Source organism: Mobula birostris, chromosome 25 (genome assembly GCF_030028105.1).
Source record: "Mobula birostris isolate sMobBir1 chromosome 25, sMobBir1.hap1, whole genome shotgun sequence".
NCBI classification, from domain to species: domain Eukaryota; kingdom Metazoa; phylum Chordata; class Chondrichthyes; order Myliobatiformes; family Myliobatidae; genus Mobula; species Mobula birostris.
Genome location: NC_092394.1, coordinates 31,299,805 through 31,588,162, shown reverse-complemented (window position 1 = coordinate 31,588,162; position 288,358 = coordinate 31,299,805). Strand labels below are relative to the sequence as shown.

General features: G+C 43.0%; 1 protein-coding gene and 1 long non-coding RNA gene across 3 annotated transcripts; both read left to right on the top strand.

Moving 5' to 3' along the window:
* The first annotated feature begins 87,812 nt into the window (after positions 1 to 87,812).
* On the top strand, positions 87,813 to 265,395 carry LOC140187922 (cytosolic arginine sensor for mTORC1 subunit 2). Of its 2 annotated transcripts, XR_011883177.1 has the most exons (10): positions 87,813 to 88,144; positions 167,922 to 167,992; positions 243,883 to 244,076; positions 248,630 to 248,762; positions 251,404 to 251,527; positions 252,173 to 252,283; positions 253,279 to 253,361; positions 258,067 to 258,161; positions 261,335 to 261,586; positions 264,041 to 264,058. XR_011883177.1 is itself a non-coding variant. In XM_072243798.1 (9 exons), exons 1-9 carry the CDS (start codon positions 88,032 to 88,034, stop codon positions 261,398 to 261,400), a joined length of 990 nt encoding a protein of 329 aa, XP_072099899.1. In that variant the 5' UTR covers positions 87,813 to 88,031; the 3' UTR covers positions 261,401 to 265,395. The 2 variants fall into 2 exon arrangements, 1 of the variants encoding a protein (XP_072099899.1); XM_072243798.1 differs by having other exon boundaries at positions 261,335 to 265,395.
* On the top strand, positions 89,380 to 100,442 carry LOC140187923 (uncharacterized). Its single transcript, XR_011883178.1, has 3 exons — positions 89,380 to 89,507; positions 99,115 to 99,205; positions 100,098 to 100,442. It is a non-coding gene; the product is annotated as an uncharacterized lncRNA (long non-coding RNA).
* Positions 265,396 to 288,358: the final 22,963 nt, after the last annotated feature.

The following is a 288,358-nucleotide window of genomic DNA, read 5'->3' as shown; positions in this document are numbered from 1 at the left end:
CCTTGATAACTGACTCCAGCAGTTTCCCCACCACCGACGTTAGGCTAACCGGTCTATAATTCCCCGGTTTCTCTCAACCTCCTTTTATAAAAAGTGGAGTTACATTAGCCACCCTCCAATCCTCAGGAACTAGTCCAGAATCTAACGAGTTTTGAAAAATTATCACTAATGCATCCACTATTTCTTGGGCTACTTCCTTAAGCACTCTAGGATGCAGACCATCTGGCCCTGGGGATTTATCTGCCTTCAATCCCTTCAATTTACCTAACACCACTTCCCTACTAACATGTATTTCGCTCAGTTCCTCCATCTCACTGGACCCTCTGTCCCCTACTATTTCTGGAAGATTATTTATGTCCTCCTTAGTGAAGACAGAACCAAAGTAATTATTCAATTGGTCTGCCATGTCCTTGCTCCCCATAATCAATTCACCCGTTTCTGTCTGCAGGGGACCTACATTTGTCTTTACCAGTCTTTTCCTTTTTACATATCTATAAAAGCTTTTACAGTCCGTTTTTATGTATAACCATATAACAATTACAGCACGGAAACAGGCCATCTCGGCCCTTCTAGTCTGTGCCGAACTCTTACCCTCACCTAGTCCCACCGACCTGCGCTCAGCCCAAAACCCTCCATTCCTTTCCTGCCCATATGGCTGTCCAATCTAACTTTAAACTACAACATTGAACCTGCCTTAACCATTTCTGCTGGAAGCTCGTTCCACACAGCCACCACTCTCTGAATAAAGAAGTTCCCCCTCATGTTACTCCTAAACTTTTGCCCTTTAATTCTCAACTCATGTCCTCCTGTTTGAATCTCCCCACTCTCAATGGAAAAAGCCTATCCATGTTAACGCTATCTATCCCCCTTATAACTTTAAATACCTCTATCAAGTCCCCCCTCAACCTTCTACGTTCCAAAGAATAAAGACCCAACTTGTTAAACCTTTCTCTGTAACTTAGGTGATGAAACCCAGGTAACATTCTATTAAATCTTAGAAACCATAGAAAAACTACAGCACAGAAACAGGCCTCTTGGCCCTTCTTGGCTGTGCCGTTTCCGTGCTGTAATTGTTATATGGTTATACATAACAATTTTCTGCCTAGTCTCACTGACCTGCACATGGACCATATCCCTCCATACACCTCCCATCCATGTATCTGTCCAATTTATTCTTAAATGTTAAAAAAGAACCCGCATTTACCACCTCGTCTGGCAGCTCATTCCATACTCCCACCACTCTCTGTGTGAAGAAGCCCCCGCTAATGTTCCCTTTAAACTTTTCCCCCCTCACCCTTAACCCATGTCCTCTGGTTTTTTTTCTCCCCTTGCCTCAGTGGAAAAAGCCTGCTTGCATTCACTCTGTCTATACCCATCATAATTTTATATACCTCTATCAAATCTCCCCTCATTCTTCTACGCTCCGGGCAATAAAGTCCTAACCTACTCAACCTTTCTCTGTAACTGAGTTTCTCAAGTCCCGGCAACATCCTTGTAAACCTTCTCTGCACTCTTTCAGCCTTATTTATATCCTTCCTGTAATTTGGTGACCAAAACTGAACACAATACTCCAGATTCAGCCTCACCAATGCCTTATACAACCTCATCATAACATTCCAGCTCTTATACTCAATACTTTGATTAATAAAGGCCAATGTACCAAAAGCTCTCTTTACGACCCTATCTACTTGTGACGCCACTTTTAGGGAATTTTGTATCTGTATTCCCAGATCACTCTGTTCTACTGCACTCCTCAGTGCCTTACCATTAACCCTATATGTTCTACCTTGGTTTGTCCTTCCAACGTGCAATACCTCACACTTGTCTGTATTAAACTCCATCTGCCATTTTTCAGCCCATTTTTCCAGCTGGTCCAAGTCCCTCTGCAGGCTCTGAAAACCTCCCTCACTGTCTACTACACCTCCAATCTTTGTATCATCAGCAAATTTGCTGATCCAATTTACCACATTATCATCCAGATCATTGATATAGATGATAAATAACAATGGACCCAGCACTGATCCCTGTGGCACACCACTAGTCACAGGCCTCCACTCGGAGAAGCAATTCTCTACTACCACTCTTTGGCTTCTACCATTGAGTCAATGTCTAATCCAATTTACCACCTCTCCATGTATACCAAGCAACTGAATTTTCCTAACTAACCTCCCATGCGGGACCTTGTCAAAGGCCTTACTGAAGTCCATGTAGACAATATCCACTGCCTTCCCTTCATCCACTTTCCTGGTAACCTCGTTGAAAAACTCCAAGAGATTGGTCAAACATGACCTACCACGCACAAAGCCATGTTGACTCTCCCTAATAAGTCCCAGTCTATCCAAATGCTTGTAGATTCTGTCTCTTAGTACTCCCTCCAATAACTTACCTACTACTGACGTTAAACTTACCAGCCTATAATTTCCCGGATTACTTTTCGATCCTTTTTTAAACAACTGAACAACATGAGCCACTCTTCAATCCTCCGGCACCTCACCTCTATACGCTCTATTTTGTTGACATCTTTCCTATAATTCAGTGACCAAAACTGTACACAATACTCCAAATTTGGCCTCACCAATGCCTTGTACAATTTCAACATTACATCCCAGCTCCTATACTCAATGCTCTGAGGTTAGGGTTAAATTGTGGTTAAATTAGGCTAGGGTTAAATTGGGGTTCACTGGGCAGTGTGTCTCAATGGGCCAGAAGGGCCGATTCTGCACTGTATCTCTAAATAAATACATGTAAAATATTGGCTATCCTCTGGCACCTCATCCATTGCTACAGATGTTTTAAACTCTCTGCTAGGGGCTGTGCAGTTTCTGCACCAGTCTCCCATAGGGTCTGAGGATTTATCCACCCTAATTTGCCTCAAGATAGCGAACGCCTCCTCCTCTGATGATTTGTATGCGGTCCATGACCTCACTTCTTTCCAGTGTCTAAGGATTTGCTTATACTCAGGGAGCAGAACCACATTATGAGCCATTTTATAGAAAAATACACAGCAGAACACATAAAAACAGGGGGATTCATGTATGGTCACAGGGAGAAGATGCAAACATCATTCAGAGCCCTAAAGGTCAAATCATGTCCAAATGTATAGGACTTTAATTGCAAATCCACATAATCCAAATGCAAGTTACATAGCAGAATGATTCCAATAAAGAATTATCTAATTTTGAAGACACCTTAGGTGTTGTCTGTGTGGAGTTTGCACCTTCTCCATGTGCCAGCTGGATTTCTTCCAGGTGCTCCGGTTTCCTCTCACGTCCCAAAGATTAGCCAGCCGGTAGATTAAGGGGTTAATTAGCCGCTGCAAGCTTCCCCTAAGTGTAGGTTGATGGTACAATCTGAGTTGGTAGAACACAGGGAGAAAGGGATTAATGTGGGATTGGTGTAAGTAGGTGGCTGATGGACAGCACAGATAGAGTGGGCTGAATGGCCTGTGCTGTGTTGCATCTCTAAGGCTCTTAAATGATACTTAGGACAAAGTAAAATGCCAGGGAGATAAATTATCAGCTTCATTGTCAGAGAGACATAACAGGAGATAATACACACACTGCTGGAAAAATGTCTTAATATTGCGTACTTAGTTTCGACAGTGGGCTAGGAAATGAAAGGAGTGTGAGAGGAAGTTTATCCCCAGGGTCCGATTAGTGCTAAATCAGGCAGTTTCAGTAGTATTCTCATGCATTTTTAAAGTCATAATTTGTCTACACAAAAAAGCCTTAAGCTGCTATGAAAGTAAAGATGTATGCATTGAAACTGGTAAATCCCTGAGGAGAATAACAACATCGTGCGAAAGGTAGTTCATAATTGTTTCATTTGTTTTTATCTCTTTTCAGATGAGATGCTGAAATTATACCATATGGATTCTGAATCAAGTTATTAAAGAAATCTACCTCAGGGCTCTGGCCTGAAACTGAAGGATACAGCTCCTGTCATGCTTCAGAACAGTCGTGACATGGTGAAAGAGGATTCTGGTGAAGGCTAACCATGGGAGACTGGAGGTAAATAAAAGATGAGTGTAGAGTTGGATTTTTTGCTAACTTTAGGATATCAGAATGGAGAGGCAAATAGGTGAGAGAATTGGAGAAACAGAAAGCCAGCCTATGATTACCAGATGGCAGAGTGGTGCAGCTAGCAGAGCTACTTCCCCGTTGCTCCAGGAAGCCTGCGTTCAGTCCTGATCTCCATTGCCGTCTGTTTGGAGTTTGCATGTTTGCCCTGTCAATATGGGAGCTTTCTCCCACATCTCAAAGAAGTGCAGGTTAATAGGCTAAGTCTAAGTTGCGTCGGGTGTGGCAAGGTCTGGGGGGCAATAAAATGGGTTGAGTCCAAGTGGGTGATTGATGGTTGGTGCAGTCTCCGTGGGCCGAGGAGATGGTTTCCTTGCTGTACCTCTCAGAGCTTCTAGGACTTGATAAGGGAGGGACAGAGAGTCACATGATATCTTGTCTCAGGGAGCTGAATGCTTAATTGCAGATACTACCTTTATAAAACCAATCACGTCTCGCTTGAACCTACGTGCTAGGATTTCTCGCCTATTTTAATATACAGTACCAGGATAAACTACAGCTACATTCCCAACTCCCAATTTTAACTCATCTTTTTTTTCCCCCAGTCCTAATGAAGGGTGTTGGCCCAAAATGTCGACTGTACTTTTTACCATAGGTGCTGCCTGGCCTACTGAGTTCCTCCAGCATTTTGGTGTGTTGCTCGGATTTCCAGCATCTGCAGATTTTCTCTTGTTCCTGATTCTTCTTAAGATTTTCACAAGGCCATAAGACATAGGAGCAGAATTAGAGCATCTGGGCCCATTGAGTCGATGGAATGACACCTTCCTGGGTGTTTATCTCATACTTTTGTCTGAAGCTTTCGAACAATGTGTCATCCTGAGCTTCTCCTTTCCACCCCTGCTGCTGGTGCTCATACACCCAAGGGTGGGTAGGTTGTGCTTGGAGTACCTTCACTATATCCCTGTAGTGACAGGATCTCACACGGTAGTGGTGAAACACACACAGATCTCACAACCAGCCATTGATGCAGAATTTCCACATTCTGATTGTACTGCCCGCCCCCCTTGCGTTTCAGCACGGATTCGTATGCACACGCCCTCTCCGCTGAGCCCATTCAATGTATCCCTTGCAGGGGCCCATGGAAGTCATAAAGTTCTAACCATAAAGCAACATATACACATTAAGCCTTAAAGTCTTCTGCTTCCTTCTTAGGACTGATTTTGCTCCCAGAAGTTTTTCTCAATTCATCTTATTCTCTAGACTACTTTTCTCAAAATGTAACAGCAAACATTTATTATGAAGAGGTTTAGAAAAGTCAGAGAGATCTCCGGGACAATTTGAGTATCATCTGTTTGCCTGCTATCTTCTTTCTTCCTCTCTGAAACACACAGAACCCTGCTGACAGAAATCCCGCACATCCTCGCCACCATGACCAACACTTGTGCAGAAATGTGGATGGCAGGGTTAGTAACGAGACCGCCCGCAGCGGCTCTGACATCACAGAACAGAGGATCCAGTAGATCACCTGATCTCACCAAATTACGCAAGCTGGCTTATCGCCCAGCCACTGAGATGCAACTGTGATTTCTTCCTTTTATTGAAAGTGTTTGTTTTTGTCTTCTTCGAAGGAGAGACCATTCCCCCATAGGAGCAGAGGCAGGTTGTATCATTCCTCTTGCCTGCTGCCAGTGTTACTCTCGACAAGATTATGGCTGATCTTTTAGCTTTCTGCTATTTCCTGCACTTAGTTAACTCCCTTAAACCTATCCAACATTCAAAGTAACCTTTCTATCAAAGTACATATATGTCACCATTTACTACCCTCTGGAGTAGTGTTCTCCCGGGCATTCACCATAGACACAAAGAAACAGAATCGAGTCAAGAATGAACTACACCCAGTAAAGCCGGACAAGCAGCCAGTCTGCAAAATAAACTGTGCAAACACAAAAATAAACAAAATAATAATAAATAAATAATAAATATTGAGAACATGAGGTGCATAGCTCTCGAAAGTCAGTCCGTAGTTTGTGGAATCAATTCAATGTTGGGGTGAGTGAGGTTATCCATTCCAGTTCAGGAGCCCGCTGATTGAGGGGAATAACTTCCTGAACCTGATGGTATGGGACCAAAGCTTCCTCTGCCTCCTTCTTGATGGTAGCTGTGAGAAGAAGTTTGCCTGAATGGTAGGGATCATTAACGTTAGATGCTCCTTTCTTGTGGCAGCATTCCTCGTAGGTGTGCTCAATGCTGGGAAGGGCTTTACCTGTAATGGTCTGGGCTGTTTCCAGCACTTTGTGTAGGATTTCCTGTTCAAGGGCTCTGTTGTTTCCATACCAGGCTGTGATGCAACGAGTCAGTGTACTCTTCACTGTATTCAACTGTCTTGAATACATACAGTCTTCATAGCCTTTTAGGGTATAAAACATTCCTCATTCTCATCATCCTCTGCCTGACGCAGGGGTTCCCAACTTTTTTTTTCACGACAGGGACCCCTTGTTACCAGGTTCAGGTATGGCCCGAGTGCGGAGTGAGAGACACTGAAGCAGGTCGATAGTTCACAAGCTTTAATGCGATCAGTGTTAAAGGGAAAATAAAACAATAAACGCTTGGCCAAATAGGGCTGTTGACTAAAACTCTCAATAGGAAAATGAAGCCTATACTGCAGCTGAAAAGAAAATCTAAACATTAAACAAATACTGTTAGTCTTCAGAGTCAGTTGACTCGAGAGTCCAATTTCTCAGGGAAGGCCGAAAGCAAATAGGCAGCGAAGCGTTGCTGTGCTCCATCCAAATCTCGACAAGCACTATGACAACAAGTGTGGAGTTAAATACTGTCACGATTAAATAATAATTAGCTGACACATGCAAATTCACAAGTGCAATTGCCATACCCGCTGCGCTGCCGAATCCGTGGTTGTGACACCCCTACCATTAATGAAGGCGTCCGTGGACCCTAGGTTGGGAACCTCTGCTCTGGTTCCATTGTTTAAAAAGGGTTCTAAGAGTAAACCTGGCAATTATCGGCCTGTGAGTTTGACATCAGTGGTGGGTAAATTGATGTAAAGTATTCTTAGAGATGGTATATATAATTATCTGGATAGACAGGGTCTGATTAGGAACAGTCAACATGGATTTGTGCATGGAAGGTCATGTTTGACAAATCTTACGAATTTTTTGATGAGGTTTCTAAGAAAGTTGACGAGGGTAAAACGGTGGATGTTGTCTATATGGACTTCAGTAAGGCCTTTGACAAGGTTCCACACGGAAGGTTGGTTAGGAAAGTTCAATCGTTAGGCATTAATATGGAAGTAGTAAAATGGATTCAGCAGTGGCTGGATGGGAGATGCCAGAGAGTAGTGGTGGATAACTGTGTGTCAGATTGGAGGACAGTGTGTAACAGTGTGCCTCAGGGATCTGTACTGGGTCCAATGTTGTTTGTAATATATATTAATGATCTGGATGATGGGGTGGTAAATTGGATGAGTAAGTTTGCAGATGATACTAAGATAGGTGGAGTTGTGGATAATGAAGTAGGTTTTCAAAGCTTGCAGAGGGAGTTAGGACAGTTAGAAGAGTGGGCTGAAAGATGGCAGATGGATTTTAATGCTGAAAATGTGAGGTGCTACATTTTGGTAGAACTAAGCAAAATAGGACATACATGGTAAATGGTAGGGCATTGAAGAATGCTGTAGAACAGAGGGATCTCAGAATAATGGTGCATAGTTCCCTGAAGATGGAATTTCATGTGGATAGGGTGGTGGAGAAAGCTTTTGGTTTGCTGGCCTTTACTAATCAGAACATTGAGTTGGGATGTAATGTTGAAATTGTATAAGGCATTGGTAAAGCCAAATCTGGAGTATTGTGTACAGTTCTGGTCACCGAATTATAGGAAAGATGTCAATAAAATTGAGAGAGTAGAGAGGAGGTTTACTAAAATGTTGCCTGGGTTTCATCTCCTAAGTTACAGAGAAAGGTTGGACAAGTTAGGTCATTATTCTTTGGAACATAGAAGGTTGAGGGGGGACTTGACAGAGGTGTTTAAAATTATGAGGGGGATTGATAGAGTTGACGTGGTTAGACTTTTTCCACTGAGAGTGGGGAAGATTCAAACAAGAGGACATGAGTTGAGAGTTAGAGGACAAAAGTTTAGGGGTAACATGAGGGGGAACTTCTTTACTCAGAGAGTGGTAGCTGTATGGAATGAGCTTCCAGCAGAAGTGGTTGAGGTGGGTTCTATGTTGTCGTTTAAAGTAAAATTGGATAGATATATGGACAGGAAAGGAATGGAGGGTTTTGGGCTGAGTGCAGGTCGGTGGGACTAGGAGAGGGTAAGATTTCAGCACGGACTAGAAGGACCGAGATGGCCTGTTTCCGTGCTGTAATTGTTATATGGTTATATGGTTATAAGATTGCTGGGTCCAAAATTAAACAGAGGCCACAGTGAGGAGGAGGTGGCAGATGGCCTCTCTAAATGGTTTAGTAGGTTTTAATGATAGTCTGGTATTCTGTGGCCACCTTGTTGCTAAAAAGAAGATTGAACATAAGAACATAAGAAATAGGAGCAGGAGTAGGCCATCCAGCCCATTCAGCCTGCCCCGCCATTCAATAAGATCATGGCTGATCTGTCCGTAAACTCAGCTCCATCTACTTGTCTTTTCCCCATAACCCTTAATTCCCTTACATGTAAAAACCTATCTAACTGTTTCTTAACTATATTTACTGAAGAAGCCCCAACTGCTTCCCTGGGCAGAGAATTCCACAGATTCACCACTCTCTGGGAAAAACAGTTTCTCCTCATCTCAGTCCCAAATTTTCTCCCCTGAATCTTGAGGCAATGTCCCTAGTTCTAGTCTCATCTACCAATGGAAACAACTTTCCTACTTCTAGCTTATCTATCCCTTTCAAAGTTAGACCATAAGACCATAAGACAAAGGAGCAGAAGATAGCCATTCGGCCCATCGAGTCTGCTCCGCCATTTTATCATGAGCTGATCCATTCTCCCATTTAGACCCACTCCCCTGCCTTCTCACCATAACCTTTGATGCCCTGGCTACTCAGATACCTACCACTTTCTGCCTTAAATACACCCAATGTCTTGGCCTCCACTGCCGCCCGTGGCAACAAATTCCACAGATTCACCACCCTCTGGCTAAAAAAATTTCTTCGCAGCTCTGTTCTGAATGGGCGCCCTTCAATCCTTAAGTCATGCCCTCTCGTACTAGACTCCCCCATCATGGGAAACAACTTTGCCACATCCACTCTGTCCATGCCTTTCAACATTCGAAATGTTTCTATGAGGTCTCCCCTCATTCTTCTAAACTCCAAGGAATACAGTCCAAGAGCAGACAAACATTCCTCATATGCTAACCCTCTCATTCCTGGAATCATTCTAGTGAATCTTCTCTGTACCCTCTCCAACATCAGCACATCCTGTCTTAAATAAGGAGACCAAAACTGCCCACAGTACTCCAAATGAGGTCTTACCAGCACCTTATCGAGCCTCAACATCACATCCCTGCTCCTATACTCTATTCCTCTAGAAATGAATGCCAAAATTGCATTCGCCTTCTTCACCACCAACTCAACCTGGAGGTTAACTTTAAGGGTATCCTGTACAAGGACTCCCAAGTCCTGTTGCATCTCAGAACTTTGAATTCTCTCCCCATTTAAATAATAGTCTGCCCATTTATTTCTCCTGCCAAAGTACATAACCATGCAATTTCCAACATTGTATTTCATTTGCCACTTCTTTGCCCATTCTTCCAATCTATCCAAGTCTCTCTGCAGACTCTCTGTTTCCTCAGCACTACCGGCCCCTCCACCTATCTTCATATCATCAGCAAACTTAGCCACAAAGCCATCTATTCCATAATCCAAATCGTTGATGTACAATGTAAAAAGAAACGGCCCCAACACGGACCCCTGTGGAACACCACGGGTAACTGGCAGCCAACCAGAATAGGATCCCTTTATTCCCATTCTCTGTTTCCTGCCAATCAGCCAATGCCCTATCCACGTATGTAATTCGCCTGTAATTCCATGGGCTCTTATCTTGTTAAGTAGCCTCATGTGTGGCACCTTGTCAAAGGCCTTCTGAAAATCCAAATATACAACATCCACTGCATCTCCCTTGTCTAGCCTACTTGTAATTTCCTCAAATAATTGTAATAGGTTGATCAGGCAGGATTTTCCTTTAAGGAATCCATGCTGAGTTCTGCCTATCTTGTCATATGCCTCCAGGTACTCTGTAACCTCATACTTGACAATCAACTCCAACAACTTCCCAACCACCGATGTCAAGCTAACAGGTCTATGTGGTAAACCACGTATATAATTTGTAACTCGGTTACCTGTCTGGACACACCCCTCTGTTGACTGCCCCTGTGGCTCCTCCCACGGAGTCCTGTATAATGGTGTTCGCCTTGCCCCTCCCCCTCAGTCCGGGTGCAGACACTCACTGTGGAGGTCGTATTGTACAGCGAATAAAAGCCTTTCAGTATTTTACCAAACCTCAGTCTTTTGGAGTAATTGAAGGTGCTTCAATTTTATTCACTGTACGTTTTAAAACATGGAACAGGCCCTGAGACCAGAAAAATTAGACCTCAATCCGCAAACACCTGAAGCTGGAAACGCTTTCGATCTCTGGCTGGCCTGCTTCGAAGTGTATCTAGAGGAGATTAAAGCGACCGACCCCGTAGCGAAGCGCAGGGTTCTACTCTCCAGGGTCAGTCCACGGGTCTATTCGCTGATCAGAGACCAGCCGAACTACGACGGCGCGATGAGCGCACTCAAAAGACAATACCTGCGGCCGATAAACAGCGTCTATGCTCGGCACCGTTTAGCGACACGGCAACAACGTCCTGGGGAATCGAGTGCTGAGTTCGTCCAGGCCCTACAGACACTCGTGCGGGTCTGCAATTGCCAGGAGCTGACGGCGGCGCAGCATGCAGAACTCCTAGTGAGAGACGCCTTCGTCACGGGGACCAGGTCAGTGTACGTGCACCAGCGGCTGCTGGAAAAAGCCGATCTTACCCTAAGTTTGGCGATGGAGCTGGCTGATACGTTGGAGGCTGCTCTGCATAACTCCGAGGCTCTCCAGGCACGCGATCCCCCGATGGCCTCGTGGGTGCCGCAGACCCCGCAACCTGCCGGCGAATCGACCTCGGCTGCCGCCAGTCGTGAGTCCGTGAAGTGCTACTTCTGCAGACTGGAGAAGCACCCCCGGAAACGCTGCCCGGCCTGACAAGCTACCTGTTCCAGCTGCAGAAAGAAGGGCCACTTTGCCAAGGTCTGTAAGTCAAAACCGCGAGCGGGATCGAGCAGCGCCGCGTGCGAGACGTGGGGGTCGCCATCTTCCCTGCACGCTGCCACCACGTGCGAGACATGGGGGCCGCCATCTTCCCTGCACGCCGCCACCACATGCAAGACATGGGGGTCGCCATCTTGTCTGCCGCCATCTTCCCTGCACACCACCACCACGTGCGAGACATGGGGGCGGCCATCTTGGTCGGCGCCACCTCCCACCGCCTACGACCAACAGGTGCTCATGGGGCACCCCACCACGCCGGACAAAGACAGCAACCCCACCCTGGCTTCCGTGACCCTCGACCAAAGCGCTCCCCACCAGCTCGCAAGGTCAATGATGGACATCCTGGTGGAGGGGCACAGGACAAGCTACCTGTTTGACACAGGCAGCACAGAGAGTTTTATCCACCCGGCCACGGTGCAGCATTGTGGACTCATGATACGGCCGGTAAGTCGGAGGGTCACCATGGCCTCCAGGTCGCATACAACAGACATCCGGAGGGGTTGTGTAGCGACACTAGTGGTGCAGGGCACAGAATATCAGGACTTTACGTTACTGGTCTTGCCTCATCTGTGTGCCCCTGTGCTGTTGGGGTTGGACTTCCAGAGCCACCTGAAAAGCGTGACAATGAAGTATGATGGGCCCCTCCCGCCAATTACTGTCATAAATCCCCTGTTTTGTAGAGATATGTCACGTACCCTGCTACTGACCACACACACACACACACACACACACACACACACACCGACCTGCGCATCCCACCCAACATCATGCCAACTGCCACACTACCGACACCACTTGCGGCCTCTCCACCCTCAGGATCCCTCCCCCACCGCAGTTCGCCAACCTGACCCCCAACTGTAAACCCGTGGCAACTAAAAGCAGGAGGTACAGCGCGGGGGGCAGAGCTTTCATTAAGTCGGAGGTGCAGCGGCTGCTCAGGGAGGGGGTCATTGAGGCAAGCACAGGTCCTTGGAGGGCGCAGGTGGTGGTTGTTCGGAACGGGGAGAAGAATAGGATGGTCGTGGACTGTAGCCAGACCATCAATAGGTTCACGCAACTCGACGCGTACCCTCTACCCCGCATCGTGGATATGGTCAATCAGATAGCACAGTACAAGGTGTACTCGATCATAGACCTAAAATCCGCTTACCATCAGCTCCCCATCCGCCGGGAGGACCGTCCTTACACTGCCTTCGAGGCAGACAGCAGACGTTATCAATTCCTGCGCGTCCCCTTTGGTGTCACGAATCGTGTATCTGTCTTCCAGAGGGCAATGGACCGGATGGTGGACCAGTGCCAGCTGAAGGCCGCGTGGGCCTCGGCAGAGAGGGGGAATGTGGTGGACTTGATCAGGGGGCGGGCCTTGTCTGCATAGTTAGAGACCCATTGGGCGTAATATGAAAAGAAGCCCAGGCACCTTTTGAGGGCTCTGAGGGTATTGGGAAGAGGGAGTTCCAACAAGGGGCGCATACGGTCGGGGTCAGGGCCAATGACTCCATTCTCCACGACAGACCCAAGGATAGCAAGTCGGGTGGTCCCAAATACACACTTGTCCTTGTTATAGGTGAGGTTGAAAGATTTGGCCACTTGGAGAAATTTTTGGAGGTTGTTGTCGTGATCCTGCTGGTCGTGACCGCAGATGGTGATGTTATCCAGATATGGGAACGTGGCCTTCAGTCCGGGGGCAGACACTCACTGTGGAGGTCGTATTGTACAGCGAATAAAAGCCTTTCAGTATTTTACCAAACCTCAATCTTTTGGAGTAATTGAAGGTGCTTCAGCCTATACTTTCCTTTTTGCTTCCTTGCCCCCTTCTTAAATAGCGGAGTGACATTTGCAATCTTTCAGTCCTCCGGAACCATGCCAGAATCTATCGACGTTTGAAAGATCATTGCTAATGCCTCCAGAATCTCCACAGCTACTTCCTTCAGTACACGAGGGTGCATTCCATCTGGTCCAGGAGATTTATCTACCTTTAGACTATTCAGCTTCCTGAGTACTTTCTCTGTCGTATTTGTGACTGTGCACACTTCTCTTCCTTGCCACCCTTGAGTGTCCGGTATACTGCTGATGTCTTCCTCAGTGAGGACTGTATGTATGTTTCTATAAGATCCCCTCTCATTCTGCTGAACTCCAGAGAGTATAGTTCCAGGCAACTCAATCTCTCCTCATAGGTTAACCCCTTCATCCCTGGAATCAACCTGGTGAACCTCCTCTGCACTGCCTCCAAAGCCAGTATATCCTTCCTCAAGTATGGAGACCAGAACTGCACACAGTACTCCAGGTGCGGCCTCACCAGTACCCTGTACAGTTGCAGCATGACCTCCCTGCTCTTAAATTCAATCCCTCTAGCAATGAAGGCCAACATTCCATTTGCCTTCCTAATAACCTGTTGTACCTGCAAGCCAACTTTCTGTGACTCATGCACAAGCACTCCCAAGTCCCTCTGCACAACAGCATGCTGCAATCTTCCACCATCTAAATAATAATCTGCTCTTCTATTATTCCTTCCAAAGTGGATGATATCGCATTTACCAATGTTGTATTCCATCTGCCAGACCTTGGCCCACTCACTTAACCTATCTATATCCCTCTGCAGACTCTCCACGTCCTCTGTACAATTTGCTTTTCCACTCAGTTTAGTGTCATCAGCAAATTTTGCTACGCTAGACTCAGTCCCCTCTTCCAAATCATCAAAAACAGCTGTGAGCCCAGCACCGATCCCCGTGGCACCCCACTCACCACTGACTGCCAACTGGAGAAACAACCATTTGTACCAACTCTTTGCCTTCTATTGGTTAACCAATCCACTATCCATGCCAATACACTTCCACTGACTCCATGCATCCGAATCTTATTTATCAGTCTCTTGTGCGGCACCTTATCGAATGCCTTCTGGAAATACAAGTACAGTATATGACATCCACCTGTTCCCCCCTATCCACTGCACTCATTATATCCTCAAAGAACTCCAATAAGTTTGTCAAACAGGACCTGCCCTTTCTGAATCCATGCTGCGTCTGTCTGATGGAACCACTCCTTTCTAAACGTTTTGCTACTTCTTCCTTAATGACAGCTTCAAACATTTTTCCGACTATAGGTGTTAAGCTAACTGGCCTATAGTTGCCCATCTTTCGCCTACATCCTTTTTTAAAAAGTGGCTTGACATTTGCTGTCTTTCAATCCGCCAGGACCTGCCCAGAGTCTAGAGAGTTTTGATAAATGATTACCAACGCGTCTACTATAACCTCCGCCAATTCCTTCAGCACCCTGGGATGCATCCCATCAGGACCAGGGGACTTATCTACCTTCAGGCCCTCTAGTTTGCTCATCACTATCTCTTTAGTAACAGTGATTTTATCGAGGTCCTCACCTCCCATTTCGTCCATAACATCCTTCTTTGGCATATTAGACGTGTCCTCCACCATGAAGACTGACACAAAATAGTCATTCAATGCCTCAGCCATTTCCCTTTCACCCAATATCAATTTCCCCTTATCGTCTTTCAAGGGACCTACGTTGACTTTAGCCACCCTCTTCCGCTTTATATATTTATAAAAACTTTTGCTGTTTTTATATTTTATGCTAATTTACTTTCATACTCTATCTTCCCTTTTCTTATTTCTTGTTTAGTTGTTCTCTGTTAATTTTTTAAGTTTTTCCAATCCTCCAGTCTCCCACTACTCTTTGCGACTTTGTTCACATGAGCTTTTAATTTGATACTATCTTTTATTTCCTTAGTTATCTAGGGCTGGCTCTTCCCACACTTACTGTCCTTACTTTTGACTGGAATATACTTTTATTGAGCACTGTGAAAAATCTCTTTGAAAGTATTCCACTGTTCCTCAACTGTCCTACTAAATAGCCTGTGCTCCCAATCCATATTAGCCAACTCCTCCCTCATCCCGTTGTAGTCTCCTTTGTTCAAGCATAACACACTAGTTTTAGATCTAACTATTTCATCCTCCAACAGTATGCAAAATTCAATCATACTATGATCACTCTTTCCAAGAGGATCCCTGATTGCAATATCATTAATCTTACCTGTCTCATTGCACAGGACTAGATCTAACATATTATTTTCCCTTGAAGGTTCACTAACGTGCTGCTCAAGAAAGCCATCACGGACGCATTCTATGAAGCCCTCCTCAAGACTTCCTTAACCAACCCGATTTACTCAATCTATGTGGAAGTTAAAATCCCCCATGAAAACTGCCATTCTGTTCTTATAAGCCTCAGTTACTGGCTTTTTATTCCAGGTTTATTCGAGTACTCAAATTTGAATATTCCAGTGTCATTGTGGGAATTTGACCTCATGTCTCCGAGTTCATCTCCAGTAAAATCAACACTAACATCAAGCCTAACCTTTCCCAGTGAAATCAGGAAGGAGTGCTCCATCCTAGCCTTCTCAACACTGATCACGTTATGTACATGAACTGAAAAGAGATTCTCCTCTTTTTCTATTTTAGTGGAAAGACAGCAAATGACCCCCTGTTGTTTCCCCTCTCCTGCCATTCCCATTGAACTGGACCCTTAGGCTGCATCAACACACTATAGAAAATTCCCACAACCCCCATCTATGAGCCAGATGACATTATTTTCCCCTGAGAGAAAAAAAAGCAACAGCCCGTAACAAAGTGGAGATCAGAGATACATTCACGGGGCAAATAAGAATTCTTCCCACTGTAAAATAGTTTCCCCCACCTCCCAAAAAAACCTAGAGTAGATTCCCCAGTCGAGATTTTTCATCATCTTCATTATGTGCCATGTCATATGACATAGGCAATTGTGGTCTTATCCATGGCAAATTTTCTACAGAAGTGGATTGCTGTTGTCTTCTTCCGGGCAGAGTCTTTACAAAGTAGGCTACCCCAGCCATTATCAATACTCTTCGGAGATTGTCTGCCTGGTGTCAGTGGTCGCATAACCAAGACGTGATATTCGCCGGCTGCTCATACGACCACCCACCACCTGCTCCCGTGACTTCACGTGACCCTGATCAGAGATGGCTAAACAAGTACTACCTCTTGCTCAAGAGTGGCCTGCAGGCTAGCTGAGGGAAGGAAGGCCTTACACCTCCTTTGCTAGAGACGTGTCTTCACCCCACCACCCATACAAGATCTTTAACATGGAAAAGGGATTTCCAAATTACCACTTGATAAATTAACATAAATTACATTCAATACATTGCCTTCACCTGGAATTGCAATTAATTCAATAAGCCTAATTAACCTAATTTAGTCTGTTGTTAAGTACTTCTGGCTTTCACTCTCTTCTGATTAAGCTTCTGAATAAGTATTTAAACATGTTCAATGGTTCCATTTAATATCAGAGAAATGTATACAGTATACATCCTGAAATTCTTCTTCTTCACAGATATCCACAAAAATGGAAGAGTGCCCCAACAAATGAGTGACAGTTAAAAACATTAGAACCCCAAAGCTCCCCCCACTTGCACACACAAGCAGCATCAAAGCGACAATCCTCCCCCACCCACTTCCGCAAAAAAAGGCATCAGCCCCTCCACCCACCATGCAAGCAATAGCAAAGCCCCCAAGAAAGACCATGATCTGCAGTACAACAAAAACTAATCATTCACCCAACAATTCAACATACCACTGGCTCTCTCTCTCTCCATAATAAAGGAAACCAGAAGCGTCCACTTTTCATGGCGAGAGGAGAGACATAACAAAACAACTCACAGATTTGCAATGATAAAGTCTATCAAACTTTATGTTTCAGTCAAACTAAAATTGTTCAATACTTCTTAACTATGCTTCAAGGAGTCCCTGATCCAATTCTTTGCAAAGAAACTAGCTACTCAATAAGGAGACTTCATTTCAGGTTGTTTAGGCAAGGTGAAATTAATTTAATTTGAGGACCTTGTCCCACCAAATTCTTTCTTGCCATCCAGTGACCCCTGCTGGGCATAGTTTGTAAGCTTCACTTTCAAAAAAGTATGTTCCCAGATTTGGATTATCTTTCAGTCCAAGCTTGCACAAGAAAAATAATAACTTTACCCATGTACCTAAGACTTCATAACGGTAGGAGACACAAGAGACATCAGATGCAGGAATCTGGAGCAAAAAAAAAGGCTAGAGGAACTCAGTGGGGCAGGCAGCATCTGAGGAAGGAACATATGTCCAACTGAGGAAGAAAAATATGTCCATCTGGTTCATAGATGAGGGTTGTGTAAATTCTTTGTAGTGCGTTGAACAGCAAGAGGGCCCAGTTCAGTGGAGAGCTGATTCGTCATCTCGAGACCTTTCACCTGGACTGTGCAATAAGTATTTCTCTCCCTTAACAATGCTAATATCTCAGTGCAGGATTAAGCAAGGTGCTGGTTCGCAGAAGGAAAAGCAAAATGCCTACAGTTGTCTATCTGCATTGATTATAAAGAAAACCCATGAGAAATGGTACGGTTACAACCAAGAAAAAATTTGTAGATGCTGGAAATCCAAGCAACATATGCAAAATGCTGGAGGAAGACAGCAGGCCAGGCTGCATCTATGGAAAAGAATACAGTCAACATTTTGGGCTGACTAGAGACCTGATGAAGGGTCTAGGCCTGAAACATCAACTGTTCTCTTTTTAATAGATGATGCCTGGCCTGCTGATTTCCTCCAGCATTTTGAGATATGGTATGATAGTCAGGTCAAACACTTTTAAGCATGGCATGAAAGAGAGATGATTGGCCTGTAATTTCATTCCTTTTATTGTATCTGTCTCTACACAAATAGGCTGGTCGATTCATATGTTTAGGAATTGGAAGCTGCAGAAGGTTGTAAATCTAGTCAGCTCCATCTTGGGTACTAGCCTACAAAGTACTCAGAACATCTTCAAGGAGCGGTGTCTCAGAAAGGCAGCATCCATTATTAAGGACTCCCAACACCCAGGGCATGCCTTCTTCTCACTGTTACCATCAGGTAGGAGGTACAGAAGCCTGAAGGCGCACACTCAGTGATTCAGAAACAGCTTCTTCCTCTCTGCCATTCGATTCCTAAACGGACATTGAATCTTTGGACACTACCTCACTTTTTTTTAAATATACAGTATTTCTGTTTTTGCACGTTTTTTAAATCTATTCAATATATGTAATTGACTTACTTGTTTATTTATTATTATGATTATTTTATTTATTATTTTCTCTCTATTAGATTATGTATTGCATTGAACTGCTGCTGCTAAGTGAACAAATTTCACGTCAAATGCCGGTGATAATAAACCTGATTCTGATTCTGATTCTGGTGTGTTTTTTTTTTGCTTTAAGCAATTAAAAACCAAAATAATCACCAACATACCTTGCTCTCATTGCTACCACCAGCAAGGCACACACTTAACGATTCAGGAGCAGCTTCTTTCCCTCTGCTATCTGATTTCTGAATGGACTTTGAACCATGAAAACTACCTCACCACTTTTTTAAAAATTTGATTTGCACTACTTAATTAATTTAACACACACACACACACACACACACACACACACATATCTATATATATGCATTGTATAATTATATAATAATATGTATTGTATAATTATATAATATGCATTGTATAATATATATAATTGCACTGTACTACTGCCGCAAAGACAACAAATTTCATGATATATGCCAGTGATATTAAACCTGACTGATTCTGATCTCTCCACCAATAATCTCAACCCATACTACCATGAGAACTGTTATTTTCACTGATAAAACTGTTCTGGCAATATCTCTTGGCTAGGCAGGATTCATGCTCTCATTCACTTGGCCTTCAAAGTGCTTTTATGGACCCAATGCCCAATTCCACTTATTTATAGGATGGCCTGCTCAGTCACACTGTGGTGGTGACTAAGTGCAAGAGTCTGCAAGAACAAAGGTGTGGATAGAAACGGGGTTAGTGGAAGACAAAAAGCGAATGCGGCGGCAGGAAGGAATATAAGGGTTTTATCAAAATAACTCATAACTCAGCTCCAACTTGAACTTAACCCAAAGTACAATTGGGCAGATCTTCAGCTGGCCAAGACAGTTGCTATCTGCTCTGGGCCTTCCAGAACTACTCCTGAGTAAAACTGCTTCTCCATATGTCAACAGGTGTTGGATGCTTCATGGGGCCTGTATCAGGACAGGCAACTGGCCGTGCATAATGGCTTTGACACAAGGCTCCACCACCCAGTGTGACTGGGATAATTGACTGCTTGTGAATGCCTTCAATTTTCACAAACATTTGGTAATATACGGAACATATTAAAACTAAGAAAAAAATGAAGGATTTGAGCACATTTCACATTGAAACCTTCTGAAAATATTAGACCATAGACCATAAGGCATAGGAGCAGAATTAGGCCATTTGGTCCATCGAGTCTGCTCCGCCATTCAATCATGACTGATCCTTTTTTTTCTCCTCCTCGACCCTATTTCCCAGCCTTCTCCCCATAACCTTTGATGCCACGTCCAATCAAGAACCTTTCAATCTCTGCCTTAAATACACCCAATGACCTGGCCTCCACAGTTACACATGGCAACAAATTCCACAAGTTCATCACCTTCTGGCTAAAGAAATTTCTCTGCATCTCTGTTTTGAATGGATGCCCCTCTATCCAGAGGCTGTGCCCTCTTGTCCTGGTCTCACCCACCATGGAAAACATCCTTACCACATCTACTCTGTCCAGTCCTTTCAACATTCGAAACATCCCCCACCCATCCTTCTAAATTCCAGCAAGTACAGACCCAGAGCCATCGTATGATAACCCTTTCATTCCTGGAATCATCCTTGTGAACCTCCTCTGGACCCTCTCCAATGCCAACACATCTTTTTTAAGTTGAGGAGCCCAAAACTGGTCTCAATGCTCAAGGTGAGGCCTCAACAGTGAAAATGGAAATTAAAAAATTAATTCTAAACCTTAAATTAGATTTTAAATAAGATGAGAATAATGTCATCTTTAGAGCAAAGAACTTAAAACAGTACAGGCTTTTTGGCCACCTTTAGTCCACCTTTGGTCCCCACCTGGCACTCAGCTCTCACCTGTGGCTCTCTGTAGCTGTTTGCATGCGACAGCAGCCACACCCCGGGCAACGGCTTCGACAAGCCAGCTAAACCAGGTGAGGGTAGCTGACGGATCTCAAACCCTCGGTGAGATAGGGAGTTGTCTATCCCAGCATGTGAAGACAGACTCCAGTGGATTGAGCAGACGAGACCAATGGAGGGTCCGATGGTCAAGAAGGCGGTCTCTGCAAGTGTCGTGGAACGTGTAGAGCAGGACAAGACACAGAAGATGTCCTGGTCATCCACTGCGCCTAGTCCCATCTCCAGCCGTCTCGACTCTGTCTTGCCACTGGATCCAGATGGGAATTGGGAAGAGAGAGTGAGGCTGACGCTGCGCAACTTTCCCTCACTTAAATCCAAATCACGTAGTCTCGACACCACCAAATGGTGTCAAGGTTCTCATCAACGTCAGCGATGGACGAACACTAATAACCAAAAGTACCCACTTTTGCTAAGCACTAACAAAAGCTGAAAAAAACACAAGACATCAATCTTCAGGCTGATACCCTGCATCAGAACTGATTGTAGAAGGAAGATAACCAGTGTAAAGAGATGAGGAGAAAGGATGAAGCAAGAACTGCCAGGCATAGGTGGGACACACCAAGGGGTGGGGGAATCAGTGAGAAAGGGACTCACAGAGCCCCCGTAGGAGGAGGAAAACTTCTTCAAAGAAACAAAGATCCTACACTCTCAAACCTGATGCAGGTCTCTGAGCTGAAATGTCGATAGTCCTTTGCCTCCACAGCCCAAAGTAAATTTATTACCAAAGTATGCATATGTCACCATACACTCCCCTAAGATTTATTCTCGTGCAGGCATTCACAGTAGATACAAAGAAGTACGATAGCATCATTGAAAAACTACACACAAACCAAGATGGACAAACAAAAGAAAACAAACTGTGAAAATACAGAAAATAATAGATATAATAATAAATAACATCGAGAATATGAATTGTAGAATCCTTGAAAGTAAAGGGTATGGAATCACATCAGGGTTGAGGTGAGTGAAGTTATCTATGTTATGTGTTGTAACTCTAGAAATGAATGCATCATCCATCCTCCTCGTCTCTTTAAAGTGTTATTATTATTAACACTTTAAGTTATTAAATTGTTATTATATCTGTCCTCTACAATCAGTCCTGATGCAGGATCACAGACTGGTATAGAAACACCAATGCCCTTGAATTGAAAGTCCAGCAAACAGTAGTGAATATAGCCCAGTCCATCAATGGTCAAGCCCTCCCCACTATTGAGGGCATCCGCACGAAATGTTGTCACAGGAAAGCAGCATCCGTCATGCAGGACCCTCACCGCCCAAGACGTTGTCTCTGCTGCCATCAGGAAGGATGTACAGGAGCCTCAGAACTAGCACACCACCAGGTTCAGGAACAGTTATTACCCCTCAACCATCAGGATCTTGAACCAAAGGTGATAATTTCACTCAACTTCACTTGCCCCATCATTGAAATGTTCTCACAAGCTATGGACTCATTTTTGAGGAATCTTCATCTCATGCTCTCAATATTTATTGCTGATTTATTCATGATTATTACTATTTCTTTCTTTCTGTATTTGCCCATGTTGGTGGTCTTTCATTGATCCTGTTATGGTTATTATTCTATTATGGATTTGTTGAGTATGCCCACAAGGAAATGAATCTCAGGGTTTGAGACATGGTCTCAGACTGGTGACATATACATACTTCGATAATAAATTTAATTTGAACTGAACTTTAATCAAATGAAAAACATGGCAGTTGAGCTATTTGCCAGTTAGTTTTTCATTTTCCTTTTTTTCTTAGTGAGGCACTCTCATACGTTGTGTTGGTATAATGACTTATAACATTCACATACTTCTTACATATAACCCATAGTGAATTATGTAAACAAATGCAGAATGCTTAATCAAAAACTACATTTACAATATTAAATATTACTGAAATATTAAATACACTATATTCTTCTCTGCTTGGTTATAAACAACTCAATATAGAATGCATCTCAAGTCAAATATGTAATGTATTGCTCTCTAGTCATTTTCCATATCATCATTATGTGCTGTCTCGTATGTCATAGGCATTCATTGTGGACATGATTGTTCTTGGCAAAACTTTCTACATAAGTGGTTTGCTCTTGCTGCCTTCTGAGCGGAGTCTTTACAAGACAGGTGATCCCAGTCATTATCAAAACTCTTCAATGTTCACATGACCAGGACTTGTGATATCCACCACCTGCTCTCACGGTTTCACATGATCCACATTGGAGTTGGGGGGGGAGTTGCTAAGTAGGTGTTACACCTTGTCCAGGGGTGACCTGACCTACAGGCCTGTGGAGGGAAGGAGTGCCTTCCACCTCCTTTGGCAGAGACATATCCCCAACCCACTACAATAGAGACAGTGTGGGGTCTTCTCTCGTTTCCCTTTGGATCATCTCTGCTGTAATAGGAAGACTTCTGAATTGCATTAGGAAAAATGCGTCAAGCGGAGTGCTTTCTTTCGTAAATTTTTCCAGTATTTCATTTTCCAAGAGTAAACAGGACAATCCATCAGCATTTCCATGACTAGTTGTCTTCTTGAATTTGATCTTGTAATTGTGTGCTCCAAGAAACAGAGCCCACCTCTGCGTCTGTGCTGTTAGTGGAACCTTCTGTGGATTGAAAATGGACACTAGCGGTTGATGATCATGAGGGTAAACTGCCTCCCATATGAGGACTAGTTGAAATGCTTTACACCAAAACTGGACTAAGGGCCTCTCTGTCAACCTGTGTATAATTTTTCACTGCAGCAGTAAGGGATGGTGATGCAAAGGCTCTGGGGTATTCACTTCCATCACTCATAACATGTGATGTGACTGCACCTACATCATAAGGTGAGGCATCACAGGCAAGCTTCACTAGACGATGTGAATCATAATGTGCTCCTCCAGTATTTTGCGTGTGTGTGTGTTGTGTGTGTCAGTACAGTGTCTGATGTCCTCATCTCCCTTGCCTTTTGGAAAGCCACCTCACACTGCCTTGTCCAATTCCATCTCTTCCCTCTCTGCAATAATGAATTTAAGGGGTGGAGCACAGAGGCCACATTTGGCAGGAACCTAATTGACAAATCCTGAAAAGGACCAGAACTGTGACACATCCTTTGGCCTTAGGGCATCCTCGACTGCTTGAATTTTCTCAGCAAACTTGTGTAATGCTCGGGCATCAATGGTGTGGCCACGGTAAATAATGCTTGGCTTAAATAATTCACACTTGTCACATTGTACTCTGAACCCATAATCTGATCTTTTTAACACTGTCTTGAGATTTTAGGAGATGAACCTTGTCATCGTCACGAGTAACAATGATGTCATCCAGGTAACACTGAGCGAACAGGCAGCCTCGCAGTACCCGGTCCATAGCTTTCGCCAGAGTGCAGGTGCAGATGCTGCTCAAAAACAAGTTTATTATAGCGATAAATCACTTTGTGAGTGTTTATGTTGAAAAGCACTTTGAAATCTTCTTCCTTTTCCATCTGTAGGTGGACCTCAGCTAAGTCCACTTTGCTAAAGGATCTTCTTCCAGAAATGTTTGAAAAGATATCTGCTTTCAGTACTGGGTTGATGGTGACCTTAAAATCACCACAGATCCTAACAAACCCATCACTCTTGGCTACTGGGACCACTGGCATTACCGAAGGGCTCCAGTCAGTTTAGAAAAGAATTCCTTCAGCCTCCATGCAATCGAGCTCACTGACTACTTTACCATGGATGGTATACGGAACCGGACGGGCTTTACAAAATTTGGGCATGACATTCTCATTTAGCACTATTTTACCCTTGATATGTTTGAGTTTTTCAATGCCATTCTTGAACACTGCCATGACATCATTAGGCACCTTTCTTAATTCACTTTCAGTTGACTCTCTTACAGGGAATGTGGTTTGCAAGTGGTGGATGGATGCCCAATGAAGTTGTAGTTGTCTCTGCTCATCATAACCCCACAATGCTGGCCCTCCTGTCCTTACTACAGACAAGCCCAATATAACTTGTTGATTGTTGTATTTCACTGCTACAAATCATTCCCACAGGAGTTATCTTTTCTCCAGTATAGCTTCTTAGTTGGACATCTGTAGGCCTCAGTTCAGTATTTTTGAAATGCCATTCAAACTCATTTTGTGGAATGACTGAAACAGCCGAGCCGGTGTCCAATTCCATTTTAATTAATTTGCCGTTCACTTCTGATGTAAACCATATTGTTTGTCTCCGTAAGTTTTCACATTGTGAATCTCAAGTTTAAACAGTCCTGTGCCACTGTCATCATTGTCAGATTTTTCATAAACAGCATGCACACTGGTGCCCTTTTTGTAAATGCAACTTGACTTTTTATCTTTTTCTCTTCCCTGCGCAGTCCATTTATTTTTGTCTGCCCGACATGCTCTTTGTATGTGTCCTTCTTTGTTGCATTTTCTGCAAGTGTTGCCTTTGTTCTGGTCTGGTGTATGTGAGCCCCTGCCACAATGCTAGCACAATTAGTTCAGCCAGGCAAGTTTCCGTTTAGACATTACAATTTTATTCACAGTAACCTTTACTCCTTACTGCAACTTAATTGTGTCTCTCGCTGCTGTTTCCATTGATACAGTAATTTGAGCCTCTCTTTTAAATGTGAGTTGTGGCTCAATTAGGAGTCATTTTTGAAAGATTCCACAAACTAAATGATCTCTCAGTACATCATCAAGCCTATCACTGAACTGTCAAAGCTCAGATAATTTCTTCAATTCAGTCACGTAAACTCAAATTGATTTTGATTCCATTTATGAAACCTAAAGCATTCAGCAATCTACAGCAGTTTCAGTTTCAGATGTTCCTGCATTACATTCATGATATCAGCAAAGCTCATTTCAGCTGGATTGGTTGGAGCAGTTAAACCTCTTAGCGAACTGTATGCTTTTCCACCCACTGCACTCAGCAACACCAACAATCATTTTTCACCGGCTATTTCATTTGCTTCAAAGTACTGGTCAATTTGTTCTGTACACATCAAACTAGTTATCTGTGCACAATCAAATGCCTCTGTCTTTCTGACATAAACAGCCATTAAAAATTATTATTATTATTATTATAATCACTGGTACTCACCGTTTATGAACATATGGCCGCACTCATTGCTTGATAATTTGATCTGTTTTCTGACTTTTTAAAAACTTGAATGTCTCTTTCCCTTTCCAAAGGAGAATCGTGCTGCATTTCAACAAGTAGGTCATCATCTCTGGTTCCCTTTAAAACTTTCTCGTCGCCACTGATACGTCTTGTAACTTCAGAAACTAATTGAAAGAAAAACACGGGAGCCAAGATATTTACATACATAGATTTTCTTTGTCCTTTTTTTTAGTAAGGCTCTCACATGTGAGGAGGTAGTGTAATGACATATGCCATTCACATAATTCTTACGTAAAAACCACAATGAATTATGTAAACAAACAAAGAATGCTTAATCAAACAATATTACTTGAATATTACTGAAATATTAAATACACTACAATCCATGCTGGTTCGGGAGTCTGATGGTTGAAGGGTATTGACTGTTTCTGAACCTGGTGGTATGTGACCTAAGGCTCCTGTACCTCCTTCCTGATGGCAGCAGTGAGAAGAGAGCATGGCCTGGTGGTGGGTGTCCTTGATGATGGATGCTGCTTTCTTGTGGCAGACCTCCTTGTAGATGTGCTCAGTGGTGGGGTGGGCTTTTCCTGTGATGGACTGGGCTGTATTCATTACCTTCTGTAAGTTCCTCAGTTCTTGGGAATTGGTCTTTCCACCCCAGGCCATGATGTAGCCAGTCAGGATAATCTCCACTGTGCAACTCGACCCACTGTGGATACCGTCCACAGTTGCTGCTTGACCAGCTGAGTGCCTCCAGTAGTTGTTTTATATTGCTCCAAATTACAGAATATATAGTTTCTTGTGTCACCAAATATATTAAAGATGTTGTTACATGTACTGACCAGCAGGGGTTCCCAACCTGGGGTCCAAGGACCCCTCTATGAGATAAAAGGTTGGGAACTCCTGGACCAGAGCATGTATATTCAGTGTGTGTGTGTTACACTTATGTTCATTTCTAGTACTAGATCAAATTAACCAGGTCAAAATCATTCTTAGAGAGAACTTTAGACAGGATAAAAACTTAGGAGCAAACATAAAACTAATGAGAAAGTATCATCAATCTATAACGAAATCAGAATTTACAAATCTATCCATAAGATGCTGACTTGTACGCTACTATCTTAATCTAAATTTTTGCTCAAGTAATTCACAGAATTCAATCTGGCCCTTTAATTTTAAAACAAATGTGAAATTCACGTGTGGCAAAAACTTGCAATTTATCATTGCATGAAGGAGTTACACCAGAGGTGTGAAAAAATGAATCGATCGTTAGGTGACCAAGATCTCTGATTACAAAAAAAAGTATATTATCAGAATCAAATACTCCACGTCAGATGCATTTGTTTATACAGTACATACACTCAGACACCACTTTATTAGGTACCTTGTGTACCTAATAAACTGGCCACTGAATGTATGTTTGTGGTCTTTTGCTGCTGTAGCCCATCCACTTTAAAGTTTGATGTGTTGTGCATTTAGAGATGTTGTTCTGCTGTTGTAACAGCGGTTATTGTAGTTGCCATTCTGGCCATTCTCCTCTGACTCCTCTCATTAACAAGGCACTTTCATCCACGGGACTGCTACCCACTGGATGTTTTTGGTTTTCCACCACTCTCTGTAAACTCTAGAGACTGTTGTGCATGAAAATCCCAGGAGATCAGCAATTTCTGAGATACTCAAACCACCCTGTCTGGCATCAACAATCATTCCACAGTTGAAGTCATTTAGATCACATTTCTTCCCTGTTCTGATGTTTGGACTGAACAACAACTGAGTGTCCTGACCATGTCTGCCTGCTTTTATGTATTGAGTTGCTGCCACACGATTGGCTGATTAGATTCTGTCTCCCCAACTCTCTTGTAGTTCATGATTGAGAGTACGAGTGAGAGTACAAGTGTACCTAATAAAGTGGCCACTGAGTGTATAATAGAGGCAAAATTAGTTATCAATAATGTATGATCCAGGCCAATTTAATAAAGTTTGCGTAATTGTAATAAAGTAACCTGTAGATGCTACTGAAAATAACGTGATGCATTTATCGTTTTTGCATGACTGTGTTTTAAAGTAATTCACGTGAAACAATTGGGACATTCTGAATTGAGAATGTATGATAAAAGTTTTTCTTTGATGGTTTTGCCATACCAGTCATGTGATCATTATAACCATAAATGATTACACTGCATCCTTTATACCATCTTGAATTAACAAGAAGATGTATCATTCAATCGTTCTAACTCCTTTAGTTTGTATTAATTATATTTGGTGTTTTGACCTAATTCCTTCAAGCAATATATATTTTTACAGGCATTTCTCTGGAGGATATGATTGCCTGTGGATTCCTAACCCCAAACAAGTCAATTTGCAGAGTGTTCAGACAAACGTCTGAGAGGCAAGACTCTCAAGACAAGACACGTCCTCTTTATTCAAAGGCTCCTGACAGACTGCCTCCCTGAAACTTTATTTATAGACAATGTTCATCACATGCCACAATCCTCTAAGAAATAAAAGCCTTAAAGCAATACTTATTGTTCACAACCAATATCACATATATTATACATCCTTAGACTCATTTGGGACCTTATTATGAAATTCTTACAACAAAGAACTTTCTTTGTGGACACTGCGTCAAACACTTCATGCAGTTCATTTTAAAATAATATATCTTATAAATATATTCTGGGCTCTTTTAGATCAGGAAAATAAAAATCTATAATAACCTCTTCCAGGGGTGCCTAGAATTCAACAGATATATTCGAAGAATGTCGTTTGAACTGGGTTCTGTTCCACACAGGGGAATGTTAGCCTTAGCCAAAGTTAAAACTAATGGGATTGAAGGAAAAATCATTGACCAATGAGACAGCTGAAGACAGATCATAGAGATAATTAAATAAAAGTTTTAAAAAAATAGAAAATATTGGAGAATCTCAGCAGCCAATATACCATCAATCAGTCAAAAGCTTCTGGATCACACAAAATGTTCTGTCCTTAATAAGTCTGCAATAAAACACTGACATTGGTTTACTTTCCTCAACAGTAAATAAAGCATTTTTTTCTTGTTCATTGTCCATCCACCCACCTCACGGAAGCTTCTAAGTGAGCAGAAAACCAGGAGCCAGCTCACTGAACTCTGAAAGCAGGATTAGCAGTTAGTCACACTCCCAGGCTCTGCTAACTGTGACCCTAATCTTCAAATAAAAGCCCTTCATCCAACATAACAATCAAGTCTGCTCCTATTATGAGAACGAGGAGCAGGAGGGAGCTAATCAGCCTCTTGAGTCTGTTCTGCCATTCACTCATCCGCTCTTAGCCTCGTCACCATATTCCGTCTGTCTCCGCAACTCTCTTGTAGTTCATGATTCTGTCAGTCCTGATCGTGGACATTCAATGGCAGTCTTCACAGATATCTGGGAAAGAGAATTCTAAAGAGTCGTGACATTTTGAGAGAGGAAATTCCTCCTCCAATTATAATTTGCCTTACCAATCTTCCAGCTAAGGTGAATAACCTCACGTTTCCCAAGATTAGATTATATTAGATCATGAGGACATGCAGTCCTCTTTTATTGTCATTTAGTAATGCACGTATTAAGGAATGATACAATATTCCTCCGGTGTGATATCACAGAAACACGGGACAGGGCAAGACTGAAAAACTGACAAAAACCACATAATTATAACATATAGTTACAACAGTGCAAGCAATACCATAACTTGATGAAGAACAGGCCATGGGCACAGTAAAAAAAGTTCAAAGTCTTTCAAAAGTCCCACATCTCACGCAGATGGGAGAAGGAAGAAAACTCTCCCTGCCATGCCCAACCACAGTCCGACTCTGAGTTGTCCGAAAACTTCAAGCCTCTGACCAGCCCTCCGACACCGAGCACCAAGCACCATCTCTGCCGAGCGTTTCGACCCCAGCCCCGGCCGCCAGCAGCAGGCAAATAAGAGGATCTTGGGGCCTTCCCTCCGGAGATTCTCGATCGCACAATAGCAGCGGCAGCGAACCGGGCATTTCAGAAATTTCTCCAGATGTTCCTCTGTGCTTCTCACGGCTGTCTCCATCAAATCAGAATTGTGCACGGTACCCTATTTAACAAATACGATATCATTTCACCGGAGAGGTTGCGCACACTGCGTCGCGCCGCCATCTTCTCCTCTTCTCCATTCAAATTGACAATTTCTTGCCCAGCCGTTTGGAAACAAAGAGCAATTTGTAGCCTTGCTACTTGCAAACCCACATATCTTAGCATCCTCAGAAAATTTAACTACAGTGTACCTGATGTCTTCATCTTTGTCTTACAATCGTAAGTAGATGAGACTCAGCAGTGATCCCCAGGACACCGCACGAGTTACTGTTTGCCAATCAGAAAAAGATCATTCAATCTGATTCTCTGTTTTCTGTTAGCTGGCCATTCCCTTATCCATGGCAATATACTATCCTCTGCAATCTTGACCAATAAACTTAGTGTGACCAAATACCTCCATCCAGTCCAAATACACTACATTTACTAATTCTCCTGTTTGGTACATCTCCAATTCCAGCAAATTTGTCAAACATGAAGCCACGTTGATTCTGATTAAATGTCTTCTTATTTCCTAAATATCTTGCTGTTACATCCTTATTAAGTATTTAACATTTTGGCAATGGCAGATATTAGGCCTACTGGTCAATGAGTTCCTGGCTTCTGTGTCCTTCCTTTCTGTTATTAAAACCAATAGTCCAAGCTTTTCTGGGCCTTTTCCAGTTGATACATTTGTCTTTCATGCAGTCATGTTGATGGAAATGTTTCCTATCTTTAGCTCCTGCATTATAGGGTGTGATGCTATGATATATTTGCCCTGGCATCCACTTCCCTCTCTGTCGACTAATTCCTGACAGCCCCTTCTACAAGATTATCAGGCTCCTTCGTTTCACTATGGTGAAACTGAGATTCTGCTGAATGGCCCAGATCATATGCATTTCCATCATATCTCCGACTGTCACGAGAAAATCTGCTGATGCTGGAAATCCAAGCAATGCACACACAAACTGCTGGAGGAACTCAGCAGGCCAGGCAACACCTGCGGAGAAGAGTAAACTGACGACGTTTGGGGCCGAGACCCTTCATCGGGACTGGACGGAAAGATGAGGAGTCAGAATGAGAAGGTGGGGGGGAGGGGAGGAAGAGGTACAAGGTGGTGGGAGAAGCAGAGATCACAGAGGGGGAGCAATGAGAAAGGGTTTCACTGAGCTCCCGTGGAAGAGAAGTTTTACACTTTTTCAGGGTTGGAGTCCCTAGAAGAGACTTTGCAGTGGAGAAGTAGAATCACAAACACGAGAAAATCTGCAGTTACTGGAAATCCAAGCAGCATACACAAAATGCTGGAGGAACTCTGCAGTCCATATCTCCAGCTGTGCTCAGTTTTGAATGCTGGGCTGATTTGAAAGGGCAGTATTATTTCATTCACCAGATAGTTTCTGAGCCATGGCTCTGTAGCCCTTCAGTTTTGTTGCTGGACTGATTCCTCGACGTTCCCATACAGTGGAGCACAGTCTAGCGAAAGCAGAACTTGCCTTTGCTATTCTGCAGTTAACTTCGTATCAAAAGTCACTGCTCGGGAGAGGGTGCTGCCAGGGTAAGTAAACTGGTCCACTGCCTGTAGTTTCTGTATGCCTGTGAAACGTGGACTGTGTATCGAAGGCATGCAAGACAGCTCAACCATTTCCACATGCCTTGCCTTCGCAGAATATTAGGCATGAGATGGCAGGACAAAGTACCAGACACTGAAGTTCTCTCTAGAGCAAGTCTGCCATCAGTCCACACACTGCTGATGAGAGCACAGACCCGGTGGGCAGGTCATGTCATCCGCATGCCGGACGAGCACATACCTAAGCAGCTCTTTTTTGGGGAACTCTCTGCTGGAAGACGCTCTCATGGAGGGCAGAAGAAACTTTACAAAGACATACTACAGGCCTCCCTGAAGTCATTTGACATGGACACGGCCTCTTGGGAAACGCTGGCACAAAACCGCCCTACCTGGCGCGGCCTCACCCACAAGGGCTGTCAAACTTACGAAGCAAGGCGCATTGCTGAAGCACAACATAAACACGAGCTGCGCAAGTCCAGAGCCACCAGCGCAACAACTGCAGTACCTACACGTGTCTGCCCAACATGTGCCAGGACATTCCGTGCCCGAATTGCCTTGACCAGTCATCTTTGGACACATCACATCCAGTCTCAAAGTGTCTAATGGTGTCGAGGTCTTCATCGATGACAATGGACAAACCACCATAGTTTCTGAGCTAATGAGTAACTCACTGGGTTTACTGGCCCAACCAAGAGTTCAGTAAAGGCCTGAGCAAGAATTTATTGGACTCAAACTGCTATTGCATTATTGTCCTTGTCGTTGGCCTTTGTTGACATTGTTATCACACAGGTGTGATTGTGTTCATTTGTTATGCAAATGGATTTTAACATTTTTGGTGGCATGATCAATCCTGACAATTCTGTCCTTGCACTGGGTATATGATGCAAATTATTAATGATTTCAATCTTTCTATCTGCAATATAAGCTGCATCAATTCACATAATTTCTTTATTGCCAACTTTGGTTGGGTAGGCAAACGGGGCCTTTCTTAGATAAGCACCTTGGTTAGCCTTAAAACCTATCAGTTCAGGCAGATGTGGCTCTTCAGCTGTAGTTGGAAGCTTATCTAAAAGAAGGAAAACTCTGATCTCAAACCTCTGCTGCTCTATGTCTATACCCACTCATCGGAGAGGCTTTGGGAATAAACCCAAAGAGAAAAATCCGGAGCTGAGTCCCTAAGGCAGTCCTATGTTGAGTTCAATACTGACTGGTAACTCCTGTGACGCCGCTGGTGCCAAACTCTGCCGTTCCTTGGGATTCATCAGCTGCATGGACAGGGGTAGCTTGCTACATGGGCAACAGCTCACTCTCCATGTCGTACTGGGACACAGCATCCATGGTCAACGACGACTAATGGAGGGGCTCGTACCGGCCTGAATGAATTGGCCCAACTGTTTCTATGATCTGTTACTATGATCTAAGACTCAAAAGCTTATCTCTGTTTTAGTTAAAAGCTGCATGTACCCTTTCATTCAAAAGACAGTCATTCAGTTTTCCTTTCAAAGTGTCCTTTTTCATGACAAAGTGTTTTGGTGGTGGTTTTTGAGAGAGATATTCCTTGTATTTGTCAAACACCTTTCATGCTGACATTCCCATGTCTGGGCAACTTCCTTCTCCAAGAGGCAAAAGAAAAAACAGATACATTTAATAGCTTTGGGGCACACCATTGCAGTGAATTATGCATTCCTAGACTTCTCCAGTCATTCTGTTTGCCGGTGGGAGAAGAAATATTAAGTTTTGCATGATTTGGATTTACTCTGGCCTCAAGAGGGTTTATGGCCTAAATTTATCATTTGACATTCCCTTGAAATACATAATTATCAGACTGTTCTGGGATAGCAATTACTGAAACTATACAATGTAAGAACATACTAAGAAATCATACTCAGAATACTCAGCCCCTCAATCCTGTGCCCCCATTTAATATCATCTATTTAACTTCCCCAAGTCCTCAATTCCCCGATCTTCCAAAGGATTATCTACTTCCTCAATAATTGAGCCAACAGGACTTTCCCAGTTCCCATTTTAAGGTCTAACTGTAGCATGGATTCCAGCTTTAAAGAATACCAGGATTGGCAATTCTTCACAATTCCTGTGTTTGTACGTCAGAAGGTAATTGGAGGGAAGTATAGGGGAAATGTCAGGTAGTTTTATTCTTACATAGTAAGTGGTAATTGCATGGAATACACTGCCAGGGATGGTTGCAGAATCAGATACGCTGGAAACATTTAAGAGACTCTTAAATATTGTAGCTCTCCATTTTTCCTTCATCCATGAGCCTTTGTGGGAGGGATGGGTTAGATTGAACTTTCAGCATGTTAAAAGGTCAGCACTACATTATGGGCCAAGGGGCCTGTACTATGCTGTACTGATCTGTGTTCAAATTGATATGATTCATTCTCCTCACTCTGAGAATGGACTAATTCCAAGCTGACAACAGATTATTAATTAGCCTTTCACTCAACGCCAATATTCTTCTGTACAGACTGGCCTGCAAAAAGTCTGCCATTCCTTTCATGAGGTAAATGGCAGCCTGCTCTCAAAGTTAGCAGGAATATTGTGACTTCACTCACAGTGAGTGGTCACATATAGCTTTGCATAAATTGAGTACTTCTTGGAACAGTAATTTATTTTTATCATGTTGTAATTTCACCTTCAAGCGACACATCTAATCGCTATTTTTGACTGTTTTCCTTCGGTGGGCAAAATGCTGGCATAGCGGCCAGCGTAATGCTTTACAGCGCTAGCGATCAGGGTTCAATTGTCGTTGTATGTGAGGATTTTGTACGTTGACCCTGTGACTGCAGGTGCTTCTTCTGAGTGCTCGAGTTCCTCCCACATTCCAAAGAAGTACGGTATCGGGTTAGTAAGTTGTAGGAATGCTACGTTTGTGACACTTGCGGGCTACTCAGTCTGTATGGGTTGTTGCAGCAAACCACTCATTTCACGGTATGTTTCAACGTACATGTGACAAATAAAGCTAATCTTTGATTTATCACTGATAAATCTTATTATTATTATTATTATTGAGTTCTTTAACTTTTGTGTTTTTTTTAGACCATAAGATAAAGGAGCAGAATTAGGTCATTTGGCCCATCGAGTCTGCTCTGCCATTTCATCATGGCTGATCCATTTTCCTTCTCAGCCCCAATCTCCTGCCATCTCCAGGTATCCTTTCATGCCTGACTAATCAAGAATCTACCAACCTCTGCCTTAAATACACCCAATGACTTGATCTCCAGAGCCGCCTGTGGCAACGAATTCCACAGATTCACCATTCTCTGGCTGAAGAAAATCCTCCTCATCTCCACTCTAAAAAGACACCCTCTATTCCAAGTTGCACTAGATCTGGAGTAACAATTATTTCATTCTCCCTTACTCTTCAGTACAGGAAATGACATTTATCAATCTTGAATCTTAAATAAATATAAATTTGCAGACAGTCATTTTGGAGTTCATTGTTCCATCACAGGGTCCAGTTACACAGTAGCAATGCTGAAGCTAGGTCGCAGCCATCAGTCCAAAAAAATTAATTCAGTGTTAGCCTTCTATTTCACTTTGCAAAAGTGCAAAAGTTTGAAGGATGGAGAATGCGGGCGGTAAAAAGAGAGACTCTCGTACTTCAGATTTGTGAGTCTGCTTCTCAGATGATATATTTTCAAAGCTTGTCACAGTCATTTTTCCAGCTTGGAAGAGACTTGATTTCATTAGGGAATGGTAGATAAGATCTTCTAAGGTGACAATATTACCATTTGATGATCACCATTGCTAGGTCCTTTCAAAATATGATCAGAATTATCAAATTTTGAAATCAAATCCCAATAGCCACACAGGTCTGTTCCCTCAGAATTTTGACAGAGTCACTTGAGGATATATTCCATTGGTAAATTCATTCCCATACATATTTTGCCTTTACGAGAAATTGAATCGGACATTTTTCAGTGGAATCTTCTGTTTATATACATCGGTAAGGTGGAAAACAGAACATGGATTTTTTTTTGATTGCTTGATTTCTTGGCTTTCATTATTAAAAGCTAAATAGAAGTACAGTAAAGGTCAAAAACTGATAAATATTAACTATTTACTCAAGTGGAAAGAGTGAGCAATTTCAAGTTCCTGAATGTCAATATCTCTTAGGATCTATCCCAGCCCCAACATATCGATGCAGCTACAAAGAAGGCATGACAGCAGCTATATTTCATTACCAGTTTGAGGAGATTTGGTATGTCACCTACAGCACTCACAAGTTTCTATAGATGTACCGTGGAGAACATTCTGACTGGCTGCATCACCTTCTGGTTTGGGGGAGTTGGGGTAGCTACAGCACAGGATCAAAATAAGCTGCAGAGAGTTGTAAACTTAGTCAGCTCTTCGTGGGCATTCGCCTCTGTAGTATCCAGGACATTTTCAAGAAGCGATGGCTCAAAAAGGCAGTGTCCATCTCTAAGGACCCCCCATCACCCATGTCCTGCTTTGTTGCCTTTGCTGCAATCAAGAAGCCTAAAGGTACACACTCAATGATTCAGGAACATCTTCTTCCTCTCTGCCACCTGATTCTTACCCTCTACACTCCAATTTCTAAATAGACATTGAAACTCACTACTTCTTTATTTCTACTTTTGCACTACTTACTTAATATAACTATTTAATATATATACACTGTATCTACTGTAATTCACTTTTTGTTTTGATGATTAAATATTGCATTGTACTGCTGCTGCTAAGGCAATAAATTTCACTACATATGATGGTCATATTAAATGTGAATGTGAATCTGATTCTGATTCTGATTCAGAGTCATCTGGAAGAAATTGACCCATTTATTCATTAGAATTATCAATCAGCACAGAAGAAGATTTCTGGTCTGAATATCCGTAGTCCAAAGCATCCAAAATCCAAACACTCGCACATTCAAGATTCCTACTAAAATGAGTTGCCAAATCATGAATTTCTGTGTGTGGTCCCACCTGTGTATTTAGTGTATTAAACTAAATAAACATGTTACATAGTTTATTTCTACCTATGTTGTACACAAAACCTAAAAACTATCCCTGTTAAAGAGAAGTATTTATAATCTAAATGCTTCAAATGCTGCTCACTCCCAAAGAATTTGTACTGAACATCTGCAAATAATTATTTATTGGCCCGGGGTTTGTGGTCAGTGGCTAGCCAGGAACGTACAAGAGAAGTTTACATCTCCTGCGTCTTTTGAGAATGTGTTGCAAGGTGCTGGTATCAAGTTCAGCCTGGCATGAATTTTCACTTGTAACCCCTGCCACATGGGCAGGTAAGTACAAAAACACTAGTTGTTTAGAAGCTCATCCCAGCCGTCAATGATGAGCACATTGGTGCCATCATATATTGTGCCTCCAAAATTCGTTCTACTGACTTCAAAGCAACAATTTTCTCCGTGGATTAGATTTCAAGGGCAATATGCAATGCACTGACTCCACTATATGGAGACTTCGTTGATACCAGCTGGAGACTAACTAGTTGGCAACTTACTTCCCTATATCTTTAGCGGTATGTAAATATTTTCAGTAGATCTTCTTCCTCCCTGCAATACACTGCTCTGTAACCATACTCCACCTATTACCTAGCTGCTAGAGCATAAATTCTGCCCTATCATGGTAAACACCACAATGGCCTGTCCTTTTATCGCTGGTGAGATCACTCTGCTACGGAGAGGGGACACTGCCTTTTTATTGCTGGTGAGATCGCTCTGCTACGGAGAGGGAGAATGTCACTCAGGTTTTCTATGTTTTGGATGTGGACTTGGACTGTGGACTTTTAGTTCAGTCTTGTTTTTTTGTATTCTGTGTTTTACACAAAATCTGTCTCAGTTTTTTCACCTGCAGGAGAAGGGGATTTGGGGACGATACTGTATCCCAGTTCCATTTCTGTTTGTTTCTTTGTGCGGGGAGGAGGGATTTGGGGTGGGGGTTAATGATCACGCTGCCGTCCTTTTCTCTCTTGGTTTCATGGCTATCTGGAGAAGAAGAATTTCAGAGTTGTATATTTTGATCATAAATGAACCTTTGATCCTTCGAACCTCTTCAGTCTTTAGATTTATTTCAGAAACTTAATTATCTCCCAGTATAAACTGTTGGGCAGCCAGGGTTTTTACCAAGGCTAATGATCACTCCCCAGAGTTCGCAAATATCCTCAGGTACCACATAAGGAGCAGAATTTCAAGTCTCAAAATAAAGATGAGTTGTCAGCAAAGCTCAGCATTGGCCAGAATGAGAGCAATTTGCTTAGCTGGGTGGTGGTGGGGGGAAGCACGGGGATCAGATAATTTACATACTCCATACAATGTTAGAACTCTACAAGCATCAGTTTCAAGCTAAAATTGGAATCTATCCTACTGTGGAAACACTGTGCAGTTGGATTGAAACTCCTGTGTTGTGTTATATTCCTGCAATTCACTTTGGTCAGCATTCAGTTTGGGACTGGTTTATATTATAATGTCAACATATTGAACTTGTTTGCTTACAGAGTTCTGGACACGGTGTTTTAAGAAATAAAGTTCTACAATTTAAGTTCTATGTCCCATTTTCTAAAAGTATAGCATCTGAAATTCATTTCTTGTTCTATGCTTTCCTTGATCAGACAATAGAGTTAAATAACAGTGACTGTATTTTTGAGTAATGTGGTAGCCTAGGTTGTTGTTACTGCAATATTCCATCCCTCATCCACATTGACATATTGATAGCTTGAGCCACTGAGCCAACAAGACTTGCTTTTGTTGCAGTTAAGATTGCAGGTTCAAAAGGACAAAGGCACACACTCACAAAGTTAATTTAAAACTCTGGTTCAAGATACCTGAGGTACAACATTGTGCAAAACATTATGATGTAGCCTATTATCGTCCAGCACTCCCTGCCTATCTGACTCCACTCTCGACTCCACCCCCACCCTTACAAATCAGCAGTTTTGATGGATCTTATCAAGAACGAAGCAGATTTTAGTTTGACGCGTTGTTTTTCTTTCACATCCTAATCCACTAACAATGTGTTGTTGGAACTGTCCAGTTACACCACAAAGCAAAGGAGGAGTTCACCTTTAGACTGCTCTGTACCTAGGCTGTCAGCTGTCCTTCCTTATTCTTCTGAAGCTGGTAATTGGATGGTGTAAGAACCATGGGGTGTGGATCTGTATTTTTACATGGGATTACTGCCCACCCAGGAAATGTTACCACAAGGACAGGTGGAGGAATGAATATCATAGTCTATTCTTCACCCCACTTCTCCACCACCCCCCCCCCAACCCAACTCCATCTCTCTTTGGTGGGACAGAACTGCTCTGAAACCCTCAGGCAAGACCCTTGAAAATCCACTCTGTAAAAACCATGAACAAAGCTCACTGAACAAAGCAGCACATCTGGATGCTTTGGGGTAGCTTTAGGCTATTGCCAGGATTATGTGACCAGATCCAGCCCGTCTGGTTTCCCTCATATATCAATCACTTCTGGATGTCTTTCATCAAAATCTGGTTGCATTAACAACATCCGATTTTTTTTTTTGAAAGGGCCAGAAAAAATAGCAGTGTCGTTTCAGACATGGAGTGGTATCAAATAGGGGAAACCCAATGAGGGATAATTGAATTGAATTTACTTTATTTTTTACGTCCTTCACATACACGAGGAGTAAAAATTTTTACGTTATCTCTCCATCTAAATGTGCAATGTGTAAAGTATAGTAATTTGTAATTAATAGTATGTACTGTAAGATATTCAACAGGACAGTCAATATAACATAGAAATACAGTTGTGTCAGCATGAATTAATCAGTCTGTTTGTCTGGTGGAAGAAGCTGCCCCGGAGCCCATTGGTCCTGGCTTTCATGCTGTGGTACCGTTTCCTGGATGGTAGAAGCTGGAACAGTTTGTGGTTGGGGTGACTCTGGTCCCCAGTGATCCTTCGGGCCCTTTTTATGCACCTGGCTCTGTAAACGTCCTGAATCATGGGAAGTTCACATCCTCAGATGCGCTGGGCTGTCCGCACCACTCTCTGCAGAGTCCTGCAATTGAGGGAAGTACAGTCCCCATACCAGAGAGTGATACAGTCAGTCACGATGCTCTCAATTGTGCCCCTGTAGAAAGTCCTGAGGATTTGGGAACTCATGCCAAACCTCTTCAACCATCTGAAGTGAAAGACTGTTGTGCTTTATTCACCACAGAGACAGTATGTACAGACCAATTGAGGTCCTTGGTGATGTGTACACCGAGGAACTTAAAGCCCTTCACCCTCTCAACCCTAGATCCATTGATGTCAACAGGGGTGAGCCTGTCTCCGTTTCTCCTGTAGTTCACAACCAGCTCCTTTGTTTTTGCGACATTGAGTAAAAGATCTCATAGTTAAGATCATCTGGAGAGTTGAGCTGATGACATGGGAGGTTTCTAGGTGCTGTTTGAGGGGGAAATCCCAATTTCAGAACAAGTGTCCTTAAGTTAAATAGAGACATGAGAAACTGCAGATGCTGGAATCTGCAGCAATAAATAAGATGTATAGGTTTATATTTGTCACGTGTACCAAGATAGAGTGAGAAGCTTTTCCTGCATACTGGTGAAATAGATCAAATCAATACACAGTGCATTGAAATAGAATAAGGTAAAACAATAATAATGCACAATATTGTGTAAAATCTGCAGGAGAAGTGTAGAGCAGGTAATCAATAGTGCAAGATCACAATAAGGTGGATTGTGAGATCAAGCGTCCCTCGTATCTTGCAAGAAGTCCATTCTGATAATTATGGGGTAGAAACTGTCCTTGAGCCAGGTGGTACTTTCAGACTTTTGTATTTTCTGCCTGATGGGAGAAGAGAGAATTATTGGGACAGGTAGAGTCTTTGATTATGCTGCTTTACTGAATCAGTGAGAAGTAGAAACAAAGTCCATCGGAGGGAGGTCAGTTCCTATGATGTGCTGGGCTGTGTCCACAACTCTGCAGTTTCTTGCTGTTATGTGCAAAGCAGTTACCATGCCAAGCCATTATGCCGTGAGACAGAAAGTGTTCTGTGGCACATCGATAAAAATTGGTACGAGTCGACAGGGTTATGCCGTGTTTCTTTAGCCTCCTGAGGGAGGAGAGCTATTGGTGAGCTTTCTTGGCCATGACATCTCTTGTGGTTGGACCAGGATAGGCAATTAGGCAATTGGTGATGTTCGCACCTAGGAACTTGAAGTTCTCAATCCTCTCCACCTCAGCACCATTGATGTAGGCAGAACCCCCGCACCCCCCACCCCCACTGTTTCTGAAGTGAGGAGCAAGCTGTTTGTTTTGTGGATGTTGAGAGAAAGATTGTTGTCATGACATCAGGTCAGTAAGCTCTCTATCTCTATCTCCAACTCATCATCACTTGAGATGCGGCCCGCTACAGTGCTATCACCTGGCAGCATTTATGCAGGGAAATGGAGAGTCGACGTTTTAAGTCGTGACATCAACTGCCCATTTCCCTCTACGGATGCTGCGTGACCCACTGAGTTCCTCCAGTATCCTGTGATTTGGTCTCCACCTTAAACAATGAAAACTACAAAGATATAGAGAAAGAGTTATCAAGAGCAGGCTGAGGAAATAGGCTAATGGACAGGTCAGCAGATGTACTGTGACAGATAATTAAGCACGTTTCAGGTTCCTGGGTGTCTATATCTCTGAGGATCTAACCTGGGCCCAACATCTTGATGCAGCTACAAAGAAGGCAAGGCTGCAGCTATATTTCATCAGGGGTTTCAGGAGATTTGGTCTGTCACCTAAAACACACGAAAACTTTTACAGGGGCACATAGAGAGCATTCTGACAGGCTGCATCATCATCTGGTATGGGGGGGAGGGGATGATGGGGCTACTGCACAGGATTGAAAGAAGTTACGGAATGTTGTAAAATTAGTCAGCTCTATCATGAGTACTAGCCTCCATGATACCAAAGACATCTTCAAGGAGCCGTGCCTCAGAAACGCGACGGCCATCATTAAGGACCCCCAGCACCCAGGGCATGCCCTCTTTTCACTGTTACCAACAGGCAGGAGGTACAGAAGCCTGAAGGAACACATTCAGCGACTCAGGAACAACTTCTTCCCCTCTGCCATCCGTTTCATAAATGGACATTGAACCCATGAACACTATCTCACCTTTTTAAATTACAGTACTTCAGTTTTTGCACTATTATTTTTAATTTATATATATATATACTTACTGTAATTCACTTTTTTTCTATATTTATCATGTATTGCATTGTACTACTACTGTTAAGTTAACAAATTTCACAACATATGTTGGTGATATTAAACCTGATTCTGATTCCGACATGTTTCATAACATTAGCCAGACCGTTTTCCCAGTCACGGAGAGTTGTGGAAGTTTACTGGAAGTACTTAGAGAGGAGGTAGATAAGATGTGGAAAGGTCAGGGAATTGAGGGGTCAGTGGAATTGGTACAGAAGACAAGTGGAAGTCTGAGGCAGATCATCTAAAATGTGATTAAGCATACAAAATGATGAGGCTAGTTATTTAGGGCAGATAACTGTAAAGTCTTTTCCCATTACAAAGGTGTCGAAACTAGGGATTTAGGGTTGGGAAGAAAGGTGCAGAGCAGATGCCAAAGGGTGAACTTTTTTTACCCAGAGGGATGTAGGGTGGTGGAGTCAGATACAACTTTAAGGGCATGTCTTGATGAACAGTTGAATCACCAAGGCACAGAAAGCTATAGACCAGGTGCTGTTAAATGTGATTAGTGTTCATGGATATTTAATGGTTGTCATGGACACATTGGGCCTTAGGTCTTGTTTCTGAGCTACGTGACTCTGACAAAGATTAAATAGTAGGATAGTCTCAAGTAGCCGACTGATGCTCCTGTTGTGAGTTCTATTGCATCTGTCCACCTTATCATTGTCTAAAACATCATTTTTGTTCAGTTTGATCTCCATTTAAAGTCCTGCATCCTAGATATCATTAATACTTGTCAGACTAGGGGTTCTCTACCCGTTCCCTATTTCCTTATCCATGGTAAGTGAAACTTCCTTTTGTTCAAAAGTAAAAATGTGGTTTCAGTGTAAGATTCAGTATGTATTTCTATGTAATTGTTTTTATTTATTTTAGAGATACAACACGGTTACAAGCTCTTCCAGCTCCACGAGTCTGTGCTGCCCAATTACACCCATGTGACCAATCAGCCTACTAACCTGTCTGTCTTTGGACTGTGGGAGGAAACCAGAGCACCAGGAGGAAACCCACACAGTCATGGGGAGAACATACAAACTCCTTACAGACCGTGGTGGGAATTGAACCCGAGTCGCTGGCTGCCCCAGTATTGTTATGCTACCCCAATAGTGCAGAGTTAGATACAGTATGTTATAATCGTGTTCCAGTGTTACCTGTTCAGCTGATTGCTAAAAAGGAGCTCTCTGCTTCAAACCAGTTAGCATTCTGTTTATGTTTCAACATCTACAAAACGAGGTGTTTCAGGAATTCACCATTCCAAAGCATTTATAATTTCACAGCAGAGAATTGTCCAAATTAGAGCTCTGTGCCCATTATACACTCAGTAATGTTGGCTTTTTGTTATATTAAGCTTTCAAGAGGCAACATTAATGCATCAAAATATGCCATTCTCTTAACTTAAAGGGGAATGAGTGTTTTAAAATCCTTCCTGCGGCCACTGAATGAAAAGAATGCCTGCTTGATGGCTGAGGAATTTACACATGAAATGCATTTTGCTGTTTTGCCAAGATGCTAATGGACAATCATCCAAATATAAAACACTACATCTGCCAAAAATCTGAATTAGAACGTTGGAAAAACATCTAAATAAAACTACCACTGAGGCCAAATATCATTGCCCTGAAATGTTACCCCCCTTCCCTCTCTGCCAATACTGCCTGACCTGCAAAATTTTGCCAGCATTATATTTCATACCAATGGACAACATGGTCAACAGAGAAAACTAATTTTTTAGGATTTGTCCCAAGGAGACTTTATTTTATGGTAAAGGTTCTGCCTTATACATGGAAAAGTTTCAAATGCTGGGTTTGACCATGGTTGTTAGCTAGGCAAGGTAAAGTACTTACCCGTGGTGAATGTCAACTGTGTCCATCAGGGTAAGTATTGCTTCAAGGACTGTGGCTGGGCAGTTTTGACATGGAGGGTGTGGCTCTGTGTTTTGCTCAGCTGCAGGCCATATGCACAGAGCTGGAAGCTGAACATTGAGTCCAACAAGGCAGTGGTGATGCCCAGCTCCAGGCTACGAAACACTATTTGACCGCAACTCCTAAAGTTACCAAATGTGCGTAGTCATTCGAAGATCTTACCGTGGCTCAGACTAGGCCATGAGATACTGCACCACCCAGCAGCCAGTAAGGACCAATAGAAGGCAGTGGGCCAGGATCGGCTCTTCAGGGAAGGAAAAGGTGTGGAAATAAGGCCCTGTGCCTAGCCTTGCATTGTTTAACTGAGCGGTCTCCCAGCATTAACTCATATTCATTCTCACATTCACCGAGGGGAAATTTCTTCTCGTAGAGAGTGGTGTGGTGGGGAACGAGCTGCCAGCAGAAGTGACGGATGTGGGTTCATTTGTAACAACTTATGTGGTCATTTACCCAAACAACCACAACTGACTTTGGGAGGTGATAGAAAACCAGATCTCTCAGTGGGAAACAACGCAATCACAGAAAGAATGTGTAAACCGCATACAAACAGTACCAGACGTGAGCACTGAACCTGGGTCACTGGAGCCAGAAAACAGTGGCCCAACTGTCTAGGTCACTGTGTGTCCTTCAACTACTAACTTTAAGTGATTTCCTTGTTCATAAATCCTACCTGGTAGAATTATGAAAAAACCAATTAAAGTACCTGGCAGAAAAATCATAATGTATACAATGGGGTGAATCCCAGTCGATGTCACGGAGTCATAGAACTAAACAGGCCCTTCAACCCAGCAGTCCAGGCCAGACAAGGTCCCATTTACCTGCATTTGCCCCGTATCCCTCTGAACCAGGGGTTCCCAACCTTTTTTTATGCCATTAAGCGAGGGCTCCATGGACCCCCGGTTGGGAACCCCTACTCTAAACTTTTCCCGCCTATGAACTCACCCAAATGTCTTAAAGGTATTAATTGTGCCTCCAACACTTTTCTCTGGCGGCTTGTTCCATACACCTACCATCCCGCGTGTGTGTGGGAAACAGACTCCTCAGATACTCTTCAAATCCTTCCCCTCGCGATTCCCCTAGCCTGGGAAAAGCCATATTACCAATGCCCCTTATATTATTGTACTGGAGACCTCTGGAAGGTCACCCAGAGCCTCCTTTGCTCCAGGGAAAACAATTCAACAGAATAGAAAGCAAATTCCATTATTAAAATCAAAATTATTTCCATTATTATTATTCCATTATTAGTCAAAGTCAAGTTTATTGCTCTAAGCAATGGTGGAATGAAGAACTTATTTGCAGCACCCCCTCAGACACATGGCGTCATACAAGCAGCAGTCACAAGAAAATCATAGATCAAGCATAATTGATACACAATTTTTACAAGAAAGAATTCACACATAGGCTTCCTTTACTCCTCAGGACCTGAGATGAGCAATTCTTCATGCTGAGGGACAGCTTGGAAGATTCATAATCCAACTTAGAACTAATAACAATACATTTTACTTTTTGACGTAAGGAGAGTTTCTAAAAAAAATCAAACCAACATTTGCCATTGAACACATGCTTGCAGGGAGGCCGCTACATAAAAGTGTTTGCCTCAACCTCTGAAAGACATTCATTATTGTGCCTGTGTGAATTTGATGCATTTCCCACACAAGTTATGACCACTGGCAATTTAATCTCCCTGTTCAGTACGAAATGGCACGCAGTTTTGTGTGACACGCTCACAGCTGGATTGAGGCTGCTTACAGCATCGCTCCAGACCCTTATAACTCCCAGTACATCAATCCAGAATGGAACTTATACCCTGCTCAAGGACAAAAGAACAACACATTGCCTCCCAAAACTTGTTTCCATGAAAAGCTACACAGCACTGAAACATAGTAGATAGCTTCCCGATCAGGGTGAGAGAGTTGGGTCATGAGATAGGGGACTGGGAATAGGTGTAGTCTGAGGGAAAAATAAAAGTTATGTAAATGAAATACCATCTATAAATTTGCTGATGATACAACCATTGTTGGTAGGATCTCAGGTGGTGACAAGAGGGCGTACAGGAGTGAGATATGCCAACTAGTGGAGTGGTGCCGCAGCAACAACCTGGCACTCAACGTCAGTAAGATGAAAGAGCTGATTGTGGACCTCCAGAAGGGTAAGACGAAGGAACACGTACCAATCCTCACAGAGGGATCAGAAATGGAGAGAGCGAGTGGTTTCAAGTTCCCGGATTTCAAGATCTCTGAGGATCTAACCTCGTCCCAACATATTGATATAGTTATAAAGAAGTCAAGAGAGCAGCTATACTTCATTAGGAATTTTAAGAGATTTGGTATGTCAATAAATACACTCAAAAACTTCTATAGATGTACTGTGGACAGTATTCTGACGGGCCGCATTACTGTCTGGTATGGAGGGGCTGCTGCACAGGACCGAAAGATGCTGCAGAGGGTTATAAATTTAATCGGCTCCATCTTGGGTACCAGCCTACAAAGTACCCAGGACATCTTTAGGGAGTGGTGTCTCAAAAAGGCAGCATCCACTATTAAGGGTGTCCAGCACCCAGGGCATGCCCTTTTCTCACTGTTACCATCAGGTAGGAGGTACAGAAGCCTGAAGACACACACTCAGTGATTCAGGAACAACTTCTTCCCCTCCGCCATCCGATTCCTAAATGGACATTGAACCCTTGGACACTACCCCACTTTTTAAATATATATTATTTCTGCTTTTTGCATGATTTTTAATCTATTCAATATATGTATACTGTAATTGATTCATTTATTTATTTATTTATTATTATTATTATATTTATTTATTTTTTCTTCTATATTATGTGTTGCATTGAACTGCTGCTGCTAAGCTAACAAATTTTACGTCACACGCAGGTGATTATAAACCTGATTCTGAAGATCTTGTAAGGGAAAAGGACAGGTATTGTTCCCCCATTCAATAAGATCATGATTAGTCTACTACCTCAGTTTCAGTTTCAGACTGTAATTTAACATCCCCTGATTCCCCTCAGTATCTAAAACTGTCATTCCTGGTCTTGAATATATTCAGTCTGAGCACAACTCTTGTGAGGAGAGAATTTAAAAATTCACCACCCTCCATCACAGAAATTGCTCAACTCTGTTCTGAATTGGTGGACCTCTTGTAGTGCGACTGCCTTCCCAGGCTCTGGGCACACCAGTCAGAGGAAGCACCAACTCCATGCTTGACCTGTGAAGCCCCTTAAAAATTTTGTATGTTTCAACGCCACCTTTCATCGTCTAAATTAATTAAAGGAGACCAAGCTGAGTTAGGTTGCCAGCAAGAGAAAATCTACAGCTGTTGGAAATCCAAGCAACACACACAAAAGTCCCGATGAAGGGTTTCGGGCTGAAACGTTGACTGTACTCTTTTGCATAGATGCTGCCTGGCCTGCTGAGTTTTGTGTGTCTTGCTTAGGCTGCCAACGCTAGATTGCTAGCTGTTCAGGGTGGTTCCTTTAAACTAAACCTGCTGCAGGAAAGCAGCACTACTAATTGACGTGAGTGTTTCTCAGGGAATGAATTTGCTGTGAATTAGTCTGCAAAAAGTTTGAATGGGGAACTTCATCATTAGGTGCGTGTGCGTAAAGTGTAAGTGAATCACACAATTGGATGTGACAAGTTGAATCCCAATGTGGCAGGATTCAGCTCAGAAGTCATTATATGCATATTCTTCTCAGGAAATAATATTATTTTCAAACATACAAAACTAGAATTACTTTTTGGAATTTCTAAGCATGGAATCCTCATCAAGGTCTAAGGACATGTCAAAAATCATAATTTTCATTTGATAGGGTTGGAAAATTGATTGTAGCGTTTAGGCTGACAATTATAAATATCTGCTCTATTTCCTTGCATAAGTGAGGCTATTTTCTGCTGTAGTCAAAGTAAAGATTGATTCTGGCATCTCTCCCCTTCCTTTTCAGTCCTGAAGAAGGGTCTTGGCCTGAAACATCAACTGTTCATTCATCTCCATAGATACTGCTTGACCTGCTGAGTTCCTCCAGCATTTTGTGTGTGTTACTATGAAACAGAACTTAGATGACTTTCCCCCTTTTTAAACAAACTGTGAAGCACTTGGGTTTATCAAAGGCTAAACCTAGGTGATTGGTAATAGTGCATGACTGGTAATTGTTGAGTGATATGAACCGTTACTGTTGAGAAACATGGCATATATTTTTATATTTTGCATTATTTGTAAATGTAAGTTTTATTGATTGAATTAAGTGAAGCTAATTATAATGGTTGTGTTGGTTGTCCACCTCAACTTGAAAAAAATAGCTCATTGGTTTGCTTCTGCAGGTGTTTTTCAGCCATCATCCAGAGACTGGTCAAAATATTCAACTACAATGCACATAAGATGATGGAAGAACTCAGCAGGTCAGGCAAAAAACTATAGAGGGAAATGAACAGTGGCCGAAAACCTTCATCAGAACTGGAAAGAAAAAGGACACAAGCCAGAATAAAACTGTTTGACATTTGTTTTCTATACTCTCGCTGGTCAAATTATCATGTAGATCTAATTGCTAATTGGGCTTGGGATTTCCTGATGAAGTGCGCAATGTCAATTCCAATGGCACCCTTTCCAAACCCATAAAACAAAAAGTGGTTCCACTGATCATGTGAAACGGAAACTCCCTTGTAAAGTTAATTCGGTTGTATGCAATTAGAATTTGGCAAGTCAAGTTCAAGAAAACAGGTCTGGTCATCATTCTTAAAAGGGATTGAGTCATTTGGGTCAGACCTCATTAAAAGCAAGCACAAAGATTCATTTTCTTGCAGGCATTCACAGGAAATTCAATAGAATCATGGAAAACTACACACAGGCAAAGAATGACAAGCAACCGTGGCTAATACGCAAAGTCAAAGACAGCATAAAAAGAAAAGAGAAGGCGTATAACATAGCAAAAATTACTGGGAAGTTAGAGGATTGAGAAGCTTTTAAGAACCAACAGAAGGCAACTAAAAAGGAGAGAGAAGATGAACAATGAAAGAAAGCTAGCCAATAATATAAAAGAGGATACAATTTTTTTCAAATGTATAAAGAGCAAAAAAGAGGCGAGAGTGGATATCAGACCAATGGAAAATTACACTGGAGAGGTAGGAATGGGGGAACAAAGAAATGATGAGCAAACTTAGTAAGTATTTTGCATCTGCCTTCACTGGACGACACCAGCCATATGCCAAAAAATTTGAGAGTGTCAGGAGGCAGAAGTTACTGTAATTGCCATTGCAAAGGAGAAGATAATTTGGAAATGAAAGGTCTGAAGATAAATAAATCACCCTGACCAGATGGAATATACTCTAACGTTCTGAAAGAGGTAGCAGAAGAGATTTTGGAGGTGTTAGTAATGATCTTTCAGGAATCACTAGATTTTGGAATAGTTGCAGAGTACAGAAGAAAGGAAATTATAAGTCAGTTAGCCTGACTTTAGTAGTAAGATATTGGAGCCATTATTAAGGATACGGTTTGGTGGTACTTGGAGGCACACGATAAAATAGGCCAAAATCAGTATAGTTTCCTTAAGGTGAAATCATGCCAGACTAATCTATTAGAATTCTTTGAGGAAATAACAGGCAGGATAGAAAAGGGAGAGTCAGTGGATGTTTTTCACTTGGATTTTCAGAAGATCTTTGACAAGGTACCGCACATGAGGCTGCTTAACAAGTTAAGGGCCCATGGTATTACAGGAAAGATACAAGAATGGACAGAAGATTGAATGATTGGCAGGAGGCAAAGAATGGGAATATAGGGGTCCTGTTCTGGCTGACTACTGGTGACTAGTGGTGTTCTGCAGGGGTCAGTATTGGGACTGTTTCTTTTCACTTTATACTGTATGTCAATGATTTAGATGACGGAATTGATGTGGCCAAGTCTGCAGATGATACGAAGATATGAGGAGGGGTAGGTTGTGTTGAGGATCCAGGGAGTCTGCAGAAGGACCTAAACAGATTGGGAGAATGGGCAAAGAAGTGGCAGATAGAATATAGTGTAGGGAAGCGTATGGACATTCACATTGGTAGAAGGAATAAAGGTGTAGACTATTTGCTAAATGGGGAGGAAATTCAAAACGCAGAGGTACAAGTGGTCTTGAGAATCCTTGTGCAGGATTCCCTAAAGGTTAACTTGTGGGTTAGGTTGATGGTAAGGAAGGCAAATGCAAAGTTAGCATTCATTTTGAGAGGACTAGAATGTAAGATCAAGGATGTAATGTTGAGGCTTTATAAGCCATTGGTCAGATCGCACTTAGAGTATTGTGAGTAGTTTTGGGCCTCTTATCTAAGAAAAGATGTGCTAGCATTGGAGAGGGTCCTGAGGAGGTGCACAAGAATGATTCCAGGAATGAAATGGTTAATGAAGTGACGTGTTTAATGGCTCTGGGCTTGTACTTGCTGGAGTTAACAAGAATGAGGTGGATCGCATCGAAACCTATAGAATATTAAAAGACCTAGATATAGTAGAAGAGGAGATGTTTCCTATAGTGAGGGAGCATAGGAGTGGAGGGCACAGTCTCAGGATAGAGGGATGCCCATTTAGAACAGAGATGAGAGGAATTTCTTTAGTCTGAGAGTAGTGAATCTGTCAAATTCATTGCCACAGATGGCTGTGGAAACAATTCATTGAGTATATTTAAAGTGGATGTTGATAGTTTCTTGATTAGTTAGGGTGTCAAAGGTTACAGGGGGAAGGCAGGAGAATGGGGTTGAGAGGGGTACTAAATCAGCCATGATGGAACGGTAGAGCAGACTTGTTGGGCTGAATGGCTTAATTCTTAGTGTCAGTCAGTCAGTCAGTGGGTGCCGTCCCGAATCCAGGGTTGGCGGCTATGCACCTCCATCTTCTTCGATCTTGCGACAGCACCGAGTACAGCCTCTCCTCCAGTTTGTTCCCGCTGGCTGCCTTGGCTCCGCCCACCCCCCCCCCCCCCCACTGAACTCGAGCCCAAGGCCGTGTCGGCCTCCAGCCGTGGCCGCTTCTTCGAGCTCGGCCCTTCCTTACGCGGAAGCCTTGGGCAGGCCCAGGCACACGGAGCAGCGCCCAAGTTCATCATGTCTTTTCTAACTAAGTGCATAGCATACGATTCGTAGATACGTGGTGAGGCTTTAATCTCTTCCACGGAAGATGGCCGTTGGCTCACAACGAGCTCATCCACCCTTTGTCAGGTCTTGTTTTTTTTTAGTCCTGCTGGGTGTCCTCACACCCTCCTCACCAGACTAAGTCTGGTGGGAATTCTTAGTGACCTAAACCAAATAACCACAAAATTAAGGCTGCAGTCCATGTGCGTGTTAGAGCTCATGTCTAATCCATATGAAGTCTGTGTTTGCTGCCAACTTCTCCCACAAGAGACAGGGAAGAGTGTTAGTGGTGGCGTTGTGAAGGGCCTGCGGGCGTGCAGTTGCGCATACATTTACCAGAGTTGACTGGTTTTGAGTGTGTGTAAGGTATGTGACTTTCAGATACTGTATGTGTTGACTATCGTACCAGTAAGTATCTGAGCACAATGGTACTGTTGTTGGTAGACAGAGTATGTTGCTGCGTGCATTGTCTTTGACCACAAGAGTGAGGTCAATAATCTGCAAAGGGGACTGATACCAAGTTCTTGGGGCAGCTCCCCACCTCCTATTGTCATTGCTTTCTGGTACCTTCCTGGGCCCCTCTCACATGCACAGACATCCTCCAGCTGTCCATAGTTTTAACCAGGATCTCAAAGTCACCAACCAGTGAAACAGTTAACTGTTGCCGTGCTGTTGTGTTCCTTTCAGTACCCCTCCAGCTGCACAGATTTCCAGCAGGGATATCACTTGGAGGTCAGCTTCTCTTTCAGAAACACAAGCATGAAATCATCAAGAAGTAAAGTAACGTAATTATTTGATGTATGCAATGGAAACAAAAAAAAATAGCTGGAAACACTTAGCATCTGTGGAGAGAAAAACAAAGATAACATTTCAGGTTGATTACCTTTAACCATTCTTTGTAATAAATGATCATTAGCATGAAACTATGCTTGTATAGGCAGTTCACATTGATTTGGTTCAATTCTCTACAGCTCACGTTCTCAATATTATTTATTTATTTATTATTATTATTTTTAATATTTACGTAGTTTGTCTTCTTTTGTACTTTGGTCGTTTGTCAGCCTTTTTTTGAACGTAGTTTTTCATTGATTCTATTGTATTTATTTGTTCTACTGTGAATGCCTGCAAAAAAAAATCTCTGGGTAGCATACTTTGATAAAAAGTACTTTGAACACTGCTGTGTGTGATACTGTTGAAATGTTCTATACTTGATATGTTCTAATAGGTGAGTCAAACAATTGGCATCATCTTCGTGCATGTTTTTAGGCGCATTTAAATTTCTAGGCCTCTGTATGGAAAGCAGATACTTATTTCAGCCATAAGGGAGAACTATTGTTATAATTCTGAGTTCAATCAAGCAGGTACAAGTTAGCCAGTGGCAACCCTATAGAATTAACACATTTGGAACACTCGTAGGAACAAATGATTCCAATGGAAACCAAGGTATCTACAGCATACTTGAATTAGTAACATGATGTTAGCAGACTGAAATACTATCATGGTCTCTAAGTGACACTGAAGAATTTCAAACATTTTATTAATGTCATCCAATCTTGAGATTGTGAAACAGCCCTCCAATACATTCCCCACACTTGCTAGGTTGAAATCCCAGTGTTCAGTGACAAACTATATAAAATCTCTTTTGAACATTGTAGTAACAATGTCAGAGTCTTGCAGAAGTGGGCCACCTTGCAGCAATGAGTTAAGATTTCATATTATTGCACAAAAGGTGAGGGGACAGTGAAGGTGATAGGACAAAATGAATAAGAAGACTAGCAGACTTTCTTCTTAACCAGTGAGACCAAAGGCTAGAGAAAGAACTAAAGGGTCATAACAGAATGGAAGTGAATTCAAATAGACGAGTTAGACAAAGCAGATAAATAAAGAGTGAAATGAAACATTAAAAAATACACAAAATTTGACATCTTTTAAATGCTTAAATGTAGAAATAAGTATTAATAATTCTACTGTTTTCTCCGTCCAGAGAGGTCAATTGGCCTTGCTTTGACAATTATCACATCGTTATGAAACCCCCAGATAGGCTGGCATAGGATACACCAGGGAAAAAGAGTGTAGTGTCAATCCTAATAGTGAGATATGTTACTACCATTTACAAATGGATTGGGGGTCCCAAAATCACAAAATTTATTTGAATTAATAATGGTTTGATAAGTTGCAAAGGTTTACAAAATCATGAGGACATAATTATTTTTGCTGGGAGATGAATGTAATGCCCTGGTTGAGATTTCTACTGCTTTGCTGTGAGATAATTTTATTTTAGCAATTTTCTGCCAAGGTAGTGTGTCTTGTTAGTAAGCTTCAAAGACTAATGTTTTGGCTTTAGCTAAAGATGAGGAACCATTTGCCCAACCTTGGAATGTTGAGTCCAGCCAATCAGGTTTGTCTTGGTAACGTGTTGTAACATTTTGCCCAGTGGGATGCTATGGAAGATTCGAGAGAGGTGAAGGACAGTGGTCTGGTTTGGGGTCTTTTGGCAGGAACTGTGGAGCAGGGCACAAGGGAAGATGCTTGCAGAATGGCATTCAAAGGAGAGACACCATTGTAAGAAGGGCTTTGTGCGGATGAATGGTTCCAAAGAGGAAGTGCCAATACTCCTGAGTTAGCCAGTTCACTCGAGATGGTCTTCGAAGGAAGTTTGAACTGTGGTTGGCGTCTTTCACACAGAACGTGGGTTCAGCGCATGAGTAAAGCGATTCATCTGACTAATCCAGAAACAAGCTCCAATGTTTATGTGCACATTTGGACTGGTTTAACTGTAATGGGCCCTTTTATTTTCCTTTTCTATTCTCTGTTAACTGTTTGTTAAAGTTGAAATATTGGACAATATATGTCCTTTGTAATTTTATGCCAATGTACAATCTGTTACTTTTCTGGTACATGATAACTTTGCTTGGGGGTAGTACTTACACAGCATTCACAGGAATTCATGCCTCTCCACAGAACATTCCAACTTTCCAGTTTGGTTGAACCCAGATCATACCAACCCTAGAGGCGTGCAGCTTCTGGAGGGTGGCCTTCTCACCACTCAGTCATGTGGCCGTTGGTTGTGATAGCTGACAAGCCTAGTTTGTATACAAGCCCTGATGAGAGGGCTACATAAGTATGAACTTTAGCTCTCTGCAGCAAGTTTAATGGCCACTTAGTGAACAAATTCAGCAAGACTTGTAAAAACTGCACATAGCTGGGGCAGATCGAGTTGGAATACTCAGCCGCAATTGATTAAGATCCACAATTTTACTTTACTTTATTGTTGCCAAACAATTGATACTAGAATGTATAATCATCACAGTAATATTTGATTCTGTGCTTCACGCTCCCTGGAGTATAAATCGATAGTAAATATTGTAAAAATTTAAATTATAAATCATAAATAGAAAATAGAAAAGGGAAAGTAAGGTAGTGCAAAAAAACCGAGAGGCAGGTCCGGATATTTGGAGGGTACGGCCCAGATCCGGGTCAGGATCCATTTAGCAGTCTTATCACAGTTGGAATGAAGCTGTTCCCAAATCTGGCCGTACGAGTCTTCAAGCTCCTGAGCCTTCTCCCAGAGGGAAGAGGGATGAAAAGACGTGTTGGCTGGATGGGTCGTGTCCTTGATTATCCTGGCAGCACTGCTCCGACAGCGTGCGGTGTAAAGTGAATCCAAGGACGGAAGATTGGTTTGTGTGATGTGCTGCGCCATGTTCACGATCTTCTGCAGCTTCTTCCGGTCTTGGACAGGACAACTTCCATACCAGGTTGTGATGCACCCTAGAAGAATGCTTTCTACGGTGCATCTATAAAAATTAGTGAGGGTTTTAGGGGACAGGCCAAATTTCTTTAGCTTTCTCAGGAAGTAAAGGCGACAATTACAACATAAGACACAGGTACAGAATTAGGCCATTTAGCTCATGGAGTCTGCTCCACCATTCCACCGTTGCTGAGATATTATCCTTCTCAACCCCATTCTCCTGCCTTCACCCTGTAACCTTTGATGCCCTGATTAATCACGAACCTATCAAACTCCGCTTTAACTATACCCAGTGGCTTGGACTCCACAGTAATTTGTGGCAATGAATTCCACAGGTTCTCCACCCTCTGGTGAAAGAATTTCCTTCTCATCCCTGTTCTAAATGGACATCACTCTATTCTGAGGCTGATACTCCCGCCACTATAAGAAACATCCTCTCCACCCAGGTCTTTCTTCTTCTTTTGAACTTGCTTATTAATAACGGTAAGAACTGTAAGAATTATTTTTCCTGTGAAACTCAGCTCAGGATTTTGTATCACATCAAATAATCTATTTAGAGAACTCATTACTGCACACAGGTGAACTCACAAGCTATTCAATGCCTGAAACAAGCCTTTAATCTTTAGGCATCACCAAGAAAAATAGGCTCAGGAAAGTGTTATATTTGAATCAAGGGACATAATAGAACCTAATCCAGAAAAGGAAAAATCTATCTTTTTAAATTGCAATGTTATGATAAAGAATGATCAACAGTAAAATGCAAATTATTATTAGATATGGTTGTAAAATCTATACAATTCAGAACTTGGCCGATTAATGATAGTTTCATTCTGAATTTGCAAATTAGTCATCAAAAGTGGCCAAAGCCCAAGCAGTGGTAAAACGTGACGTGAAGGGGTAACTGTAGCAACTGCAAATATATTTATTTATTCATTGTTCGGATTCTGCTGTTATCTGTTTTACCAGACAATTGTGAAAATATTCCCACTTACAGGGATTTCAGTGTCTGATCTTTGGAGATTGCATCAGATAGAGAGAGACACGAGGAAGAAAATAGTCTCGCTTATGCAAATTATTTTTTATAAGATTGGACAATTTTAACTTACATGATTGAAAATATGCAAATGCTATAAGTATTTACCTACTTATTGTAGCAGACAATATGCATTCTCACCACATGTTGTGTTAGATGCTAATTTAAAGAGTCATAGAGTACTACAGCATGGATACAGTCCTTTTGGCCCATCTAGTGCATGCCTGCTTAATCTTCTACCTAGTCCCATCTAGCTACACTTGGATCATATCCATTCAAACCCTTCTCATACATTTGACGTTGCGATATTCGCCGAGCTTGGCAATTTGCTTGCAGACATCTCATCGCCAGTCGAGGTGAAACCCCCTGTGCACACTTGTTAGTGTTTCTCTCTGGGGGAGCTCGCATTTATATAGGCTTGCCTCAGTCCTGATTGGCTACCATTTCAGTTGACCTGTGAATTCTATTGGCTTGTGTATTTTTGGCTCTTAGGGATTTGTAGGTGGCATCTATTTCGATACATTTGTTTACAGAGTTACCAGAAGAGAAACACGCTTCTAAAAATTTGCGCACCTGCCTTGTGTTTGCCTGAGCCAGAGCTTCAGCGGTGTCGCAGTTAAAGTGGTGTCCTTCCAGGTCTTCACGTACCAAGATCAGCAACAGCGGATCATGTCTCTGTACCACCAGTCTGTATCCCTGTAAACGAGCTGAGAGTTTCTGTCCTGTCTGGCCAATGTAGTCCTTGTTGCAGCCTCCACTGGTGATCCTGTACCCCACGTTGTTTTTGTCGGTTGTCTTTACTGGTACCTCAGAAACATAGAAACATAGAAAACCTACATCACAATACAGGCCCTTTGGACCACAAAGCTGTGCCAAACATGTCCTTGCCTTAGAACTACGCAGAGCCCGCTATTTTTCTAAGCTCCATGTACATATCCAGGAATCTCTTAAAAGACTCTATCGTTCCCGCCACCGCCGGCAGCCCATTTCATGCACTCACCACTCCCTGCATAAAAAATTTACCCCTGACATCTCCTCTGGTTCTTGGTTCTTGAGGCAAGCTTCCTTAAAGTCCCCGTTGCTTTGTGAGTGATTGCAATGCCGTGAGGTTCAAGCAGTTGAGCTGTCATTTCTGCGAGATTCTTGATGTGGGGCAAAGGAGGCCCGTATAAACGCGAGCACTCCCAGTGAGAAATGCCAACAACTGCGCACTGAGGATGTCACCTCGACTGGTGACGAAACGCCTGCAGGCTCATTGCCAAGCTCGGCGAACACTGCAACATCAAATGGCTCAACCCGGGCCACCAACATTCACCAGCATCCTTCCCATACGTACCTATCCAAATTTCCCTTAAATGTTACAACTGAACCCACTTCCACTGGCAGCTCGTTCCACACTTGCACCATCCTCTTAGTGATGATGAGCCCTCTCAGATTCACCTTTCATCCTAAACCTCTGACCTGTAGTTGGCACCTCATCCAGCCTAAGGGGGGTGGGGGGGGAATAAAGCCTGCATTTACCCTGTCTATATCCCTCATATTTGTATATAGCTGTATAAGATCCATACAGCTCTTTGAGATCTTCCTTTAATAAATTGCTAATAACGTCTCATATCTGATTCTCAAAAACACAGAAAGATTGAAGTGAAGATGTTATATCTGAAGTTATTACTGGGGGAATAACTAAGTTTTGAGGTAAAATATAGGGCAGGTAAGCAAATAAGAAATAGAAATAGGAGTAAGCCATTCGGGTAAGCCAGCTCTGTGTAGATCATGGCCGATACTTCACCTTGACGTCATCTTTAAATATTATCCCCAAGTCTCTTGATTCCCTTTAGATCCCTAAATCTATTGAACTTAGTTGAATATGCTTTGTGATCGGTTCTCAAAGTTCAAAGTATATTTATTATCAAAATATGCATACATTATACAACCTTGAGATTTGTCTTCTTACAGGCAGCACAAAACGAAGGGAAAAAAAAGAAACCATAAAACCCCATAAAAAAAGGCTGTCAAATGCCCAAAAACAAATCGTGTGAACAATAAAAGTGAAAAAATAGCGTTCAGAACAAAAGTGAGTCCATAGACATGAAGCTCAGGGCAGCCGGAGCAAGGCACAGCTTCAGCCCCAGTTCAGCGCAGAGCCGAGTAAACGTCGTAGAGCAGCGAGCAATACCAGCCCAAACCTCACCTCTTGTCCCCGACACTCTGCCTTTTCAATCCAACCTGCCTGGCGTTTAAATCATCTGAACATCGGAACACCTCCCCTTGAAACTAAACAACCTGTCAAATCTAGTCAGCCTCATGAACTGCCTGGAGGACATAAAGTGTTGGATGGCACAAAACTTCCTACAGCTGAATGAGGGCAAGTCTGAAGTTGTTCTATTTGTCCCCCTGACTCCATCAAAGTGATTACCAACAGTCTTGGTAACCTGTCCACCCTTGTCAAACCCCATGTCAAAAACCTTGGTGTGATATTTGATTCCGCCTTTAAGTTTGACAAGCAAATTAATGCAGTAGTAAAAGCCAGTTTTTTTCCAGCTTCGTACTATTGCCTAAATCAAGTTGTTTCGCTCTTTCAAAGATCTCGAGAAAGTCATCCACGCCCTTATATCCTCCCGCTTGGACTACTCCAACTCCCTGTATACTGGGATTAGTCAGTCGTCCCCGTCCCATCTGCAACTGGTCCAGAACGCCGCAGCCAGACTCCTGACAGGTGCCCGGAAGAGGGACCATATTACTTCTATCCTGGCCTCTCTCCACTGGCTACCATACAGTTTAGAATTGATTTGAAGGTTCTCCTGTTTGTTTATAAAGCCCTAAATAGGCTGGCCGCTCCTATATCGTAGACTTTCTAACCCTTTATTCTACTTCCAGGTCCTTCAGGTCGGCGGATTTGGGGCTCCTGGCTGTCCCACGATCTAAATTTAAATTCAGTGGTGACCACGCCTTTGCTGTTGTAGCCCCTAGACTGTGGAACAGCATTCCCCTCCCTATCAGATCTGCCCCCTCCATTGACTCTTTTAAGTCCAGGCTCAAAACTTACCTTTATTCACTAGCGTTTGAATCTTCCTGATGTGACTGATTTTTGACTTGTGCTTAGGCTCATGTGTTGTTTATTCTGTGCCTATAAGCTGTGGTTATATCTGTGTTTCTTGTATTTGTGATTTTAGCTGCCCGTATTGGTTTGTACAGCACTTTGGTCAACATGGGTTGTTTTTAAATATGCTTTATAAATAAATTTGACTTGACTCGACTTCACTATGATCCTGGCCCTTTCGGATCGATACACTCTGGGTCTGGAGCCTGTGCTTAGTTGGATATGCTTTGGCCCATACCCAAACTGGCACTTAAGATCAATCAAACCTCACTCTGTTTAGGTGGACGGGCCTTGAATCTGCCTCCCCTCCATTCTAACTTTGCTCCGCTCGTCCCAACCCTGCCTCGAGTATGCCTTGACCTCAGCCCAACTTTGCCCCGAACATTCCTCGACCTCACCTCGACTTCGCCTCGCACCCGCGCGCTCCGTCCCTCGACGCAGCCTGACCTTCACTTACCTTATGATCGCTCACCACAAATTTGACTAGAAAAGGTGTTATTAATAAAGTACTTAGTTGTATTCTTTGTTTCGTTTGCCACCAGTAAGTAGTCGCTGGGCTTCACCAGCGCCATCTTAAACTCATAGTTCTGGACTCTCTTGGAGAGTGAACTTCAAGGAAATGCCACGTTCTGAGTGAAGAATTGTCTTATCTCAATCAATCCTGATTAGCTACTCCCCTATTCAGAGACTAGGTATCCCATTCGAATAAATGAAAGTAAAAATGAATTACTGTTTGTGAATTAATCATCGGTTCCACTATTCCCAACCTTAAAATCCATTACCAAATAGCCAGTTGTTGATTGGGTTGATATGCCTCAGCAAGGAGTAGGATTATGTGTTTTAAAAACAGTGTGAACTCTAATGACTTGATGAAGAGTTTTAGTTTTACCCAGTCAAATTTTATTAACGTGTTTTTACTAAGATCCAAATCTTCCCTGCAAAAGTACTCTACTCCTGGTTCAGCAGGATTAGAACTGAGGGTGCTATCAGTTGATAAACAAGACCATAGTCATGGTTCTGTCTGCTCCCTGGCTGTAATCACTGCCTGGTATGGAGACACCAATGCCCTTGAACGGAAAATCCTACAGAAAGTAGTGGATACGGGTAAACCCTTCCCGCCTTCGAGCCCATCTACATGAAGCATTGTCGCAGGAAAGCAGCCCCCATCATCAGGGACCCCCACCACCCAGGGCATGTTCTCTTCTCGCTGCTCCCATCAGGAAGAAGGTACAGGGGACTTCAGGATGCACACCACCGGGTTCAGGAACAGTTATTACCTCTCAACTATCAGGCTTTTGAATCAAAGGGGATAACTTCACTCAACTTCATTTTGCCCATCACTGAACTTTTCCCACAACCTATGAACTCACTTTCGAGGACTCTTCAATATATTTCTTGATATCTATTGCCTATTTATTTATTATTATTATTTATTTCTCTTTGTATTTACACAGTTTGTTGTCTTTTTCACATGGGTTGAACACCCAGGCCGGTGCGGTCTTTCATTGATTCTATTATGGTTATTATTCTATTATGGATTTATTGAGTATGCCCACAAGAAAACGAATCTTGAGGTTATATACGAGGGGTGATTGGTAAGTTTGTGGCCTAAGGTAGAAGGAGTCAATTTTAGAAAACCTAGCACATTTTTCTTTCAACATAGTTCCCTCCTACATTTACTCACTTAGTCCAGCGGTCGTGGAGCATACGGATCCCTGCTTTGTAGAAGTCAGCGTCTTGGACCTCCAGAAAGCGGTCCACAGCAGGGATGATTGATAATTTTGTGGCCTAAGGTAGAAGGAGATGAGTTATACAGCTCTCGTTACATGTACGTGCAGCTCAACTCTTTGAGTGATTATGCAGAAAGTTTGAAGTTAATAACTCATCTCCTTCTACCTTAGGCCACGAATTTATCAATCACCCCTCGTACGGTGACATTGATAATAATTTTACTTTGAACTTGAACTTTGAAAATGTCCTGAGTGAAGAGGCAGGAGAGAATTTTAGAGTTATTGTGGAACAAAGTTACCCAAAATAGGTGGTGTTTTTTTAAGGTTTCTTAATTTGCAGGCATAACTGGAGCTTTTGAACATACTTCTAGTCATGAAAATTTCAGTTTCTTTAAGTTCCTTCTTCTGAACTCAAACTTTAACCTCCCTTTGCGAGTTTTAGATGCGATGGAACATATGTAATAAAACGCGCTCTGTAAAGTGATCACGCCTGGTCAGGGAGTCGGTTATCTAGGACTCTGTGAACACTATCCCCTCCCCCCACTTCTCCAACCTTTCATTACAACACTTCTACATAACTGTGCACTAATATCATCAAAGACTGACAAATGTTTCAGCTGATCGTAATGCAAACCGACAGCTCATATACTCAAATCTTTCAGAATTTTCTTGCAAGAGAAACACAATCGTACTTTCTGTGGTGAGTTGTCTCATATTTCAATTACCCATTGCCAACTTCACTCGAAGCGGTTCACTCTGTGTGTTCTGTGCTAAGGCCCTGCAGATTATGCCTGCACCATTTTCATGGTGACAGAGGCCACAAGTTTCCCACTTACCCAGAGGCCTCTGGAAAGTAAAAACTGACCCTATTGGTGATCTGCTGTTCCCCAAAGATAAGGGTCAGGGAGAGGGCAAAAGTTACACGTGAGTATCAGTGATGTCTCCCCTGGTTACTGAGCAATTCCTTAAAGTTCTGGTGTTTCTAACTGCTTATCCAAGTAGATATTCACACACGGACAGATGCAAATAGAGGACATTGCATCAGCTGGGGAAATCCCATTCCAGAACTGGATAGCGGAAACAACTGGTGGGCTTAATGTTGGTTCACACACAGATTGATGTACAGATCTTAGACTGATGTACAATGTAGACAGACTTCGGGAATATCTGTACATTATATTCTTGTAAGTAGCATCCTCGTGAATAAGATTTAATTTTTAGAGGCATAGGTATGTAGAAAGGTTTATGAATGGTTTTTTGTAAGTTCCACGGCATCATTCACAAAGATGCACTTGAAAGGCGAACACTACAATCTGTAATGCTGGTCAGAATTTTGGACCAGCATGAGGAAGAAAGTCAAGGAAGGCAAGGTTTGGAAAGTTTAGTCAAAAAGTGAAAAGAAGCACAGGTAAGGCTTGGGAAGCTGAAATCAGACAGGGCCTTTGAGGAACTTAAAGGAATCGGGAGATAAATTAAACAGGGAATCAGGAGACTTGAAATGTCTTTGGTAATAGGATTAAAGAGAATCTCAAAGCATTTTATATATCCATTTACAAGGCATTTTATACATATATACTAGACAAGCGGCAGAGGGTAGGACCACTCAAGGACTAAGGAGGGAAAATATGGGTGGAGGTAGAGAAAGTAGACAATGTTCTAAACAAGTACTTTGCATCAGTATTCACCAAAGTGAAGGGCAAGGAGGATAGCAGGATCAGGGAGGGATATACAAAGGCATATCAATATCAAGAGAGAGAGAAGGTTTTGGGCTCTTGTGGAACGTTAAGATGTATAAGCCCCTGGGTCCAGATGGGATCTATCCCAAGTTAATGAGATAGACAACAGAGGAGATGGCTGGGGCCTTGATAAAAATTTCTCCATTCTCTTTAGGCACTGATGAGATTTCAGACAACCAGAAGATAGCCAGGTTTGTTCCTCTGATTAGAAAGGATAATGGAGAAAAGCCAGGAAATGATAGGCTTGCGAGCCTTATGTCAGTGCTAGGGAATGTTGGAGTACCTTCACAGAGGTCGGATCTGGAACAACATTGACTTATGAGACATAGTCAGCATGGCCTTGCCTAGGAGGAGGAAATGTCTTACAAATTTTATTGAGCTTTCTGAGTAGTGGTGAAGGTGGGCAGCAGATGTTATATAGGTGACTTTAGTAAGACTTTTGACAATGTCCTTTATTAAAGGCTGATCCAGAAAATTAAAGTTCATGGTTGCATGGAGGCTCGTTAGATTAGGTTCAAAACTGGCTTGGCCATAAAAGGGTAGTGATGGAGAGGTGTTATTCTGACTGGAGAACCAGTTGTGGTCTGCAAGAATCAGTGCTGGGACCTCTGCTGTTTGTGCTATATGTGCATGACTTGGATGAAGATGTAGACGGGCTGAATAGTTGTTTCTAAGCAACACAGAAATATCAGAGCTTTAGATAGAGAGGAAGGCTGTCAAATGATTCAGAAGGGTTTAGACCAGTTAGAAATGTGGGAAGAGAAATGCAGATGGAGTTTAATCCAGACACGTTGGAAAGTCAAATGTTAAGTGGTAAACTCTTAAGAATATTTATGTAAAAGAGGGACCTTGGGTGCAAGTCAATAACTCCCTGAAAGTGGCAGCACAAATAGATAAGGTGGTAGAGAATGCATATACAGCATACTTGCCTTCATTGGTTGTGGTATTAAGTATCAAAAACAAGAAGTCACATTGCAGCTGCATAAAACTTTGGTGAGCTAACAGTTGTAGTACTGTGTGTATTTTTCTGGAGGAGCTTCCACAGAGGTTTTGGAGGGGTTACAGACGTTCACCAGGATGTTGCCTGGATTAGAGAGATTTAGCTATCAGGAGAGGTTGGACAAATTTGGATTGTTTTCTCTGAAGCTCTGAAGACTAAGGGATGACTTGATTGAGGTATGTAAATTTGGGAGAGGTGTTGACTGGGTGGATAGTCAGAATCTTTTGTCCAAGGGTGGAAATGTCAAATAGTAGAGGACATGCTGGCTTTGGAGGCAGTGAAGAGGAGGTTTATCAGCTTGATTCCAAAGATAAGGAAGTTAACCAATGAGAACAGGTTGAGTCATCTGGGACTATCCTTACTGGAATTCAGAATGACAGGGGATCTTATAGAAACATATAAAATTACAAAAGAGATAGATTAGATAGAGGTAGGAAAGTTGTTTCCACTGGTAAGTGAGACTAGAACGAGGGGACATAGCCTCAAGAATTGGGGGAATAATTTAGAACAAAGATTTAGGAGAAACTGCTTTTCCTGGAGACTTGTGAATCTGTGGAATTCTCTGCCCAGGGAAGCAGTCGAGGCTAGCACATTAAATATATTTTAGACATAGGTAGTTATATTTTTATGTAGCAGGGGGAATTAAAGGTTGTGGGGAAAATACATGTAGGTGGAGCTAAGTCCACAGCCAGATCACCCATGATCTTACTGAACGACGGAGCAGATCCAACACGCCAGAAGGCCCACTCCTGCTCCTATTTCTGATGTTCCTTATAGTTCTAAGATGAAAGGGAGAAAGTTTAAAGGAGAGTTATGAGGTAAACTTTTTAGACAGAGAGCGGTAGGTGCCCGGAACGTGCAGCCAGGGGAAGTGGTGGAGGCAGATTTGGTATCAATGCTTAAAGGACATTTAGACGGGCGCATGGAAAAGGCAAGAAATAGAGGAACATATATCACATGCAGGCAAGTGGGATTAATTTGGATTGACATCATGGTCGGCACTGACATCATGGCCTGAAGGTCATGTTCCTTTGCTCTCTACGAAATTTCCTGGTTCTGCATATCACCTCATTCCATCATCGTGATGAAACTGGTGGAATAGCCTCATTCACTGAGGAGTATAGATGGGAACACCCGGGGCACCATACATAAAAAAGAAGTGCCGCATAGAATGATATGCATTCTGAATAACAAAAGCAACATCCAAAGGACAGACCTAAGTGATCCGAAAGGCATGGATCAGATCAAAGATTTGGAACCCAGTCACATCCAATCATGAATGGTGGAGAACAAGTAATCAACTAAAAGGCGGAGCCCAAGGGTAGCATTCCCATTCCCAGTGGATTTGGAGCGACATTTAACTTGAAGTCCTAGTAAGCGTTTCACGTAATCTCCTACTGAGGTACCTGTAATCAGCAAAGCTGGTTTTCAGCCAGTGTAGTTTAGTGTTGACAAAAACACTGAGAACTTTAGATGAAACTCAGTGTCATGGCCCAAAGAACAGCCAGCTGTGGAGCTGCAGGCTTCTGCTCCAAAACTTGTGCAACCTTCAGATCTTCTGGAAGAGTAATAACACTCTCATTTACTCATCAATGTGGAAAATTGTCCAGGTATATCTTGTCCTCAAATACAGAGCACATCCAGTCTGGGTAGTTTACTGCCCAAACAGTCTACTTACTTAACAAAGGTGCTAACATCTCTGATAATCTGCTCATCAGAACTCATTTTGGATTATGCTGTCATAACCTGCATCCAGCACTTTTGTCTAATATGGAAAAGATCTGAATTCCAAGAGGAATCAGGGTGAATGCCTTTGGCATAAGGCTGAGTTTAGTGTTAAAATTCTGGTTATTAAGTGGAAACATCTCCACCGATTAGAGTCATTCCTCACACAAAGGAAGATGACAGTTGTTGGTTCAGGACCTCCAAACCCAGTCCTGAACACTCATGCAGAAACCCCCCAGGGCAGCTTCCGTGCACCCACCCACCATCAGTTGTTCCATCAAAAATATCCCTACCATGATAAGCTCAGATGTTTACTGAGGCTTGCACAACATTCAATTCCTTTCGCAACTTAACAGATAGTGAAGCAACCCTTGCTTGCACAGGGTAAGATCTATTAGTATTCAAGCATGGATAGACAAGTGGCAACTGCCAGGCAATAAAACTTTTCCAAAAAAGCAGTGTCTGACTACCTACCTTTTACATTTATTACTGTGTGACCTGCCTTAACCAGCGGCCTTCTTAATCAGTTTCACTAGCATTACCATGCTAGTTCACTCTTTCCAAGCAACACACATCAAAGTTGCTGGTGAACACAGCAGGCCAGGCAGCATCTCTAGGAAGAGGTACAGTCGACTTTTCGGGCCGAGACCCTTCGTCAGGACTAACTGAAAGAAGAGCTAGTAAGAGATTTGAAAGTGGGAGGGGGAGGGGGAGATCCAAAATGATAGGAGAAGACAGGAGGGGGAGGGATGGAGCCAAGAGCTGGACAGTTGATTGGCAAAGGGGATATGAGAGGATCATGGGACAGGAGGCCCAGGGAGAAGGAAAAGGGGAGGGGGGAAGCCCAGAGGATGGGCAAGGGGTATAGTCAGAGGGACAGAGGGAGAAAAAGGAGAGTGAGAGAAAGAATGTGTGTATAAAAATAAATAACAGATGGGGTACGAGGGGGAGATGGGGCATTAGCGAAAGTTTGAGGAGTCAATGTTCATGTCATCAGGTTGGGCGTAGGTGTTCAGTGAAACTATATCCCAGTCTGCGTATTAGCAGAAGTTTGAGAAGTCAATTCACTCCTTCCAATGTTGACAGATTGTAACTGTAGAATGCACTCCAGTTGCTATTCAAGACTGCCCCGGGGTGACTCTCAAACTTGTGACCAAGATATTCAAGATATTCCAGTAGTAGGTAGAGATAAAACCAATACAGTGGATTCCAGTTAATTAGACCATCAGTTAATCAGTGCTGCCATTTATTTGGAACACCTCTTAAAGACCATGAACTAAATCGAGTAAATAACCAGATTCCCTTTGTTTATTTGGGACACTGTGCTGCTTGATTGAGGTAGGAGACTGCTGCCGAGCAGTTTCTAACTAATGTCAGTCTTGTGTGTATTTGCGTGGCCATTAGACTCTACACTGTGCTGAGAGAGATCAGTTTTTAAACCGCCTCTGTTGCATGTGTTTGCGTTCAAAAAGTAATGATTTTTTGTCACTGACAATTGGTGAGAAATAAGCAGTAACACAATTAGGAACTATCTTTCTCATCGTAGTTTCAAGTATTCAGGTTTGAAGGTGCCAGAAACTGCTGGGAAGCAATTTCACTACTTCAGCAAGTTAGGAATTTTGAATAATTTGAAGGTATCAGCAGTCATCTTGAATGTTACAATGAAAATGAAGATTTGGAGGATGCAGTCGTCTAAAGCAGGGGTTCCCAACCCTTTTTATGCCATAGATCCCTACCATTAACCGAGGGGCCCGTGGACCCCAGTCTAATGCATTGTATGGAGGCAGACCATTATCTGTACTAGGTGTCTGCACTGATTTTGTGCATTTACAGTCAATCAAAAGAAAAAGGCAGTTTAATTCCTCCATTGATAGCTATTAGGAACTAATGCACAGTTTTATAAAACTGTAGAGATATTTGTAGTGTTCTAATTTGTTCTGTATTTAATTTAGATACATAAATTGTTACTCAGTTAAATTATAGTTTGTCTTTTTTATACCTATTAACTATTTCCAGAAAGCTTCAACCTACCGGGGCAGCCGCTTCATTGGGTCAAAATGTTCTGGTCCCAATGTGTCCCAATTAACCAAAATCCACTGTGTCTGCAAATCTGTTTCCTCCAAACTGCACACTCTATTGAGTTATCAGAATTGCTGCATAACTGCTGGACAGAAATCTGTGCCCAATGATGACGTTAGATTTCCTTCAGTGGAAGGAATACAGCAATTCAAGGACACTCATTGGAATAAGTGCTGATCTACCAATCACACCCACATCCTATAATTGAATAGAAAAAATATCTTAATTCTGGCTGATTTAGAATCATAGCTAAGAACAAAGAGGAAATTTGTTGAATATTACAAAATCCCTGTTACCATTAGCTGTGATATATCCAGAGTGAGATGTGTAGGTTGATGGAAAGGATGGTGTAGCAGTGTCAGATACTGTACACCAAAATCCAGAGCACTGGCTGGTTATAAAACCTGCAGGTGTTTAAATGGGCAATGACAGAACTGAAGGAAGCTAATAAACCGAGCATTGGCCGCCTTAAACAAAGTATTATTGATAGGGTTGGAGAAAGTGCCCTGAGGGCTTTCTGCACTCTTCCAGAGAAACGAGAGGCCCAGTTTACAGATGTACCATAGACAGCTTAGTATGACAACTGCTCTTCATAAGATTGCAAGACATTGCAGAGAGTTGTGAACATAGTCCAAACCTTCACAAAAACCACTCTCCTCTCCATTGACCCTGTCTACACTTCCTGCTGCCTCAGGACAATAGCCAATATAATAAAAGACCCTCCACCTCTGATCATTCGCTCTTATGCCCCCTTGCAATAGACAATAGGTGCAGGAGTAGGCCATTCAGGCCTTCGAGCCAGCACCGCCATTCACTGTGATCATGGCTGATCATCCACAATCAATACCCTTTTCCTGCCTTCTCCCCATATCCCTTGACTCTGCTATATCTTTAAGAGCTCTATCTAACTCTTTCTTGAAAGAATCCAGAGAATTGGCCTTCCATTAGGCAGAAGATACAAAAGCTTGAAAATTTGAACCAGCACCTTCAAGAACATCATTTATCCCACAGTTGTAAGACTTATCTATGACAAGGACAAACTCTTGATCCCACAATCTACCTTTTCATGGCCCTTGCATCTTATTGTCGACCTGCATGACACTTTCTCTGTAACTAACACCACATTCTGCATTCTGTTACTGTTTTTCCTTTTGTTCTACTTCGAGGGGCAGCACGGCAGATAGCACAACACCTTTGTGAGATCGGTGTTCAATTCCGGTCTACGTTTTCCTCATGACTGCGTGGCTTACTCCAGTTGCTCCCGTTTCCTCCCACATTCCAAAGACATGCAGTTAGGGTTAGTAAGTTATGGGCATGCTAATTATCAGTGGCCAATTTACTGGTACACCTGTATATTAATGCAAATATCCAATCAGCCAATCATGTGGCAGCATGAAAGCATGCAGACGTGGTCAAGAGGTTCAGCTGTTTTTCAGACCAAACACCAGAGAATGGGGAAGAAATATCATCTAAGTGACTTTGACCCGTGGAACGATTGTTGGTGCCAGATGGGGTTGCTTGAGTATCTCAGAAACTGCTGATCTCTTGAGATTTTTACACACAACACAGAAGTTTACAGAGAATGGTCAAGTTTCACACAAAACAGTAGCTAGAGCAGAGATTCTCAAACCCTTTTTGGGTTTCCACCCCCTTAGCTCTCAGACTACATTCTCAGTGCCCCCTCTCCCTTTCTGGCCATAACATAAAAACTATAAAGAATCTTGAAATATGATGCACGATGAAAGATGACAGGAACTGCAAAAATTATTCAAATCTATTTAAAGCTGCAAATAAATTAATTCTTTATATAACTATAATAATAATAATTTTCATCAACAATTTTTAGAGCTTTTGTTAGTAGTTCAACTATTCACTACTTCATTGCTTTTTCACCTTTAAATGAGATGGATGGGCTTGGTGCACTGATATCGGCTTCTCAACATCAGACTGAAGGTCACTCAGGAGTCTCAGATCCCCACATTCAGTAATTTGCCGTCTGTTTCGTTACTTCGAAAGAAAACTGCACTAAAACTGCGCTCCGTTAATGATGTTAGAAAGACATTAAGGAACATTTTGACCTTTTTCCACAGTGCACGATAGCATTCAGCAATTTCTTTCTGTAACCAAAAATCTTGATATGATTTTCTTGAACCTCACCTTTAGCGCAAAGTAATTTTGTAGTGAGATCAGTTCTTCCTCCATCCTTCCTGTTAAGTGTTCAGGATTGAGAGAAGATCCTGGAATCTCTCTGAAATGTCCTAATGCAGCTCACCCAGGTGTGCACCTATACTTGGAGATCATCATCTGATATTCTTTCTTTCTCTTCCAACTCGATTCACATCATTTCCTTGCAGATGAAGATTGATTTAATTAATCTTTGAGAATAATTCTGACAAATAAACAATGTCATGCCTAATATTCTTAAGTTGATTACTGAATGAAGCTTTCAAGTCTTCAAAGAATTTTATCACAGTTTCTAAAAGCTCATAGAAGCATCTCAAGCAGTTTTGTTTTGAGGGCCATCTTACTTCTGTGTGCAACAGCTAGCGTTCAAACAGTTCATCATTCTCAATACGAAGCTTTCAAAGTAGTTGTGAATTGAGAGCATAGGACTTGATTTTGTTTACCGCTTGATAACAGTATTTGATAATTCATACAACTGATCATTTAGGTTTTGTACAACAAAATGTCGTCTGTGAATTACCAGTGAATATGTTAGGTACTGCTATTTTCAAGAAAGTAATAACCCCACGGTGGCATCCTGTCATTGAAGGTATCCCATCTGTTGCACAAGGATGCTGGTGAGCAGAATATCCTTCTCTTTGAAAAATTGCTCAGCAACCTAAAATATTGACTCCCCCTTCATATTTGTTTCTAGTCCCCTTGCAAATAACAACTCTTGAACCATGTTCTCATCCCTTATGAAGAAAACATAACTAAGAAGCGAGGATTTGTTACCAGGCAAAGTTGACTCATCCAACTGCAGACCAAATTCTGCTGTCCTAAGTATGTTGCTTAACATGCCCACCCCATTCTCAGACATTTCATCTATGCATCTTTGAACAGATTTGTTGCTGAGCAGAATCATTTTAATTATTGATCTGGTTACATTTGTAAAACTGTACTCAGAACCTCCCTTACTGCTGGCAGAATCAGCTCTTATCCAATTGTGTGGGGCTTTCCGGATTTGGCAATGAGCCATGAAATGTTGTATGAAGCATGCAAACCATAACTGTTTTGTTGTGAAGTGCTGGTAAACATGCTTTGAAGTGTTTTCCATTTCCAAAAGTTTACACAAAGTGATTGTAAGTAAGCCAAGTTCTTATTAGTTTTATAAGAGTGTATTCTTTTCAAATGTTCAAGGACCCTGGACAGTTTCATTGCCTCATTTGGAAAAAAAAACTTTTTCACACAACATACATTGGCTACGAACAAGAGAAAGTCTTCAGATGCTGGAAATCCGAGCAACACACACAAAATGCTGTAGGCAGTGTCCTGCTGAAGGGTCTTGGCCCGAAACGTCGACTGTACTTTTTCCATAGATGCTGCCTGGCCTGCTGAGTTCCTCCAGCACATTGGCTACTGTTGGTTGGTTAGTGCTGGTATAAATCCATATTTCAGATACTCTACACACTATACTGTCCACACTTTCTTTTCCATTTGGTCTGCTTCTGCCAATTTCCTTATGGATTAGAGACCACCGTCAATTGCCTATTGTTTAAGTCCAAACTCAGGTACTGCGAACAATGAAGGGGAAAATTATGCAGTCATCATAGCTCAGGCAAACCCTGATTCTCTACCTGAAGGTACATAAAGTGAGGGAGTGATATCGTAATTGGCCTACGGGCTAGGGAAATCCAGGTAAGACTGTTCAAAAGTTCAGACTCTAAACTTTACTCCATTGAACGCCATACCCCAATTCACAGGAATTGTGTCACTGCCTGATCAGAGTATAGGAATCGTACTAGCTAATACTGTACTATAGTAGTGAATGGCAATAATATGCAGGCCGGGCCCAGAAATAATATGATTTCTCATGATGTGCCAAATATAGAAGTGTCACATTGCTTTCCAACAACTATAATGGACTTCAAGCAAAGTCAAAGAGAAAAGTGGGTTAGCAAGGGATGAGGTGATTATGTGATCATTATAATCAATTATGAGGCACTGAGGGTCAAATGCTTAATATAACTAATTCATTTTTTAAATTAAGTCTGTAATTCGTTATCTGCCTTCCTTGTTAACCGAGCTTCTCCCCCTCCCCCTCAATACTGCCCCCTTTATCTTAACACCCCTTTAGAAACTCCCACTGCCCCTGAGAGGTGATATCATCCACATTGGGAACTGCAGTTATAGAGTTTACAGAGAATAGTGTGAAAATAATTGAAAAAAGACATCCAGTGATTGGCTGTTGTGTGGGTGAAAAAGCCTTATTAATGAGAGAGGTCACAGGAGAATGGGCAGACTGGTTCAAGCTGACAGGAAGGTGACAGTGACTCATACACGACTGTGGTGTGCAGAAGAGCATCTCTGAACACGCAACACGTCAAACCTTTTGTAGCCACTTTATTAGGTACATTCCTGTACTAAATAAAGTCACTATTGAGAGTAGGTTGACACTGGAAGCGTGGCAGCACTTGCGAGCTGCCGAACACAATCGTCACTAATTTGATTTGATACAAAAGTACTTATTTCACGATATGTTTCAATGTACGTGTGACAAATAAGGCTTACCTTTATCTTCGCAAACAACAGGAATTCTGCAGATGCTGGAAATTCAAGCAACACACATCAAAGTTGCTGGTGAACGCAGCATCTCTAGAAAGAGGTACAGTCGGCGTTTCAGGCTGAGACCCTTCGTCAGGACTAACGAAGGGTCTCGGCCTGAAACGTCGACTGTACCTCTTCCTAGAGATGCTGCCCGGCCTGCTGCGTTCACCAGCAACTTTGATGTGTGTTGCTACCTTTATCTTTATCTTATGTTTGGAATTATCCATCTGAATGACACACAAAACAAAGCTTTTCACAGTATCTCGGTACATGTAACAATAATAAACCTATTACTGGTTAACAATACAAAGTCTGCAGAGCCAAATCACATTGTGCAAGTTATTCAAAAACTTGTATTAATTTCACAGTTTCACCATAATAAAATGTTTTGAGGGAGGTGTGATCAAACAAAAACTTGATACTTAAAGATTGCCTTAAAGAATACGGTACATATTGCTGGAGGTGGGGCTTGTAGAAAATATAATTGCAGACCTTAAGGGTAGACCAGCTGAAGGCATGGATGCTGACAGTGCAGCTTTCGAAACTGAGTTTGTATGTCTGCCTAGATTTGAAGACTGGATAGGATTTTCGGCAGGAAGAGACTACAGAATGGGAGCAGTGTGACTCCATGGATGATATTATGAGCTAAAATGAGGATTTAAAACCTAAAATCCAATGACACCTCTCCACTCCCATCCTGATTCTTGAGGTGTTGATTGCCTTTAAATTGGGGTCAGGGACATTGAGTTTTTTCATCCCTCAGAGACGTGCTAGGTCATTAAACAGAATAAGCAGTACTGACTGTGCTCTGTTTGCACAAGAACAAAACTATTGGCGTTGATTTAGCACGGTGCTTGTGTCTGTGTCAGGAGACACATACAGTGTGTACTTCACCCCTGTCCATCCATTCCTGGGCAAGTGCATTTCTAAGCCATTCAGTGTCTATAAATAAAATTGTCCATTAATATAGTTACTAGTCCAACCCACTCCAGAGATCGTACTTCATCTTATCCTCTTTGTATGCAGCAGCCTCCTGAAATTGCAGAACAACAGAAAGAAAAGTGCAGAAATATAGTGATTAGGAACAAAAAGCTAGCTAATTGACCAACATATTGGTCAGATAAAAACGTCACTCAATGCTTTTTGTTATCCATTTGTGGGAGTTGCGTGTCACTAGCAAGGCCAGCATTTGAGACAATCCAAACTGTCCTTGAGATAAACTGGGAGGCACTGCAGCTCTTGCAGTGAAGACACTCCCGTCGTTAGGTGTCGAATTTAATGGTTTTGATTCAGCAGCGAGTTGCTTCTAAAGCCCAAGTATGATAGATGAAAGTTCCAGTGCCCCTCCTGCATCTTGCCAGTAGATGCTTGCCAGCCTGTTTAAATACTACTTAGGCAAAATGCCAACATACAAAAAGCCGTCAATTCCTGCTCCTTAATCCCTGCCATCCCATCTCTTCACTTGCCCTCTCCACTCCCTCCCTTGGCTTTGCCGACACTGGGCATTTACTCACTGCCTTCAAAGCTATTGCTATCACTTCGCTCTCCGGCTCACCTGCCCTGTGAGTAACAATTGAGCAAATTGGGCCAGTGATCTCTTGCATCTTGAAGGAGGGGGTGGTGATCCTATTGAAAGGTTCAGAGGAGGGCTGAGGATTCAGGAAGGGTGCTGGGATGATATTTCTCTATGGAAGACCATCTAGCCCAGGGGTTCCCAACCTTTTTTATGCCATGGACCAATACCATTGAGCAAAGGGGTCCATGGACCCCAAGTTGGGAACTCCTGAGGGCATGGAGTCAAGATTAAAAAGCATGCACTTAAATGAAAATTAGAGCCTGGATCATTGAATATATGTAAGACTCAGATAAAAGATTTTTAGACTATTGGGAAATGGAGCCAAGACCAAGATGGGATCATCTATAATATTATGGAATGATGGTGTAGAATCGAGTGGATTTATTACCTGCTCCAGCTCCTACCTCTTACGTTCTTATTAGAAACCCACTTTAAACTGATCAATGTTTTGCGTTTAAACCCATCTACTCTCTTTAACTAAAGCCAATCATAGACCTTTCCGAATTCCTGATAGTGTGAATGAACCAACCCCTACGCTGAATCAAATGGTCAGAAGTCACACTGTTTATCTCTGACCAGAAACATATTTGCCAAGCCAGAAGCCACAGCCATATGGCTACAATATTACACTACTGTGCAAACGTTTCAGCTAGGGTGCCTAAGACTTTTCCGTGGTAGTTTAGTAATTTTACATATTGCACTATACTGGTGCAACAAAAAAAAACAAATTTCATGACATATATGAGTGATAATAAACCTGATTCTGATATGGGTCTCTACTGTGCACTGAGATGGAGAAGGGGGCAGGGAAAGGGGAGGGAACAGGATGAGTGACATTCTGTAATGATCAATAAACCAATTGTTTGAAATAAAAACACCTTTCCTGGTGTCTAAGGGCTGGGTGTGTCTGCACCCATGCCACCTTCCCCACCCCCCCCACTCCTTCTCTGCCACCTGTCTCACACCCTTCCCACGGTGCTCCACTCTCACCATTCCCAACAACCTTTGCTACCATCAGATTTACAAACTCGCTCTCTGCTCCATGTTGACAAATGCAGTGCTGTGCAAAAGTCTTAGACGCCCCAGCTATATATATGCGCATAAGAAATTTGCACAGTACTGTAAGTCAGAAGTAGGGTATTCCCATTCCAACAGCACAACAGAAATAGGACAAACTCTAAGCTCTTTTGCAACTTTATGGAACTCTGGTTAGGCCACATCTGGAGTATCATGTACAATTCTGGTTGCCCCACTATAGGAAGGACGGTGAGGCTTTGGAGAAGGTGCAGAAGAGGTTTACCAGGATGCTGCCTGAATTAGACACATGCTATCATGAGAGGCTGGGCAAACTTGGGTTGTCTTCTCTGAAGCGGTGGAGGCTGAGGGGAGATCTGATCGAGGTTTATAAGATTATGAGAGACACAGACAGAGTAGACAGGGAATATCTGAATCCCAGGGTGGAAGTGTCTAATACCAGCAAGCATGCATTGAAGGTGAGAGGGGGTAGGTTCAAAGGGGATGTGAAGGGTAAGATTTCTACTCAGAGAGTGGTGGATGCCTGGTATGGTGGTAGAGGCAAATACATCAGAGGCTTTTAAGAGATGTTTAGATAGAAACATGAATATGAGGGAAATGGAAAGATAGGGACATTGTAGGAGGGATTAGTTTTTGGGGGTTTATGATTTACTTTTTCCCAGGTTCAGCGCAACATTGTGGGCCGAAGGGCCTGTTCCTCAGCTGTATTGTTCTATGTTCTATGTTCTCAGTGATTTAAGTTTAAATTTTAGCCTTGCACAGGCTAACTGTGCATAGAAGTCCACATCTAGCCTACATATGATTGCAAACACGAGGAAATCCGTAGATGCTGGAATTTGTTGCTACATATGATTGCTTTGCTTTCATGAAATGGGACTCAAACAGCATATTTTAGTTAAAGTTCTATGCAAAATAAGCACTAAAAGACAGCTTTTAGTTTACTTCCATTTATACGTAAGGGCAGTGCAGCAGTACAATGATTAACAGCAACATCGGCTGGAAAAATTGGCAGTTCATGCGATAACGAGTACAGTCAGTCTTTGAATTGTGATTTATCTTTTAGCTGGCTTGGCACAACGTTGTGGGCTCTTCCTCTGCTCGACTCAGTGGAGGTGTGTCTGTAACTCTCTGTTCTCTCTATCCTCCTTGATGTCAATGCTGCTTTCAGCATTATTGTCCACTCTATCTCTCAGCAGTACAACCCTTTCCAGCCTTGTGCAATGCTCCTTACGTGACTTGCCACAGGCATGACCTTATTGCCAATATCTCTAGGCCTGCAGCTTGATCTGCAAGGGCTGTGTAACCCAGAGATTTGCAGTTGAGCAACCTTTATCCTCTCCCTCAAAAGCAAGGATCAGCTTCCTTATAAGCCACACGTAATATTGTAATAATCTAAAGTTTATTGCTATTAATTGCAAACTGATTGAAATTAATATCTTCCCAGATGAATGATAGCAAATACATTTATCACAGTTTGAAGTCAATGACCTTGCCCAGTGTCAGGTTTAGCCGAGTCTTGCTCAATTCTAGACTAAATTTCCTCGCAGACAGGTACTTCATTACGAAAACTATTTTTATCCGGTTGCCAATCCTCGTGTTTCTCTTCTGTTGCTGATATCCCTGCCTTCATAAACACTGTCATTGCCTTTTAATGATTATTCATGCAGATCGATCACACAGGCATAATATTGGCACAACTCCCAGTGAAGAGGGTGATTTCTTGGTGAGGTTTCAATTGCCTAAGCCTGGTAGAAATTTGGATTCATTTAATAGGCCTCTGCAGGACTAGGCAACTCCTGGATGGTAGGGATTTCACTGAAGCTTATAAAAGATAGAGATCCTGATAACCAGGGGATGTCCTTGGCAGGCGCAGGAAGCCAGTTTATGCTCTTTTGACTGATTCCCAGTGTTGACATTCAGCGGGTTTCAGCCACAGCCCTGACTGGGATTTTTAAGCCCATAAATTAGAATAGCAGCCCTAAATCAGAAAGTGTTTTTAATGGAGATAGGAATTGATAGGACATTAGATGCAAGGCTAGGAGACTGAGGACATTAACAGAAAGGAGACATTGGGGATAATAGGCATGGGGAAGTGAGAGAGATTGAGAATCTGGGCTGAGGACAAGATAGAAAATGTTGAGAGGCAGGGTTGGTATCCTGAAATACACTCTGCATTCGAATACACAATTGGCACAAGCAAGCATATAGATGAAGAAGAGAAAGCCCAAACAGATATTCCTTGGGAATTCTAAAGCAAATAGTTTAAGAAAGGGATGGGAAGCCATTTCCAATATTTCTTAAAAAAAGGGAAAAATCCAAGCAAGAGTTGAACAACAGAGGACAATATTAGGAAACTGTTTCCACCAACCATGATCCAGGGTGACAGATGAAGACAATTACAGAGAGTTTTCGCAGGTTGGAAACAAGCCCTTTGGCCCATCAGGCCCTCACTTTCACACTAACACTACATTAATCCCACTTCTGGCAGTCTCCCCACATTCATTTCGCCTCCCCAAGATTCCACCACTCTCCTGCACATTAGGGGCAACTTACAGTGGTCATTAACCTCCCAATTCACACGTCCCCAGAATGTGGGAGGAGGCCAGAACACCGGGAGGACACTCAGGAGGACGTGCAAACTCCACATAGGCATCACGTGAGTTCAGGATAGAACCTGGGCGTAAACTAGCAGCTTCGAGAGTTGCCCCAACACGCCACCCTAATTACAGAGCAGATCATTTAAAACTTTGAACTGTATTGCTCCGGCTTTGTTATGAAAGGGCAGCGATGAGAGAAGTGGACACAGAGCTGTGCGGAGGCAACACTCTGAAAAATGAGAGACAAAAGCTGGTTAAAACTGGGGGATTGTCCGTTATTGATAGATCGTCCAAAAAAGTTCTTGTGGCATCTTCTTCCTCTTTGAAATGCATTCAGGTGTTTTTCTACAATGCTTAGCAACATACCTCACAGATTCTCATTATTTTTGAAACTTATTAACAAACTGATAGTCTGATACGATTCAGCCTTGGATGCTTAATTAGCTTAATTGCACACAATATGGCCATCCAGGAGATGATGTAATGTTAAATACGCAGATAACAATTCTGCTGAATGGTAAATCTGGCTAATAGGGAGACAATGACCAGAAGCTCACTTGCACAATATAGCAAAACCTTTTTCAAAATAAACTATCATGTTCTTTGTGATAGCTTTTGACCCATAGGGTGAAGGAACATCTTCAGGGGCCAGAAGTTGTAACGTAAAAACAATGCCACCCTGAGCCAAATTACGTCAGCCGTTTTATTTTTTTTAAGTGATTTCCGGAGGGAAAGGGTGACAGTGTGTTTTGAGGGAAATGAATGTTGCTTCCAGTAGTCCACTCACTCCAAAGTAATCTCCCTTCAGTGCAGCACTCCTGTGCATTAAACTCTCTTGATCCTTGTAGCTTTCCTTGTTAGGATAACATTGAGTACATTACATCAAATGTCTGAATTCCGTAAATTTTATTAGAAATGAAGGGAAAGTTCCAATATTTATCATTGCAACTCTGTTCTCATTTAAGAACCTAGGAATCATAAGAAATAAATGCAGGAGTCAATTAACGTCTCATGTCCACTCTATCACTCAATCAGATCAAAGCCAACCTTTTACCTCAGGACCATTTCCCTGCAATAACCCCCAAAACCCCAGATTCCCCTAATATCTATTGTAAGGTCAAGAAACATGTAGTTCAAAACTTACGGACCTTTCATAGTTCATTGGTTTAGTTTATGAGTTTTATTCTTAAAATTCAATTATTTATGCCTGGACTGGTTTGATGATTTGTGGTTTAATGTTTTATATTCTGTGTTTTTTGTTTATTTTTTTAAAATTTTGACGTTTGTGTGATGTGTTCTTTTTTTGCATGTTGGGGGTTTGATGTTTTCCTTTGAACGGTCTCCTAGTTTTCTTTATTTGTTTCGTGGCTGTCTGTGGGAAAGAGAAATCTCAGGGTTGTTTACTGTATACATACTATATAATAAATGTACTTTGAATTTGAAATCTTTGAATCTCAGTTACTCTTGAAATCTCAGTGATTCCACTCAACAATTCTGGGGCACGTGGTTGTAAATTGGAATTGCTCAATACTTAGCTATTTAGTCTTTATTTAAATACCACACAGAACACAATTACATTTGAGAAATAATTATTTTTAGCCAGTTTTACATCTTAAATGAGTACAATGTTCATGTGCAAGGTATTGTAACTATTTTCCCAGACAAAGAAACGTGAAGGGCTGGAGAATACTTAACATGTGCTTTAAGATGGAGTACTTTTTTTTCCATCCCAAACACAGTTTTCCTAAAGTTGTAGGATCAGCCTGGAGTCCGCCTAAAGGCCTCGAGCCTGCTTGTAAACTGCCAACCTGCCCCCTCCCCCACTATCACTCAGAACACTGCTAAAGAAAAGTGCTCTTTTACCAAACATCCCCTTTTGTTAATCCTCTTCTTGATTTAAATGTTTTCTTTTTGTGTCTCTTGTAAGCCTCTAACCCATTTACTTTGTTTACTTTTGGAGTTCTTTATGTCAGGGCTGTGCTATTAAAATCTCAGTGCGACTGAATTTCACAACACAGAAGTACCTAGATTTGATTTTCCCATCTGGGCTGAATTAGCCCATTTCCATCGGAGGGAAGGGAAGTGGGAGATCTAGAATTAGTTTTTTTTTGTTTCGCAGTGTTTCAGTTACGAAAATCAGAGAGGAGTAATGCCAATTGCTGTTTGGTTATTCCTTCAGCAAGGAAACCTCCAAGAAAGTAGGTGAGGAAAGGAATGGGCTTGACAGTGTAGTGACTATTCAAGAGGCAATATTTGTGGGCCAAAAACTAATATAAAGAGCATTCAAACGTACTGTGAAAATATTTCTTATATTGTGCAAGTTACATTGTATAATGGAGCAGGCCAGAGAGCTGAAACCTCCTCTAGTTCTTTACAGCTTAAATGGATAAAATGGTAGTTAACCCAATTTCTCTAAAATGCTTTCTGTTCCATTTTTCAAATGTTTCCTTTGCCCAGATGATCACTCACTGCCACGTTCAGATTCAGATTTATATATAAGATCATAAGACCATAAGATACAGAAGAAGAATTAGGCCATTTGGCCCGTCGAGTCTGCTCCACCATTTCATCATGGTTGATTTATTATCCTACTCTGCCCCATTCTCCTGTCTTTTCCCTGTAACCTTTGACACCCTGACTAATCAAGAACCGAACAATGTCCACTTTAAATATACCCAATGACTTGGCCTCCACAGCTGTCTGTGGCAATGAATTCCACAGATTTACCACCCTATAGGTAAAGAAATTTCCCCATCTCTGTTCTAAAGGGACATCCTTGTATCCTGTGCCCTTTGGTCCTAGACTGCAGCACTATAGGAAACATCCACTCCATGCCCACTCTATCTAGGCCTTATTTATCACATGTACATTGAAGCACACAGTGAATTGCATCGTTTGCGCTGAGGTTGTACTGGGGGCAGCTCACAAGTGTCACCACATATTCCAGCGCCAACATAGCATGCCATTAATGCTCAACAGAATGTCAACATAGCATGCCATCAATGCTCAACAGAATGCCAACATAGCATACCCACAATGCTCATCAGAATGCCAACATTGCGTGCCCACAATGTTCATCAGAATGCCAACATAGCGTGCCCACAATGCTTAACAGAATGCCAACAGAAAACAACAAGCAACAAAACAACACACACACACACACACACACACACACACACACACACACACACACACACACACCCTCCTCCAGGACAGGCCTGATTTCCTAGACGCTAGCATGAAGGATAATTGTGTGGAGAAGCAAGACTACTGTTGCTAACTGAGGAATTGTATCTAGGCGGGAGTCAGACTCTTTAGAGGATGAGGGAGGGATAACAAAATAACAACTCTGAGCACTAACACTAGATTGTTGGTTTCCATCAAAACTACAACTTTTCACTCTTCATTAAACATTCAGTTTCTAATAACTGTGTTTCCTCATTTTAGGATATAAAGGAGTGAAAGAAAGAAACTATTGCATTCTCAATGCCAATTAAAACATACTGAACCTTTAGTCCTTGAAGCAAAGTGTTTGCAGTCTCATTAGCCACACTGATAAAGAAAGAAAGAAAGAAAGAAAAGCATTCAAGTTATACAGTCCCTCACAATGTTGGGAAGCCCCACAGCAACTTGCAATCAATAAAATATTTTTGAAAAGTACACATCACCGTAATATTGGGATTGACCCAGAATATCCAAAGGAATGTAAGTATCTGTTCTGATAGCAGGAGACTAGAACAGCTCTACAATTTTAGAGCAAATTAGTTGTCGACTTTTTCTGCTTCAGTGTCCTGGGGCACTGTCTTTTCCCGTGTAATCAAAGGATTTTGGATTTATTGCTCATTGTGGTCAAACTGGGTGATGGATTTGCTTCGCTTCTGCTTCGTATCCATGAATTAATTCCTGACTCTTACAGCCAGGTAGCCATAGTCAGAGGGTTATACAGCACAGAAGCAGACTCTGTGATGCACCACGGTAGTGTGGCGGCTTGCAAAGTTCAAAGTACATTTATTATCGAAGTACGTGTACATTATGCAACTTTGAGATTCATCTCCTGACAGGCAGCCATGAAACAAAGAAACCCAAAAAAAATTTTAAAAAAGAAGACTGTCAAACACCCAACGTGTAGAGAAAAAAAAACAAATCATGCAAGTGTAACTCTCGGTTCGGTTAGAGGCGTAATCTAGGGGAAGACAGCCTCCGGCCCGGGTAAGCTTGAGAAATCTTGTTTGGGCGGATGCTGCGCGATGTGTCCCCTGTTACAAATCAGTACCACAAAATAACAAACAGTACACAATATGTGATTAAATGACTGAGATTTATAGTTCTTAATTTGACTATATGGTTAGTAAAGAAACAAAAAAAAAGGAAAGGGCTTGTTCTCATGAAAGATTCTAATATGTAACATTGGAACTCACCGTTCTGTTCATTTGTTTCCCGTCGACCTCCTCCAAGCGTGGCCAACCCTCCGACCCTCACTGCAAGCCCACTCCATCCAGCAGCCTACCAACTCTCTCCATTCACGTCTTCTCCCCTCATCTCTCCCCAGCAAAAGACCATAAAATCCCTGCTCCCAGACCCACAAGAAATTGCCCCATATTCCAAAGCCCCCATTATCTCTAGTCGTAACCCAAACATTGCTGCTACAGAGAAACCATTACCTTTGCAGTGAAACATTACAGAGAGGCCACTACATCAGCAGTGAAACCTTACAGGGTGTTACACAAGCAATAAATGCAAGCAACTAGCACTCTGAACCAAAGTCCACAAAGAGATGTGGTCCTTGTACCCTCAGTTCATCATACAGTGGAGCAGTGAGCTGAATTGGCCCGACCCTCGCCTCTGGCCCCGACACCCTGACCTTTCCAATCTTACTCGGTGCTTAAATTAGCATCCAAACATGGGGGTTCACCTGCTTTGGTACACTCTGGGGCCTGGACCCTGCTGTCTTGATTCAACCTGTATCTGACCTTTCCAATTCGGCCTGGCACTTAAAGCGATCGAATCTCGGGTCTTCCTCGCTCTCGGTGATGGGCACGCAGCCTCGCCTCGCCTCGGTTCTGGCACATCCAGTTGCCTCCAAGTCCAAAGGGAAGTTACAGACTATTGTTTGAGATGGTCACGTACCAGAAAAAGAGTGACTAACAGAGTACTTACTTGTTTTCTTTACTGCTATCCCTTTTGCCAATCAGCTTTCCAGCTCTTAGATCCACCCCTCCCCTCCTGTCTTCTCCTATCATTTCGGATCTCCCCCTCCCCCCCTACTTTCAAATCTACTCTACTATCTCTTCTTTCAGTTAGTCCTGACGAAGGGTCCCAGCCCGAAACATCGACTGTACCTCTTCCTATAGATGCTGCCTGGCCTGCTGCGTTCCACCAGCATTTTTTGTGTGTGTTGCTTGAATTTCCAGCATCTGCAGATTTCCTCGTGTCTACTTGTTTTCCTTGTTTCGTTTGCCTCAGGCCAGAAGTCGCCGAGGTTCACCAACACCATCTCAAAACGGAAGGTTTGTGAAATAGAGTAATGCTCTTACAACTTGGGCCATTCCAGAGTTCAGAGTTCATCTGTATGTCCTCCCTATGAACTGCGAGGGTTTTCCCCAAGTGCTCTGGTTTCCTCCCACAGTCCAAAGTGGTACCAAGTAGGTTATCTGGTGATAAACGTGAGAAAGTCTGCACACACTGTAAATCCAACGCATATGTAATGCAGGAGAACTCAGCAGGCCAGGCAGCATCTTGGGCAATAAATAAATAGTCTATGTTTCGGGTTGAGACCCTCCTTTAGGCTAATCGGTCATTCTAAATTGTGCTGTAATCAGATTAGGGTTAATTGGATTTGTTGGTTTTGCTGGGGTGACATGACCAGAAGGGCTGACTTCACACTTATCACTAAATAGATAAATAATAAAAATAAATATCTATGTTGACATTTTTGCTCATCTACACCAATCCCATGTGCCCACATTAAGTCCATATCCTGCGCTGCTTTGCCTATTTAAGAGCCTGTCAAAATATCTCCAGAATGTAATGATTGTATCTGACTCCATCAATCATCTGGCAGTGTGATCTAGATATCAACCTTTCCATGTGTAAAAACAACCTATCCTCTTAAATCCCCTTTAAAACTGCTTCATCTCATATTAAACCCATTCCCTCTTGTTTTTCATGCTTTCATCATCAGAAAAAGATATCCAAGTATCTTATAATTTTCATATACCCCTTAAATGCTCTCTGTTCAGCCTAATTTATTCCAGGGAAAGTAAACGTAGTTTACCAGCCTGTCCAGTCTTTCCCCATAACAATAGTCCTCCAATCCAGGCAAATTCCTGGTGAATCTCCACTGCACTCTCTCCTTCTTTATAGTGTTGCGACTAGAAATGCATGCAATACCCCCAATCAGCATTGTTAGATGTTACAACATAGTGTCCAAACTTTGTGTTCTATGCCTTAACCCATGAGGGCAAGCTTTTTTCGAGACCTATCGAATATTGAAAGGACTATACAGAGTGAACGTGAGAAAGATGTTTCCTGTAGTGGGGGACTCTAAGGCCAGAGGGCACAGCCTCAGGATACAAGGTTGTCCCTTTAGAACAGGGATGAGGAGGAATTTCTTTGGCCAGAGAGTGGTGAATCTGTGGAATTCATTCTCATAGATGGCTGTGGAGGCCAGGGCATTGGGTATACATAAAGTGGAGGTTGATAGGTTCTTGATTAGTCAGGGTGTCATAGGTTACTGGGAGAAGGCAGGAGAATGGGGTTGAGAGGGATAATAAATCAGCCATGATGGAATAGTGAAGCAGACTGGATGGGCCAAATGCCTTATTCCACTCCTATGTCTTATGGCACCTTACGTTCTCCCCGTGTCTACGTGGGTTTCCTCCGGGTGCTTCGGTTTCCTCCCACATTCCTAAGATGTACTAGTCGATAGGTTAATTGGCTATAGTAAATTGTCCCGTGATTAGGCTAGGATTAAAATTAGTGGATTGCTGAGCGGTGTGGCTCGAAGGGCTGGAAGGGCCTATTCTGTGCTGTATCTCAATAAATAAATAAACCTGTAAAACTTTCTGTCCCACTTCCACTCTGTCTTGGCTCCCATGGTTGAAATAGATGTTAGTGATTATCTGGAATGAGCTGCCAGAGGAAGTGTCGAAGCAGGTACCACTGCGCAGTTTAACAGGCGTTCGGCTAGGTATACAAAGGGGAGGTTATGGGCTGAATGTGGGTGATTGAGACTAGCAGGGAAGTTGCTGTGTTTGGCATAGAGTGGTTAGGCTGAAGGATCTGTTCTGTGCTGCATAGTCATAGACATTATGACCCCACTGGGAACTCAGTGGTGCAGTGAGTCAAGCTACTGCCTCACAGTTCCAGTGATGTGGAACTGTGAAATTACAAGGGTAGATCAAGCATTAAGGCAGATTTATACTTGTGGGTACAGGCTACGCTGCAGGCCTGATTTATACTTTTGTGTAGACCTACGCCGTAGCAAGCATGCACAGTTGTGTCTGCGTCGCTCTGCAATTCACCGCCAAAACACTAGTTGGCGGTGGGGTTTCTATGCCACTGTGTTGAGTTTCTTTGTGAGAGACATGGACGAGGAAATGCATTTCAAATATTTTCGGATGTCGGCAGGTAGATTTGACGATTTGGTTCATCGTCTCCAACCATTTATTTCGCATCAGTGTACCGACATGGCGGAGAAAAGCAGCCGGAAGTGCGTATGAGGAAATGCGATGCTCCCAAGTGGACCAATCACAGTTGTTGCGGTCTGTGTCGCCGCAACGCGTGAGTTACATTTTTGGGGAGGTGCACATCACCCTACGGCGTAGGGTACACTGTACCTACAGCGTACATTTGATGCACAAGTATAAATCAGCCTTAAGGGTACACCTAATCCTGGGAGATACACCCTTAGGCATGATCTACCCTTCTTCCATGCTTAGAAGGTGGCGATCACGATATGATAGAATTCACCCAGCAATTTGAGAGGGAGAGACTAAAATCGAATCTATCAGAATTACAGTGGAGTAAGGGGAACTACAGAGGCATGAGGGAGAAGCTGGAAGGGGACATGAGCAGGAATGCCAGTAGAGCAGCAATGGCTGGAGTTTCCGAGAGTTATTTTGGAAGATGCAAGATCACTTCATCACAAAGAAGCAGAAGTATTCTAAAGGGAGGATGAGGGAGCCATGGCTGAAAAGAGAAACCAAAGACTGCACAAAAACAAAAGTCAGGGCATACATTACTGCAAAAATGAGTGAGAAGCTTGAGAATTGGGCAGTTTTAAAAAAAAACTAACAGAAGGCAACTAAAAAGCAATAAGAAGAGAAAAGATGAAGTACGAAGATCAGCTAGCCAATATAAAAGAGAAAGTTTTTTTCAGGTATATAAAGAGTACAAGAGAAGAAAGGGTGGGCATTGGACCACTGGAAATTACACTGGAGAGGTAGTAATAGGGAACGAGGAAATGGCCGATGAACTGAATAAGTATTTTGTCTTGGTCTTCACTGAGGAAGGCACCAGCAGAATGCCTGGAAATCGAAAGTGGCGGGGGCAAATGTGAGTCTGGTCACTATTACTAAGGAGAAGGTGCTTGGGAAGCTGAAAGGTCTAAAGGTAGATAAGAAGCACTACACCCCAAAGAGATGTGGAGATATTACTAGTGATCTCATTGAGGCCAACCAAATACTGAAAGGCCTAGGTAGAGTGGATGTGCAGAGAATGTTTCCAGCAGCAGGAGAGCCTAGGACCAGAGGCCTCAGTCTCAGGATAGAAGGATGCCTCTTCAAAACACAGATACGGAGGAACTTCCTGAGTCAGAGGGGGGTGAATCTGTGGAATTCATTGCCACATTCGGCTGTCGAGGCCAGGTCGTTGGGTACATTTAAAGCAGAGTTTGATAGACTCTTGATTAGTAAGGGCGTCAAAGGTTATGGGTAGAAGGTAGGAGAATGGGTTTGAGAGGGAAAGTAAGTCAGCCATGATCAAATCATGGAGCAGACTCAATGGGCTGAATGGCCTATCATCCTGCAGCTATGTCTTATGGTCTAAATGATAATCCCACACTGGACATTCCTGGTGTTGTTTAGTAACTCCAAAACATAAAACCAACTTACTGCCTAAGATTCATGTTTTATGCCATAAGATATAGGAGCAGAATTAGGCCATCTAGTCTGTTCCACTATTTCATCATGGCTGATCCATTTTCCCTCTCAGTCTCCTGCCTTCTCCCTGTATCCCTGCATGCCCTGACTAATCAAGAATCTACCAAGCTCTGCCTTAAATATACATACAGAATTGGCCACCGCAGCTGCCTGTGGCAACGAATTCCACAGATGCACCACTCTCTGGCGAAAGAAATTCCTCCTTATGTCAGTTCTAAATGGAAGTCCCTCTATCCTGAGGTTGTGCCCTCTGGTCTTAGACTCCCCCACGATGGAAAACATCCTCTCCACATCCACTCTACTGAGGCCTTTCAACGTTCGGGAGGTTTTAATGAGACCTACCCCCTCCCCCCCGCCCCCGTCATATTTCTGAATTTCAGCGAGTGAAGGCCCAGCACCATCAAATGCTCCTCAAATGAGAAGCCTTTCAGTCCCGGAATCATTTTTGTGAACCTCATTTGAACCTTCTCCAATGTAAACACATCTTTTCTTCTCATGCCCTCTTCTCACTGCTACCATCAGGGAGGAGGTACAGAAGCCTGAAGGCACACCCTCAGCAATTCAGGAACAGCTTCTTCCGCTCTGCTATCAGATTCCTAAATGGACATTGAACCCATGGACACTACCTCACTTCTTAAAATACTATTTCTGTTTTGCACTATTTTAAATCTAATATACATATATACAGTATACTTACTGTAACTGATTTACCTATTTAATTTTTCTCTATATATATTATCATGTATTGCATTGAACTGCTGCTGCAAAGTTAACAAATTTCACGACACATGCCGGTGATAATAAACCTGATTCTGACGTCTTTTCTTCGATAAGGGGCCCAAAACTGCTTACACTACTCCGAGTGAGTTTTTATGGTGTTGAGATTAGCCGAGTCTCTATTCTGGTAAATTCCATGACTTTCAGGCCATAACCACACACACACACACACACACACACACACACACACACACACACACACACACACACACACACACACACACACACACACACACACACACACACACACACACACACACGCGTACCAACCCGTTCCACACCACAGATCTAACCTGCACTTTACCTCCACCAGCAGTACTAACCTCCCGATTCTCCCTAGACTACGACTGGTTCAATTTCCAGTCTGGATTCCCCACTCAGGTTCAATTTCCAGTCTGGATTCCGCACTCAATCTGATTCTTCGAACTCCTTCAAATTCTCTCCGCTGAGACCCTGAGCTTACTAAAATATATTTGTTGGTTTATTAAGATCTTCCTCCCACACACTCAGTGCTTTGCTTTCTCTTTTCCGCAAGTGCTGTATTGTCCGCTGTGCAGGGTTAGCATTTTCTCTGTAACAATAAAATCTACTGAACTCTTTTTCAGTGGGGCATATTTATGTTCAGCAAACAAACACGAGAACGCACTTTTTACAAAAGTAGAGCATTTCCTCACTTTGCTCTTTTTATTTATCTTTCAGTTCGTGGTAGGTACAAAGTTTCATGTGAAGTTGCAAAAGCGCAACAACAACGCCCATTTTCTTTGTTCATTTTAATAGTTACAATGTATTAAAATGTCTAATATATCTTGGCTGACAAGCTGTCATATCCATTAACAATTGTCAGCGAGGCTTAATAGAAAAAGAAACATTTGGTGCTCCTAAGTGATTAGGAAATTGCAGCTTAAAATACAGAAATAAAGAGCTCTTTCTTCAGACTGCTGAACAACTCACACCTTGGAAGAGGTTGTTTCTGAGGCGATATGTAGAACTTACACGGAAACGCGGCATTAAATGGTTTGGTAATCTTTTTAAAAGGCAGACGTAAAATAAATAAAAACCACATATAATATTGTCGAAGCATTGAAGCTTATTAAGCACTTGGAACGATTTTTCGATGCATTTTGAAACACTGCTTTGCACCAGGTATTGGGTGTCTGTTTAATGCAAAATTGGACTGTCAGCAAGAACGACCTTGCATTTCAGAAGAGATGTTTTTTAAACCCTGCCCCCCAACTCCAATCGCACTGCAACCATTCCGGCACTTGACATGCGCAGTACACAAGGACTACAATTCCCAGAGTGGCCTGGCAGCCAGGCATGCGTAGTGCGGACAGACTGCCTCTTGAGTGGCATGTTGTTTGTTACACTGTAACCAGCTGCCCGGGCTACAGCGACTACTGCTGGGACCATTATTCTGCATGCTGATAGATCGCTGCTTCTTCCACCCAACCTCCTCTCTTTCTCTAATCTTCCTGCCTCCTCCTCCTCCTCCTCCTCCTTTCAAGGAACTTTAAAAAAATTATTTGCAGATCAAGTGGTAATCATATAAGGACGGGGTCTCGCAGGCTTTTCAACTAGATGATCCACAAATGAGAAGGAGGAAAAGATGGAGCTGCATATCTTAGAACACAGACTGAAAGTAGCAAGTATAGCCAAGGACGGCATCCAGTTGTTTACTCACGGATTAATAAAACTTGCTTTCCTGCCTTCAAAGACAAGGTAAGTGGAGCAGAATTTTTAAAAAAATAAAACGAGAAACGCAGAATATCTAATTGGGACTCCTGTACTCCTGTCTTTAAATTGAAACTGCACCGGAGGAGAAAAACAACAGTTGATGTCATTGCTGAGACACCGAGAGGCAAGATAAAAGGTAATCGCATTGACTGGAACTGTTAAAAAGGCAGTGATCTATCTACTTATCCCGGCCTACTGCAACAGTCATTGTCATCTCCAGATGGATAATGTGATTCAAACACAGCGGGAAAGTGGAGTTAAAATAAACGGCAGGCCGGGAAGTGGGGGGGGGGGTGGTAGTTGTGAATGAAAATGGGTCAGACATTCCGCTCTTGATTTCGGGACCTGGAGTAGCGGCTGTTGTAGGAACCCGGCTTCTGGGGCACAGGGCAGTATCCAGGCAGCGTTTGAGCAGCGCCGGTTGGAGGGAGTCTGCACCCAGATCAGCACAGAAAGCCGGCTATATTGCAATGACACCTGATCTCCCAGGAGCTGCTTTAAATGAGCGATCTCCACCCCCCTGCCCTAAAAGAAATCGTTTCTTGGCCTTTTTAAAATTGTAAAATCACAACGATTGCATGTTAACTATTTTAAAGACAACCCTTTCCATGCCTTGGTATCCCGGTTTATTGAACGTACGGCGATCCCAGTTGAGTTTGATTGCCTTTGTTTAAGTGCACAGGCATCGGCAGATACTGGAGGAATCTCGGTTTCTCAATAACTTTCGGAACATTACGAGATATTAGCTGACATTTAGCAGTGGGGCTCTTCTTTCAATTTAAACCTTCCGCGCTAATCTGATTTTTTATTCTGTTTGATCAAGCTGCACTTCTTTGTGGATATGCTCGTTTTTTTAAAAAAAATCCCTCCCAGGTATTTAATATATAGTGTTTTATGATTTGTTGCCTGGCCTCCATGTGCGGAACAGCCCACAGTTTATTGTCAGACCAGAAATGTAACTAGAGTTAATTCATCTTAATGACAACCCAGAGTTCCAGCCGGAAAGTCAAACTGATTGCAAAAAAAAGGTCGTTTAATATAGCGCTAGTTGATCTTGCAGCTAAAATTTCTGTTAGCGAAGTAAACAGATCTGATTTTTTTTTACATTGGCGTGATGCACACTTTAGCTTAATTCCGCAACGATGGGGTGCAAGTTGTGCAACAAATTTTTCTCAGAAGTTGTTGCACGCACTTTTATTTTGCTCCAGAGAAATCAGGGCGATATTATGCAAAAAGCAGGACGGGCTGACAGTCGGCGTTGCTGGCCTTTGATTCGTTTTAAGGGGCTGTCTGGTTTGTGTCACTGCGTTTCCAAATGCATGCAGTTTGTAAAGTGCAACGCAAAACGGTACGAGCGAGCAGTATGTGTTGGCTCGGTTAGATTCCTGCTGCAGTGATCGGTTGAAACGGACGTTACAGTATTTACCTAATTCAGCATCCACTTGCGTACAAAATGCTTATAGTTGATTTGGGGTGGGTGAACGGCCGCGGGAGTTGCAAGCAACCGTGAGGCCTTTAACTATTCAGAAGTGTACGGTTGAGGTGCAAATGAGACAGAGAACCACTTTCTGTCACTAAGTGCACTGGAATAAGAGCAAAGAGGTGTCCAGCCTTTCAGCAGGGCCGGAGTCACGTCTTTTGAAGCACAACTTTCAAAGTGTATGAGGAGCAGCAGCGGCCAGAGAGTGGATCGGTGGGGAGTGGTGAGGGAGTTGTTAATCCGGAGAAGGGCCGGAACTGTAATGAAATGCTTTCTAAAACCCAGTTGGCCGGGGGTCGATTTGCAATCGCCAGAGCAAGCACTGCAGATGCGCAGAAAGTACTGGAGACGGAATAATTGTAGAAAATGGAGCGGGTGTCAAAGTACCTATATTTTATTATATACTACCTTGAGATTCATTTTCTTGCGGGCGTTTACAGGGAAAATATAAAACTACAGAAAGGCTGACAAACAACTAATGTGCAAAAGAAGATTGCAAAAAAAAAACCCGAGAACGTAAGTTGTAAAGAATCCTTGAAAGCAGGTCTGTGCGTTGTAGAATCGGTTCAGAGTTGGGGTGAGTGATGTCCATGCCCTGTCAGTAGCCTGATGGTCATGGGGCAATAACTGCTCCTGAACCTGATGATGTGGGACCTTATACTCCTGTGCCTCGTCACAAACAGGAGAAAACCAGCAGGCCACACAAAATGCTGGACAAGCCCAGCGGACCAGGCAGCATTCATGGGAAAAAAAAGTACCACCAACCCCATGAAGGGTCTCAGCCTGAAAAATCAACTGTGTTCTTTTCCACAGATACTGCCTGGCCTGCTGAGTTCCTCCAGCATTTTGTGTGTGTATCTGCTGCCCGGTTGGTAAGAGTATATAATTTTCTTGAAACCAACAAACCAGTTCTTTCCTTCTCTATTGGCTCTAAATGTTTCAGCATAGTGGCAAATCAATTTGTGGAGTGAAAACAAGGAAGATGTAGACTTATTTGGGGGAGGGATTACTAGCCTTAACGAGAGACCTTTCACCCAAACCATAAAAGGGTGCCAATTACACCTGATTTAAGTTGCCGAGATGAGAGAGCAAACAATGTGAAAAGGTGAAGCCTTTCATTTTCTGTTCCAGTTTAAAATTCTGCTTTCGCTGCTCATAATGTTGTCTCCTTCACACGGTGAATCTGTGACGCAGTAGGTGGAACTCCATTCCTTCTGTGAGGGTGACTCTGAGCTTTAATTGTCGTGTCACTTCACTTCTCGATTCCACCACTCCTACTCTGATTTCTTCTTTTAACCTTCTGCACTGGTCCAACAAAGCACCAGGCTGACACGCTTCAGACCTCGTGACTTAACACTGAACTCAACAAATTATTCTGTGTCACAGTTGGACAATTTTGGTAAAAGGATCTACAGTAATTTTTTTAAAAAGACAAAAATTTGTAAAGGTTTAGTAGGTTGAGCATCATCTAGAAAGAGAAGCAGGTAAACATTACAGATCAAACTTTAACTATTACCATGGTGGCACATTCTTTCTCTCCCTTATTCTCTTTAAAATTATTTCTTAGTTGTATCTATATCTTAGCAATCATCTGAATGACAGTCCTTCATCTCCCTAGCTCAGCCTACACAACCTCCCACTTGTGTCAGGGCGACTAGTCTCGGTCTCCAACCTATCATCAATATTTATTTCATCCCATCCAACCCTCCTCTTCCATAGTCACAGAATTAAAAAGCACGGAAGCAGGCCCTTCACCCTAACTAAGATGTCTATCCAATTTAAAACCTGTTTGCCATCTAATTTGGCCACTTTCTGATGAAAGGTTATTGGCCTGAAACAATAATTGTGCCTCTCTCCACATTGCTGTCTCCGCTCTCTAATTGTTCTAGTGTTGCCAAAGGCTAGGTGGTTCTGGGAATGTCAAGTAATGGCTGCTGTCTGGAACAGTGTTCACCCGCTTCCCTGCCAGTGTGAGAGACAGGCGCTGCTTCTCCTACGGTTGCTGGGGGAAATGGAGTGAGAGGAGGGGTCAGTGAAAATACTGGGTGGCTCACTGGAAGAACGGTGGCCTCGCAGTTGCAGGGATCCTGGTGAAGCGCCGTCTGTGTGGAATTTGTGTTCTTTCTGGGACCGCTTGAGATTTCCTGTTGCTCCGATTTCCTCCTACGTCCCCAAGACAGGGGTTTGTAGGCAAATTGATCATTCAAAATTGCCCTGGGTGTGGTGGTCAGCGGCAGAATCTGGGTGGTGGATCTTCATTCGAATGTGTCACAGGGAAAATTAGTCGGGTAATGGAGTTGCTCTGTTGGCTGGCTCGAACCCGATGGACATAAAATGCCTTCCTTCCACGGCATAAGGAAACTTGGAGATGGATAATTGGACCATGGCGAAGTGAGGGGAATTGTCAGAATGTTGGGTGGGGAAGAAGAGATGAGTCTGCTGATGGAATCTCAGTGAAGGTGCTGGGAAAAAGTTGAGGACAGTCCCATTGAAGACGAAGACTGGTGTGGTTGAAGGTAAGTATGCAGGAGCACTGTCCTGGATCGGAGGGAGTGGAAGTTGCTGAGAAATGGTTAAGGGCTCTATTTGCTGTAGTGGAGAGGACATCTTGGTTCAGGAAGACCGAAGACCTATCAGAAGCATCAGTGTGGAAAGTCCTGTCATCAGAGCAGACTCCAAAGAGCTAAATAACTCGGAAAACGTAGTGGATGGGAAGAACTAAGTCACACTGACAGCTTTTTGATTTTCATTTACTATTTCACTGAGCCTGACCTGTGGGAAGACTTCACAGGGCATTGATGTCTCTGGACCTATGGACCTTAGAGAATGGTTGATATCTGAAACGCACTGCCAGAAGAGGTGGTGGAATCAGATGCAAAGACTGTGTTTAAGAGGAGAGAGAATAGATAAGGGAGATAATCGTAATGGGGGCTAATAGGTTAAGTTGACAGTAATATCAGCATAGTTATAGTGGGCCAAAGGGCCTGTTTTTGTGTTGTACAACATCATGAGCAAGTGCTGTACAGAACTGCGGAGTATGCCCACAGGAAGATGAATCTCAGGGATGTGTACGGTGATGTGTATGTACTTAGATAATAACATTTTATTTTGAGACATACAGGCCATATACATGGATTAAAACAGGTTCTGTTTCCACCAGAAGTTGATTTTGTCCATGTCGGAAAATAGAAGTCACTCAATATTCCAGTATCTGCAGATTTTCTCTTGTTTGTCACTTAATATGGTAGCTTCATCTCCACAGTATCGTAATGAATGGCATAAGACGGATTTAAACTAATTCTGGTATTCGAGTAAATATATGTACACCCGTCAGTTTTTTTGTATTTAACAATATTATGGGGGGGGGGGTCATTTGTATGTAGGGATGCTCACAAGTCGAGTGTTGGCACCCCAGGGACAGCCTGTATAAAAGCAGGTACTTCATGGATGTGGTGTGCTGAGGGGCTCTATTTTCTGTAATGTGTAACTTTGTGTTGTGTGAATATTTCAATGGAGTCTGTTACCTGGAGCTTAAAGGCCTTGTGAGTCCTTGATTTAGAAGTTGTTAGTTTTGACAAAAAGCTGGCAATCCTAGTAGGAAAAACCTTAAACCAAGTGGAGTGTTAAACACAACCCAAAGCCATTGAACCCCAGGGTGAGAGTGCCTTCTGTTGCGATATGGTGAGGCAGGAGTTAAGGTCTTCCAGGAAGTTTGTGCAAGGAGGATACTAAAGGCCAAATTAAAAATTTGAAACAAAAGTTTGACTTGGAGAAGAAAATAAGAAGTCAGGAGATGGCAGACAGGTGTTGCTCTGAGGGTTGGATATGTAAAGTAAGATTTGAAGCATTTATACTAGTGAAGTGACTCTCTCAACCTGGCTTGGCAGTTTTGCATTTTACTTGTTTAAGATGCACATCCAAGCATTGAAATAAACACTGAAAATGCAGATTGTTTTTGCCATGTTACATTGTCATGGCATTCATGTAAACATCAAAGCTATCTCTGTTCCACAGAGATGTCTTCTTTGCACTTGTGACATGTGAATAATGCCATAACCAATTGTCTTTCTCTGCAGACTTTACAGAGCATTGTGTGATGAAATAGTGTTCTATTGACACAGAGAGAATCAGTATGAAATGATTAACTAGATTTCTTACATTTTATTACAGTATATAGAAGCTTTCTAGTTCCTTTAAGAAGCTCTTATAAACAAAAGCTTTTATGTCTACTTTTTTCTCTTGCCATTAAAGATTAGGGCTTGAAGAATTACCGTAACTCCTGGAGTATAAATCATGTATAAATTGCCAACTCCACCCCCCCCCCCCCACACACTTATTTTGGGGATTCAGTTTTGGGAAACTGTCTTTCTTGAAGAATTGCCTTAATGTTTTTCTCTGTTTCTGGGGATGGCAAACAACTGGTCTTTGTTGGAAAACTTTGCTGCCAAGATTAGTAAGGTTAAAGGAAATATAATTTGCAAAGCTTGAAGTTTGTGCTCATACTAACAGATAGGCTATTCCTCTTGTGGAGTTGTACCTATCCAAAGATTTTTAGTAGTCAGAGGACTGTGGCAATGTGTGTTTGTTACTTTTTTTCTGAACTTTCTAACTAAAGTTTGTTCCCAGATCTCTTTTTCCTGCTGAGCTGTGTGCTAGAACATCCCAGTAGAACAATGGGAATACAGATCCGTAATTCCTTGAAAGTAGCATCACAGACTGTCCAATCTGCGCCTTGTAAGGTATGAAAATGCCCGACGCAGGCCTCTCATGGTCTGAGTTGACGTTCACTCCTCCTACCCAGGGCTGTTAAGAAAACTTTTGGCACATTGGTTTTCATAAATCAGAGTGCAGAGTACTGGAGCTGAGATGCTATGTTGAAGTTGTATAAAATAATTGGTCAAATTTACAGTTCTGGTCATCTATGGGAAAGATATTAAGTTTGAAAGAGTGCGATAATTTACAAGGCTATTGCAAGACCCAAGGGCTTGAGGACCCGAGTAATCTCTCTCTCTCTCTGGCTATCCATCCCATAGGATGATGATGGTTCCTTTCAGTCAGGTAGTGGGGTTTATACCCCACTCCTTAGAAAGGAACAGCATGTGCGTGAATGGATTTTAGGTGAGTAGGGGGTTGCAGAGGTGCAGACCCACCCTCTGGGCATCCCCTCCCAGATCCAGCGGCATGGTGGGGTCCAAGACGGCTCGGGGAAGCTCTGTTGCAGTGAATGGCCAGACCAAGCTTGGATGCAAGGGATGCCCTTTCCGCTGTTCACGGCACGTGTTTGCTAGATGGTCGTTGACCCTACAAGAGGGTTCATCCGCCCTTTCACAGGTCTTGTTTTTCGTCCTGCAGGGTGTCTCGCCACCCTCCTCACCAGGCAAGCCTGGCGGGGGAGCTGGTTTAGTCGCCGACCACCCGACCATGCGATCATACTGGGTTACATGGTACCAGTAGCACTCAGACGAGTGACCCGAGTAATAGGGCGAGGTTGACTAGATCGGGCCTTTATTCCCGGAGCGTAGGAGAATGAGGAGAGACCTTAGAGGTGTATAAAATTTATTAGGGGTGTAGATTGCATGAATGCATACAGGCTTTCTCCACTGAGGTTGGGTCAGACTAGAAGCAGAGATCATAGGCTTAGGGTGAAAGATGAAACTTGAGAGGGAACCTCGTCATTCGGAAAGTGGCACATGTGTAAAGAGCTGCCAGTGGAAGTGGTAGATGTGGGTTCCATTTACAACATTTAAGAGAAGTTTAGATAGGTTCATGGACGAGAGAGGTATGCAGAGCTGTGATTCAGGCATGAGTAGGTGTGACGAGGCAGAAAAACAGGTTGACATGGACTAGATGGGCTGACGGCCTATTTCTGTACTACAAACCATCTCAATGTTACTAAAGCCTTGAGGACCTCCTGTAGTTTGCTTCTCTTCCCATCCAAGGGAGTTGTGCACCCCAACCCGGGGACCACTGGTTAATAGCAATTGGACTTCAGAATGGCCTCATTAATGAGGACTGTTGATTAAAAATTGACCTTGCCCAATGTTTAAAAATTCTTCTTTCCTTAGTCGTTACATCATTGGGCAATGTACCTCAAGGGTAATTCCCTAATCCTGGCTGGAATTAGGCAGACAGACATTTACACCACACGCTGCATCCGTAAAGTGAACAGCATTATGAAGGACCCCACACACCCCTCATACAAACTCTTCTCCCTCCTGCCATCTGGCAAAAGGCACCAAAGCATTCAGGCTGTCGCGACCAGACTATGTAACAGTTTCTTCCTCCAAGCCATCAGACTCCTCAATACCCAGAGCCTGGACTGACACCAACCTACTGCCCTCTACTGTGCCTAATGTCTTGTTTATTATTTATTGTAATGCCTGCACTTTTTTGTGCATTTTATGCAGTCCTGGGTAGGTCTGTAGCCTAGTGTAGTTTTTGTATTGTCTTATGTAGCACCATGGTCCTGAAAAACGTTGTCCTGTTTTTACTGTGTACTGTACCAGCAGTTATGGTTGAAATGACAATAAACAGTGACTTGACTTGACTGTCTAGGCTGGTCAGAGAATCAGGCTGTCAGTATTAGAACCCAGCATGATATTGTTTAAAGCTCTTTACTCAGAATGTAGGACTGTGAAATGATAAAGTCCAATTTCTGTAGTAGTTTATGGGGCATCTGAGAGACTTAACAAGAGGTTGATGAAATTTTGAAGTGAGCTCAGTGTGGCAAAGTAGTTGGTGTGTACTCAGCAAGATTCTACGAGCAGCCGCCAGATACACTGCCAGTGTTCAGTGATTGCAGGGTGCCTGGTCATACACCTATGTTTTTGTTTAGGTGAAGAGATGGTAGCTTTGGTGTAATGGCTCGTCTGGAACATGGCATCTCTAGTGCTACAGTGCCCCCTTTGTGCTGTATTGCCCTTGTATTCGGCACTGGGTTTCAGGTTGCAACCTTCTGGGGGCAGAAGTGCTACCACTTGAGAAATGGCTGACTTGAGGTTAATGCTTTAGCTATGTTGTTCCTAGAAAAATTGCCTGGTGTTGCAGTGCAAAGCAGCAGGCCTCTCCTTTTCAATATAAGCCCAAACAAAGCAGGCGAATAGAAATGGCTTCATGCAGGCAAACACTACAAGAAGTAATGTGGCGAATCTAGAATGGCCCAGGCTTCTGAGAACAAGCAGTAACCTGGGTTTTATACTTCAGTGATTGATAGATCCTTTGGAAGAATCAAACTTGTGGAACTCTGAAGGTTGGAAAATTTAGAACTTTACACTAATCTGATGCATGAGGTTAATTCTGAAGGAAGATTTGTGTTTACACTTTCTTGCCAGTGAGGTACTTTTTCATGTTGAAGTAGGTAGGATTTACTGTAGCCAATTTATGTAACAAACTCCCTTAACCAAAGTGACCAGTTAATGTCTTCAGAAATATTGATTGAGGGGTTATTATTTGGTGGAACTTCAGGTTTAACTCCAATGTTCTTTGAGCATTTCCATCCCTTGCAGAGTGCAAACCGGGCCTTAGCTGAAGGCCCCGGGATCTGAAAGCTGACACCAAATCTAATAGTGCAGCTTTCCCTTAGTATAGGGTTGGAATGTGAGCCCTGATCTTCAGAATCAGGTTTACTATCACTGATGTGTCGGGAGATATGCTACAGTATACAAAAAAAAAGTTACAATAAGAAATTAAAAAAAAATAAATAGGTAGGTGCAAAAGAGAACGAAGTAGCGATGTAGTCTCTGTTCCATTCAGTAATCTGATGGCAGAAGGGGAGTAGCTGTTCCGAAAATGTTAAGTATGTGCCTTCAAGCTCCTGTACCTCCTCCCTGAGGTTTATGCATGGGCCTCTGGACTAGTATTTGTACCCAGGACTTCTGCCTGAGAGGTACGTTGTTAACACAGCCACAGCCAAGATGCTTTTCTTAAAACATGTACTACCTGACAAACAGCACACATCAAAGTTGCTGGTGAACGCAGCAGGCCAGGCAGCAATTCCTCGTGTTTGCGTACTACCTGGCAAAAGTGATTCTTCTGAACACAATTCTAATAGGTGACTGCTCCCTATTTCACCTTCCCATCCTCTTACAGAAGCATAGAGAAATAGATTTCTCTCTTTTTTTGCCTCGGGGGTAGCAAGTGGATTGCGGAACCCAAAGTGACAAGCAGGTTGAGGAGGGCTAATTCTGTGTCAGCAAATGTTGACTGGTCCCTCCCTCCCCCCACCGCACACCTCCAAAAACCCTGACAGCTGGCGTGTAGATCGCTATCAGTCCATTGTCTCCATCGCTAGCTTTGCTTGCTGAATTTTCTAGTTGTTAAAATGTGCTGACCTAAGCCCCCTGGTAAATGCACAGTAATACAGCAAGTGTAGAGGGCTACCCTGCTGGAAAGGCTCTGTCACAGCAACCCTGATCTACCTGTCAAGATTGCATTTATAAATTGGGATGGAGCTGAGCAGGTCCTGAGTGAAAGACACACTCCCCCCCCCCCCCCCCCCCGCCACTGGAGCCAAGCTCGTGCGACTGCTATGTCAAGTTGCATCGTGTTTCCCTGCTCAGAAGATACCTCTCTTAACGAGCAAGAACGTTGCGGTTAAAGTCCTACTCCAGGGAGCTGAATGTGAAATCTAGACCAACACTTGCGTGCAGTGCTGAGGGTCGGCAGGGGTCTTGAATGTGTCATCAAACAGGGGGAAACATGCTCTCTTGAATAAATAGAAGAGACACTTGATTTTGTCCGAAGAAGAGTGGTGAATTCTTCGTCATGACCCAGCCAATACTTATCCCAACCAAAATACAGCAAAGATCTCAAAACCTACATGCTTGGGACCTTTGTTGTGATGGATTGGCAATACTTCTGGGATATTGGACTTTATTTCTATTAATACCTTAATGCTACTTGTCACCTTTAGCTGTTACATACCATGATTTCCCTGTGAACTATTTGAGAGTGAGTGTGGGAAGCAGATAGTGGTGGACCTGGCTGAGGGGGAGTGTGGCAATCATTACCATAAGACATAGGAGCAGAATTAGGCCATCCAGCCCATCGAGTCTGCTCCGCCATTCAATCATGGCTGATCCTTTTTTCCTACCTCTTTCTCGACCCCAGTTCCCGGCCTTCTCCCAATAGCCTTTGATGCCACGCCCAATCAAGAACCTATCAATCTCTGCCTTAAATACACCCAACGACCTGGCCTCCACAGCTGCATCTGGCAACAAATTCCACAAGTTCACCCCTCTTTGGCTAAAGAAATTTCTCAGCATCTCTGTTTTGAAAGAGCACCCTTCTATCCGGAGGCTTTGCCCTATTGTCCTAGACCCTCCCACCATGGGAAACATCCTTTCCACATCTACTGTGTCTAGGCCTTTCAACATTCGAAAGGTTTCAATGAGATCCTCCCTCATCTTTCTGAATTCCAGCGAGTACAGACCCAGAGCCATCAAATATTCCTCATATGATAACCCTTTCATTCCAGGAATCATCCTTGCGAACCTCCTGTGGACCCTCTCCAATGCCAGCACATCTTTTCTGAGATGAGAGGCCCAAAACTGTTCACAAAACTCAAGGTGAGGCCTCACCAGTACCTTATGAAGCTTCAGCATCACATTCTTGCTCTTGTATTCTAGACCTCTTCAAATGAATGCTAAGATGGCATTATCTGGTGAGGCCAGATGGAGAGCCACCAGTGTTGCTTTGAGCAGGTTATCCATCCATTATCTCGTCATTGCTTTTGCTGTGTGTCAAAATGCAGCAAATCTGTCTGAATAACAATAACTGGCTGATATTCAGAGAGCCCTAGTGGAGGAAGCCATTCATCTTGGGTAGGGAGGGATTGGATCAGATTTGCGGCATAAAGGCTTCAGAACAGTTGACAGGCTGAAGATGGGATGGAACTGCATTTCCCAGGGAGTAGTAAATATGTGGAATTATATGACCAGGGAAGCAGTAACCTCATTAAAATATTTAATACTTGGATAGATTTTTGCATAGCAGGGAAATGCTATGGGCAAAAGCAGGTAGTCCACAGCCATATCAGTCCAATTTGGGGGCGGCACAATAGCATAGTGGTTAGCACAATGCTTTACAGTCCAGGTGACTTGGGTTCAATTCCCACTGATCCCTGTAAGGAGTTTGTACAGTCTCCCAGTGACTGCATGGGTTTCTTCCCATAGTCCTAAGACATACCTGTTGGTAGGTTAATTGGTCATTGTAAATTGCCCCTTGGTTAGGTGTGGCTCGAAGGGCTGGAAGGCCTACTCCATGCTGAATCTCAAATAAAATAAAATTCTGACTGAATGGCGGGTGTTCCTATTTCTTATGTTCTCTAAACAAGAGGAAGAAATGAAGGACATAACTTCATGGGGCGATCTTCTGTCACACTAAGCTTTACTTTAAGCATTAATTTGTATTTTCTGTTAACAATTGCAGTGTGTGTTAGATATTTTCTCATTATTTTAGGCTTCCTCTTGGTGCAAAGTCAATTGTAAGGAAACAGTTAATTGTAAAGCAAACTTGGTCACCGATTCATCAGTTCGGAGGATTGAAGATTAATAGCCTGTCCAGATCCAACCATGCAAAGGCCACGGCCAAGAAAGCGTACCAGTGCCTCTACTTCCTCAGGAGGTTAACAGAATTCATCATGTCCCCATGGATTCTCACCAATGTTTATTGGTGTATCATAGAAGGCATCCCATCCTTGTACTGTTGCAGTATACTGGCGATGTGGTGAAATGGTCTGTACGGATGGCAGGCAAAACAACGTTTTTCACTGTATCTTAGTATATGTGACAATAATAAATCAAATTGCCCATTTAAAATTCTGTGGTCTGATTTGAATTTTAATGAACATCAGAGCATTTATTAACATTGGGAATGAGACTTTACGATATTGTTTTGTGTTACGGGGTTTATTAGCTTTAAATACTTCCTTATGTAACTAACACATGCATACACTCAGTGTCCAATTTATTCAGTAGCTCCTGTACCTAATATTGTCCACTGAGTATAGTTAAGTATTTTTCTGGTCTTCTGCTGCTGTAGCTCACCCACTCTGGTTTGAGGTGTCGTGCGTTCAGAAATGCTCTTCTGCACACCACCGTTGTAACGCATGGTTATTTGAGTAACTAGGGCAGGAGTTCCCAAACTGAGGTCAACAGACCCCTCGGTTACTGGTTGGGGTCCAAGGCATAGAAAAAGGTCAGGAACCCCTTCTCAAGAATGAAAATCCCAGGAGATCAGCCGATCTTTGAGACACTCAAGTCACCCCGTCTGACACCAACAAACATTCTACAGTCAAAGTCACTCAGGTCACATTTCTTCCCTATTCTGATGTTTGAACTGAACCTTTTGACCACGCCTGCATGTTTTTGATGCATTGAGTTGCTGCCACATGATTGGCTGGTAAGATATTTGCATTAACAAGCAGTTATGCCTAATAATGTTGCCACTGTGTGTAAAGTGCCTGGGAAGTGCCAAAATGGATTTGAGAGCGACTATATAAAAGTAAATATTTATATCAGCTGGAACCAAAGAGAAGGGATTAATCTTGGTTAACTCAGTTTCTTTTCTTGGCTTCAATCTGACTGGTTACTCGGTTTCTCTTGTGTGTGTGTTGCTTGCTGTCTCTTTCTGCAGATGCTGCCAGACTCACTCAGTGTTTCACATAACAAGAGAATATCTGCCGATGCTGGAAATCCAAGCAGCGCGCACAGAGTGCTGGAGGAACTCAGTAGGCCAGGCAGCATCTATGGAAAGGAGTAAACAGTCAATGTTTCAGGCTGAGACCTTTCTTCAGGACACATTTTGTGTGTATCGCCAAGTGTTTCCACGTTTGCTGCTTTATTTTGAATTTAAACTATCTGCTTTCTTTTCCGTTGTCCTTCAATCTTGACACCTTATCCTTCTGACAGTTTCTTTTAATAGAATCCTAATCTATTAACTGAATGTAGTCTTTCTAACTTCAGGTGTTTACCTGAATAATTTTTTAATGGAGCTGCTCTGGAGAATGCTAAGCAAAAATATTGATACAACAGATCTAGTTTCACCGCATCCTGAAAACTCATTCCAATAGGCTTTGTACATTTGCCTAACATACACAAAGTGACATTGAAGCCTGAGATTTAAATGTCACTTTTCTGACTAATGTTTAATGAGAGTCACTGGTGTCTTGCTTATGGCTTGTTGACTTAACAATGAAAATACATGACACTCTCAGTTGGAAATACTTTGTAGTACATTGGTAAAACCTACGAATGTTTACCCCACTGTGGAGGACTTTTCAGTGTGCTGAGTGATAGTTGACTTGCTCGGGTTAGGGAGCATTTAGATTTGAACGAGCGTTTAGGATTACAAGTTTATTTGATCAGTGAGGCCAGAATTCATCCATTGTCTGCTTTGAACTCCCATTGCAAGAGGAAAGTGAAAAGAAGCATTGGTATTAAATAAACGAAAAAGAATCTGTGTAAAATACTGATGAGAAAACTGACTGGCTGTCTCTTTGAAAGGGCAAAGGGCATAAAAGGTAGATGTCTTGCTGCAGTTGTGCAGGGTGTTGGTGAGACCACACCTGTGGTAATGTCTGCATCTTGATCTCCTCGTGTAATTAGGGATAGAGTGGTATTGGGTGCATTTGAGAAAACGTGTTCACATTGCTGTGACCCTAACTTCAGCTGTGGAGGGGAAAATCTTCTGAAGCTCTGCAGAAAAATAATTTAACTTTCATTGGGTGGTGGAATCTATGTGAATGCATCCATGTACTGATCTGTTTGTGTCTCTGAATGGCCAGTAGCTGCCTCTGTCTCCCTGTATGCTTAATTCCTTTGGTGTCTTTTTGCATATGAATCTGTGTTTCTCTATTTCACTGAGCTTCTCCCACCTCATAGTGATGACAGGTTTGTGCCTCTCAGTCATTGCGTCTAAAACCTACCTTCCCTATTCTTTGCTTGAATTTCTTGCTTGCTCCATCTTGCCTTTGTCTCTGTGGCTGTCAAGTTTCACTATGATTCTGAAAACAGATCCCCATGATCTCAAATCTGGAATGAATTCTAAAGCAGGAATATTTAATTAATTCTGAATTTTTTTTTGTGGGGGGGGGGTAGCTTTGGTGACAATGTGGCTACCTAATATGCTTCAGAACTAGAACCAGCACAAGTTTCAAAGTTCAAAGTAAATTTTATTATCAAAGTACAAATGTAACCATATACAGCCCTGCGATCCATTTTCCTGTGGGCATTCTCAGCAAATCTATAGAATAGTAACTATAACGGGATCAATGAAAGACCAACCAGAGTACAGAAGACTTCAAACTGTGCAATTGCAAATATAAATAAATAGTAATAATTAACGAGAACATGAGGTAACAAGGTAAAGGGTCCTAAAGGTGAGATCATTGGTTGTGGGATCATCTCAATGGATGGGCAAGTGAGTGAAGTTATCCCCTTTGTTCAAGAGGCTGATGGTTGTGGGGTAGTAATTGTTCTTGAGCCTGGTGGTGTGAGTTGAGTTTCTTAAAGGGGCTATTTCTGACTGAAAGGAGAGTGGGAGTATGCGGGAGACAGTTATGAGAGTGTGCGAAACGAAAATGAGACGAAGAGGAGTGAAAGGTTTTGTTAAAAAGAAGCTGACAAAGCTGTAAGTGGTGCATATTTGGGAGAAGTGCTTGTGACCTGACAGAACATGAGAAATGAAACACTTTGGGTGGTCTTGATTTTGTCCCTGTTTGCTGTTGTAGTTTTCAAGTCCTGTCCTGAAATGTGTTTAGTTCAATTGTGCCTCATGCCATAGAAATCCACCAAATTTGTCAAACTGCATATTTTTGAAAAGTGTAGTGATTTCAAATATACAAACAATGTTGATTTAAGTTGAAAGTTCAGGGGTATTTCTGACATCACACTTTCTAAATTCCAGCTGAACTGAATTAAGTTTTGTTCAGATTACATACCTTACTTCATGTATGGCAGTGCTCCTCATCACACCCTTGAAGTACAATATGTGACACCACTTCTGTTATTTTCACAAGTGGTGGCCTTAAAACAAGTTAAAAGTATGATTAGGATGCAGATGGTGCATTCCAGAATCAGAATCAGAATCAGGTTTATCACCGGCATGTGTCATGAAATTCGTTTACTTAGCAGCAGCAGCAGTTCATTACAATGGAGAATATGAAAGAAAAAAATTAAATAAATCAATTACACTATATGTTTATTGAATAGAATAAAAATCGTGCAAAAACAGAAATAATATATCGTAAAAAAGTGAGGCAGTGTTCATGGGTTCAATGTCGGATGGCAGAGGGGAAGAAGCTGTTCCTGAATCGCTGAGTGTGTGTCTTCAGGCTTCTGTACCTCCTACCTGATGGTAACAGTGAGAAAAGGTCATGCCCTGGGTGCTGGAGGTCCTTAATAATGGACGCTGCCTTTCTGAGACATTGCTCCTAGAAGGTGTCCTGGATACTTTGTAGGCTGGTACCCAAGATGGAGTTGACTAAATTTACAACCCTCTGCGGCATCTTTTGGTCCCGTGCAGTAGCCCCCCACCCCCATACGAAACAGTGATGCAGCCTGTCAGAATGCTCTCCACAATACACCTATAGATGTTTTTGGGCGTTTTTGTTGACATACCAAATCTCTTCAAACTCCTTATGAAGTATAGTCACTGTCTTGCCTTCTTTATAGCTGCATCGATATGTTGGGACCAGGTTAGGTCCTCGGAGATCTTGACAATCAGGAACTTGAAGCTGCTCACTCTCTCCACTTCTGATCCCTCTATGAGGATTGGTATGTGTTCCTTCGTCTTGCCCTTCCTGAAGTCCACAATCAGCTCTTTCGTCTTACTGACGTTGAGTGCCAGGTTGTTGCTGCGACACCACTCCACTAGTTGGCATATCTCGCTCCTGAATGGCAGGAAAATCTTTCTTTAAAAAAATCTCAACCTGAAGCCTCTTCAGAGGGGGCTTCCAAATCCCCTGGTGAACTGACAGCTAGTTTTCTTGTCACCCAGTAAAAATATCATCTCATGGGCTGCATTGTCCTTAACTGCCTCTCTTAGAGATCCAAGCTGGAGCTGCTGAAATTTTTCAATAGATACGTATTGATTGTTCTGTAATATTGTGGTTTGGGGGTGTCTGGACAGAGGCCAGATTACTGACCAGCTGCTGAACAGGCTCGTTTACTTCTCTTTCTGCCTGCTTCTTTTTCTATATGGCTATTCTAAGCAGTCTCTAAATAGATGTGAAATCGCAGGTAAAACTCTTAACGAATATATCAAATCTTGCTCTGTGTCTCTGAAAGGCAAGTGACTGATTCTGAAATTGGAGGTCACTCATCAGAATTGGCAGCAGTATAAAAAATGTCATTGAAATACGTACAGTATACAAAAAAAAAGTCCTGTTCCATGGATGCTTGAAAGCAAAGCTGACTTAGCAGGTCAGAGGGCATTTGTGGAGACGGACACAGCTGATGTAGCTTGACAGCATTCAGTCAGAATGGGTAACGTCGTGTTGGGGGTGGAGTGAGTGGGTATTGCAGGAAGGCGCTAAATTTGTGTTTCTTTCTCAGAAGGGCTGTGTGATGCCACATTATGTTATTCTTGGTTCCGTCCCACTGATTGAAACAGGAGGTGGTGTGGTGGAAGAGGGGGATCCAGTACAGGTCCAGATGGAAGACCATCCATTGCTGATGAAAATTGTCCTCCTGCTGTTTCATTGCATGAACTCCACAAACTAAGTGCTCTATATAAGACCATACGGCCTAGGAGCAGAATTAGGCCATTTGGCCCATTGAGTCATGGCTGATGTATTTGCCCCCTCAGCCCCATTTTCCTGCCTTTCCTCTGTGACGTTTGATGCCCTAACTAATCAAGAGCCTAGTTGTTGATTTAGCTTGTTCTCACGCCAAGTAAGTCAAGAATAATGTGGTATATCGGAACTGAGGCCACTTTGCTTTTTGGCAGCCCTCCTTCAGTGGCGTAGAGTGATGTCCTCCCATCAATCTGTCTTTGTCCACCTCATAACCGTGATGCCTTGTTGACAGTGCGTACAATAGCCAGTTTGCTTAACTCAGCAATTCATAGTCACTAGTTACCATAAGCTTTCTGGCTGCTTTGGAAGTAAATCAACTTTAACAAAAAGAATGGAGGACCTGGCAAGCCGTTTCTCAACAGGTCTTTGCATATTTACTTCCTTCATGGTCTGCCAACCCGCTGTGTTGCTTCGGGTTGCTCCTGTTGCTTTGAGCATCCTAACCCCGAGAGTTCTGCTGGAAGATGACTGCTGTGGTGGAATGAAATTTATAGATTTTCAGGTGTTTTTTTCTTGTGTGTGAGCCACTGGAATGCTGGGTTACAGTGAATTCAAAGTAAATTTTTTATCAAAGTGCATATATGTTACCAACACTACCGTGAGATTCACTTTCAGGGCTGTGAAGGGGGGAAAATGCAGTAGAATTTGTGAAAAGCTATACATAAATGGACAGAGACTGACAACCAATGTGAAAAAGAAGGCAAACTGCAATTAAAAATAATACTGAAAACATGAGTTCTAAAGAGCCCTTGAAAGTGAGTCTGTAGGTTGTAGTTCAGAGTAGTGGTGACTGAAGTTATCTCTGCTGGCTCAGCCTGATGGTTGTAGGGTAAAAACTGTTCCTGAACCTGGTGGTGTGGGACTTGCCTCCTGTCTGATGGTAGTAGTGTGAAGGGGACGTGACTTGGATTGTGGGGGTTGCTGATGATGGACTCCATTTTGGTGGCTTAGTGATGAGTTCCATATAGAAACGAGATGTTAAGTGTGGGTACTGGGAACCTAGGGTTTCTCAAGCAATTTAGGTTTAAATAAGTGGGCAAATAATGGCCTCTGATTTGTAAATAAATTCAGATTAAAGTGCATAAAGATTATCAGTGAATGAAAGGGCATCTTATTTGTTCTGGTCATAAACTACTGGTACGTTTTAGGTTAGCCGACAGTAAAAAAAATTAATTGAATATAATAGTTAGAAGTACCGTACTTACGAGTCTTGAGCCCTCAATCCTCTCTCCCTGAGTGGTGGAGGTGGCTTTTTATTGCTGATGGGGATTGCAAGTGAGTTTTCCTGTGGCATCTCAATATGTGTGTGCTCCAGCAGCTCGAAAAGGTGGGGAGGGTAAGAGAGTGGGTTTGTTACTGCCCATCTTGTCTCCCAATCTTCACCCTACCCCCTGCCCCGCTCTGTTGTGCGGGCTCTGCTGTACAGTACTTGGGGAGTGCCGCACTATCGAAGGTGCTCGGTTTCAGGTGTGGTCCACCTGTGATGTGGCTTGAGGTTAGTGTGCAAGACGGGAATATCCCAAGGGTCAAATTTTGAAGAAGAGCACAGGAGTTATCGTTGTGATTCCAGCACACTGTGACAAAAAACATATGCCATTACCCCAAGGTCGTACATAGGAGCATACTGCAAACTTAATGGCTGTTGTGTTGTCAGTGATGGATTATACTTTCCTCATGACTGTCGAGAAGATCTTGAGCATACAGGTGACCCTCGGATTATGATGGCCGAGTTGGGGGGTGGGGTTGCACCATCCCTTTAAAGTATTCTGTATCATAATTTTCTGTCTTGTCTGTACATAACATCAAGAAATGAAAGTTGGAGAAACAAATTGTATTTATTTACTTCCTTATTGCATGTAAATTCAGATTTTACAGGAAAAACACAGAGCAGAAATGCATTTTATTGCAAAGTGGTCATATTGTTGGCTAAATGCATTTTATTGCAAAGTTATTAGGGTTTTGTTGATTGTTATAAGAACCAACTGGCTCAAGGAAAGTAGTTGGTTTTGAACCTGGTGGTGTGGGACTTCAGGCTTCTGCACCGCTTGCCTGATTTGAGAAAGACTGCGTAGCCCAGATGGTGGGGACTTTTGATGATGAATGTTTAAAATCTAGTTGCGATATAAACCCTACATTCTGAGGAGTATAGAGTTTAAAATACAAGATTAAAGCAGCAAAACAAACCCTAGTGTCAACGACTCCATTCCTCTCGACCAACAGTACAGAGAAGTAAAATGAGTTTGGAAGTGGTCAAATTACATCATATGAAAATGCTGAATAAATGGCCTCCAAGTTTTTTCAAATTTAATGGAAGGGTCATAAACCACACTTCTAATTTTTTCCAAATTCAAGCACAACATAGTTCGTGAAAACCAGTGAAGTACAGTAGGAGGGTTAATCTCTTTCTAATTCAGCAAAATGGATCTTCTAGCCGTTAAAGTAAGAAATGCAATCATCCGACGAGCTGAAGAGGTTAAATGATTTGAGTCTATCATTGGTAATCCAAAGATAGCAGTAACTGGGTGAGGTTGTAATTCTGTATTCAAAACCGTTGAAGTAATATCAAAAATATCTTTCCAGTATTTTTCCAACAAAGGACATGACCAAAACATGTGAGTTAAAGAAGCTATCTGGGAATGATCTCTATCACATATAGGATTAATATAAGAATAATAACGAGATAGTTTATCTTTGGACATATAAACCCATAAAATGCACAAGATACTTACCTAAGTGTTTGCAGCATCTGTAGAGAGAGGGGGGGGGGGTCAACATTTCAGATCAATGACTTCCTTTTCAGACTGAGAAAACATATAAACAAAGTTTTTAAGATGGGGGGGAGAGAAGAAAGACTAATGAACGTAGAAATCTCCAGCCCATTACAGGCCCTTCGGCCCACAATGTTCTGCCGACCATGTAACCGACTCTAGAAACTGCCTAGAATTTCCCTACCACATAGAGAAGGTGAGGTTTTGCTTGGATGAGCTAGTGATTGGTAGGGGAACGGGGTTTAACGCAAGATAGGACCCAGGCAATGGAAAATCATGTAAATTATGGTTTAGAAAGTAGCATTTCTCGATAATCCATCACATTAATGGTATCAAGAGCTTTGTGATTTTTGTCTTGCAATGCTGTAACAGTGGTAAAAATAACTCAGCTATTTGTAGACCATCCATCTGTGGCAAGAGTATTTCTGGATGTGAACCTGTGTAAGCACCAGAATGTGAGATGGTGTGTTCCTTAACACTGTAAATAATTACATATTAAATGGGCCTTTTTATAAAATCTAGTAGCACAATTATTGTCCCTGTGGAACTGCCACGGTAGAAACTGGAAGAGATTAACTCCCCAGTGGGTTCTGAGTTGGTTGATTTTCCTTGTTAATGGAGTAGTGGTGATTAATAGTACTAGTTAACCGAGGATGTGAACGGCAGGAATGGTGCCTGGCAACAGGAAAGGAAAATCAGCTAGAATTCCTGGATCCTCTCACTTTTACACAATGCTGCTGCAAAACAATACACTTCACGACATATGTCAGCGGTAATAATCCTGTTTCTGGCAACAGAGCCAAAAGGTCCAGGTTAAATAGGATTGGTCTTGTCAGGAGACTTCCTGGAGGAATCTCAGGTGCCATTCCTAATTTCCACCCTAGAGTACTTGTCTAGGTCTTCAGTGATGGGGAAGCTGTAGAACTGGGCGCCGCAGTAATGCCTCAGACACATTCGACACTTACCTGTGGAGAGAAGTGGGGAAAATCACACAGCAAAACCTTTTGAACAGATAGTGTGGTGTTTTGACGATGCGTATTACTAGGAGAATGCTTCCTTGTTGAGGGTTATGTCTTGTTTCTTGGCTTTCACAGTGATTTGTTCAACCTTGAAGCCTTGAAGTGGTGTTCTTCCTCCTTTTGTTTGTACTTGGGGTGTGAGCAATACTTGGGTGTCCCAATGTGCTCCAAGAAAAGAGGGTGACCACCTCGAGATGGAAAAAGCTGCCCAGAGGGTTGACTAAATTATTCAGAAGACATTAAGAACCAATGAGGAAGAGGTAGTTTGGCGTCATATATGGACCGTACAAGATGGGGGTCACAACTCACTGTTTATGAACAACATTAGAGAACCATTTGCTATTTCATACCAATCAGGTGGAGCTCTTGACTATTTCTTTAAATAGGGATTGTGTTTGGGAATGTGGATGAAATAATGATGTGACTTGCCTTTTTTCCCCTACTGCACTGCTGCTTAGGGAACAGCAATGTCAAAACTGAAAATGCTGGAAAGACATTGAGGCATTGATCGTGTGGATAGTCAGAGGCTTTTACCCAGGGCTGAAATGCCTAACACGAGAGGGCACAGTTTTAAGGTGCTTGGAAGTAGGTACAGAGGAGATGTCAGGGGTAAGTTTTCTTGCGCAGAGAGTGGTGAGTGCGTGGAATGGGTTGCCGGCAACGGTGATGGAGGCAGATACAATAGAGACTTTTAAGAGACTCCTGGACAGGTAGATGGAGCTCAGAAAAATAGAGGGCTGTGGGTAACACTAGGTCATTTCTAAAGTAAGTACATGTTTGGCGCAACATTGTGGGTTGAAGGGCCTGTATTGTGCTGTGTAGGTTTTCTATGTTTCTATGCAGCATCCAGAGAGGGGGAGAGAGAACTGACTCTGGTTACAAGTGGAAACTTGTTGATATGAAATATGAACTCTGTCTCATTCACTGGCACGACTGGGAATTTCCACTGTTTCTGAAATTATTTCTGATTTCCAACATCTCTGCTTCTTTGCCTCGGTGTTATGAATCTTTGTAGGTTCAGGACCGGGAATTTCTGGGGTACTTCACATTTCTGAATTGTGTAGCACTGCCTTCAGCTGCCAGAAAATTTCCCTGGACCAGCAGCAAACCAATCAAATGCAGCTTTAAACACAACAAAAATAATATTGGTATCCATTGTCCTTTACCAGAGGTCTAAACCAGAATTTGTAAAGGTGACAAATCTCAGTTGAGATGATTGCTGGAGCCTGTCCTCACTGGAGTTTAGAAGAAGCAAGGGGGATCTCATTGAAACTTACCGAATATTGAAAGACCTAGATGACGTGGAGAGGATGTTTCCTATTGTGGGAGAGTCTGGGACCAGAGGGCAGTTTCAGAATACAAGGATGTCCCTTTAGAACAAAGATGAGGGGGAATTTCTTCAGTCAGAGGGTGGTGAATCTGTGGAATTCATTGCTGCAGATGGCAGTGGAGGCCAAGTATTTAAAGTGGGGGCTTGTAATTTTTTGATTATTAAGTGCAAAGATTATGGGGAGAAGGCAGGAAAATGGGGTTGAGAGGGAGAATAAATCAACCATGATTGAATGGCAGAGTAGACTCAATGGGTCCGATGGTGATGTGGTCATCCTATTCTCCGGTAAAGTACTGGCAGTTGTCCAATATTTAGTCCGTAGGGTTCACCTGAATATCATTATATTCACTAACAGAGTGAGGAAAGAGTTTGGTATTGGCTGTTAGAGTGTGAGATGTGTGGACAGGATTTGGCAGAGACCTCTGCATCTTCTAAAAGAAAGGTGGGAATAATATTTGATATCATTCAACACCCACTATAGTTGAGACTATTCCATGGATCTTTGTATTGATAAGTCACACCTCGCAACCTGGTATGGCCATATTTTTGTTTCAAGGAACAGGAAAAAGGTCCTTCCCCTTCCTTTCTACTCCTGAAGAAGGGTCTCAGCACGAAACGTTGACAGTTTATTAATTTCCATATACGCTGCCTGATCTGCTGAGTTTCTCCAGTGTTTCGTGTGTTTTGCATTGGATTTCCAGCATCTGCAGACTTTTTCATGTTCGCAATTAAAAGTGGTGTCTTCCAAACTGGAAAATGTTTTGACGTTGGGCCAGTTGAGTGTGAACAAATGATTCGGGTGCTCCTGGAGAGTTGGGAGTGTGTGGTGTTGCCTTGAGCAAATGAACTGTGAGGTCAAGTAATTCTAGGAGCGGTTTCCAACTTCCAGAACTGCCTGTCATACATCAAAAATGCAATTAGTTTAAAATATCTATAGTTGCCTGGTAGGAAAAGCTGTTACTTGCAGAGGTCTGTCTACAGTATATTTGCCAGCAGTTTAGAAATTTAGGTGGATTTTGAAGAACCGTTTCTCACCAGTACACAAGTAGTTGAGGTAAAACTGTTCCATGACCCCAGCTCTTGGCTCCATCCCTCCCCCTCCTGTCTTCCTATCATTTCGGAACTCCCTCCCCCCCCCCCCCCCCGCTTTCAAATCTCTTCTTTCAGTTAGTCCTGTCGAAGGGTCTCGGCCCGAAACGTCGGCTGTACCTCTTCCAATAGATGCTGCCTGGCCTGCTGCATTCCCCAGCGATTTTCATGTGTGTTGCCTGTACATTTAAAATGTTTTTTTTAACTGCATTGCTTTGTTTTTATGTAAATTTAAAACTGTTCAGGCATGTCTTAAAAACATCATTTATGGGAAATTAGTTACTTGGTGTCTGCTCACTGGTAAAAACAGAAGGTTTTGGTTGATGTGAAAGCAGAGCATAATGTCATAAAAATTTTTTTTGAAGTGTTTGCAGTGGAAGTTTAGAATGTTAAAAAAAAAGAAATCTTGACTGTGGGTAGAAGCTGTTTGTACTCATGAGAACTCTTTGTTGGGCGAAGCCTCATTAGTTTGTAAAGCAGCCATTCAGCAGAGGGAGCACAAGCGGCTTGAAAGAGCAGCACAGCCTGGTTCACCTTGTTTGTTTTCATTTGTCTGCAGTATTTTTAATGAACCGTGTCATTTAATACTCTGTGGTCCTTTAATTGCAGTATTATAGATTCAGATTGCTGGTGGATGGGATTGTAACTAGTTAGCTCCTTGAATCAGTACATTGTATTTAAGGAAGGGCATGCCATTAGTTTAGAAGCAATGCACACAAAACGCTGGAGGTACTCAGCAGGTCAGGCAGCATCCATGGAAATGAATAGATAGTGGACGTTTCGGGCCGAAACCCTTCATCAGGACTGAGAAGAAGGGGGGACGATGCCAGAATAAAAAGGTTGGGAGGGGGGAGAGAGGAAGGACGATAGCTAGAGGGTGATAGGTGAAGCCCAGTGGGTGGGAAAGATAAAGGGCTGGAGAAGAAAGAATCTGAATGGAGAGGAGAGTGGACCATGGGAGAAAGGGAAGGAGGATTGGTCTGAGGGAGAAGTGACCAGTAGGCAAGGAGTGGTAAAAAGGCCAGAGTGAGGAATAGAAGAAGAGGGGACGGGGAGGACATTTTTTTTTAAACCGGAAGGAGGAATCGATATTCACGCCATCGGTTGGAGGGTACCCAGACGGAATATAAGGTGCTGCTTCTGAACCCTGAGGGTGACCTCATCCTGGCACGTGAGGAGGCCGTGGACCGACATGCCGGAATGGGGATGGGAGTTAAACTGCTTGGCCACTGGGAAGTTCCACACTTGGCGGATGGAGCGGAGGTGCTCGCCGAAGCAGTTCAGCTGAGAGTCTGAGTTGTCCCAGATTCCGACAGAACGCTGTGGGAAATAATTTCCCTTGCAGTTGAGAAGCACAGTATCCGTTCCTGATGAAAATCCTCTTAATAGTGATTTGGAGAGGGGATTAGAGAAGGGGTTTTAAGCCTATACTGATGAGTGGCACATGATTTTTGATTTGATTGGGGGAGCTGCAACTACTTAACGACACTGGTAGAGTGTTGGTCCAGAATGCACTCTGCAGGTATCTCCACACTGCCTCTGTTTCTGCAAAGTCCATGGAAATATGTGAATGTTACCACATTCTACCTTGAGATTAGTTTTCTTGTAGGCATTTGCAGGAAAAAGAAATGCTATATAATTTTATGAAAAACTATAACTGACAAACACCAATGTGCAAACGGAAGACATACTGTACAAACAAAAATAACACTGAGGATAATAACTATAAAGAGTTATTCAAAGTGAGCCTGTAGGTCATGGAGTCAGTTCATAGTAAGTTTTCCGTGCCAGTTCAGAAGTCTCACCGTTGTAAAGTAATGACTGTTCCTGAACCTGGTGGTGTGGGACCAAAAGGCTTCTGTACCAGACATCAAAAGCTTCTGTACCTACTCCCCATTGGTACCAGTGAGAAGCGGGCATGGCCTAGATGGTGGGGTTTTTGTTGATTGATGCTGCTCTTTGTGACAGAACTCCATGTAAGTGCACTCAGTGGTGGGGAGGGCTTCACCTTTGGGTGGGGCTGTATCCCCCATCTTCTGTTCCTGGGCATTGGTGTTTCCTTACCAAGCCATGATGCAACCAGTTTGGATACTCTCCACTGTGCATCTATGAAAGTTTGTCAAAGTTTTTGTTGACATGCCGAAAATATGCAAACATCTAAGAAAGTAGAGGTGGCCGCCTTGCCATCTATGTGATGGAGGCTTGCGTGCTGGCACGGAATAGATCCTGTAATAGGTTTGATGCCAAGGATTCTAAAGCTACTGACCCCGTCCACCTCCATTCCCCTAATGAGGACTGGCTCGTAGACCCCTTGCTGATTCTTCCTGTAGTCCCTAACTGAGCTCTTTGGTTTTGCTGATGTTAAGCAAGCGGTTGTTGTTGTGATCAAGCAGATGTGATCGAGGCAGAGGAATGAAAGGTGGGGGAGTAGCATTGCTTGTTAGGGAAAATATTACAGCAGTGCTCAGGCAGGACAGATTAGAGGGCTTGTCTACTGAGAAACAGGAAAGGTATGGCCACATTAGTGGGATTGTATTACAGACCACCCAATAGTCAACGAGACTTGGAAGAGCAAATCTGCAGAGAGATAGCAGGCAACTGCAGGAAACATAAAGTTGTGGTGGTAGGGGATTTTAATTTTCCATACATTGATTGGGACTCCCATACTGTTAGGGGTCTAGATGGTTTAGAGTTTGTAAAATATGTTCAGGAAAGTTTTCTAAATCAATATATAGAGGGACCATCTAGAGGGGATGCAATATTGAATCTCCTGTTAGGAAACGAGTTAGGGCAAGTGACGGAAGTCTGTGTAGGGGAGCACTTTGGTTCCAGTGATCATAACACCATTAGTTTCAATTTGATCATGGACAAGGATAGATCTGGTCCTAGGGTTGAGGTTCTGAACTGGAAGAAGACCAAATTTGAAGAAATGAGAAAGGATCTAAAAAGCGTGGATTGGGACAGGTTGTTCTCTGGCCAAGATGTGATTGATAGGTGGGAAGCCTTCAAAGGGAAATTTTGAGAGTACAGAGTTTGTATGTTCCTGTCAGGATTAAAGGCAAATTGAATAGGAATAAGGAACCTTGGTTCTCAAGGGATATTGCAACTCTGATAAAGAAGAAGAGGGAGTTGTATGAAATGTATAGGAAACAGGGAGTAAATCAGGTGCTTGAGGAGTATAAGAAGTGCAAGAAAATACTTAAGAAAGTAAACAGGAGGGCTAGAAGAAGACATGAGGTTGCCTTGGCAGTCAAAGTGAAGGATAATCCAAAGAACTTTTACAGGTATATTAAGAGCAAAGGGATTGTAAGGGATAAAATTGGTCCTCTTGAAGATCAGAGTGGTCGGCTATGTGCGGAACCAAAGGAAATGGGGGAGATCTTAGATAGGTTTTTTGCATCTGTATTTACTAAGGAAACTGGCATGAAGTCTATGGAATTGAGGGATTCAAGTAGTGAGATCATGGAAACTACAGATTTAAAAGGAGGAGGTGCTTGTTGTCTTGAGGAAAATTAAAGTGGATAAATCCCCGGGACCTGACAGAGTGTTCCCTCGGACCTTGAAGGAGACTAGTGTTGAAATTGCAGGGGCCCTGGCAGAAATATTTAAAATGTTGCTGTCTATGGGTGAAGTGCCAGAGGATTGGAGAGTGGCTCATGTTGTTCCGTTGTTTAAAAAAGGATCGAAAAGTAATCTGGGAAATTATAGGCCGGTGAATTTAACGTCAGTAGTAGGTAAGTTATTGGAGGGAGTACTAAGAGACAGAATCTACAAGCATTTGGATAGACAGGGACTTATTAGGGAGAGTCAACATGGCTTTGTGCGTGGTAGGTCATGCTTGACCAATCTATTGGAGTTTTTCGAGGAGGTTACCAGGAAAGTGGATGAAGGGAAGGCAGTGGATATTGTCTACATGGACTTCAGTAAGGCCTTTGACAAGGTCCCGCATGGGAGGTTAGTTAGGAAAATTCAGTCGCTAGGTATACATGGAGAGGTGGTAAATTGGATTAGACATTGGCTCAATGGAAGAAGCCAGAGAGTGGTGGTAGAGAATTGCTTCTCTGAGTGGAGGCCTGTGACTAGTGGTGTGCCACAGGGATCAGTGCTGGGTCCATTGTTATTTGTCATCTATATCAATGATCTGGATGATATTGTGGTAAATTGGATCAGCAAGTTTGCTGATGATACAAAGATTGGAGGTGTAGTAGACAGTGAGGAAGGTTTTCAGAGCCTGCAGAGGGACTTGGACCAGCTGGAAAAATGGGCTGAAAAATGGCAGATGGAGTTTAATACTGACAAGTGTGAAGTATTACACGTTGGAAGGACAAACCAACGTAGAACATATAGGGTTAATGGTAAGGCACTGAGGAGTGAGGTGGAACAGAGGGATCTGGCAACACAGATACAAAATTCCCTAAAAGTGTTGTCATAGGTAGATAGGGTCGTAAAGAGAGCTTTTGGTACATTGGCATTTATTAATCAAAGTATTGAGTATAAGAGCTGGAATGTTATGATGAGGTTGCATAAGGCATTGGTGAGGCCGAATCTGGAGTATTATGTTCAGTTTTGGTTACCAAATTACAGGAAGGATATAAATAAGGTTGAAAGAGTGCAGAGAAGGTTTACAAGGATGTTGCCGGGACTTGAGAAACTCAGTGACAGAGAAAGGTTGAATAGATTTGGACTTTATTCCCTGGAGCGTAGAAGAATGAGGGGAGATTTGATAGAGGTATATAAAATTATGATGGGTATAGATAGAGTGAATGCAAGCAGGCTTTTTCCACTGAGGCAAGGGGAGAAAAAAACCAGAGGACATGGGTTAAGGGTGAGGGGGGAAAAGTTTAAAGGGAACATTAGGGGGGGGCTTCTTCACACAGAGAGTGGTGGGAGTATGGAATGAGCTGCCAGACGAGGTGGTAAATGTGGGTTCTTTTTTAACATTTAAGAATAAATTGGACAGATACATGGATGGGAGGTGTATGGAGGGATATGGTCCGTGTGGAGGTCAGTGGGACTAGGCAGAAAATGGTTCGGCATAGCCAAGAAGGGCCGAAAGGCCTGTTTCTGTGCTGTAGTTTCTATGGTTTCTATGGAGCTGTGTTTAAGTGCAAGTCATAAATATGACTTGAGTAGGGCAGGGGTCTATGCACACAGCCCTGTGTTGATTTGTGTGGAGGAGATATTCTTGCCAGTTCATACTAACTGTGGTCTTCCAGCAAGGAAATCGAGGATGTAGTTGTGCAGGGAGGTACTGAGGCCCAGGCTTTGGAGCTGAGTGATGACTTTGAAAGGGGACGATGGTGTTGAATGCTGAAGTGTAGTCGGTGAAGAGCATCCTGGCGATGCATCTTGATTGTCCAGTTGAGTGAAGAGCCAATGAAATGGCATCTGCTGTGGGCCTGTTGGAGCGGATCTGTGGCGCTTCAGGCAGGAGTTGATATGCTTCATGACCAGCCTTTCAAAGGGCGGCACAGTGGCATAGTCGTTAGCACAACGCTTTACAGTACCAGAGATCTGGGTTCAATTCCCACGGCTGCCTTTGAGGAGTCTGTCCATTCTCCCCGTGGCCGCCTGGGTTTACTCTGGGTGCTTCGGTTTCCTGCCACATTCCAAAGACCTACTGGTTGGTAGATAATTGGTCATTGTAAATTGTCCCGTGATTAGACTAGGGTTACGTCGGGGTTTGCTGGTCTTCAGTACCCGGCCAGATTCGCCATCTGAGCCAAATGCCTTCAGAGGATTAACCCTCCTGAAGGAATCTCTCACGTTGCCTTCAGAGATTTGAGATCACAGGGTTGTCGGGAGTTGTGGGAGTTCGCGAAGGTTCCTCCATATTCTGTCGGTCAAAGCCAGCATGAGAGGCATGGAGTTCATCTGGAGTGAAACCTCATTGCCATTTATATGGCTTGGATTTTCTTTGCAGAAGGTGATGACATTTAAGTCTTGCCACAGAATCAGGTTTATTATCACCGGCATGTGTCGTGAAATTGGTTAACTTAGCAGTGGTACAATGCAATACATGATTTTACAGAAAGAAAGAAAGAAATCAGTTACAATAAGAGTATATATGTATAAAATAGTCAAATTAAAAAATAGTGTAAAAACAGAAATAATATATAAGAAAAATGTGAGGTAGTGTTCATGGGTTCAATGTCCATTTAGGAATTGCATGGCAGAGAAGAAGCTGTTCCTGATTCAATGACTGTGTGTGTTCAGACTCCTGTACCTCCCTCCTGACAGTAACAATGAGAAGAGGGCAGGTCCTGGGTGGTACTAGACGCCACCTTTCTGAGGCACTGTTCCTTGAAGATGTCTGGGATACTATGGAGGTTAGTACCCAAGTTGGAGCTGACTAATTTTACAACTTTCTGTAGCTTTTTTCAGTTCTGTGCAGTAGCCCCTCCATTCGAAACTGTGATACAGCCTGTCAGAATGCTCTCCACAGTACATTGAGCATTTTAAGTGACAAACCAAATCTCTTCAAACTCCTAATGAAGTTTAGCTTGCCTTCTTTATTGCTGCATCGATATGTTGGGACCAGGTTAGGACCTCAGACATCTTGACACCCAGGAACTTGAAATTGCTCACTCTCTTCTCTTCTGATCCCTCTATGAGGACTGGTGTGTGTTCCCTCAAATTGCCCTTCCAGAATTCCACAGTCCCCTGGCTTGTCTTACATATTGTGCAAGGTTTTTGCTGTGACACCAACAGCCAACTGTTGTTGAGCATCCCTCTGATTCATGTCTGACCCGTAATTGCCACCTTGAATGTGAAATTGCCCTCTTGAGGTCATACCTGGACCTCTTGTGCTTTCCCGGGCTGCCAGTTCTAAACACCATCAATCTAGCCCTCAAGATTGCGTCTCTGTTGGTTTATCCAGGACTTCTGTTTGGGGAAGACTCTGAATGATATTGTGCAGGCACACTTATCCACACTTGTATTTATTGAGTTCCTGACTCTGTGGTGTATTCACTCAGTCCTTGAACACTGCTCGACTGACTCAAAACAGCCCTGCAGCAACTCTGCTGCCTTGCTCTTTTGTCAGGTTTCCTGAAAAGTGGTCAAGGGATGGAGCGGGAGTTATTTTTGGAGTCTAATGGTAGTCAAGTGTGTTGGTTCTGCTGGTGGTAGTTGGGCAGAGATTTCTTCAAGCTAGCCTGATTGAAGTCCCCAGCAAGCACTCGAAAGGTGTCAGGGTAGGCCATTCCTTGTGTGTTAAACATAGTACTCAATACATAGAGTGCTTGCTTGACACCTGCCTTTAAAAACTGCAGTCAGAATCATGGCAGAGAACGCTGTCTCTCTTAAGTAAAATTTTCAGCACTTAATAATTCGATGTTCCAAGTCAGAAGAACCAGAGTGAGACAAGACCATTACCTTTATATAAGTTACATTAATTTTGCTTTGCCTTTGTAGTATTAGCTTATTACAAGGAGCAGTCTGAGAAGAATATGGTTCTTATGTGTGAATAAGATGTTATTTTCCTGTTTCTACTACCCAGGTTTAAAGGCAGCTGAGACTGAATAACCTTTGTTCCTTCTGGTGAAGTGAGTTGAGGAAATTCATTCAAATTTCACAGCTCTGTCGCTCAAATTAACATTCTCAATCTGGACGGCCACGAAAGTGGCTGATCTGGGAAATTAAGAACTCACACGGATAGAGCGGTATTTGTCCTTCTGGGGTTTGAATCTTAACACGTCGTTGGTACAGAGTAGAAGGAGTTGTAAGCAGTGCTAAATTAGATGTGGCAGCAGATGCATTTCCAGATTTCCGATGGGTTGTGTTACTTCAGTAAACATGTTCATGCAGTGGTCAGTACCTCAATCGTTATGATGTGGACTTCTCTGGCAAGGCTGGTATTTTGAGTCGTAGAACACCACAGCACCAAAATAGGTCATTTGGTCCATCTAGTCTTTGCCGAACCATTATTCTGCCTCGTTCCATTGACCTGTACCCGGACCATTGCTCTCCCATCCATGTATCTGTCCAAATTTATTTTAAGTGTTGACATTAAACCTGCCTTCACCACTTCTGCTGGCAACTCCTTCCAGATTCTCACTACCCTGAGTGAAGAAGTTCCCCCTCATGTCCCCTTAAACATTTTACCTTTCATCCCTAACCCATGACCTCTAGTTCTAGTCTTTCCCTCAGTGGAAGAGACCTGCTTGCATTTACCATACCTATACCCCTCATAATTTTGTATGTGGTAAGTCCATCACCTCTACGGTGGCACAGGCCACTGTCAGGAGCTCTCCTGAGTCCTCTGTCCAGGGCCGGTGTTTCAGTTGTCCCCAGGTGTAGTCCATCATATGCCTTCCAGATGAAGATCCTTTCTCTCCTAGGGATGAGGTCTTTGGAGCTTCTGTTGGTGTTTCTGCAGCTCTAGGCTTTTACGAAGTGGGGTTGCTAGCCCCATGCCCAAACCTCCTCCTGCTTTTGCAGTCAGGCTTTGGTCTGTCCATAGCGGAGATATAAATTTGTATACCTCTATCATATCTCCCCTCATTCTCCCACCTTAACTCAAGTCCTCGAGTCCTGGCAACATGCTTGTAACTTTTCTCTGCACTCTTTCAATCTTATTGATATATTTAATGTCAAGTCTGGTTGCCTACAAGAAGAAAATGGCCGGGCTTGTACTGTGGCAGTTCGGGTGGTGAAGGTATGCCCATGGTGTGGGTTAGTCAGAGGATTCGAGGATCTTGATTGGATACCAATGAAGGTAATTGGGATAAGTGTCCACATGAAGACAATATTTGTTTTTGGAGAAAATAACGTTGGTTAATTTATTAATATCCAGTGTACTGATATGCATTGAAAAAGCTTTCTTTTGTATGCCATTAATACAGATCATTCCAAATATAAGGAATGCAAGGAAAAACTATAGCAGAATGCAGAATATAGTGTTTTACAGTGAAAAGGTGTACAGATAGGCAAATAAGGTGCAAGGACCTTAGTGAGGCAGATTGAGCAATCAATAGTTCAGCTTTATTGTACAAGAGGACCAGTCAAATCATTATTAAAAACAGGATAGAAACTGTGATAGAGCCTGGTGGGACGTGTTTTCATGCTCCCTGTTACCGAATCCCATGCACCAGCTACCCTGATCTTTTGTCTGACAACTGTGATCTATTAATCTAGGAACTCCAGAAGAACTGTCATTGTTCAAGCAGGCAATGAACTACCTCTTCTCTAGGCATGTTGAGATGCCAAAGTTGGCAGTAATGCTTGCATTTCGAAGATGAACAACTTAAAAAGTATATATACTATTGGGGCTGATGAATGCTAAAAAAGATACTTGAGTGACTGGCCTTGCGTACCCTGTTCTAGTAAAAGTAGCAACCATGGTTTGCCAGGTGCAAAGTGAATGGATATTAAAGGAGATTTACTTTCAGTCTTAAAGGGCATGTGAAGTTGTTAACTCTGAGGAATGGCCCCTCCGCCTCTCGTCATTTTCCAGCAGTCTGATCGTGTTTCATGCTTGGCCAGTGTCTGAGCTGTGTATAGTCCTCTCACTATGCACCCTCCCTGACCTTTTCGATGACTGACAATCAGAGACCGCTATGTGGCAATCGTAAGGCATAAGCCAGAATGCAGTGAACACCTGGACAAGTTTACAGGATGCGGCCTGGCTCGGAAGGCTCTTGGTTTCAGGGGAGGTTGGGCAAACTAGGGTTGTTTGTTCTCTCTGGAGCGGTCGAAACTGAAGGAAGAAGCTCAGTAAAAATGAGAGGCATACAAAGTAAATGGCAGGATACTTGGTAGTGTGGAGGAGCAGAGGGATCTGGGGATACATGTCCACAGATCACTGAAAGTTGCCTCACAGGTAGATAGGGTAGTTAAGAAAGCTTATGGGGTGTTAGCTTTCATAAGTCGAGGGATAGAGTTTAAGAGTCGCGATGTAATGATGCAGCTCTATAAAACTCTGGTTAGGCCAAACTTGGAGTACTGTGTCCATTTCTGGTCGCCTCACTATAGGAAGGATGTGGAAGCATTGGAAAGAGTACAGAGGAGATTTACCAGGATGCTGCCTGGTTTAAAGAGTATGCATTATGATCAGAGATTAAGGGAGCTAGGGCTTTACTCTTTGGAGAGAAGGAGGGTGAGAGGAGACATGATAGAGGTATACAAGATATTAAGAGGAATAGATAGAGTGGATAGCCAGCGCCTCTTCCCCAGGGCACCACTGCTTAATACAAGAGGGCATGGCTTTAAGATAAGGGGTGGGAAGTTCAAGGGGGATATTAGAGGAAGGTTTTTTACTCAGAGAGTGGTTGGTGCGTGGAATGCACTGCCTGAGTCAGTGGTGGAGGCAGATACACTAGTGAAGTTTAAGAGAGTGCTAGACAGGTATATGGAGGGATTTCAGGTGGGGGGTTATATGGGAGGCAGGGTTTGAGGGTCGGCACAACATTGTGGGCTGAAGGGCCTGTAATGTGCTGTACTATTCTATGTCCTATAAATAGAGAAGACAGCTGATTCTTTTTCCCCCCCAGTGTTGAAATGCCTCATAATGGAGGCAGTTTGAGGGGGGGGGCGCAAGTCAAAGGAGGCGTAAAGGGAGAAAGTGGTGGGTACTTGGATTGCACAACTGGGGTAGTGGTGGAGGCAGGCATGATAGAAATGTTCAAGAGGCTCTTGGGCACATGGATTTGCAGAGAATGGAGGGATATGGACCATCTGCAGACAGAAGGGATTAGGCGTCGTTACCTTAATTATTCGGTTGTACCTTGAGCTTCGAACAGCAACATGGGCTGCAGGGTGTGTCCTTGTGCAGTGCTGTTCTTTATTCTGTGTTCCCTACTCTCCTCTCATGGGTGTGGAGAACATCTGGGAACACCTTCAGCATTACCTCATTGAGAACAGCTCACTTCAGCAAAAAAAAATGTATTTTCACCAGAGATTTCCCACAGATCACAGCAAAAAAAAAAAATAAGAAAAGCAGTCCAGACATTAGAGGTCAGAACTGGATTGATTTTTTAGGGCACATTTCAGGTGGAACTAGATACGGGCCTGCACAACAACAAAACCTGAGGCATATTTCTGTTTTGTCAGCAGGATTAATTGGACAAAGTAAACCGTTGACTGCTTATGGCTGTCTCTATCGTTTAGATTTCCAACTATTCTGGAAGTGATCTGCTCTTTTGACACTTCTACCCGAGCTGTTTTAAGATGCTGCATAGCACGGATGAACTTGCGACATGCGGTTGGCAACTCCGGCTGTCTTCTAGGATTTCGCATTTTGTAATCGAGGCATTTGAGATTCGTTTATAGCTGGAGTACAAGGAATTCTGTGGAGATAACAGGTAATTAAGTACATGCGTAGTCCCAGGGTGGTTGTCGACTCACTAGACAGCCTGCTCATCTAATGCTAAGTGTTCCCGTTGTACACGGCACTGACTGGACAGATAAGGGGTGGTGTGCTTTAATGAAAGGTGTTAGCTAGTCCTCCTAAAACCACAGGGAAAGATGGAGGAGTTTGTAGAGATGGAGCAAAGTGATGGAGAGATTTGAGAAAGAAGATAAGGGTTTTAAATGCAAAGCAACACACACACACACACACACACACACACACACACACACACACACAAAATGCTGGAGAAACTTGTCAGCAGGCCAGGCATCCTCAGTGGAAAAGAGTAAACGTTCGACGTTTCAGGCTGAGACCCTCCATCAGGAAGGAGAGAAAGTCATACAGTACAAAAGTGGGTGGGGGGAAGAAGTACAGGGTTCAGATGATTGGTGAAACTGGGAGAAGGGGGTGGTGAAGTAAAAAGCTGGGAAGTTGATTGGTGAAAGAGATAAAGGGCTGGAGAAGGGGAAACCTGATAGGAGAGGACGGAAGACCATGGAAGATAGGGAAGGGAGAGGAACATCAGAGGGAGGTGATGAGCAGGTAAGGAGATGAGGTGAGAGAGGGAAACAGGAATGGGGAATGGTGAAGGAGGGTGGGCAATTACCGGAAGTTCAATAAATTGATGTTCATGCCGTCAGGTTGTTGCTCCTCTGACCTGAGTGTGGCAGTAGAAGAGGCCGTGGACTGACATGTCGGAACGGGAATGGTAAATGGGTGTCCACCAGAAGGTCCCGCTTTTGTAGTGGACAAAGCGATGCAATGCTGTGTAATAGCAAGGATGACGGTGACCCCTCTGAAGATGGTTTCTCAAAGCTATTTAGATGCAGTGCATTTCCCAGAAAGAGCAGTGAGAGAGTTGAGAGGGCTCTCAGAAATTGTGAGGTTCCTGTGTGCATATTGTCCGTTTTGGAAGAGTACTTCCAAAGAAGCCCTGTGGAGTTGCATAATGGTGCAGGTGTAGATGGGCTGGAAGGTGTACATCTTATGGTGAAGAGAATGAATACCTAGATGCTTTGTTCTGGACACCATCAAGTTTCTTGAGTGAATTCCAGAACCTAAGATACTTTCAGAATATAAGAGATTCTTTCGGTTCTTGGGGTGTGATTGTGAGAGCATTCAGTAGGAGTGAGGTGTGAGTCCTTTTCAGCACAGACCTTCGGAAGGATGCACATACATGCAACCCATACTGGGTCAATGAGGGTTCTATTGCATATATCTAGATTTAAGGCCTGCTCTAGAGCTTAAAGGTGTGGTCTAGTGCTCTGGTGCAGTACCCAGTGAGTGTTGCAGTGTCAGAGATGCTGATTTTAATTGGGATTAATTTGAAGTCCCATTTGTTTGGTATGGATACAGTGGTCTGTGATTCCATTGTGCTTGTAGTCAACTGACACGTAGAGCATCTATGTGCTTGGCTGGAATTATGCAGTCTGTGTTGTGGCCACTGGGAAAGTGCAGAGTGCAGCCTCCCATTTGTGTGTTGATCTTCCTCCTTGCCATCGTTATTGCAGCACAGTGGCCTAGTGGTTAGCACAGCACCACCAGCCTGGGTTTGGGTCCCGCCGCTGTCTGCAGGGACTTGGTATGTTCTCCCCTGTGGCCATGCAGTTTCCTCCAGGTGCTCCAGTTTCCTCCCACAGTCCAAAAACGAGCAGGTTCGTAGATTAATTGATCACATGGGTTTTGTAGGAAAGCAGCGTCGATTATCAGGGACCCCCACCACCCAGGCCATGCTCCCTTCTCACTGCTACCTTCAGGAACAAGGCACAGGAGCCTCAGGACTCACACCACCAGGTTCAGGAACAGTTATTACTCCTCAACCATCAGGCTCTTGAACCAGAAGGGATAATTTCACCCAGCTTCGCTCACTCCATCACTGAACTTCTCCCACAACCTATGGGCTCACTTTCAGGGACTCTTCATGTCATGTTATTGATATTTATTGCTTATTATAATAATTATTTCTTCTTGTATTTGCACAGTTTCTTGTCTTTAGCACACTGGTTATTTTGTCCACTTGGGTGCGTCTTTTCATTGATTCTATTGTGTTTCTTGTATTTACTATGAATGCCTGCCAGAAAATGAATCTCAAGAGTGTATATAATATATATGTGCTTTGATAATAAAAATACTTTGAATTTTGAATTGGGAAGCATGGGCTCGCTGGGGCTGGAAGGGCCTTTTACTGTGCTGGATCTCTAAATAAAAAAATAAATTAATTACAATTAAAAGATGTGGCCTCAAGTCTTCTGATTGTAGTCAGATCAATAGATTCCTACAGGGCCTTTGAAGGTATGTCTGCAGGTCGCAGTTTGAACAGTGTCTTGGATGCTCAAAAATATAATAACGTTTTAATAGATTGTAATTTTTGACACTTGAACATAATATTTTATTGCACTTTGATATCACTCATATTAAATAGGAACAGAATGCCTCAGTTTTACTGCTGGATCAGCATTAAAAAGGAAATTTGCTTCATCTGCAACTTCTTTATGTGAGAGCTTATTAACGATGCACCACATAACTTGCATTCAATGGCTTCTGTGTGTTGAGATTGTTAAATTAGTTCAAATCCAGTTCTCTAAGTATTCATAAAATAGCTTTTCTGTTCCCACTTTTAAAAAGTTGATTCCATCTACTGATAGCTGCACAGTTTCTTCTTGTTTCACATAGCGGGGATCCTCCCGGCCTCGCTGACTGGTATTACAAGCTTCCTGCCATGTTATCAGTTTTTATCCCCACTGATTCTCCGCTGTTGGTTGAGATTGCAAACCATATCTCTTTAAACCACGTATCTCTTTCACCAGTCAACTTCCCAAATCTTTACTTCACCCCCTCCCCCCCTGATTTCACCTATCACCCACCACCTTGTACTTCTTCCTCCCCTGCCCCCACCTTCTTACTCTGACTTCTCTTTCTTTCCGGTCCTGATGAAGGGTTTCAGCCGGAAATGTCAACGGTTTACTCTTTTTCCATAGATGCTGCCTGGTCTGCTGAGTTCCAGCATTTTGTTTGCGTGCGTGTATGTGTGAGTGTGTGTGTGTGTGTGTGTGTGTGTTGCTTTGGGTTTCCAGCATCTGCAGATTTTTCTTGTGCTTGTGAAACCATTTTTCCTGCCAGATCCTCACTGCTTACAGAGATTGAAGATCATCCTTTGAATCGTCTGTGCAGGATTTGGAACTTTGATCTTGAAAGAGTAGTCTACCTGTCACTGCTTACCCTGTTGCCTTGGTAGACCTTGGGAAGATTGCTAATGGGCGATAACGATGTATGTAGCGGGCATTCGCAGTTGTATCCTCTGATTAACCTGGAATACCGTGTACTCGTCTTAAGTCCTGGCAAGCAGCCAGCCGCCATTAAACCTGCCTTCAACCCATCTTCACCCACACCAGCGTTCAAAGAGCAGCCAGATAAATTATTATGCAACACACACAAAATGCTGGAGGAACTCAGCAGGTCAGGCAGCATCTAGGAAAAGAGTATATTCAACGTTTTGGGCCTGAAACGATGACTGTTTACTCTTTTCCATAGATGCTGTCTGGCCTGCTGAGTTCCTCCAGCATTTTGTGTGTGTTGCTTGGATTTCCAGCATCTGCAGATTTTCTCTTGTTTATGATTAGATAACTTTTTATCTTCACCAGCTCGGACATAAACTGGCTCATCCATCCGTTTTAGGACCCACCCAGATAGTAAAACTAATTATCCTCGGCACATTATAGTGAAATGCTCACATTTAAATTGTGAAAAAAAAACACACATACAATACTACTAATGTGCTTTGCTTTTTTGTTTTTTTCTTGTATTTTAATGCATTTGGACTGGGTATTTTTAAAGACTATGTCTTGTTTTGCATTCATTTGTACTGGGCAGGCCAGTATCTATTGTTCAAAGTTGGTATTGCAGTGGGATATCATTCAGCACATTCTTCTAAAAAAAACTTCTTCAAAGGAAGCAAGCAATATTAACTCAGGATGGTGAACTTTAAATTATTTACTGAGGTTCTACCTATCCTCTACTGCAGAAAACTCAAAGATTTCCATAAAATAATGGATAAATACTATTCTATGGGTGCATATTTCTTCATTTTGACAGCTTTCACTACCGGGCTGGTTGTTATAATATCCAAAAACATAATCAAGGTGAGGTACAATTCCCTAGGACCATGTTGCAGTGCCACACGGGAGCTCTGTAAGTACTTAAACCTGGAATCTGCGGTGTGATGGAAGTAGAGTATAGAAGTTCTGAGAAAACTATTTCTCATGCACTGTCAGTTATGCTGCATCCTTCTCGGGGCAGTGGGCTGCCACTGCAAAGACTTAAGTGGTCAAGTTGGTGCCAGTCTTACAATACACATTCCAAATAACTTCCCTACTGTTAAGAAAATTATATTGACTTGTTTAAAACATTGATAATGGTCTCTGGTTCTTGTCGCCTTCAGGCAAGATGTCAAAATGAGGAAACTGAGAGGCTGCAGAAGGACTTGCACAGATTAGGAGATTGGGCAGAGAAGTGGCAGATGGAATATAGTGTTGGGAAGTGTATGGTCATGTACTTTGGTAGAAGAAATAAAAGCGTAGACTATTTTCTAAATAGAGGGAAAATTTTAAAAAATCTGAGCTGCAGAGGGACTTGGGGGTCCTTGTGCAGGATTCCCTAAAGGTTAAGTTGCAGGTTGAGTCGGTGGTGAGGAAGGCAATTGCAATATTAGCATTTATTTCAAGAGAATAGAATATGAAAGCAAGGATGTTATGTTAAGACTTTATAAGGTGCTGATGAGGCCTCATTCGGAGTATTGGGTGCAGTTCTGGTCCCCTTATCTAAGAAAGGATGTGCTGACATTGGAGAAGGTTCAAAGGAGGTTCATGAAAATGATTCTGGAATTGAAAGGCTTGTCATATGAAGAATATTTAATGACTCTGGGCCTCTACTCAGTGAATTCAGAAGAATGAGGGGTGACCTCATTGAAACCTATCCTGGATAGAGTGGATGTGGAGAGGATGCTTCCTGTGGTAGGGGAGTCTAAGACAAGAGGACACAGTCTCAGAATAGAGGGGTGCCCATTTAGGACAGAGATGAGGATGATTTTCTTCAGCCAGAGAGTGGTGAATCTGTGAAATTCATTGCCACAGGCGGCTGTGGAGGCTAAGTCATTGGGTTAATTTAAGGCGGAGATTAATGGATTCTTGATTAGTCAGGGCATGAAGGGATATGGGCTGAGGACAGGAGATTGGAGCTGAGAGGGAATTGGATCAGCCATGATGAAGTGGTGAAGCAGACTTGATGAGCCAAATGGCTTAATTCTGCTTCTGCTCCTATATCTTACGGTCTTTCGGCCTAAGATGCAGAGTGGTTGCAGGAAAGATTTGTCCTGACTGGTCCTTGGGACTGGGAGGGGGCGGTGGTTCATAATTTGTTAGATTAGGTTGCAAGAAGTTTCTGAGGAAACATGGGGGAGGCATGCAAGATTGTAGTGGGTTCAGATGGGCTGCACGGAGGGAGGTTGCTCCCATTGGCAGGTTGCTCCCATTGGCAGGTGCTTCAAAGACTGGGGGCACAGATTAATCATTTTGGGCAAATGACACATAAGAGAAAACTTCTTTGTCCAGAGAGGAACTCTGATCTGAAATTCACAGTTTGCAGTGGAAACTGAATGAAACAGGGCCTTCAGAAGGGAAGTGGAAGGCCTTTCAGAAAGGGTGTTTTTAGGGAAGAGCATGTGAATTAGGCCAATGGGATTGACCTGCTAGAAGACTGCACAGATTCAGTGGAACACACATCAAAGTTGCTGGTGAACGCAGTCAGGACGTCCTGACGAAGGGTCTCGGCCTGAAACGTCGACTGCACCTCTTCCTACAGATGCTGCCTGGCCTGCTGCGTTCACCAGCAACTTTGATGTGTGTTGCTTGAATTTCCAGCATCTGCAGAATTCCTGTTGTTTGCGTACAGATTCAGTGGGATCACTGGCCTTCTCCTGCGCCATAACAGACCAGTGATTCTTTGATACATTACTCCAGTTAAAGCCCTATTTTATTTTCAAAATCTCAAGAGTTGGAATAATCCTACAGGGATTTGGTCCGGTGAGTTTATGTGCAGAATTGAAGTACTGTCACTCAGATCTGAGAGTGGACACATTATTTAAGAGTTGAGAAAGTTGAGGGAATAATCTTGTCCACAGGAAAGCTTCAGGTTTGGTCTGCAGATGTGAACTTGTCACTATTCAAGACACTTACAAAGACAGGTGTGTGAAAAGGGCCCGAAGGATCATTGGGGACCTGAGTCATCCCAACCGCAAACTGTTCCAGCTGCTACCAACTGGGAAACGGTACCGCAGCATAAAATCCAGGACCAACAGGCTCTGGGATAGCTTCTTCCACCAGGCCATCGGCCTGATTAATTCATGCTGACAGAACTGTATTTCTATGTTACATTGACTATCCTGTTGTACATAATATTTATTATAAATTACTATAATTGCACATTTGAACAGAGACATAACGTAAAGATTTTTACTCATGTATATGAAGGATGTAAATATTAAAGTCAATTCAATTCTGTCTTTGTACTGAGGCTTTCTTGGGTTGGTAGGCAGTGTCCATAGATGAGAAAGATTGGTAATAGTGATCTCAGCTGTAAAGATTGTGGGTGTAATTCTAAATGAGTTTACAACTCACCAGTATTTTTGACTTGCTTTTGCCCATGAGCATTGGGCAATGACCCTTTGACCCCAGTACGACGTGACAGGTGTCCTCTGCACCGAGTGCACATGAAGCCTGTATATCATATTTTCGCCCTTTTCACTCTCCTGGTTCTGGTTCTCTGGTTTCTAATAGAACAGTCCATGATGTGCACTGTAACTTCATTAATTGCGAACACCAAATAGCACACAGTTACACATGCAGTGCCATCTGGGAACAATTTTGCTGCGAGGAAAATCCTGTCTTGTTATCCCCAGGATGAATTTGTCCTGATGGTTTTAGTCCATCCCTCTGTGTGTGTTCAGCAAACTCATGGGCTGAGTGTATGTGGTATAAGCCAACAATTCACTCTTTCTTCAGGCACAGGTGCTGGAATCTGAAGCAACATAAGGCAGAGACCTGAGATGCCAACTGTCCACTTCCCTCCACAGATATCGCCTTACCCGCCAAATTCTCTCTTTTCTCCCCCCGTTTTTTAAGATCGTCCAACATTGACATTTTCCTCTTAGTTCATTGGCGCTGGTTGGAAAGGTGCAAAAAGAAACCCATGACCATCAAACAGTCTGTGATCCCATTGTACACAGTGACTAACAGTTTGTGGTCAGTGTGCTGTTTACGAGGCCTGTGGCGGCCATTAGTTAGTCTGGGCTGCTGTTTTCCCACCATTACTTCAAAAGTACCTCACAAGTGCACCTAAAAACATTGACCGGGAGGATGCAATGGAAGCTGTAACCCAGTCCCCAACCTTTAGAGTTGGGGTTTTGGTGAAGCGCACATGCTTGTGTTAAATTGGGACCTTGTTTCACAATTTCATCTGCACTTTAGGCTGCTGTGTGGTGACATAATTTTATTAATTGCAGGGTAATAAATTCCTCAGTCAAGGGTCTTGAATCCTTTTGATTCTACCTTAAGCCTTGGGCTCCCTGGTCTCTATATCACTTGGTGCATCCTTATGACAGTTCGATCGTAACTTCCTTCAAGTTTGTTTTTAATTCCAGAGCTTGACTGCACAACCTGTATCCATTGATTTCAGTCAGGAGAGCTGATAACGTGGAGTGAGGAGGTTCCCTGGTACCAGGCTTCCTGAACACAATTCTGCCTATTGTGCATTTATCAATTGAGGAAAACTTTCAGCCACATTGTTTTTGTCTTTTCAATTTCTTTATAGTTTGGACAAGATATGTGAAAAATGTGTGATTTATATGGCGAGGATGCCACAATGATATTTTGCCACTACAACATGACATTAGAGTTGTACAAGACTTTGCCTATGCTGCACTTGGACTATTGTATGCAGTTACGTTAAAGGAAGGGTGTGATTCAAACTAGAGAGGGTGCAGAAAAGGTGCACAAAGATGTTGATTGGATGGAGCGAGGGGGTTTCAGTTTGGATAAGCTGGGCCTGTTTTCTCTGGCATGAAGGAGGTTGATAATGTTTATAGAATTACCGGAGGCATATACAGTATAGAGTAGGTAACCAATGCCTTTTTCCCATCCGTACACCAGAGATCATGTTTGAAGCTGGGTCAGTGGAACTGCCCCCTGTGGTGACAGCATCATTATTTTTAAACACACAAAGTGCTGGAGGAACTCAGCAGGCCAGGCAGCATCTGTGGGGAAAAAGTACAGTTGATGCTTTAGGCCGAAACCCTTCGACAGGACCCGAAACGTCAACTGTTTACTCTTTTCAATAGATGCTGCCTAGCTAGCTAAGTTCCTCCAGCATTTTGTGTGTGTTGCTTGGATTTCCAGCATCTGCAGATTTTCTCTTGTTCACTATTTTTAAATACCGTTTCCAAGTCATCTGTTCATAGGTCCATATCAACTGGATTTTCACACAAAACTGCCAACTGAGCGACAAGACAGGGCCATTTTCCACTGAAGGTTCTTCCTTGACAGTCCTAGCTCTTCCAGTTTAGCACCTAGCCTCATTATAATTACTCCTGGGGCTTTTGACTCCACTATCCTGATTAGGAGTTTCACATTTTCCACCTTCCGTGTAACTAACAAAATCCTTTCTGATGTTTGTTCTTGAGATTAACTCCTAAATTTTTGTCCTTCCTCCATATTAAATTACCTGATATTCTGATCCTACTCAGGGATTGTGTATGCCTTTCTCTATGCATCTTGATTTGAGGTGAACTTATTTTTAGGCAGGTTAAAATATATTTAACCAAAAACTTTGGATGGAATGGAAATAATGGAATGGTCAAAGTTCATTGTGTTTAAACTATCCAGTCTGTCCTGAACTTTCACAAACACTTCAGCTCCTTTCCTTCCCCACTGGAGTGTTCTAAAAGTATATAATTTCTTTGTGGATTTTGTTTTTCTGATTTAAGTTTATAGTGTTCTGTTTGGTTTGGTTCCGAGGATGCGGGCAGCTTTGGTGAGGTAGGATTTATTGCCCACATCCTGTTTGTTAGGCCAAAGTATGGACAGGCCTGTTCCTTCAACTACTGCACGTCTTGGCTTTGGGCAAGAAGCTTCAACAATAACAGAATAATAATAATAAATATCCATGAACGAGTGGCGTGCAGCTAGGAGATGGTGGCCCCCGTGACACTGCTGCTCTTGTTCTGCGCTGTGGCGAGGCCTACAGGACTGTTGAACTAAGCCAGCTAGGACAGCATGCGGAGCAGCCCCAGTGGGGTCGTGGCTGAGGGCTGTGAATTATGAATCCAACTTTGGAGACGCAGATCAGTCACGGATGTTGTTGTCCGCCTTGGGTGTCCAAGAGAATAGCAACAGCCCAGCACCATGTTTCTCACTTGATCTTGCTAGAGGAGAGAGGCTTTGAGTGACAAATAGACAAACCTGTGATCAGACTGTTGCCAGCCGCGACCCATCTCTTCCACTAACTTTAGATTGCTCTTATTAAGAGAAGCAAAGAATCATTCTGGGTTCACATTATTTGTGGAAATACTTCTCTGTACTTTGTTGAGATTACTTTTCATTCTCTCTCCACAGCCTCTATCTTGTCAAACCCACCTTTTCTCGGCAAGTGATGCTAAGATAGAGGCATAGAGTCAAGAGAAGTACAGCACAGAAACAGGCCCCTCGGCCCGTCTAGTCCATGCCAAAACCATTTAAACTGCCTGCTCCCATCGACCTGCACTGTACCATAACCCTCCGTACCCCTACCATTATGTACCCATCCAAACTTCGCTCAATCAAGCTCACATGCACCGCTTGTGCTGGCAGCTCGTTCCACACTCTCACGGCCCTCTGAGTGAGGAAGTTTCCCCTCTTGTTCCCCTTTAGCTTCTCACATTTCACCCTTAACCCTTGACTTCTAGTTGTGGTCCCACCCAACCGCAGTGGAAAAACATCCTGCTTGCATTTATCCTATCTATACTCCTCATAATTTTGTATACCTAAATCAAATCTCCTCCCAATTTTCTATGTTTTAAGGAATAAAGTCTTAACCTATTCAATCTTTCCTTATAACTCAGGTCCTCCAGACCCGGCAACATCCTTGTAAATTTTCTCTGTCCTCTTTCAATCTTATTTATATCTTTCCTGCAGGTAGGTGACCAAAACTGCACCCAGTACTCCAAATTAGCCTCACCATTCCAATGTCTTGTACAACTTCAACATAACATCCCATTTCCTGTACTCAGTACTTTGATTTATGAAGGTCAATATGCCAAAAGCTTTCTTTGTGACAGCACCAACTAATGCAGAGGAGGCACTCTGATCTGTCATCTCTGCTAAGTTGTGTCCTGCTTCTGTTACGTTGGGCTTAAATTTTCACTCGGTCTACAATTACACCATCATTGTAGTAACTGTATCCTTCACTTTGTTTTGTCCCACATTTAACAAAAATCTAATGTTTCCCATATGTGAAGGAACAGGGTTGTTCCAGGTCCTCTTTTTTTAAAAAAATGAATCATGTTACATAGCCTTCAGGTTTTTTTTGCTGAGAACTCTGAACCTTAGGCCTTCCCCAGCTCAGTCAGTGATTAAAGATTGAGACGCTGCTGGCTATCGACGTTGAAGCCTCCAGCTATAGTTTATTCTGTGCCTTTTCTACTTTTCAAGTGCTCCTTTCCATTTAGTGTTATGTTTTGAACCTCCAAGACTTAACACTAATTGGAAGAACAACAGGGAATTGAGAAATAACATGTTTTAGTTTTGTTTTTACTTTTTGTGAGGCGTGTACGTATGGCGCGATGGTGTAATGACGTATGCCAATCAGGTACTTTACATAAAACCATAATGGATTATTTAAATGAACAAAGAATGTTTGATCAAACAATGTGTTTACAAAATTGCTCAAATATTACCGACATTTTAAATCCACGCAGTTAACACAGGAGCAGGCTTTTTATTTGACAATGCCGTGCCAACCACGATGCCAATCCCAACTGCTCCCATCTGTCTGCATCTGGACTGCGTCCCTCTGCTCCTTCCTGTTCATTGCTGTTACCGCGGAGTGTTAATTCGTCAGTGAACGAGTTGGTCATCAGCAGGGTTTTACCTTGAGCTGATGGCATAAGGTTTCATGGGGTGCAGAGTCAATTCTGTAGCCATGCAGCGTCTCTCCTTCCCCTGTAGCACAGTGCTCCACCTTGATTGTTGGGTGCTGCTGGAACAAAACAGACCCAAGGATCAAGCTGGAGGGATGTGGGAACAAACCTCAAATAAGTTCCTTTATTTTTGGCAAAATTATTTAGTGGCTTTGGTGTTCAGTCTCGGCATCCTCCGTAAGGAGACTCTGTACTCTGTACTCCGTAAGGAGAGTCTATCCGTGAAGCTCCAGGTGCTGCCCAAAGACGTACCAGGTAGGTGAATTGGTCATTGTAAAATTGTTCTCTGATACGGTCACAGGGGTTGTTAGGTGCATTGCTAGGCAGTGTGGCTGAAAGGGCCAGAAGGGCCTATTCTGTGCTGCATCTCCAAACACAAATGAAAAATAAGAAATGAATGTCAAATTGCAGTAAAATGTCGGAGAGCTGTAAAGAGTCATAAGGGGTTTTAGTCACGATTTGATTAGAAGCAGTCGGTTCTTCTGATTTGGGGCCCTCCGGAGAGCTGAGCACATGCCCAGGCCGTCGAACCAGTGCAGAACTGAGGGAGTGCTACACTGCCCCTCAGGTGAGATTAAACTGAGCCTGTCCCCCTCCCCCCCCCAGTGAACCTCTGACCCGACACGGTGAAGGGCACAAAGAGATGTTAGCTGTAGTGGCTGGCCATTGTTTTTCCTTCCGTCATCACTTAAATATAAATGGTTTTGTCATTATCATTTCGCAGCTTGTGAAGCATGCTGCATACAAAATGTCTCCCACCCTATAGCAATGGCAGCAATTCAAAAATACTTCATTGGCTGCAAAGTACCTAGGAAAATCATGAGTCACAAAGAATGTATTTTTTCTTATTTTTTACATTTTTTTGTACAGGTTTATTTTAATTCAATATTTTTAAAAATATTACTTTTAATTCCCAATAAAAATTATTCAATTGTTCCAATACTGTGTGTTAGAACGCCAGACAAAAGACTGACCAGGAACTCATGGCAGGTCTAACATTGTCAGTTGAGATGTTCTACACTGCTTTTTGGAGGTAGCTAACATAATGTGTTGAGCTCCACGGACTGGGGTTGGAAGCAGAAGTCTTTCATTCGTCACTAGGCTGCCGTTGTGCTGGAAACTCATGTGGAGAGCTTCTGAATTCACCTTCAAAACAGCATCTGCAGTTTATAGTTTTAGACCTGTTTTTCTTTCCATAGATGATGCCTATGAATATTTCCAGCAATTTTTTGTTCTGGATTTCAACTGTCTTACTTATTTTGCATTTAGCCTATCTTCCAAATGTTGCAGATGGTATTTAAACGTAACATTAAAAGATATTAGTTAGTCAGTGTTCTGTATTTTTACCAGACTGTTGATAGAATCTCCAAATGTGGTTGACAGGCCTTTGCTTGAGGGATTTTCTTCTACAGATATTACTGACTGTGGAACTTTACATCATGCATATTGCTGTAGTGCTAATGATCATAATAGAAATCACAAGCTGTTCCTGCTTCTCATATTAAAATTTGTATTCGCTCTAGCAGGCGATCAGTCAGTCCGGACCACAAGTAATGTTTTTTTTCTCCCTCTCTCTCTCCAGCAGAAATAGCATCTGCAAAATGTTGTTTCCTGGTCCATTGTTTGATGCCATTTTAATCAGCACAGAGGTTGTCACTAATAACCTCAACAGCTGTTTTCCGAAACCCAGCCTGCATGCCACTGCTTCCAGCCCGGCAATAAATGTTTTCCAAATGAAAAGTTCGAAATTGCACGTTCATCTTCAAAGTAAAACAATTCGCACTTAATTTCTTGTAGGTTTTCATGACTTTTCTCCTTGCTTTCATGCAAAGTGTTTGCATTGCGCTCCCTGGGTTAATTCATACCCCGATTCCTAAGAGATTTGAATGTGTGAGGCTGCAATCTTGCTGTAGACAGAGGAGGGCTTTGTGCTGGTGGAAATTTCCAATGCTGACTGGCTGTAAACAGATAATATATTTCTCTAGTAGAGTCCATGGCACAATAACGTATCAGCTGACTTAGCTTAGCTTTATTAAAACAGTCAGATTTAGCACTGTTAGGACAGAAAGGTAACAATAACCAAAGTAATGAAATCAGCTTTATGTGTGGAATGAAAACAGTTTCATTTGTAAAAGAGAAGATAAATGAAATGTTGTTTACAACTAAGATAAACAGAATGGTATTTGGTAATTCTATCTTTCCAGGCTGCCTGAGAGAAAAGGGCTGGCTGTTTACCAAAAAACATGTCGAAATTAAACCACTAATTACCTTTATGTTGGCATACTTGTGTTCTTTCTTGCCACCACCCGCGCCCCCCCCCTCCACACCGCCTGTTCTGCTAGCTTTATTGCATGAGCTACACTGGCGTCTGAATTGCTGAACGGTAATTTTAAGATGGAACTGCACGTTCATATTTTCTTCCTCGTAAATCTCTTCGGGTATCTAATGCTCCCCATGTTCTGCCGTAAAGGCGTACAGTTATGTTGTACTTTTCTTTATCTTGGGTTGTCATAAGGTGTTTTATGGACAGTTAAGTGCCTTTGAAGTGTGGTCATTAAGGGCAGCCTCTAAACCGTTGGTCTTTTTTAGTACCTGGCTGGGAAGTGATTCTCTCCCAGGAAGTGTCCGAGGTTAGTCAGGCAGTATCACCTCCTCTAACAGGGATGAACACTGTTGATGAGAGTACCTTCATTGATATAAGTCTCTGATTTCTTTCTGATAATCTGTAAAATTAATAATTTAATTAGTACAAATAGTGGACTTAGAATTTTATCATGGAGCGGCACGGTAGCGTAGTGGTTAGCGCAACGCTATACAGTACCAGCTGTCTGGGTTCAATTCCCGCCGCTGCCTATCAGGAGTTTGTACGTTGTCATGGTGACCACGTGGGTTTCCTCTGGGTGGTCCGGTTTCATCCCACAGTCCATTGGTCATTGTACATTGTCCCATAATTACGCTAGTGTTATATCTGGGGTGGCTGGGCAGCGCGTGTCAAAGCATGTAAGGGCCTGTTCTGCGCTGTATCTTTAATGAGTAAATAAATATTTGGGTTCCACATAATGAAATTTCATAAAAGCTCACAGTACTGTGCAAAAGTCTTAGGCACACACACATATATGGCTAGAGTGCCCAAGACTTTTGCACAGTGCTGTATAATATGTCTTTCTCGTTGCCAGATAACACGTAATACTACTGAGCTAATAGAAAGCTTAGTGCTTTTAAGCAACACACACAAAATGTTGGAGGAACTCAGCGGGTCAGGTAGCATCTATGGAAATGAATAGGTAGTCGATGTTTCGAGCCGAGACCCTTCTTCGGGACTGAGAAGGGAGGAGGGAGATGCCAGAATAAGAAGGTGGGGAGGGGGAGGGAAAGAAGGCCAGACGGGTGGGAAAGGTCATGGGCTGGAGAAGAAACAATCTCATTGTGGAGGAGAGTGGACCGTAGGCGAATGGGAAGGAGGAGGGGCCCTAGTGGGAAGTAATAGGCAGGTGAGAAGAGGTAAGGGTCAGAGTGGGGAATAGAGGATGGTAGGGGGAAATTGATATTCATGCCATCAGGTTGGCGGGTACCCAGACGGGAGTATAATGTGCTATTCCTCCGTTCTTAGGGTGGCCTCATGTTGGCCCGAGCGAAGGCCATGGACCAACATGTCGGAATGGGAATTGGAACGGAAGTACTCTTATTCCAGTTCTCAACCACCTTCCTATTTTAACCAATATACTGTACTTTGCAAAAGTTATAGGCACCCTAGCTATAAAAATGCACAACATGTTTGTACAGTATTGTAATCATTAATTGTGTTAATAGGGCAGTTTTTTTGTAACGTGCATTATCATGAGACTTTGTCCAAGATTTGATGTACCCAATGTACTCTGACACTCTTCGCACCCTGGGCTAGGTGCATGAGACGTTAATTCTCAGGTGGCACATTGCACTTAAACTGTCCACGTAGCATCAGTTTAACACGGCAAAATAATTTCTAACCCTAGCAATGAAAACCCAAGGTTCGCTTTTGATTGCCTTTTTTCTGAAACTAAAAACCATGTGGGGTTTTTCCAATTGGATGGAAACTCCCTTGTGTTCATTGAATCTTGATGCTTACCAATGCTTGGTACGGTTTGTCCTTAATCTCATTTAGCACCCTAAAGCAGATCATTAATTCTTAGAAGTATAATTGGTTTTAGATCCCATGAGACTGCCTGGGATGTCCATGTAAGTGACGAGTGTCATAATATTAATGCTTTCCTCGGTAAACACTTCGAGGAAGAAATTGATTATGCTAAGCTGTTTAAATTTCAGCTTTTATTTAAATCGTCATGAAATCTCAGTTCTTTCCTTTCTTAACTTTGAGGAACACAGACTATATCAGTAAATCTCATTGTCAGCTGAGTCTTTAAATGCCGAGTTGAACAGAGAGTTGCAAAATGCAGCCAATTTAAAATCTTGACCAAATACAGCATGAGTCTAAAAATGATTTTATTTTAATGAACTATTATAGTCACTAATAGCATGCGTCAAGCTGATGAATCATTTTTCTGTGCACAAAATTTCTTTAGCAACAGTAGACTTTTCTTCCACTTCAGGATTACATACACTGGCACAGCACGTCATTTTAAAGGCCATTTCGATGCCATCAGTAACTTCATATTAAAAACAAGCACTACAATACTGTGCTGTAGTCTGAGGCACATATATATAGCTAGTTTGCCGAACAATTTTGCACAGTATTGTGTTTATCAACGTGGAGCGGAGATCGAGTTTGTAAATCTGGCGGGAGCAAAGGATGTTTGGGAATGGTGAGGGTGGAGTGCTGCGGGAGGGGTGTAGTGGGACAGGTAGCAGAGAAGCAGTGCAGGGGTGGTGGGATGGTTGTTGCTAGCGAGGGTGCAGACACACCCAGCCCTGAGACACCAGTCAAAGTCATTTGATTCCAAACAACTGGTTTACTGATCATTACAGAATCTCTCTGGTGCTTCCCACTTCTTCCCCTCTCCCTTCCCCTTTTCACAACCATGATTCCCCTTTCCTTGCCCTCTTCCCACTGTCAGTCTACAGTGGAGACCCATATCAGAACCGGGGTTAATCGTCACTCACGTATGTCATGAATTTTTTTTTGCAGCAGCAGTACAGTGCAATGCTACAGTACCATGCAAAATTCTTAGGCACGTTTGCTACAGAATATGCATGTGCCCAAAACTTTTGCACAGTACTGTAATATTGTAGCCAAGGCTGTGGCCTCTGGCTTGTCCAAATATGTTTCTGGTTGATGATAAACAGTGTAATTTTTGACCATTTGATTCAGCGTAGGGGTAGGTTCATTCACACTATCAGGAATTTGGAAAGATCTATGATAGGCTTTAGTTAAAGAGAGTAGATGGGTCTAAACTCAAAACATTGATCAGTTTAAGGTGGGTTTCTAAAAGAATGTAAGGAGCAGGCAATACAGCCACTAGATCTTACACCACCATTCCCTAATATTATAGTTGATTCTATCTTTATCCGGGCTCCACTTTCCAGTAGTCTAAAACTATTTTTATCTCAGTCTTACAGGTGTTCAATGATTCAGCTTCCGAGGGAAGTAATTTACCTTCATCTCCATTTAAGTAGGTCTTCCTTAATCTTGAGACTATGCCTTAGGGTGCAAAAATCTTTGGCAGCCAATAAACAGTACGTTGAAATTTAAGCAGTTACAATTTAAGTCGTTGCCTCTGTATCAGACGACAGCAGAAAGCTTTTATGATGGTAAGGTGGAATACATTCGGGGTTACTCATGGAATGGGTAGAATGTGGATCCCAGTACCCCAAGGAAGAGTGGCAGTGGGAGGGCAGGTAAGCAGGAAGGAGACAGAAATAGGAGTGTACACTGAGTGGCCACTTTATTAGGTACAACTGCACACCTGCTCGTTAATGCAAATACCTAATCAGCCAATTATATGGAAGCAACTCAATGCATAAGTCCTTGCAGATGTGGTTAAGAGGTCCAGTTGTTGTTCAGATCAAACATCAGACTGGGGGAAGGAATGTGATCTAAGTGACTTTGACCATAGAATGATTGTTGGTGCCAGATGGGGTGGTTTGAATATTTCAGAAATTGCTGATTTCACGCACAGCACTCTCCGGAGTTTACAGTGAGTGGTGCCAAAAACATCCAGTGAGTAGCAGTTCTGTGGGTTGCCAATGAGAGGCGAGAGGAGAATGGCCAGACTGGTTCAGGCTGACAGGAAGGCGGCAGTATCTCAACTAACCATGCGTTACAACAATGGTGAGCAGAAGAACATCTCTTAACGCACAATATGTTGAACTTTGAAGTGGATGGGCGACAGCAGTAGGAGGTTATTAGTTGCAGGAGGTGACTAGCAAAGTGCCTACTGAGTGTATACGGTTGGAGATGGATGGACGAAGGTATGTGGTCATCATGCAAAACTGTGGAGCAGTGGAATTGGGCAGCCTCTCTCCAACCTGCACATTCTCTGTAGCAAATTCTCACAAACTTCAGATGATTTCTTTTTATTACATTGGTGGAAGAGTAAATACCCAAGTCAAGTCACGTGCTTGTCTTTAAATAATGATATGGAATTCTTTGCATATTTTTTGCCTAAAGGACAGATTTTCTATCTGCATTAGGGTGCCTCTGATTTGTCACACTGCCTCATTTGGGCACCAGACTTGTCAGGCGAGACGACATCTTGAGTGAAGTAGACGACAACCACACTGTGACTCAGGCAAGATTGCCACCAGCGAGCCAGGGTTACCTGTCTTTATGATGCTCAAAATATAGACCCAGTTAATCAAATCTCTCAAAGTGAAATGTTTCTACTTGAAATGTTCAAGTCAAGTCAAGTTTATTGTCATTTCGACCATAAGCTGCTGGTACAGTACACAGTAAAAATGAAACAACGTTCCTCCAGGACCATGGTGCTACATGAAACAACACAAAACTACACTAGACTATGTGAGACAGCACAAGGCTACACTAGACTACGTAAAACAACATAAAAACTGCACTAGACTGTTAATTTTAGATGTTAATTTTAATTTAGGCAATTTTAGGCATCCTTAACTTCCTTGAATATCATACTCTTAATATATTCCTGGATGATCCTCTTTAATCCTCCCACGGGATGTGGGTGTGGCCAGCAGGGGGGTAAATAATCCCTGTCAGTAAGGGTTCTGTTGGTTTTGAAGGAAAAGCAAGTCATTGCACTCTAGGCTCAGTGAGGGGAGTAGTCTAGTGTGGCCAAGTGGATCCTGTGGATCCTCAAGTCGAGCACATTGTTGTAAGACCACAAGATATAGGAGCAAATTAGGCCATTCAGCCCATCAAGTCTGCTCTGCCGTTCAGTCATGGCTGATTTTATTTTCCATCTCAGCCCTATTCTCCTGCTTTCTCCCCGTAACATTCAAATACCTTATTAATGAAGAATTGATCAACCTCTGCCTCAGACAAACTCAATGGCTTGGCCTCCACAGGCCGACTGTGGTGGTTAGTGCGACGCCATTAGAGCTCAGAGCGGCAGAGTTCAATCCCGGCGTCACCTTTAAGGTGTCTGTATCTCGACCCTGAGGAATGCATGGGTTTTCCCCTGGGTTCTCCAGTGTCCACTTAGAACTCAAAAGAGGTACTGGGTAGGTTAATTGGTGATTGTAAATTGTCCCGTGATAGGGTTAGGAGTAAATTGGGGCTGTCCGGGGTGGTGTTGCTTGAAGAGCCGGAAGGGCCTATTGCTAAATAAAGACAAAGAAAGAAATTCCTCCTCATTTCAGTTCTAAAGAGGCACCCCTCTGTTCTGAGCCTGTGCCCTCTGGTCCTAGATTCTCCCACTATTGAAATATCTTCATCCCACATCCCCACATCCACTCTATCTAGGCCTTTCAATATTTGGTAGGTTTCAATGACAGCCTCTTCATTATTCTAAACTACAGGGAGTACAGGCAAGGGAAGCTCCTACGCTAACCCTTTCATCCCCAGGATCATTCTGGACCCTCTCCAAAGCCAGCACAGCCTTTCCAAAAATAATTTTTGATGCTATTGCAGATGTTTTAACTTTATTGAGGCTAACTTTTTTAAATCATACACTGTTTAATTGATTACATTAAGTTCCCCAGGTTTAAAATTAAACCTCCAGATCATTAGCAGGGACCTCTGGAGTACTAATTCAGTTATCTAACCAATTTATTAGCATTTCTAATTCAGTACAATGCAGGCTATGTGACAGAGGGCTCGGGTCAATGGACTAGCAACCAGAAATAATGAGTTTAAATTGCCCCATGGCAAGTGGGGAATTTACACATGGTGTCCACTTTACAAGAATGGAACCTGCTTTGGTCTTCTGCTGCTGTAGCCCACTCACTTCAAGGTTCAATGTGTTGTGCATTCAGAGTCTCTCTTCTGCACACCACTGTTGTAACGCGTGGTAATTTGAGTTGCTGTTGCCTTTCCTGTCAGCCTGAACCAGTCTGGTCTTTCTCCTCCGACCTCTTTCATTAACACAGCATTTTCACCAACAGAACTGCAGCTCAATGGTTTTTGTGTTTTGTTTTTCACACCATTCTCTATCAACTCTAGAGACTTGTGCATGAGAATCCCAGCAGTTTTTGAGATACTGAAACCACCCCATCTGGCACCAACAATTATTCCACAGTCCAAGTCCCTTAGATCACATTTCTTCCCCATTCCGATGTTTGGTCTGATCAACGTCTGAACTTGTTGAGCATTTCTGCATGCTTTTAGGCATTGGGTTCCTGCCACGTGATTGGCTGATTGGATATTTATTTGCAGTAACGAACAGGTATACCTAGTAAATTGGCCACTGAGTGTAAATTCAAGTAATTGTTCTCCAAAATAAAAGCTGGTATTAGAGATGGTGACCATGAAACTGCTGCACGGTGATGAAAATCCATCTGGTACACTGATGCTCTTCAGGGGAAGGAAAATCATCTTCCTTATATATTCTGACTTGTGTGTAACACCAGACCCGCCAAGGTGGTTGACCCTCAACTCTCTCTTCAGGTCAGAGTTCGTTAAGGATGGGTAACAAATGCTGGCACTTCCACATCCAATCAAGGAATAAGTATAACTGTGAGCATCAGCATATTTTGTGAAGTTGACACAGTGCCAAAGAACTAAGTGGGTCAACACGAACACTTTCATTGGGGTTTCTAGCCTCACTTAATATTGTTGTGCACAAAATCTTTTACCTTCATAGTAAGGATTTGCCCCCACCCCCCAGTTTATTGTTTTACCCCTCTAACCGAATATCAAGAAAACAGAGCATTCCTATCTTACTACCTGATGGAAGAAGCTACTTTTAGTCCATCCACTACTAAAGACCAAAGAAACTGTCTGCAGCAAATAAGATTTCGACTTGAGCTTATAATGCAACTCCCCTAAGGTTTTCAGGATGCCACTAGACTCATCACAGTCACTGAAGTACTTTTGAACTGATATCTTGGGAACAGCTTCGCTAATTTTCATTCAACACATTTTACCACATAGAGAAGTGGAGTACTGACTATTTAACTTGCTTTAATTCCCCCACCCCACCCCCAGTTTTGCTGAGTGAGAGATTAATATTGGCCAGGTCACTGGATAACCTCCAGGTCGTCTTCATGATCGTGCTGTGGGATTTAATTCAAACACCTGGGATAGCAGATGGGCCTACTTCAACAGTGCAGCACTCTCTCACAGGAGCGCCAAGATTTGGCGCACATCAACCTGGAGCGGGGCTCGGAATCCGTCGGCTCTTGAGACAGTGTAGGGGCAGCTACGTTCCTGGAGAACGTAAGAAATAGGAGCAGGAATATCCCAAATGGCCCCTCAAGCCTGTTGTGTCATTCAGTAAGATCATGATTGATTCAGTCTTGGCCTCAATTGCACTTTCCTGTTCTCTCCCATGCTTGACTCCCATGAGGTTCAAATGTCTGTCAGTCTTTGCCATAAAAATTTTAAATGAACATGCTTTCATAACTATCTGATGTAAAGAGTTCAAAGATTTATGACCTTCCGAGGGAAGGAATTTTCTTAAAAAAATTGCCAGCAGGGGAATTATCCTATCAAATTCCATCATACTGATCCCCTTCAGAATCCTGTAGGAGTGCCAACTTTTCTTCATACATCAAATGTCAAACCCTTCAGCAGAACCAGCCGGGTAAATATTCTCTGCATTGCCTCTTACACAGGTGTATCCTTCCGTAAATATGGAGACAAAAACTGTGCACAAATGTTACTCAGCACTGTTTAAAGTTGCCTCAAAATCTTCCCACTTTGAGATGACAACAGTATGAAGGATGAGGGAGAATCAGTTACTTATATGGATCACATACAAAATGCTGGAGGAACTCAGCAGGTCAGGCAGCATCTTTGAAAAAGCAGAAACAGTTGCTGTTTTGGGCCGAGACCCCCTCATCAGGCCGGTCTTGTTCATTCATTTTCATAGGTGCTGCCTGTCCTGCTGAATTCCCGCAGCATTTTGTGCATGCTGCTCTGGATTTCCAGCGTCTGCAGAATCTCTTGTACTTGCACGTACATATATCCTGCCCCCATTCCAAACATTTACAACTGGAGCTTGAGCATGATGTAGGCATTTTAAAAATCCAGCTAGCTTTAAATAAATAATCTACAGCACTCTAATGAAAATACCAGGAATGTAGGAACTGGGAAATCGGGACGTCACAGTACATTACACCCCCAGCAATCAGAAGTTTGGGGTTCAGTGTCTGTAAGGAGTTTGTACGTTCTCCCCATGACTGTGTGGGTTTCCTCTGGGTGCTCCAGTTTCCGCCTACATCCCAAAGCATGCAAGTTAGGGTAAGAATGGTGTGGAGAGGCGGTGTTGGTGCTGGAAGCATGGCAACACTTGTGGGCTGCTCCCTTCCTTGGAATGTGTTTGTCGTTGACTCAAAAGACGCATTTCACTGTACGTTGCGATGTATATGTGACAGTGTTGGCGCGAGGCCAAGTGGTTAAGGCATTCGTCTAGTGATCTGAAGGTCGCTAGTTCGAGCCTTGGCTGAGGCAGCATGTTGTGTCTTTGAGCAAGGCACTTAACCACACAGTGCTGTGCGACGACACTGGTGCCAAGCTGTGTGGGTCCTAATCCCCTTCCCTTGGACAACATGGGTGTCGTGGAGAGGGGAGACTTGCAGCATGGACAACTGCCGGTCTTCCATACAACCTTGCCCAGGCCTGCGCCCTGGAAGCCTTCCAAGGCGCAAACCCCTGGTCTCACGAGACTAACGGATGCCTATATGTGACAAATAAAGCTAATCTTTAATCTTTAATTCAATTTCCTCAGTTATCTTGTCTATTTCCTGGATTTTAAAGCATAACAGTTCATATACTTTCAAATTATGTACCGTTTCTTCCAAAGATTTATTTCATTCATTAAAAAAGCCAGTTGTCATTTGCACAGGCCCAGTTTGCCCGTGAATTATACAGCTCTCGTACTTCTGACACTCGGTTTCCATGTAATGTTCTTGCTTTTAACTCAGTGAAAATGCTAACAGCACACTACCATGGAGAAGTAACTATTAAAAATAATGGGCTTGATAATTAAAATAAGCCTACCAAATAATGCCTTACAATTTCAGGCTGTGTTCTAGGGCCTGAATGACGGTGCAGAAGTGGTATATATTAAGTTTATAACTTTCCAGGTTAAATCATATTTGATAGGAATTCTTCGTGGGCATCCTGAGCAGAAAGTTCTCTCCACTGGAACGTGATTCCATTATGAAATGTTGACATTAAATAAAAATACAGCTTCCCAAGAATCAGTCCAAAATTTGACAGTGAAATGTACGGCCAGCTGTTGTGATGAGACCTGTTCACTGATGACACATCAAGCCAAATCTCTGATGGATTATTGCACAGATTGCAATTAATTACAGTTTGCTTCTCCCTTTTACTGGTTTAATTTTCTGGAGCCGGTCTGCTCCTCTGAAATTGTCACTCCTCATCTGCCCTCGCCTACACAATCCACGTGTAGGGACCCGACCCTTGCTGATCCTGGTCTGAGTTGTGACAGTGAGGAAGTTCTACCCACAAAACTCCCTTGGAAGCTTCGACTGCCAGCTAAGCCCGACCCATGTTTTGTTTTTCAATTTCTTTGTCATTGCAGAGATTTAGGATTATTAGCAGTGATGATATTATTAACATTTTAAAAGTTGACTTTTCTATTTTTTAAAAAAGTCACAATTATGTAAGAGTGCAAAATTAAAAATACTTGATTGTAGTGAAATAATTAAAAAAGAAGGAACTTGCTTTCCTCCAAGTTTTAAACTCTCTTCTCACCTACTGTGCCTCACTCTCCCTTGCTTTCTGCCTCACCTTTGCTTTCTTCTTTCCAGCTTCACTCTCCTCCTCCCCGTCTCATGCTCCTCCCTCTCCCTGCCTTCAGCTCTTTCCCACCCTCCCTGCTTCCCCCTTCACCAGCAATCTCCCCGTCTCACCCTCCCTGACTCCTTCTCTCTTGCACACCAGATTTAATCCAGAATGAGATTACACATTTTACAATCTCAGCAAAGTAAAGCTACACCACTAGACTCCGTTAAATAGAAGTGGCCACGGCAGGTACAATTATAATGTTCAAAAGACATTGGAACTGAACAGAATTGGGTTTAATATCACCAGCATATGTTGTGAAATTAGTTAACTTTGCTGCAGCAGGCCAATGAAATACATGATATAGGGAGTAAAAAAACTGTGAATTATGGTACGTAAGCTAGTACCCATGCAGAGTGACTCTCAGCAGCTTACTTCAGTCCTGTACAGTAGCCCCCCCCCCACCAATACCAGACAATGCAGCCAGTTAGAATGCTCTCCACGGTAATCTGTAGAGTGACCTATCAGATCTTCTCAAATTCCTGATGAAATATAGCTGCTGTTATGCCTTTATAGCTGCATCAGTAATGTTGGGTCTAGGTTAGGTCCTCCGAGATATTGGCACCCAGGAACTTGAAAATCATGGATACATGATTACGTGGATCGGAAAATTTGAGAGGGAGATGGACCAGTATGGGCAAATGGGATTAGTGTAGATAGGCATCTTGGTTTGCTTAGCTGAATTGGGCTGAAGATTCTCTTTCTATCCTATATAATTCTATCAATCCTTGGATCTGTGGGCAGAAAAATAGCATATGGAAGGGACCCTCCCTGCCGAAGGGTCTCGGCCCGAAACATTGAGTGTATTTTTTCTCATATATGCTGCCTGGCCTTCTGAGTTCCTCCCAACATTTTGTGTGTATCACTTGGATTTCTAGCATCTGCAGATTCTCTCTTGTTTGTGAAGTGGAAGCTAATCTAAAGAATTGTGAGGTAATACATTTTGGGAGATGCAACAAGGTGATGGAATACATCATAAATGGGAGGATTTGAAAAATGTGAATTGATAAATGGACTTTGGCGTCTATATCCACAGATCCGTGAAAGCATCAGAGTTCCTCACTGAGGGGCTTAGGAGAGTAGATGGGGTGCTTTCCTTTATTCAACGTTCAAAGTAAAATTTACTATCATGGTGCCATATACAACCATGAGATTCATTTTCTTCCGGGTATACTCAACAAATCTATGGAATAATTAGAACAGAATTAATGAAAGACCGCCCAACTGGGGCATTCAACTAGAGTGCAGAAGACAACAAACTATACAAATACAAAATGAAGAAATAATAATAAATAAATGAGCAACAAATATCAAGAACATGAGCATAGAATATAAAAGAAGCAAGATTATGTTGGTACGATATCCAACCCAATTTGTAGCACAGCTTGAGTTTGGTGTATAGCTGTTTATCACCATGTTATACAAAGGATATGATTGTATTGGAGAGGGGGCAAAGGAGAACTGAGGACTTAGCCAGCGTTGGAAAATTGAGCTGTGCAAAAAGATTGAGTGGGTCTGGGTTGTCGCCTTGGAACACACAAGGCAGGAAGGAAACTGAATTGATCTGTATAAGATTGTGGTTGTTGTTCTTTTTGTGCCTTGTGGCGCATCGGGTGGCATCTTTGCCGTTTCCTTAGCACTTGTCTGTGTTTTACGAGGTCAAGCTGCTAACTCAATGCAAAACTCAGCACGGATGCAAAGCATGCAAGGAGCTGGCCAGATTTGAACCCAGCACCATTCACCTCGAAGCCCAGAGCTGATGCCACTATACCTCTGGCCAAATGTTCAAGACTATGAGGATCTTCTTGTGCAATAAATAGGAAGAAACTATTATCCTCTGTACAATGGTTTAACAACAGATTTGGAGAGAGCAGTTAAATATATGATTGAGAGAAGGATTAGAAGGGAGAAGAGGAGAAAGATCTTACCTACCCAGAGTGAGGCTGACATTTGGAACCTGTAAACTGCATGGCCAGTAGATGGAGAAACCCCTCCCATTAGGAAATGCCTGGGTACATATTTGCAGAGCTACGTAACCTGTGTTAGAAGTGGGATTCAGCTCAACATCTCTTCTTGACCAGCACAGATATAATGGGCAGAATGGTCTCCTTCAGTGTGTTAAATTTTCTGTGATTCTTTGAATGTAGTGAGGTACTCTGTCGCAATAATTCATTGCCATGTGTCCCACTCCAAAGCACGCTAACACAACACTTGAATTTCTTACATGCCTTTTAAAGTTCCCAAGTCACTTCATGGGTGAAGCGAAACACCTAGGCACTTTAAAAGAGATGTGAGGTTATAGCCATGGAGCTCTGCAGCACAGAAACAGGCTGTTTGGCCCACCTATTCCATGCTAAACTGTTGTTCTGCTTAGTCGCATCAACTTGCAACCTGGACCATAGAGCCTCCGTACCCCTCCCATCCATGTACCTTATCAAACGTCTCTTAAACGTTACAATCAACGTGCTTGGTCATAAACATTTTTACGAAAGGTGGGAGGTAGGGAGGAGGTGAAGGGTGTAGGGAGAGACCCCCAGCGCAGCTGTGATGGAACAAATATCACTGGAGGCTTGTATAGGAGGAGGTGATAGAAGACGCCTTGTTGGAAACCTACATTAAAATACTGTCCCGTGCACAAATGTGGTTATTACAGGCTGTTGAAAGGTTTTGCCACCGTGTTACCAAGAGATGACTAGAACAGTGTTTGGTAGTATTGCCCCAGAACATTTTGGTCACTGATTGAGTCGGATTACTAATTTTCAATGATCCTGCACCTCGGATCTGCTTTTGTAAACTTGTTTCCCATGACGAGTACAAATGGCCTGAGGACTGTTCTGGGGAATGCAGAGCCAGACCACAGCTGGCAGAGTGAACACCTGCTTTGGGTGTTTACTCTCACCTTACGAGATGGAGCATTGCAACCAACGTTGGCATTTCTTCCGTTGGAAACCTGGAACGTTAAAAGACTGAAGTAAATTAATACCAAGTGGAAATTGAGCCATGATCTGTAAAGCTCCTGTTTAATCCGTGCCAAGCTGAAAGGACAATGGACTACGTGCAATGTCGGTCAGTTTGTTTTTGAAAGCTGACTGCTCAATTGCAGAAACAGAATCTACCGAGACAGCTTTTCTTTTCTTGTCTCACACAGGACCCAAGTGCAGACAAGTGCCCCTCAGGGGATTTTGTGACTGCAAATGAATGGGCACTCTTTCTCTTTACTTATGACTCTCTCGTTGCTCATTCCCACAGGACCTGGTCAAGTGCCAGACGAGTCGGTGCCTACTGCATGGTGCCAGAGAGGGGTCATTGCTTTTCTCCATCATTGACATTTCCAGGGCCGTTGCTCAGCTACTTGCTCATGAGCTGTTTGATCTTCTGTCCTCCAACCACAAACAAGGGAAGATCTGCAGATGCTGGGAGTCCGGGCAGCACGTACAAAAACGCCGGAGGAACTCAGCATCTATGGGAAAGAGCACAGTCCACGTTTCGGGCCGAGACCCTTCAGCAGGACCCTGCGGCCCTGCCTGGCTTCTCATCCATCCTCGGCATTGCTGTGTGAGGTCGCTCACCTGTAGTCCTTCACTTTAAGCGCCAGGCCGAATCGGGAAAGTCAGGTACAGTCTGAATCGGGGCAACGGGGCCCAGACCCAGAGCGAACAGACAAAACCCAATGTTTGGACAATTTAAACGCTGGGCCGGATCGGGAAGGTTGGGGATAGACCAGAACGAGGTGGCGGGGTCACGTCTCCAGAGCAGCAACGCAATGCGTGGACAACGATGTAAGTGCTGAAGCAGATTGAAGAGGTCAGGGTGTGGAAGCCCGAGGTGAGGGATGGGCCGGTTAAGCTCGCTGCTCCTCAAGGTTTCCTCGGACTCGTGCTGAACTACAGTATATTCGGTTCAAGTTCAAGTTTAATTGTCAACATACATGAATGCTGCGAAACGAAAGAGCATTTCTCTGGGGCCAAGGTGAAACACACAGCACCAGCAGCCATACACAGCACAAGGCACATATAAGATAGCAGTAAACGTGCAGTCACACAAAAAAATAATAGACCCTGAGTGTAATTTCCTGTAGATTAATGGTGCCTGGTTGTTGTCAGCGAGAGCAAGCCTGCAGCAGTCCGCAGATAAACACATTGCAGTTGTTTTCTACTGTGCGATACTGTGGGCAGTATCGATGGAAAGGACCAGCCCTCAATGCTTGCCGTACCTCTGCTCTCTTCCACACTGCCTTCAGCATCTCTTCCCTGGGCAGCCTGAGGCCTGGTTCCGCTGTACAACCGAGACCACGCAGGTCCCCCTGCTGCCGGCTCACCAGTGAGCCAGTGAACCAGACTTGCAGTACTCTACATTACCAATGTCCAACTGGGTCTTGTGATCACAAGAAAAATGTCCAAGACCGTCACTCGCTAGACTGCACACAGCCTTCACACACTGACTACGACGCCTTCCTGTAGCAGGCAGCAACACATTCTACCTGAAGTTCAGCTTCATCACTATCGGGCAACTCATTCAAGGGGCAGACCTTCAGTACTTGATTTTCTCGATAACCAGCAGTGTCTTGTAATTGGGGAAAAAAGATGTAAAGGTCAAACAGTTGCGATTTTGGTTGGACAGGGAGTGGCTGCTGTGAAAATGCATGCTGCCGTCTTACCGGAAGTAAGATGGAAGTAGCTTAGTGTCGATAACTCCCAGGGGTATGGAATTCCATATCTTCCCAAGCCCCTGATGGAAGAAATATTCCTTGTTTCCGTTTTAAAAGGGTGATTGATCCCTTTATCTGAAATAATCACTTCTAGGCCCAACAGACGGAAGCATCCTCTCTGGATATACCTTGTAAATCCTCCTCAGAATCTTCTTTGTTTCAATAAAGTCACTCCTCTCTCTTCTAAATTGCATTGAACATAGGCCTAGACTGTTCAGTTGTTAAGATCAGTCCAGTATTCCAGGAGTCAACCTGGTGAACTTACTGTGAACCAACTGTAAGTCTGCTTGTAGCTCCAGAAGTAGACTAGAGCAAGTTCACAGCACTCCCATTCGATTCTTGCTTTTCGTGGGCAGCACGGTAGTGTAGTGGTTAGCACAGCGCTTTACAGTACAGGCGACCTTGGTTCAATTCCCGTCACTGCCTGTAAGGAATTTGTATGTTCTCCCCGTGACCGTGTGGGTTTCCTCCTGTTGGTGGGGTAACTGATCATTGTAAATTGTCCCGTGATTAGGTTAGGATTAAATTGGGGGATTGGGAGGCATGGCTCAAAGGTCCAGAAGGGCCTATTCTGCACTACCTCAATAGAATCAGTACTGCCGTGTACAGTTGTATGGATGGAGCACAGCTACTCAACTTTTCTATTCTGTCACTCATTCAACGACAGCCAATGTTCCATTAACCTTCCTAATTACTTGCTGAATCTGCATGTCCATTTTGTGTTTTAAATTTACTCAGTGAAGATGCCTAAATGTTGTTTTGTTAATCTTTAGCTCAAAGCAAGATGCGATTTCTTAAACAAGTCATGTTTAGCATCTGCCTCAAAATGATTTTGCCAGCACAAGTTTCTAAGTGGATTATTTCCCAATTAGCTGATAATGTGGCATTCTTTAATGACCTCCAAAAACCCTGTAAGGAGGTTCACGAGCGTGATCCCGGGAATGAAAGCGTTAACGTATGAGGAGTGTTTGATGGCTCTAGGCCTGTACTCGCTGGAGTTTGGAAGATTGAAAGGGCGGGGGGGGGGGGGTGGATGTGTATCTCATTGAAACCTATTGAAGATTGTAACATCCTAGTGGATGTTGAGAGATTGTACGAGAGTCTAGAAGTCTTACAGTAGAAGGATGTCCCTTTATGACGAGATGAGGAAGAATTTCTTTAGCCAAACAATAATGGAACTATGGAATTCATTACCACTGACAGCTGTAAAGGCCAGACCATTGAGTATATTTAAAGAGGAGGTTGATAGGTTCTTGATTAGTAAGAGTATCAAAGGTTATGGGGAAAAGGTAGGAGAATGGGGTTGAGAGGATAATCAGCCATAATCGAATGGCAAATCAGGTTTGATGGGCCTAATGGTTTAATTTTGCTCCCATTTCTTATGGTCTTATCTGCAGCTGAAGATGTGAGGAGGCCACTCACCTTGAAGTAATTGAGAAAAAATTGTCCTGAAGGATTCATTTAAAAAGTTTGACTCTAGGATTATGGAAAACAGGCAGGAAAATGGAGCTGAAGCTTTAATCAAATCAGCCAGTCCAGAAAGTTAACAAAGCGTGAGTGATGGACGGAGATCCCCTCGGAGGGCAAGAGGAGATCCAGTACCTGATATGAAACAGTGAAGTCTGGCTTCGTAAAAAAAAAGACCACATTCATATGAATGTAAGAGATGATTAGAATCAGGCCATTCAGTCCCTTAAGCCTGATCTGCCCTTCTAATGTTAGAAATGGCAGTGAATTCATCAGGAGGTGAAAATAAAAATAAAATCCTACAGATGCTTAAAAACTGAAAAAAAAAACACCACCAGAAATACAGGAAGCATTCAGCAGGTTGAATGATGTTAGAACTGACAAAATTCAGACAATTCTGATACTTTCTGTTTTTGTTTCAGTTTATTCAGCATCTGTAGTTTACATTTTGGTTTTCAACTGTGATCTTATTGAATGGCAGAGCAAGCTCGAAGAGTCCTGCTCTTGTTTTCCACTTTCAGATGAATGCAGTCTTTCTTTTACTTAGCCAGACTTGGTTGTCTCATGTATCAGCAAAATAAACAAGTTAGTCATTCCAACGTGCCACTCCCATTCTAAGCCACCTGCATCTACATTTTCCAATCCCACACTTCATTATAAATTGAGATTTGTTGCAGCTTTATAAGCTCACAGGACAAAAGAAAAACAGTGTCAAAGTTACAAGAGGTTCTGCAAATGCTGGAAATCTTGAGCAAAACAAGCAAAATGCTGAAGGAGCTGAGCAGGTTTCGCAACATCTATAGAAGGAAATAGAAATACACAGTTGATATTTCAGGCATCAGAATCAGATTTAATATCACCGGCATATATCATGAAATTTGTTATCTTTGCAGCAACAGTACAAAGCAATACATAATAATACAGAAAAAATGTGAATTACAGTAAATATATATATAAATAGTTAAATAAGCAGTGCAAAAATTAAAAAAAAATAAAAACTAGTTAGGTAGTGTTCATGGGTTCAATGTCCATTCAGAAATCACATGGCAGAAGGCAAGAAGCTGTACCTGAATCATTGAGTGTGTGCCTTCAGGCTCCTGTACCTCCTTCCTGATGGTAGGAATTAGAAGAGGGCATGTCCAAGGTGATGGGGTACTTAATGAAGGACGCCACCTTTTTGAGGCATTGCTCCTTGAGGATGGCCTGGGTACTACAGAGGTTAATGCTCAAGGTGGTGCTGACTATGTTTACAACTCTCTGCAGCTTATTTCAGTCCTGTGCAGTAGCCCCCGCCATCCCCAGACAGTGATGCAGACAGTTAGAGTGTTCTCCACGGTACATCTGTCGACAGTTTTGAGTGTCCTTGGTGATGTACCAAATTTCCTCAAACTCCTAATGAAACATAGCCGCTGTTGTGCCTTCTTTGTAGCTGCATCCATACGTTGGGTTCAGAATAGATCCTCGGAGGCCGGGACTGTCTTGGTCCAAAGCGTGGATTATTTACTTCATTCCACAGATTCTGCCTGATACGCTGAATTCCTCCAGCATTTTGTGCATGTTGCTGAAAAAGAATCTCTAACCTTTCCCTCCGAAGTATTGCTCAAGAGCAGATAGCGATAGCAAGGCAAGTTCTGTATCGGTGCAGTAGGTAGTGCTGCCGCCTCATAGCTGCAGTAGCCAGGATTCGGCCCTGATCGCTGGTAATTTGCATTTTCACAGTCTGCTTGTGAGTGCATGGGTTCCACCCCACATCCCACATCCCAAAAGTGTGTGGGACAGTGGATTTATTAGCCTTGGTGTGCAGATGATAGGGGGGGTGTGGACAAATCAATGTGGGGTTGATAGACATGCGAGAAAGAACGGGTTACAGGATAATAAATGGGTGAACGCTCTGAGAGCAGTCATCAACTTAATGGGCCGAATGCCCTCATGCTGTAACAAAAAATGATAGTATCTGTAATACCTAAAGTTTTCCTTTCGGTATTACAGAAATGACCAAGATTTCCTTTGGTCTCTGAAGCAATTATTTTCTGCCTATGGTTGTATCTAAAATTCTCAAAATTATTCTGAGCCACTAGTTATTGGCAAATTCTGTTCCAATAAAAGTACAACTGTTGAGATCAATTCTTTCCTTGATAGCTTTTGTTGTGCACATTACAAAACCTTCTCATACAGACCATATCAAACTACAAACATATATCCAATGTATGTTGTAGATGGGGTTTAAGTAAATACTTGTCCAGTTACTGTATTGTGGACTTTTCTGACTGTATTGATTCTGTCAGCTGTTGCTCTATTTAGAGATTCTGCCCCTTTGAATTGAATAGCTGGCGTCAGATGTTTGTTTCTTCAGCAAATTCCAGAAGTGCTATTCATTGTGAAACATTCCAAAAGCTGGAAAAATCCATTCGCTCTGCTTGTTCTGTGGCCATTACATCAGCATCTGCTCTGCCTGCCACCACACCTGACTTGTTTCCGGACAAGTAATTCTGCACGTTCTCTGAAGGTCTCGTGGATAGGGGTTCGGGGTTCCTCTGTGTCCAGCGAAGCCAGCCACCAGTGGGTTAAAGGCTGACAAATGATGCATGCTCTTTGGTGATGGATGTGCTTTCCAGCAATTCTCTGGTCAGTAATGGTTAAATCAAAATGAACATCCCACGAGTGCAGCATTTTCTTGTCCACAAGAGGCCCCAGCCAGCTGAGGAAGTGTTTGGTTCTCACAGTGAAGTTAGGTGGGAAGACACAAAGAGCCAAATTTTTCTGCAGAGCTAGCACAAGCGATTATTCAGATACTGTAAGTCCAGAGTAGCGCACACAAAATGCTGGAGGAACTCAGCAGGCAACACCTATGGAGAGGAATAAAGAACTGGGGTTTTGGTCTGAGACTCTTAATCAGGATCCTGAGGGTCTTGTCCCAAAACAATGGCTCTTTATTCCTCTCCACAGATGTTGCCTGACTTGTTGAGTTCCTCCAGCATTTTTATCTTTCTTTGTGTAGAGTTCTCCACTTTTAGTTGATGGTTTCCTTTTGGTCTTGCACATTTTTGAATGCCCTATTGGCGTGTATTTATATTTCATTGCAAGGTGCACCCATTGTTAATGAGCCTTTCACAAAACAAGGCCTAGACGCAGTGAGAAAGAATGCCCTGTTTTCCTTGGTGGGGAGCATTATAACTAGGTTGCACTGCTTCGCTGATTGGTAGAATGGTTGTGGGAAAAAAGCTCATTCAGCAAGTGTTGGAGACTGGAATTTGATGCCTGAAAGGCGGTGGAGGCAGAAAACCTCACCACGCTTTAACAGTCGTCTAATTGAGCAGTTGACCCATAGTCCTGCAGGTCATGGCTTTAAGAGCTCAAAACTGCAACTGGCCTAGAATTCACTTTTGGTTGGCATGGATATTGTGAGCCAGCTGGTCTCCTTCTGTGCCATAAATTCTAATTTCTAATAGATCGGACTAATAACCAAGTGAATAACTGCTTGGAGTTAGTTGAATCAGCATGGATAGAAAAAGTGGATTCTTCTTACTTAAAGCCCACTCACACTATTCATTATTAACTGGGGTTGTCTTTTTCAGCTGGCCGATAACACAGTCTATGCCCCTTCTGTTCCAGGGCATTAAACCTTGGCTGGGTAAGATGACTCAGGGTGCAAATATGTTGGCTATATTTTGCACGTCCGGTTTGGAATTTGCTCCACCCAATCCGGGTATTTGAGACTTCTGCCTTGTGTGCTGCTCAGGGCCATGAGTTTTTTTGTGGGTTCCGAAGGTTGAGACAAAGCAGAGTGGAGCATGCTAGTCTCTGGTAATTAAGGAGCACCAGTTTTTCCAGCTCCTGTTATTTTGAGTCACTAAAGGTGCACACGGCCCCATTTTTATCTACTTAAGAGTAATACAACAGAGAAACGGACCCTTTGGCCCAACTTGTCTAAACTAACCACAGCATCTTCCCTGCTAGTCCTGTGTGTCCACGTTTGGCCCCATAAACCTACAACCCTCCCCTGTCCCCTTTGTGTACCTAGCCAAATGTTTCTTAAATGTTGCAGTTGTATCTGCCTTGACCACTTCCTTGTAACTCCTTTACAAAGAGAGTAGTGAGTACCTGGCAACTCATTTCAGGTACTCACTGCCCTCTTTGTAAAGAAGTTACCCCAGATCTATTTTAAATCTCTCCCCTCTTCTAACTGTGCCCTCTAGATTTTGACTCTTCAACCCTGGGGTTAAGACTGACTGTTCACCTTATCCATACCCCTCTCTCTCCCTATAATGCAGGTCCCTTTAGTCCAACCAGCATCCTTGTAGACCTCTTCCACACCCTCTGCAACATTATGTACCCTGCAACTTAATATCTCTGCTCCTAAGCCCAATGTCCTGACTGAAGGCCAACATGCTAAATGCCTTCTTCACTGCTCTGTCTACTTGCTCAGCCAATTTCAATGAGCTGTGCACTTGTACTCCAAGTTCCCTCTGTTCCACAGCCCCCAGTGCCCTGCCATGTACTGTATAGGTCCTACCCTGGTTTGACTGTCCAAAATGCATCACCTTGGACTTATCTACATTGAGATCCACTTGCCATCCCTCAGCCCATCTCCCTGACAGATCAAGATCTCTTTGCAGTTCATTGTAACCTGCTTCACTATCAATAAGAATCCCTAATTTAGTATCATCAGCAGAGTTGGTCATCGTGTCATATACATTCACATCCAAATCGATGATAGCGGTCCCAATCCACCCCACTAGTCGCAGGCCTCCAGTCAGAAAGTCAACCTTCAATAAGCACCCTACTTCCTATCTTCGAGGCATTTCTGAATCCATCTCGCTAGCTCCCCACTGAATCCCATGTGACCCAATCTTCCAGAACAGTCTGCTATGCTGAACTTTGTCATAGGCCTTACTAAAGTCCATGTAGACAACATCTGCTACTCTTCCCTTATCCATCCCCTTGGTTACTTCAAAAGATTTGTCAGAATGATCTCCCTCACTCAAAACCATTCTGACTATCCCTGATTAGGCATTGACTATCTAAATGATGGTAGATCTTCTCCATCAGAATTCCTGCTGTTAACTTTGCTCACTGGCCTGTACTTTGTACCTTTCATGAGCAATGGAAGAACATTAGCTACCTTCCAATCTTCTGGAACTTCGCCAGTTGCTAACATAGAACATAGAATAGTACAGCATTTTACAGGCCCTTCGGCCCATAATGTTGTGCTGACCCTCAAACCCTGCCTCCCATATTCACTAGTGTATCTGCCTCCACCACTGACTCAGGCAGTGCATTCCACGCACCAACCATTCTCTGAGTAAAAAACCTTCCTCTAATATCCCCCTTGAACTTCCCACCCCTTACCTTAAAGCCATGTCCTCTTGTATTGAGCAGTGGTGTCCTGGGGAAGAGGCGTTGGCTATCCACTCTATCTATTCCTCTTAATATCTTGTACACCTCTATCGTGTCTCCCCTCATCCTCCTTCTCTCCAAAGAATAAAGCCCTAGCTCCCTTAATCTCTGATCGTAATCCATACTCTCTAAACCAGGCAGCATCCTGGTAAATCTCCTCTGTACCCTTTCCAATGCTTCCACATCCTTCCTATAGTGAGGTGACCAGAACTGGACACAGTACTCCAAGTGTGGCCTAACCAGAGTTTTATAGAGCTGCATCATTACATCGCGACTCTTAAACTTTATCCCTCGACTTATGAAAGCTAACACCCCATAAGCTTTCTTAACTACCCTATCTACCTGTGAGGCAACTTTCAGGGATCTGTGGACATGTACCCTCAGATCCCTCTGCTCCTCCACACTACCAAGTATCTTGCCATTTCCTTTGTACTCTGTCTTGGAGTTTGCCCTTTCAAAGTGTATCACCCTACACTTCTCCGGGTTGAACTCCATCTGCCACTTCTCAGCCCACTTCTGCATCCTGTCAATGTCTCTCTGTAATCTTCGACAATCCTCTACACTATCTACAACACCCCCACCCTTTGTGTCATCTGCAGACTTGCCAACCCACCCTTCTACCCCCACATCCAGGTTGTTAATAAAAATCACGAAAAGTGGAGATCCCAGAACAGATCCTTGTGGGACACCACTAGTCACAACCCTCCAATCTGAATGTACTCCCTCCACTATGACCCTCTGCCTTTTTCAGGCAAGCCAATTCTGAATCCACCTGGCCAGACTTCCCTGGATCCCATGCCTTCTGACTTTCTGAATAAGCCTACTGTGTGGAACCTTGTCAAATGCCTTACTAAAATCCATATAGATCACATCCACTGCACTACCCTCATCTATATGCCTGGTCACCTCCTCAAAGAACTCTTATCAGGCTTGTTAGACACAATCTGCCCTTCACAAAGCCATGCTGACTGTCCCTGATCAGACCATGGTTCTCTAAATGCCCATAGATCCTATCTCTAAGAATCTTTTCCAACAGCTTTCCCACCACAGACGTAAGGCTCACTGGTCTATAATTACCCGGACTATCCCTACTAACAAAAAACAAATATCTCTACAAGGGTCTGCAATTTTTTTCCTGGCCTCCCAGAAGGTTTACACTTCACTTACAATTTAAATGTTTTACTTACAGTAAATGTACCACCATTTAAACTAAATAGTAGGGGATTGGTTCTACAGCATGGCAAAGTATGGATCAGGTAAAAGGGAAGGAGAGTATAGGAGAGGTTACTGAAGTCTCCAGAATAAAGAATAAGACAAAAAAATTGAGAACACCATAAGAACTTGACTTCAGGCAACATAGAGATAAAATTGAAAAGAAGGGCATTGAATACGGACTGAAGGTGTTACGTTTGAATGCACTCAGTACACAGAATAAGATGATCTTGCAGCACAGTTAGAAATTGGCAGGTATGACACTGTGGGCATCACAGAGCTGTGGTTGGAAGAAGAGCACAGCTGGGAGCTTAACAGCAAAGGATACACATCATATAGAAAGGGCAAGCAGGTGGACAGAAGGTGGTTTTGTTTGTAAAAATGAAATCAAACCCTTAAAAAGAAATGACAGAGGATCATAAGATAAAGAGTCCATGTCATTAGAGTCAAGAAAGTGCAAGAATAAAAAGGCCCTAGTGTGAAATCTATAGAGGCCTCTGAACAGTAGCCAGGATGTGCGAGTACAAATTACAACAGGAGATAGAAAGGGCTTGTAAAAAGGGCAATAATACGATGGTCATTTGAGGTGTTCAATATGTAGGTAGATTGGGAAAATTGGGTTGATGCTGGGTCCTAAGAGAAGGAATTTGTTCAATGCCTACAAGGTGGCTTTTCCTACTAGGGAAAAGGCAGTTCTGGATTAGGTACTGTGTACTAAACCAGATTTGATTAGGGAAATTAAGGTAAAGGAATATTTGGGAGGTAGTGATAATATGATAGAATTCACCTTGCAGTTTGAGAGGGAGAAGCTAAAATCAGGTGTAATCAGTATACACAAGAGATTCTGCAGATGCTGGAAATCCAGAGTAGCACACACAAAATGCTGGAGGAACTCAGCAGGTCAGGCAGCATCTATGGAAGTGAATACAGTCATCGTTTCGGGCCGAAAGACACTGGAGAAGAAGGTGGCAGAGGGGAATAGCTAGAAGACCATAGGTAAAGCCAGATGGGCAGGAAAGGTAAAAGGCAAAGAAGTAGGAATCCAGTAGGATACACTATTGTGGTTGAGTAAAGGTGACTACAGAGGCATGAAAGGGGAGCTGGCCAAAGTTGATTGGAAGGAGACATTAGCAGGAATGATAGTAGAGTAGCATTGGCTAGATTCCTGGAACTAATTTGAAAGATGTAGGATCAATTTATCCCAAAGAAGAAGCATTCTAAAGGGAGAATGAAGCAGTTGTGCCCAACGAGGAGCAAAGTCAAAGACAGCATAAAAGCGAAAGAGTACAATATAGTAAAAACTAGTGAGAAGAGCTAGAGGATTGCAAAGCTTTTAAAAGCCAACAGAAGGCAACTAAAAATCAATAAGGGGAGAATAAAAAATTAAGGTAAGCTAGCCAGTAATATAAAAGAGGGTAACAAAAGGTTTATTTCTGATATGTGAAGAGTTAGAGATGCAAGAGTGGATATTGAACTGGAAAAAAATGCTGGAGAGGTGGTACTGAGGGACAGAGAAATGATGGGCAGGTTGAATAAATATTTTGTGTTAGTCTTCACTGTGGAAGGTAGCAGAAGCATGCCAGAAAATTGAGAACGTGAGGGGGTAAATGTAAGTGTCGTCGGTATTGTTAAGGAGAAGGAACTTGGAAAGCTGAAAGGTTGGAGGGTAGGTAAGTCACTTAGACCAGAACCCCAGGGTTCTGAAGGAGGTAGCTGAAGAGATTGTGGAGGCATCCTTGAAGATTCATCGGTTTCTAGAATAGTTCCAGACAACTCGAAAATTGCCAATGTCACTCCATTCTTTAAGAGGGGAGGGAGGCAGAAGAAAGGAAATTATTGGCCAATTAGCCTGACTTCAGTGGTTGGGGAGATGTTGGGGTCTAGTGTTAAGGATGAAGTTTTGGGGTCCTTGGTGACGTATGATAAAATAGACCAAGGTTAACGTGCTTTCCGTAAAGGGGAAATCTTGCCTGACAAGTTTGTTGGAATTCTTTGAGGCAGGATATTCAAAGGAAAACCAGTGGATTTTGTTTGACAAGGTGCTGCACGTGAGGCTGCTAAACAAGATCGGAGTCCATGGTATTACATGAAGATACTAGCACATACAGAAGATTGGTTGACTTGCAGAAGGCAAAGAGTGGGAATAAAGGTTTTTCTGGTTGGCTGTCAGTGACTGGTGGTGTTCTGCAGGGTTTGGTGTTGGGTCCGCTACTTTTCACGTTATATGTCAATGATTTGGATGGTGGAATTGATGACATTGTGGCTGCATTTGCGGACGATACAAATATAGGTAGAGGGGCAAGAGGTGTAGAGGAAATGGAGGCAGTAGAAAGACTCAGATTAGGAGAATGGGCAAAGAGATAGATGGAATACAGTGTAGGAAAGTGTATGTCATACACTTAGCTAGAAGAAATAAAGGTGGAGGCTACTTTCTAAACTGGGAGTAAATTCAGAAATTGGAGGTCTAAAGGGACTTGGGATACTTAGTGCAAGATGCTCTGCAGGGTAATTTGCAGTTTGAGTCAGTAGTAAGGAAGGCAGATAATTTGTTAGCATTTGTGTGAAAAGGACTAGAATATAAAAGCAAAGATGGAATACTTAAGTCTTACACGATGTTGGTCAGAACACATTTAGAGTTATATGAGCAGCTTTGGGCCACATATCTAAGAAAGGATCTGCTGGCATTGGAGAGGGACCAGTGGTGGCTCGTAAGAATGATCCCGGGAATGAAAGGACAGTATTTGAGGAGTGTGTGATGGCCTTGGGCCTGTACTTCCTGGAGTTTATAAGAATGATGGTGGGGGGGGGGGGGAGATCTAATTGAAACTTATCAAACATTAAAAGGCTTAGATATAGGGGTCATAGAAAAGATGCTTCCGATAGTGGGGGTGGCTAGGACCTCAGAATCAAAGTACATCCCTTAGAACAGAGATGAGGAGGAATTTTCTTAGCCAGAGGTTGGTGAATCTGTGGACTTTATTGGCACAGATGGCTGTGGAGGCCAAGTCATTGGGAATACAGTGAATTCCAGTTATCTGAGACACGTAGGGACCAGTACATTTTGGTCCAATTAAGCAACTGTCCTAAGAAGCTGAAGTTTCATGGAAATAGTTAGAAAGGTATAAAAAAGACAAACTGTGTAACAAATTAAATATTGAAATGAAGTACAGAACAAATTAGAACATACCAGTAGTGCTACAGTCATATAAAACTGTTCTATTTCCTAATAATTATTGGTGGAGGAATTCATCAAGTGTATGCAATAAACCAAATCAGCCCAGATACCTGGTACAGATAATGGATTGCCTTCATACAATGCAGTGGTTGATTGAATCTTCATTTTCATTGTAACATTCAGTATGATTGTTGGTACCTTCAAATTCTTCGTAATTCCTAGCTTGTTGAAGTAGTGAAATCATTTCATTTTCACTCACAGCCTTTTTGGCATCTCCAAGCCTAAATGCTTGAAACTGCAGTGAGCTGAACAATTCAGAATTGTCTTACTGCTTACTTTTCGCCAACTGACTGTGACAAAAATCACTGCTTTTTGAACACAAACATAAGCAACTGACACTATTTAAAAACTGTTTGCTCTGAGCACAGTGTAGCGTTCAACAGCCACGTAAGTGTGCACAACTGACACTAGTTAGAACCCTATTCGGCAACATTCTCCTTTCCCAATTAAGCAGCATAGTGTCCTAAATGAGGAAGGGGAATTCCAGCAATTTTCTCGATGTTTCTATTCTTTAAGAGTTGTCACAAATAAATGGCTCTCCCAATAGCCCAGTTAACTGGAATCCACTATATTTGAAACACAGTGCAATGTTAGTGCTCCCCAACTACCACTTCATTTACTTGGCCTGCCTCATTCATCAAGAGGAGGGTGCTGCATTGCTTCTTCAGGTACATTCCTCTATTCCACCATTCCACCATTCCAGCATTGACACGAAGCATTGCTGCAGGAAAGCAACATCCATCATCAAGGTCCCCCATGCTTAAGTCGTGCTCGCTTCTCGCTGCTGCTATCGGGAAGAAGGTACAAACAACAGGAATTCTGCAGATGCTGGAAATTCAAGCAACACACATCAAAGTTGCTGGTGAACGCAGCAGGCCAGGCAGCATCTCTAGGAAGAGGTGCAGTCGACGTTTCAGGCTGAGACCCTTCGTCAGGACTAACTGAAGGAAGAGTGAGTAAGGGATTTGAAAGTTGGAGGGGGAGGGGGAGATCCAAAATGATAGGAGAAGAGAGGAGGGGGAGGGATGAAGCCAAGAGCTGGACAGGTGATTGGCAAAAGGGATACGAGAGGATCATGGGACAGGAGGTCCAGGAAGAAAGACAAGGGGGGGGGGACCCAAAGGATGGGCAAGGGGTATATTCAGAGGGACAGAGGGAGAAAAGAGTGAGAGAAAGAATGTGTATATAAAAATAAGTAACAGATGGGGTACGGGGGGAAGTGGGGCATTAGCGGAAGTTAGAGAAGTCGATGTTCATGCCATCAGGTTGGAGGCTACCCAGACGGAATATAAGGTGTTGTTCCTCCAACCTGAGTGTGGCTTCATCTTTACAGCAGAGGAGGCCGTGGATAGACATGTCAGAATGGGAATGGGATGTGGAATGAAAATGTGTGGCCACTGGGAGATCCTGCTTTCTCTGGCGGACAGAGCGTAGGTGTTCAGCAAAGCAGTCTCCCAGTCTGCGTGGGGTCTCGCCAATATATAAAAGGCCACATCGGGAGCCATCAAAAACGCCATCCCCTTCTCGCAATTCCTCCGTCTCCGCCACATCTGCTCTCAGGATGAGGCTTTTCATTCTAGGACGAAGGAGATGTCTTCCTTTTTTAAAGAAAGGGGCTTCCCTTCCTCCACTATCAACTCTGCTCTTAAACGCATCTCCCCCGTTTCACGTACATCTGCTCTCACTCCATCCTCCCGCCATCCCACTAGGAAGAGTTCCCCTGGTCCTCACCTACCACCCCACCAGCCTCCGGGTCCAACATTCTCCGTAACTTCCGCCACCTCCAACGGGATCCCACCACTAAGCACATCTTTCCCTCCATCCCCCCTGCATTCCGCAGGGATCGCTCCCTACGCAACTCCCTTGTCCATTCGTCCCCCCCATCCCTCCCCACTGATCTCCCTCCTGGCACTTATCCGTGTAAGCAGAACAAGTGCTACACATGCCCTTACACTTCCTCCCTTACCACCATTCAGGGCCCCAAACAGTCCTTCCAGGTGAGGCAACACTTCACCTGTGAGTCGGCTGGGGTGATATACTGCGTCCGGTGCTCCCGATGTGGCCTTTTATATATTGGTGAGACCCGACGCAGACTGGGAGTCCGCTTTGCTGAACACCTACGCTCTGTCCGCCAGAGAAAGCAGGATCTCCCAGTGGCCACACATTTTAATTCCACATCCCATTCCCATTCTGACATGTCTATCCATGGCTTCCTCTACTATAAAGATGAAGCCACACTCAGGTTGGAGGAACAACACCTTATATTCCGTCTGGGTAGCCTCCAACCTGATGGCATGAACATCGACTTCTCTAATTTCCGCTAATGTCCCACCTCCCCCTCGTACCCCATCTGTTACTTATTTTTATACACACATTCTTTCTCTCACTCTCCTTTTTCTCCCTCTGTCCCTCTGAATATACCCCTTGCCCATCCTTTGGGTCCCCCCCCCCCGTCTTTCTTCCCGGACCTCCTGTCCCATGATCCTCTCGTATCCCTTTTGCCTATCACCTGTCCAGCTCTTGGCTCCATCCCTCCCCCTCCTGTCTTCTCCTATCATTTTGGATCTTCCCCTCCCCCTCCAACTTTCAAATCCCTTACTCACTCTTCCTTCAGTTAGTCCTGACGAAGGGTCTCGGCCTGAAACGTCGACTGTACCTCTTCCTAGAGATGCTGCCTGGCCTGCTGCATTCACCAGCAACTTTTATGGGAAGAAGGTACAGTAGCCTCAGGGCTCACACCACCAGGGTCAGGAGCAGTTATTACCCCTCAGCTGTCAGTCTCTTGGACCAAAGGGGATAACTTCACTCAACTTCACTTGCCCCATCATTGAAGTGGTCCCGTAACTTATGGATTCACTTTCAAGGATTCTTCATCTCATGTTCTCGATATTTATTGCTTATTTATTTTTTATTGTTATTTCTTTATATTTTGTATTTGAACAATTTGTTGTCTTTTGCACATTGGTTGAACACTCAATTTTTGGTCGTTCATTGATTCCATTGTGGTTATTATTGTGTGGATTTATTGAGTATGCCCACAAGAAAATGAATCTCAGGGTTGTATATGGTGACATATATGTACTTGGATATTAAATTTACTTTGAATTTTGAAATATATTTTGTGTGAGGAAGTCATCTTGGATGCACCATGCAAATTTCATCCCATCCAGACCCCCTGCACTCTGGGGGCCCAGTTGAAATCAGGAAAATTGAAGCCCTGACTTACTATTCTCACAACTAGGTGAAACCTCTTGACACATCTGCTCCTCAGTTCCCAGGACTGTGGGATTGGGGGTCCCAACAATGGTGGTCTTCCCCTTATTTTCATGTTCTACCCAAATGGCCTCCTTTGATGATTCTGAAGAATAGACAGCTGTTATGTCCTTTATGGAAAAGGGAACACCCCTCCACTATTACCCGTTCCTCTTTCACACCTAAAGAATCGGTATCACAGAACACTGAACTGCCAGTCTTGCTCTTTGCTCAGCGTGTTTCTGTTATGACCACAATATCCCAGTCCCTAGAGGCAATTCACAGCCCCAGTTCATCTTCCTTGCCTGTTAAGCCACGTGCATTGAAATAGAAGGGATTTAAAGTAGTGGTCCTATCTACCCTTTCAATGTAAGATGACTATCCTGATTCCCTGGTTTATACTTTGTTTCCTGTTGTCTAGACCTGGTACAGCCCACAACTGCAACTCATGGGTCCTGGTACGTGGCCCGTAATGAAAGTGCAGCCGAGCTTGCCTTTGGCCAGTGATAAAGTGTTTGCTCAACTGTTGCCGGCATTAACCCACAAGACAATTGGTCTGCCCCAGTAAACTCCATGCACGACTGAATCACTCCCCCACCCCTCAAGCCTGCTCCACCATTTCATAAGGCTAATTTTAAGCTTTTGCTGTTGCAAGCCTTTGTTTTCAGACATAGTGTTTGCAGCCCCCTCACTAATAAAGAATCATTTCGTAAAAGTAACCATCCATATGTTGTTAAACACAAGATATTTTGCAGGTGCTGGACATCTTGAGTTCCTTCAGCATTCTGTGTGTGTTATCCAAGCTTGTTCTTTGGAGGTGGATTTTTTTCATCACTCCTTTCAACCTACCTGACTGTTACTTACCCGACCTCTCGCCTGCACACAGACTTTAATGTTAAGTTCTGTTTGAGACAATGGGAAGTTTTTCTTTGTTAGACACTTAGTATAAATGAAAGTGTAGAGGTGGTGTGTGTGAGGCATTTAATTCCTTGGCTTCATGGAAGGGGTAGCCACAAGGCAGGTCTGTGCGTCCTCACAGCAGCGGCTGACTTGCACTGCTCTCAGATTAGTCCTGGAGGCATGCTGGGCGTTGAGGAAGATTCAAGGGGGTTGTGGACGTGCGAGGTGGAGATGAAGCATGGCAAGGAGAGATCTTGCAGTTTCTTTTAGATGCCAGATGAGCCCCAGTAAACTCCACCTCTCCTGGATCTACAAGAAAACCTTTGCTAGGCCCAATGCGCTCCTTGTTTCTCTGGGAACACCAGAGAGCTCTCTAAGAAACACTAATTCAAATAATAGTAAATCAGTCTTTTTCTGTGCAGGATTCAGAATCAGAATCAGAACCAGGTTCATTATCTCCAGCATGTGACGTGAAATTTGTTCACTTAGCAGCAGCAGTTCAATGCAATACATAATCTAGCAGAGAGAGAGAAAAAAAGAATAAATAAAATAAAACATAATAAATAAACAAGTAAATCAATTACATATATTGAATAGATTATTTTAAAAATGTGCAAAAACAGGAATACTGTATATTTTAAAAAGTGGGGTAGTGTCCAAAGCTTCAAAGTCCTGATGGCAGAGGGGAAGAAGCTGTTCCTGAATCGCTGAGTGTGTGTCTTCAGGCTTCTGTATCTCCTACCTGATGGTAACAGTGAGAAAAGGGCATGCCCTTGGTGCTGGAGGTCTTTAATAATGGACACTGCCTTTCTGAGACAGTCTGGTCAGTGACTGCATATGATGCCTTCTAAAACAGGTTACCTCAATCATTTCCAGTTTGGATAGTTGGTATTTTATTTTACCAGTAATACCTTCATGGCTTTTCAATAAGATTTTATACAGTAACTTAATATTTGGGTGCAAAATATAATGGAAGGTTATTGATCTGAAACGTTCACTGTTTAAAATATTGGATGTTGATCAGTGTTTTCCAGCATTTTCTTCCTATAATTTAAACATGAGTCCTCTTATATTCAGAGTTTCAATTCAGAAAGAACTGTAGCTGAAATATTGCAAGTTAATGACCTTTTTTTTCCAATTTCTCTTCATCAAGGTGCAAGTTCTTCAGCTTAACTGAAACTCCTGAAGACTACACCATAATCGTCGATGAAGAGGGCTTCAAAGGTGAGAGAACCTAATTTACTCATGCATTGGTTGTACTTATTAATGAGGGAGGTCATTACTGCTATATGAACTTTGCAAAATGTTGATAAAGCCAGTGATGACAGCTGTTATGACTGAATTAGCAGCTGACTCTCGATGGGAAGTTCATATGTAAATGCCTACACAACAGTGGCCTAATGAACCAAGATACTGTCAGTGCCAATGGGAGTTAGTAGATAGAAATTAAGAAGCTCTTATAATCTGCTCGACAACTTGTTATTTTCATTGGATTTCAAATGCTCTGTTATTGCTGCTGTTCGCCAGTGTATTCTTAATATAATTGATCTGTCCCTGCCTATTTGTGTCTTTACACATGCTGCAAGACCACTTTCAAAGTAGGATTGGATCTAATTTTAAATCAGGGTGATTGGAGACAGTGCTTTTGAAATAAGTTGAGCACTGATACTTTTCCAAAAAATGTAACTTACTTGTAACATTTGCAAATAAATAGAAATACACACAGAGTAATGTTTCATTCTGTTTGCTTCTAATATTTACATAATGTCAGTGTAATATCATTTTTCCTTTCGTATACATTCTGTGAGCAGTAACTGCAGGTTCTAGCTGTCTGCAAATGGTGGGAAGGTCTTAAACTGTGTCCTTTCGCCACTGAGCCAGGATTCGGCTTTGGTGCATCCTTCAGCTCAACGCCCTTGACCTTGGAAAGTGTCGTTCTCCAGCAGTCAGTTATGGATGGACCCCTGCACTGAAAGACCACCAAGTTTCAGGCAGATCTGAGGGCAGCTTTCACGGATTTGATAACCTTGCCACAGCAATTGACTTTGTCTCAGTGTGTTTCCTTGGTGACCAGTAGTCCTTTGTTCTACAGCAATTTGGGATGAACTTTGTCAAAGGCTGCTGCGTTTCTCTTCAGACCTTCTTGGCAAAAGCACGGAAGAAGAAATGGAGGACGGTGCCTCAGGTCACATCAAGGGTCTCATGCAGTAGAGCCGAGACTCTGGCACTGTTGAACAATCCTGACAGAGAATCCATTCTCTCCAACTGCCGAGTGTTTGTTTGTCAGTAGTAGGGTGAGAATTCTGCCAACTGCTCTTGACAGTCTTCTCAGCGAGCCATCAGATAGGGTCCACCACCTGACCTTCCCAAGAGCCTCAGGAACATTCTGTGCAGACTGCGGCCTGTTTGCATAAGCAAGGGTGTTTGTCACAAACATTTCTATGAAGGGCAATTGGTACAGCTTGGCCCAGTTGAGAGGTCTATGGCAATGTGGACAGATCTGTCTTTTGCGACATTGGGGACTTCAAACCTCAGTACATAGTGACATGCACATGATTTGGATTAACAGAGCCACACATAAAAGTACTTGTCAAAAGGACTGTGTTGGGTACATTTCTCAACCTTTCTCTGGAGGTTTATACCTGGCATCTTTGTAGACAGGATCCGTTTTTGATTTCCAGATGGATTGGATCATTGCTGTAGTACAGAAATAAAAGACAGCCACAACTGCACCACATACACCAAAACTGGGATCATCTCACCCTGGACGGAGCATCCCCAAAACCCCATTCTTTGCTTTCCCTTGGCCGTACACCCCACCCATTTCAACTCCCAGGAATTAAGTACTCGGAAACTTAAAAATTGTCAGGCTCTTCTGTTTCTGAAAGTGGGCTCCTGGCTGGGCATCAGTCCAGCAGCAGAAAGAAGGGTGACAAAGGCCCCAATTCTGCTGTAGCTGCTGCTTTTACAACTTGGCGTTTCGTTTTAGTGTCCTTTGTGTGACAAGTTAGTGAAAGTGTGGACCTCTGAGTGAGGGATGCTGGGTCTTGAGTGAACTGAGTTAACAGCAGTCAGTCAGATTAAAGGACTGAGAAATATCCAGCGGATGTTGGAGAAAGAAATGTAGATCCTAGAGGAATAAAGAATGAATTGAGGGAATGAAAAGGGAAAGAACACTGATCATAAAATTTGATATTTTTAAAACCTTCAGCAACAATTACTATCTGAAGGAATAAATCTGCCCACATTTAATAATTCCTTTTCAACATCAGAGATTTTGATCAGGAATCCTTCACAAATTACTTCATTATGTATCTGTATTTGTAACATGAATAATTAACACTTTTTCTGGCGGTTCATTTTGGCCGTCACCTTTTCAACCTTCAATATAAGTCAGTGCCGCTAACAGGAGAGCATCTCACCTCAAACAAAAGCCTCTTGATAATTCGAGTTTAACTGTGAACCAGTTGCAACATTCGTGCGTAAGTAATGATGAGCATCTTTAACCTGATAGGTATTTTGACAGGCAAGTCTGTGTGGTCATTATAACCTTGTTGCCGGGAAGTTGTGCTTAAATCCCATGATCTACACGTAGGTCAGCCTTAACAAATAGTAAATGGGCTCTTACCAAGAGTCCTTAGTACCAGAATGGGTCTTACATAGTCTTACAGTTAAAATATAGAGCTTGGGTTGGAATCCAGTCTGCTTAAAGAGAATTAGTTAGAATTTGACAGAGAGAGGGAAGGTCACTACCACATTATACATCAGTGAGCTGCTGACTGCTGTAATCTATCAACCAAGATCCCATGAGGAAAGGACCATGTACCAATATATTTGTGCTCAAACAACTTTCCTTCAGCCTTACATGAAATATTGGATGTAGCCGACTGGATGGTACGCTGCTCTTGCAAATACTCATGAGCACAGTTGTTGCTAGTGCTATTACTTGTCTCCAAGTCAAAAATGGAACATTTCTCTGTCGCTTATTGGCTTCCTCTTGCATTATGTCTCTTAGATTTGGGGTTATTTTAAGAAGCGCTGCATCCTTAAAATGGCAACTCCAGCTGCATACTGGGAAAGGGGCTTTTTAAAAATTTTCTTTTGATGTGCTTATATGAAGTTAAGTCAGTACTTCACCTGCTTGAAATCCCTTCACAAGGTTTTGAACAACCACAAAACCTAGTCGAGCTTAAGCCATGTCTGCAAGACAACATATTGTTTTGTGAATCTCCTGCAGAAGTTTTGAATTATTTGATGGAAATGCCTCCCTTAAAAGTACAGTACATCTGCATTTCAATGGATTATGTCGTTAAAAGAGCTATTAATTCAAGATACAATTCCATGAAGAGGTATTTTGCTTTTTTTTTGAAAGATCCCAGAATCCTCAAGTAGGTTTTTATTTTCAAATTGCCAGGAGCATTTAACTACTGTTGATTATTTCAGTAAATAATTTGTGAATAAGTTAACTTAGTGGTTTACTCTGTTGCAACACTGTCTGAGCCCAGGGGTTCCCAGCCTTTTTGATGCCATGGGTCCCTGCCACAGGATCCATGGACCCCAGCTTGGGAACCCCTGATTAATCCCAATTGCCTTTTGCCAAGTGGTGCAAATCTGGCCGAAGTGAGGGGGTCTACTGTTTGTCTGGGCCTTACTATCCTGGGTGACTGTGCACACAAGATTCAGAGGAAGCGCAGCCTGTGGGAGATGTGTTCTGTTTTTTTTATTTATTCATTTAAGGGATGTGGCTGTCGCCAGATAGGCAGGCATTTATTGCCCATCCCTAGTTGCTCTTGAGAAGGTGGTGATGAGCTGCCTTCTTGAACCGCTGCAGTCCGCGAGGTGTAGGAACACCCACAGTGCTGTTAGGCAGGGAATTCCATGATTTTGGCCCAGCGACAATGAAGGAACGGCGATATGTTTCCAAGTCAGGATGGTGAGAGTCTTGGAGGGGGATTTCCAAGTGGTGGTCTTCCCCGGTATCTGCTGTTCTCGTCCTTCTAGATGGTAGTGGTCGTTGGTCTGGAAGGTGCTGCCTTAGGAACTTTGGTGTGTTGTTGCAGTGCATCTTGTAGACAGTACACTCTGCTGCAACTGTTTGTTGATGGTGGAGGGATTGGATGTTTGTGGAAGGGGTACCGATCAAGTGGGCTGCCTTGTGCTGGATAGTGTCAGGCTTCTTGAGCGTTGATGGAGCTGCACTTATCCCGGTGAGTGGTGAATATTCCATTACACTCCTGACCTGAGCCTTGTAGATGGTGGACAGGCTTTGGGGAGTAGGAAAAGAATTCTCAGGAAGCTTCCTGGTAATAGAGGTCATGTTGTAGGTAATAAGGAATTGTATAGCAGACAAAAAAAGGAGATAAGTGGCATAATTGAGAGAGTTTGGAACCTACAGTATGTGGGGAAGCTCTGTTTTTTGTTCGTAATTGTCCAAGAAGATGGGCAGTTGTTGAGAATGTTGATGGAAGAGTGGAGGACACACAGCCCTAGGATATTCACCCCTGCACCATCTCCCTTGGCCTGGGGTTCAAGAAATCACTGGTAGTGCCAGAGGGCCTCATGGGCTCCCTTTGCAAGGATATGATGTCCTAGGAATTACCTTAATGTCCTCAGTTTCCTTTGAGTCTGATCTCTGGGTAATTCCTTGATGAATAATTCTGTCCTCTGCAGTGATGGACTGATATCTTTGCCCTTGGACTCCAACTGGATTAACACAACGCTGACGGAGGCACACAGGACCGACGTATATTCGGGTCTCGTGATGGAGGCTGTGCCGGATGACAGCAAGGGTTCAGGGACAGCAGAGGAGCTCAAAGGAGCACAGCCCATTGTTATCTGAACAACTCCGGTTGGAGGAAGGTTTTCACCACACCACTGCCTGTGGGAATCCTGTCTTCATCTCCATTGAACATCACTGCACTGAGTCCTCACCCATCTCATCTGATGACCACTCTGCCCCACACTTGCCAACGACCCTTTGCTTGTGCAACCTTTTGTGCTGCCATAACTTTGTGAGCTTGGAGCTGGCCTCCCTTTAAAGAGCTCAGAACGCGCACGCAGGGAAAAGCGTCATTTGCATTGACGACCAGCACAGCCTAAACTTGGGGGAAGTGGGGGCAGGCAGGTGGTGTTGTCATGCTGCCAAGATAATGGTGATGTTTAAACCTGGATTTGTGCTTCTGCGAGTGTTTCCTGAGTCCCATGGTAAGGAGGTACCTGATGGCAACGTTCTGTTGGTATCAAGGTGGATACTTTGGGCTCAGCATCCAGCTTGAGTCTAGCTCCATCTGTGAGGTCACATTCACAACTACTGGAAGGGATTGATTGCATTGTAGTGTAGTAATTTTAAAAATTCACTCTACTGCTGCCGCAAAGAAAATTACGACATGCTGTATGCGAGAGATGATAAACCTGATACTGATACGGGTCTCTATTGGGGATTGAGAGTGGGAAGGCGGCCAGGGAGAGGTGAATCATGGTTTGGAAGAAGGGAAAGGGGACGAGACGGAGTGGGAAGTGCCAGAGAGGCATTCTGTAATGATCAATAAACCAATTGAAATCAAATGGCCTTGCCTGGTGTCCGGGAGTTGGGTGTGTCTGCACCCACGCCACTCCCCACCATGGCACTCCTTATCTGCCGCGGTGCTCCACCCTCACCATTCCCAGCATCCTTTGCTCCCGCCAGATTTATAATCTCGCTCTCAGTTCCCTGTTGACATATAGAGTCTTAGGCACCCTAGCTTTATATATGCGTGCCTAAGACTTTTGCACAGTACTGTAGTTCCATAAGCCTGTTGGCGAGACAGAACCATCGTTGCCAGATAGCCACTGTTACTACATGATAAATATTGGAGCTTTGCTGTATTGGAGACATTAGAGTCTCGCCATCTTCAGAAGTTTTCTGATGACTCTGCCATAGTTGGATGCATCAGCGAGGGAGATGAGGCTGAGTACAGGGCTACGGTAGGAAACTTTGTCATATGGTGTGAGCAGAATTATCTGCAGCTTAATGTGAAAAAGACTAAGAAGCTGCTGGTGGACCTGAGGAGGGCTAAGGTACCGATGACCCCTGTTTCCATCCGGGGGTCAGTGTGGACATGGTGGAGGATTACAAATACCTGGGGATACGAATTGACAATAAACTGGACTGGTCAAAGAACTCTGAGGCTGTCTACAAGAAGAGTCAGAACCATCTCTATTTCCTGAGGAGACTGAGGTTCTTTAACATCTGTCGGACGATGCTGAGGATGTTCTATGAGTCTGTAGTGGCCAGTGCTATTTGCTGTTGTGAGCTGGGGCAGCAGGCTGAGGGTAGCAGACACCAACAGAATTAACAAACTCATTCGTAAGGCCAGTGATGTTGTGGGGATGGAACTGGACTCTCTGACGGTGGTGTCTGAAAAGAGGATGCTGTCCAAGTTGCATGCCATCTTGGACAATGTCTCCCATCCACTACATAATGTACTGGTTGGGCACAGGAGTACATTCAGCCAGAGACTCATTCCACCAAGATGCAACACAGAGCGTCATAGGAAGTCATTCCTGCCTGTGGCCATCAAACTTTACAACTCCTCCCTTGGAGGGTCAGACACCCTGAGCCAATAGGCTGGTCCTGGACTTATTTCCTGGCATAATTTACATATTACTATTTAATTATTTATGATTTTTTATTGCTATATTTATACTCTATTCTTGGTTGGTGGAACTGTAATGAAAACCAATTTCCCTTGGGATCAATAAAGTATGACTATGATTGACAATGACTATTCATATCATTCACTAGGAATGCTTGTACCTTCCACACAGTCACAGGGGAACTCTGATTGACTTTCATTCATTCCGAGCAGAAGCTGGAAGTCTGAAATAAAAGCAGAAGATGCAGGACCTGTGAAATTAAAAAGAGCTAATACTTCAGGTCAAAGCCCAGCTTTGATGAGGAGCTCTACCCTGAAGCTCTATCTGTTTCTCTTTCCGTAGATGCTGTCCGACCTGCTAAGCATTTTCTGTTTTATTTCATGCTTTTTGTCTTGATTTGTGTGAATGGTAAACTCTTAATTTCCTGCTTTTTCTTCCTATTCTGACTTGGCTCCTGAAGGAGATTGTAGATTGTTCCTGTAACCCTGTCCCCTCTGTCTCCTCTTAAGTTGCCAACATGATCATGAGACCAGATGTTAAAGACAGCAGAATTAGTGTAATTCCCCATGAGGAAAGAATCTGCTTTCAAATAATAAGCAGAAACTGTACAGTAGTTTTCTGGAATGCAGACTGGGGCTCACAGACAGTCAGCGCTGCCCACATCCTTAGCTTTAATCTTTGATCATGTTATCAGCAGACCTCAAATCATAACCCATCATTTGTTTTATGTAGATTACCCAAACTTTGTGAAGGGAGATATCGCTGATAGTGAACACAGATGTTGCCCTAATGTGAAACGTTGTGCAGAAAGAGAGAGCCAGTCTGTCTCCTACTTTGCGTTTCCCTGCTCTCTGATTTGGTGTCTCACAGCTCCATCTGATGCACCAGATCTACTAAGACTTCAAAATACCATTTTACTTTTTGCATTCATTCTCCTTATCCTAAATAGGATCGTTGTTTTGTCGGACTTTTCCAAATTCTCATTAGATTAGTCACTGTCTCACCTGCCCTTAATGCATTCCTACTGTCTGACCATTCAGCTGCCTCCAGTAGACCTTCTCTTTGGTCTTCCTTTGATCCCTCCTCCAACGCTTCCATCTTATTAGTACACAGACAGCGTTTACCTGACAGTTATTTACAGTACATCTGTACAGACATATACACACAGGTAGTTGAATCAACTTCTCCATGTTGGCGTGCACCATTTGAGCATTTTGATGAGGACCTCCTTCTGTGATGTCCACTAGGGCACCATGAAGCCATCTTCTTTCCTACACGCACGCACAATTTGTAGGCTGCACCTTCTGCAGAAGGACGGGAGGCTTTGAGAGAGGTCCTAAGTCGGCACAGTACTCACTGTCCAGGGATCAGAAATGGGGAGGTCTGGCTGGGTAATTGGAGGGGATGGTCAGGGGAGGGTCTCATTGGTACTGATCTGCAGAGGAGGTACGTTTAGGTGCTGGAGGAAGAGGAGCACAGATGCGTGCTGTGAATACAGCCTGAAAGGATTTCCACTGCTGCCCCTTTCAGCACATTCCCCTTTTCGGTCCAACACGGAAGCAGAACCAGTGGTGGCACCTCCTTTTGCTCTCTGTCTACCTGTTGAACGTCATTGTGCATGTCAGGGGTCGTCTCTGTGTGTGAAAGGACTGCCAACGTCATGAATTATACAGCAAGGCTCAGACTTCTGCATTTGAGTGTTTATTGTTAAATCACTTGGGTGATGTAGATTTTAGGGAAATGTTCCCCCGTCCCCTACCTTTGAATTGCATGTATTAAAAAAAGCAGAGCTTAACATCTAACTCAGATCAGTGAACAATCAAGTTCTCATATTTATCAGCTGCAGTGAATGGGATTAGATCCTTGCTCTCTGTGTCTCTGCACTAATTTACATCTCACCGGTAACCACCCTGATACTATCCCATCATCGCAAGCCATTTTTGTGACTTACTTCCCGAGTAACCTGGCCTTGTCCGTGAAAGTGACGTGTTACACTCTGTCCTTGCTTTTCCTTGCCAGCACACATGCCAAGGGACGGGGGGAAATAAAAACCACAGAAGGGAATAAAAAAAATAAATGTTGGCGACCGTGCGGCTACACGCGACTGCTCAGGAGATAGAGCGGTCCTGAGAAAGAGCAAGTGGGGGATGGTGGGTGGTAAGGACACAAGCATGTGGTCAAAATCTGGTTATTGTCAGAACGAGAATGTGTTGAAGGCGTGGTCAGAGATGGGGCAGGAGAGGGAGGTACTTGGCGAGGGCAGTGAATGGGCTGAGGTAGAGGTGTGTTGAAGACTGACTTATTGAGGAAGAACCGCCACTCCACACAGGCTCTAAGAAAAGGAAGGAAGCCGAATGGTGAGAATAGAATTGGGTTCTAGTGTACAAGGGGTGCATGAAACAACCAGGATGGTAAAGGGGAGGTGAGAGATGTTGGGACAACGATGCTCTAACAAATAGGAAGAGCAGAGAAGATTCCATTAGAGCAATGGTACAGCAACAATTTGGGCAGAGGATGTGCTAGACAAGTATAGAGATGGAAAGGTGGCTCCGACTTTGAGTGAATCTGTGGAATTAGTTGCCACAGAGGGTTGTGGAGGCTAAGTTGTTAGGTGAACTTAAAGCAGAGATTGTTGGGTTCTTGGCTTGTAACGGTGTTGAGGGTTACAGAGAGAAGGCGGGAGAATGGGGTTAAAACAAGGTCAGCCATGATTGAATGGTGGAGCAGACTCATTGGGCTGAATGGCCTAATTTTGCCCCTATGTTTTATGGTCTAAGAACCGTGGTTGGGGTAACGGTGATATGATGGACAAGGATGAAAAGGCAAAGCACCTGAGAGAGACAGAAAGAAAGCTGAGGCAACAAGACAAGCTCTGGCCAATTAGAGTTGACCTTGTTTTGAATTCCAACTGCACAAGTTGGACAAGGAAATTATTGTTTATTTCAAATCAGCTCCTCGGAGCCTCCTGTTGCCAGGATGTACACGGGAGAATTAGTGAGATGGATGCGATCCAGTGAAGCCTAGTATAAAAATACATTTTCAAAATAATGGAGCTTCCTCTGAAAGAGAAATGAAGAACTTGTGGTTTGCACAGTGATCTGAAAGTGCTGAAGAAATGCAATGAACGTGCAGCTGTGCGTGTAATGGGATTTGTTTCTGGTCCTGTTTTTTTTCTGCTCCTAATACAAACAGCTGTTAAACAGAGCGCTGATGTGTCTGGTGTGCAGAAGGTCTGTCAGCATGAACGTGGGCCTTAGCTGGAGCTGGGAAGCAGTGGTGAGCTGGTTCAGGGAGTGGTTTCAGGTACCAGGGAAAGTGACTTGGAGTATGTTAAACTTCTCAAGGATCAGAATCAGGCTTAATATTACTGACATATGCTGCGAAATTTGTTGTTTTGTGGCAGCAGTACATTGCAATAATTTAAAAGTATTATAAAATTACAATTTAAAAGATCTATGCAATTAAAAATGAATTAATAAGTATTGCTAAAAGTGACCAAGATAGTGAGGTAGGTTGGTTCATTGTCCATTCAGGATTGTCAGAATGTTTTAGCTTCTTCAGTGCCTGTTTCCTATCACACTTCATGAATTAATTTCAAAACAGCACTTCATTTTATCAAAAACCCGTCATCCCATAAACCTGCATTTGATCATTTCTTCTGTATTAGAATGGAGGCATAGAAATTAAGGAGATGCTGAAAGTTTCAGAAAGGTTGCTCCGTTCTAAATCGCTTTACATCTTCTCGGAAAACATTGGACTTTTAAACAGGCATTCTTCAAACAAGCAACACACATCAAAGTTGCTGGTGAACGCAGCAGGCCAGGCAGCATCTCTAGGAAGAGGTGCAGTCGACGTTTCAGGCCGAGACCCTTCGTCAGGACTAACTGAAGGAAGAGTGAGTAAGAGATTTGGAAGTTGGAGGGGGAGGGGAAGATCCAAAATGATAGGAGAAGACTAGAGATGCTGCCTGGCCTGCTGCGTTCACCAGCAACTTTGATGTATGTTGCTTGAATTTCCAGCATCTGCAGAATTCCTCGTGTTTGCGTTTTTCAAACAAGGGCTGTTTAACGGTAAGTGGTCTGGTGAAGGGAACGGTGGATGTGAAATGTGGAAATGGCTTTGACAGCCCTGCTCTCCAAAAGTGGCTGCAAAGCCCCCCCCCCCATCCGCTTGAACACTGAGGCTGTGCTATTCTGCTTCAGCCTCCCTCCCTCGGGTAGTTACTTAAATGAGGTGCTTGAGCTTCAGCGGTGAATGTGCATTCAACAGCACTGTATGAGAGAGTGGAAAAAAGCATTCCCTTTCACTGTCCCTGTTACTCTTCCCCCACATCAGATATTTTTTTAAATTTCTTTTAATGCAAAGCACCAGTGCTGCATGCCAAAACTGCCTGTTCATTTGTGCTGACTGTGCAGGATTGGCAGTACCAGAGGCACAAAGCAGCTGAACAAATAGAATATTTTGCAGTTGCTGTACTCCCCGGAGATTTGCCAAACACCTTAAAACTTAGGGAGTTGCTCAAACTGTTGGGCAGCTCATGTGATCATGTCGCTGTTCTGCACGGACACTGGTTTAAAAAAAACATTAAAAACTGCAGTTGGAGCTTGTCAGACAATGGAATGGTTTTGATAGCGAGCCAGTGTTTTTTTTTCTCTCTGAAAATGGCTGAGATGCATGGTTGATGAATATGTGAAAAGGAAAATTATGAAATTTAGCTTAACAACCTTGAATGCTCACGACATTTTAGAAGCATCAGCCTCTGGGTTAATAAATGCAATCTCAAACTTTGAGGGTGAAATGAGTCTCTGCAAACTGATTTTGTTACCTCCACACGACCATTCAGTGCAGGGCTGGCTGAGCTGATTAATACTGCCCTCTGTCAACCTGAGCTCATCAGGCCTGGTACCAAACCTTGTTCACCCCTCCTCTATAGTGACCTCTATTTAAGCAGAGGGTCGATGTTAAAATTCTTTTATCTGATGGCAGAGGGGAAGAAGCTGTTGCTGAGAAGTTGAGTTTGTGTCTTCACGCTCTTATACCTCCTGCTTGATGGTAGGAACGAGAAGCAGGCATGTCCTGCGTGATGGGGGTCTTTAACGATGGGTGACGCCTTTTGAGGCATCACCTTTTGAAGGTCCCCTGAATGCTGGGAAGGCTAGTGCCCGCAAAGGAGCTGGCTGAGTTTACACCTTTCTGCAGCTTTTTCCGATCCTGTGCAGGGGCCCCCTCCGTACCAGATGAGGATGCAACCAGTTAGAATGCTGTCCACGGTACATCTGTAGAAATTTCTGAGTGCCTTTGATCTCCTCATAGTCCTAATGAAAGATAGCCTTTGTCGTGCCTTCTTTGTAATTACCTCAGCATGTTGGGTCCAGGATAGATCTTCAGAGATGTTGACACCCAGGAACTGGAAACGGCTCAGCCTTTCCACTGCTGATCCCTCGATGAGGACTGGTGTGTTTTCCCTCGACTTCTCCTTCCTGAAGTCCACAATTAATTCCTTGGTCTTACTGATTTTGAGTGCAAGGTTGTTGTTGTGACACCACTCAACCAGCTAATCTATCCCGCTCCTGTAATCCTCCTTGTCACCATTTGAAATTCTGCCAACAATATTTGTGTCATCACGAAATTTATAGAGGCTTTTGAGCTGTGCCTGGACACGTTGTCGTGCGATTAGAGGGAGTAGAGCATTGGGCTAAGCATGCTCCGTTGAAGCGCGCTAGTGTTGATTGTCAACGACTATGGTCTTTCAGTGAGAAAGTCAAGGATCTAGTTGCAGAGGGAGATACAGAGGCCCAGGCTTTGAAGCTTGTTGATCAGTACTGAGGGTATGATGGCATTGATCGCTGAGCTGTAATCAGTAAACAGCAGCCTGCCATAGCATTTGCTATTATCCAGGTGATCCAGGGCCGATTGGAGAGTCACTGAGACTGCATCCACTGTGGTCCTATTGTGGCAATGGGCAAATCGCAGCGAGTCCAAGTCCTTGCTTAGGCAGGAACTGATTCTGGTGATGACCAACCCCTCAAAGCACCTCATCACAGTAGATGTGAGTGCTCCTGGGCAATAATCGGTGAGGGAGTTCAGCCCGCTCTCCTTGGGTACTGGTATGATGCTCTTTTGAAGCAGGTGGGAACCTTCAGCTGCAGCAGGGAGATTAAAGATGTCCTTGAACACTCCTGCCAGTTAGTTGGCACAGGTCTTCAGTGCCATCACAGGTTCATAAGGTTTCTATAAAAACCAGTGAAAAGCAGTGAAAAATAGGTCCATACAAGTGAGAATGCTCTTAGGTTCACAATTCCAGGTAACGTTGGTGAAGATGAGTTTGCACCAAGGAGTCTCAGAGAGCGTTCTTTCTCCTTCTGTCCCTCTCACTATACCCCTTGCCCATCCTCTGGGCTTTTCCCCCCTCCCCCTTTTCCTTCTCCCTGGGCCTCCTGTCCCATGATCCTCTCATATCCCTTTTGCCAATCAACTGTCTAGCTCATGGCTCCATCCCTCCCCCTCCTGTCTTCTCCTATCATTTTGGATCTCCCCCTCCCCCTCCCACTTCCAAATCTCTTACTAACTCTTCCTTCAGTTAGTCCTGACGAAGGGTCTCGGCCTGAAACGTCGACTGTACCTCTTCCTAGAGATGCTGCCTGGCATGCTGCGTTCACCAGCGACTCTTATGTGTGTTGCTTGAATTTCCAGCATCTGCAGATTTCCTCGTGTTAGCGTTTGCAGGGGTTTCTATTGCTGGTCATTGTGATCCTGTTGGAACATCACTAATTGTTGAGGAACTGTTTCAGCCATGGTGACACTACTGATATACCTGAAAGCATTGTGGAACTGCAGTGACCCAAGAAAGTGAGTCATCTTTAAATCCCACATAAAGAAGGACACCAGAACGGCATTTCTACACTTAAAGAAATATTGCAAAGGTACAGTGGCATGCAAAAGTTTGGGCACCCCAGTCAAAATTTCTGTTACTGTGAATAGCTAAGTGAGTAAAAGATGAACTGATTTCCAAAAGGCATGAAGTTGAAGATGACACATTTCTTTAATATTTTAAGCAAGAAAAATTTTTATTTCCATCTTTTACAGTTTCAAGATAACAAAAATGGAAAAGGGCCCAAAGCAAAAGTTTGGGCACCCTGCGTGGTCAGTACTTAGTAACACCCGTTTTAGCAAGTATCACAGCTTGTAAATGTTTTCTGTAGCCAGCTAAGAGTCTTCCAATTCTTGTTTGGGGGATTTTCACCCATTCTTCCTTGCAAAAGGCTTCTAGTTCTGCGAGATTCTTGGCTCGTCTTGCATGCACTGCTCTTTTGAGGTCTATCCACAGATTCTCGATGATGTTTAGGTCGGGGGACTGTGAGGGAGGGCCATGGCAAAACCTTCAGCTTGCACCTCTTGAGGTAGTCCATCGTGGATTTTGAGGAGTCTTTAGTTTCATTATCCTGTTGTAGAAGCCATCCTCTTTTCATCTTCGGCTTTTTTACAGACGGGTGTGATGTCTGCTTCCAGAATTTGCTGGTATTTAATTGAATTCATTCTTCCCTCTACCAGTAAATGTTCCCCGTGCCACTGGCTGCAACACAAGCCCAAAGCATGATCGATCCACCCCTGTGCTTAACAGTTGGAGAGGTGTTCTTTTCATAAAATTCTGTACCCTTTTTTCTCCAAAGATACCTTTGCTCATTGTGGCCAAAAAGTTCTGTTTTAACTTCATCAGTCCACAGGACTTGTTTCCAAAATGCAACAGGCTTGTTTAGATGTTCCTTTGAACCTTTTGAATAGAAATTCTTAAAAGCCATTTTATGCATATCATAATGTGTGATATGCTCATAAAAAAGGTTTTCCAATATTTTTGGCTGAGATGTTCAGGATAGATAAGGAAGGAAATCAAGGAGAGAATCAGAATCAGGTTTATTATCACCGGCATGTGATGTGAAATTTGTTAACTTAGCAGCAGCAGTTCAATGCAATACATAATATAGAAGGAAATAAGTAAATCAATCAATCAATAAATCAATCACAGTATATGTATATAGAAAAGATTAAAAATCGTGCAAAAAACAAAAGTAATATATTTTTTAAACGTCGGATTAGTCGGAATTCTGATTAAGGAGAATATTGCAGAGCTAGAGAGGGAGGGTGTCCTCCATAGTCATAATCAGAATCGGTGTGGTTAGAGTTGAGGAAGAATATGGATGTCATTACCCAGGGACTATTCAATAGGCTTTCAACTTCTAGAAAGGGTGCAAGGAAATTACATTTGCCCAAACGCCATGCAGTAGTGATCGGAAGGATTTCAGTTATCCCAGTCTATAAGGTGAGGGGCAAAACACGGAGCAACTTTTGAAGTGTGTTCGAGAGAACCTTTTTGATTAATTCATTGATAATTGGTTTAATATTGTCACTTGAACCAAGATACAGTGAGAAGCTTTGTTTTGCAAGCTAGCTGGACAGATGGTTCCACGCATAAGGACATCAAAGTAGTACAAAAAGAAAATAAACTATAACAGAATGCAAAATATTGTGTTACAATTACAGAGAAAGTGCAGTGCAGTTCGACCATTAAGGTGCAGGGGCCATAATGAGGTAGATTGAGAGATTAAGATTTCATCTTTAAATGTACAACGGGTCCATTTAAGGGTCTCACAACAGGAAGATTGAAGCTGTCACAGCTCAGGAGAAGAGAAGGCCCCATCTCTTTCTGAAGAACTAAATGAGCTATTATTATTGGCTCATCACTTGGGCAACAGCAGTCTCAGCTTTGAATGGCTATGGTGTAGGATATGGAACATCCTGAGGTAAAACTTGTCAATTAGGCTGACTCCAATGGAATCCTAGGAGCATTGACAAAGTAGCTAACACTTAGGCCAAATTGAAGATAACCTCAGGTCAGAGACGATAGCACTGAGGGTGGATTGAGTTTGCAAATTTTCATTGTGAAATATCTAAAGGTTAGGATAAGCAAAAAAAAAAGGTGAGAAAGGAGAACTGTATGTGCGAACTCTCAGTGACTGACTTTGTATGCAGAACCTCTGTCCATTAAACTTAAAAGAACAAAGAACATTACAGCACAGTACACAGGCCCTTTGGCTGATGGTGTGCCGACCTTTTAATTTGCTTTAAGGTCAATCTGACCTTTCATCCAGGTAAACTTGCAGAAAACATTGCTTAATATACCTCAGAAAAATGACACAAAAAATTTATCAACATTACGGGCAGAGACTCTTCAACTGGCTTGGAAAGGAAGGGGGAAGAAGCCAGAAAGATGGGGAAGGAGTACCAGCTGGCAGGTGAACGGTGAAACCCAGTGAGGGGGAGGTGGGAGCGTGGATTAAGGGGAAATGAAGTGAGGAGCTGGGAGGTTTTCTGCAAACAGACCATACATCTGAACTTCCGAGATGAATGTCTTTTGTTGTCTTGTTAACACTAAGATTAATACGCAGGTATTTGATAGATTTCTACAAAACATTTCTTTTTTGCCATTTCCTGCCAAGTGGATTTGAAAATGCAGTGGAAATTAAAAGAGAAAAACTATGTTTCCTTGGTCCTTCATCCAGCGGACAATGTAATAACCTTCTTCGTTCAAGGAAATATTCCCGATCAAAACACAGGCCACATCAATAAAGCTGACTTAAAAATAATTAAACTTTAAATATTTTAATACAATTCTGTACCTCGTACGATTGTTGATGTGATTACTGAAGCTTTTGCCAAGAGGGACAGGGAACTCAAACATATAATCAGCATGTCATGCCATGACACTACCATGCTTGATTGTTTTGGGCCTTCGCTCGTCTGAAAGCAACACGGTCTTGTTCCTTTTGTGTAGTTAAAAGTACATTTATTCTGAGAGTATGTATATGTTATACAACCTTGAGATTCATCTTCTTTCAAGCAGCCATGAAACAAAGAAACGCAAAGAACTCATATATTTTAAAAATGATTGTCGAACGTCCAATGTGTAGAAAAAAAACACACAACGTGCCCATTAAAAAAAAATCAAAGATAAAAGAACCCGTATTAAAAAAAAGACCATCTAACACCCAGAGTGCAGAGGGAAAAAATCCGCAGGCAAATAGCACTCTGAAGTGAAGTCCGGAAGAGAGTCCCGTAGTCCAGCGTAGAGACAAGTAAACCTGGCGGAACAGTGATCTAAACCAGCCCATCCCTCGCCTCCCTTTTTCAATCTGGCCCGGCGCCTAAATCGACTTCCAAACATTGGGTTCAATTGCCTCGATATGGTCTGGGGCCTAGGCCTCACTGCCTCAATTTGGCCTGTACCCGACTTTTCTAATTCGGCCTGGCACATAAGTCCCCAGTGTATTTATTCCTTCTGCTGAATCCTGTTTGATCTACCAGTGAGAGAACTTTGAGTGCTAAGTCCTGTACATCTAGAACAGGGGTTCCCAACCTTTTTTAAGCTGCGCAGCCTTGCCGTTAACAGAGGGGTCCACGAACCCCTGATCTCTCGAAGGAGTTTATATTTCACTGCCAAGGCACCAGGGGTTTCTTGAAGCCAAGTTGTTTGAAGATGGGGGCTGGAAGGACCTGAAACTGATGACATTTTGCCCAGTGCATGGGTGGCATGGCGGGGTTAAAATTGGCATATGGTAACTGACTTGAGCAGAGATATAGTTGCATACATATGGAGGGAATGTGAGGAAAATAAACCCTTGGAGATTTAGCTTATTGTAAGAAGATAAATGCATGTGTCCTTAAAAATTGTCACTCACAATGAAGGTGTAATTATGAAGAAAGAAAACCATCCTTTCCATATGGCATTAACAACTTCAGAGTGCCTCTTTCACACAGGCTGCATCCTCTCCCCTTTGTTGCAGAGATTAGCAAAACACTGGAAGTATTTGCTCTACTTGCAGACTCACCTGATAGTTTATGTGCAATACAAGCAAGGCAAGTCCCTGCTGAATCAGCTTTGTACAATGCATGGGCTATTGCATATCCCCAGGAAAGAAATGGTTTCAATTCGTTTCATCTCTTCAATAATCAAGTGGAGTGTTGCTCAGAGCCTGAGAAGGTGTTCAACTTTGATCAAATGCTCTGCTCATTGGCAGTGAAGCTGACACTGCTCTGTTTATTCTTCACCTTGATTAGGTCCTTTACAGTGATCATACTGTCAAGAGCAAACTTAATCCCAGTTTGATTCACATGTTTTAATTTCAAACATTAAACATTATCTGTCATATTATGTTTTCGTATATAGCAAGTAGAAACATAAAATAATTTAGCCATGTCATATATTAAAGCACAAATTGTGATATATAATGTATCATAGTTTAATAGTATTCATAAATGCCATTTGTACATTAGAGATTCCCACTGTTCAGACTTTGAACTTTATATTGAGTGATTACTAAGAGGTCAAATGAATTTAATTTATTACCTTACAGCTCTCAGCAGATGTTTTATTGTAAATCGGTTGCACCTCTTGTTCTAATTTCAGAAGTTTTACTTTCCGCCAAGTTCATTGCATTCTGATGGTAATGTAGACAATATGGAGATGTGAGCAGGAGTCAAGGTTTAATGTGATCAAGAGTTAGCTGGATTAAGGGGAAGAGTGGTTAAAGGGTGATACTGAAGATGTAGAGATCTAGACTGAAAACAGAGGTATCATCCAGAAACATTTCTTCGTCAAAGGATTTGGAGTGCACTCCCTGATACTGATTCAGTTGTGGCCCTCTGATGCTAGATACCTGGAGGGAAAAAAAAATCAGGGATGTGGAGAAAGAGTCAACTGCATGGTTACTCGTTGAAGTCTTGATGAACCAAACCACCATCTGTGCTGATTCTGAGATGCTGTATAGTCTAGTGATTCATTAAAGAAAAGAGTGTATTGTGTGTGAACCAACATGATGATGGTTCAGGTGAGATGGAGGATCCAAATCATTTACCCCTAATTTATCAACTGGACATTTCCCTTTGTCCGCAAAGCAAAAGTCACAGCAGATGCCATTTTATTGGCTCTTCATTCAACCCTGGAACATCTGGACAGCAAAGATGCATACATCAGGATGCTCTTTATTGACTACACCTCAGCATTCAGTACTGTCATCCCCTCAAAACTAATCAATAAGCTTCAAGACCGTGGCCTCAATACCTCCTTGCACAATTGAATCCTTGATTTCCTCTCTTTCAGACCCCAGTCAGTTCAGATTGGCTACAGCATCTGCACAATCTCCATCAGCACAGGTACACCACAGGGATGTGTGCTTAGTCCCCTGCTCTTCTCACTTTACACTGAGGTCTGCGTGGCTAAGCACAGCTCCAATGCCATATTTAACTTTGTTGATGACACCACTGCCATTGGCCAAATCAAGGGTGGTGATGAGGCAGCATCTTGGAGGGTGATTGAAAATCTGGCTGAGTGGCGCCACAACAACAACCTCTTACTCAATGTCAGCAGCACCATGGAGCTGATTATTACCTTCAGAAGGAGGAAACCAGAGGTCCATGAGACAGTTCTCATCAGGGGATTAGAGGTGAAGAGCAGCGGTCCCCAACCTCCGGGCCGCGGACCGGTACCGGGCCGCAAAGCATGTGCTACCAGGTCGTGAGGAAACGATACGAGTCAGCTGCACCTTTCCTCATTCCCCGTCACGCACTGTTGAACTTGAACATAGGGTTGCCAGCTGTCCCGTATTTGCTGACATCCCGTATATTGGGCTAAATTGGTTTATCCCATATTTCCCCCGCTATGGTAGAGCATTCCTATGAAACCTTTTGTGCCGAAATGGCGTGAAGCGAAGAAGCAATTACTATTAATTTATATGGGAAAATTTTTTGAGCATTCCCAGACCCAAAAAATAACCTACCAAATCATACCAAATAACACATAAAACCTAAAATAACTCTTAACATATAGTTAAAGCATTAATGATATGATAAATACACAGCCTATATAAAGTAGAAATAATGTATGTACAGTGTAGTCGGGAAGATTAAGCCAAAACCGATTTGTGGGGAAAAAAATCGGCATATACACGCATGCGCATGTCAGATATGTGCACGGCACGTATGTGTACACAGATGCCCGTGCAAGGTTTCATGGTCATGGTAGTCTTTCTCAGGGTAAACACAAGTGTCTTGTCAACACACACAAAAAATGCTGGTGAATGCAGCAGGCCAGGCAGCATCTATAGGAAGAGGTACAGTTGACGTTTCGGGCCAGGACCCTTTGTCAGGATTTGACTGCTACTTTTGCCTCTTATTTGGGAGTGAGAAAGTTGGCAACCCTAACTGTAAAAGACATGTTGAGGTGAGTTTAACCCTACTTGAACAGCGCCCTGCCCCCCGGGTCGGCCGGTCCGCAAGAATATTGTCAATATTAAACCGGTCTGCGGTGCAAAAAAGGTTGGGGACCACCTGGTGAAGAGGATCAGCAACTTTAAATCCCTTGGTGTTATCATTTCAGAGGACCTTGCCTTGGGCCCAGCATGTAAATACAATTATGGAGAAAGCACTGCAGCGCCTCTGCTTACTCAGGAATTTGTGAAGATTCATCATGACATCTGAAACTTTGACCTACTTCTATCAAGATGTGGTGGAGAGTATATTGACTGGCGGCATCACTGCCTGCTATGAAAACCCCAATGCCCTTGAATGGAAAATCCAACAAAAAGCATTGATACAGCCCAGTCCATCACGGGTAAAATCCTCCCCACCACTGAGCACATCTACATGGAGCATTTTTGCAGGAAAGCAGCATCCATCATCAGGGACCCCGACCACCCAGGTCATGCTGGCTTCTCACTGCTGCCATCAGGAAGAAGGTACAGGAGCCTCAGGACTCACACCACCAAGATCAGGAACAGTAATTACCCCTCAGCCATGAGGCTCCTGAACTAAAGGTGATAAATTCACTTGCCCCATCACTGAACTGTTCCCACAATCAATGGGCTCACTTTCAAGGATTCTTCATCTTATGTTCTGGATATTTATTGCTTATTTATTATTATTTAATTTTTTTTCTGTTTGTGCTTGCACAGTTTGTTTTCTTTTGCACACTTGTTGTCTGCCCTGTTGGTGAAGTCTTTCATTGATTTATTGAGTATGCCCACAAAGAAATGAATCTCAGGGTAGTATTTGGCGACATGTACTGTATGTACTTTGCTAATAAATTTACTTCGAACTTTGAGCCACTGAAGGCTGAATTAAGGGTGTTGGAGCTCTTGTTCCTCCTTTTTCTTGGTGTGGCAAGAGTGAGAAGCGCAGTTCACAATGTGAGTCTTACCTTTGTACCTTGTTTATCTGAGTGTGATGTTGTACCAGCTTTCACCTTACACAGAAGCAAGATAATCTCATCATAGTTGAATGATATTGAATAAAAATACTTACGAAATGGATCAGCTTTCATCATGATGGTATTTCTGTGCGTTCATAATGTAAGTAAGTCATAGAGTCACAGCACAGAAACAGGCCTTTTGGCCCGTCTATTCTGTGCTGAACCATTTAAACTGCCTACTCCCATTGACCTGCACCGGGACCATAGCCCTTGGTACCCCTATAATTCGTGTACTAATGCAAACTTTCTGTTTTCATTTCATTTGTACAGGTCTGGTCACCAGACTTCGTTTGGGGTACTAAAGCACGTAATAAATTACATCACCACAAACCGTCACAGGGAGTGGGGAGAAGGATTTCGTAAACCAACACTACTCTCCTGGCTGGGCTCTTGGGATTGTAATTTATTGCCCGGGTTGATTTATGAACGAAGGTTGAGGATGCTGGTGAATATTGGTAGCTTGGGTTGCGGCGTTGGATGTTGCAGTGTTCGCCGGGTTTGGCAATTAGCTGGCAGACGTTTCTATTGGCTTGTGTTTCTTTGGGCCTTGGTAAACATGAAGCAGGTAAAAGAATTTTTAGAAGCATACTTCTCTTCTGATAACTCTGCAAACAAACATAGACACTATCTATGAACCCCTAAGAGCCAAAGAATGGTGAACCAGTAGAATTCAAAGGTCAATTGAAGGGGTAGCAGATCAGGACCGAGGCAAGCCCATATAAATGTGAGCTCCCCCAGAGAGAAACACCCAACAACTGTGCACTGAGGATGTCACCTCAGCTGGTGATGAAACGACTGAAATGAATGAAGGTTGCTCTATGTATCAGTGTTCCCAGCACAGTGCACACTTGCACACATTATGTGAGATTTGAAGTGGAGGTCTGAAATAATGGATGCTTATTATATCCTGTGCTAACTGCTTGGATGCATATATTGATTTGTTTCCAAATTAATATCTGTCCCCTTGCTCGCACTTAACTGAAGTGCGGGCTGGTGGGGATTTAAGTTATACTAGTAAGCAGAGTTTGTAGTTGTCGCATTAAATGACTGTGTTATTTACACGCAAGTTATTATTCAAAAGGAGTTACTCTCTTGCTGTTTCTCTGAAGGGGCAAAATCCCAAATCACATCAACGTGATGGTTTTCAGTTGTGTTTTTGTGAAATAAAAATGTAACTCAAAGGTGCTCAAGCTGCAAGTTCTTAGCTTACCATGGCACTATGTCATACCTGAGTCAGCACTGCAAGGATCAGTCGATGGGGCTTTGGAGTTGGCTGAATTCTCCACTTAAGCCTGACATGATGAGCAACGCAGAATGCAGGACAGGAGTTGCTGCTGATGTTTTGAACACTCAGGTGCAAGATTTTCATGTCTCACTCCTTGACATTCACCGTCTCTTCCAAGTGCCATCAACATCAGCGATGACTCCTAACTTTGGAGAGGGCTGCATGTTTATGCTCTGGAGAATCTGCCTCATTTGTACTCTGTAAAGTAATAAATTGTGCTGAAGTTATATTTGTAGATGATTTTAAAGTCGCTTCCAGTTCCCAGTTAACTAAAGACTGTGACATCAAATATGGTGTTCATCCTAAAGTTTTGAGCCACGATATGAAATGGTTTCTATTGATATCATACCAAACCACCATAAAGATTGGAATAGCAACCACACATCTTGCCCTTATAGTGTGCTTTTGATGCAATAAGATGTTCTGTATCAAAGTTCGTATATAAATGGACTCAGAAACTGATAACCCTCTTTTCATGGTGCTGTTATATGAGGGCATTATGAAGCCAGATTTAGTATCAATGTGGCCTTTGTGTTTATTTTTGCCTGACTGACTTAGTTAAATAGATTTGAATGATCTGGAAATGTGAGCACTTTTATCGCTGAAGAACGTTGCCCTGACATTAAGCGCGGTATATGTGGAACAAGCCCAGATCGTGTTACTTGACCAGGCAAAATGCAGAAGGCGCTGTCACGTGAGCATCAACTCATTAGAGCTACCGTTCGCAAAATGTTCAATTTCACTCTTCGACTAGTAATAATTTGCATATTTTCTGCATTTCCATAATTTCTTACAGCATAGAAGGAGGAGATTTCAGCCCCTCAATTCTAAGAGCAATCCCATTACCGCACTACATTTTCCCTGGAACTTTATTCTCTCCACATTCCCATCAATTTCCCAGGATTCCTCAAGGCATGATTTATAGAGGCCAATTACCCTGCCAGTCTATGCATCTTTGGGGTTTGGGTGGAAACCAGGGCACCCAGAGGAAATCCACACAGTCACAGGCACAGCATGCAAACACGACACAGACAATACCCAAATTCTTTATTGAACATGGGTTGCTGCATCAGAAGGCAGTAACTGTACGAGCCATCATTATTGCTTGACTATCATCTGAGTTCCTGCATCTATCCTTCACATCTGAACCTGTGTGGTTTATCATTCTGCTGTAGACACACTTTGACGTTCTCTACCAGTCAGGCCTTTTCTTCCAAAAATTCCTCCCTCGTTGATGCCTTCCGTACTCATTTGAGGTAGTTGGATTATTCAGCCTGACTCCTGACATTACCCAACTGTGCTGACAAAAGTCATTATGACAAGTAGTTTTGCATGTGACTTAGAAACTTCTAGGAACTCTTTTATTAACTCCTACCTCTGATTCTTCTCTCTGCAGTTATTTGATGATTTGGTTTGTTACATTGATATGATATTTTGCCCAGATCTTCCCTTTGTTTGTTCCTGACCTTTAAGTTTGATGCCTTGCACGTACCTCTTTCGAAGATCCTTGATGCTGAAATCAGGACTCCTTTTTCTTCACCTCCGAACAATGATGTCCTCATCCTGCAATGCGAGCATTTTAAACTGAAGCCCATCAACCATTCAGAGCCCCAAACAGTCCTTCCAGGTGAGTCAACACTTCACCTGTGAGTTGACTGGGGTGATATACTGCGTCCGGTGCTCCCGATGTGGCCTGTTATATATTGGCGAGACCTGACGCAGACTGGGAGACTGCTTTGCTGAACATCTACGCTCTGTCCGCCAGAGAAAGCAGGATCTCCCAGTGGCCACACATTTTAATTCCACATCCTATTCCCATTCTGACATGTCTATCCACGGCCTCCTCTACTGTAAAGATGAAGCCACACTCAGGTTGGAGGAACAACACCTTATATTCCGTCTGGGTAGCCTCCAACCTGATGGCATGAACATCGACTTCTCTAACTTCCGCTAATGCCCCACCTCCCCCTCGTACCCCATCCGTTATTTATTTTTATACACACATTCTTTCTCTCACTCTCCTTTTTCCCCCTCTGTCCCTCTGAATATACCTCTTGTCCATCCTCTGGGTCCCCCCCCCTTGTCTTTCTTCCCAGGCCTCTTGTCCCATGATCCTCTCGTATCCCTTTTGCCAATCACCTGTCCAGCTCTTGGCTCAATCCCTCCCCCTCCTGTCTTCTCCTATCATTTTGGATCTCCCCCTCCCCCTCCAACTTTCAAATCCCTTACTCACTCTTCCTTCAGTTAGTCCTGACGAAGGGTCTCGGCCCGAAACGTCGACTGTACCTCTTCCTACAGATGCTGCCTGGCCTGCTGTGTTCACCAGCAACTTTGATGTGTGTTGCTTGAATTTCCAGCATCTGCAGAATTCCTGTTGTTCCCATCAAGTTGCTACTTCTGAACTGCACCACAGTCAGGGATTGTCATCTGTACCCTTTCGTGATCAGCGCCACGGTAGCGTTGTGGTTAGTCCGCCGCTGTTACGACTCATGGCCTTCTGGAGTTCAGAGTTCAATCCCGGCGCCGTTCTGTAAGGAGACTCTGTACGTCCTCCCTGTGGAAGGTGAGAGTCTTCTCTGGGTGCTCCAGTTCCCCCTCCCCACCCCGCCCACAGTCCAAAGATGTACTGGGTAGGTTAGTTGGTCATTATAAGTTGTCCCATGATTAGGTTAGGGTTAATCGGGTTTGGCAGAGATTGCAGGGCAGAGCGGCTCGTAGGTGGGCCTACTCCACGCTGTGCAGCTAGATGAATAAACAGTCCACAACCCAACTGACAAGTCAACTAAGTTGTACTGAGACTCTCTCTATAAGATCAAAATGTACAATGGAAGGAAGAGACAAAATAGGAAAGGGACGTAAAGGTGTATCAAATATCTGATGTAAGAAGTAGATCAGTCAGAATTAACTCCAGCCGAAATTGACAATCTTTCAAAGTTAAGATCATTAGACGTGGAATGACACAGACATTTTCAATGTTTTCTTTCATCGTGGAATTTCCTATCTGGTCCAGTTCCTGAAAGGATAAGGTAATGTTAGAGATGAAGATGAAATAAAGCATTTGTCTGAGTAGCCAGTTAATTTGTGATGTTAGCCAGACGCGGACATAGCAAGCTTATTTGCTTCTAAAAGTTACGTATCAAAGGTAACAGTTTAACACAAGTTACTACTCCACGCTGAGCACACACACGTTTTAGTCCACCAGTCGTTCAACAGTGTCAACAGCGTGGCCTGCTCCCCCTGCGGAGCCAGCTGGACAGATCGATTCCGTTGACTGCACTGGCTTCCCCGCACAGAGAAGGGTCTTGGGCGCGCCATTGAATTCCGAGGCAGAGCGCACGATCAGAAAGGAGCTCGCCCTGTCAGAGGGCAGCCGATTCCTGGAGGCCAAGTCAGAATCGGTGTCAAATCTCGAAGCTTAGCATCGACTGAAATTAGGCTGTAGGGAGACAGAGAGCCCTTGTTTAAGCTCTGTATAGCTCATTGAGTTGGAATCGCTCTTCAGTGTGCTCCAGTGTATCTGTGTTGACAGCACACACTCCCTCCTTGTGAATAGTTTGTTTTCCTCATTCTTAAATGTTTGTGGTGCAACTTTAAATTTGTGCTGCTGTTGTTTTCCAATCAGCAGATTATTATTCTTCTATGAGGAATGACCTGTTTGCGGCTTTGGTGGCTTCACATTACATGGCCAGTGTTGGAAGTTCGGAAGAAAGTCAGTGCTCTCCGACAGGTCCAGAATTTTGCAGGGTACCACTGGTGATGGCTCAGTGATAAACCCTAGAATGTTCGGCACCTCCTGATGGGCTGATCTTGTGCCTCTAGTCTACTTTTCAACATCCTCCGATTCCTTATCCAAAAATCTGGCCATTTCAGTTTGACCATAGTTAACAATTGGGCATCCACAGTCCTCTGAGGCAGAGAATTCACAATAATAAGAACACAGCATTGTTAGGAATTGTGGCCAGCATGGGTGAGATGGGCTGAAGTGCCTGTTTCTGAGCTCTACATTTCTGATTCTACAAGAACTTTGGTGGAGCAGAGGTGGGCAACTTGTTGAATCAAGCCTGCTCACCCTTCTCCGTGATCTACCCTAGCCCACATCTCCCTTTCTGTGCCAGGTCCCCATAGACCTTAATTCCTTCAAAAAAAAATCGACTTTCTCTTTAAATATCCCAGTGATCTACCTCCACAATCTTCTGAGAGAGAGAGAGAATTCCACTACTCCAGGAAATTTGGACACACCTCATTCCCTGATCTTGTAACTATGTCCTCTTGTCCAAGGTTCTCCCATTATCCTTTTGTACCCCTTCAGGATCTGATATATTTCACTAAGATTATTATTTTTCTAACCTACAAAGAATGTAGATTCAACTTACTTAGCTGCTCAAGATAGGGCAATCCTCTCACCCCAGGAATTAGAGTTGTGTATTCTTCAGAAGCGAGTTTTGGGCATGGTTGAATGTGAGGGTATATTTCTACCTGAATCAGATACTCAATGAGACCTTGTCAACGCCTCTCCACCAATGTCCTAGATGCTTCCTCAGAAACCTAGAATATTTGACGAGAATGCACTCAAGCCCCAAAGCCATTAACTGTGTGTTTTAAGTAATGTTTCTCCCCATCAGCATGTACCTTTAGTGCTAGCACATAATGAGAGCTCATATTCCATATTGGGACTTCCTGCAGAACCTTGATACTATTTGTTGCACCAGCTGGTCACGAGGGGTTCCACAGATTGTGAATCTGCTCCTTTGCGCTGGGTGCTGAAGAGGCCCAACAACCAACTCATCTGTAATGCCTGAATGGGTGTGGAGCCTGCCCTCTTTAACTGCCTTTACTTTAATTAGATTCACTGATTGAGGAATTTCTGGAGCGATTGTTAGTCTGAAGCCCGCGTGCGCGTGCCTGCACACGCACACACAGGTTCTGCTTATCTCCTGAGGGCAGTATGGAGGCACAAGATGCTCTCGGTGTGATCACCCGGGACAGAAAAGGATGGCAGCCCACAGAGGATGGTGAATCTGCACTACAGACATCCGTGGAGGCCAAGTCATTGGGTGTGTTTACAGTGGCGGTCGATAGGTTCTTGATTGGTAAGGGTGTCAAAGATTAAGGAGGGAAGGTAGAAGAAAGGGGTTGTGAGGACAAGCAAATAAGCCCTGGTGGGATGAAGGAAGGGACTCAATGGCCTAATTCTGCTCCTGTGTATTATGGTCTAATGGCTTATGCTGTTAACTCTGGCTCACATTAAGGACAAACAATATCCCACTCCAATGCTTTTTGTCCAGTGACGTTTAAATTTTGCAACCTCAGCATCCAAAATTCTTTTTGGAAATCATTACTGAACCTGCTTCCCTAGCCTCACCAACCTTATGTTCCAGTGCACAACAGTTCACTGTATTGATGCCATTCTCTTCAGCTCAACTCTTCCAAAAGTCAAGCATATCCACCGATCCTCAGTAGACCCCAGCACCTTGCTCCATCAAATCACTGTTCCCCACTGGGTCAAATCCCACGACCGGCTCTCTCTTCATCTCCCGCCGAACAAAGGACCCCAGCTCCCACCGGTGTCAGGCACACTACATCTAAACCTGCTCCCCTGATTGGACAGCTCACATTGCAAAGCTCCCATTATCTCTGACCATAACCCAAACATTGCTTCTACAGAAAGACCGTTACGTTAGCAGTGAAACCTTTCCCAGGGTGTTACATGTACATAAAGTGAAACTAGACACAGGAGTATCTGTACACAAGGTGACTCTGACAAGAAACGATAAAGTGACAAAAGTGAAACTTGGCAAGAGGAATTAAAGGGAATGGTTGAAGGCAGGTGAAAATGAATATCCGGCAGCCCTGCTGAAAAGTTGCACCAAAGACAAATGTAGCATTTTCAATCTGAAAGTTGAAAGAGTGCAGAGAAGGTTTACAAAGATGTTGCCGGGACTTGAGAAACTCAGTTACAGAGAAAGATTGAATAGGTTAGGACTTTATTCCCTGGAGCATAGAAGAATGAGGGGAGATTTGATAGAGGTATATAAAATTATGATGGGTACAGACAGAGTGAATGCAAGCAGGCTTTTTCCACTGAGGCAAGGGGAGAGAAAAACCAGAGGACATGGGTTAAGGGTGAGGGGGGAAAAGTCAAAGGGAACATTAGGGGGGGTCTTCTTCACACAGAGAGTGGTGGGAGTATGGAATGAGCTGTTAGACGAGGTGGTAAATGCGGGTTCTTTTTTAACATTTAAGAATAAATTGGACAGATACATGGATGGGAGGTGTATGGAGGGATATGGTCCGTGTGCAGGTCAGTGGGACTAGGCAGAAAATAGTTCGGTACAGCCAAGAAGGTCCAAAAGGTTTCTATGGTTTCTGTTACTGACAGCAGGACTGATCTTGGTCCCCCAGGTTATTGCCACTGTGAAAAGGCATTTCTACTAACTTTACCATTCTTTGACTCAAAGCTCACTGTGGTTGCTTGGTTTTTAACTTTTTAAATATTTATTTATTGAGATTTATTTATCGAGCCATGTTGTCCAGCAACCCCCCCCGTTTTAACCCTAGCCTAATCACGGGACAATTTACAATGACCAATTAACCTACCAACCGGTAGGTCTTTGGACTGTGGGAGGAAACTGAAGCGCCCAGAGGAAACCCACACAATCACAGGGAGAACCTTACAGACAGTGGCGGGAATTGAATTCCAGTTGTTGGTTCTGCTGAGTATTGTGCTGTGTAGTGGAGTTAGACAGAAAGCAAACCACCAAACTACCAAACTTCTTTAGAAAGGTTCATGCCAATGGTGTGTAAAATGTATGTGTGTGTTGTGAGTGTCCATGAGTGTGTGTATGTGTTAATAACATTGACAGTGCTGACAGCCCCATCTGCAGATGTAACTGGTGTTCCAGGTACATGTAAGGCAGTTTTGGTGTAAGCTGCTGGACTTGCAGGTACTGATGCGTATTTGATTTATTTATCCACCACTCGTAAGTATTCCCATCGGCTTTCTAGAGCTCCAGAGCTGCTTGATTAGATTTCCCTGCACCCTCTTGTGCCATTGCAGATCTGGCTAGTTTGCGTATCTCGATTCACATTATTTATATGTGTAAGGGCGCTGCATGATGGTTGTAGCAGTGAGTGCCGCCGCCTCACAGTCGGAGGGACCGGTTTCGATCCTGACTTCCGTTGCTGTGTGTGTGCTGAGTCCGCACATTCTCACCGCGACAGAGAAGTTCCCACAGAAACTGCGCTTTGCTTTCCAGCGACGTCCCAGGGACGTGCTGGGAGGTTAACACAGAGGGTTGTGGTTCTGTGGAATGTTCTGCCTCAGAGGCCAATTCTCTGGATTCTTTCAAAAAAGTGTTAGATAGAGCTCTTAAAGATAATGGAGTGAAGGGATATGGGGAGAAGGCAGGAAAAGGGTACTGATTGTGGATGATCAGCCATGATCACAGTGAATGGTGGTGCTGGCTCGAAAGGCTGAATGGCCTACTTTTGCACCTATTGTCTATTGTTAACTAGCAACTGTAAACATACCACTTGTGTAGGCAAATGGCAGATAAATCAGGACAGTTTTGGTAGGGGATCTGAAAGAGGATACCTTTTTGGGCTACATGGAACTGGAGTGAAGGGGGATGTTGGGATTGCTCTGCTTGGAGCCAGCATGATCAAGATGGACTAAATGGCCTGGTACGAATATAAACTCAGCAGCCACACACCTGTATATTTGCTTGTTAATGCAAGTATCTAATCAGCCAATCATGTGGCAGCTACTCAAATCATAAAAGCAGGCAGACATGGTCAAGAGGTTCAGTTGTTGTTTAGACCGAACATCAGAATGGGGAAGAAATGTGATCAAAGTGGTTTTGACTGTGGAATGATGGCTGGTGCCGGACAGAATGGTTTGAATATCTCAGAAACTACTGACCTCCTGGGATTCTCACATCTCTAGAGTTTACAAACAGTGCAAACAAAAATCGAGTGAGCAGCAGTTTTGTGGGTGAAAATACCTTGTTTATGAAGAGATCAGAGGAGAAGGGCCAGACTAGTTCAAGCTGACAGGAAGGCAACAGTAACTCAACCAGCTATGCGACACAAGAGTGGTGTGCAGAAGAGCATCTCTGAATGCACAACATGTCAAACCTTGAAGTGGATGGGCTACAACAGCAGAAGACCAGACCGGGTTTCCACCCTTGTACTTAATAAAGTGGCCACTGAACGTACACATATATCTGCACCAGGCACACGTCGTCATGTGTAGCCTGCCAGCAACAATCAGGGGTTTCTGCAATAATCAGCAGCAGACCCAAGGATCACAAGGTGGACAGTTGGTTTAGTTTCTTTCTCCACACCCTGAGCTGTATTGCTGCATTTGACAGAACTTTATAGTCTGGCACAAACTTACTCATCAGCCTCTTAACAAGTTGGATTGTGTAGCAGCAAATGGCACATGCTGTCAACAAGCACCCTGCTGTAAATTGACTTTCCATCTACACTGCAGCACAGAGAGTATGACATTATCATCGCTGCCGAATCCATGCTATTTCCATCATTCGGGGTTTGAAGAGATTTGATTTGTTTGCTTTAGCCAACTCCCATGGTTTATTCCAAAAGCAACTATAAGCTGACTCAAACTAATCGTAGGGACTAATATTAGCAGCCTTCTGTCTTTGGGTAATGTAAGATTTGATCTGTCACAGTTCAAGTACTTCTCGAATCTCGCTGGTATTCATGTAAAATCTTGCAAAATTATACTTTCTCTTCATTTTTGCTTTACTTACTCTCTTGACAATCCTTGTGTTACACAGAAAACCAAACACCAGCTCTGGAAAATTTACGCCTGTTTCGTTCTCAGTTGTCTCCCTTTTAGTATGGTTGACCGCACCGTCTCCTGTTAACTCTCGTCCTCCCAGAATGTTCATTGCTGCAAACATATAACTTTATTGCTTATCCCTTTGAAAGCTGAAAGATTTATCCTAGGGGGCAAAATTGATTCAATACTGATTCTTGCTGAGATAATAACTTTGCTAGATGATGCCCTGATAGAGTCGGATAGCTTCAGTGAAATTATAAGATCATAAGACATAGGAGTAGATTTAGGCCATTTGTTCCATCATGGCTGATTTATTATCCCTCTCAGCCCCATTCTCCTGTCTTCTCTCTGTAACCTTTTATGCCCTGACTAACCAAGAACCTATCAATCTCCACTTTAAATATACCCAGTGACTTGGCCTCCATAGCCAACTGCAGCAATGAATTCCACAGACTCACCACCTACTGACTGAAGAAGTTGCTCCTCATCTTTGTTCTAAAGGGACGTCCTTATATTCTGAAGCTGTGCCCTCTGGTCCTAGACTCCCTCACGATAGGAAGCATCCTCACCGCGTCCACTATCTAGGCCTTTCAATAGTCAGTAGGTTTCAATCAATTAGTTGGTTACTGCCGGTTACCCCACTGGCATTTAGGGCAGCAAGATTCCAGTGAGATCTCCCTCATTCTTCTAAACTCCAGCAAGTACAGGCCCAGAGCCATTAAACGCTCCTCATATGCTAACTCTTTAATTCCTGGTTTCATTCTTGTATCTCTCAGGTCAATATCATTGATAACCATTTATACATTCATTTCCACTGAAATCATGTCTGCGTTTTCAGCTGAACTTGGGAGTGCATTCTTTGTTGTTTGTCCTGTTGACCAATAGTACCAGGTTTCTAGCTCCTCTCCTACTTAGCTCACCTGTTGCAAAGCTCTGCTCACAAACCTCTACTGTCATCTCTGGTATGCAACCATTTTCCATTTGTCACCCATGGCCTGTTAGCAGACAGTATTAAAAGAAAACTACAGTTGGAGAAAGCTTAAATTAAAACAAGAAATGCAGGAAATGCTGGCAGAGCAGGGTGCAATGGTGGGACAAGAAACCATAAACTTTTCATGTTGGTGATCAGAACCAATGAAGTTTTGATTAGATTAGATTAGATTAGGTAAGATTAGATTCAACTTTATTGTCATTGTGTCGAGTACAGACACAAAGCCAATGAAATGCATTTAGCATCTGACCAGAAATGCAAAGAATAGTGTTAGTTACAAAATAACTGTGAATAAAAAGTAAGTGCTACAGCACACAAATATTGAAGTACAGGGACAGTAAATATGGGTGCAATACTGCTAGCGCTGTAATGTGAGGTTCAGCAGGGTCACAGCCTCAAGGAAGAAGCTCTTCCTGTGCCTGCTGGTGCTGGAGCGGAGGCTCCTGTAGTGCCTACCGGATGGGAGGAGAGTAAAAGGTCCATGGTTAGGGTGAGATGTATCCTTGATAATGCTTTTCGCCCTGCCTAGGCAGCGTTTATGGTAGATGTTCTCAATGGTAGGCAATTGGGTGCTGATAATCCGCTGGGCAGTTTTCACCACACGCTGGACTGCTTTGCGGTCCGATACGGGACAATTGCCATACCACACCGAGATGCAGTTGGTGAGTATGCTCTCAGTGGTACAGTGGTAAAAGTCCGTCAGTATCCTGGGACAGAGGTGAGCTTTCTTCAAGCTCCGTAGGAAATAAAGGCGCTGTTGTGCCTTTTTGATCAGGATGGAGGATTTCAGGGACCAGGTGAGATCCTCAGAAATGTGGACACAAAGGAATTTGAAGCTTGATACGCGCTCCACTACAGTTCCGTTGGTGTAGATGGCTCCTAGCCTGTCTGAAGTGCACAATGATCTCCTTGGTCTTCTGGGTGTTACTGATGAGCATTATCTCTGTTTTTCTTCCCACAGATGCAGCTTGGTTTGCTGAGTATTTCTAGAATTTCCTGGTTTTATATTCTATTATTAGTCAGCTGACATCCTCCTGTATTCAAGCTCTGTCACAGTTACATGTACTCAGTGACGGCACAGGTAGTCTGGGTGGTGAGAAAGGTATTTGCCACAATTGCCTTCCTTAGTCAGGCCATCATGTTGCAACTGTACAAGACGGTGGTGAGACCACACTTGGACAACTGTGTATTCAGGTCACCCATCTAGAGGAAGGATGTCATTTAGCTGGAAAAGGTGCAGAAAACATTCATGACAATGTTACCAATACTGGAGGGCTTAAGGTTTAAGGAAAAGCTGGATAGACTGGTACTTCATGCCCTGGAGAACAGGAGATCAAGAGCTGACCTTACAGAGGTATATAGCATCATTTGTGCTTGAAATTTTCAAGAATACTCTGAGAGGCATAGAAAAGGTTGGCGGTTTTCGAAGGGCAGGGTGGAGATACATCTCTACCAAAGGAGGTGTTAGGTGTTCCTTCCCTCCAGTAGCCTGCAGGTCAGTCTTGGTTAAAGTGTAGCACCTGCTTAACCGTTCCCCCTCCCCGGGTCAGGGTAACGTGAAGCCATGGAAGCAGGTAGTGGTTTGTATGATCAACTGGAGCACATTACAATTCCTGCTTATATGACCACTGAAGAGTGTCGATAATGGCTGCCATCGTCCGTCTTGTGAAGACACTGCCCAGAAGAAGGCAATGGCACATCATTTCTGTAGAAAAATCTGCTAAGAATAATCGTGGCTGTGGGAAGACCATGATCGCCCGCATCATACAACACAGCACGTAATGATGATGATGATACGCTGCCAAGAGTAATCATGGCCAGGACCAAGTCATGTGACACAAAACATAATGAATGAATGGAGTCTAGAGAACATAGATTTAAATTTAACAGGTGCATATGGCATAGATTTAAGGTGAGAAGGAAAGAGTTAAAAGGGGATCTGAGGATGTTTTTTTCTCACATAGAGGGTGGTGGGTTTATGGAACAAGGTGCTAAAGGAAACTTGGGGTACAAATACAATGTTTAAAAAGCACTTAGCCAGGGAAATAGTTGGAAAAGGTTCGGAGGGCCAGTCGCTGGCCCACAGAAGCCACAGGCTTGCCTAACATATTATACTAGTGGACTTGTTAATGGACATTTACCACTCACACAGTGTGAGGTTCCTGGTGTTGAGATGACCAGTCCACAACTGGTATCACTCCATCATCAGTAACACACACAAAATGCTGGAGGAACTCTGTGTGTCAGGCAGCATCTAGGGATGGAAGTGAACAGTTAATGTTTTGGCCCAAGACCCTTCATCAGGACTGGAAAGGAAGAGGGCAGAGGGCAGAGTAAAAGGATGGGAGGAAGGGGGAGCAGAAAATCCCCATCATCACTTGAACGTACACCAACAAAACATTATTATGCTCCTGCTGCCCTTCTAAATAGTTTAGTATTCCTTTCCAGACTCCTCCTCCCATCTGGTCATTTGGGATATTAATTCACTTTCATCAAATGTCTGAAGATTGGGACCTGTGCCATTTAAAACATAGGGACTTATTTTTAAATTAGCTGGGAAATCTGATTGGTGTATATAGTCCTTGCCTTTATTTGAAGCGTGAACCATCTTATCCTGGACAAATAGATAAGTCAATCACAGACAAGAGAGGATCTGCAGATGCTGGAAATTCCAAGCAACACACGCAAAATGCTGGAGGAACTCAGCAGGCCGGGCAGCATCTATAGAAAAGAGTACATCACTTGGAAGTACACCAACAGAAAATTATCATGCTGAAGGGTCTCGGCCCGAAACGCTGACTGGACTCTTTTCCATAGATGCTGCCTGGCTGGCCGAGTTCCTCCAGCATTTTGTGTGTGTTGCTCGGATAGATAAGTCTTGGCCAGGTGCTTGGCTTTGAATTTACAGGCACCATGAAAGAGGATTGTTTTTGAAATTTTCAAGCACAACTAATTTGCATGGGTCTACACCCCTCCCCCCTTAGATCAGACAATAACAGGTTCACCAGTCATCTACAAAAGAGGCTGCTTGACACTACTCCTAAATGTTCCGATAGATTTCCAGAGGAAGTACTATAGTCTCTTGTCAGCTTGCTTTTCCACCCACCCACACCTTTACTACAGATCTGCCTGGATGACCCTCTCCCTACCTCTAGCACTCCTGTGTTTGGTAGCTGGCTGAATGTTGTTCTTAGGATGCCTGGACTTCAAAAATTATTCTGCGTCTTGCTTCTTGAATCAGGTCACTGTTCAAACAAAATATCCCCAAATGGTGCCATAGGAATGTTGCAAGGTTATGTTACAGCTCTACAAAACCCTGGTTAGACCACACTTGGAACATCATGTTCAGTTCTGGTCGCCTCATTATAGGATAGATGTAGAAGATTAGAGAAGGTTCAGAGGAGCTCTACCAGGATGCTGCCTCGATTATGAGGATAGGTTGATTGAGCTAGGGCTTTTCTCTCTGGAACAGAGGAAGATGAGAGGCAACTTGATAGAGGTTGGATCAGATAAAAAGAGGCATAGTTGGAGTGGACAGCCAGACTTTTTCCCCAGGATGGAAATGGCTAGTACAAGGGGGCATAATTTTAAGGTGATTGGAGGAAAGTATAGGGGGAATGTCAAAAGTAAATTCTTTACACAGAGAGAAGTGAGTGCATGGAGTGCCCTGCTAGGGCTGGAGTTAGAGGGGGGTACATGAGGGACGTTTTAGTCACTCTTAGATAGGTACATGAATAATGGAAAAAGGAAGGGCTGTGTAGGATCTCCCCCTCCCCCTCCCGCTTTCAAATCTCTTACTAACTCTTCCTTCAGTTAGTCCTGACGAAGGGTCTCGGCCTGAAACGTCGACTGCACCTCTTCCTAGAGGTGCTGCCTGGCCTGCTGCGTTCACCAGCGACTCTTATGTGTGTTGCTTGAATTTCCAGCATCTGCAGAATTCCTGTTGTTTGCTATGTAGGAGGGAAGGGTTAGATTGATCTGAGAGTAGGTTAAAAGATCGGCACAGCATTGTGGGCTGAAGGGCCTGTACTGTGCTGTACGGTGTTCCCCTGAATGCAAGTTCTTCGTTTCTCTCCACCCTGCTTTTATTCTCCCCTTTCCTTCTCAAGTGAGACATGGACAAGTTGGAGAGCAGGCAGTGACTGCCCATTTCACTGGAAGGTCAGCGGATGGCTCATCACCGCACTCATCCCTTGAGAATGTGCTGGCGGGCCGTCCAGTAAAGTTTCTTCCACAGGAAGGAGTTCCAAGATTAAGACCCAGTGATGCAGGAAGACTGAAGTTACATTTTCTAGCCAGGATGGGTGTGACGTGGGGGAGGTCACTTTGCAGAGGTTAGTCTTCCCGTGCATCTGCTGCCCTCGCCTGTCTTAAAGTCATAAAGTCTTAGCAAACTACGATAAGGAAACGGGCTCTTCACGCCAACTAATACACTCATCTGAGCAAGTCCTGTTTGCTTGCACTTGGCCCATTTCGCTGGAAACCTGCTTTGTCCATGTACCTGTTGAAAAAAATCTTAGTGGTAGAGGTTATGAGGAGTGGCCTTGGCACGTTGCAGCAATACCATTGGTGCCTGGACCTTATCAATCCCAACATGTTGGAACCCCTTTCCAAAAACATCGTCCCACTTAAGAAAACTTTCAGTCTTCACCTCGCCTCCCCTCCCCTCCTTTAGCACTTTCAGTATCTTGTTCCTCTCCATTAAAAATATTTTAGAATTTTTTATAGAGAGTACGAGGCTTTGTTATATTAAACCAGAAACAATTTTCCTTGTTAAGAGTTGTCGTGCGAACCCAGCCCACCTTCAAACCTTCAATCAGTGAGTCCAATTCATTACCCGCACTGCCTACTAAGAATGAAATAGAAAAGGAACTATGCCATTCAGCCCATTGTGCTAGCCCTGGTATGCCCTAAAACCGTGGTTGATATTTTACCTAAGCACCACCTTCTTCCCTTCATTACCTTAAATTTATAAACCTGTCAGACTTGCATCTTATCTTTATCAGAGCAAGGGTTTTATGATTCTGGTGGAGCTTACACAACAGTTATAAAGCTGCAGTCACCTTTTTATTAAAGTGGGAGCTGCTATCAAAGTGGTAATGCAAACCGGTTCACTGATGGGATGAAGAGATTGCATTGCTGAAGCTGATGTTCCAACAACATGTTGTGGTAACTGGTCCTTCCTGAAGCAATGAATAAGCTGCTGTTTCGTGGTTTTTTTGAAATGTTAATTATAGAACAAGGGATTACTATTCAAGAAGGCTTATGTGAAAAGGGCAAAGTTGTTTAAAAAGATTAACTGGTTGTCCTGTTGCTAAGGAAATTTCTTCCTTCAAGTCCAGCCCAATCTGTACTAGAACTGTTTTCCAGTTTTATAGGAATACATATCATCTAATACAGAGAGAGAGATGGGTCAGAAACTGGTCCGTTAGTCCATAAAGTCTGTACTTTTGATCACCTACTTTCACAGTTCAAAGTATGTATAAATTATACAACCTTCAGCTTTGTCTGCTTACAGGCAGCCACAAAACAAGAAATGTGAAAGAACCCGATTGAAAAAAACAGACCAACACCCAATGCGTAAAGAGAGAGAGAGAAAAACCACAAACCACGCAAGCAGCCACGTTCAGAACTAATATTGAGTCCATAGACTTGGAGCCCGAAGCAGCCGGAGTAGGCCCGTAGCCTCAGTCTTATTTTTATACTACATTAATTCCATTTTTTAAATTTGCTAGCATCCTGTTCAACCCCCACCAGATTCAACTCCTCCCCTGCACGTTAGGGGCATTTTACAGTCACCAATTGAACCTACTAACCAACATGTCTTTGGGACGTGGGAGAAAACCAGAGCATGGGGAGGAAATCTGTGCAACCACGGGAGCTAGAAGGCATTATATGCATTCAGCCCCTACGCCTCCATCTTCCCGCGAACCCTTTCATCCAGGTCTTGAGAGAATTGAATTTCAGGTCATAAGAATTCATATTCAAATTCTTAGTTCTTTTGGAATACACTTTATGCTGAACTGAACAAATCTGTTTACTTCCAGTGTGTTAAAGCTGGGGTGGGGGGCGGGGGGGCACGGTGGCGTAGTGGTCAGCACGACACCTTACAGTTCTAGTCGCCCCAAGTTCAATTCCCGCCGCTGTCTGTACGGAATTTGTACGTTCCCCCCTGTAGCTGCGTGGGGTTCCTCCGGGTGCTCCGGTTTCCTCCCGCAGTCCACAGACATCATTGTAAATTGTCCCATGATTAGACTAGGGTGAAATCCGCGGTTGCTGGGCAACACGACTGGAAAGGCTGGAAGGGCCTATTCTGCACTGTGTCTCAATAAGTTAAAAAAATTTAAAAACCTGGGTGAAAATAACAGACAATATATTATGAGAGCAAGAAGGAGGTGAAAGGAAAATAATGGTAATTACATAGCACCTTATAATGAATTCAGAACATCGCTAAGTGTTGTATGGCTACTAACATGCAGGCAGATCGTTGATAGCAGGGTTTTACAGCAGCGATGTGTTTATTAGTGGGTAATCTGTTTTTAGCAAAAGGAAAACAAACAGTACTGGAAACACCCGCTTGGTCAGGCAGCACCTGCAGAGAGAGAAACAGGATCTACAGTCTGAAACTTGCCAAAAACACTTGTTGCCTTTATTTGGCACTGCGGACCACACTCCTCTGATTCGTATTCAGGAGGTTGAACTCGCTCTGCAAAAATGTCCAGAGTCTGCAGAGTACTGGGAACTACCAGATTTACAGAGCAGATTAAGAACTACAGAAGGAACCTTTCCTCAATTGCTAAAGTCCTATCATTAGCTTTTCCTTGCTGTATAAAGCTTTCCCCTCTGGCAAAATTATTGCTTATGAATTTTCGGGATACTCAGAATGTCAAAAACCATCAAAAATCATGTGACCAATTAAAAGTATGAACATAGCTTAAATATTAAGCAACTCCAAAACACTTACAAACACCTTGAAGTAATTCACAAATATAAAGCAAACTTGATCATTAATAATCAGTATAATTTACTAAAGGACATTTAACATAACATTGGAGGGTTTAATGTCTCGCAGAAGCCACCTGCGATGAGTGACGTTGGCCTGCTGTGTGAGTTCATGTCTCGGATCGCAGCTTGAACCCACAACTCTCTGACTCAGAAGCGAGTGGGTGAGCATTTTGAGCAACGTTCTACCTCAGAAAAAGGAGAACTTGTAGAGAGCGGTGAGGGTGAATGAGCAGGGAAAAGAGACAGAGAAATGATGAAAAGCAGCAGCACCAAGGTTGCAGAGACGGGCGTGAAGGAACCAGTATCTTGAGCAGCAGGTGCAAAATGCTGGAGGAACTCAGCAGGTCAGGCAGCATCTATGGAGGGGAGCAAACAGTCAATGTTTTGGACCAAGACCCTTCATCAAGATTGTATCATATTTCGAGACCTACAGTCTAACGTAATGTGTGCAGCACCATAGTCACATACTAAAAACAGTCCTCAATGCCCAACATTCTCCACACCAAGTTCTGGTTCACTCAGTTATACTTGCAGCTGCCTATGTAAATGTGTCTTCTTGTAAAGGCATTGTACCACAGGAACAGGCCTTGTCATTTTAAAAAGGGTTTTCTTTGTGTATTAGATTAGATTATGAGGACACGCAGTACTCTTTTATTGTCATTTACTATTGCATGCATTAAGAAATGATACAATATTCCTCCGGTGTGATATCATAGAAACACAGGACAGACCAAGACTGAAAAACTGACAGAAACCACATAATTATAACATATAGTTACAACAGTGCAAGCAATACCGTAACTTGATGAGGAACAGGTCGTGAGCTCGGTAAAAAAGTTCAAAGCCTCTCGAAAGTTCCACATCTCACGCAGATGGGAGAAGGAAGAAAACTCTCCCTGCCATGCCCGACCACAGTCCGACTCTGAGTCGTCCAAAGTCTTTGAGCCTCCGACCAGCCCTCCGACACCAAGTACCGAGCACCATCTCTGCCGAACGCTTGGACTCCAGCCCCGGTCGCCAGCAGCAGGCAAAGCCAAGGATTTTGGGGCCTTCCCTCCAGAGATTCTCGATCACAGAGTAGCAGCAGCAGCGAACCGGGCATTTCAGAAGTTACTCCGGATGTTTCTCCGTGCTCTCACGGCTGTCTCCATCAAATCAGAATTGTGCACGGCCCCTATTTAACAAATATGATATCATTTCACCGGAGAGGCTACGCATGCTGCGTTGCGCCGCCATCTTCTCCTCTACTGTAAACTGGGCATGGCAATTTATAATGGAAATCTAAAAATAGACAAAAAATGTATGGCTGTGAAGTAGAGAACAAGTTGATTCAGTGATCCCTACTGTGGCCCTCATTCATTTGGTCATCAATTGCAAGTACTCTCGGGATTGCTGTACGTGGCGCAGGTTTAGCCCATGCTCTGCTCCTCTGCTGTGACAGTCTCTATTTTATCCGGTACTTAACTGCCCGTTACGCCACTGGGGTTTAGGGAAGCAACGAAGGTCCTCCATCCCTATCTGTGTAAAAGGATTCTTCATTGCTGTTTCCATAATAATTGGTTTTTGACCAGTCAGGGTTGCTAGTCCTGAGCTGAACCCCCCAAAGCTGGAGGACTATTGGACCACTCTTAGCCTGACCTCTACCCTTTGACCTATTGGGATGGGTGAGCCAAAGCACAAGGCCCTGACTCCAGCCAACATGGTTCTCCAGGTCATTGGGGCACACAAGCCTCCAAACCCTACGGCAAGGTTGTGGTCCTCTTGGAGGATTTCATTTGGGTGTCTTAAGACGGAATGTATCTGATGGGTCACAGTGGACAAATGCCTGGACAAAGTGCCCAGTGTTGCCCTTGTTCCGGTGGCCAGCATTGTGTGTGACCCGCATCAAGCTGGGCTTAGAACTGGAGTATGCAGGCACCATGTGTCACTACTTACTGAGACGTTCTGAGCTTCTGTCTGCCCTCCGGTGTTGCAAAAAATGGGCCTGGCCTCGTTGCTGCACAATTCATTACCTGCCTTTGGTGGAAATATTCTTTTAGAACTCCTTTTGCCACCAGCCCATCAGGCAGTGGTAGGCAGGTGCTGGGGGAAAAGGACATGACAGGTCGTGGGGCAGGGGGAAAGGACTGCAGTCTGAGGTCCTTCTGCCACAAGACACTGAAGGACTAAGCCCTGTGTACACATCTCTCAAACTATTAAAGTTTGTATGGTCCAAGAAGGTCACATGAATGGCAATGGTGTTTTGTGCATAAAATGCTCCAACAATGCAAATGTATTGAACCAGTAACACCAAGAATATACTCTCAGTGTCCACTTTATTCGGTACATCTGTACACTTGCTCACTAGTGCAAATATCTAATCACCCAATCCTTTCTCTGGGTATCTCTCCATTGTGATCCATCAGATACATTCCACCTTAGATCCAGATGCAGTAACTAAATGCATAAAGACATGCAGACAAGTCAGACCAAACATCAGAATGGGTAAGAAATGTGATCTAGGTGATTTTGACTGGCGAATGATTGTTGGTGCCAGATGGGGTGGTTTGAGTATCTCAGAAAATTGCTGATCTCCTGGGATTTTCACACCCAACAGTCTGTAGAGTTTACGGAGAATGGTGCAAAAAACAAAAAAAAGACATAGATAATGAGAGAGGTCAGAGGGGACGGGACAGAGCGGTTCACGCTGTCAGGAAGGCAACAGTAACTCAAATAACCGTGTGCTAAAACAGTGGTGTGCAGAAGAGCATCACTAAACACACAAGATGTTGGACCTTGAAGTGGATGGGCTACAACAGCAGAAGACCACGAACATGCACTTAGTGGCCACTTTATTAGGTACAGGAGGTATCAAATAAAGTACTCACTGAGTGAATGACTGGACGACTCTCTGAATGTGGAGAGGACCATGTATATACTTTTATGAATAAAGTTTATTTTTCAAGTGAATGAAAAAGAGTTAGTTAAGAAGGTTATGTTGCCTAAAAATGGTGAAAGTTGTCAAGAAGATCGAGTGCTGTGTGCCCACCCCAGAAGGCAAAGGTGATTTTTATTTTAGAACAAACTTATAAATGTCATGACGTGTTCAAATCTTGGCAACAACACTACCTAACAAAATGTTCCCTTTATTTGTTGTTTTCCAATGGCGTTTTACTGTTTTTGATTCTCAAAATGTAAAAAAGAAACAGCCAGTAAAAGTGATGTTATTCTGGCCTGGATGTGGTTTGCTCCCAGTGTAGGCAGGGCTGTGCTTGGTGGACGTCAGGTAGTTACTGCATCAAGGCACTTGCCAATTTAAAATGAAGCTGCATTAACCTTTCCTGCATTTCTATTTTCTGAAGATGAAGATGTTGCATCCAGTGAATCATCCTTTGATTGGCATTCCTCAGTGCTCACAGCTCAGTCGCCATGGTGAAAACCTTTTAATACCTGACTTCTACTGTTCAAAATAAGTGATGACTAATCAAGTGAGCCAGCAGGACTTTTATTCCAGAATAAAAGCACCCCTTAAATCAGATGACTCAGTGGTGTAGTCAAGAATTATTTACTTACTGATTTGAGCAGGATTTATATTTTATCCATACTCCTTTGCCAAAGGATTATTTTTACCCCTGTGTAAGATAATTGTTAAGTCTGGAACTGACTTCTTAAAGGAGAAGCATCGTCTTTCTTTCCTCATATTCAAAATTAAACGACTAAACTAATGACTTTTTAAAAAGTACTTTATTGACGTTGAAGCAACTCTGATATTGTCCTTGGATTTGGACGTGCAACCAATGTCAGTAACGGAAAGGATCCTAGGATGCTGGGAGCAGCGACAACGAGGAATCTGGCGTGAATGCGCACCGCACTGTACGCCATTACCTCTGGGTCTGAAGTCTCCATCTAGTTCGTTTAAGACCATGAGACATGGGAGCAGAATCACAGCATTCAACCATGGCTGGCTTATTTTCCCTCTCAACCCCATTCTCCTGCCTTCTTCCCATAACCTTTAACGTCCTTAGTAATCAAGCATCTATCAACCCCTGCTTTAAATATACCCAGTGACTTGGCCTCCACAGTCATCTGTGGCAACAAGTTCCACAGATTCACTACTCTGTGGTTAAAGATTGCAGTGTGGTGCCCGAATTGAAGTTGCCAAGCTCTGTTCTGTAACTTGAGTGGATGATTGCAATGTACTGTCTAAGGCCAACTGAGAAAGTGTTTCATTGTCAGAGGAGATAATGATATTTCGAAGTGGGCAGAACCAGCCTGCTCACCGACTGGGCTTTTTGCTCTGTAACATCACCTAACACCATTCTGCTTCAGCTGGTTTGCCTTTGAAACCCTTGTTCCTACCTTTGTTACCTCAAGACTTCCCAGCTCACAACTGGCAACCTCTGTGAACCTCAGACTGACCAGCGCTCTGCTGCCTTTGTCTTAAGGCGATTCGAATACTGTTCACACATCACCCCTGTGCTGGCCTGTCCTTCTTGCCTCCCACTCCCAGTTAAGGAACAACTCAGTGATAACTTGTTTCCCTTCTGCTTGAATCTCTTAATAACCACTTCCTTCTCTGCAATTTCATTCAAAATCCTTGGGTCTTTGTGCTCCTTCAGTTCTTACCTATCAAAAGCTTCCCTGATTTTAATTGTTCTGTCCTTGGTGACGAGGCCTTCACCTGCCTTTGGAAATTCCTCACCATTTCTATTTTCCCTTTGAAGACACAGCTTACAATATAGCTGTCAGTCACCTCCCTTGACTTCCCCCTGCTTAGCGAGGTGTCAGACGTGCTTTAAAAAGCTCTTCGTAAGAGCCTTGAGATGTTTTTGTTAAAATTAGGAGAGAAGACTGACAGCTATATAGTAAACTGTGTCTTCGAAGGGAAAACGAAGGTGGAGTGGAATTTTTAAAGGCAGTTAAAGATGTTAATGAAATTAAAATCGTTGTTGCTGAAGACATTTCTTCTCTTGGCCAAGGCAAAGGCTTAAGCATTTACCAGTGCAGTCAAACACAGGTTAACCGTTTATTTATCCCATCTGCTCTTTACAACCTCAAACAACAGGAATTCTGCAGATGCTGGAAATTCAAGCAAATCATATCAAAGTTGCTGGTGAACGCAGCAGGCCAGGCAGCATCTCTAGGAAGAGGTACAGTTGACGTTTCAGGCCGAGACCCTTCACCAGGACTAACTGAAGGAACAGTTAGTAAGGAATTTGAAAGTGGGAGGGGGAGGGGGAGATCCAAAATGATAGGAGAAGACAGGAGGGGGAGGGATGGAGCCAAGAGCTGGACAGGTGATTGGCAAAGGGGATATGAGAGGATCATGGGACAGGAGGCCCAGGGAGAAAGACAAGGGGGGGGAGGGGAACCAGAGGATGGGCAAGGGGTATAGTCAGAGGGACAGAGGGAGAAAAAGGAGAGTGAGAGAAAGAATGTGTGTATAAAAATAAATAACGGATGGGTTACGACCCCCCTCTCTCTGCTTTTCGCAGGGACCGCTCCCTATGCGACCCCCTTGTCCATTCATTCCCCCCCATCCCTCCCCACTGATCTCCCTCCTGGCACTTATCCTTGTAAGCGGAACAAGTGCTACACATGCCCTTACACTTCCTCCCTTACCACCATTCAGGGCCCCAGACAGTCCTTCCAGGTGAGGCGACACTTCATTGGTGCGTCCAGCTGGGGTGATATACTGCGTCCGGTGCTCCCGATGTGGCCTTCTATATATTGGCGAGACCCGACGCAGACTGAGAGACCGCTTTGCTGAACACCTACGCTCTGTCCGCCAGAGAAAGCAGGATCTTCCAGTGGCCACACATTTTAATTCCACATCCCATTCCCATTCTGACATGTCTATCCACGGCCTCCTCTACTGTAAAGATGAAGCCACACTCAGGGTGGAGGAACAACACCTTATATTCCGTCTGGGTAGCCTCCAACCTGATGGCATGAACATTGACTTCTCTAACTTTTGCTACTGCCCCACCTCCCCCTTGTACCCCATCTGTTATTTATTTATATACACCCATTCTTTCTCCCACTCTCCTTTTTCTCCCTCTGTCCCTCTGACTATACCCCTTGCCCATCTTCTGAGTTTCCCCCCCTCCCCCTTTTCCTTCTCCCTAGGCATCCTGTCCCATGATCCTCTCATATCCCCTTTGCCAATCACCTGTCCAGCTCTTGGCTCCATCCCTCCCTCTCCTGTCTTCTATCATTTTGGATCTCCCCCTCCCACTTTCAAATCTCTTACGAGCTCTTCCTTCAGTTAGTCCTGACGAAGGGTCTCGCCCTGAAATGTCGACTGTCCCTCTTCCTAGAGATGCTGCCTGGCCTGCTGCGTTCACCAGCAACTTTGATGTGTGTTGCTCTTTACAACCTGGCAGCTTTAGTGATGGGAAGTGCTCTGGAATATTTTGAATGGAAGAAGGTGGCGATCAGTTTTTGCTTTCTGGTACCAGTCTGGGCAGTACGAAAGGAAATTTAACCGGGGTTAAAAGCTCATCTATTGACTCAATGTGATAACTGGTCACTGGTTGAAGTTATTCTCTGTGCACACGTCTCTGCTGCAATAAGCCTGGCCCTAACCCCACTACAAGAAATAGCGTTCCCCTAAGTTCGATCTGTGGTTAACCATTTCCTCCCATGTGCAGCCTTACTGAACATGAAGAATGCCAGACTCTTCTCTCGAATAAACATCGAGAAACTGCACACGATGGGAATCTAAAATAAAACCGCAAAATGCTGATGGCACTCAGCCGGTCAGTCAGCGTCTGTAGAGAGAGAAACATGGAGTTGATGATTCAAGTCAGAGCCACTTAGGGATGAGAGAGAATGAGCTAATTTGTTTTAAGCTTTAGAGAAGATGAAAAAGGAATGGATAGGACACAGGGAATACCTGTGATAGGGTGAGGTCAGGATTGCCAAGGAGATAAGTCGAGGAGCTCATCCAGCTGACCAGATAGCCTGTTTTAGCTGCTTGACCCCTGTGGAGACTGGGGAAAATGCAAACATAAACCAAAGAGTAGCACTACTTGACTGTGTTTGGTTCATTTTAGTGCTTATTAAAGAAGTTGATTTTCCACCTGCCATCTGATTCTAATCAGACATTTGAGATGCCACGTGCTGTATATCCCAGTGCATTCAGGTGTTTGTGTTATCTCAGGCAGGTGTACCTCACTCACTTAAACACCAGTTTGCCGTGTCCTGTCTATTCCCCTCTCATCTTCTCTGCAACTTAAAACAAGCTAATTTAACTTGCAGCATCTTCAGGAGTAGATTTAAGCAACACTCTTGTTTCAGAAAGGAACAAAAACTATTTAGTTGATTAAAATTGAATCCTAAGTTCTATCTGTCTAAAAGTACTCAAGGGCTTATGCCAAACAATAGATGTTTTTGTTGCAATCCACACAACTCAAATGTTGCAATCGACGTAATAAATTAGCTCGACATTTCTGTCTGTTATACTAATTGAGATTTGTTATGATCTTAAGCCTCTAAAATATTGTACCAGATGCCAGAAGAATTGTTTTTTTCTGTAGATAGGGGGCGCTAGTGTTGGGTAATACAAATGGACCATTCAGAATTTAATAGGTGGCACGAAATGACAGTGCAATCCTATGTTCGATAAATTACTTTGATCAAATGACAGATATTCCAGGGCTGTGTTGATTGTTCAGATTTCTTTACAGAAGTAATGATTAAGAGTCCTTCTGCCAAAGGAAAACAAATAAAGTCATACAGAGATAAAGCCCTTGGGCCTTTCAAGAGGCAGGAACCCTGATCTGCAGCATTGTCCTTCAGTTTTTCACTTGGCTGATTAATGGTTTTTATTACAGAGCTACTGTTGATATTGAGTATTAAATATATTCTGTCCAGTTACATCTCTAAGGGCTTCCTTCAGAGTAACGTGATCAAGCCAGTTCCCATTCACCAGAGGGTGGTGAATTAGTGGAATCCATTGCCACAGATGGCCGTGGAGGCCAGGTCAAAGTTGAAAGTACATTTATTCCCCAAGTATATGTACATTATACAACCTCGAGATCCGTCTCCTTGCAGGCAGCCACCAAGCAAAGAAACCCGGAAAGAGCCCATTCCAAAACAGATCGTCAAGCACCCAGTGCACAGAGAGAAAAAAATGATGTGCAAACTATAAAAGTAAGCGAGCAGCATTCAGACGCGAAGTTTTGCAAAAGACATGGAGCCAGGCATCACTGCAGCTGGAGCAGACTACAGCCTCAGTCATTGTGCATTTTTAAAGTGGAGGTTAGTAGGTTCTTGGTTAGTAAGGGTATCAAAGATTACAGGGAGAAGACAGGAAAATGGGGCTGAGAGGGATAATAAATTAGCCATGATTGAATGATAGAGAATACTTGATGGGCTGAATGGCCTAACTCTGCTCCAATGTAAAAATGGATGTTACAGATCAGGTTACAATGCAAGTAGAAAGAACACAGATGATGATGATGATAATAATTTTTTTATGGAATTCATTAATAAGTGGATACATATATGAGGGGTGATTGATAAGTTCGTGGCCTAAGGTAGAAGGATTCAATTTTAGAAAACCTAGCACATTTATTTTCAACATAGTCCCCTCCTACATGTACACACTCAGTCCAGCGGTCGTGGAGCACACGGATCCCTTCTTTGTAGAAGTGGTCCACAGCAGGGGTGATTGATAAGTTCATGGCCTAAGGTAGAGGAAGATGAGTTATTAACCAAACTTCCTGCATTATCACTCAAAGAGTTGAACCGCGCGTGCATGTAACGAGAGCGTCTTGGACCTCCAGATGGTCCACAGCAGGGGTGATTGATAAGTTTGTGGCCTAAGGTAGAAGGAGATGAGTTATACAGCTCTCTTTACATGCACATGCAGTTCAACTCTTTGAGTGAAAGTGCAGAAAGTTTGAAGTTAATGACTCATCTCATTCTACCTTAAGCCACGAACTTATCAATCACCTCTGCTGTGGACCACTTTCTGGAGGTCCAAGATACCGACTTCTACAAAGAAGGGATCCGTGTGCTCCACGACCGCTGGACTAAGTGTGTAAATGTAGGAAAAATAAATGTGCCTAGGTTTTCTAAAATTGACTTACCTTAGGCCATGAACTTATCAATCACCCCTCCTACATTCCAGTGGTTTAAACATGGGTGGTCAATGAGTTGAACAGCATCTGTGGGGTGGGGGGGAAGGAATGATAGACGTTTCAAAATGTTGATTCCTCCCCCCACCCAGATGCGATGCAACCTGCTGAGTTTCTCTATTAAATTGTTTGGTCTTCACGTTCCAACGTTCGCAATCTCTTGTCTCTTAGTCATGGGTAGTGTTGGAATATTCAATGAAATGAAAGAATTATGACAATGATACAGGTAGGTATTAAAAACAGATGTCTCTGCCTTACATAGAAATGAGCTGTTGGACAGTTCTGAGAAAGAACCCTTAGATGGCCTGTGTCAGACTATCACCCTGAGAAATGGGTTCCAGTCTCCAGCAATGGTTTAGCAGTCTCCATCCCTTCCATCTCTACCGTTAACCTTGAAACCCATAGCACACAGGCAAGGCAGTGGAACCTCTTTCCCTTTCTCCTCCTGCTACATGTCGAAACATGTACGCATATCTATACAAGCACTTCAATCGTCTACACCTAGAAAGCTACAGATCTGCTTGGGATGTAAGATCAGGAATCAACTCCTGCCGCTTTCAGTCTATGTTTTCCCCGTGACTGCATGGGTTTCCTCCGTGTGCTCCCGTTTCCTCCCAGATTACAACCAGTTGTAGGTTAGGGCTAGTAAGTTATGGGCATTGCTTGTGTAAGATCAGGAATCAACTCCTGCCACTTTCAATCTGTGTTTTCCCCGTGACTGCGTGGGTTTCCTCCGTATCCTCCCATTCCCTCCCACATTCCAAACAATTGCAGGTTAGGGCTAGTAAATAGGGGCATTGCTTGTGTTAGAGTGAGTTTTGGGTTTAGGTCATTTACATTTAGCAAATGGCTTTGGCTACCAGTCTTCTGTTCCTTGACAATGTATTGTGGATTTAATTTGGAACAAAGCATTTCCTAAAAGCTGTGAATCCCAGTCCACGGATGATGCTGGTGTCTGTGGGATGGATGTGATCCAGAAGGTGTGAAGTTTGTATTTAGCTTCAAAAGAAAGCATTGTCTATACTTTGTAAATATGGAATTGTCCTTTGTGTTTAGCAAATAAATCTCGAGCTCCACATTGGGCCGGGAGACCTTTCTACCAAAAGCCTCTCTGTATGATGTCTGCTGTACCTTGTTTTGTCGAATAAAGAAGCTGTTTTGTATCTGCCAGTAACTCTCTCTCTGGTGATTTCATTCACGCAACAACAGCTTGTTGGAGCTGGAAGCATGCTGACATTTGCAGCCTGCCTCCAGAACAATCCTCGGACTGCCCTGGTCATTGAAGCAAATGGCACATTTCACTCCTGTTTTGATGTACATATGACAAATAAAGCTAATCATTATCTACCTTGATTAGGTTAGATAGATACATGATAGTCAGTTTGGGCATGGTACCTAAACGGGCTTGTTACTTCTGTGCTTTGTGACTTCTGAACTTCTGCCTTCTTTGAGAAGACTGATATGTCAGTACTGCCTTCCAACTCTGCAGGTTCATCCAGAAGGAACCTCAGGAGATGGTAACGTCTGGGTTTATCATTCTTACTGACGGATAAGGCGCACACAAACAACTTTGCAGAGTGCCTCATAATTTATTTGCAGTGCGGTGAGAAGTCTTGTCAGTGATGAATAATTACAACTTCCTATTGATTTTGCTTTAACCTGTGTGTAAACCCAGAGCCACATGGTTGCAATCAGCTTGTATCTGACTAGCCACAAGATGCCAGTGTCCACGCCATGGTCAGACCGTGATGGGAGAGTTGTTTAATTACCATTGCTCACAAATTCCCTTACAGAGTTCAAGGCTGAAGTGGTTTATATCAATCCTGTAAATCTGCAGACTCTGGAGCCCATGGGATTGTCGGATCCTGCAAAGGAATGGGACTCAGAGGAATGGGATCGCATATCAAGATATTAGCTGTATGAGTTAGAAACGTATCCCATGCTGTTGGGTTTATTGCAGGGGTTTGTTGTGTACAGCTTTGTTATATCCTGGCAAAAATAGACCACCAGTTTCAGATCTTTAGTGGACCCCAAAACAGTTGGGAAGATAACTGTGGAAATTGGGCAGATGGTAGAATGTTAAACTCCAGTTGATGGATGACATTGTGTGGACCCTGGAATATTGAGAAGGGACACCTGCCCTTCTCACTTACTTCTGAAGAGGCATGTTGGCAGAATACGGACCTTGTAATGTGAGATGTGCTGACTGGCAGAGACAGATATTTGCCGTCACTTTTATCAGAGGACATCGTTGGGATTATGATACTACACTGTGCCCATTTTGCCAAACTCTTCATGTGGTGTCGGGGTTGTACTGTCCAATAGAAAGCATGTGAGCTGGATGTATTAGTACTTCTTCCTTGTGAAGTGTGGTCTGGGCAAGGAGCAGTACTTGGTAGTACCATGAACAGGGTTAAAAACCTGATGCTCACCCACCAAAGCCAAGGACCAGAAACAGCTAATTGGTTCATTTTGGCTGCACTGCTTCTGCCCCGGTACTGTTTGATTAACAGGTTTTATTTACGATTGCCTGAAGTTATCCTCATAGCTGAGAGACATGCAGTTAGATGTCATTCTGTTACCCTTCTGTGGGGCTTCAATATTGTGAGGAGACCAAACCTAGATGCTGCCGTGTTGCCTTGATGATCAAAGTGTTGTGTTTGTAGTTTTATTCTATATTGTCGTTGTCAATGACCCTTTACACAATACCTACTTTATCGGTACATTGATTGTGGATCTTTAGTTACTTTTCAACTAAAACGGAGCCCCGATGTCCCAAATCTGTTTGTTTATCTTCGTGGGATTAATTTTGTGCTAATTCACTTGAATATACTTCCATTTCCCTATTCGCCCTCTTCTCTTCCCCACCTCTCTTAATGTATCTGTACCCTGTCTCTCAAAGCCATCACAGCATCATTAACAAAGTTGAGTATCATTTCCTTAATTCCTTCTTTGATAGCAAAGCCTGAGGAATGTTGATGTCTGCAATCTTTGCAACTGAATTTAACGTGTGTCATTCTACCTCTTGCTCTTGTTCATCGGTCTCGCGCAAACAAAATCTTAAACCGTCATCTTTCAGGTGGCCCATTTGGCAATCACGCCGTGGCATATCTACTGGACTGCCGTTGCTCACCAGCGCTGCAAAGCTTTGAGGAAAGTTAAGCCTAGTATGTGAGGTAGTACTGCACTTCGGAAAGGTGTTCCAAGCTTCTGATCAGACTTTCCAATAACTCCATGACAAGTCACATCATCTGACCAATTATTTCCAGCATTTCTCAGGAACAACTAGAGATCAGCAGCTGTTACAAAGGTGATGCCGTGTATTACTTTGATAGCAGCTTTAACAGGATGCATTTCAGAGGCAGGGCAAACACAGTGTGTATTTAATGCGTCCAACTAGCATGGATTCCGTGGCGATTTGTTTTTTGGCATTTTGTTGGAAATGGAGCGTCACTTAAATTCAAATTCAAAAATAATCTATTAATTTAGAGGAACTTCCAAGCTAGGGTGTGCACATGGAGTTCGTCCGCAGACACTTTAATGAGCCGTTGTGAGCCTTGACAGAATAAGCAGTGTTTCTGTTGCTAGTTTATTAAACTGGCTTCAGCCCCAAAAATTGGATCAAGGGACCTGAGCTGTTTCCGAATAGTCTGCGCTTTTAAAAGGATTTGAAAAACACACGGAAAAACAAACCAAAAACCTGTGAGGTTAAAGCCAGGCAGGGATATTCAGAATGCTTAAAATGACTAGAATGCGACAACTTGCTCTAAATGCCAGATATATTTCCACCTCGTTAGCAGTATGTTCCGAAAGTTTTACTGGAGGTTGAGAGGAACTGGAAAATGTTAATCTACGCACCTGTGAATAGGAGGAACACAATCCTAGAAATGGATCTTCCTTTTAAAAATGAATTCGCTCACGTAGTCTGTGTGATCTGCTTTAGGCAGCTTTTTTTGAAAGGCTGCTCATGTTGGCTGCCATGAGCGGACAGAAGTTACCACTCACTAAGTGTAGGGGTCCGAGCATGCTGCACAGGTCATTTAATCATTTCAGAGTATCATTCCCTTAGTTCCTTCTTTGATAGCAAAGGTGAAGAATGATAATGTCTAGAATCCTTGTGACAGAACTTAACGTATGTCGTTTAATTATTTCAGAGAAAGTCTTGCTGTCTTCTTTGAATTCCTCTCTCCAACAATTTCCTCTTTTTGTTCTGCCTGGTGTTTTTTGTTGAAGAGCATGGTAAAGATTGGCCAGCAGCTGGAGGAAATGAGTACAGTTTCACCGGGCAGTTCTTAGCTTCCCCTGTCTCTCCCTGGTGTGAGCCAAGGAAGGGCTGTGTTGACAGGAGATACTAATATTGCAGCCTAACCCAGTCCTGTTCTCCTCCGCCATGTAGGCTTGGGTACAGCTCAGCAGCTACTGCTGTCTCGAGGTTGCTAGTCTTGGCTGATCCTTCATCTCTGCTCTCTTAAGATCAATTTGGAACCAGACCTGTCGGCTTTTAACCCAGGAATTCCTAACCTAGGGTCCACTGACCTCTCGGTTAATGGTAGGGTTCCATGGCATAAAAAAGGTTGGGAACCCCTGTTTTATCCCACTGGTATTGGAAGAACCTCCATTTTATATGTGTGCTGTCTGTTTTGTTTGTGTGGATACACATCTCGGTAGTGGGCGTTCTGGTGCCTTGACCCATTTAGCAACCAGGCTCACTTCTACCATATTAGCTAAAACGTAAGCCATGATTTTCAACTGGCAGAGAAAATAGGATAACTAGCAATCAATCCTGTAGGATAGCTCTTGAGTTTCCACATCTCAAGCAGGACCTCACAGATCTAGCCCTTAAGTTTATCGCGACTTTCTGTCACAAAAGAGAGACCCTCTGGATTTTACCTCACAGATCTGGCCCTTAAGTTTATCGCGACCTTCTGTCACAGAAGAGAGACCCTCTCAATTTTGCTATAGTCATTATTTTCTAGTACTGTTCAGATAGAAGAGTCTGCTTTTCAATTTTTTTGTTCCAGTAACTGAAACACTTTTTCTAAGACTGCCTGTGTCCAGTGAGTATTGGGCCAAGCAACGTAAAAGCCTCAATGGTTTCCAAAAAGCTTTGGCTTAGAAATCATTTTATTTTATTACTTAACTGCACCTAATATCTTCCACAAGTTGAATAAAACTCCAAGGGCAGTGCTTTAAAGATTTCTGGATATAGTGTTGATATTGTACATTGCTTAAATCAGAATCAATTACAGGTGGAATATTGATGTTGGATAAAAGTACAGAGCTGATGAGACAAAAGGATTGTTTTATTCTCAAGCGGAGAAATAAATACATTTATGGAGCACCTTATTTTGTGTGCTTTGAGGGCTATTGCTACCAATTGGGTTATTTTTAAACTGCTCTTTTTTGTTGTTGCATGAACAGTTTCCAAGGTCCTTCAGACAATAAATGAATGAATGACCAAGTAATTTGTTCTGGAAAGTGGGTTGAAGGCAGGGTGTCCGATATGACATCAGGAGAATCCAGTGCCCTTATTACTGCATTGTGCTCTCCTAATTCCCTCATGCATTATCCAAAATACAGCCTTGAAAGTAGCCGTGTTAACAAATTCTTGAAGAGTCTCAAGTTGTCAAGGTCACTCAATGGCTTAAGCTGACAATTTTTATATTCAGAGGTAAGTGAGCCACACTGATTTTGTGTGTATTTTGGAAACTTATTTCCAGTAGCTGGAACATATGATTGTAAGCAAAACCTATCCTATTAACCTGAGCTAGGTACCAGTACCCAATATTATTAAAAGAAGCATCTATTGTGAGAACCATTTGTCTTTGGCTGTGGCGCTTCAGGAAGCTGTTATGTGATGTGCCCCATATGGCGTAAGATGCCAGATCAAGGCTTGTCAGAAGAGTAATCTGTTTAGCAGTTTGTCTGTTTTCACAGCCAAATAGAGAGCAAAGTCCTCATGCTTTAGAGGATTATATGTAAAGAAATGGAAAGTACTGTACTTCACCACTGTACTTCAAAACAACTGTTTGGGATGCCCCGTACTTGGGAAAGGAAATATATAGTTTAATTCTTCATCCTACAGTAAAAGAAAGATAACAGGGAAATTATGGGAACTGGATAAGTTCCAGGTAGGTGGTCCTGGAGGAAGAACAGTCTAGTTTTACTGCCTGCATTACCTTCCCCAGTAATTCCAAGACCTAAGTCTATTATTTTTAATAGACTTGTATTCTCCACCAGTAACTTACTTGAGTCATAGATTTTGACTCCAAGTTATTTAATTCTTTCATTTGATCCCAACATAATCATTACTAATCATAAAATAAATGGCCCACATATGAGGTTAATTTACGTTGGAAGGTATATGGAGACTTCACCGCCAGCACGAGTTGGGCAGAAGTTCACACCTAAAGTGAATGCTTCACATGAAGTACAACAGTGCCTCCATTCCAAATTAATCAATTCAAGCTCCATATGATTTAAGATTGCATATTTAAAGCATTGAACATTCATTTATTTCACCCAGTGTCTTCAAGGAACCTTGGGTTGTATTGAACCTCTTCTTCGATCACTAGTATTTTAACCTGCCAGTCTAATAGCCTCTCTCACTCCATCCAGACTCATAACGTATTAAGCTGCATCTTGACTTGACTTAGATCATAGAACGTAGAACAGTACAGCTCAGGAACAGGCCATTCGGCCCACAATGTTGTGCTGAACCAACTAGAAAGCTAATCCCTCCTGCCCACACAATGTCCATATCCCTCCATCTTTCTCACCTTCACGTGCCTATCTAAATGTCTCTTAAAAGCTTCTAATGTATTTACCTCTACCACCATAGTAGTCAGTGCAGTCCAGGCATCCACCACTCTCTGAGTTAAAAACTTACCCCTTACATCCCCTTTGAACCTACCCCCTCTCATAATGTATGCCACCTGGTATTAGATATTTCAACCCTGGAAAAAGATACTCCCTGTCTACTGTATCTATGCCTCTCATAATCTCTATCAGCCTCCATTTCTCCAAAGAAAATGACCCAAGTTTGTCCAGCCTCTCGTTATAGCACATGCCTTCTAAACCAGACAGCATCCTGGTAAACCTCTTCTGCACCCTCTCCGAAGCCTCAACACCCTCCCTATAGAGGGGTGACCAGAACTGTATCCAATACTCCAGATGTAGCCTAACCAGTTTTATAAAGTTGCAACTGTACCTCTTCCAAGTTTGCTTCATCGTTCTTTCCACACTCTTCTTATTCGGAGTAGAGAGTCCGTTGAAGGAGAATTGTTCATTTTTATAAAGCGTTGGAGATCTGGACCTCAGCCCAAAAGGGTGAGGGAGGCGGAGACCTCAAATGTCATTAAAGAAGTATCTGAGTGAACTCTTGGAGTGCTGTTGCCGACAGAACTAGGTGGAAAGTGAATTAATTTGTGTACGATTAATAATTGATTGATAAGTTCGTGGCCTAAGATAGAAGGAGATGAGTTATACAGCTCTCGTTACATGCACATGCAATTCAACTCTTTGAGTGATTATGCAGAAAGTTTGAAGTTAATAACTCATCAGTTAATAACTCAAGCAGCACACGCAAAATTCTGGTAGAACACAGCAGGCCAGGCAGCATCTATAGGAAGAGATACAGTCGATGTTTCGGGCTGAGACCCTTCGTCAGGACTAACTGAAAGAAGAAATAGTAAAAGATTTGAAAGAGGGAGGGGGAGGGGGAGATCCAAAATGATAGGGGAAGACGAGGGGGAGGGATGAAGCTAAGAGCTGAGAAGTAGATTGGCTAAAGGGAAACAAAGCTGGAGACATGGGAGAAAGAAAGGGGGAGGGGAGCACCAGAGGAAGATGGAGAGAAGGCAAGGAGTGATAGTGAGAGGAAAAGGGGAGAGTAAATAATAAATGAATGAATAAATAAAATAGGAGATGGGGTAAGAAGGGGAGGAGGGGCATTAGTGGAAGTTAGAGAAATCAATGTTCATGCCATCAGATTGGGTGCTACCCAGACGGAATATAAGGTGTTGTTCCTCCAACCTGAATGTGGCTTCATCTTGACAGTAGAGGAGGCCATGGATTGACATATCAGAATGGGAATGGGAATAGGACATGGAATTATTTTGTGTGTGTTCCAGCATCTGTAGATTTTCTTGTGTTTGAGTTAATAACTCATCAGTGGTGATTGATAAGTTTGTGGCCTAAAGTAGAAGGAGATGAGTTTTAACTTCAAACTTTCTGCATAATCGCTGAAAGAGTTGAACTGCATGTGCATGTAATGAGAGCTGTATAACTCATCTCCTTCTACCTTAGGCCACGAACTTATCAATCACCCATGCTGTGGACACTTTCTGGAGGTCCAAGATCCGTATGCTCCACGACCGCTGGACTAGGTGTGTAAATGTAGGAGGGGACTATGTTGAAACATAAATGTGGTAGGTTTTCTAAAATTGACTCCTTCTACTTTAGGCCACGAACTTATCAGTCACCCCTTGTAACTGTTTCTCAGCCAGCATAAGTATGGTGTAATAAATGTCCTCGTTCTATGCTGTAAATCTTATGATTCTATTATTTAGTTTGTGTCAATAATTCAGATTTTAAACAAAAACTGGGGGCTTCAGAAGCCTCTGCAGAACTCATAATCCGTACTGGGGCAAAGGCCACTGAGAGTGTCTGGCTGGACTCCACTGTCATGAGGTTGATCGACTCCTGTGGCTTGCACTTTCACCTCACGATTTCAGATGTCCTCTTGGTGAAGATCCTTCATCTCCCAGGAACAAGGTCTTTGGAGCCCCTGTCGTTCTGGCCTTTTATGGGATGGTGTTGTTAGCCCCATACCCAACCCTCCTCCTTTCGCAGCCAGGCTTGGGGCATTCTCTGGCGGAGTTTCTGCACAACTATTGGTATTCCAATGATTCTTGCACATATTGTCCAGTAGATTAATTCCTTTGGGCGGAAAGTCGATCTTGGACCTTTAAACCCAATTATACTTAGTCCTTTCAGATAAGCAGTAATAATGATCTGCACCTGTAGTCCAATTCATTAGTGGCAGTATTTCACATTATACTTTTCTGACACCTGTGTACATCATTATGGATTATTTCTGCGCTTTAACTTCCAAGTCAGATTGGTAAATTAGTTGTTTCTCCCTCCCCCATAATTTACTGAAATTCAGAAAACCTTGCCTTGTGCAAAGACTCAAGAAACTTGACTAATAAAACATAAAATCACCTCTTTGTTGAACTTCATGTGCTAAAGTGATTTTATGTTTTATTAGTCGTGCTTGCTGCTCTTTGCTCCCGACATTTGATGAAAAATATCAAACAATACTACCAGTTAGCTTTGATGGTTCCCGTCAATACTTTCAAAGCTGACTGTGCATCTGAGCTTTCAGAAATCAGCCTCGCTGCTGAGGACAGCAGAACCAAGTGTTCTGACCACTTGGGATGCAAACCCACCAATCAGAACTGCTTCCATAATCCAGGGATGAGATTATTTTTCTTGCCTTTGAAAAATGATTTGTCACTACATCAGTACTTTAATCATATTTGGATTCCAATAAATGCCAGCAACATCCATGTAAAACCACACTGATTGAAATCCAGTAACAATTAAAGGTTACTATAGCTCAAAATGTGAATTTTGTTGTAAGTGATCCAGGCAGTCACTGAGTTTATTCAAATTCCTGTTTGTTCCTTCAGACAATTCAGGTCACTAGTTAATGTTTACTTGGTAGTGTCGCTTACCTGAGCGGTTGAGTAACTTGATAAACTGCAAGATCGTAATGTTTGTGGAGTGTAGTCTTTGGCCCTTTTACGTTATCTTTATTAGTTTAAATTTCAAATCACAAAGTATATTTATTATCAAAGTGTATATACATTATAAAACCTTGAAATTTGCCTGCTTACAAAACAGTCACAAAACAAATAAACGTCAAGAGCATTCAATATTAAAAAAAGACTGTCAAATATGGAAAACTATTATAAAATAATATAAACTAGAGAGAGACATTGCAATTCTTAAATGGTGTGCATATGACTCGGATTTTACGCCGAATAAACTGGATGCTAGTTTTAAGGACTGGACAGCTAAAGGAATAGCAGCTGTTTGCAATATAATGAAAGAAGGAACACTGTTCAGTTTTGAAATGCTCAAAGAGAAACACTTATTAGAAAAACAAGACTTTTACCAGTATTTACAGATGCGACAGTATGTTAATAGGACGGTTAAAAATGTAACCAAGGCAAGTACACGTCTGATAGAGCTATTTAGAAAAGCATATAATTCAGACAACGGTAGTAGAATAATTTTTTTAGATTATGAGAACACTCAGTCCTCCTTTATTGTCATTTAGAAATGCATACATGCATTAAGAAATGATACAGTGTTTCTCCAGTGATATCACAGAAAAACAGGAGAAACCAAAGACTAACACTGACAGAACCACATAATTATAACATATAGTTACAGCAGTGCAAAGCAATACCATAATTTGATGAAGGACAAACCATGGGCACGGTAAAAAAAAGTCTCAAAGTCCCCGAGTCGATCAACTCCCGAGTCCCCGATAGCAGGCAGCAAAAGGGAGAAACTCCCTGCCATAAACCTCCAGGCACCGTCAACTTGCCGATGCCTTGGAAGCAGCCGACACTGAGTCCGTCTGTCCGAAAACTTCGAGCCTCCGATCCATCCTCTGCCAAGCGCCTTCAACCTTGCCCCGGTGGCTGAAACAAGCAAAGCTGAGGATTTCGGGGCCTTCTGCTCCGGAGATTCCGGTTACCACACAGTAGCAGTGGCAGCAAAGCGGGCATTTCAGAAGTTTTCCAGATGTTCCTCCGTACTTTCATGTCCATCTCTCCATCAAATCAGAATTGTGCACGGTCCCCTACTTGACAGATAACAGATATTCATCACCGGAGAGGCCGCGCGCGCTGCCGTCGCGCCGCCATCTTCTCCTCCTCAAGCGTTTATAAGGGTTTGTCAAATCTTAAAACACATCCGACTTCATACATTAAAACAAAATGGGTGAAAGAAGGAGGGATAATAATATCTGAGGAAGACTGGACAATAATATGGAGATATCAATGGAAGTGTACCAGTTCACAGAAGTGGAGGGAGTTTGGGTGGAAAAACTTGATAAGATATTTTATTACACCCTCTCAGAAATCCCATTATAATAGTAACTCCCCTGCTTGCTGGAGAAATAGTGGAAATCAAAATGCAAACCATTATCATATTTTCCGGGAATGCCTCATTATCAAGGACTATTGGAGTGGGATGCATAATGCCCTACAAGACATCTTTAAATGTGAAATACCCTTAGAGAGTAAGGTCACGTATTTTGGGTATATACCTCAAGAATGGTTGAAAAGAGATAAATATTTAATGAATGTACTGCTGGTGGCTGGTAAAAAGACCCTTACCAGGAAATGGTTATCACAGGAGAGCCCAACTTTAAATGTATGAATAGAAATTACAATGGACATTTACAAAATGGAGAAGATTACAGCATCTGTTAATCATATGTTGGAACAATTTTATTCATACTGGAAAAAAATAGTTTAACTACATAACACCTCATAGGCCTGATTTTATTCTCACAAGTCAATGAATATGTTGTAAAAAAAATCACTCCCTACTCTGTACATAGTTTTCTTCTTTCGATTGTTCTTTCTTTCCTCTCCTTTCTGTAAGTGTGTACCTCAGATAAATATTATGTGGAGATTTGTGACAATTATGATGATATATATGTACAGTATATGATATAATATATTTGTGACAATTATGATGATATAATATATATGTTTTTTGAAATACATCTTATGGAAATGTTTGTTCGATGATGAAATTCAATAAGAAATAAATTACAAAAAAAAAGACCGTCAAATACCCGATGCGCCGAGAGGGAAAAAAATTGTGCGACCAATGAAAGTAAGCAAATAGCGTTCAGGAGTGAAGTTGTATGAAAGACGCGAAGCCAGGCTTCACTGCAGTTGGAGCAGACCACAGCCCCAGTTCAGCGCAGAGCCAAGTAAACGTTGCGAGCAGAACCTTGAGTTGGGAGAAATCAGTGAGTTGTTTTATAACGTTTCCCCCCTCACTGTGAGAGGGGGATACCTCTTTTCCCCTTTATTAGGGAAAGAGAGAGCTTATGGTATGTCAAACTGTTGGGTGAATGATTAGTTTTTGTTGTACTGAAGATCATGGTCTCTCACAGAGACCACGATATCGTAGAAAAACAGGAGAAACCAAAGACTAACACTGACAGAACCACATAATTATAGCATATAGTTACAGCAGTGCAAAGCAATACCGTAATTTGATGAAGAACAAACCATGGGCACGGTAAAAAAATGTCTCAAAGTCCCGAGTCGATCGACTCCCGAGTCCCTGATAGCGGCGGCAAAAGGGAGAAACTCCCTGTCATAAACCTCCAGGCACCGTCAACTTGCCGATGCCTTGGAAGCAGCCGACCACAGCCGACACTGAGTCCGTCTGTCCGTCTATTGCTTGCGTGGTGGGTGGAGAGTGCTGATGCCTTTATTTGCTAGAGTAAGTGGGGGGGGGGGGTCGTTGCTTTACTGCTGCTTGTGCGTGGGGGGGGTGCTTTGGAGTTCTAACGTTTTAACCATCACTCAGTCTTTGGGGCACTCTTCTGTTTTCGTGGATGTCTGCGAAGAACAAGAATTTCAGGACAAGAATTTGCATACATTTCTCTGATATTAAATAGAGCTACTGAACGATTGAATAGCACCATGGATGCATGCAGAAAGGGCACATTGCTTATACACACACACTACTTCTTGGTCTTCGGTTGTCCATCGAAATCCGATGACGACGTCCACTCCTTTAACAGTGAGATCTTTGATGACTATACAGTCCTATCCTGGACCCACAAGCTCTATTGCAGGTGGGACATGTATATGTAGCAGTGGTGGTGGTAACCATGGCTGCATTTCTCCTGGCTCTCTTCTGCTGCCTTCTGGTTGTTCTTTCCATCTCCAGAATACGAACCCCGTCCCTGCACAACTGTCGCCAACACATACACACACACACACACACACACACACACACACACACACATATACACCCTACCCCCCCTTAACAGTTCTTGAGGAGTTATGTCTCTGAGGCTCCCTGGCCCTTGAACAATTCCCTCTGCCATACATGTTGCTAATATCAAGAAACCTTGCAGCATCAGATAACTTTCCTACCGTGCTGGGAAAAGCAGTAATGAATGTCTGCCGGGGTTGACATTTGTCAGTTTACTGACAAGTTTCCATGATTGAACACAAGGAGCCATCTTTTAAAATAATCAGGCTGCATTATTAATTCATGGACCTATGTTCTGGAATATGTGATCATATTTCCTATCCTCGCTGGAACAGTAAATTATTCACCCACAACTACTGCATTAATTATCCAGAGAACTTATCACTAAAGAAAGCGAGCCTGTCATTGTCAGCCACAGGAGTGATGTGTTTAGATTGTCTGGTCCATGACCTGAGGGCATCTTAAAGCAGTTCACCGGCCATGTGTTTTTAAGTGTAGTTCTCTTATGTAAGCGCACAGAGCAGCAGATTCACACAGCGGGATCTCAACAGCATCGAGAAAGAGAGATGACTAATATTAGGTAGGTCATTGGAAAAGCTCCCTTTAGTTCCAACATGCACCCAACATGCCTGGAGAATACTTCACTTTAAAGGGAGCCTGCAGCAAGCATTCAGCCTTTGTGAAGCAAACCAAATACACTCTGGCCACTTTATTAGCTACCTTCTGCACCTAATGAAGTGGTCACTGAGTGATCATGGTCTTCTGCTGCTGTCGTCCATCCAGTCGAAGGTTCAACGTGTCATGCATTTGGAGATGCTCCTCTGCACACCACTCTTATAACGCACGGTTGTTTGAGTTACTGTTGCCTTCCTGTTGGTTTGAACCAGTCGGGCCATTCTCCTCTGACCTCTCTCATCAACAAGGCGTTTTCGCCCACCAAACTGCTGCTCGTTCGATGTTCAGTTTTATTCTTCGCACCATTCTCTGTTCCCAGCCTGGGGTCCACAGACCCCTTGCTTAAAAAAGCAAGTCATGGCATAAAAAAGGCTCTAGAGACGGGTGTACGTGAAAATCCCAGGAAATGAGCAGTTGTGAGATACTCAAACTACCCTGTCTGGCACCAGCAATCATTCCACCGTCAAGGTTTCTTAGATCACATTCCTTCCCCGTCGTGATGTTTGAACGACTAAACCTCTTGAGCATGTCTGCATGATTTTGTGCATTGATTTGCTGCCACGTAATTGACTGATTGGATGCTTGCATTAATGAGCAAGGGTAAGGTGTACCTAATAAAATGGCCGCTGAGTGTAGGAGGTACAGGAGCGGGTGTGTGATGTCCTTCACCTGCAAAGTTCAACTCCACTGAAGTCAGTGCAACCCGGATTTCTGAAGTATTTCAAAGGTTTCAAAGGTACATTTAATGTCAGAGAAATGTATACAATATACGTCCTGAAATGCTTTTACTTCTCAATTGTCCATGAAAACGGAGGAGTGCCCCCAAAGAATGAACGACAGTTAAATGTTAGAACCCCAAAGTACCCCCCTCCCCCGGCTTCCCTTCCTCCCGCATGTAAGCGGCAGCGAGCAACAATTCCCCTTCCCCGCTACCGAGCACTCAAACGTGAGCAATGCAACAGCAAAGACGCAGACTTGCAGTAACCCAAAGACTACTCTTTCACCCGGTATTCGACATACCACAGGCTCTCTCTCTCCCTAATAAGGGAGAAAGAGATCTCTCCATTTCATAGTGAGAGGGGAGATATAACAAACAACTCGCTGGTTTACGATATTAAAAGTCCGTTGCATCGCTTTGTTCGAGCTCTGAGCCCAAAGATCTCGAGTCTCTGGGCACACAGCCTTAGATTTTCCATCTCCCACGACACACCAGTCTTCTGCTCGGATGCCAACCTGTGATCCCCCCGTTTCCAGAGTCACAAATACTTGGTCCTCTGAAGGCGAGCGGAGCTCTTAGGCCGAGCCCTTGGCGTGCCGAGCAACGGCCGGTTGTGAAACCCCAAGAGCAGGTCCCATTCCCTCAAAGAACCAAAGTCAGCGTATAACTCTAGGTCAGGGTCTTCAAAAAAACCCTGAAAGGGAAAAATGGAGATATTAAAGATGGAAATAGAGCTGTTTCCGAAGATGCAAGCGAAGGAGTTGCCGTTAGGCGCCATTAACCCTCCTAAGCTCCGCCTTCACTGTGTAATCCTGTGGTGCATCCAACTCATGCAACCAATGATGAATTTTCACAACTGGACTGCACTCACAGTTTAGTTTTTGTCATTGAAATGGTACCTTATATCGTATGGTCAGTTTCTGGAATGTAGCATATTCCCACAGCTGTCAGCTTTTGTAGCAAACAGAACATAAAACTGGTGGATGGATTTGCTCCGCTGCAGATCCGTACGATAAGATGCATTGCCATGAAAGTTAGGATGGGTGCTTCCACCAACGATCAAAATCTGATCAGGAATTTGCAACCAGGCCGTGAATCTTAAAAATATTTATCTTTTATATCAAGTGAAGATTGGACATGAAGGCAATAAATTAAGTTAAAGGGCAAAGGCTCTGCTTCCACTTGAGAAGAACAAGAGAAAATCTGCGGATGCTGGAAATCCAGAGCAACACACACAAAATGCTGGAGGAACTCTGTGGGCCAGGCACCATCCATGGAAAAGAATATGCTGGGAGCGGGATCTCCCAGTGGCCCCCCATTTTAATTCCACTTCCCATTCCCATACAACATTCCCTCTACTGTCGTGATGGGGCCACACTCAGGTTGGAGGAGCAACACCTTATATTCCATCTGGGTGGCCTGTTGGCATGAACATTGATTTCTCAAACTTCTAGTAATGGCCCCCTCCCCCCCCCCTATTCCCCATCCCCTTTTCTGTCTCTCACCTTATCTTCTTGCCTGTCCATCACTACCCTCTGGTGCTCCTCCCCCATTTTCTTTCTTCCATGGCCTTCTGTCCTTTCCTATCAGGTTCCCCCTTCTCTAGCCCTGTATCTTTCACCTATCAACTTCCCAGCTCTTTACTTCACCCCTCCCCCTCCCAGTTTCACCTTTCACCTTGTGTTTCTCTCTCCCCTGCCCCAACCTTCTACCTCTGACTCCTCATCTTGTGTTCTCCAGTCCTTCCACTGAAAGCTCAGCACTGGGACTGCCTACTTGGATATGGCAGGAGCAAAATAGTGATTTTTTTTATAAATAGTTTATCATCCATTCAGTAGCTCTAGCATGGGCTGCAACCATTTCACAAGGCTCACTGATTGGTCGAGTGCAAAATCCAGCGGCTCCTCCAAAAATATTTACTTGCGAGTGCTTACTTGAGGGGGGGAGAGGTGGGAGCAAGGAAAAGGCAGGATGGAGTGCTAGGATTGGGGAGGAGTCAGGTTGAAGTGCTGAAATTGAAGAGTGGTCGGGATGGAGTTCTGGCACCTTGGAAAAGATAGGATGGAAGTACTGGGGCCAAGAAAAAGTCAGGATAAAGTTTTGGGATTGGGGAAAAGTCAGGACAGTAGAAGGACCAGTAATACTTGTATTCTGCTCCTCCTGTCACACAGTGTTACATTTCACAAATAGAACAGCCGGATTTAAGGAGCAGCCTCAATGACGTCTTCAAGGATCACTAAACTATGGCGGAGCATTCAAGAAAACTTTCAATTGCTCTCAAATTAGGCTCTCTGGGTAGCTATTTTAATAACACTGAAATTCATTTTGTTAAATCTTTCAGAAGGAATGCTAAATGGCCAGTGAGTGGAAAAATTTTAAACACATGCCTTTTACCGCACAAGATCAGGTTGTGAAAACTGCCTCCAGAATATATGTTAATTCCAATCCCCTCGCAGTCCACAACAGCTTCCCAGAATTCCTGCCGTCATCTAGGGCCACCGTTCAAATTCAGGCAGCGAAATAAGAAGAACTAAAGACCGCAAAAAGAGTCCCATAGTTCAGCGCAGAGCCGAGTTGTGGAGCAGCGATCTGAAGAGAGAGTTCTCACCCAAAGGCGGTTCTTCCTTTTGTATTTGGGCCTGTCGCCGAGACTGAGGAAGTCCCGAAGTTCGATTGTTTTATGCACTGCGCCAAAGGCCGAATTGAGGCAGCAGAGCATATTGAATGGACAGAACTCAAAGTTCGGGTGGAGATTTAAGCACAGGGCCTTATCGAAAAGGTTGGTTGCAGGCCGAATGGAGGTGGTGGGGTCTTGGCCTCAGGGCACGTTGAGGCGATTAAACCTGATGTTTGGACATTTATGTAGGCCTTGAGCTAGATTGAAAAAGTCAGGGTGTCGGGGCACAAGGTGAAGGAGAGCCGGTTCAGATCGCTGCCCCACGACTCGGCTCTGTGCTGAACAATGGGACTCCCTTTGCAGACACCAGTTCAGAATGCTATTTGCTTGCAGTTATTCTCTGCATGATGTGTTTTCTTTTTTTCCTCTGCATATTGAGGGATCAATGGTCTTTTTTTAATGGGTTTTATTTTTTTACGAGTTTTTTGTGGGTGTGACATGTTTTTTTGGCACATTGAGCATTCTACGATCTTTTTTATCCGGGTTCTTTTGGGTTTCTGTGTCTCACGGCGGCCTGTTAAGAGACGAAACTCAAGGCTGTATAATGTATACATACTTTGATAATTGAACTTTTGAACGTTGAGTTCTAATTATGAGGAAGTGGTCAGGGTGGGCTGCTTCACTCAATGGGTTCCTGAATGTTTTTGCTTCTGGACTGACTGGGGAGTCACGGGTGCCACTTCAATTCAGCTATTGACGTTACAGGCACAGGAACTGACACCCGAGCAGTGCTATCCAAACAAAATATGGGTCAAGGTAGAGGCAGTCCTCAATATCCTGGTGCCGGTGGCACATTCATAAGAATTGCACAGCTACTTGTCTTCAGGGCCCGGCTTGTCACATCGAAAGACCGCACCAGCTAGATGAATCTGTGCAGCGTGAAGTCACAACAAAGATGTCACACCTGGTTATATTTGGGATAATTGGAAGAAGAGCAGTTTAGGCTTACGATAGTTTCCTAATTGGTCAGTGAATAGCAAAGGGTTGAGGAAGACTTAAAAGCAAGATGCAAGGTACTGGACAAAACAGAGAAGGTAAATTGTGACTGCAGCCATATTACGAATGCAGTTTTAGTCAGCTTTGACCGTAGGTGTAAGTTCAAAACTGACACTGATTATTTATAGTTGACTGTGTCCCATTCATTAAATATAGCAGAATGCACAGATTGCTATTCTCTTCAAAGCCATTATTGCCATTTGCTTGGCCATTATTTAAGGCATCAGTTGCTATGAGTATTTACTGATACTGAATTTAAAGTGAAGTCCATTTGTGTGATGGCTTTCTTGATTTGCTCTGACACCTGGATGTAATGAACTTGAAAGCATTTGCTTTGGACAAGTGGATTCAGTTTGCAGTGAAGAATCCATCTGTTTATTGATTTATCCATCGTCTTCAAAACACCAAGTGGAAGTGTATTCGTCCTGTCGTCCTGATAAGATCTATTTGTTCCAATCAAGCTCATCTATCTAGCAACCAGCTGCCTCTTTCATGCTCTGTCTGTACTTGCCCAACAAGTGTTGATTCTTTCTTTGTGTAAAGAGTTTTGAGACATACTCCAAAATTCTGCTGACCCTTTGTAAGGTCGATAGATATCCCTGGCCTCAAGTAATGGAGACCAGCAGGAGAGGGCAACCTGAGGTGTTGATTGTGTGCTGGTAGGTCCCGGGGGTAGGCCTGGCCCCAGTGCTTGGTGCTGAGGGAAGGGAAGGAGACAGAGAGCAGACTAGTTGGTTCAATACCTGGGATCCACGGACCCCTCGCTTTATGGTATTGGTCCATGGCATAAAAAAGGTTGGGAACCCCCGTTTTATATTTATTAAATGGAGATGTTAGAAACCCTTAGTAAAAGAGGGTTGACAGAGGTTGTAGCAGAACATTGATAGGATGCAGAACTGGGCTGAGAAGTGGCAGATGGACTTCAACCCAGATAATTGTGAAGTGGTTCATTTTGGTAGGTCAAATTTGAAGACAAAATGTAATATTAAAGGTAAGACTCTCGGCAGTGTGGAGGATCTGAGAGATCTTGAAATCCGCTTCTGCGCAGGCTGACAGTGTTGTTACGAAGGTGTATGGTGTGTTGGCATTCATCAACCATGGGATTGAGTTCAAGAACCGTGAGGTGATGTTACAGCTATATAAGACCTTGGTCAGATCTCACTAGGAGTACTATGTTCAGTTCTGGTCACCTCACTACAGGAAGGATGTGGATACTACAGAGAGAGTGCAGAGGAGATTTACAAGGATGTTGCCTGGATTAGAGGACGTACCTTATGAAAATAGGTTGAGTGAACTTGTCCTTTTCTCCTTGGAGTGACAGAGGATGAGAGGTGTCCTGATTGAGGTGTATAAGATAATGAGAGGCATTGATGGTGTGGATAGCCGGATGCTTTTTCTCGGGGCTGAAATGGCAGAGTTTTAAGGTGCTTGGAAATAGGTACTGAGGGGATGTCAGGGGTAAGTTTTTCACACAGACAGTGGTGTGGGTGTGTGGAATGGGCTGCCGGTGGATACAATAGGGTCTTTTAAGAGCCTCTTAGATAGGTACATGGAGCTTAGAAAAATAGAGGGCTATGCACTAAGGAAATTCTTGGCAGTCTCTAGAGTAGGTTACATGGTCGGCACAACATTGTGGGCCGAAGGGCCTGTAATGTGCTGTAGGTTTCTATGTTTCTATGCAGCAAGTCATTTAGAAAAATGCAAAACAATCAGGCAAGGTCGACGCAATTTGAGAATTATACAGAGCTAAAGCTCTGAAGGCCCTTCTGCTCACCAAGTCCACCCCGAGATCAGACATCCATTTTTAAACTAGTTCCTTCCCAGATTCTTCCACAATTTAGCATGGCCTCCATACCTGTCAAATCCCAAATGATTTTGAAAGGTGGGAAGAAACTAGAGCTCGATCAAAGGAGTCAGGCGCCAGCTTGACGCAGGCAACACCCCCGTCAGGATTGCTGGAGCCACGAGACAGCAGCTCTACCAGCTGTGTCTCGGTACCACCCTGAGGTTCTTTGAAGGAGTAACGTCCTTTGGATAAAAGAGAACCAGTGAGTATACTGTACTTCAATTTCCAAAAGGCGCTTGGTAAGATGCTATATGAAAGGCTGTTGTGATTAAAAATGAATGTAGGAGGTGAGGCATTGGTGAGCGTTCAGGACTGGCTGGCAAACAGAAAGTAGTGAATAAGCGTAAAGGAATCTCCCTCTGGTTGGCAAACTGTAATGAGCTCCACAGGGACTGGTGTTCAGGCCTCCTGTACGTACCAGTGACTTGGACGATGGCACTGACAGTATGCTTGCTAAACCTGTTGGCGGCACAAAGATAGAATGAAAAGTGAGTGTGAAGGGAACTTAAGGAGGCTCCAAAGAGTTGAGGAAAGATTAAATGATTGTGCAAAGGTCTGGCAAATGGAGAATAATGTGGGAAAAAAGAGATTGACTATTTTGGCAGAAATCTCAAGGCTCATTTTCTCAACATTGGTGCTCCAGAAGGTTGGGTCCTCAGCTCTCTACTCTACTCCTTGTACACTGCCTGGCCTGATTCTGCTCTAACTCCATGGTGGTATCAAGTTTGCCATTGTTATCACCGTAGTGGGTCCTATCTCAAATAAGAATGAGTTGGAGTTCAGGAAGGAGATAGAGACGTGTTGTCATGACAACAACCTTTCCCTCAATGTCATCAAAACAAAAGAACTGGTCATTGACTTCAGAAAGGGGGTGGTACACATGCTCCTGTCTACATCAACAATGCTGAGGTTCAGAGCTTCAAGTTTCTAGGAAGTTTGCTGTGGTTCAAACATAGAGATGCCGCGGCCAAGGATGCCCAAATGCATCCTACTTCCTGAGCAGGCTAAAGAGTTTTGGCATGCTCCCATCAACCCTTCCCAATTTGTTTTTGATGCACCGCAGAAAGCATCCTATCTGGAAGCATCACAACTCCAGCCGTGGCCACAAGCAACTGCAGAGTTGTGGACACAGCTCAGCACATCACAAAAACCAGCCTCCCCTCGATCGACTCTGTCCGTACTTTTCACAGCCTCGGTAAAGCAGCCAACATATCAAACACCCCACCCATCCCAGGCATTCTCTCTTCTCCCCTCTCCCATCGTGCTGAAGATACAAAGGCTTGAAAGCACATACCACCAGGCTGAGTAACACCTATCCTGCTGTTACAAGATGATAGAATGGTTCACTAGTACAGTAAGATGGACGATTAACTTCAGAACATTGTTATGCTCTTGTACTGTGTTTTCTATCACCACTGCACTCTCTCTATAGCTGTTACACTTTAGTCTGGATTTTGTTATTGTTTTAGCTTGTACTATCTCAATGCACGGTGTAATGATTTGATCTGTTTGAACCGTATGTAAGGTAAGCTATTCACAGTTACTCGGTACATGTAAGGGTAATAAACCAACTCCAATTCCAGGAATATTTAAAATTAAGTATGTTATCTAAAGTGTGAGAGATTGGGGAGTTACAAGGTGCAGAAGGATCTGACTTTCAGAAGACAAATCTGTGGTACAGTAAGTAATTAGGGAAACTATAAGGATGTTATTTATTGAAAGAGAAATTGAATAAAACGAGTCATGTTTATTGTCATTTAAGTTTATACATGTATACTGTCAAACAAGACCACATTTCTCCAGACCAGGGTGTAAAGCACAGTACTACACATAACACATGATTACTTAGGAAAGTAAGATTTAAGTCTACAAGTGATTTCCACATAAATAAAGAGCATAAATTAAATATTGTGGGGTATAGAACAAATTAACTGGTGAGGTTCTGTTAGAAGGTTTTGCCTCAGCTCATTGCGTTACCTTCTTTTAATTGCTTAAAGGGGTTTGTAGATATATTAATTATTGTAAAAATGAATCATTTCAATTTTCATTGACTTAATGATTTTGGAATACTTCTGACTGTAGGGACACGAACAATTACTTAGTGTCCTTGACAGGTTTGAAGTTCAGTCGAGCAGAGGGCAGGGCTTAGCCAGTTGCTAAAATTGCCCCAGTTTCTTACCGTGGATCACCGTGGTAACACTGCGGTTAGCGTGCCGCTGTTGGAATTCAGAACTCAATTCCGGCGTCCTCTGTAAGAGACTCTGCACCTCCTCCCCATGGAATGTGTGGGATTTCCCCCAGGTGCTGCCATTTGCTCCCACAGTCCAAAGATGTACCGGGGAGGCTAAATGGTTATTGTAAATTGTTCCGTGATTAGATTGGGGTTAAATAGGGATTGTCGGCACAGCTGAAAGGCCCAGAAGGGCCTACTCTGCTGTGTTTCGCTAAATAACTAAACACTTTGCAGGCTGGTATACTCACACAGGTCCCTGGCACCACATGGTCCCTTGACATTTAGGACCAAGACATTATGAGCTACTTCCAATATAACTGGAGACATCTCCTGGCAAAGGCAGACATTAGTGATGAAAATCGCCCTTGGTTTCAGTGTGATAGCATGTTCATTGGGGAAAAGGGTGTGTGAAGGCCAAAACCTCAGACATAAAACATAGAACATAGAAAACCTACAGAATAATACAGGCCCTTCGGCCCACAAAGCTGTGTTGAACATGCCCTTACCTTAGAACTTACCCAGGGTTACCCATAGCCCACTATTTTTCCTAAGCTCCATACACAAACTCATGGTTCACCAGGCAACAATAATCTCTGCTCTTCTATTCATTTTCACAGCATAGAAAGAAGCCACAAATTCTGTCTTCATAAAATTTTCCAGTTTCACAGGAAGGATTGAACCAACATCAGTGTTCCCCCCCCCCCCACCCCACCCCCACCCCCAGGCCAACATCACCAGCAGTGAGGCTCTGTTTACACTCAGTCATCTCCATTCAGTGGGCCACATGGTTTGCAGGCCCAACCTCAGGCTCGCAATGCAAGCACTCTGCTCTGTCGCAGGAAGGAGTTAACAGGCTGGCAGACAAGAGCGTGCTCAAAGCGCCCCCACTGACTGTCCAGAATCCCTGGCCCAAGCCGGTTCAAAGTGGAAAAGGAGCCTTCGAGTGTGAGAATGAGAACTGCAGATCCATGCATGGCCAGTGCACAGAAGCCTTGTGTGAGTCAGGGAAGGAGCACACCACCTCACAAACAACCACTTGCCACTTCAAGCACCTCGTCCCCATCCCATGGAGGAGTTTGTGGCCTCACTAACCACCTCAGAAATCACAGACCTGGAGTGAAAACTGATTATCCTTAAGTGATTGCTTATGAAAAAAAATATCAAGACACCATTAACCCACAAGTATGTTTATTGGTAAATTAGCTTGGAGTACTGTGTTCAGTTCTGGTCACCTCACTACAGGAAGGATGTGGAAACTACAGAAAGGGTGCAGAGGAGATTTACAAGGATGTTGCCTGGATTGGGGAGAATGCCATATGAGAATAGGTTGAGTGAACTCGGCCTTTTCTCCTTGGAGTGGCGGAGGATGAGAGGTGACTTGATAGAGGTGTACAAGACAATGAGAGGCATTGATCGTGTGGATAGTCAAAGGTTTTTTCCCAGGGCTGAAATAGCTAGCATGAGCAGGCATAGCTTTCAGGTGCTTGGAAGTAGATATAGAGGAGATGTCGGGGGTAAGTTTTTTATGCAGAGAGTGGTGAGTGTGTGGATTGGGCTACCAGTGACTGTGGTGGAGGCAGAAACGGTAGGGTCTTTTAAGAGACTCCTGGATAGGTACATGGAGCTTAGAAAAATAGAGAGATATGGATAACCCTAGGTAATTTCTAAGGTAGGGACATGTTCGGCACAGCTTTGTGGGCCGAAGGGCCTGTATTGTGCTGTAGGTTTTCTATGTTTCTATGTACTAAGGCACAGTGAAAAATTTTGTTTTGCATGCCATCATTACATATTTTTTTCAAATCAATACATTGAGGGAGTGCAAGGGAAATGCAATAACAAGAATGCAGAATAAAGAGTGTCCTGATGAAGGGTCTCGGCCTGAAACGTCAACTGTACCTCTTCCTATAGATGCTACCTGGCCTGCTGCGTTCACCAGCATTTTTTGTGTGTGTTGCAAGTAAAGTGTTGGAGCTGCAGAGAAAGTGCATTGCAGGCAGACAGTAAGCAGCAAGACCATGATGAGATAGATCGTGAGGTCGAGTTCATCTTATCATTTAATTGTTTTATAACTGCAAATTAGAGAAGCTGTTCTTGAGCCTGGTGGTATGTACTTTCTGGTGTCTGTATCGTCTACCCAGTGGGAAGGAGGAGAACAGACAATGTCTGGGGTTGGTAGAATTATGCTGGACACTTGACCAAGGCATCAAGAAGTGTAGGCAAAGTCCTTGGAGGAAGGGTTGTTTCTTTGTGATGTGCTGACCTGTGTCCTCAACTCTCTGCAGTTTCTTGCAGTCTCAGCTGAGTGACTGCCATACCAAACTGTGATGCATCTGGATAGGATGCTTTGTATCGTGCAATATTAAAACGTGGTGAGGGCCAAAGGAGACACGCCAAATTTCTTTGCCTACCGAGGATGTAGAGGAGCTGGTGTGCTTTCTTGGCCGTGATGTCTACCTGCTGACAAAGTGAGTTAATGTGGGAAAAGGTGATTAGTCAGAAAACAGTAGGGAATCCAGGAGACTGAACAGTCCCGGAACTACTCCATGGATAAAGTTGTAAATCTTCAAACCTTCGTCATCCCCAAGTATTTGCTTTCATCTTAATGACAGGGGGGAAAATAAATAAATAAATGTTGCTGTGGAGTTTTTCAAAACCCATTTCTGCTGAACATCTGTCCATGAAGTGTGACATATTTGACTTTGCTTGTCTTTTTTGCTGATGGTGCAGTTAGCACCTTTAAGCTAATCGACATGCACTGACTCGGACCAGTTGTTGATGCACACATTATTGACCGTGTGGAACTGGTGACCACTCAGTTCACTATTGGCACTGTGTTAGTTTTTTTTGAACATTACTACAATGTTTGCACAGAGAGTGTAAACCATGATTAATTCCAGGCCGCAGATGGACCTGTTCATGCCTGCTTTGACTAAGTCGCTGCCTGTGACAGGTACAAAGGATAAAAAAATGAACGTTTATTTAATGCTGAATCCCATGGATTATACACTAAACATTTTCTGCATTATTTAAATTTCTTACATTATAAACAGATATATTTAAAATTTTCAGATAGAGAAAAGTGAACAAACTATACACTGCTTTTAGAGAAAATATAAAATTAGCACAAAATTTCAGCTACTTGCCCAACATCATTGCCCTTTAGGACCACAAAGCCTTCCTGAAGCAAAAAGAGTCTGATTGTTCTTAAGAGAGCTTCAATTCAATCCTCTATAAGAGTGACAAACAAGAGAGAAGCTGCAGGTGCCGGAAATCCAAGCAACACATACAAGATGTCGGAGGAACTCAGCAGGCCAGGCAACATCTATGGTAAAAAGTACAGCTGATAATTCAGGCCGAGATTTTTTGCCCCAAGACATCGACTGTACTTTTTTCCCATAGATCTGACTGGCCTGCTGAGTCCCTCCGGCATCTTGTGTGTGTTACCTCTTTGCAGGTATGTCTTAATTAACGTGACGCAGAAGTTCACACCCACTAACATTTGTCTTATTTAAGCCTTCTACGTCCTTGCCAAAAATGACCCGGCTGCTTTGTGCCTGTGATGGTGCTCTTAGTCGAGTTTTCATTGCATCTGTGCAATACATGTACGTATGACAGTGAACCTCTACATACACATGGAGTAGGAATCAGCTGTAGAAAAACTTGGTTTTTAAGTGGGGTTTCATACATGTCAAAGGTAAATTTCTCATTGAGCGGTTAGACCATAAGATAAAGGAGCAGAATTAAGCCGTTCAGCACGTCGAATCTACTCCACCATTCCATCATGGCTGACACATTTCCCTTTCAATCCCATTCTCCTGCCTTCTCCCTGGAACTTTTCACACCCTCACTTATCAAGAACCTATCAACGTCGCCCTTAAATACTCCCAATGACCCGGCCTCCACAGCCGCCTGTGGCAGTGAATTCCATAGATTCACCACCCTCTGGCTAAAGAAATTCCTCCTCATCTCTGTTCTAAGTAGACGATCCTCTATTCTGAGGCTGTGCCCTTTGCTCCTAGGCTCCCCCATTATGGGAAACATCCTCTTCACTTCCACTCTATCTGGGCCTTTCAATATTAAATAAGTTTTAATGATATCTAATAGTTCTCTTTTTTAACTATTTAAGAACAGGACTCTCAACTTACATTAACCTGTGATCAGCAATACTCCCATTATGTAGACAAATGGTCACATCTCTGGCAGCTGCAAGCATGTTTTCAACTTGAGCATCTCCAGTAGCACCATACCAGACAATAATGTGTGTAGGTGGCAGATGAAAATAAAATCTATCCTGAGAGGCCTTGATTCCACTCCCATCAAGAGCTTCATAATGACTGCACATGCAATAAACACATTAAAGGATCAGTCTGCGCCTGAAAAACCACTAATGCTTTGTTGAAGGGTCATTAAATGACACATCCTCATGATGCTCCTGGAAGTTGGAAGCCTGATGGATTATAGACAAGCAGCACAGTGGCTTAGGTCTGAAAAAATGTACATTTGATTCTGGAGTTGACAGTTTTACAATCTATCCTGTAATAATCAGCAGCAAGCAAACACATTATGTAGGTTTCTGAATTTCACTATAACTGTAATTAATTAATCTGCACTGTCATGTTAATCTACGCGTTGGATACATTCCAGAAACTCCAAGGCAGGTTGCTGTTTAAACTTCCTGCACAGAAATATAAATCAAAACAAGCACCTTTGGGGCTGATCTTGACAGGTTGTCCAACATTGCTTCAAGCTGCGGATTGCTCAGAGGTGGTGGAGAGGTGCAGAACATTGTAATTACAGTCAGAAACAATGTTCTCCATTTTTATGGGGTAAAGACAGTAAAACCATCCACGTTCCTCTCTTGGACCAACGAAGCCGAGAGCAACCTTCTGATTTGCGAGCTTGCACTGCGCCACCTGCTTTGGCGTTACGCGCCGCTCGGAGTTGGGCGAGGCGAGAACTTGAGGCCGCCACAGACTCAACAGGGAACTCTGCAGCTGGAACAATGTGGGACAAAGTCAATTGCAACAGGAGGGAATGGCTGTAAGATCCAAATAAGAGTTTAGACAACCTTGTCCCCAAAAACATTCTCGGGGCAGCAAGGGGGCTCAATCGCTTTACAGTGCCTGGGATTTTTTTTAAGAATTTCAGCTTTGAAGCCCCTCTGCAGCTTGGGGGAGATCAGATAAAGCCAGCAATTCTGTTACTATGTGGGCAAGGTCATTTTGGTCAACCTGTATGATCCTCACAATCTGGAAGACCCATCCATGGTTCCCTGATAGACGACACCAATATGACTGCCATAATCAACCAGCCCTTCTTGTTTCTTCACTGCGTTGCCTGTGGCACTGTAATTTAAAGGGTGGCACAGTGGCAAGGCTTTATGGGGTTCAATTCCCACCACTGTCTGTAAGGAGATTGTACGTTCTGCTCGTGACCGCGTGGGTTTCCTCCGGGTGCTCCAGTTTCCTCAGACGTACAGTACAGTTAGGGTTAGGGAGTTGTGAGCATGCTGTGTTGGCACCAAAAGTGTGGTGACATTTGTGGGCTGCCAAGCATAATCTTCGCTGATTTGATTTGACATAAAATGACCGATTTCACTGCCTGTTTTGATGTAAGTGTGAAAAATAAAGCTAATCCTTATTTTAAGAAATTCTTGGTTTTTTTGGCACGTTTTTAACATTTGGAAATACTGTTGTCTGATTGTTTCACAAATTGTGGGACACGTTGCGCTTTGTTTGAAAGTAATAGCCTGTGTTGTATTTATTTGTCTTTCTAGAACTGCCAAGGTCGGACCTTCTGAGTGTGGCTGATGAGATGTGGCTGGCGTTGAATGTCGTGTCTGGTGGTGGAAGTTTCTCCAGCTCTCAGCCCATTGGAGTCACCAAGATCGCCAAGTCAGTTATTGCACCACTTGCTGACCACAATATCTCCGTGTTCATGCTCTCCACCTATCAAACAGACTTCATCCTGGTAAGATCCTTCTGCACCTTTTCCTTGGATGTGCACTGCGTCAGTTTCAACATAGAAAGTTACAGCACACTACCGGCCCTTCGGCCCACATTGTTGGCTGATTTCTAACCTACTATAAGGTCAATCTAACGCTTCCCTCCCATATGCCCTCAATTTTTCTATCGTCCATGTGTCCACCTAGGAGTATCGTAAATGTCCCTAATGTATGTTGCATCTACCACCATCCCTGGCAGTGCGTTTGATGCACCCGCCACTGTCTGTGTAAATAACTTACTTCTAACATTCCCCACCCCCCGCCATACTTTCCTTCCGTCATCTTAAAATTATGCCCCCTCGTATTTCCCATTTCCGCCCTGGGAAAAAAGGCTCTGGCTTTCCTCTCGATCTATGCCCTTCATCATCTTGTACACCTCTATCAAGCCACCTCATGCCATGCCTGAACAGAGAGCAAAAAGTTCTAAGATGCTTGAGACTTTCTTAGTGCTGGACTAGTAGAATTTCTACACTTTAAGTTTCATTTTTTTTTAGATCTTACCCTAAATTATGTCTAAAAGGAGCTCAGGAATTTGGACCTTGGGGAGTGGAAGGAAAGGAATCAAGTCATATATCATTTCGTCAGACAGTTTCCGAAATTATTGATAGCGAATTATAAACTCATGAGACCATAAAACACAGGAACAGAATTAGGTAATTCGATCCACCGCATATGGTCTACCATTCCATCATGGCTGATTTATTATCCCTCTTAATCCCACTCTCCTTCCTTCTCTCAAATTCTTTGACGCCCTTCCTAATCAAGAACTTAGCTTCAATACACCCAGTGACTTGGCCTCCACAGCCATCTGTGGCAGTGAGTTCCACAGATTTACCACCATTTGGTTAAAGAAATTCCTCCTCATCTCCGTTCTAATGGGCTGCCCTTTCCTTGGAAGCATTGTCCACTGGAGAAAATATCCTTTCCATGGCCGCTTAAATGATTGCTGTTTTAAACATAGCCTCTTGTTAAAATCTATGCTCGACCAGATAGGTTGGGGGAAGACTTTGTGGTGATGTAACAAAATTGAACTAACAAAATTCTTTTATGTGTTTGTAAGTGTCATATTAGGAGCATGCATATAATTGTGTACCCAGGTGCACAGAACTCTCCAGCATGGGATGGGTTATTTTGAGGGACCAGGGAGTGGGCTGTACAGATGTAGGTTATTTAAGTAACGATTACAGATCTGTGGAAGGAGGCTGCATCTTGATCTGTATTTTCAGGACCACAATCCATAGAGACATTACAGTGTCAAGTTCCTACACGGACCTGCGTCATGCGCCACGGTCGTCACCAACTTCATCGAGACCTGTGTGGATGAGCGTGTGCCTTTCGAGACCATACTGTACATATCCAAACCAAAAGCCATGGCTGAATCAGGAGATTTGTAGTCTGCTGAGGGCTAGATCTGTGGCATTCAAGACCAGTGATCCAGAACTCTAGAGGCACAACCTGCGGAAGGATATTTTAAGGGCAAAAAGCAACAACTCAGATTGAGGTTAGAGATGGAATTGGATGCATGCCTGCTCTGGTAGGGCGTGCAGGCCATGAATTCCTACAAACCGTAACATCATGAATGGCCTTGATGCTTGCTCCCAGATGAGTTGAGTGCCTTTTACGCACACTTTGAAAAGGAGAATAGAACAGCACCTGGGTGAATCCCTGCAGTGTCCGGTGATCCTGTGATCTCTGTCAGAGGCCGACGGCAGAACTTCTTTCAAGAGTTTGAACCCTCGCACAGAGTCAGGCCCTAATGATGTACCCGGTAGGGCACTGAAAACCTGTGCCAGCCAACTGGCGGGTGTGTTCAAGGGCATCTTCAATCTCCCACTGCTGCATTCGGAGCTTCCCACCTGTTTCAAAAGGGTGACCATCAAGAAGAGCAGGGTGAGCTGTCTCAACAACTATCACCCAGTGGCACTCACATCTACTGTGATGAAGGGCTTTGAGAGGTTGATCATAGCTAGAATCAACCCCTTTCTAAGCAAGGATCTGGACCCACTGCAATTGGCCTATCTCCACGACAGATCTGCAGCGTATACAATCTCATTGGCTCTCCACACAGCCTTGGATCACCTGGACAATAGTAATACCTACATCAGGCTGCTCTTTATTGGCTACACCTCAATGTTCAACACAATCATACCCTCAGTTCAAATCAACAAGCTCCCAAACCTGGGCTTATGTACCTGTCTCTGCAAATGGATCCTTGACTTCCTCATCGGGAGATCACAGTCTGTGCAGATCTGAAATAATATCTTCTCCTCGCTGACAGTCAACACTGGCACACCTCAGTGATTCATGGTTAGCCCACTGCTCTACTCTCTCTGCACCCAGGACTGTGTGGCTAGGCACAGCTCAAATGCCATCTATAAATTTGCCAACAACACAGCTATTGTTGGTAGAATTTCAGGTGGTGTGGAGAAAGCGTACAGGAGTGAGATAGATCAGCTGGTTGAGTGTTGTCACTGCAACAACCTTGCACTCAACTTCAGTAAGACCAAGGAATTGATTGTGGACTTCAGGGAGGGGAAGTCGAGGGAATGCACACCAGTCCTCATCGAGGGATCAGAAGTGGAAAGAGTGAGCAGTTTCAAGTTACTTGGTGTCAACATCTCTGAAGATCTATCCTGGGCCCAACGTATTGCAGCAATTACAAAGAAGGCATGGCAGCGTATATATTTCATTAGGAGTTTGAGGAAAGTTAGTATGTCGCCATAAACACTCCCAGATTTCTACAGATATACCGTGGAGAGCATTCTAACTGGTTGCATCACCACCTGGTATGTAGGGGCCACTGCACATGATCGGAAGAAGCTGCAGAAAGTTGTAAACTCAGCCAGCTCCATCATGGGCACTTGACTCCCCAGCATCCAGGAGACCTTCAAAAGGTGGCATCCATTATCAAGGAACCTCATCACCCAGGACATGTTGTCTTCTCATTGCTGCCATCAAGGAGGAGGTACAGGAGCCTGAAGACACACACTCGAAGTTTCAGGAACAGCTCCTTTTTCACCACTGTCAGATATCTGAATGGACAATGAGCACTACCTCAGTATTTGTGCTTCTCTTTTTCCAATACTTATTTAATTTATTTGTGTGTGTGTGTACTGCTGCCACAAAACAACAAATTTTACAACATATGCCAGTGGGATTAAAGCTAATTCTGATTCACTAAAAGTATCCACCTTTACTTGACTTTAGAATCAGAATCAGAATCAAGTTTATTATCTCCGGGATATGTTGTGAAATGTGTTAACTTAGCAGCAGTTCAATGCAATACATAATATAGAAGGAGAAGAAAAGAATCAATTAATCAATAAATAAATCGATTACATTATACATATGTTGAATAGATGAAAAAATCATGCAAAAACAGAAATAATATATATTAAAAAAGTGAGATGGTGTTCAAGGATTCAATGTCCATTTAGGAATCGGATGGCAGAGGGGAAGAAGCTGTTCCTGAATCACTGAGTGTGTGCCTTCAGGCTTCTGTACCTCCTACCTGATGGTAATAGTGAGAAAAGGGCATGCCCTGGGTGCTGGACATCCTTAATAATGGACACTACCTTTTTGAAATACCACTGCTTGAAGATGTCCTGGGTACTTTGTAGGCTAGTTCCCAAGATAGAACCAACTAAATTTACAACCCTCTGCAGTTTTTTCCAGTCCTGTGCAGCATACCAGACAGTGATGCAGCCTGTCGGAATGCTCTCCACGGTACATCTGTAGAAGTTTTTGAGTGTTTTTGTTGACATACGAAATCTCTTCAGACTCCTAATGAAGTATAATCACTGTCTTGCCTTCTTTTAAGCTGCATTGATATGTTGGGACCAGGTTAGGTCCTCAGAGATCTTGACACTCAGGAACTTAAAACTGCTCACTCTCTCCACTTCTGATCCCTCAGTGAGGATTGGTATGTGTTTTTTATTTGTTGAAACATTTAGAGTGTCATAATACGTGTCGTTTTGCAGCTCTTACACATTATCAAAGTAGCACAAGCCCAACAAGACAAATGAATTGGAAGATCAGTGGTAACTTGGTACAGTTTTAATGGTTACAATGACATCGTTTACTTCAATACTTTGGGTTGACAGTGCTTCATTTAAGTCGCACATCGTTTTCAAACATCTAAGTCTTCACACCCACACTCCGGACACCGTAGGTTGAATGTTAATCAGCATTGTCTCTCTTTAGCTGCATCATGCATATGCAGATATCTCGGGTGAATGAGTTTCCTGGTTTGCAATCAACCCCAATCTGCAGCTCCAGAAAGACCATTGTTCACAGCTACATTTTAAATTCAAAATACAATCCTTGTTCAGGTCTGAAGACTGGCTGCTGTTGAAATTAGTATTTGCTATGTACCATAACTCCAGAATACGTTCTAACATTGTGGCCTTTCAATATCTCCAGTGTCACTGAGAATTCCTAGATCTGTGGCCATGCTTGACCCTATTCCCATTCAAGACATCAGAAGAGGTTTGATATTTTCTATTTCTTTCACTCTTAGGTACGGGAAAGAGATCTGCCCCTAGTTATGCACACTCTCTCAGCAGAATTTACCATCCTCAGGGTCGTAAATGGGGAGACAGTTGCTGCTGACCACTTAGGAATCACCAATGGATTTGTGAAGCCAAAACTAGGTGAGTTAACACACACTGCACTATTGGGACTTGCACATACTTGCCACAATTATCCTGACCAAGGACTGTGAAGGAAACAATTACTGTGTCAGTGATGAAACAGGGAGAAAAAATGTCCTCAGTGGAAAGAAAAGATGCAAATCAGGAGTGGAGATGTTTTATTAGTTCAACACTGATCTGTAGTTGTGAGATTGCAGTTTTGTGAGTGAAGTTTTCTTTGTGGTCAACCTGCCACTGGTGGGCTCGACCTCTCATTCCATCACCAGATTTGTCACTGGGTCCAGCAACAGAGGACTGATATCCTGGGTTGGGAGGCATTCTGCTGCAGAGGAGAACAGTGGAATTTAGACGTACAGTTTGAAGCTGCCACAGAGGTGCAGGAAGTGTCTCTGTAGGCAAAATGTGTGGTGGATCAGATGGAGCTCTATAAGACACTGGGTTGATCACACTCAGATTCACATTCATTTATTTATCATATTAAAACATACAGTGAAATGTGTCCTAACACACAAAATGCTGGTCAGTAGGTCGGGCAGCATCCATGGAGTCAATGTTTTGAGCTGAGACCCTTCACCAGGATTGGAAGAAGCCAGGATAATAAGAAGGTGGTGGAGGGGAAGAAGTACAAGTGACAGGTGATAGGTGAAGTCAGGTGATGGGTGAGGTAGGTGGGTGGGGGGAAGGGAAAATGAAGTGAGAAGCTGACACAAAATACGAGTTGTGGCCTCATTGTGACAGTAGAGAAAGGCATGGACCGACGTGTTGGAATGGGAATGGGGCGTGGAATTAAAATGGTTGACCACCAGAAAATCCTCCCCGATCAGAGGGAGGGAATTTGCTCGACAAAGCAGTCCCCCAATCTTTGTCGGGTCTCACCAATCTAGAGGAGGCACCAAAGAGGCTTTCCCAGTGATCATATCTCATCTAGGTAGCCTTCAACCTGACGGCATGAACTGCTGGTAATTTCTCTTTCTACTTTTCAATTCCCTATTCTGATTTCCCTGTTGCCCCTTCTCTTCTCCTCTCCTGCCTATCACCTCCTTCTGGTGCCCCTCCTCCTTCCCTTTCTCCTGTGGTCTACTCTCCTATCAGATTCCAGTCTCTTCAGCCCTTTAACTTTTCCACCTATCACCTCCCAGCTTCTCACTTCATCCCCTCCCCCCACCCACCTATCATCGTCTTCGTTGAGCTTCACCTATCACCTTCCAGCTTGTACTCCTTCCCCTTCTTCCACCTTCTTGTTTGGCTTCTTCCACCTTCCTCAGCAGTCCTGAAGAAGGGAGTCTGCCCAAAGTGTTGACTCTTTCTTCCTCTCTGTAGATGCTGCCTACCTGCTGAGTTCCTCCAGCGTCTTGTGTGTTTTACTCTGCAAGATCTCTTGTGTTAGTGAAACGCGTCGTTTGCAGTAACAATCAACACAACCTGGCGGTGTGATGGGTTCAGCTGACGTGTGCTGCCACTCATGACGCTGTGTACCACTGTGGTGCGCTCACCAGGAAAACGTCATGCTTTACAACAGGCTTGTCCCAAATGTGTGAAAGAATGAAGAATCCTCCCTAATGTACATATGCATTTGAATGTGGTGAGACACATTGATAATGTGCGCGGTAATGCCAATGCACTGGGGCTTCATAAGCAATGGAGACAAAAGCAAGGACATTAATGTTGAATCTGAATAAGTTACTGGTAAGATCACAAATAGTCACCTCATCTCAGGAGGGATGTGAGGTCTCTGGAGGGAGTCCAGAAATGATTTGTTAGAATGGCTGCAGAGATGAGGGATTGTGGGGCAAGGTTAGACTGGAGAAGCTGGGTTTGTTTCACTTGTTGCAAACAACTTGGAAAATAGATTTAATAGAGGGCTGCAAAATCAAGACATGTTTAATAGGATGACTGAATGGAGCTTTTTTTCCATTCGCAGAATAATCAGTAGTATTCAGATTCAAAATGATGGGTTAAAAAGGTGGGGTGAATGCAGGGAGAAAATTCCTTATGCAACAGCGATGATTTGGAGGTGATTAATGGTAAGTGTAGTAGAAACGTTCAGTCAGGGCTTTCTTAAGGAAACTAGACAGAAGTGATTGCAGAGAATAATTTGCAAGGTAATAGCAAAAGCACACGGCAATGGAAGTTACAGGCTAGCTCCTCAACAAGCTAGCAAGAATTCATTGGGCTGAATGTTCTCCTGCTGTGCCTTAACAGTCCTGTGATTATGTTTGCATCCATCAGCACAGTGTGTGATGATCTCAGCCATAATTCATTTCAGGTTCTGCAAATTCTATCTCATTAATAAAATCTTCCTGGAAGGAAGACTTGTCAATTAAGACATCTTTCTCACTGCCACTCCCCAAATCTTGCCACCACTGACTGGCTGCTGGTTAAATTTCTGCACAGTGATATTGGACGTACAGTGTGGTTAGGGAGAGAGAACCTCTTCTGAACCGGTCCAGCAGTCGCTAAATGTGAAAGTGACTGTGATATTCTTTGAGTGTTGCTTGTTAAATATGGGGATCGCGAAATGAAATGTCGTTAAGAGTGGCTGTAATATGTTTCCGTGTACCAGTAGGACCATGCTGAGCAGGCAGTAATCACCATTACTGAAGGGCTTTCAGACACACTGTTTTTGTAATCTGTCACACAGTTCAGAGGCCAGTTATTCATCCACTGTCCAGTCCCAGTAACAAGTTCTGTGTCACCAGCTTGGACCCCGATACATTACCAACTGTAGCCACGCTTCTCATGGATGTCATGTTTTATTCTAATGGGTAAGTTAAAAAGATCACAACAACTTATCTTCATCACATAATCTACTTTTTTTAAAAAAAATGAGCAAATGGAACTAGTTTAAAGGACAACCAAATCACGATTCCTTTTTGACCGTGAAATACTGAGATTGAAAAGGTCACGGTGTCGGGGCCCGAGGCAGCGGACAGGCCGGTTCAGATCACTGCCCTGCAACGTGGCTCTGCGCTGAACTACACGAAACTTTGGGACTGTCTTTGCGGACTTTAGCTCAGAATGCTATTTGCTTGCAGTTCTTGTTCTGCATGATTTGCTTTTTTCTCTCTCTCTCTCTCTCTGCGCAATGGGTGTTCAATGGTATTTATGGGTCCATTTGGGTTTCTTTGTTTTGCGGCTGCCTGTAAGATGAATCTCAAGGTTGCATAATGTGTACATTCTTTGATAATAAATATACTTTGAACTTGGAACTTAAAATCGATTTTGATTCATAACTGTTGAACCTATTTTCTGGAAAAATATTCACTACAAATGAAATATTCTCTGCTACCTTCATGTAAATTGTCATTCAGTGAAAGCATTTATGGATGAATGTAAGTGTACTAGAACACAGTAACAAGACCAGATCCATTACACTATCTAATCTCAATCTGTGTTCCTTGCGGTCATAGTGTGAAGGATTCTGCGATAGGCAGTGAGGAAAGTGGTCACATTCGGTTCTTCTCCTTCTCACTCATTGAGCGCTATATCTCGCTAGTGATGGACGTACAGACACAACAAAGGTAAGAGAACTCCTGTGCCGCATATGATCAGTCTGCAACCAGGGCAGTTTTGGCAAGCCATTTCTGTAAGGAATTAAAAATGATACCGTCTTTTCTCATTAGGGAATGGTCTTAGGTATTAAATATTGCCCTGGAGGTTCCCGAGAAGCATTCCCCTCCAGTGTAATTGCAGGAGAAGATAACTTCCCCTAAAGTTGGCCTACCACTGAGAGCTGTTCCAAGAATTAGGGAGGGACGAATTATCGGCAGCTGGGAGATGCATCAGTCGCTGTCTGCTCAGCCCATTTACCTGAGCACTTGATCCCTCCTGGTATTGATTGCCTCATTTAAGTGGAGGTTTAAGACTCAGCTGACTGCAGGGTGTTGGCTAGCGTGAGTTTCTCTGAGGTGTAAAGTGAGGACTATTTTATGGAGCCCAAAATGTATCTTTTTAATGTGGGATGGGTGGAGAAAAGATCTACTCCAAGCTCCCAGGAGCTGCATCAAATGGTCAATACTTGACCAACCTGAGATCCCATTCATAGTTCCAATTTCCCCGCCACTATGCAGTTTACACCAATATACTCAGACACATAAGCCCAGCCAACCAGAAAACACTCTCTCTGTTGCTGACGTCCTCATGAATGTGAATCATGCTGTTGTCTCTCTTCTCCTGACCCCAAGAACATTCACCTTCCAAATGGAGAGGCACTAGTCACATCCTACACCTCCAGCAGAGTGAAGCACACCCAGCACGTCAGGGAACGAGGACAATCACTAAATATTAACTATTACCAAAGATTTTATATATAATCTCTAAGCCTTTTTAATATTGGTATTGCTATTGGTTTATTATTGTCATATGTACTGTACCAAGATAAAAAAACTATACTATTATTAAAGATACTATTACTTAGAAACCTGAAGATATTTTTATTTAGAATTCACTGTTGAAAATCAACTTACAATAATTTCAACTAAAGCTGATTTATTTCCCAATCTCACCGACGTTTAAGGTTTCCAAACAATCTACTGTTTACAAGTGCGTCCGGTGAACTTTGGAAGATGGTTCGGATAGGTGGGCAGCCTCTAGGATTCGGTACGTAACTAATCTGAGAGTTTCCTTCAGAGATTTCTTCTTGCTCATCTGAATTTATTGCAGGCACGGTGATTGGTAAAACAGAGCAGGTTTTTAAAATCTTGAACAACTTGTGATACACCTCGCTCCCATTGTCTTAACATGATATGGAAACTCTGCCTGTCAAGCGCTGAAGACAGAAAGTTCTGCAAAATACTCAGCAGGTCAAAAAAGAAAAAGAGATTTAACATTTCACAGAGGGCCTTTCACCAGGTTCTGCATCATACCCAATAAGAAGCGAATGACCCAGTCCAATTCCAGGGAAGCCTGAAATCATACAAGGGACCCCTCTTTCTGAAAACTGGTGATGGTTTACCGTGACTTAAATTCCTCCATACAACCCATGAATGATGCAGTTAATTCTGTAACTTTATTTACCCGGTGCCACTTTGCACATGGCTCAGGTGCTAATCCAGGTGTCATCATTTTTGTGATTATATTTTAAAATTGGATCCTGCTCCATGAACAGGACCTGCTGCATCACCTAGCCATTCTCAAAGTTTCCCATATGGACTACTCCAATGGATCTTTCTCCTCCCAATCCAGACTCCCGAAGACATTTCCTCAACCTTGGGACCAAGCTTGCAATACACCTTTGGGAAATCACATACACTGCTGCAAATAACACTGTTTATCCCCCTAATTATACTGGTGTTTTATATTTGATTAATTAAATAGAATTACTGATTGATGAGGTGCTTTCATTCATCTGCATGAGGAGGTGGGAAGGAACCCACTTCTTGGACACTGAATTATGTCCCTTGCCCTCTTAGAGTAATGTGTTACTTGGCAACCTGTGATTGGCTGCAAAAAGATGTGGAAAGCAGTGGTCTATAGAACCATCTCACCTTGTCCCCTAAATCCTAGAGTGGGAGAAAGAAGAATGCGTAAAAGGGAGAACCCGGAGAATTGGAAGGGGTGAACTCAAACACATTCAAACTTATCATCTTAATAAACAGCTGACTGTGAGCTACGAATACCCATCCCAAATTATTTGGTCAGCTTGTGACAAGATGTTCTGTTCACTTTAGGTACCTTGCTGAAAATTAAACAGAAGTCCTTAATATGGGATATTTTCATTCTGTGATAAGGACTAGCATTTTGCTGCCCTAAAAAACACAACAATGGCCAATGTTCTTTTTTCAGGCTTGTTAGCTTAACTCTTTTCTCACAGATTTTGCTTTTAGAAAAGGTCACACCAAGATCCTTAAATTACTTGCTATCTGAGGATATGAGGCTATTTTACTGTAAGCAAATTTTAAACTTGGGTCCAAGGTTCTTTGCTTAATCAATCTTTGTTAATTTTTGAGTCATGTGTGTTCTGGTTTAGATCAGAACCTTCCTTCTGTTATGTCTCTGAACTGAACTATTCACATAGTTGCTTTAAAGTCTTTCAGCACCACTTTTCAATCCAAATTTTTTTTTAATTTATAAAAAGATATAAAATCACGACACAGATCTGCAGAATTATTTGAAAGTACATTTCATCCTGAAGAATGTGACAAGCTTATCATGATTCCTTTGATGCAGAGTTGGAAGGGCCATGGTAAAAGTCTTGTTATGTACTGTTTTTTCTATAGTTTAGTTTTCTCATAAAACTTCTTGAATTCAGTCTTCTGCCATGCTGAACAAAGTTTTCCAAGGAGTTGATTGTTAGTTTTCTGGAATCTTGGGGCAATGACAAAAATGCTTCTCTGTAAATCTTAGTGTTGTTGCTCCCAGGGCGTCAAATAGAGCATGTTTGTGTTATGAATGGAAAAGCTGCAAGAATCAGTCAAATTTGGCTTTTTTAATATCTTGTAAACATACCATAAACCAAGGAAAGATGTTATTAAATATAACATTTAAGGAAGATATATCATTCTGAAGAGACTGCAACCTGGCCCTGAATCAGCATATGATATTCACAATTTTAGATGAAAATCAGAGTATTTCAGATGCTGGAAATCTGAAACACAAATGGAAGTGCTGGAGGTACTCACCGAGTTAGGAACATTGGTGGAAAGAGAAACTTCCAATGTTTTGGGGGCTACCCTTTGTCGGACCAATTTTAGTTTTTCGCAATCTCAGCTTAAGAACAAAGTTGTTTAGAACAGCCTCCCTGATTCTTAATTTTAAATTCTAGCTTTGGATAGAAAGGTATGATTATGAAAGAGGAGTGGGTTATTAAATAAGCCAAGTGACATCCTGAAATAAATGGTGAAAGAATGGAAGCTTGCAGGCCTAATGAAATTGAATTAAGTTCATTGTAATGAAGTCAATTCCATAACACTTACATGTCTCATTTGCTTCTTGCTATTGTATGTTATCTGGGCTAACACATGCCTACAAAACCTAATGCACCTTATTTGGTATGTTAGAAACGGGGTAGCTTGGTGAACTTCATTTGTTGACATGAGGTGCATGGGAGGAAGTGTGGAAAAGAGAGTGTTACTTGGTTGGGGTGGAGATCAGAATAACAGCACATCAGAGGACTATTGGAATAGCAGAGGTAGAGGTAGTGGATTGGGATGGGGATTGGACAAGGGATAGATGAGGTATTGATGGGGATTGTGCCCTTGAAGGGCCTGGAATGAGCAAAAGTGGGTAGTTTATTTACTTGGCAGGTGATCTGATCTGGCACTGCCCTGGTAAGTCTATGTTATCCCAGACGTGCCCAGAGTTGAGTGCTGCATGGCTAGTATACTCCAAGTTGCCTTGAATTCTTTCAAAAGGAAACTATTTCATCCGGTGGTCTTCATCAGGACTCATGTCCTGATAATTGTTCTTGGCCCCAGATGTCGATTTGGTAGATGCTGCTTGACAGGCTGCATTCCTGCAGCATTTTGTGTATGTTACTCTGGATTTGCAGCATCTGCAGAATCTCTTGTGTTTATTACTGTTTTATCCAGTGCAGTCTGACATGGAGATTGGGCCAGTGGGTGACTGCGATTGTGGGAGAATTGTAGAGAGATGAGAACAAATCAGAAATGGCTATGACTGCACTTCATTCAGAGAAGTTGATGCAAAAAATTTCTCGGAATACATGTCTTGTATCCTAGACATTGTGCAGATAGGAACAATCCTGTCATATATAGACATTCAGGCACATTCTAAACATGAGTAGTTTTCCGGTTTCTGCCTTCATGGCTGGCATATTCCATCAACGATCCGCCATTCTTTGAGACAAGGAGTTCCATCTGCCTCTTTCTTCCTGTTTTTCTCTCATACTTCGAAGCTCCAGGATTTATCTTCAAATAAGATCTCCAGTGTTTTGTTGTAGTCTAGATCTTAAGCTTCTCTATTCCTTCCTCAGGGATCATATCTTCAAGATTTTACTTTGTTTATTGTCAAACTTCAGTACACGAGGGTAAAGGAGGATGAAATGCTATGCCGGATCTGATGCAGAATAAAAAATAGAAACAGCAAAAAGAACACAAGAGAAAAAAACAAAAAAAAATGCAAAGATATAAAAGCAATCCTATAAAGCACAATGTACAAGTAACTGTTTTGAGTGTGGCTGTAAAATTGGCTTATATACAAAGACTGATTCTATGTACATAACGTGATTAGTCCATGAAAAGCAGTCTCCTGCTACCTCTATTCCTTCTTGAATTGACACATCCTGTTCGATTTCTGGTTATTTATTTAGTACATATGTATGCATGTGTTTTACAGCTTAAAGCATTGTTCACTGTTGTTCTCATCTATGCTGTTTCAGTTTTCTTGATGGGCTACCTAGGTTCGTACGTCCTCCACAGATGAACCTGGTGACTGTAGCGATCCAGGTTTACATACAGGGAGTGGAGAATAGAGGGGGGTAACGCTACACCCATAAAGCAGACTCAGCACGTGCCAATCCTAAAACTGCAGATGACAGAAACCTGAGACAAAAACAGGAAATGCTGGAAGCACTCACAGGTCAGGCAGCATCTGTGGAAAGAGAAACTATATTAACATTATCTTAAAGAAGATAAGAGTTGGGGGATCTCATTGTAACCTATCGAATGTTGAAAAGCCTTGATAGAGTAGGTGTGAGGAGGATGTTTCCTATGGTGGGGGAGTCTAAGACCAGAGGACACAGCCTCAGAATAGAGGGATGTCCATTTAGAATGGAGGTGAGGAGGAATTTTAGCCAGAGAGTGGCGAATCTGTGGAATTCGCTGCCATAGGCGGCTGTGGAGGCCATGTCATTAAATACATGTAAGGCAGAGGTTTACAGATTCTTGATTATTCAGGGCATGAAAGGAAATGTGAAGAAAGTGGGAGACTGGGGCTGAGAGGAAAATGGATCAGCTATGCAGAGCTGACTCGATGGACCAAATGTCCTAATTCTGTGCCTATATCTTAAGGGCTAATGGAGTCTTTGGCCTGAAACGTTAGCTATGTTTCTCTCTCCACAGACCTGCTGAGTGTCCACAGCATTCTCTGTTTTTGCTTCAATGGAAAAGGAAAGCTGATCAGGTGGCAGGTGTGGGAGATTGTGAGCAACAATAAGAATGGGCAAGACATGAAAAGTAGAGCCAATCCCAGAGCTTGTATAATGTCCATCCACCCAAAGCGAATCTCCTTTAATGATGCTGTCACTGTGTATTAATCGAAAAGGGCCAGTTGTTATTTGAAGGGATGACAGTGAAGGGTTTTGTTTACAGCGGGATGTTAAACAGATTTAAACTTCTCCCATCAGATGAATGTGGAATCGTGGCTCAGATTGCAGAGCCCTTGGCTGCAGCTGATATCCCTGCATACTACATCAGTACCTTTAAGTTCGATCATGCCCTGGTAAGTTTTGAAATAGGCCGGCTACAAAAGCACAGATCGCAGTGTTATTTTCTGAAAGAGAAATAAGCCTGTCACTTTGCATTACTGTTGCTTATTAAAACTATTTATTCCTCTGTGTCATAGCGTGGGCCCAGTGAGACTCTCACGAACTTGCTTGTTAAATGTGATCCGTGTGAAGCTGAAGTTACCGATCGAGGTCAATCTACTAAAACCGTGGCCGTTTCATTAGCGTAAAATGTTGTTTTTCTTTCTGTTTGCATGCACGCTGTCTGCTTCACTGCCCCTGGGTGCCGAGAATGATTTATCAGCAGATTGATTATTGCTAATTGTTTTAGCCTGAGAAAGTGTAACGCTGAAGGAATAGACCTTGCACGTTTTTTGTTATTGTTTGCTTTTTTTCCCCCTTCCCCCCTTTTTGAGTGCAAACCTGTTGAACTGTGACCCTTGCAAACAGTGCAAGAAATCATCCACCGTCCACATCCTGCTCCGTTCCACTCTGCAGCCCTGTGCGTGGTGTCCCTGTAGAGTTTCTCCATTAAAAGCCCGTTTGCTCTGCTGACTCTAGTTACCAAAGTTTTCCAGTTGTGTAAGCTCGTTTCTTTTTTTAAAGAGAGCTGAGTCCTCATTCCTGGCCACATATCTTGGTCTTATTTTTGGCTTTATTTGTCCAGCAACCTTTTCCCAACGCAATTAATCAGTGTTAAAAGAAAACTGCATAATTAAATATAGAAAAACACTCCCTTAATAAAGCTTCAGTACCATCAGTCTAACAGGCTTATTATTTTTGAGTGGAATATGTAAATAATCTAATGCATCATCCCCGTAAGGAAGAATTGATAGTTTCTGTATAACCAAATATATATTATCATCATTATATTTTTCCCGTCACGTTTTCTCCTTCGGAAGGCATGAGTCATACAGAGACCAAACTCGCGGAGCTGGCTGGATACCCCACCAAGCACCACTGCGTCAAGAGGGCTTTTGGATAATGTGTGGGCACCACAGTCAGGTCACTGTCAGCCCCCACACCTGCTGGCAGTAGTTCTGAATAATCATGCAGATGTCCCCACCTTAACCCAGGAGCAGTGAGGTCAAACGTAGACCATCTTGTTCCAGCTCTTGCTGGAAGCAGTGCCCCAACTGAATGGTCTCACTAATCACTTCGCCTCACAAAATAAGGACTACTGCCTTGAAATTTTAATTACATGGAACTGTTTCTTTCAGCATTTTACAGCTGATTATTTTTTTGTCATTGTTCCACTTAAATGGGTGTTATTCCTAAGTGAAAACTCTGGAGAGGCTGATCTGCTTTTGGGTCGGGAAGCACAGGATGACGCTATTCCCTGTCCAGTACCCATTCAGGGAGTATTGTAGGAGAACTTGGATCATTTTAACTGGCCCAAATGACGCAGCACAGTCTCAACCCTGATCCCGGCATCTGAAATGAGCACCAGGGTTCCTGACGCTGAAAATACGCAAGGTCCACTCCCCTTGGTTAAGGTTGAAATTTTTGGCAGCAAGCCCTTCTCACTCACCCTTGGGCTCCACCAAAACTTCTGGACAAATGTGTTTTAAATTGCTGATTGTGAATTTCTGCTTAGATAAATTAGTAAACCAAAGGTATTTGATATCAGACTGGACTGTCCTCAGGTCAAATTTGGGTAGTGGCTGATTCCCTCATAAAAATATTTGAATTGAGGTGAAAAAATCTTCCCCATTGGCATAGGGCTAAAGCTAAGGCCTAAACTATACAGAAAAGCCTCAGTTTGGTTCCCAGTCAATGGCAAATTCACTCAATCAGTTGGCACCACAGTTAATTGGCTGCACAGTCAAAAAGAAGAGAGGTTGATCAGAATTAGTGCAGCTGTTTACCATTCAGTGAGCCAGAATGGAGAACCAGGCGGAGTTCGGATTGTGCTTCTGTTGTTAGCGTGCGAGGGACAGGGGGCTTCCAGGTGATGGTCACGTGACTTGGTGGTTGCTCAGCTGGAGCCTCAGAATGAGCTTAGCGTTCAGGTGATCTGTGGAAGTAGTGTGGAAACCTCTCCCACGTCAACCCGCTCAGAGCTCAAGTGGCGGTGACACCAGCAACTCAACGCGCAGCTGACCCAATCAGTCTTGAGCAAAGTGTTAATTCTTGCACAGTATCTGCAGATAAGAATTGTTGGATCCTGATGCTTTCGCAGTCCAAAGGTTCTTCGGAAGTCAAGAATGAGTTGTGACACCTTTTTGCATACTATCAGTTTATTGAGTGATAGAATAGCAAAGAAGAAGAAACATCATGAGAACAAAGGAAAAAAAACAGATTGAAGAGTAGTCGTGGTCTTCTCATATTCAAAGTAGAGATAACAAAATTCCATCGATAACAATTAACCTATAAAATAGCCAGATTCACGGGTGACACCTGCTACTGAAAACTAAAAAGTTCCTAGAGAGATAGAGAAGCAACTGTATCATAATCACTTGAAAATTCACTTAACAATTACATGCATATAGCTGATTATATGATAATACAAGCAAGCACATGAAACTTAAACTACAAGGAAAGTAATAATTCTACACCCAAGTCCAACAGAATAAACAATTCAGCCTTATGAATCTGCTCCTCTCTTTAGTAATTGGCTGACCTATGACTGGCATCCAAATACCTCAATCTGTAATGTTTTGGTTGACAAAAGACAACTAATCTCAAATTTTAAATTAGTTGGCCTTATATCAATTGCCTTTCTCAGCAAAGAATTGCAAAATTCTAGATACAGAAGTATTTCCCAAACATGATCCCTGAAATGTCCATCTCCAAATTTTAGATTATGCCCTTGCAACCAACAAAAATAATCCTATTCACCTTTCTAGTTCTCTTCAGTATTTTGTGAATTATGATCAAATTTCTCTGAATCTAATAGTCCGGTGAACATCACCCTATTTTGTGTGGGGATGCCTTGTTATTTGTTTTTTTGCTTTCTGTAATCCAGTGTTACTGGTGCACTTCAAATAACTTGGGTATTGCTTCCGATACTTAATGCATTCTTGACCTAGTGGGGCCTGAGTTAACAAGGTAGCTCCTATAAATTAAACTACTGTTATAGGTTAGATTTAAAAACAAACACTTGATTAGGTAAATTTTCAGTCTGTTGAATGTTTTTTTGTTAATTATGATATCTGCTTGTATCCAGGTACCTGAAGAAAATATCAACAGTGTGATCAATGCTCTTCAAGTAAGCCAGAACAAGAAGCATTAGCTGGGGAATGAAGGTTCTGCCGTTTCTTCCTCGCACGGTATTTGAAGCTGAGCCTAGATTTGAAGAAGATGAAGAGCGAGAGAGAGAGAGAGCTTGTTTACTTGGCGAGCTGTTGGTTTACTGAAGTTGTGCCCAAAGTGAATGTTTCCATTGTGTTCTTTGTGTGAACCTTGTCACAGTTTACTGGTAAAGTCAAAACCACTTTCTACCATATTTACCACCTGTCCCAACCCCATCCTGCTGCCACTGCGAAAGAGCTGTGGCGATTAGCTGATGTTCTGTGAATTGCTTGGGTTAGGTTGAAGACACGTGATGTAGTAAGGTTGATTTCTGAGGGTGGTAAGGTGGCTAATTAAGTCTAGGAGAGTTTTGATCTGTAGATGCCGGGTGTTGCTACGAGGCAGTAACCCAGTCCTGGAGCAAGTTCACATGGTACCATTAACTGCAAGGGTGACATTGGAATCCTTTTCAGATCTCAGGTCACTATCTGACAGCTGTTAATTCTTTGGTAGCATCTTTTCTTCATTTCATCTGGAAGTTCCATTCAGTAGGCTGTCTGTCTGCTCTCAGCACCATCCATCCACGTGATCCTACCAGTCATTGCAACGTAGGTTAATGGTCATGCCGCACATGCTGTTGTGGCATTGTTATTACTGATTCCTCAAGTACCAATTTGACGGGGGAAAGTCCTAGCCTCACATCACAAAAGTGTTAACTAAGCCTGCGTTTTAATCCTTTTGTTCTCCCATTATCACGGTAACCACTGAAAATGCTCGCTGTTAAAGGTTGACATCGGTATAATTGAGGCAAATATCCGAGCAGCATGCTGTTAGAGGAGGGCTGGCTTTCTACAGTCATACTGACGAGTGACAAGTCAAAAAGACAAGGGGACATCAATTCCCTTTCAAATAATATCCACTACCTGAGCAAGTTATGTCCAATGTAGAATCCTTCTGAATTTCATTAACACGGATGATCAAGTTGTGGCCTGGCACCTCTAAATTTGGAGATAGACTGCTGGGATGTAAACAGGGAAATTTATCCTGGCTTTTAAAGTGCAGGGTGAAAGATTCCAACCCAGTCATTTCGGTTTCCAAAGAGGAACTTCCGACTGGCAGTCTACCTTGCTATTTTAAATGTACCTGCACTCCATTAGGATTGGCCCACCTCTGGTTTAACATACTTCAAGCCAATAATGATGCAGCATTAAGATAAACCTTTTATCTGTCTTGACTGGAGCTATACTTCAAAAGAGGCGACAAAATAAACGATGCGCCATCCATCGGAGAGTTCTGAAAAAAGGGGAAAAGGCAAACCTCAGAAGGAAAATTAAAAGAAATAGCATTCCAATACTGTTGCAGATCACATCTTCAGAAATGGCAGGGCGTAACATTATAACTGAAGTTACAGTGCCTTGGGGCTTTATTTACGGTTCACTGTACCTACTGTTTTAGTATCTCAGCCCTTCATTTATCTATTTAAGGCTGACCTCAATTTCCTTTACCATATATGAAGTGTTAAAAACAGTGAACATTGTTGATTGCTATCTTCACCCTTTTGATTCTGCAATTGGGGTTTATTGTTTCTCTTTTAGTAGGTAGCAGATAACTTGGCACTTCTATCTCAGTGACAATGGTTACATTTTCTGATATTTTGCCACCTGCCTACGCGGAGCAAAGAATGTAGTGCTATTTATATTTTATACAGTAATTTGCACACAGTTGCCTGAATGCCCTTGAATGATAACTTGACTCTCCTAACCTGCTGCAGGTGACCTCCTTATCTATCATTTCCTTATCCTCTATGTAAGCTCTACACAGCTCGTGAATCAAATAGGACTGAAGTATTTTATACCCCTACATCCACTGCAATATCCACTCCTTTAGAGATAGGTAGAGGAAGGGTTTTGCTGTTGTAGGCTCCACAGAATTATCTGGTGGACTCCCAGTCATTGGAGGCAAAGTGGTCTCTCAGAGTGCTGAAGTGCCTCCTTAGCCATCTGTCCACTTTTTTTGGGGGGGAATACTAACAAAGGAAAGATCGTAGTAAAAGATAAATTCCAAGTTATGTTGTGAAACTAAGAACTCATCAGACCTAGCCTGCTTTGAATTGATTTTATTTTGTTAAGCTAAATTGATTCAAACCCAATTTACAGATGGGACGTTTTATCCTTACAGATACTGTATTTTACTATTGAAGAAAATGTGCTGAAACACAGAAACTTTTAAAAGTGTTTTTAACGCCAGCTGCTTGTTGAAATCAGTGGCAGCGACAAAGTTTACAAGCTAGTGACTTTTGAACTGTAGTAATCTTGCTTGGCATTAACATATCTGCTGTGCCACATTGGTGAACCAATTGCGATCTCAATTTTGCAATCAAATATTTAGTTAGTTCCTTTTCTTAGTCTGTCTAGTGGTTATTGTACCTGTTGTTGGTGAAGCACTGTGTGGTATATGGTGAGTGTAGTGCGTTCATTTAGAAATGCGTTAAGTTGCCAACCAGATCTAAATTGCCCTAAGGATCTCTTTGTTCTGATCAACCTCTCTTCACTGGTACCAGTTCCTAAATGTATTCCAAAACATTAATACCAACAATGTTGCCCATCTGGCATCTGGATCTAATCTATATTCTCTTTCTAAGCCCCTGAAATGGACCCTGACTTCCGCATGTTTTGGGTTGCGATCCATGCACCCCTCCTCCTGCTCACTCCAATGAAAACCTTGCCGATGGTGTAGCCTCCCTCTTGGAATTTAGATAATGAACACCCGAATAAGCAAGGCAGGGAAGGATGGCCAACTGGAATGAGAGTAGATGAGCAAAAAGATCAGTATGAAAGTGATGACTGATTATCATTGATGCTGCAGGACCACAGAAAGCAGAGGTTATTCATCCCAATGATGCTCAACTGGTTTCTGCGCCCAAGACCACATTGTAAATCGCATTAGTGACAAACTTAGTTCAGCACCAGCAAAAACTCTCTACTCTCCTGATGTGACGTGCAACATTATATTTTCCATTGGCTTCTGTATCTTTAACACGAAAAGTGCTCCATCACAAATAATTGCCTAATCATTTACTGATGTCAAAATGTCCCCACTGGACTTCTGAGGTGCCAACTAGCCATTTAAAATGGCCACCAATCTAATGGTGCTCGTACACGAACCTGGTTGGTTGAAGTCATGGCAGATGTAACAATTTACAACTTCGGTGTCAAATCTTATTTTGTTGGCCTTGTTACCTAGCCATGGACTTGACTGCATGAACTTTGACACAGTCTGGACGATTAAAACAGAAACAACAGATTGTTGTGAGACTGCGAATTCCCATTTTGCTCTTCAAACAAAGCCACCCCTTTGGTGTTTCAGTAGTCTGACTGTTTTCCAGAAGTCTGACTCACAATATCTCAGCAAACCTGCATCAGTTTCCTTCTTGGTTTTTATCTCTGTTATTACATTCATAGCTGTTTGGGACTTCCAATACTCACCAATTTCTATTAACCAAGAGAATAGGCTGAATAATGGTGTTTGACTGTACCCCTAATGGGAAATGTATTCTAACCAGTCTCCTGCAGAAATGAAAGTGGTGGTGCTTTACCACATGGACCACTGATAGAACTCATTCAGCTGAGGCAAATAAATTTAAACAACCAAGGGAAACTGTGATGCTCTTAGTTGGAATCAAATTCTCAATCGTTCTATCAATCTCTTATTGGTCCATGAGACAAAACAATATAGTTTTGAATGCTGCAGCAGGCACCAGATCTCATTGCATGTTTCCTGTAGTTTAAGTCTGAAGGAATTCGCAATGAATAACATAGCAGAAACATCTGAACATTTCGTCTTAAAACTATTATTTTGGAGAAAAACGAGTCAGCAATAGAGATAGATAAACAGAAAATGTTGGAAACACTCTACAGGTCGGGCAGCATCTGTGGAAGAAGAAGCAGTTAATGTTTCAGTTCAAATACTCATTATCAGAACTCGGAAAGGGAAAGTAAGTTGGTTTTAAGTTAAAGATAGGTGGGGGGTGGGGGGTGTATGGTTAGGATAGAAAATACCTTTAAATATCTGAGGCCAGCTTTGCCATGGGGATATGCCATAATCAAAGTCATCCAGTTGATGGGTTAGAGAGGGAGAGCATGAACAAAGGGGCAGAAAAGCCGTGAGCAGGGTTTTCCTTTCTTTGCAGTGTTTTGAAGGAAGTGTTTCCTTCCAAACTCCCTGGTCTGCTCTTCCATTGTCCACCAACCAATCCCATTCCATTGATATATAACACCCACAGAAATGCAACACCTGTTATCGCTTCCCCTCCCACCATTCAGGAACCCAAAAAGATCAGGTGAAGCAGTGATTTACTTGCACTTCCTCCACTCCAGTGAACTGCCTTCGGTGCTCCCCACGTTGTCTGCTCTACACTAGAGAACAGCGGTCCCCAACCACCGGGCCGCGAGGAAACGATATGATTTGGCGATATGAGTCAGCTGCACCTTTCCTCATTCCCTGTCATGGCCACTGTTGAGCTTGAACACACGCGAGGTCATTACCCCTGCGTCATCCATGTCAGCGCAGGAAGAAGATCAACTCCTCGAGCTTGCAGATGATGGTGGGCTGAAAAGTATGTTTGACATAACGTCTCTGCCGGCATTCTGGATCAAAGTCAAGGCTAAATATGCTGAGATAGCCACGAAAGCACTGAAAACGTTGCTTCCATTTCCAACATATCTCTGCAATGAATGCAAGGAAAACCAAATTGCGTAATGGACTGGACATAAGGAACCCCGTTCGAGTATTGCTGTCTCCCATCACCCTTCGATAGGACCATCTGGTTGCAGGGAAACAAGCATTCAGCCCAGGGCTCCCACTGGTTCAGTGATATTGGTGTGTTACAATGATTTTATATGTTCATACGGGGAAAATATGTGCCGTGTGTTTAATATCCTAACATTACATAAAATGTTATGATGCTATTGACATACTTATATAACCCTATAAACAAGTACAGCACGGAAACAGGCCATCTCTGCCCTTCTAGGCCGTGCAGAACGCTACTCTCACTGACCTGCACTCAGCCCATAACCCTCATTCCTTTCCTGTCCCATATACCTATCCAATTTTTCTTTAAATAATATCGAACCTGCCTTTATCACTTTGACTGGAAGTTTGTTCAACACTTACTTCAAGCTCCCCTGTCCTTCCCTGGTACAGTAATTGACTTATCGCTATATTCATGCGAGGAAAATACGCGCTGTGTGTTGAATATTAAATTTGTTAGATAAACCCTTTTAGAAACGAAATTGAGTGTATTAGCCACTTATCACCGATATTCCGGTCATGATTAGCACCTCCCCCCCCCCCAAACAGAATCGCCAAAAACGATTTGTAGAAAAAATCGGCACGTACACGCATGGGCAAATCACGCATGTGCACTGGTGCCCGTGCAAGGCTTCATGGTCATTGTAGTCTCTGTAAACAACGTATTTGGCTCTACTCTTGTCCGTTGGCAACCCTACCCCCTCCACCCCCCGGGCTCGGCCGGTCCACAAGAATATTGTCAATATGAAACCGGTCCGCAGTGCAAAAAAGATTGGGGACCCCTGCTGTAGAAGCCAAATGTAGATCGATGATTCTTTGTGAATGATCCAGAGCCACATTAATTCACCATTCCAGCGATGATCTATTTACCTTTGGCCTTCGGTGCTGTTATAACAAAGCCCAACATAATCAGCCATGATGGAATGGCAGAGCAGACGCGATGGGCCAAATGGCCTAATTCTGCTCCTGTATCTTATTACCTAAGAATCGGTGCTTTGCCTTTCCTCTGTGCTTGTTGCAGCCTTCCAGATTCAATACCGAGTTCAATAGGTTTCAGTCGGTACATTTAATGTAAAGAAATGCATACAATATACATCCTCAAATTCTTTTTCTTCGCAAACATCCACGAAAACAGAGGAGTGCCCCAAAGAATAAATGACAGTTAAATGTTAGAACCCCAAAGCCCCTCCCCAACTCCCCCTCCCATGCATAAGCAGCAGCAAAGCAACAACCTCCCCCACCAGCAAAAAAGCAACGGCACCCCCCACCAAGCACTCAAGCGTGCAGCAAAGCATCAATAAAGACACAGACTTGCAGTACCCCGAAGACTACTTGTTCACCCAGTAACTTGACATACCACAGGCTCTCTCTCTGTCTCCCTAATAAGGGAAAAAGGGGTGTCTCCGTTTCACAGCGAGAGGGGGGACATAACAAAGCAACTTGCTAATTTATGGTGTTGAAAGTGTGTTGTGTCGCTTTTTCCGAGCTCTGTGCCGAAAGAACTCAGGCCTCTGGGCACACACCCAGCTGGCTGCTTACGATCTTCTGCCTCCCACGATGCATCAGGCAGTGGCACCAACCTTGAATCCGCCCGCCTCCAGAGCCATGAAAATCCAGCACCCTGAAGGTGCGCTAGTCTTCCAGGCCACGTTCCACAACATCAGTTAACTTGCTTTCTCTCTCTGTATCAAAACTGGCTGGCCTATCACTGACAAAGATTGTTTTTCTCTTACAGTGTGACCTGCTGCACACATCCCACAGAACCATATTTCTCAAATTTTATGTTCCTTGGTTTATGTTTTCTCTCTCTCTAACAGCCCCCATCAACAACCTTTATAGCTTATCTCCATGGCAACCTCAGCATCAGTGGATCAGGAAAATTGCCTGTCAGTTATCTATCTCTCCTCCACTTTCTCAGTAACTTAAACCAACTTGTTTTTTGTCTCTTGCCCAGATCTGATGAAGGGACTTTGAGCTGAAGCATTAACACGGCTTCTCTTTTCACATTTGCTGTCTGACCTGAAGACTGGTTCCATCATTTTCCAGTTTTATTGCAGATGTCTAGTGTCTACAGCTCTTGAACTTGTTGTTAATAAGCACTGAATTCCACAGGCCTTTGATTCTGTGGAATTAAACCAACAAAAATGATTTCAGTTGCTCGAATTTGTTGAAGGTGCTACAGATAGAGCTGTACTGCATAGAAGATTACCTTGCAGCCTAATTTGTACATGGTGACCACGTTGCCTAACTGAGCTTGTCCCCATTTGCCTGCATTTGACCCAATCCCTTTAAACCTTTCCTATCTGCATGATGGTCAAATGCCTTTTAGAATGTCATAATTGTACCTGTCTCTACCACTTCTTCTAGCAACTGGTTCTATGTAGACAAACCCCTCTTTGTGAGAAGAAATTGTCCCTCAGCTCTCTTTTAAATCTTCCACTCTCATTTTCCACCTATGCCCTCAAGGTCTGGACTCCCCTACCCTGGGGGAAAGACTTTCGGTATTCACCTCATCTCTGCCCCTCATGATTTGATAAAGCTCCTTAAGGTCACCCCTCAGCCTCCTACACTCCAGGAGGAGTCCTCACTTATCCAGCCTCTCCTTGTAACCCCAAGCCCTCCTGCTCCAATTCAGTGGCATTCTTGTGTTGCACAAAGCATGTTATTGGCAGAAAAGCATTATCAGAAAATAATTTCAACAAGTGCAGCTCTAAAGCCTTCATGCGTGTTGTTTTCCCAATGTAATCACAAAGTGCAAACACAATGATTTCTAAAACTCTCCTGTCACAGCCCGAACAGCCTAATTATTAGTTCTATGTCCACTGTACAGTGTATATGACAGGTTCAGTCTGACCTAAAGCAGGCCTTGTAAGACCCGTCCAGAAGGCAGAGGAAATGGCCCATATTACTGTATCTCACAGGCTGTGTTACCAGGATGAGAACAGCAACTACGCAGGTAACTGCAGCCCTGTTGAGAGACTGTGATAAGCTTTGATCTCCTTTTCCTAAGATTAGCAGGGCTTATTGCTGGGTAAGCTTGATCACACCAGGATGATGTCCTGGTTTGGCACTTGTTCCAGCTGATGTAGGAGGTGTTTACTGCATGGAGTCAAACTCAGATCTGTGCATGGAATGATCCCAGCATGATTGGGCACATTACTGATTATTATGCCAGAAAATAGCATTTAAGAAGGATAAAAATCATAATTTCTATTCACTGCTTTCGTTTTTCCCACATCACATTACCTTTTGACTGCAGCATCCAGCGAGGAAAGGCATATTGGACATTACACATGGCAAGAGGCCCCAAGCTAAACCCACAGACCTGCCTTTTGATCTAACCCTTCTTGATCAATTGCATTCTCTCTACCTCACCTGCGATCTCATGTCCCCTTAAAACACACGAATTTGCTTCGGATGCTTCGCGCAGTGGCATCTTTCTGCAGAGGACCCACCTCACGGTTTCTTAGGTGTGGGTCTGTGTTCTGCGCGTGTCCTGGTACATCGTAGGTGTTCACCCTTCTCCACAGTGATGAACAGTTGTTGACTCATGCTGAGCCGTGAGTGGCATTGCTTCTGCCATTTTTTATCACTCTTGTGACTTGTTTTTTTAAACCTACGTAATTATATTTCTTTGGTCAGCATCTCCGCTGTTGTATTTTAGTGAGCTGTCTTTGACTGCAGATTAACACAGGTCTGATTCAGAGATAGCTATCGCCCAAGACTAAGAGTACCCAATGTGAAATATTATCTAATGCACTTTATTTGTGAATTTATGCTCACTCCAGGGTTAACCCTTCATTCTGTATGATGGGGGTTGAAGCCTGGGACTGATCAGCCATGATCAGATTGAATGGTGGGGCAGTCTTGATGGGCTGAGTGGCCTACTCCTGCCCCTGTATTGTTCACTTTTTCTTTGATTGTGTCTCGGTAACATTACTTACGGTTGGGTCGGTTGTCATTCACAAGCTTATAATTTTTCCATTTATTGCATTCGCATAGTTGAGGTCTAGTAAATCACTGGAATGATCATTCTTTTAGCGAAGTTATTTCTGAAGGTTGATATTCCACCCCAGAGTACAACAGTTCTCTATTGTCTAATTCAACTACTGTTTACACTGTAGCCAGTCTTTTGACCCAATTCGTTGTGCAGCTGTATTTCCAATATGGGAGTTCACTGCACAATGGGCTTCACATTGCAAATATTATTGGACTTGTCTGTACCTTCCTGTTGACAGTCTTGATTTGTCAACATTTCCTGTAAAGTGCCAGGAGCTATATTTGCACACAGTCTCTGATAAATTCACATTTAGAGAAGCATAGAAATCATTCAGAAAAAGAGCAAAAAAAGAAATGAAATAAAGCACTTTTCATTTGAAAGTTAAAATAGTTTCTACCTCAGAACTCAAGAATCCTTCATTGATTGAGTAAGCCTTTAATTCCTACAATCTGCTTTCCCACTATACTATGAGCATAGCTGGGAATGAGTCCTCAGATACTCGCATCTAAAGTTCTCAGCACTTCATGTGAGGAGTCACTATTTGATTGTGGAACACAATAAGATGACCCAATATACTTTGCCTATTTCACTGGGGGGAAGGCACTGATCACCGAAGCTGCTCACATCACTGATCAGTTTCCTATTCCAGTGTTGCATTGGATTCTCTTCAGGGCATATTTCCTGGGCTTACGTAAAGGCAACATTGACTTAACCAATCAAGCATTTGGCAAAGAAAAAGCACACAATCTTTGACAGATCACTGGATTCTAGTTAAGGCGTGGGAGATGCTGAGGAAGAGAGCTGAATAGTGGGAGACTCCAGGGCAGCAGATTTTGTGATTTTCCATCCTAGAGAACTCCTGCGATCACTCATGCTCCTCTTATGCGACAAAGGAAGTGGTTTCTTTTGTCTGGAGGTCTCTTTATTACTAAGGACTTCACCTTAGCATGAGAGCTAGTTCTCCACCCAGATCCGATAGAAAAGTCATTTAGTTCCTCTTGGCATAATTAGATTCCAGTTTGTGTTCATTGACTAGACTTTCACCTTCTCTAGACTAATAATCAAAGATGAAGGAGAAGGGTATTCAGAGTTTGCTTTTAACAGCCTTTCCACCTGCAAAGCATGGGATTGCGATGTGAGGTGAACCAGGATTCCAAATAATCCTTGAGAAAAATGTCGTCTACGACTGCAGAGCTTGATCAAAAGTGTAGAAAACAGATTTAACCCCAATTCGGTCACAAGGTATATAGACCTGTCTAACTTTCATCCATCTGTTGCTGGGAATTATTTGTAGTCATCCATTGATCTGTGAAAGAGTCTTGGAGAATCAAACAATGTTAATCCTTTAATCCTTCCATAGGATTTGAACACAGTGCTTCAAACACTTGTGTTGCCTTCCATAATCCTATGGTTGGCATTGCTTTGATACTTTTCTAGAAGACCAGCTTTTTATTTGTACTTATTTCTTACAAGAAGAATCAAAGTGCCAGGTATTTAACTGGTAAAGTCTCAATGCTTCATGACCTCAGAATAGGTTGATCATCTTTTATTGCCAAATTTTTGTCCAACGCAGTTTGGAGCATTATCTTGATTAAATAGCAAAGTCTGGGTCCAATAGCATTGTTTAAATCTTTTTTTAAATCCTCTAGGCTTGTTTCAGTTTCAAAGGCAGCAAAACCTTTTCATTTCTAAACTGTGCCAAAAGCCATGCTGGTTGAATGTAACTGTTTCAAAGGAAACAGTGATTCAATAATGTAATCTCATATGATATTCCCGGAGTCTTGTCACATTAAATAATGTTATTGGTGCTTTCTACATTTGCATTTTAGTCTTACATAAACTAAGAAAAAGTCCATATTTTTGAAAGGAGAAACTTTTGCTCCTCACTCATCTTGTGGGATTTTTAACTCCTGTGGCTTATTTCCTATATCAGTTCGTTTTTGCCCTTGCAGTAATGTTAGTAACCAGAATTGTTGAAGGGACACCATACAGTATGAGTTTCCCTCTGTTTGGCTAACCTACTGATAATGTGAAGTTAGCATTGTTTTATTGAATGATTGATAATAATAAGCAGAAAGGTCAAACAGATGTGTCTTCTTGTTGAATCAGTTATCCTAATTTATGACCAGTCACACTACAACTAACTTATTAGCATGGGAACAGAATATTTACAAAATGTATAATTACGTTACCCATCTGGAAAATAGATCCTGCCGTAAGTTCCAGGCAAGCTAATAATCAGGCTTCAGCTACATCTTGAGGTGATGGAACCACGTTCCAATAAACCTTCAACAACTAGATTGGAACCCAATGACATTGGTCACTGTACATTATCGTCAAGGATTATTGGTCGGAATAAAATTGAGCTAATCAATGTAAATTTTTTCTTGGTGTATCATCAGCTATGATCTTTCTAGTTATTCATTGCAATAGTATTTTTCATTGAAAATTTACTTCAAATTGTCTGTGGTTTAAATGAGCAATGCCTGATAATAAAGACTGGTGCTGCACATCTAATCAGATTGCATTGTTCAGGCAGGGTGACATTAGTGACATCTCATTAGTTTCCCCCCTTTGCACCAACTAGATCAGAATAATGTGGAACTTCTAATTTATGATGCTAACAATGTGATCTCATTTAGTTTTGACTATACATCTGATTGCTTTGCTGTAAGTCGAAGAACATTACATGTTTTTAACAAGCTCATTCTTGCATGAAATTGTTTGTATGTAACCCTCTTGAAGGAGAATTACATAGCGGGGTTAATACTGGAAATAGTGAATAATTACTCCTAGGGAAATAGCAGGTGTTTACTATTACTGCAATAACTTAGAGATAGGCAATCATCGCCTCATGTACACTACATATAGTCTCAATCCGCATATTTTGCAAACTGTGGTAGAAAGGCTAGAAGGAGACTATGGGTGCTGATTTCTACTTCAGCAGGGATGCAGTGTGTTGAATAATCCGTGCAAAAAGCAGCTGATCTACACCACCACCAAAATTATCAATTCTGTGAAATGAGTCTGCTGAAAATGTAGACAATAAGCCCATAAGACATAGGAGCAGAATTAGGCCATTTGGTCCATTGAGTCTGCTCTGCTGTTTTGTCAAGGCTAATACATTTTGCTCTTGACCCCATTCTCCTGCCTTCTTCCCATAACCTTTCATGCCCTGACAAATCAAGAACCTATCAACCTCCATCTTATATACACCCAGTGGCCTGGCCTCCACAGCCGCCTGTGGCAGCAAATTCCACAGAGTCACCACTCTCTGCCTAAAGAGATTCCTTCTCAGCTCCGTCCCTCGATTCTGAGACTGTGTCCTCTGGTCCTAGACTCACCCACCATAGGAAACATCCTCTCTACATCTGCTCTATCTGGGCCTTTCAACATTTGATAGGCTTCAATGAGATTCTCTCCCCGCCCCCCCCCCCCCCCACCTTCATTCTTCGTAATTCAAGCGAGGACAGGCCCAGAGCCGTCGATCACTCCTCATACGAAAACCCTTTCATTTCCGGCATCATTCTCGTAAACCTCCTCTGAACCCTCTCCAGTTGTGAAAGTTTGTGCTTCTTTGAGAAGACTTAAACTTTTCCCCCAGCATGTATGCAAAACCAAGAAGGATCTGTTGAATAACCCCTTTTTTAATAAATAGTTAAGATTAGCTTAGATCGGAGGTAATACCACTTACACAATAGACTCTTTTAAAAATGGTATTTGTTCTGTGGGCGCCCAAACACATTGGGAGAGAACAATGAAACATTGGCTTTTCCTTATAAAATATAGGTCTGAGATGTAACACTCGACCTTCAAAAACATTGTGTTGGTAGCTCCCTATGCCAACAGCTGCACCCGTGTTGGGGCCGATTGCAGTAATTTTCATTGTAGTTAGGTTAGCTCCAAACCTGAACAGACTATTAACTTCAGTATGCTAGTGAAACAGGGGAGGCTGTCCTTAACTGTTAAACGGGAGCAAACAATCAACATTGTTGACTCCAAAGGAGCTGTTTTGTGTCGGGAAAACGCTTGGGAATGGAAAATTGTTCTCATACTCCCAGCACAAACCCCAAAGCAGTCAGAAACTTTGAGGATTATCCCATATAATGTTAGAACAAGGTTCATTAAAGCACTTCTGAATCAATATTGAGAAGATGTCGGTCATTAAATTGTAATCAAATGAATTTTAATGGACTATAACAGGGTTTTCTTTTAGCCCAAAAATGGAAAGTTTGTGAAATCTTTTATTCTCATACAGAATAATATGTGTCAGCTGTGTCTTCACATTAAAGCTCGTGATGTATAGAACTATTTAATTACTAGTTTCTATTTATGCTTTTTACTTCATCAAGCAAACAAGGTGACTACAAATGAAGAACACTGTAGGTGTGAAATTACACTCTGGGACACAGGTATTCAAAATGGTTGATGCATGTGACTCGCCAATCTCTCACATCACAATCAGGTTTAATGTCACCAGCATATGTCCCGAAATTTCTTAACTTTACGGCAGCAGCACAACAAAATACATGATAGATAAATATAGAGAAAAATTACTGAATTGCAGCAAGTGTATTTATGTTTACTAAATATACGGGCTCTGTTGGTCAGAGTTGACCATCGGTATTGCGCCCTAGCTGTCTAGATACGCAAGCCTGGCAGTACAATGAGGAGTGCGAGCTGTTGCCCATGTAGCAAGCTCCCCCTCTCCACGCATCTGATGAACCCAAAGGAACAGCAGTGACTGATACAGTTTGGTACTAGCAGTGTCGCCGGAGTTGCCAGTCAGCATTGAGCTCAACGTAGGACTGCCTTAGGGACTCCAGCTCTGGATTTTTCCCTCTGCATTTATTCCCGAAGCCTTCCCCGTGAGTGGGTATAGCCGCAAGGCAGCGGAGGTTTGAGATCAGAGTTTTCCTTCCAGATGAGCTGCCCACCATGGCTGACGAGCCCCATCTGCCTGAAGCGACTGGTTTTAAGGTGCCAGTAACCTGCCTTTGCCCCTTCTCCTGTCAGTAGAAACGGTTCTGCCAGGGCTTACCAGCTAAGACACACATGAAGGCCAGGAGCTGGACTTGGTTGTCAGAGTCTATTTGAGGCGCAAGCCATTGGGAGCATTTAATAGGTAGTGGGAGCTTGTCCCCATTACCACCCCTGGCTAAATAGTAGTGCAGAAAAAAACGAAATAAAAAGATAGTGAGGTGGTGTTCAAGAGTTGAATGTCTGTTTAGAAATCGGATAGCAGAGTGGAGGAAGCTGCTCCTGGATTGTTTGGTGTGTGCCTTCAGGCTTCTGTCTGTCCTTCCCAACAGTAACAACGAGAAGAGGGCTTAACCTGGGTGGTGGGAGCCCTTAATGATGGAAGCTACCTTCCTAAGGCACTGCTCCTTGAAGATGTCTTAGGTACTACAGAGGCTAGTACCCATGATGGAGCTGACTAATTTTACAAGTAAACTTACAGGCATTTTGGCAGAGAACTTGTTCATTTTAATGAATAGGAAATTATGGGCAGAGCTTCCAAAGTTTCCCAGGCCAAGAGATAAAGCTAGATCCTTTGCATTAATAGTTAAATCATCCCTGATAAGTTTGAAGCCTCTCACTCTGCTCTTCAGTCTGTTTACTGAACAGTATCAAAACCACAATGAGAATTTTCACACTAACACGCAGTCTTCAAAGGATAGTAGGCAGCTCAGGGCTTGTCCTGATCACAATGGGCTTTGTGAAATCCTTCACAGTTGGTTTTCACTGATAACACAGTGCAGATCTCAGATAGGTTACACTGCCTTTGAAGGAACCAAGTCAAAAAGAGGATATATGTTTGGAAATTACTGTACGCAAGGATGTAACTTCAATACCAACTTTGCAGTGTATAGGAATGTTACGCAGGCAGTCTAACCCAGAAGCAAGGAATTGTGTGGTATTAGCATTACAAATAGAAAATCATATGTAATTTAAGAATCCTAACATGAAAATTATCTTTCAAAATATATCTGATTTCTGCATGTGGTGCTTTTACTCTGCAGTTCTTCCTACGTCCCGATTTCTAGCTTGTTAAAAGTCCCTCTTGCAGACCAACTGTGGCATATGTTTTGAATTAAAATCCGGTCCAGATCAGATCACTTCTGATTTGGTTATTTCCCCCCAGCCAATCTGCGGAATTGAAACGATTTCCAGTTGATTCCAGTGACTGTTGCATCAGGGAAAATGTGATATGGTTGTTTCCACAAATGAGAAGTTTGAAAGTAATGTTTGAACCAGCTGATATTTTGAAGCCTTCTCCTCAGTTTATCAAGGTGGAAACAGTCAGAACTTCACTGTTATTCTCAATTTCAGTTATAACAAAAACACATGGAAACGTTCTAATCTTAACCCTCTGAGGCATCCAAGGTAACTAAGTATTGGAAGGAAGTCAATGTAGCTTAGGGAAGGCTAGTTGTTTTGTGGAGAAGTATTGTGGAGTACTAAATGTTGCTTATTTAGAAAGCATTTGGTGCTTGCTGATGTAACTATGACCATGATTTTTTCAAGTTGTATGGGTGTGGTACCATTTTCACAAAATATGAGTGAATGTGTTGGGGGAGGGAAATGAGGCTCTAGGAAAGTGCTGAGTGAAATTCAAAGTGGGTCCACCGAATGCAAAGGAACGTTTAGACCCACGGCTGTCTGGTTGTTATTGACGGGTTGTTTTTAGTACTGCTTGATTTGAAAGAGTATCATTAGTTGGCGGTGGAAAGGTGTGAACAATAGATATTGGGATAGTGTTGTGTCTTGGTCATATCTATGCTTGTCTGTTTTTTAGCTACATGATTGAATTTTTATGCCTGAATTTCTAACTTGGGCTGAGTGATATTGTGGTATAAGAATCGTGACATTCTGCTTGAGAATGGAGAGAATTTGCAGCAGAGTAACTGTATATTCCGTCTGGGTAGCCTCCAACCTGATGGCATGAATATCTATTTCTCCTTCCAGTATTTTTCCCTCCTCCCCCCCCTCTGCTGTTCCCCACTCTGGCACCTTACCTCTTCACACCTGTCTATCCCCCCCCCCTTCCACCCAGGACCCCTCCTCCTTCCCTTTGTCCTGCGGTCCACTCATCTCTCCTATCAGACTCCTTCCTCTCCGGCCCTTTACCTTTCCCACCCACCTGGCTTCACCTATCACCTTGCTAGCCTCCGTCCCCCACTCCCACCTTTTTATTCTGCTATCTTCCCCACTTCCTTTCCAGTCCTGATGAAGGGTCTCAGCCCAAAATCACAACTGCTTATTCATTTCCATAGATATGGCCTGAGCTGCTGAGTTCCCTCAGCAATGTTGTTTGGATTTCCAGCATATGCAGACTTTCTTGTGTTTATTGTTATTATGATGGCCATTCTTTATTACCCATTTTTGGGGAATAGATCATTAGCCGACAGATTTAAACTGGTGCCTGAATTTTTACATTGACTTTAAAAGCAATAGGACGTAGTGTAAAACTAGCTATTGATTTGTTCAGTTTCACATGGCCGACTTCACTCTGGTGTTCGTGCCTGACTGGTTATTTGTGATAAGGAGTGCCATGTTCTAATAGCCCAGCAGATTGCAGTTGGATTTACTGCTGATGGTAGGCTGCTTTTGCCATGATGAAAACTTGTATTCGCATCTTGGAAGGTGTTCGCCTCCGTCGATTTGTTACCCACGCACACAGAAACTGTGCAGAAAATACTGACTAAATCAGGGAACACGGCCTAGAAGGAAAGAAGGTTAATTGCAAGAGACTCACCTCCCTTCAGAAGAGTTGCAGCATTTTCTGTTTCCCTTTCAGGTTTACTGTCCTTCCATATTTTGCTCTTGTATATTAGGTTACATGATCTTGACTATAAATTGCTGTACTAAAACTAGCTTTATCATTTGATGCTGTGTCCTTGGTAGGAAGCGTCCGGTGGTAAAGGTGCCTCTCAGTAGAGGCTACTCAGAATGAATTTTCACCCACTTGTTCAAATGACCTTAAACTGGCTTGCACACCTACCCCAATGTTTCAGTGTGTTCTTCCAACGCCAGGGCTCACTGATAGGCGCATGCTTTTCAAAAAATTGGTTCATTTAGAAAATATGGTCTTACGCTACAGCTGGGTTTTCATTTTTACTCAGTACTGAAAAGAGGATTTCCAGCTGACTGGAATCCGAATTGAAGCTATCAATCAACTCCCATCTAGTAATCCATTCCCATTGTCCTGCACATTGTCATAACTAGTTATAGTAGCAAGTATTTTTCAAAAGAGCAATGCAGCATTTCAGCGACACTAAAGGGCAAGTGAGGAAGGAGTGTATTTTAAATATGGATTTCTCAGTAGATTTTGGAATACCGTATTTTGTTTTGGACGCCACCCACAGTACTCGAGTGCTTCTTGCTGAACAAACCTGTGGGGTGGTGGGGGGGGGAGAGTGGTTGTGGGCAATTTCCGTGACAGGGTCACATCACTGTCGCCCTCTGGCTCACGTATTCCCATTTGCCGATCGTGTTCGAATTGCCTTCTGCTGCAATTAAGTGTTTTTAATGAACTTAGTGATTTTTAATTTTTTTCCTGAAAGAATTTGGAAATAGTTGTGAATTATTTGAAAGGAGCAAAGCACACCAGCATAAACTGGAATTAGGTAGTGTTCAGATTGTATCCAATTTAGATTTTTTAAACTTGCAAGTTAACGTAGTTAATTTCTGTTCATTTTAGTGAGGTTGTTCTGTGATTATTCAAAACTTATATGATGCGTTAGAAGCCACAAGTGTGCAGAACAACTCTTTGCAGTTACATGTTAACTTGCAGCAATATATAGGTAAAAAAAGTAGTCTCTTGGAATAAAATTTAATAAGATTTTGAATGTTTTGACAGTAAAATGCTTTAATCTTACTGTGGTGCTGTAATGTAAGCAGTGGAGAATCCACTTGATCAGTATTCATAAAACATCTTAATGACAGATGTTCTTGCGTGCGTGTGTTTACAGAGATTGTTCTGTGTCATGATTAGGGTGTGTGTTGTTTGCACAGTATTGCACAAATAGTGACTGCTTTGACTGCAGATGGATCGTGGCATTAATGGAATATGGCAGCGGACAGGAAGGTTGGTAACCCTGCTAAAATTTGACAGCCAGTCACTGCATTATATATTAAGGCTCTGTTTTGCTCACCACTCAGTTCTATTGATTGGACATCCTTTGGCGAACAGCCACCAACTCTCAGCTAACTGACTAAAACCTAAGCCAACTGACGGTTGTTGACAAGGAATGGGCAAAGAGCGCCTTCATCATCACGATGCTCCTATTGCATGTCCGCTTCAGCAACGTGAAACTGCAGATATTTGCACTTGACCAATATAAATAACCATAGAGTGGACGTGAGGCAGAAATCCAGTTAATATACATTTAGAAACTAACTGACTTGAGATTTTACTTGTTCCGTTCATGATATCAAGACTCAGGAGTTTGGTATAGTTTGCAGTTTTGTTCATTTATGAAGGATAAGTCTTGTATTTATAACATCTCGCATACTAGCTGAAATAATCTATTCTCCCAGGGGAAATAATGTCCGAATAATGCCTTCCAATAGTTAACACCTTGCAGGTGGTCAGCACCCATTCTGTCAAGACTGAGATAAGGATACCTGTCTGGCAGTTAAGTTGTTATTAAACGTAAGCTGAGTGAATCTCATTTGGTTCCCAATTAACAACCAAAGAAATGGTGTTGCTATTAATACTCCCTCTGTCTTCAGTCCCCAATTTAATTTGGTGCAGTTCAAATCAAGAAGCAGTGTTCTGTACAAATCTCATCCAGACATACAAAGAGAAACCACAGGGGAAGCTATTTGCAAAGGAATTAGCAAGTTTTGGTATGGAAAAAGGAGTATTCCTGTTACCTCAAAATTATCCACATTGTTATTTCTATAAAGATTTCGCTCTTTCAGAAATAACCAATCCATTGGTACACAGACTAGTTATGTTACACCTTGAAAAGGTTCCAATTGAATGGAACTGGGGTGAATTTGTATTTCTTACTTGCTAATTATTTTGCAAATGGCTTTCTCTGGGCTCTTTTTATTATGATCTGTTTATCCCTGGCCAAACTGAACGGGTTGCCAGCCCTACAGTACTGAAGTGAACTAGAGCTATCTTTAAGACCACAAACATAAATGATGCCAAGTTAAATTAATAACCAAATCAGTATAAAACTGAACAGTTCATTGGATGCAATTCAACTGGATGACTTGGCTCAACTGTGCTATGCAGTTGTTAATACTCCACAGAAGTGGAATATTTTAAATATAGATTATAGGTGTTGCATTGTCAGGTGAAGATTTATAACATGTTACTTTTCCGAAAACTATTCCAATCACAAGGGGAGCTGCTAACTTTGAATGGTGTTATATTAGTTTTCTGAACACTATTCCAGTCATACGGAGAGCAGCTAACATTTGTTATTACAGACTGATGGTGGTGAGAAACACAGCATTGAAGAAAAGCAGAAGTATTTTTATTCTGTGATTGAACTATTAAAATGCAGGTGTTATTACATTCCTGGTGTTATCTATAGTATGGTGACACAGCAAGCTATTATACAGAATCCTTTGCGTCAAAATATTCCATTCTTTTGCTGCAGAAGCTTACAGTTGGTGTCAATTAAGAAAGCAGTCACTACTTGTGATGATACAATATACTCTTGGGCTAGAAATGAAGAAGAAGGAAATCAGAATACTGGTGACCTTTGATCTAAAACTAAGCAGGTTCATGACATCTTTGAGCAAAAAAGTTGTGCTTTGGTGTTGTTCATTGAATGTTTGCCTATCAAAGGCTGCAAGAATTATGATGGATGATTATCCAGAAGAAACACTTGTATTTGAATGAATATAATTATAATTGCTATGGGATTTTAGTTGGTGCTTTTCTTTACCTGTACTCCATCACTAGAATTTCACTGATACTGTGGCTCTAACAATTATTACTAAAAGAAACTGTTATGATGACAAAAACATTTCTAAGGAAATGTTTTAAAACATGCCCCTCAGAATGGAAATGTGATATCCTAATAGTGTAAAACACTAATTTTTAATTTAGTGCTTTTTGTTTACTGCTTATAATTCATTTTAAGTGCCTTTGTATCACTTATCATTGAGACATATGTTTAAAAAAATCAGAGGTGTTTATCTTTTGAACTGTGAGGGGTTCTGCTGGGGAGCACCTCGTGAAGGCAGCCAGCCTTAAAGCAAGCAGCCTGCTGTGGCATCGGCAGCATCCCAGGGTACGTTTGTGGTAGCACAAAGCCCACTCTTTTAGAGTTCATGGAGGGCAAGTGACAGGAGGCAAAGCTTCACATTCCACTACAGTACGTGCGCTTTTTGGAATGGGAAGGTCATTTCCAAGTTCACACTTCGCGCGGAAAATCGTATGGGGAACCAGACTGTGAAAAATATGTATGCTTCGAATGAGATCTAACACTTCTTGTCAGCATCTTCTTAAATAGCACTCTGTTTTAAGTGGTGTGCGGTTAGAGCAGTGCTTGATTGCTGATAAAAGAGCAGGTACTTTATAGTTAGAATAGTCCTCCATCTTGGAGAACTTTAATATTGAATTACTCGTGATGTATGTAAGCACTGGACACCCAAGATTATATCTGCTTAATATAAAACAAATTGCAGAGATTTATCCTTCATTGACCTTTTATATATTTCCTAAATTTCCAGATGATCACCTACACAATAAACACAGCAGCAGATAAGGAGTCCCAAAATATTAGTTAAAATAGTCCTGCTGATTCCTGCAGATTCTCACTATGTTCCGAGAACTACCATTAAGTGTTTTGCTTTGTGAAGGGGAGGGTGTGGAAAAAGTAACGCACGAGTTTAATATTGTGTTACTAATTTGATACCAGCACCTAATGCCTGGACAGGAGGCTCAGATTCTGCCTGACAATGGTAAGGTACTCACTAATCTTAAACTTATCATCTGCTGCTGGGAGACATGAATGCCACACGTTGCTAAAGGTTTGAAACTACAAGGTTAGAATGAACTTTTTCTTCCCAAAAAATCTTAAACAGAACAATGGTAAGTCATTGTGAAATGGAAGCCTGTACCAGAAGTTGGAATATTGCTCACAAGTAAATTACTACAATATTTTTTTTGCCTCAAAACAAATGTGGCAATTAGTTATTTCTTTAATGAGGGTTTGCTTTGATTCAGTCACTGATCTAGTCCAAGAGTATACTTTAAAGCTAGACTTCTGTTTCCTTAATTATAATGAACATTAAAAATGACAAGCAAAAGCTTTCTAAGGAACAGAAGAGCTTGGTTGAAACCAGTGCTGTCTCTCTGTGAATGTGAGAAAGTGCACATGCTTTTGTTTGCTAGTCTTAAGCTGAAACTGAAGATTTATGTACTGTAAGTAAAATTAATTCATGTTTCAAACAAAAGACAGTATATTTTGTACTTTGTAACGTGTTAATTAAAAATAGAAAAAAAATTTCAAAAGGCCAATATGTGTGCTTTTGTACTTGGAACAGTGTGTTATTTTGCTGCTTTTGTGACTATAGGCTAAAATAAATAATTTGTTAAGGTCCTTCAAGCAATGTTCTATGTAGTAATTGTTTCTTTTATTCTTTTATTGACGAAATGACACCAGACAATGAAATGCTTTACTATCTCTCCTCCGCTAATGTCACATATCATTCTCAATTTTAACCCTAAACAGCAAAAGTGGTGATGGGAGGAGTTAAGAGTAGGCCAAGTCGTTTGCACCTGCTGGCATACTCCAAGCTGCAAAAAGCCTCTACTGTAGGCAGCTGAGTTACGGGGAAACGGCAAATAGGTAGAGCTGAGTCCATGGCCTGATCAACCATGATTCTCATTGAAGAATCTCAGCTCGACAGGACAGATGTTCTGGGGGCTTGGTTTAAATTTTCAGCCCAAAGACAACATAAACTTGCCAACAAGAAAATGTGCACCATCTGAAGCCTGTAATCGAACCTTCGCAAAAGATAGCGAGAAGTTGAAAGTGATCCCAGTAGAAACACCCCTTGTTGGCTAAGAGCAGTAAGAACCCTTCACCATACCCTCTGTCCCATACTTCCTCTGCAAGCCTTAAAGCAAAGCCTTTTTGCCTCCTATGATCCAAGCTCTTCCATCACGTCAATCCCTAAAGATCATTTTACCTCCATCCTCTAGACCCCTACTCCAGTGAACTGAGCTGGTAGAACTGTCTCTTCCAGGGATACCGTCCTGACGAAGGGTCTCAGCCCTAAACATCAACTGTAGTCTTTTCCATAGATGCTGCCTGGCCTGCTGGGTTCCTCCAGCATTTTGTTTGTGTGAGCTTGTAGATAATTGTTCACAGCCTCTTCCATAGACCTGACTGCTGATTAGGTAGATTTGGCTGAGACTCTGTTCCAACCCATTTCAATGAGCCACTGAGATTGAGAAGGTTCTGCAGTCTAGAAGAATGCCCTTACTCTGGGCTTGCACAACCTCCCAAGTTCAGATGAGCCCAAGCAGCCTGGTTATGAGGAGAACCACTGCAATGTTGCCTCCTCATAGTATCGCAACAGGATCACGTGGATTCCCTTTCCAAAGGATATCGATAAAAGTGACCAAAAATGTTTGAATCAAATGTTAGGAAGTGTTTATTCAAGACAGAGTGATATAATAGGAAAATTATCTAGGAGATGCTGTGTCATGGATGCAGTGAGTTGCGATAGTAATGTAGTTTATTCTTGTGTGCACTTTGTGCATAGTGTGATGCCTATCCTTTTGTTAATGATCGTGATATGTACAAGAAAGGATTATGGTGAGAGCAGTATACAAAATGGAATGTCACACAATCTTAAAGTGTACTGCAAGGTACATCTCTGTTATGTGAGATTGTTTGAAGATAGGTTTGCAAACTATGGGACTGCTCAACAGGAAAAGGCTTTTATAAATAATCTTCTGTTTTCCAGGGATATATCCTTCCTGTGTGTACTAACATCGGCACTTGTTTTAAGTGTTGACGGCTGCTGTTGCTGTAAATGCTTCTGGGCTGGGCCAGACCCATCCATAATCACAGGATCTCAGTCACAACTAATCTCAGAATGTCTTGGCACCAGGCAAATATATTCTGCCTTTTTTAAGAAGCCTAGTCAGATCAATGTACAAATAATTTTCTTTTGGAAGAGAATATCAGGAGGTTTCAGTCAGGTGGTTTAGGCCATTTAAACTCATTCTGAGATTCTAAAGGCTGAAGAAGCCCAATTTCCTGTTGGTAGAAGTGGCCGCAGCAATTGTCATCTTTTCTGAGGTAACCCATGCTCCAAGTTTGCTGCAGTGTAAACAAGCCCCAACATATCCTCACCAAGTCATGTCTAATGACTTGCTTATTGCAATAGTATGTATTCCTTCACAGCTAATATCATAACTAGCCACTTCCCAATTTTGCGAGAAATTTTCAGATGGAATGTTGCCAACGAAACCTTCTGCCCTGCAGGGAGCCTTTAAAAAAATGCATCAGGCAAAGCTTGTGATTTTCTGACCTGCTACTCGGAAGTGTTAATGTCTTGCACGCTACTCCATGGCATAGAGTGTAAGACTTGTTAACGGCCGGGTAGGAAACTGTATGGCAGCAGTTGCGTGCAACGGTAATCTGGGAAGGTGCAGTGAGAATGAAAAGCAAAAGACGTAATGAGTAAGCAGCACAGGAAAGGGAAGAAATTGTACTTTGAGCAGAACGTGTGAGGTCTGGTTTCTCTAATACTGGGGGTTGCATGGTTAGTAGAACAGACGAGGAAAGCCAATGAATAATCTGTTTGATGGACTAGGCAGAATAATAGTTCAGCGTGCACTACATGGGCGGAAGGGCCTGTTTCTGTGCTCTATAACTTCAGTAAATCATAATTTATAAATAGAAATAGGGAGCTGGCTGAAATGAATGCCACTACTCTTCCAGGCTGATTGTGATTACCTCTGGTTAGCTGACAATGGTGGTTGTCATTTCTTGTACAAAAGAAGATGGTTAAAGTAAGTCAATCATCACGTGATGCATCTTCAGCGGTATCAAAAATAGTTGAAGTATTTTCAGCTGCAGTGTAATCGAGCCCCAATATATCCTCACAAGTCATGTCTAATGCCCAGTGACTTATTTCACCTAGACAGAGGTGTATGGCACAGTAATTCAATTTTATTTGTAACACGTCGGGGAAATGATGCAGACCATGTCTGCACTGTACTGAGGCCAAGGCAACATTCAAGCACTGGCTGGCAAATGGCAAACGGCAGTCACACCATGCATGTCCCAAGCGGTGACCATCTGCAATAAGAGAGTATCAAGGCATATACCCTTGGTTCAGTGGTGACACTACCACCAAGCGACCACCACCATTGATGGTAAAGTAAACTGAATCAGCCCCATAAATGCTCTGGCTACAGCGACCGAATAGCCAGTGGAATGAGATTTACCTCACGGTCAGCCAAACCCTTCTCGCCTTTCTTACAAGGCACGAGCCGGCAGCATGAAGGAATACTCTCCACTCACTGAGGAGTGGAGCCCCAATGACACTCACCTGACCAATATAAACATTTACTTGTTTTACCATCATCGCACCCTAACACCAGAATGTACTGTTTATAAAATGCACCGCTGTTACTGTATTGAACACCCACTTCCAAAGCTATGACCAAGAGCACAGAGAGCAGGCATTTACGGTTAAGATTATTCGGCCCATCGAGTATTTGGCTGTCGTAGCCAAAGGGTGGTAGTGGGGATGAGCTCCCACTGCTAAACAAATGCTCTTCATGGCATGCGTCTCAAACAGCCTCTTCCAACCAAGTCCAACTCCTGGCCTTCACGTGTGGCATAGTTCTTACGCCTGGCGGAGCTGTTCTCGCTGACAGGAGAAGGGGCAAAGGCGGGCCACTGGCGCCTTAAAACCAGTTGCTCCGGGCAGATGGGGCTCATTAACCATGGATGGTAGCTCGTCTAGGAGAGGAAAAACTCCGATTTCAAACCTCTGCTGCCTTGCGGCTATACCCGCTCACGGGAAAGGCTTTGGGAGTGAACCCTGAGGAAAGATCCGGAGTCGGAGTCCCGAAGGCGGCTGACTGCTGTACCCAGCACCGGGATGGCAACTCCCGCGATGCTGCTGGCACCAAACTGTATCGACTTCCGTCGTTCCTTTGGACCTGGCATCAGCATGGAGAGGGGTGTCCCACTGCATGGGCAACAGACAGACCTCCATATCAACTCTGCCCTGGAGAGGCCCTTCCCATTGACTACCAGAGGCGCAGTACCCATGGTCGACCACGACCGACGGAGCCCACACACACACATCACATCATGGCTGATCCAATTTTCTTCTCAGCTCCAATCTCCTGCCTTCCATCCATATCCCTTCATGCCCCGACCAATCAGGAATCTATCAACCTTGACTTAAATATACATAAAGACTTGGCCTCCACAGCTGCCTGTGGCCAAGAATTCCACAGATTCACCACTCTAGCTAAAGAAATTCCTCATTAAGGGTTGAACGTGAAAGGTGAGGTGTTTAAGGGGAACATATCTTGGGGTCTTATGGTTATCTTTATGTGTCACACGTACAGTACATCAAAACATACAGTGAAATGAGTCATTTGTGTCAACGACCAACACAGTCCAATGAAAATCCAAAGAAAAAGCATTTCAGGATGTATATTGTATGCATTTCTCTGACATTAAATATACCTTTGAAACCTTTGATTGCATCGGGAGCAGGCCGCAAACATTACCGGGCTTCCAGTGGTAACTTAGCATGCACAACTCACTGAACCCAACCTTAATCCATATGTCTTTGGAATGTGGGAGGAAACTGGAGCAGCTAGAGGAAACCTACACGGTCACGGGGAGAACGTACAAACTCCTTACAGACAGCAGCGGGCAATAAATCCTGATCGGTAATCACCAGCCGTGGACAGAGCTGCACTAACCACCACAGTATCGTGCTGCCCATCTCCTGCAGCTTCCTCTCTGTCACACACTACCCCGACTTTGGAAATATATTGCCATTCCTTCATCGTCCCATTGCTTCAGTTTACCATTCGGAAGGAAATCCTGGTAAATACTTAGTGCCACTTTAAAGGTGATCAAGCATTCATCGCGGTAGGAGACTCTCGAACAAACAGACAAAGTTACAAGACAAGGGGACAGTTATTTAGAATAGAGGAGAATGCGATTATTTTTCTTGCAGAGGGTGGGGAATCTCTGGAATTCTTAATCCTGGAGGTCCTTGAAGGCTAATTTACTGGAGATATTTAAAGAGGAAATGGATAATTTTTTGAGAAAAGACCTTGGGAAACTGGACACCAAGAGTAGTGTAGCAGTTGGGGTGACGCTATTACAGCCTGGGGCATCGGAGTTTGGAGTTCAATTCCAGCATCCTCTGTGAGGAGTCTCCGTCCGTCTCAACTGTGTGGGCTTTCCCCAGGTGCTCCGGTTACCTCCGACAATCCAAATATGTACTGGGTGGGTTGACTGGCCGTTGCAGATTGTCCCGTTATTGGCTACAGTTAAATCGGGGTTGCTGAGGTGGTGTGGCATGGCTCGAAGAGCCCACTCCGCACTGTATTTCTAAATAACTAAATACCGATATGGTTTGGGAACAGGCCATTCAGCCCAATTTGCTTTGGCTGACAGTGGACACCTTCTCTATCAACCCCACCTCCTAGTAGCTGGTCAATAGCCGTGGGTCACTGACACTATTCAATAATGAATACTTAACTGTTGTTGAATGCTGTCAGTGACACAGCTGCAACCATCCTATCAGGCAGGGCGCTTCAGCTAGTTGCTTCTCACTGGGTATAGAAGGAACTCCTCGTAACCCCTCTGTATTTCTTCCCTCTTACCAAAAACCTAAGTCCTCTAGTTCTGCTGGCCTCTGGATATCTACTTTCGAAGCCTGGAACAGATCATGGCAGGTCAGTCTCAAGGGTCAGATGGCCTACTCCTGTTCCTACTTTCTTGCGGCCTTCACCGTGGAGGGAAAGCAACCATTCCAGAAAGTGACTCAGATGAAAATTTGGAGTCAAGAAAAGAAGCAATCTGAAGATTTTTCCCAATATCACACGCCAGGCTAGTTGGCAAGAATAAGATTACTCATCTCGATAGGTAGCTTGGCAGATGGTGTAGGAGG

Coding starts and splice junctions, on each gene's coding strand:
- LOC140187922 (XM_072243798.1), top strand. CDS start 88,032: ATGGAGCTGCATATCTTAGAACACAGACTGAAAGTAGCAAGTATAGCC. Junction 167,993..243,882: donor CGATGAAGAGGGCTTCAAAG/GTGAGAGAACCT, acceptor TTGTCTTTCTAG/AACTGCCAAGGTCGGACCTT. Junction 253,362..258,066: donor TGGGCAGCCTCTAGGATTCG/GTACGTAACTAA, acceptor TTCTCCCATCAG/ATGAATGTGGAATCGTGGCT.